General features: G+C 40.4%; 4 protein-coding genes and 1 pseudogene across 5 annotated transcripts; 2 read left to right on the top strand and 3 right to left on the bottom strand.

The window, feature by feature from the left end:
- Positions 1-16,379: 16,379 nt before the first annotated feature.
- Positions 16,380-34,705, top strand: E2f6 (E2F transcription factor 6). The gene is made up of 7 exons (XM_076833013.2): positions 16,380-16,754; positions 22,243-22,297; positions 26,355-26,571; positions 27,665-27,821; positions 29,327-29,440; positions 32,012-32,159; positions 32,606-34,705. Exons 1-7 carry the CDS (start codon positions 16,647-16,649, stop codon positions 32,650-32,652), a joined length of 846 nt encoding a protein of 281 aa, XP_076689128.1. The 5' UTR covers positions 16,380-16,646; the 3' UTR covers positions 32,653-34,705.
- A 70,688-nt stretch (positions 34,706-105,393) lies between these two features.
- On the top strand, positions 105,394-247,832 carry Rock2 (Rho associated coiled-coil containing protein kinase 2). The gene is made up of 34 exons (XM_076834028.2): positions 105,394-105,992; positions 154,465-154,546; positions 155,794-155,894; positions 181,381-181,518; positions 199,076-199,336; positions 206,046-206,190; positions 208,904-209,042; positions 211,515-211,606; positions 212,331-212,490; positions 213,680-213,740; positions 214,627-214,638; positions 215,782-215,861; positions 216,207-216,255; positions 216,894-217,029; positions 217,153-217,244; positions 217,436-217,682; positions 218,384-218,490; positions 220,548-220,707; positions 222,695-222,855; positions 223,708-223,892; positions 224,761-224,830; positions 225,794-225,897; positions 226,146-226,332; positions 228,229-228,322; positions 228,415-228,509; positions 229,384-229,563; positions 229,936-230,104; positions 232,502-232,572; positions 233,437-233,525; positions 233,950-234,028; positions 235,360-235,621; positions 235,708-235,921; positions 242,909-243,009; positions 244,273-247,832. Exons 1-33 carry the CDS (start codon positions 105,852-105,854, stop codon positions 242,994-242,996), a joined length of 4,251 nt encoding a protein of 1,416 aa, XP_076690143.1. The 5' UTR covers positions 105,394-105,851; the 3' UTR covers positions 242,997-243,009; positions 244,273-247,832.
- LOC143637913 (sal-like protein 4 pseudogene) lies at positions 165,669-167,507 on the bottom strand (annotated as a pseudogene).
- A 405-nt stretch (positions 247,833-248,237) lies between the features above and the next one.
- Positions 248,238-262,685, bottom strand: Slc66a3 (solute carrier family 66 member 3). 2 transcript variants are annotated; one of them, XM_076833354.2, is made up of 7 exons: positions 262,482-262,685; positions 258,585-258,667; positions 258,443-258,512; positions 255,627-255,684; positions 253,947-254,067; positions 251,524-251,565; positions 248,238-249,588 (listed from the first exon to the last, which is right to left on the bottom strand). In XM_076833354.2, the coding sequence occupies exons 1-7, from the start codon at positions 262,622-262,624 to the stop codon at positions 249,497-249,499; spliced, it is 609 nt and encodes a 202-aa protein (XP_076689469.2). In that variant the 5' UTR covers positions 262,625-262,685; the 3' UTR covers positions 248,238-249,496. The 2 variants fall into 2 exon arrangements, with proteins under 2 accessions (XP_076689469.2, XP_076689473.1); XM_076833358.2 differs by lacking the exons at positions 248,238-249,588; positions 253,947-254,067 and adding an exon at positions 254,123-254,212.
- Positions 262,686-268,226: 5,541 nt separating this feature from the next.
- Cimip5 (ciliary microtubule inner protein 5) lies at positions 268,227-275,847 on the bottom strand. The gene is made up of 3 exons (XM_076833861.1): positions 275,630-275,847; positions 270,055-270,094; positions 268,227-268,418 (listed from the first exon to the last, which is right to left on the bottom strand). Exons 1-3 carry the CDS (start codon positions 275,845-275,847, stop codon positions 268,227-268,229), a joined length of 450 nt encoding a protein of 149 aa, XP_076689976.1.
- Between the last annotated feature and the right edge of the window lie 5,988 nt (positions 275,848-281,835).

Genomic DNA, 281,835 nt, shown 5'->3' with positions numbered 1-281,835 from the left:
TCCAGAAAGAAAGGCCGCCCACAGCTGGGGGCGCCGGCCAGTATCGCTTCCTTCTCGGCCCTCAGAGAGGGACTCCTCCCAGCCTCGACCAGTCCTGTGCCCAGGTGCACGCACCCCGCCATCCCGGCGCGGCCACGCTGGACGCCCCCCACCCCGACTTAGCACCGGAGGGGTCTGGATGGAAGTTGGAAGAAACCTCGGAGGATAGAGGTCATTTTGTCACTTGGAACTCAGGCGCCCGAAGGGGACGCAGCGGGTCTAAGAGGCAGCGGGAGCGGAATCCAGGTTTCCTGACCGCTCCCACCCCAGGAGACCCCAGTACCTTACTCAGGCGGTCCCGGCAGAGTCCTGAAACCTCAGCGCCCGCGGGTCCCTTAGGTGCAGTCCTGGACTGACGGCGGGACCCCCATGCGGCCCCTGCCCTCCCCTACCTACCGCCGACCCGCGGTTTGCAGGGGCGAGTGGAGGGGCAGCGCATGAGTCCCCAACCAGTCGAGATGGGTAAGCAGCCCACGGTAAGGCTGTCTGAGGCCCGCAGACTAAAAAGAAGATTCTGGAACTATGGGCACCTGTGGGTGGAATCTGAACAACTTTTCCTGGTGCCAGTGTCGGTCAAAAGGGTGAGTGAAGAAGGAAGGAAAAAGCAAACCTCCAATGATGTGTTGTAGTGCCGCAGGCCTGTGATCCCAGTGGCTTGGGAAGCTGAGACAGGAGAATCTCAAAGCCAGCCCCCTCAGCAAAGGCGAGTTGCTAAGCAACTCAGATGAAATACAAAATAGAGCTGGGGATGTAGCTCGGTGGTCGAGTACCCCTGAGTTCAATCCCTGGTACCATAGATAGATAGATAGATAGATAGATAGATGTATTGTGTTCATCTACAATGAAAAAAAAATAAATATATAAAAAATTATTGCGCTGCAGCCCTCGCTGGTGGCCATTGCAGAGGTGGCCCACAACAATGAGCACGGGAAAGTCGAGTTTTCTCGAGGAAGCTGGGTCGACAAAGGGAACTTATTTTTCTTTCTTTTTTAAAGCAAAAGACTGACCTCAGTGTTTTCAGGAACCTGCCAGCAGCAGAAGGGAGTCAGGAGACCCCCCCCCCCCCTGTACCTTCCTGCCACTCACTCTGAGGACCCCAGAGGACTTGGACCAGCGTAAGGACCAACTTCCTTGAAAGCTGAGGAGAAAGTCACAGTAGGAAGCTGAGTGGTTAAAGGAGAAAAGGGGGGAGAACACAGGGCCCAGCAAAGGCCAGAGCGTGTCTCCAGAAGGAATCTCTGGGGGTCTCTGCCCTCTGATGGGCAGAACCTTCATTTTCCTTTTCTCCTTTTCTCCTTATGAAATGTTTCGAACGCACCAAACTAGGGAGGGTAACATCATGAGCCATGAGCCCAAGAAACTGCCAATGCCGACATCCTGCCATGCTTGATGGAGGTGTTTATGTAAGAAAGTCAGCATCGCAGTGCAGCTAAAGCCCGCGACAGCCCTCCCACCCGTCTTTCCCTCCCCATTCCAGCCCTAGTACTCTTCCAAAGTAGCCCATCCATGCTTTTATGCTGTCAGTTTGTATGCATGTATTCATGACCTACAGAGCACTTTCACTAGCTTTACAACTTTCTCTGTTATCACGCTTGCTCATTATCTAACCTGGTTGTTCTGTTTCATTCCGCCCTGGATCAGGTTTGTAAGATCCATCTGATCATACACACAGATCTAGTTTATTCATTTTACAGCTCAATAGTATTCCATTATGGGGCTGGGGATGTGGCTCAAGCGGTACCGCGCTCTCCTGGCATGCGTGCGGCCCGGGTTCGATCCTCAGCACCACATACAAACAAAGATGTTGTGTCTGCCAATAACTAGAAAATAAATATTAAAATTCATTCCCCCCCCCCTCTCTCTCTCTTTAAAAAAAAAAATAGTATTCCATTACATGAAAATGATACAATTTACAATGACTGTAAATGTCTTCTGTTGATGGCCATTTGTTTTGATCAAGATTATATAAGCAAGAATAGCAGTTAAAACTCTTGAAATTGCATTGTTTCCATTGAAATCACTCTGGTAAAAACATACACAGAGTAACTATGTTGATTAACATTAACCAAAACGTTTGCTTTGTGGTTGGGGTTAGTTATTAGCACACTTGCTAAGCCAATTATCGCTGCAGGAAATGGCCTTACATCTTTCCCCTTTGTGTTTGGACAGCTTATTTCTTTTTAAGCAAATAAAATCATATAGAACAGAGGTCAGCCAACTTTCCATAAAGGTCAAGAAGTAAATATTTTAGACTTTGCCAGTAAAGAAGCAAAATTGAGGTTAAGTTGTTATAAAACTATTTTAAAAATGTAACCTTTTAAAAAATGTAAAAAGGATGGGGTATAGCTCAGTGATAGAGCACTTGCCTACCACGTGTGTGAGACTCTGGCTTTGATCCCCAAGACCGCCAAAAAAAAAAAAAAGAAAGAAAGAAAGAAAGAAAAAGAAGAAAAAAGAAAGAGCCTCCCTAGTTAGGCTTATGGGTTGTAAAACAAAACCAAACCAAACAAGCAGCTGAGCAGATTTGCCCAACCCCACTATAGAAGAAAGACATTCCAAAAGTTACTTCCTTTCATTAAAAAGGCACTCACTTTCAATAAATACAAAAAACACTTTGGCTCAACAGAATGAAAGTGAATACGATGTTCCAATTAGGAAACATTTCTTATAGAGATGTCCTGTATATCTTAACTATTTATTACAAAAACTTTGTGGGGGGAGATTTAATCCAATTTTAGACTTTTGGAGAAAGATTTAATCTTATTTTTGAAGCTCTATAATGAATTTTAGAAATGGATAAACCCCTGCCATTTAAGAAATAATCAGAAAAAAAATAGATTCAATGGAAAAGGTGTTATTTTCTAGTTTAATGAATCATTTCTCTGTTCCTAGTTTATTAAATAGCAGCACACAAATATAAATGATTTAGTTTCTTTTTCCTGGGGGTGAACCTGACCCACTTATTTTATGTCTTTATTGAACTTGGACCAAAACTTGAAAAAGTAATTTCAAGATAGATTCTTAAATGAGTTGAATCAACTTGATTCAAAATGTTATTGATAAGAAAGGGGCCAAATTATAAAGCCCTGGTAGCCAACCTAAATCTTACAAAGGAGATGTCAATCTCCAAGCCCATTCAGTAAATGGAATTTTTCTCCAAGAGACTGTGGGGTCAGCAAAGAAATTAGACATGGCTTCTGGGCACCTTGTCTCTGCCTAGCATTATCCTCAAGAGATGCACACATTCTCTCTCCCTCCCTCCTCCTCTCCCCCGCCCCAGACTCCTCTCTCACACCTGTTCACGTGCCTTTTCCCCTTACATGTCTGTCCACATGCTACAGTGACTCCCTTCACACACATTCAATGCACATGATACATATGCTCACATATGTATGTAAACGCCTCTGCTTTATGGCTTTGCACGAAGCTCTTTTTCTCATATATCCATGCTTCTCAAAATTTTCTTTCTCCTTGCACCTATATTTCTGATTTTGTGCACCCAACTCTTCTCATACCTTCTCATTTCTACCGTACACACATGTCCACACCTCTCCACCAGATGCAAACTCATGCTGTGACGTATTTGTGTATCTGGACACCTCAGAACACACGCATAAAGATCTCCGGTCTCCTTCCTCTCCTGCCTTCACCGGCAGCTCCTTCTCATTGTGGCATTCACCACAGCGGCCCGAAGTGCACAGGGAGGCTTCTAAAGCTGTCATCCAGTTCCACGCTGCCGTGTTTAATGGGGCCGTTGTGCCACTGTGAAGCAAGGAATTGGAAGAAGTCTTTAGAACCCCATTTGTGTGCTTCGGGCAGTTTGGAATCATGTTATTTTCCTGCCATTTGTTTCCATGTAAAAGCAGGCTTCTAAATGGGTTGAAAATACTTAAAGTTTATTCCCTCAGAATAAAATATCTAGAAACTACATATAACCCCGTTGATGTTAACTAGCACTTCCTTTGAGGCAAATGTGTCTCTCAACATAGAGAAATGCTTAAACCTGGTTCTACTAAATTGGCCTAAAATGTGAATGGGTAGATGTATTAGTTTGCTAGGGATGCCATCAAAAAGTACCACAAGCTGGGTACTGTATTGTCTCACACTCTGGAGGACAGACAGAAAGAAGCCCCAAATCAATGTGTGATCAGGTTTGTTTTCTTCGAATGGCAGTGAAAATCCGTTCCGAGCTCTCTCACTGGCTTGTAGGCGGCTGTCTTCCTGTCTTCTGTTGTCTTCCCCTAAGCACACCATTCTCCAAATTTCCTTTTCTGTAAGGACCCCAGACACATTGGATGAGGCCCACCCTAATGGTCTATTTTTAATTTGATTATACTTGTAAATACCCTGTCTCCAAATAAAATCACATTCTAAGACACTGGTTAGGAGTTGAGGGAAAGTGCAACCAAGAACAGGGCTCTGCTCGGTTATGAACGTGGTGATTCAGGCCAGAAATACTAAATTCCACCTTGATCAATAATAAGTCTGAGACCTGGATGTGATGTGGCAGCTCTTCATTTGAAACCTTAAGCTCAAATCCAGCTGGAACCCCACCACTCCTACTCTCAAGGCTCTTGGCCACACAAACCAACAAAGGTGAAACTGCTCCACCTGGTGGAGAGTCAGAGAACTTGATACAATTTGAATTCTCTATAGTTCGCAAATGAGGGCAGACCAGCTGGTAACAGCACTAGTAGTCTTCTCGGGTAACACAATATTAGATGGATAACACAAGGGAGGGAGTCAGAGGGAAAAAATGAATTTGGTGCAACCAATATAGTTCATAGATGTATGAACATTCAAATAGGACCCATATTTTTATAGAATTCATGTAGAATAGAAAGTAGTAATTCAACACTTTTGGGACTTTTCTTAAAAATCTGGTTGGAATGTTGGTGCACACTAGCAATTCAGAACTGGGCTTCCAGATCAAAGAAGGTGAAAGCTTACCAGGGTTCAAATGAGAAGATGCTTTGCTACAATAATGTGTACAGAAATAACACCTCTGCAGACACACAGTGTCATCTGAGGACCACTTTCCTAACTATAACAACAGTTTCAGAAAAGAATTGGATAGACTGGAGAAATGCAGAAGGTGTAGACAGGACACTATGGATGAGTGTACCATCACTATTAACCTCCTCATTATCTTTCTCAAAAAAAAAATCTATTGAAGTTTATTCCTCTAGTAATGTAATAGTATATAATGTACATGAAATATATTATGTACATTATAAAATACCTAGACTGTTGACATATAACCTAAAATCATATATGTCTGTATATATGTGTACATATATATGCATATGTGTATATGTATATATGTTTAAATATATATATATATATATATATATATATATATATATATATCACCAATATGTTAGACTTTTGACCAAAATGATTGGAAATCTCTGATAGCATCAGCCAAGAAAAAATTACTGTTCTGGCAGTTGGTAGCCTTTCAATGTGTAGCTTCCTTCTGTCCAAAAAAAAAAAAAAAAAGCAGCTTTTGTTGGGGGAACTGCATTAACATGGAATGAACAATACTGTTTTAAAGGCTAAATGAAAATGCATTTGCTTTATCATGTTTTTACATCATTACCTCTTGCTAGACAGAAGGTAAACTGAAGGATAACTTAAGAATATCTTTTATTATTTTATTTATTTATTTATTCTACAGTAGAATGCATTTTTAAAGACTTCCTCTTTTTTTAAAAAAACGTCTTTCTTTTGTTTATTTATTTTTATGTTGTGCTGAGGATCAAACCCAGTGCCTCACAGTGCAAGGCAAGCACTCTGCCTCTGAGCCACAACCCCAGCCCAGTAGAATACATTTTGACATATTGTACACAAATGGAGCACAACTTCTCATTCCTCTGGCCATGCTTGGTGCTGAGTCACTCCAGTGGTGTAATTAGACATGTATACAGGGTAATAATGTCTGTCTCTTTCTACCGTCCTTCCCATCCCCACAACCCGACCCCTCCCCTGACTCCCCTCTACACAAACCAAAGTTCCTTCATTCTTCCCTATCTCCCCACCCCACTATGGATCAGTATTCGCTTATCAGAGGAAAACATTAAGCTTTTGGTTTGGGGGATTGGCTTATTTCACTTAGCATGATATTCTCTAGTTCCATCCATTTACCTGCAAATACCATAATTTCATTCTTCTTTAAGGCTGAGTAATATTCCATTGTGTATATGGACCACATTTTCTTTATCCATTCCTCTGTTGAAGGGCATCTAAGTTGGTTCCATAGTTTAAGTATTGTGAATTGAGCTGCTATAAACACTGATGTGGCTGTGTCACTGTAGTATGCTGATTTTAAGTCCTTTGGGTATAAACCAAGGAGTAGGCTAGCCAGGTCAAATGGTGAATCCATTCCAAATTTTCTGAAGTATTTCCATACTACTTTCCATAATGGTTACACCAACTTGCAGTCCTACCAACAATTGAGAATAGCTTTCAAAATCACCATTGCACACACCTCTGACCCAGTCATTCACTCCTGGCCATTTATTTTTTAGATATTTCACATTTATGAAAAATATCTGAGGTCAGGGGCATAGCTCAGTGGTACAGTGCTTGTCTAGCATACATGAGGCCCTGGGTTCAATCCCTAGCACCATGAAAAAATAAAATATTTTTAAAAATCCGCACAAGTGTTCTACACTTATTTTGTTGATGGTGGCAGAAAATTAGAAATAATTTAAGTGTTCATTCTTAGAGAACAACAAAAGTGATCTGCGGTGCATATGCGGTGCAATGCTGCATAAACATAAAAAAGTAGGAATGAGCTTTATTGCACAAAAATATTTTGTAGGGCAAGAAAGAGTGTGATTGTTAGTGTACAAAAGGGTGAAAGGATAACACCAATGAACATGTGGGTACAAAATACCTCTTGAAGAAAATACATAAGAGACCAGTGAGCGACAGCCTCCAAAGACAGAGTTTTGCTGCTGAAAGACGGGAATGGGAGGGACATCTTTACTGTTATTCTCTTTACCTTTTGAATTTTAAGCAGTGTAAATGCACCTCTCAAAAAAATTACGGCTCGGCATGGTTTTGCACACCAGTAATCCCAGCATTTCAAGAGGCAGATGCAGGAGGACCACAAGTTCAAAGTCAGCCTCAGCAATTTTGTGAGACGCAACTTAGCAAGACTCTGTATCAAAATAAAAAAATTAAAAAGGGACTAAAGATGTGGCCCAGTGGTTAAGAGCCCCTAGGTTCAATCTCCAGTACCAAAACAAAAATTTAGAAGGTTTTTTGATTACTTAATTTGAACAAAATTTCTTGATGGTCTGATATTCTACACTTTAATATGTATTATAAGACTGAAATCAATATGGTAGGATTATTCTCTAATATTGGGTAATTTTCTTTTAGGAGAAGGCTCTATTTTTTTCATTATATAAACGATATATAATACCTTAAAAAAAAAAAACAAGAAGGACTGGGGATGTGGCTCAAGCAGTAGCGCGCTCGCCTGGCATGCATGCGGCCCGGGTTTGATCCTCAGCACCACATACAAACAAAGATGTTGTGTCTGCCGAAAACTAAAAAATAAATATTAAAAAATTCTCTCTCTCTCTCTCTCTCTCTCTCTCTCTCACACACTCTGTTTAAAAAAAAAAAAAAACAAGAGATTGCAAATTTGCTGAATTTATTTCCTCTTTCAACACAATGAAATAAAGTGATTTTTTTTTTTTTTTTTTTTTTGGTGAGGGGGGATGCTGGGAGTAGAATCCAGAGCCTCACACATGCTAGGCAAGCACTACCACTGAGCAACAACCCCCCCACTAATGTATTTATACAGCATACTTATATATAGAAAATGCAAAAGAAAAATTAATATGAATCATCTGAATTAATACCAGTGAAACTTCACTTTGGTAAAATTCTTAATAAATTATATTTGAATCTTGCAAATTTACACAAGATAAATATTGCAAAAATATTATAACTGGAGTGTAAATTTTCCTGAAAAGGGTTCCTTATTAATTTCATTTCTAAGAATGCACAATGCCAACTATCTATCACCTTTTCTCCAAAATAAAACTAATTTAAACTAAAACCATATTTAAGACATACTAAGAAAATTAATGTTATTTAGCATAAAACTCAAGGAGGAAAAATTGAAGCTGTTGAATTTACCAATAACTTGATGATACTGAATCAAAACGAAACCCATTGTAAGATTTGCTGAATATGTTTAAGATAAAATATTAACTTTGTATTTTGTATTGTCTCGTTTTGCTATGGATTTAACATTACAAAGTCGGCATAGTTAAGATTTGGGTTTTATATTTATTTTCCAATGCTGTCTGGTATTTATAATGTTAACATACCTAGTGACAGTGAAGCATCTTTAGTATCATTGGTCCAGGCTGCAGGGCTCCTCAGACTGAGACTGGGGTACTAGCCTCATCTGGGGGTGTATGGAAAGCTGCCCAGAGGGGAAATGTCTCAAATGAGGATGAGTTTGCTAAAGAAAGCACTGGAGGGATGATATTCTAGGCAGAGAAAACGTGTAAGAAGCCTCAGTGGTGAGGAAGGACTTTTGGGGGGTAAATGAATATTTGTGTGATAGGACCAGAGAGAGCAATGCAGCAAGTGGCCCATGGTAAATAAGGTGGCCAGGGGCTCCCAGACACAGTTCCTGCCCACCACCAGCAGGCAGCAAGATGGGGGAAGCCTGGCAGGCAAGTGACAAGCTCATGGGGCGGGGAGGGGGGGGCGCTGTTTAACATGGAGCATAATTCAAAGTACACCCGCAGATTCCAAGCAGAGTGAAGAGGTCAGATCTGTCCTTCAGAAAGATTCCTTTGGCAATGTGAGGTCAACAGTTGAGAAAACAGAGAGATACAAAAGGCAGTTGTTTGATAGTGAAGTGTGGAGCCAATGTAGGTGGAAAGACCAAAGACAGGGAAATGAATTAGGAAGCAGCTCTGATAATCCAGGGGCACTGATGCTAGGCACCGGGGTTGGGGCGGGGCAGTAGGACCGGGGAAGGAAGGGGCCTTTTGCAGAAGATGCTGAGGAATCTGTGTCCCGCCACACCCTCCCTCCCTTTGCTGCTTTCTCATTGGTGTTCACTGAGGCGGACACCACAGCTCATCTTTCCCACAGTCCTTTGTCCACAAACTCAAGGAGATTTGCCCTTGTGGGTGCATTTGACTGCAAGGTTCCCTCTTTGTTTCCTTTCCAAAAGATAGATACTGTTGCCAAGTATGGAGACTGAATCCATTGTCTGGACCAATGAAAACTTCCGGGAGCTAGCATCTTCCCAGGAGCACTCCCTAAAGCCTGTCCAGATCCCAGCTAAACCTTGGAACAAAGAGTTCACTGCCCCTCTGAGTGCTCCATTTGATGCTATTTGATGATTTTAATCACCGGAGGAGGGAGCTCTGTGACTCGACCAGAACATAAAGTTCAAATAGCCACTGAAGGTGGCCTTTCCACCAGAGACTTAACATCTGTTATCTCTAATGCAACGGAATTGCAGGGATGTCACCCCTGCAACTTACAAATACAGACACTGAAGGTCCTCGAGGTTAAGTCACTTATCAGTGAGGGCGATCGAGGGCTGGTGCAGCAGGGTCCCGGCCAGCACGTCTGCCTTTACCTTGCCGCTGTCCTCTTTGGGCATCCTTGACTCAGCCACACTCTCCTCCTGCTAAGGGAGTGTGTTCTGGCACCTTCCACTCAACTTCCCCAAACTGGATTCATTTGGAAGGTAAAGGCCAACATTATTCAAGCGGCTCCTTTATATCATAGGTAAGTCTCTTAATTAAGTTCGCTCTCAGTGGCTTCCCCTGTAAAATGAGAGTGTTTTACTAAACAAGGCCCAAGGCAGCTTTCTGCCATAAGGTTCTACAATCCAGACTATTACCTATGAAAAGGAAAGGGACAGTCCTAGTGCCGCCATTTCTCCTTAGCCATCCTTAACTAACGCCTGTCCTTCCTCTGACGCTCAGGAGGATGTGTACCATCAGGACCCTGAGAGACAGCCTCGGCTGTGCAGAGGCCATCTCCAGGGAGACCACACAACCTTGCCACTTTCCCAAGCCAGTGCCCTACGCTTGCTGTCACACACCCACCTGCCTTTCATATTTACTGACCTCTATGTCTCCCAAACCCCCACTTTGCTCTTCTCCCCCTGGATGACTTCAACTCCTGCTTCACAGAGCAAAACCTCTCCTGACTCCCTGCCAAAATATCTCAGGAGCTTACCCGCATCTCACATCCCCTTTCCTCCTGTCATTTTGGAGGTGAAGTCCTTCCTCTGGTCTCCTGTTTCCTCCTCTATCTGTGCTCTGTGTCTCCTTCGTGTCACCTTCTCAGGGTCAGCAATGCATCAATTACCTGCCTTTTCTCTTGTATCTCGACCTTTTTCTTCCTAGGAGCTCTTTCTCATCCGCTTTTATTTTTTTTTTTTTAAAGAAAGAGTGAGAGAGAGGGAGAGAGAGAGAGAATTTTAATATTTATTTTTTAGTATTTGGTGGACACAACATCTTTGTCTGTATGTGGTGCTGAGGATCGAACCCAGGCCGCACGCATGCCAGGCGAGTGCGCTACCGCTTGAGCCACATCCCCAGCCCCTCTCATCTGCTTTTGAAAGTCAAGGCTCTTCCATCTTTAAAACAAAACAACCCCCCCCAAAAAAAAGGCAGAAAGAAGGAAAGGAGGGAGAGAGAGAAGGAAGGAGGAAGGAAGAAGAGAGAGAGGGGGAGAGAAGGAATGAGAAGAGTAGAGAGAGAAAGGGAATTGGGAAGAAAAGAAAAGGAAGAGAAGGGAAGGGAAAAAACCAGTCTTCCCTTTCATCTTCTAAGGTAGCCACGATCTCCAGCCACCGTGTGTCCCCTGGCTCTTCCTCTTAGCAAGCTTTGTCGTTCTTCAGTGTGAAACCAAAGCAAAACATGCTCATTGTAAACAATTATAAATGGCATCTGCCAGTCCTCTAAATCTGGGTGCCCTCTTGGTTCAGCCTCTGGTCTCACCCAGTTCTATGCTCTTCTTCCCTGAATGTGATGTTCCTGGACTTCATGTCCCCATTTTCCACCTTCCCACAGAGCCTATCAACTCCCACTCTCCGTTCCTTCATCTTGGCCTCTGTCTCTTGAGCCTCCCTTTCTCTCCATTTTCTTTCTCTTTTTAAATTTTAATATATTTTATAAAAATCATATTATGATTACAGTGGATTATTCAGAGAACAGAAGCACAAAGAAGAATATCAAAAGCACTAATAATTATGCCATCAATGAATAACCTCTGATGACATTTTGCATTGTATGTCCTTGATTACATTTTTTAAATTCTCATTAAATATTTTTTAATGGAGTATAATAGCCAGTTTAGAAACTTTCCTATCAGGTCAGTTACATTATAGGAATATACCATCATATATATTATGCACTGTTATTTTTCTTACAACATCTAAAATATGCAGATTTTTTTCCTTTTTAAAATTTTTTTATTTGTTCTTTTTAGATATATAAGACAGTAGAATTTATATATATATATATATATATGTATGTATACACACACACACACATATATGTTTGTTTAGTTGTTGATGGACCTTTATTTATTTATATGTGGTGCTGAGAATCAATCCCAGTGCCTCACACATGCTAGGCAAGCACTCTACCACTGAGCCACAACCCCAGCCCCAGAATGTATTTTGACATTATACTTACTTGGAATATAACTTCCCCTTCTTGAACATAATGTGGAGTTACACTGTGTATTCATATATGAACATAGGAAGGTTAGATCATATTTTCTTTAGTATACTAGGATTCTTTCCCCCCAAAATTACAAAATGAGTATATTTTGGGGACATTAACTGATTTTCAAACTATCATTTTTTTCTGTTTCACTGCCGCCTCATAGTTGTACACAATGGTGCAATTCATTGTTACACGTTCGTACATGCACACAGCATAACAATACAATTTGGCCAATACCACTCTCCAGTATTTCCCCTTTCCCTGGCCCCCTCCCTTCCCTGGTCCCTTCCTCTGCTGAGCTGCCCTCCCTGCCCTTCTTTTCCCTTCTTCTCCCTAGCTTCTCTCTCCACTGTCACTGCCCCTGACCCAGGTCAGGCCATCGGCAGCATCCCAGCCGTTCTTGCCCCCAGCCTGACTCCCCTCCTGTAGTCTCTGGCTGTCCCACCAGCCATGTTTAACAACCAGAACAATCTGTAAGACCTGTGCAGAAGAGTGTCGATGCAGGAGTGAGCGTGCACAGGAAAGAGGCAACACCTGCCTAACAGGGCATCACAAAGGTGCCATGGTTCAATGTGTCCCTCAGAATTCACATGTTGGAAACTTAATGCTTGTGTGACAGCAGAGGGAGGTGGGACTAACGGGGGGCCTTGGGGTGAGAACACAGCAAGTGTGATGGTGCAGCAACAAGGCCCTTGTCAGATGACAGTACACTGACCTGGGACTTCCCAGGTCAACTACAACAACCAATTATGAGACAATTAATGTTTATCATTATAACAACCCAGTCTCTGGTGTTGTGTTATAGCAGCATGTCAGTCCATTCTGTTGTTAATAACACAATACTGGAGATCGGCTAAGTTATAAGGAAAAAAAGGTTTACTTCCACTCACAGCTTTGATCCAAGGTAGAGGGGCTGCAACTGGTAATGGGCTTCTTGCTGGCAGAGTTCTGAGGCAGTGCAGGGCACCACATGGCAGGAATGAAGGACTCAGCCAAAGCTTTCATTTATACCTGACCCACTGTCAGGATATCCCATTAGCTCACCGATCACATGAGCTGGCCAATCTATTCATAAGGGCAGAGCCCAAACCGCCTTATACATATCACACCTGTTTCCACTTTCTAGTACCTCAAAATCGGAATTGTATTTCAATAAGGATTTGAGAGGAAGAAGCTGTACTCAAACACAGCTTTCCACCCTACCCTGGCAGAGCTCACGTCCTCATATTCAGACTATAATCATTCCACCTAAATAGTCCCAAAGTTGTAACTCATTCCAGCATTAATCAAAAGTCCAAATCCCAAAATCTCAATCTGAGACTCAACACAAACTCGTTCCTGCTGTAACCTGTAAGGTCAAACCAAACTATCAACTTCCATAAACAATGGAGGGACGGAAACCCAGCATACACTCTATTCCCATGTGAAGGAACAGGCAAGTATAAAGGAGTAACTGGCCCAAAGCAAGTCCAAAGCCCAGCAGGCCAGATGTCAAATCCGAAGCCCCAGGTCAAGGCCCCAGGTCTGGCATCCTGAGCACTGAGGGGGCGGGGCTGGTTCCCCAAGGTCTCAGGCAGCCCAGTCTCTGTGGCCTCCCTGGGCTCACTTCACAGGTCAGCTCTCTCAGTTTGGAGTCTCAGGACACCACCCTCCCAGGCTGAGGTTGCATACTGGCTACTCTAGAGTTCTGGGATCCCAGGGCAGCCCTTGTCCCAGGATTCCTCTAAGCATGTGGCAGCTCTGCTCCTGAGGCAGACCTCTGTGGGGTCTCTTCTTTGAAGTCTTCTGAAGCTGCCACGACCCCATAACTCTGCATTCTGCACACCTGAAGAACCAGCACATGCCATACCACCAAGGTCTGCCGCTTGCACCCTTCACAGCAGCAGCACGAGCTGCATCAGGGTGCAGTTGAGCCCTGGTGAGAGCAGCTGTGGAGCACTGTGCTGACCTGGGGGAGCAGTGGTCCGAGGTGGTCCTGGTCAGGGAGCACACAAAGAACACTCTGGGTTATTTCCTAAAACCATCTTCCACCCTAGGCCCTTGGGCCTGTGAGGGACAGGTGGCCTTGAAGTTTCTCAAGATGCCCTCTGGCTTTCTTCCCACTGTCCTGAGTTCCTGGACCCCTTTTATTCATGATAATCTCTTTAGCAAGTGGTTGCTGAGCTGCACCCTTGGTTTTCTCTCCTGAATACTTTCTCCTTTTTTGCTCTTTACACAAATAAGCTGTGAATTTTCCAAATCTTTCCACTCTGCTTCCCTCTGCACCTGAATTGCTCTGGAAGTGGCCAAAACCAACAATGCAATAGCCTGAACGCTTTGCTGCCAAAGCCCTTCACTCTTAAGTCCAGCCTTCCAGAAAGCCCTAGCTCACAGACACAGTACAGCCAAGTTCTTTGCTACTGTGTAAACAGGATGGTCTCTTCTCCAATTTCCAATAAAATATTACTCATTTCCACCTTAGACCTCATCAGATGGTCACTGCTACCCACATTTCTACCAGAATTCTGGTGGAACTACTTAGCCAATCTCTGAGTTCCAAAACTTTCTCCAACCTTTTTGTCTCCTTCTGAACCCTCAACAGAATCACCCTAAATGTTCCATTCATGGCAGTTAATTTCAAAACTATTCCGGTTTCTACCCATTACCTAGATCCAAAGCTATCTCCACATTTTCAGGTATTCATTACTACCAACAGCCCTACTTCTTAGTACCAATGTTGTCTTATTCCTTTTTCTGTTACTATAACTGAATATCTGAGAGTGGGTAATTTATAAAAAAAAGAAATTTATTTCTTACAATTCTTTTTTTTTATATTTATTTTTTAGTTGTAGTTGGACACAATACCTTTATTTTATTTATTTTTATGTGATGCTGAGGACTGAACCAAGGGCCTTGTACATGCTAGGGGAGTGCTCTACTGCTGAGCCATAACCCCAGCCCCTACTTCTTACAATTCTGAGGCTAGGAAGCCCAGGAACCACGGTGCCAGCATCTGGTTGGTGTCTGGTAAGGGCTTCTTGCAGGGGTATCACATGGCAGGCACAGCAAGCCTGCTAACTTGCTTATCTCTTCCTGTTCTTATGAAGCCACAAATGCAATTATGAGGATCCCACCCTCATGACTCTATCATAAGTACCCCCTGGAGCACCCAATTCCAAATACTATTAACATCCCTTAGGGATTAGGTTTTAACAGCATACTCAGAGAAGACAAAGATAAGTGTGAACACTGGCATTTGTTCTAAACCCTCAAACACCAAACGCTGCATTAGAAGTTAACATGGCTTTGATTTAGCCAAGAATCAATTTGGAGATTTTAGGAACTTGGAAACAGGTTAAGGATTAGTTTCCTCATCTAGAAAATAAGGGACTGGGCCAGTGCCTTGTAGAATACAACCAAACCCTCAGAGTTTCTAGTTCATGGGTCAGTAGGGCCAGAGGCTCTTGGGGACTCCAGTTGGTAAAGGCTCTCCTAACTCTTCTGGGTAACTCTCCACCCTAAAAACAAAACGCAATGTTATAGTGAGATTGTATCTAGTAATTCCTTTAGCAAACATCTACTGAGCACTTGCCAAGTGCCAGGCTCTGTGCTAGACGCTCATAAAAATTAGAGAAGACCTCTAACCTCGGTAAGTTTACAGTCTAGTAAAGCCAACTTCCTGCGGAAGCTTTTGTCACTGGCTTCGCTTCTTGGCTGGCAACTAGAAGCCCCCTAGTCTGGCGATAGGAATTTTGGTGACTCCCTGCAAACCTTGAACTTCCATGCATTGCCCCCCCACCATATACACACACTGGGGATGGAACCCAGGGTCTCATACATTCAGGCAATCACTCTACCACTGACGACATCCACCATCCATGTTTTATTTATTTTGAACCAGAGTCTCACTAACTTGCCCAAGTCAGCCTCAAGACTTGTAATCCTCCTGCCCAGCTTCCCCTGTAGCTGGGATTGCAGTGCAGATGTGGGCCACTGGAACCTGCTGTATTACCTTTTTATTCAAAAGTGCTAGTCCCTGTTTAAGTGATTTACTCATTCAGTCATTTAATCTTTGCCACCTTGAGGTAAGTACTGTCATTATTCCAATTTACAGATGAGAAAACTGAGACAGAGATTAATAACTGGTTTAGTCTTCTAATTTTAAGTAGAGGGAGCCAGAAGACAGTTTATGAATTCAGCTTAAAATGCTCTGTTTATTCGAATAAGCATCTCCTGATACCTGGCACATGCGCTATCAATAATTGCTTCTTCAAGTAAAAAGGAGCGAAGGGAGCACTGAATCCCAGGACGGTGGGTTACCAACATTCACCGACCGTCCGCGCCAGTCAGCTCAGGAGATGTGTGAATGTCATCAGGAATCAGATGACCTTCCTGAACGCTCCGAACTCGCGTACTGACATCAAGAATTGCGGAGAGATTGCGCTCTTCCCCGCCGCCTCCTTTCTCTCGCCCGCTCCTGGTCCGGGAATCCCCGCTCCACCTCTTCTTTTCCCCTCGCCATCCTCTTCGCGGATTCCGCTCTCCGGGTTTCCCGGCTGCCGGCGCGCTGAGCGGACCAGAGCGTGGGAGCGCCCGCAGAGCGGCGGGCATGCGCAGACGGGGCGGCGCACTGCGCATGCGGGAAGATGGCGGGCCCGGCGTCCTGACCGCGGCGGGTCACCCTCGTCCCCTCGCGGCGGCGGCGGGAGCTCACCGGCTCGTGGGGCCGCGGCGGGCGGGGCGGCCGAGCCAGGCGGCGCCCTCCAGGAGGCCGCGAGCCTGCTCCGTGCCTGGCACCGGGAAGCCGGCGCGTCGGGGGTGCCCTCGATCCCGCCGCAGAAGGCGGGAGAGCTCGCAGGCGCGAGGGGCGCGGGGCGCCCGCTCGGCAGCATGAGTCAGCAGCGACCGGCGAGGAGACTGCCGAGCCTTCTCGTGGACCCGGCGGAGGAGACGGTGCGCCGCCGCTGCCGCGACCCCATCAACGTGGAGAGCCTGCTGGTAAGCGCGGCCAGCGACGCCCGGCCGGCCCTGGCCTTCGGCCTTCGGCCCTCGGCCCGGGCGCCGTCACGTGACGCGCGGCTTCCCGCCTGCTCCCCGCACCTGCGCGCGACGCCCGGGCTGCCGCGGGGCTGCGCGTCGGGGAGACGGCGCCGCCTGGGTCGGCCCGGCCCGCTGGGCCCTGCTGCAGCCCGACGTCTGTTTTCTGCTCCCGCTCATTTTCCCTCTGGACCGCAGCCATCCTGAACCTTGCCCGAGGCTCTCGTTCGCCACCCCACGGTTTCCCTTCGCGTGCGTGATCTGTCCACTTTGACGGAGAAATGACAGGAAGACTGAGTCGTGTTCTTGCTCTAGACCGATGCCCTGTGCTTCGCGGTTTTCGGAGCTCCTTTCCCATTTCTTTCCATATTTTCAACTAATTGGCTGGATTCTCCCCAGAATTAGCAATAACTAAACATTTACCAAAGTCATCGTGCGCAATCCCCAATCCCCGTGCCAAATAATGGGTGAGCATCATCGCGGTTCCGCACAAGAGCCCTAAGAGGCGGTTACTCCTGTTTTACAGTTGTCGGAACAGACTTGAATATGTTAGATGACTTGCCTGTGTTTAGACAGTAAGTGGAGAAAACTTTCTGAACCTCAGAATGCCTGACTCCAGATAATAAATCCTTGACGACTTAAACTACGCCCTAAATCCATCTCTTTCCTTGACTCCCTGCCTCCTCCCATTTACAGTATCGCTTCCCCTTTCTCAGACTTCTGGAAGAAGTTGTTTGTGTCCACTTGTTCACCTCTCATTGCCACCATCCCACTTCTGGGGAATTCTGCCCTAAGCAGAAGTCAGGCTGGCCTAAGCAGGTTCTCCAGCAGCAGTTCAATTCTGGTGGCTCATTTTCACTCCTGGCTTTCTGTAGTTTGACCTGATTGGCCACTCACTCTTGCTGGAAACTCCTTTGATACCACATGCTGTGTGCTCCACCTGCTTTTCTGACCTCTTGTCCTGTCCACTTCCTCCCCTTCGTGTCCTGTTGCTGTTGTTCAGGATTACTTTTCTACATACCTCTCACTTTCTTCATGTGGGAGATCATTCATTACTCCTGCGATGTCTGATACCATCTGTGTTGGTAGTCTTAATCTTTGAAAATTTGGTAAAAGCTCTAAATTCTCACTCTGGGTAAACCACTTAACTTTGCATGTAGAAGATACACACATCCCTTGAAGTCTTATTCACTCTGGTCGTTTCAGTCACATCATAACAACTCTCAAATCTGTAAACCCAGCTCAAAGCTTTCCTGCTGTCTTCTAGGCATTCCTTTTTAATCTTCTACGTCCTAAACAGAATTCATTATCTTCTTGCCAAAGCAAACTGCAACTTCCATGTCCTATTTTAATAAATGGTGTCACCCCACCACATTGCCCAAGCTAGTGTTCTAGGAATCATCTTTGCCTTTTTCCTTATCCAAACTGACCCCCCAGTCGAAGTAATTAATCATCAGTACATGCCATCTCTGTCATTGTCCATCTTTCAGACTATTACAGTGTCTTCCTGACCAGCCATTTTCCTGCTTCCAGTCTTGCCCTCACTTTCCATGTGTGCTCCACGTATAACTAATGATCTTTTTTAAAAGTCTGTTTCTGATCTTGGCTTTTGGCTGAAGGACTCTGTTGTGGTTCCCTAGTGCTCTCAGGATAGAGTGGAAACTTCTTAACAAGCTCACCCTGGGTTTATCCTTTCTTGACTGTTTATAGTTGCTAAGTTTTCCATATTCTTTTGCTCCCCTGGTCATCACATTTGCTTTCTTCTGGTCCGGGTCGAACTGCCTACATATGTGTAGGCCATACAGCCTATTCTGCCTTTCAAAACAAAACTTTTTTAAACACGCATTTTCCTGTGTGTGTAAAAAGTGCTGTGGTGTTTCAGGTATAGATTTATAGGTTACTTATCTGAAGAATCTTCCCTGAACTCAGGACGGATAGACACTCATTTGTGTTCCCATAGCACTCTGTGCTTATTTGCTCCAGCCTTTGCAGATTCCTGAGTGTAGTGACTGTCCTTTTTATTGTTGTACATTGTTTGGTGCCTGTGGAAAAAGATTCTGCAGACAGTTTCTGAATAAAGTAGGTACTTTAAAGCTGTTCAAAAATGAGTTGTGTATCTTGTTGAGTGTTTGTTGCCTAGATAAGCAGCTTGAAAATTGTCTGGAATTTTGAGCAGAGAGAAACTAGTATTGATTAGAGATGAAGTTAGCTTGCATTATTGAAAAATAAGGAAAATCTGAATGAGTGAGGAGAATACAGTCACCTCAGAGAAAGGTATATTTCCAAAGAGCTCTTGTAGAAGTATTGCTCACCAAACAGGGAGTTGGTACAGAGAGGCATCTATGCAGAAATTTTTGATCAAGTTGGAGACAGTGCTTAGAATGTTAGTCCCTAAAATTTACCTTTTTTTTTTCTCCCACCTTTAAAGATATTTATAAGGTCACTTCAAACTGCAGCCACAAATAATAGGGACAAGGATGGCATGCTCTCCTTTAAGGTCTCAAATTTGAAAGTGCAGATCCGTACGTGGGGGATTTGAAGCAGTAGTGAAATGACTTGGAACTTGCCATAGTATGCCGATTTGCCTGTCAGGAGCTGTGGGTTCCTAGGGAAGTGTGTGCTGTTGAGGCTGTCCTTTGTGATGTCCAGTTTGAAGGCTTCTGCTTTCTCTGGACGTATTGCAAAAAGAATATCTAGTTCTGGGGTGGACAGAGTTGGGATTCTGCCAAAACAAAGAGTGTTTTTATATTCAAGGGTGGGGGGGAATGAATGAACATGCTTAGAACGTGTTTCCCTGCATTGTAACTGGTATGTAATGGAACTGCATTTATTTAGCATGTGGGGAAAGGAAAGCCTTTTTTCTTATGTTGTTATACCTATTTGGGGGTATTGTCCCTATCCCAGGCTGTGGATGAAGGGTAAAGAGCAGAAAAGATTCCCTTCTAGAATATGGGGAGAGCAGACAATAGGCAGTCTGTTTGGAAACCAGTGTATGCAGGGCTTGGCATACACTCTGCTTTAAGAACAGAACCTCTGCTGGGAATGGTAGCACAAGACTGTAATCCCAGCGAGTCAGGAGGCTGAGGCAGGAGGATCAAAGCCAGCCTCAGCGACTTGGCAAGGCTCCAAGCAACTTAATAAGACTGTCTCAAAACTACAAAGGGACTGAGAATGTGGCTAAGTGGGTAAGCACCCTTGGATTCAATCCCTGCTACCAAAAAAAAAAAACCCAAACCAGAACCTATGCAACAAAGCACCTATGAGCGAATGTGTAACAGTTTATGATGTTTGTTTACATGAGTTTCACATCATTGTGGTAAGGATGGGTTTTTTCATTCAAGAATCTTGTTCTAATAGCTAGCCCTTATCTCATACTCTGTGAGGAGAGGGGTTAAACGTAAAAACAGCATTGACAGTTTGTCATACTTGTCTGTTGTTTGACTATCCTTGGTCTGCTCCAGTGTTCTGCTGTTGTATGCTGTGTTTGCAAGTCACTGTCATTAGCACTGCTGAAGAGAGGTTGGCAGACATAGTCCCTGCCCCCAGGACAGGCATTCCCAGCAGAGTGATCATGCCCCTGCAGGCCTAGTGCTCCTGTCAGATCTAAACTAGTTTTACAGTGGAACTCTTATCTAAACAGAATTCCTCTCTATTAAGGTCACTTGCTCCCTGATGTTATTGTCTGGTTGTAAATGATAAGGAAATCATCATGCCAAAGATTTGCAGCACTGATGTAAACAGCTTCTTAGCTGCTCACCTGTTTTAGTCAGTTTTTTTCATCACTGTGACCAAAAGATAGACAAGAGAAATTGGAAAAGGAATAATTTATTTTGGGCTCGAGGTCTCCGTCCATAGATGCCCAATTTCATTGCTCTGGGCTGAAGGTGAGGCAGAGGACATGATGGTGGAAGAGTGTGGTAGAGGAAAGTGGCTAAGAACATCACCCCAGGAAGCAGGGAGAGCTATGCTCAACAAGGACAAAACAAACTCCAAAGGCACACCTTCAGAGACCCACACCCCACCTGCCTATAGTTACCACCCAATTAATCCCTATCTGGGGATTAATGCACTATTAGGTTACATCTCAACCCAATCATTCACCTCTAAACTTTCTTGCATTGTCTCACACAAGAGCTTTGGGGAATTACCTCATATCTAAACCATAACATTACCTGACCTCAGGCCTCCCCAACCCCAGTTCTTTTGCCATATTTCTATCCTACTTGTATCATGTTTTTAAACTGTGAATTTGATTATATCACAGTATTGTTCATAAATCTTTGGTGATTCTCCACTGCATGTGACATGAGTCCAGGCTCCTTAGCATGATCTTTATATGGTGCTTGTCAGCTTCAAAACCAAGTCACTTTCACATGGTCACACAGGTGGGTTCTTAAAAAGCACTATGCAGTTTTTATTCTCACATCTTTATTTGATGTACTAGGAATTCCTGTACTAGGAATTCTATTTTTTCCCCTCCTATAGTTTATTATTGAGGCAAAATCTGGCTTACCCATCAAAATTCAGTGGCAGGCCACTTTCCCTGTGAACTCTTCTTTGACTTCTCTGACTGAGTGCATTCACGGTACTCCTGTTGATTGTCTCCGTAGAGCACCTGTGAGAATCACTACCTTAGTTGTGCTTTATAAAACAATTTTTTCACTAAGACAAGAACTGATGATAGCCTGTCTGGAAACACAACAACTTGATAATGCTTTCCAAGACAAGGCCGTTGTGGGTTTCTATTCACAAGGTTTTATTATGAGATTTTATTTTATTGGGGGGGGGCCGTTTCTAAATGTGTTGCAGATGTATATGCAAACTTTGATAATCTCTAAGCAACTGGCAAATGGTGAGAGCCTTGATAAAGTGCTACTAATTTCCTAGTTGTTTCAGGAATTGAAAAGAAAATTTTATTTCTGTGATACCAAGGTTCCTAGTATGCATTTTTTTCCATTATTAGAAGTGCTGCCACTCTTAGGTTAATTATAATGGTAATGCACAGCTGACTCTTCAGTTTGTGAGCAAATTTTTTTGGAACCATCCACTTAAATAGCAGGGGGTGAGCATTTGTGGTTGAGACTATCTTCTACCTCTGCTGAGCTTTCCAGAGTTGCCGACAGTCTTAATGATCATTGTATTCTTTTTAATCCTTATACTTGCAGTCAATACATTAGCATGTATTCAGTAATAAATTCTTATGTACGTATTTCCATCCTCTCCCTTCCTTTCTTTCCTACTTCCATAGGGAGCTCATGCAGTCTGAGAAACCTAAATCTGTGAACATTGTCAGACATGATTACAAGTAGAATAGCTATATTTTGGACATACTAGTTTTCTCACACCCAAATTAATTACCTCAAGGTGAGAGTGGGGAGGCTTTGTATTATACAGTAAAATGCTGTTTTTAAATTGCTAAATTAAATTTTTGTATCTTCTTTTTTTTCAGCCATCGAAAATAAGGATTAATTTAGAAGATAATGTACAATATGTGTCCATGAGAAGTAAGTTGATTCCTGAATAGATTTTACATTCTATAGTTGAATTTAATATAGTAAAAATGATTTATTTTAAATGTACATGAGGCTGTGAGAACCAAAATAATAAACAAAATGTACTATTGGAACACTGAAATGTGATTTTGAAATTTTAGCAAAATGTCCTGAAAGTTGTGAGCTGAATGATGTGCATAAAGGCCAGTTCATTTCCCATTGCTTTAGATATGTCATTTTAAAAGAACAGTCAAAAATAATACACATAACTCACAGGTGGGATCTGAACCCGTCAGACTTATGGAGATGGTAGAATGGTGTTTACCCAGAGCTGAGGAAGGTATGAGGTTGATGGGAAGGAGACACCTTGATTGATGGTTCAGTTAGAGGAGAGCAATGGTTTCTAGTGTTCGCTTGCACACAGGGTGACTATAGTTAATGTGTGTTTCAAAATGGCTGAAAGACAGAATTTAAAATGGTCTTATCACAAAGAAATGTTAAATATTTGAGGTGATAGAGATGCTAATTAGCCTGATTTGGGTGTTCAGCAGTTTGTACATGTATCAAAATATCACCTTGTATCTCATCAATAGATACAATAACTGTTTATTGATTTAAAATAAAATAAATTGAGTGTGGTGGCACCTACCCTTAATCCATCTACTCAGGAGGTTGAGGCAGAAAGATCGCAAGTTCAAAGCCACCCAGGGCAATTTTACTGAGACCCTGTCTCAAATAAAATTTAAAAACTGGGGATATAGCTTAGTGGTAGAGTACTTGCTTAGTATGTCTGAGGCCCTGGGTTCAGTCACCAGGACTGCAGAAAATTAACTGGAAAATCTACATTTGAGGATATTTTCCTCAGATTCCTCTGTGAGGTATACTATTTATCCCCTAAAAAATTTAAGACATTTAGCAGTACACATGAAGATAGTCTCTTGCTTGGAATTCCGTTGACTCTTTCCCACTAAACCTCTGCATAGGTTTGTGGTGTCAGGTGCCCTAGTTCCCTATTCTTTGGGACATCTTTGTGATAAATTGTCCCACCCCTGATTTCCTCTTAATTTGATCCCTAATGGGGTCTTAGAGCATAGATGCCCAAATATAAATCTTATAACTATATCCATCCTAATTTTCTTTAACCCCTGCTGCAGTATTCATGTCTCTAGGTTTAGTCAGCTTTACCTTTGAGGTGTTTTTCGTCTGTTTCATACCACTATCTTAAAATGCCATCTCACATTTATTGACCTCATACAACACCTGGTATTATATTAAGCTCTTCGCATGAATTATCACAACACTTCAAAATACAGGTATCAACTAATATTTGTTTATTTTGGTACTGGGGATTGAGCCAGAGTCACTTTACCACTGAGCAACATTCCTTGCTCTTTATTTTCCATTTTGAGACTAAGTTGCTTAGAGTCTCCCTAAGTTGCTGAGGTTGACCTTGAATTTGTGATCCTCCTGCCTCAGCCTCCTGAGTTGCTGGGATTATAGGCATGCACCACTGTGCCTGGCTATAGTCCATATTTTGTAAAGTAAATAAATGGAGGTCCAGAAAGATTGCTGAAAGTCAAGATTCAGTTCCACACTTGTGGCTTAAGAGCCTAATTCAGCCCACCCTTCCCTCTGCAACCAGTATGATTTTTCTAATGCAGAAATGGGATTATGATATCTTTCAGTCTGAGTTCTTCAGTGGTGCTGTACGACCTGTAGAGAAACCCTAACTCCTCACATATTTGATTTTATTTATTTGCATCACATCTATAGGACACCTGCTGTCTTTCAAAATGACAAGGTAGTAGAGAAAGGGGTTGATAAAAAGACAAGGTCTTCAAGTTGCCCCTTGCTTAAGGCTGCAGCCTCATCCCCAGTACCCTGCTGACCTCATCTATCCCTGGGGCTGCACCTCTTGCAAGTTCCATGGCTGCTCCTTGTTTGCCAGTGCTGCTTTGTCCTTAGACCTGGTGTTTTCTCTGCCTCCCTCAACAGTAGGGACATCTCCTCATCTTTCTGTGCTGTTCCCAGCATGCTTCTATCAGGTGTCTCCAGTTCCTACTCCAGTAAAGGTTGTATTTCATGTTCTCAAATGACTTTGCACACCTGTCTGAGCACTTAGCTCAGGGTTATAATAGACCTCCTTGTTAGACTCTGAGATGCCCTGAAGATCTTTTTATTCACATTTATATCCCTGTGGCAACTTTCATGGTGTAGGTGTTGAGTTAGATTTGTTCTTTATTATGTGGTTAATATCCTAGGAATGTACTTATCCTGGATTTATGAGACTCAAATTTTGTTAATAGTGTAATTAAATATATGGTTTTTAAAGTTAGAATTTCTCACTTATAATCTAAGATTTGTCATGAAATTGTTCCTTTTGTCTACTTTCAGTATAAAAACTGTTAAATTCCTGATTTATTCCTGTTTAATCTTAAGTCTAGGAATTAAGTGTCATAAGGAAAATGTTAATATTATAAAATATGTGCTTTTGTTCTTAGAACAACTACCAGTGATCTTGTAAAAATGGAGCAAGATTCTGGAGTGGTTCTGAGAAAGAGTTTTGCTGGTTGTGGGGAGGTTAGGTAGCTCTTTTTATTTTTTTAGTTTGAGACAGGATCTTGCTAAGTTGATGAGGCTAGCTTTGAACTTGTGATCCTCTTGCCTCTGCCTACAAAGCTGCTGGGATTATAGGCTTGTGCTACTGCACCTGGCATGAGAACTTTTTTGTACCAAATTAGAAAAGATGGATGATAAAATTCAGGCACATGAGATAAAGCCCTCATATGCTACATAATGATACAGCCTACAAGCTGTAGAGCAGTTTAGTAGCACAAATCAAAATTCCTTAAAAATACTCTAACTCAGAAGTTCTACATCTTGGAATTTGTCTACAGGAAAGAATTAAGGGTACATACAATAATTTTTATAACAAAGCGGTCCATTGGAGTAAGCCAAATAGTAAAGTTGGAGATGGTCTGAGTTGCCAGTGTGAGGATCCCCTCAGCAGATACTTCATGTGGTCAAATATGCAGCTGTTAGGAATAGTGGATACACTTGTCAGAATGTGCACAGCATTAAAAGGGCATGTTATGCAATGGTGCCTTGCTGTTTCTGCTTGTAAAAACTATATCTACATATTGACATGCAAATATGTTGGGGTTTGTTGCATGAAGTCCACAAATTGTCACAGTAGATGAGTAAAATTAAAGAGATTTGTTTCCCTTCATGTGTTTATTAATATAGAGTAATAAATATTTTTTGAGAGAGAGAATTTTTTAATATTTTTTAATTTTCCGTGGACACACATCTCTGTTTTATTTTTATGTGGTGCTGAGGATCGAACCCAGCACCCCGCGCATGCCAGGAGAGCACGTTACCGTTTGAACCACATCCCCAGCCCAGTAATGAATATTTTAAAAAACAAATGTACCTCTTTTCCTCAAAAATGTATCATAATTGTCCTAATAGAAAACTAGTTGGGACTTTCAAATACTTCATCAGACATGGTTATCCTATGGCATGAATAGAAACATCAAAACATAGTAATAATAAAAGCCAGGTCTTTGCCTTTGTTCTCTAAAGTATACTTAAAGACCAAAAGAGAAAATTAATTTTCAACATCAATTTTAATCCTGTTTCAGAAACGTTTGGACTTCTAAAAATAAATATATTCAAGGGAAACTGGTTACATATCTCAAATACTCCTTTATGGAAACCAAAAGCCTTTGTTGAGAACTGGGATAGACTTATGAATTTTTTGTCCAACTCAAGAAATTGATTTCATAGAAGTTAGCTATGATTTGGTCAGTGTGTATAAATTTCTATGTCTGCTTTCTTTTTTTTTTTTTAAGTATTTATTTTTTAATTGTAGTTGGACACAATACCTTTATTTATTTTTATGTGATGCTGAGGATCGAACCCAGGGCGCACGCATGCTAGGCGAGTGCTCCACCGCTGAGCCACAACCCCGGCCCACTAAGGGTCTGCTTTCTGATCAGGAGGAAATGAATGTTTAAATGATTTGAGAAATGTTACTTTAAATTTTATGAATATGTTTGTTTCCTAGAAGCTCTAAAAGTGAAGAGACCTCGTTTTGATGTATCACTAGTTTACTTAACTCGAAAATTTATGGATCTCGTCAGATCTGCCCCTGGGGGCATTCTCGACTTAAACAAGGTTGCAACAAAACTGGGAGTGCGAAAACGAAGGGTCTATGACATTACCAATGTCTTAGACGGAATTGACCTCGTTGAGAAAAAATCTAAGAACCATATTCGATGGATGTGAGTTGGTCAAAAATGTTTCGTTGCCTTTCCCCCCCTCCTTGTTAAGTAATGATCCCGTACTTGAACCAAGTGAGGTATTAGCAATGGTTGATGATATAAACAAAGTAGCATGATTCTTGGTTTTCAAGATCATAAGATGGGTTATGTAGGGTTTTTTTTTTTTTTTTCCTGCTGTTTTTAAGTATTTCCTTAGTTCTGCTGATGTGGGGGAAATATAATCTGTTAAGATTGAAAACTGATTGTCACAAAGCAATCTGATAGACACCTACAGGCTTCCCAGGAGTTGTCATTTAGTAGTGTGGGGGGAGGGGCAGGAATCAGATTCTTAGTACCCCAGATAATTAGGATGCAAATCAACTGTGAATCAACATTCCAGAACACATTGGCCTGAATGTAAAAAGAAAGAAAGAAAGAAATTGGAATTAATGTCGAAAAGACAATTGCTATAGACTAGACATGATTTAAAAAGATCCCATAGAGAGTCTGGCCTTGGATTGAGGCATACATGAGGCATGTGTATGTGTATGCACATGTGCATAAGAAAAAAACCGTTAAATTAGGGCAGGTATTTTGGATCAAGACGAAAGGGTTCTAGCATGTAAATTATAAATACCTTTGAGGCAAATGAAAAATGCAAAGACCATAAAATGACTCTTACGTAATTAAATGTTAGAAGAGGTTATTTTTCAATAACAATACAGATTGAATTCTAATGTGAATGTGTTTGCTTCAGAGGTTCATGTCAGATTATATTCTGAACCACTGATTAGAATTAGATTTGAACAACTAGCAAGCAGAGGATAAAGGTGACAGCCTTTTCCCCTATTTTTGTTCCTTATCATGAAGATTAATGGGGGAGAAAGTGCATATCAAATGTTGTTCAGCTATACCATACTGTAGTAACCACTAGTAATAAAAGATCTCTTAAGAATAGTGAATATATTCAGGTAGAACATGCATACTAGGAAAAATATAGACCCATAGAATTTTAGCAGAGAAACTATCATGTAGCCGATACTCCTTGTTTTTCACATGTGCAATTGCAATTATATGTTATTAATGGTGGCTTTTTTTCTTCTTCCCTTTTAAGAGGATCTGATCTTAACAATTTGGGAGCAGTACCCCAACAAAAGAAGCTTCAAGAGGAACTTTCAGACTTATCAGCAATGGAAGATGCTTTGGATGAGTTAATTAAGGATTGTGCTCAACAGTTATTTGAGTTAACAGATGATAAAGAAAATGAAAGATATCCTTTAAGTATATGTCTTTTTAAAATTTCTGCTTCCAGAAGAGATTAAGTGGTAGAGTCATTTGGGGGATTTAGGTGTTGAATTAGACTTCAAAAGTTAATGCCAAGCAAAGCAGAGCACCCCTGTAACCCCAGCTACTTAGGATGTTGAGGCTTGAGGATCGTGAGTTTGAGACCAGCCTGGGCAACAGTTACTGAACATAGTGAGACTCATCTCCAAAAAAAAAAAAAAAGTTTTAGTATAATTTTGTGGTATCACCTCAATTTTACACAAGTAATAAATACATTTGTTGCTTTGGGCATCTTTATATGGTGTTTCTTAGGTTAAATTCTGCATGGTATATACAGGGACAAATCCAGGTTGAAATTTCCACTTAAAATAACAAGTTCATTCTTATTTTTGTGGACTCTATACTACATAGTAAAATATTTGTTACTTTTCACGAAAATCCTGTTTTCCCTAATTTGTGAAATAAAGTTTATTCTGGAACAAAAGGAATTTCCATTCCCATCCACACTAGCCTGCTGCTGCTGGATATCTGCCCTCCTCTGAAGCTCAATATTGGGACTGAGGAGAGGCTTGGTTTTGGTGCTGACCTTCTCTGGGTCCCCTGGACCTTCGTGCCTGTTCCCTTGGGGTGCCTTTTGTGGGGGTATCAATGACTCTGACTTGCCCTATGCTTCCAGCTTGCTTAACACTTCCCTTGGCAGGCACAGCTTCTATTCCCATGGTACCGTTACTAGGAGGAAGACAAAGCATGCTCACATCACTGCAGCCAGCCACAAAGTGCACAGAAAGGAAGGATGCTGGGGTAACCAAAAATATTTCTTAAGTAGTAAAAATTTTTATATTTTATAGATTATTTTTCTTTCATGTTAGGGGATTCTTCTCCAGATCCAGAATGTTTATTCCCAAAGTTCCCATAGTAAGAGCTAGCACGAATGGGGAACAGGTGTCAATTTGAATATAGTAGTCTTCCCGTATTCATGGTCTTGCTTTCTGTGGTTTCAGTTACCTGCAGTCAACTGTGGTCCATATATGTTAAATGGAAAATTCCAGAAATAATTCATATGTTTTAAACTACTTTTATGATAGTGTATTGTTTTAATTATTTTATTATTATTAATTTACCTGTTATTAAAAAAAATTTATCATCGGTATATATGTATAAAAAAGTACAGTACATTTAGGGTACTGTACTGTCTGTGGTTTTAGGCACCCACTAGGGTCTCAGAATATATCCCCCTCCTATAAAGGAGAATCTCTGCACCTTTGTGAATTGTGTTTATGTTAAAACTCAGACTTAATTAATATTCTTCTCTAGAAGTTGTCATCATGACATTTCAAAGTATGAAATAATTTTTTTCCTGCTTGCCTTAGATGTCAGTTTGCATCTCATAAGAACTAAAGATGTTTTAACACTTTCTTTCATTTATTACAAGAGCTAAATTATCTACCCAGTATACAGCACTCTGCTTAGAGATCCTTGACTGATTTTTACACTAGCATATGTAACGTATCAAGATATTCATAGCATTCAAGCCTTCCACGAACAGATTGTTATTGCAGTTAAAGCTCCGGAAGAAACCAGATTGGATGTTCCAGCTCCCAAAGAAGTAGGTAGCCCTTCCTTTTACCAGATATTTAAGGAGAGAGGTGGGATAATTGCTAGGCCTGTGATTTATTATAGTCACAATAACTTACTGTGCATTATGTATTGTTAGCTCTATATCCAGTACTATTTAAGCCACTTCAGACATTTTAACTTGTTTTGACTAACACACCTATAAAGTAGTTGTTGTGACTTAAAAATGAGCCAGAGCAGGGGCTGGGGTTGTGGCTCAGCGGTAGAGCGCTCACCTAGCATGGGCGAGGCCCTGGGTTTGATCCTCAGCACCACATAAAAATAAATAAGTAAAATAAAGGTATTGTGTTCGACTACAACTAAAAAATAAATTTTTTTAAAATGAGCCAGAGCACAAAAAAGTGAATTCAGTCTGAAGATAACCCAGTAAATGACAGAACTAGATTAAAATGCAAGAAGTTTGGCTTCAAAGTTCATTCTTAACTATGGTGCCATAATGCTGTTGGAGGAGCCACCAAGAATTGGCCTTAGTGTTCCAAAAGTGAGATTGGGTCACAGCCAAGGCTTCAGGGAATTAACATACTAACAAAACTCATCAAGACTAATTATGAACAAACTAGAAAACTAAGTTATAAATTTAAAATCTCAGTATAAATAGAAATATCAGCCACCAGCTGCTTAGCTCATTCTTTCCCTTTCAGGAAAGTTTATACTGAAAGATAATTGTCATCAGAAGGCTGCTTGGTAAGGATGGAGTCAGAACCAAGGAAGATGGTCATTCTTGGAACAGACCATCAAGTCCAGACAGCCTGATATACCAGTGCACGTGCACGTAGCAAATCCTCATCGTTGCTATAGCAAGGGATATTCGCATTGTCCTCTTTTCCTTTTATCCCCAGCAGCACCCTGTCCAAGTGGGACCACATGTTACCTGACAGTGTATTCTAAATTCATTAGCAAGCAGCTTGATTTTGTTAGTCATAGCCAGATTATGACTTGTTGGTGAGGTTTTCTAGTTGTTTTATTTGGATTTAGATGTATGCCAAGTATCCAGGTATCATTTATATTCAGTATCAATTGTTTCACAGATGTTGAAACTTTTTTTTCTTAAATAAATAACCAGTAATCCTTTGCTATATCTTACCTTGGGGCATGATAATCCATTCTGCTAGAAGTGATGTAGTTGGATTTTTACCCAAGGTCTGAATTGCTTCAGACTATAATTGCTAAACCTTTTAATCATACCCAGACTTTCTCTGAAGACCCGTGTAGAAATCTGCTCGTGGGCCTTCTTGTGGGCCATGCTCAGTAGGTGAGAGCCTGCTGGTTTCAGTGTAGTCTTAAATCCACAAAGATCTGGGGCGGGATGGGGTGGGGTGGGGTTCTATGGAATTGGGTCTTGTCTTATAAATAATTTTCTCAGGACACAGTCACCTGGCCATTTGTTTAGATATTGCTTCTAGATGCTTTTACACTACAGTGGCAGAGTTGAGTAGTTGTTAAGGAACAGTGTGGCCTACAAAGCCAGAATCATTTACTGTGTCTCACCCTCTGTAAGAGAAATTTGCTAGCCCCCAATTTAATGAGTGATTCCTCAGCTGGCTGCCAGTTCAGAGCAGTATCTTGAGTTGTTCCACTGTTTAGAAATATCTACAGAGTTTAAAATACTGCAGAGTTTACCATTCAAACCAGACCTGAACTGGCACTTCAGCACTGAGCACAGATGTTCTCTAGCCCACTTTTCTGGTACCCAGAAGCCACAGCAAGGTTGACATATGAGGTGTTAAGACCCTCTGAGATACTACATCTACCCCAAACTTACTTGTCTGAGATCACAGTAGGTGGAACAGGCAGGGCAGCAATCTGCATTGTCCAGCCTGGCCTTCCCTAAGAAAGGGGAGAAAATGGACTTCATTCAGAGTCAGACCAACTCCCAGTTAAAAAGACGAGGAACCATAAGTAGAACTGCTCCTTACAACTTTAGCTTGATTCTCAATAGAAGAACCAGTTTCCTGATTTCTTATGGGAAAAGTGTTGTAATCGTTCCTGCTAAGTCTGAAGCAAAAGGATATTGAAAAATCCTAGGTAATAATACTCCTTTGTGTGCAATTCTTTGTGTGTTTGAGGTTTTAAATTGCCTGAGGTGTATTTTAACTTTTTTTTCTTCTTTTGGTTCTTTCAACTGAAGGACAACCCTTCCTGCTATCTCAGTACCTCTTGATTGGCCTGGAAATCCAAGTACACCCTTATCATAGAGGATCCTAGGGTATTCCATGGTTCTTAGTCATCAAAACACTGATTTTTGACTCTGAAGTTCAGCCTTATTAAAGGGTCCACCCCTGGTGTAGAAAAAGATAGGCTCTTGAGAAGCAAAGTATCCACTTGACATCTCTACCATTACTGCATGATCAAGTAGCTATTGTAACTGAGTTTGCCAATGGTCTAATGAAACTACAGCTGAGAACATGATTTTTCTTAAAGATAGGGTAGAAGGGAAGCTACAAGAATGTGAGTTTTTTGGAAGGTTTGCAGTCTAGGACGTGAAAAACTGTGTTAATGGCTGCTCTTGTTCGTCTTGATGTTTTTGTGTGTTCTTTGCCAGGACTCTATCACTGTACACATAAGGAGCACCAGAGGACCCATTGATGTATATTTATGTGAAGTGGAGCAAAACCATTCAAATGGCAAAACATCTGATAGGGTAGGGACCTCTTCATCTAAAAGCAAACATCCAGAACACCCTGAGAAAGGTAAGCATATCAATTTTGCAATTAAAGAATGTAAAGATTTTATGTATGTAATATGTGTATTATGTATAGCCTGAGGTTTATTTTTTATCTTCTATCCACAAAAACATGAGTTTAAAAATAATTGCAAGGTCATTGTTACTGTAGTTAAGAATATTCCTTCATAGTTAAGTTCCACATAGTTTTAATAGTAGTGGAAATAACATTGTAATCAGTCCATGGGGGCACCAGCTGCCTGTGGCCTCTGAGTAGGGAGGACTTTCTGCATTCTCTGACAGTGCTTCCAGCTACAGGTATGAATTGTTGTTTACTCTTGAGGCTGAAAACATTAGCCTTCTGCTGTTGATGTGAGAGATTGGTGCTTCTAGCAGTGGAATTGCAGGCTTTGTTAGCCACCCGCTTTTTAAGAAAGATAGCACTTAGAATTTCTCTCATCTGTTCTTTTTCAGGAGAAAATCTTCAGCAAGGTGAAGACGTGCTTGAAGTGAACAACTGATAGCATATGAGAATTAATGGGTTGAAATTTTTTTACCTTTTCTTTTTGGAATATCCTATGTGGATGAATTATGCATCAATTTGAATCTCAGAGCAATAAGTCATCCAGGAAGTGCTCTCATTCTCAGTCATAGCAGCATTAAGGCCAGTAGTGTCTTCAAGTAGCTCCCTACTTAGATAACTGGGTAATTATGTTTTCTGCATTCAAAAATAACTTTTTTTATAATTGTTCACTGCATTTCGTCAGTGAAATAGACATCTTGCCTCCTGAAATAACTTCTTCACAAAGAGTATCACGAAAACAGACGGTCAGGCCTGGCACAGACAGTTCTTCGTGGACTCTGCCTTCCTTAAAGGATTATGTCGTATATCACAAAAATAATTGCCTTACACTGGTTCACGTTTGCAGTTGAGTGTTGTACATTGGCCAGGTGTACGCACAGATCTAAATATGGTGTTTTTGTATATATCTGTATAATGTTTAGATTACTTATGAAATATGTCTAAATGACACTTTTTGCCCTTGTACAGCCAAAATAATGTATATATGAAAATTGACAGACAAATGCTCTAATTTCCTTGGAACCTATATAACTTATTAGAATCCTCTGGATGAGGGTTAGAGGAGAGTTTTTCCAAACTTCTACATGTAGAAGTCTCACAAATGTGCTATACGTTTAAGTTCATAATACTAATTGAAGTAATTTAATGTGGATCCCAGTGCTAAAATTGGAGTCGGATGCTTCTTGATGTTGAGCTGCCTAGAGAGTTATTGTGTCCCAGCAGATTGGTGGCATGCCCCGAATCCTTGGGGGTTATACAGAAATGCCATCAGGCCTAATTCACTGAGACATGAATTCAATCATGGTGAAATTGGAAACTGTTAAGCTTTTTGCAAGCAGATTTTATAATATGTGTCTGTGTGCAGCCTTTCTCCTCAGTCAGAGGGGTTTTACTTACCATGAGTTGTACCCTCCCCTCTCTCCAGCTCTAGTCCCACCTTTCCACAACCTAGCTATTTCTACCTCAGTGGGTAAGTCATTTACCACTCTGTGCCTCAGTTTACTCAGTAGTTTACCATTAGACTGTGACTCCTTGAGGGACTTTGTCATAATCATTATTATATCCCAGCACCTTGTGCCATGCCTGGCCCATGGGAAGTGCTCAGTGAATGTCTGACGGATCGGTGAGTGCATGATTGCACAATGAGGTGGATGATACCTGGCTTGTCTGTCACACAGGATTCTGTGAGCATCTGAAGCCTCTCTTGCTTTCAAGGAAAAAATTGAAGCAACTTGAAATTAAGACGGTGTATAAAAAGATTTACAATAGGGATCCAAGATCAAAATATTACAAAATAGTGGATTCACATACTCTGAGCTCAGCAGCTTTGCCAGTCCTGACCTCTGCTGGACACCAGCTCCTCCCCCCACAGTCCCTGCTTTTTAATTTCTATATGCTTGGGGATTGCTAGCCTTGAGGCATCTTCTCCTTCTGACTTAGACAAAAAGTTGTCTTTTGAAATCAGCCAAAGAAAAGCTACAGGGGGCACTGGTCACTGGACTAATTGGTAGTATGGTTTGACAAGATAGGGAACACAGGAGGAACAGCAAGGGTGGGATAAAAATTTTAAAAATGTTGTGAACATGAAAATGAGAATTCAGGCAGGAGGTTGTATATGTGTAGGTCAGGTGCTCTTGGAAAGATCTGAGCTCTGTAGTAGATTGGGCAGATATTAGTTGACATGTGATCTTGTAAATCATGAGAGTAGAAGAGGTCATCTAAGGAGAATGTAAAGAGGAGAGGCCCAGAAACATCTGTGTTTAAAGGGAATACAGAAGAAAGAGCCTTTCCTGAGAAGAAATAACAGGGAAATAAAACTAAAGGAGATAGTGTCCCAAAACCAAGGAAGCATTGCCAAAGGTGAGCAGCAATTCCTGACTTGTGAAATGTGATGAATGTTCTGCCTTACACATTGTTCTGAGGGTAAAATGAAATCATGTCAGCAAAAGTCTTATGTAAATTGTAAATGTGTTACATAAATGAAGTAGCTCCGCCACTCCATCTTCAGGTGTTCAGTGTCTTCTTTTTAGAACTGACAAGTGTCTGAGGACTAATTTCATAGCCCTTTCTTCATCTACCACACCTTCCCTGCTGACTTTGATGAGTATGGCTAGTGACTTGAGCAGCCCTCCTCTTTTAAGAGCTCCAAAGGGGTCAGAAGTCCTGGCCTCAGGATGTGCGCACACAGGCTCACTAGGGCTGGACATGAGGACCTAGAGCAGTGGCCAGCCTCTCAGCCCATCACTTTATCCTTGTTTTGAGGGACTTTCTTAATTGCTGGCTTTATTTCCAGTGAAGCTAACTGCACCCAGCCAGTCATCCGCATCATCTCTCACTGGTGTTTATGAAAAATTGAAGCTATAGAGAAGATGACTTTCTGCACACAGGGATATGTAACAAAAGAGCATCCAGGGGAGAGGTGCACCCAGGTCTCCACATGGAAGGACTTGGAGTGGACTAATGCTCTTCGCCTCTTTCGCCCCCTCAGCCACCTCTGCAGAAGAAAAAGCGGGTGGCTTCTCTAGTCATGAGTTTGGAAAAGGGAGCTGAACAGTAAAGGCCCAGTTCCTTCCGGGTTTCCTCTCTTAGGAACTTCCTGCTATGGAAATACACATTTTACATCCGGGGGTGCCCTGCAGTTGCTTAGTTAAGTCAGTTTGCCCAGATGGGCATTGGGCAAAGTCTGCGGACATTTTTTACTCAATTGGAAGGTGCATGCTACTGGCATCTAGGGACAGAAGATGGGGAGCCAGTGAAGAGTGCACAAGACAAACCCAGGTGAAGAATCACTCAGTGCAATGTCTAGAGTTCAAGTTGAGCAACCCATTACCCCAGTGTGGGCAGGAGAGCTGTCCCATTCAGGAGTGAAGGGTTACGCCCAGTTGTCAACAGACCTAAAAGCACGTCCCCATTCACTTTTATTAGTAATGGGAGGTTCTAATTTCTGTCACAGATGGTTCTGCCTGCCAGCTGATTCTGAGCATGAAAGGTGGGAGAAGTGTTACCTGTTGGGAAAAGCCATTATAGACCTCATGTTGGGGCCCCATGTTGGCAAGGATAGAATTCACCTGTAAATAACAAAACCCTCCAATGACTGCTTCAAACAAGCTTTCTGGCATTTAGGAAGTTCGGAGGTAGTCCAGGCTAGGTATTCCTCCCCAAGGAGTCGGGAGCAAGGCTTTTACCAGGTAGATGGTCATGCTTGGCTCCTGTTCCCGAGGTCACCTTGAATTCCAAGGGAGCCTCTGGAGCCCAGCCATTCTGTCTACATAGTAGCCAGCAAGAAGGATGAAGAAAAAAAGAATGGGATACATCTTAGTTAAGGACACTCCTACAAATTGCAACTCCCTTAAACCTGACAAATTGACCACCATAGCCACTGTTACTTGGGAATGTGATCTTTTGGGGTTAGGATCAGCCATGTGCTGTGCAAAAGACCAGTAGTTGTGACTCCAAAGACAGAAGATGTGTGTGGAGTGCAGGACAAGCGCTTATCAAGATCCAGCTCCTCTCCCCTTCTGAGCACCAGAAGGCTGAACCTGATCATGAGGCCAGCTTTAATCAGCTGGCTCTGAGGAAGTGGCAGCAGTTAAAGACTGCAGTCTGCCACCACTCCTCCTGTACAGCAACCGAGAAAGCCACAGTTCCCGCTGCAGTCACAAGGCTCTGGAGTGTTGGCTTGGATCCCCTAGAGACCGCCAGTCTTGACCAACCTTGACACCATGGAGTGTCAAGTCGTTAAGATTTATGGTATTGATTTTTTATTGCATTGTGGCCTAGCCTATCTTACTATGTTCATGGACAACTGACAGTTTCTGCCACAGGCCTCGCAAAGCTAAGTTTTAAATACCTCCTAGATACTTGGAACTTGTTAGTTGTTTATGGTTAACAAATTTGAAATACTGGTCATTCCATAAAAAGTGACTCAATCCATTTGTTCTCCACCAGTAGGACGGAAGTTAACAGGTTTGTGTAAGGATTGCCATCTAGTGGAGAATTGTCACTTAAATTATTTGCTTTAAAATAAGCAGATACTGCTAGAGAATAGCATTAATTTTAAACACATTTTCAAATCCCATTCTTGTTGATAAAGTGAATTCACAGTAAATTTTACAAGTTAAAACCTAAATGAAGCAACTTGGCAAGAAGTGTTACTGTTCAGAAATCAGCACGTTATCCTGGCTACATAAAGTTTTCCATTCTTGCCAGAATCTAGTAAGCAGAAATCTTGATTGTCTCAACACCCTCCAGAACATCACATTGGTCCACAGCACTGGATCGGTTGAGCAGGAAGTCCTCAAATACCTTAAATATCTTGTTAAATATCTTAGTAAGATGTGTGGGCCACAAGGTGGTAGATAAGCCTGCTCCTGATACCCACTGCTATAATCAGTCAAGATCCCATAGGAAAACCATGGTAGGTATAACACAGAGACAAGTTAGTACAAGAAATGGATTACTCAGGTGTTAACATTCACAAATTCAGGATGCAGCCACCACCCCTAGGAAAATGCAGGGACACCATAACCTACGAACTCAGAACACCTGTTCTCTATATGGTTGTCACTTAGACCCCAGAAGGAGATGCCACGAAAGTGCTTAGACTTGTGCTAGGGAAGAAGACCCCCACCAAATGGTTGATGCTCAAATCTCTGATGGGAATCTGACACAATTAGTGTGCCAGTCACCAAAAGGATCATAGCCACCTAGTACTGGTACTTCAAAGGACACAGTGTGATTGGTATTGGGGTTGCCAAAAGAATCTGGAGCCATCACTATCAACGGTTGCTATAGAGTTACTGAGAGGAAGAGCCCCTTGCGTCTTGCCCTTCATTACCAGCCTGCATCGTATTCCGCCAGCTAGCAGGGAATGTATTTTGCAGAGTTCAGCCTGGGGTCACAGCGGAAAGCAGGAGGGTGAGCTAGGATCTGAGAGCTTATTCTTCCTACCCATAGTGTACTCATGCATACCCAGCATCTCCTCCTACCCAGAAGGCCCATGGTATAGTAATCCCAGCTCCATCTCTGGCTTACTATGGCATTAGACACATCTTGTGAATAGAAATTATTAATTTGTAATCGTAAAATTTCTTTGAAGTTCTCATTCTAAGATCCTAGGTTGATATCTTATATCTGAGTCCAAGATGATCCTAAGCCCAAATTGACAACTGGAATATGAATTGTTTCTAAGAGATGTGTGTTCCAGTGGTATATTCTGTCACATGATCTAGAACTGTATAAATACACACCAGCCTCACTGGGAGCACTGCCCTCTTCCTCATCTGCCTAATCTCATTCTCCTTTATTGTAACTAAGAATTCGCTGTAGCGATTTTTGGCTCCTTCCATCCCCAAGATCACTATACTCTCTTTGTGTTTATTGTGGACACTCAGGCTGAGGGGAAAGCACTTTCTGTTCATAGCGTTGAAACTAAAATGAGAGGAATTAAAATAGCCTCCAAGTTGGGCTAGGGCTGTGGCTTAGTCCTTGCCCAGCATGCACAAGGCCCCAGGTTTAATCCCCAGCAAAACAACCTTTGGAAACCTGACTGTGGCATCTTAAAGTGGCAGCATCAACACTTCACACTCTTCCAAAAGTTCTGTGCCAAGAACACAAGCCCACTGGTCTTAAAGCCAAACATGTCTGGACACAAAACCAGGATGCTAAAACCAGGATGCCCATGATGAAGCAGCTAAAGGCTGGGAAATGCTCCCAAGCGTTTCTGTGACTTTTTTCATGACTTTTCAGTCATGAAACACAACATCTATGATACTGTGTAGGTGGAAGGAAAAGAAAACCAACCACCCCACATCCGATTAGTAACTGGCTCACTTCATATTTGTCTTCTAGAATTCTAGGTGTCTCCAAAGGCATTTGGAACATGAGATGACTAAATGGAGACCTAGAGAACACAGCAAAACTGTCAGGACCTTGTGGGAGGGGATGCTCTTCAAGCACAGTCCAAGGGTGCCAAAGGGACTCAGATGCCAGGAGTGCTTCTCGAACTTGACTGTGACCTACACATTCTAGAAGGTTTCCAGTGCACACACGAATCTGTCTTGAACCCCGGCCTGGCTGCCCTCTTCTATTTATTACATTTCCATGAGGCCCTGGGTTCAGTCCCTGCACTGCAAAAAAGACAAACAAAACAGAACAACCGCCTCTTTGTGATTCAGCTCATCTGTGCTATTGCGTTACCAACAACAGGAAATGGACTAAGACAACAAGGTCGCTATGAACTTTCATTATGGCATCCTCCCAAAGGGCTCCTACATTGTAACTAATATTTGCTAATTATTTTTAATTATTTAAAATATTTAATCAGATATGTTTTGGTATCCAAGAGTAATTATAGAGATTTTAATCAGAAATTAAGCTACCAAAATAGCAAAGCTGATTTGTTTAAACACAGTTATCAAAACATTTTAGTAACTAACATGGACAGGTATGGAATGCACTCAGATGAGACTCAACCCTTAGCTCACCCTTGACTACATCAGGATCGATTGATAACACTGAGTGGGAGTTTTAAGTACTCAGATCTTGATACCACATGGCCACCAAACTGACACGATTTTTTTTAAAAATCTCTAATTTTCCCTTAAAAAAAAAATAGGAAATTTTATGATCACTATGTACTGGATGGGAAGAGTATAAATTAAGGCCTTGAGAAATAAAACTTTGTCTGTTTTCCTCAGTGAAACAAACATGGTTAATCATCTCTCTTATCTGTAGTGAGAGCTTACTGATCTTTCCCCCAGGATTGTGTCACAGTCCACATAAAGAACACAAAAGGTCAAGTAGTGTTTCTATGAGAAGAGACAGAAAAAGTGCACAGAGCTTAAAGACCCTATGTCTTCTTAATGGAAAACTTGTCTCTAAGACACTTTGATCAAAGTAAATATAAAGGGCTTTAACATGATTATAAAGAAAATACACTTTTGAGGCTGGGGTCATGGCTCATTGGTAGAGCGCTCACCTAGAACATGCGAGGCACTGGGTTCGATCCTCAGCACCACATAAAAATAAATAAATAAAGGTATTGTGTCCAACTACAACTAAAATATATATTTTTTTAAACAAAATACACTTTTGAATGTTATTGCTTTATTCTAATTATAAGAGTTTATAAACATAGTTGTTGCACAAACTTTGGAAAATGCAGAAAAGAAAAAGAATCATTCATATTTCTTCCTAGTTTTATTTGTGTCCGTATACTTTTATATAAAGAGTTGAACTAGGCAAAAATATTTTATAAAATACAAACTGTTGAGCTTAATGTTTAAAATAGAAAAAAATTATCACTCTTATTATAGTCTTAAAGAAAATGTTTTAAAAATTTCATTGAACATTTTAAAAATACGTCACAAATGTGTTAATTGTTTTATCAATATCTCATTCTTTTTTTTAGAGAGAGAGAGAGAATTTTTCAATATTTTTTTATTTTTTAGTTCTCAGCAGACACAACATCTTTATTTTATTTTTATGTGGTGTTGAGGATCGAACCCAGCACCCTGCACGTGCCAGGTGGGCGCACTACTGCTTGAGCACATCCCCAGCCCCAATATTTCATTCTTCCAACATAAAATGTTGCAGATAGACTCTGTTATATGGGACAATCTATCCTAAGATTATGTAAAATCCATGGATTAAACCTTAGCTCTGGAAGAAATAAAAATACATGAAAAAGATATGAGAAAATAGGGTTGGTATTTGATTAGAAGAAGGCACAGGGGGTGTAGGAAACAGTGGTGAAATGTTCTATATTCTGTGTGATTAGTGGTCAATGAATGTGTGCAATCTCCAGAACTCATTGAACTGCATGTTTATGGTCTGTGTTATTTATTTATTTATTTATTTATACCGACTTTTTAGAAAACCTTAGCCTATGTCTTAGTCTGTTTGCCATGCTATCACAGAATAGCTGAGACTGGATACGTTATAAAGCACAGAGATATATTTCTTACCATTCTGGATGCTGTAAAGTTCAAGGACAAGGCCTTCCTGTATCATTCCATGGTGAAAGCAGAAGGGGAAGGGGAAAAGGGGAAGGGAAGAATTATTCTTTTATCCAGAACTCATTCCCACTATAATGGCATTAACCCATTCATGAGGGCAGAGACTTCGTGACATAATCTTAAAGGTCTCACCTCTCAACATGTTGGGGATTAAGTTACCAGCTCATGAACTCTGGGGGACACATTCAGACTATAACACCTTATTACTATTACAATCACTCCAAAGAGTCAACACTTAGGTGTTGGCTTAACGAAACACGTACATAATCTGTATGCTGAAAATTGCCAAATTCTAAGGAAAGAAGGTAAGTATAACTAGAGGGTTCTATTATGTTCACAGATTTGAAAACATAGTAAAAATGTCGTTGTCTCCAAATCAATCTGTCAGTTTAAAACAATTCCTTTTAAAATCCCAACAATGTTATTATTATTTTTTGGTAGCTATTTGCAAACTTATTCTAAAATTTATAAATAAAGCCTACCATTTAGCAACCAAGACGGTGTTGTATTGGCGGAGAAATAGAAATCAGTGGAAAGGAAGTGAGAACCAAGAAATACACCCATATTAAGTATGCTCAACTGAGGTTTTTGTTGTTGTATTTTGCGTACTGGGGACCCAACCCAGGGCCTCACACATGCTAGGCAAGTGCTGTATCAGTGAGCCACATCCCCTTCAACTTATTTTTTACAAAAGAGCAGCAACTGTTTAGTGGAGAAAGAATAGCCTTTTCAACAAATGGCACTATGGCACTGGAACAATTGGATATTTTTGTAGGTAATTTTTTTTTTTGTAGGCAAAAAACAAAACAAAAAACCCTCCTCCTAAACCTCTCATCTAGCCCAAAAATCTGAATCATGGACTTACGTGTAAAGCATGAAAGCATAAAAATTTTAGAAAAACTTCAGTTTAGAGACAAGAAAAATTCTTGGACTTCCAACTCCATGCACAATCCATAAAAGGAAAATTTGGACTTCATCAAAATTAAAGACTTAGCAAAAACTATGCAAAAAAGATGCAAAGTTGAATGCAGACTGGAAAAATATTTGCAAGCCACATATTCAACAAAGAAAGTGTCTTGACTATATAAACACTCAACAGATGGGGGAAAATTGTGCGAAGTGACACGCACCTGTAATTCCAGCAGCTCAAGAGGCTGAGGCAGGAGGATCACAAGTTCAAAGCCAGCCTTAACAACTTAGAGAGGCCCTGTCTTAAAAAATAAAAAGGGTGGAGGATGTGGCTCAGTGTTTAAGCACCCTGGGTTCAATCCCCAGTACCAAAAAAAAAAAGAAGAAGAAGAAGAAAAGAAAAAATTCCAACTGGAAAATGTGAAGAAGGCATGAGCAGATATTTCATTAATATTACAAATGCATGTTAAGATCACAATTATTTTAATCATTCCATGCCTCTTGGAATGAATAAAATTTTTAAAAGTGCTAACACTGAATGCTTAATGCTTGGAAGGACATAAGAAAGCTGGACCAATCAGTCATTGCTGGTGGGTATGTAAAATGATACAGGCACTCTGGACAGGAGTTTGCAGTTTCCTATAAAACTAAACATACAAACATACCACATGACCCAGTCATCACTCTTCAGCCTCTGTCCCAGAGAAGGGGAAACGTAGGCATAACCAAAACCCTGCACAAGATGCTCATCATAACTCTATTTGTAATGGTCAAAACCTGGAAGCAACAAGCTGTCTTTCAAAGGATGAACAGTTAGGCACACTGTAGCACATCCACACCCTGAGAAGCCACTCAGCAATAAAAAGGAACAAACAATCAATATATGTGACTTGGATGGACCTCCAGGGAGTGCACTGAGAGAGGGGACATGCCCATCCCAAAGGTCACATACTGTATGACTCTATTTTTTAAAAAAAACATTTATTTTTTTAGTTGTAGTTGGACACAATACCTTATTTATTTGTATGTGATGTTGAGAATCGAACCCAGGGCCTCACTCTACCGCTGAGCCACAACCCAGCCCTATGTGGCCCTGTTTGCATGACATTCTTGAAAGAACAAAATGACAGAAGTGGAGACCAGATGTGTGGGGATGTAGGCAGGGCAAGTGGGCAGGTGTTGCTTTCCACAACTGAGCGGCACCAAGTGCTTTGTGGCGATGGAGATGTCCTGTGTCTCCACTGCGTGAGTGTCAGTACCCCGCCTGTGATGCTGCTGTATCCTTTCCCAAGAGCTCACCACTGTGGAAACTGGGCAAGGGCCCTCGGGCTCTGCGTACTGCACCTCATGGCCGGTGAGTCTGCAAGCCTATCACAGTGGAAAGTTGATCTGAACAAATTTGAAGTTTTTCCACGTCAGTCTCCCACTCGCATCTCAGATCTCCTGCCAACCCACTGTTCCTCTTCTCTTCACAGGAACTTAATGAATGACTACTTAAAAATGGACCATTTCTGTTCACTGAGTGCTTTGAGTAACTGTTCTTTCTCACTTCTTTCTGTCTAAATACGGTTTGGTTTATTTTGTTGGTGGCGTCATTTGCAGAGTAAAAGCGTAAAATAGCAGAGAAAAAAAGTGGAGAAGTCTTTTCCAAAGAAGAAAAAAGAAAATAACCAGTAAATATTACAAATGTATACATATATAAATATTCTGAACACCAAGCTGCTCTTTGCCCCCCCATGACCTCTCCTGTCACATATGACCACCGTGGAGTGCCACGGAGATGACATTGCCATGGGACATTTTAGCAGTTCAGGGGCAGCCTCCGTCATCTGATATTGCTTGTATTTCCTGGCCGCGGCCCTCCACTGCTCTTCAGACTTGTTGACCTTATCATTACAACGTGGTAACAGAAAATGACGAAGACATGACAATGATAGGCTGATTAATAAATCTTCCAGTGCTCTTTCTAAATGACTGAGCTCCTGCAGCTGAACTCTGGCCACGTGCAAGAAGCAGGTAAAAGCAGATGAACTGGCAGAAGACCATCAGGGAATAGGGACTTCAGCCCTGGAGACCAGCTGGGGCAGGCATTCGCAGCGTTTGGAATGAGGCCTTGGACTGATGCCCTGTTTTGTTAGACACCATGTACCCTATTTCTTAAATAACTGTGGATTGACTCAGGTAGTAATGTTAGAAAAAGAAAAATGTATTACTGGTGAAAAAAATCACATATCAAAAGAAATATTAAACTTGTTACTTCAAGTCTTTTTAAATGTGTTTCCATCGAAGATATGGTTCCATCTAATCAATCAAAATCTGATGAATAAGAATAAATACCGTGACTCTGACTTGCTGTTTAGAACAAGGCAAGTGATGGCCTGGTCGTCATTGCCTTTCTGAAGAAGCTGAATGTCATTCTAGGACTTGGCAGAATTCTTCAGATCCTCTAATGATAGCACCAGTAAAAAATGTCATCATGCTCCAATGCAGTTATCTGTAGACAGGCTCTCATTTTATATTTAACTTGGAAAATGTTTATAACTGTTCAAAAAAAATATGTTTACAAAAATTTAGAATCATCCTTTTCAGTTGTACACCTGGATTCTGTTGGATGCAAAAATGAAAATTAGGGCTGGGGTGGAGCTCAGTGGGAGAGCATTTGCCTTACATGCACAAAGTCCTGGGTTCCATCCCCAACACTGCAAAAAAACGAAAAGAAAAAAAAAAAAGAGAAAGTCTCAAAAGGAAAATTAGGTTGAGGTCAACATTATATCATGTTTGGCCAGGGATTTTTTTTTTTTTTTTTTTTTTAGCAATTTCAAGCTATCCCTGGATTGGTTGTACTTTTATGAATCTTCTTACATTATATTACTGTTATAATTATCTTCTACTCATAATAAGATAATAAGGATGGCCACTATTTACTGAGCCCTCCTCCAGACAACCACTGGTGTAGGAGGTGTAGGTTCACCATCATGCTGCCTCATCAGGTGCATACCATTAGCCCCACTGTGGAAGCCAAGCGCTGAAGTTCTGGAAGGTGAGTAACATGCCTGCCAGGTCACCACAGCAGGGAAAGACAGCCAGGTTTGGACCCCAGACCAGACAGTAGAATTCATGAGCCCACACACCCTTTAAAAACCAAAGTGACCTCTTGTCAGGTGGGTGATCTGAGGTTCTAGAATTCTTCCAGTTCATGTTGTAGCCACTGAAGTTCACAATTCTTAGACAACTCTTTAGAAGTTGGGCCAAACATTACCTATCCAATTGTGTTGACCATGTTACCCAGGCTCATGTCACCTACCACTGACCACTGCTGTCCTCCTTTGACCAGAATGTGTGGGTGTGTAAACACGCAGAGTGAGAAGAGGAGGTGACAAAATGTCTGATCCAGTCCTGGGGCTGGTTCTGTAGGTCACTGAGGGCTATCTGGTCTTGTTGGTGAACCCCTGGAACTGTATTTGGAATAATTTATATTAAATGTCCCATAAGACATGTATTCTGGAGTAACTCTTTGGATATTGACTTCAGAAATCTGGAATAATCATATTGGTACTCAGCTACGGAATTTGATTGGAGGAATTTTAATTAGAGTCACCAAAAATAATCTTTCAGCAAGTTTAGAAGGTCATCAGTAATACTCAAAATATGGCATCTTTACTTATTTACACAGTGTATCAAATAGGATTTCCAACATTCTTTTTAAACAAAGACCTAAGGAATTGGGGCAGAGGGTAAATAAGGGTAGACAGCTACCATGAAGCCGAGGAGGGTGAGTCCAGAATGCATATTGTACAGTGTGCGTCATTAGTTACACCACCTTTTAAAAATAAGCCCACACAGCCACTTTCCTAAAAATGTGGCATCTTGATCACAAATCTCCATCTCTTTTTCGGCTCTGGAACTTGTTGTCTTTTTCATGCTGTGTCCTTTCTGCTCTGCATTGGGAAATATTCCACTTGATTCTGTCCTTTCACATCTTGTTTTGTTTTCCCAACAGGCAACCTTCCGTGGCATCTGAGACAATGAAAAATCACTGGCACTTTTTTAAACATATGATCACGAGGAGCATTTGGGGACTGGGTTGCCAAGTTAGCTGGAGCCTCTTCTGTGGGCAGGCTCATGTTTCCAATTCGGGACTCGGAGCCATCAGCTGCACCACATTCTCACATCCGCTTGACGTCAGTGCTGAGCCCTGTGGTATCTTTAGAAGCTCACTGTGCACACAGGACAGCGAGGGGTGAGCTGTCCCCCTGGAAAACACTCACCTGCCATCTGTTTTTGAAGCCAGAACTTGGCACTGGTACCAAGATCTTTCTTCTAGAAACTGCCACCACCACCCAGCCACACAGTGGACAGACCTGAAAAGGGGAACTGACTTTGCCACTGGTTTCCCCTTTCCTGTGAAAAATCATGCAGAAACCTTTCCTAAAACCATGACTCATGAAGCGAAAACATTGTGTGCATTCATTCCATCAGCATCTCAAATAAATGAGTTGAATTTGATAAAAAATGAAATATAAATGCCTTTATATGGAACAGCAACATGTTTTAGATAAAACATGCTGTGCATTATTTTCCCTTCCTGCCAGTATAAAAATAAAAAGAAAGACCCACATATATTAGGCAGAATTATGGGAGGAAGGGGGACCTACATTCAAAAATCAATTCGTGTTGAACTTTTCATTTTACCTTCGATGACTTTTTTTAGATACATTTTATTTTTTAAAGCAGTTGTAGGTTTACAGAAAAATGACACAGAGAGTACAAATTTTCTATAGACCTCCCCCTTCTTGCATATAGTTTCCCCTCTTATTAACATGTTGCATTGATGTGGTACCATCTGTTACAATTGATGAACCAATATTAATACATTATTGCTAATTTAATGATAGTGTGTGCATTAGGATTCACTTTCCATTGCACATTTCCATGGGTTTTAACAAGTGCACGATGTCTTGTATCCACTGTTTACAGTGTCATACAGAATAGTTTCACACCATGAAAGTCTCCTGTGCTCTGCCTATTTATCTCAATTTCCCTTCCCCTCCTCCGAGCCCCTCACAGTCACTGACACTTTCACTGTCTCTATAGTTTTGTTCTTTCCAGAACGATGTACAGTTGGAATCATATCGTAGGTCGCTTTTCAGACTGGCTTCTTGAATTGGCAATATATATTTAAAGTTTTTCCATGTCTTTTCATGGCCTGATAATTCATCTCTTTTTATTGCTGAATAATATTCCACCACAAGCACGCGTCACAACTTGCATGGGAGCTGTGTGCTTACGCAGCTGGGAGCTGAAGAAGCCGCACACTGCCAGGGCCTTCCAGCTAGCACCCTGGCATCGGTGTGCTTTTTCCTATGTACCATCTCTCCTGTCCTCCACTGACAAATCTTATTACTGCACCAGCTGGCAAAGAACATTTAAAAGGCCCAGATCCATTTTCACAAAGCAAGCAAAAAGGATAATTATGAGACTGGCAGGCCATAAATCAATAATCTGCAACGGCTATCTAACCTACTGTGGTAGGGACTTTCTCAGAACAAAGGAAAGACAGCATGGGACTATCAGAATCCATGTGCACATTCCACAACTCTGTTGTAACGCTGTTGCAATTCTATACTAAAGAAATAGAGTGCCCAATCAGAACGTGTATTACCTTATATAGGAGATAAGAGTTTGCAAGTAAAGAGGAACTAATGAAAGGTATATATAGAAGGCAATGCCTCCGCCTCCTGAGTCCAGGGCTCAGCCTTTGGGTCCAAATCCTCTGGGCCAGTGCTGGCACTAATAAATGCTGCTTCCTATCTCTCTGTGTGAGAATCCCACAACAGGACCACAGATAGTAAGACTCAAAGGAAAGCATCCGGACAAACTGAAAGCTAATTACTTGTGAAAAGCATCCAAACTTACTCTGAACCAAACCACTTGTTCTGCAGGACCAATCAGTCTCATAGGCTCTCCTCCAATCTGAGATGCCACAACATCGGAGGGACTTGCTACAGTGCAGATCCTCCAGCTGAAATGGACACACTGAATTAGCATGGAGGAAGGCAGACGGGAATCTGTATGTTAAACCTCTCTCCACGGATAACATGCACAAGCCTCTTGAGGGAAGAAGCTTCTTTATTCATTGTTGTATCCTTGGCTCTTCCTCTCTCAGGATGCTGCTATAAATAGGCTGGTTCCCAGGTTGGATGGTTGCTTAGTTGGTTGAAATATCTGATTGATAGCCAACCAGTCATAACTGGCCATGAGCGGTATCTCCAGCCCTATTTAATGGTATTGGCTAATGAGCTGTCCCTTCACCATTGTTGGTGAAACCCAAAGATGATGACCTTGACTTTACCACCCTCCCATCAAGTTAAAAGGTCTATGCCCCTATCCTTAAATGCAGGCATGCTTGAGTTTTGCTTGTAGCTGACAGAATATGCCAAAGTGATGATCTCTGAGGTTAATTTTAAAGGACTGCAGGTGTGGCTCAGTGGTAGAGTGCTTGACTAGTGTGAGCGAGGCCCTGGGTTCCAGCCCCAGCACCAGAAAAAAGTTCAGGGAGTGGGAAAGGAGAGAAATAGCTTTTTCCCTGTTCTCTGGGACTTTTGCTTTTGCAGCCCTGGATCTCCATGTAAGAAGTCCAACTAACCAGAAGCCTCCATACTGTGAGGATGCCTAGGCTGTGTGGGAAGACCCCACGCGGGTTCCCCAATAGACAGACCTAGCTGAGGTTCAACCAGACAGCCATGTCAACCACCAGACGCATTATGCTTTCTTTGGGGATTTCATCCCCAGCCGTTGAGTCACTCCCAGCCCCGAGGTCTTCCCCACTGAGGCTCCAGAATCATCCCACTGCCTGGTCCAAATTCCTGACCATGCAATCTGTGTGAGCAGTAAAATGGGTGTCTCGAGATGCTTGGTTTGGGGAAAGTTTGTTAAGCAGCAGTAGTAACCGCAACAAATCGTAAGGCAGTTCTGGATGGGAATCACCTGGCTATCAGCTCCACAGCTCAGCTACGCTGAAATGTACAAACTTACATTTGAATCTCTCCCTACAATTGGTATTTCTGGAAACTTCCTTCCCTTCTACCAAAAATGGTCACTTTAGGAAAGAGAACCCAATACTCTTGAACTTCCTACACTGTCAAATGGTTCTATTTGAAAGTTTGGAAGCAGTCCACAGGCCTCAGTGCATTAGCACTGTCAGGGAGGCTTAATAAAGCAACAAGAAGACTTAAACTGAGGACAATTTAAATTATATTCCAACATAAAAATGAAGGCAGAATATATTCAGTTGTACCCTAACAGCTTCCAGGAATTGGCCAACTAATCTTTAGCGAGCCTCACAGTTTGCAGGGTCAAATGGAATCTGGGAAAAAGGAAATACTGAGGGATCTGTAAAACCTAGGTTCAAAAACAGATTCATCCATATGACGCCTGTGTGGTCCTGAGCAAGTGACTAACCTCTCTGAGCTTCTGAAATAGGTCTCATAGCATACCTAGCCCACATGGCTGCTGGGCTGCCCAAAGGAGATGCTGAGAGATGCCAAAGCACTTTGTAAAGCCACAGACAAAACTGAGCACAAGCAGTCATCACAGCTGTGCATTAAAAACTGCTTTTGAAAAGTGAGAGACGAGACCTAATGAACTGAAAATGCACCCCCACAATTTAGGGTAGTGTCAAAAAAAAAAAGAGGTACAACCAGACGCAAAACCAAGTCTGCCATGAACATTTTCTTTCTTGGTTGCAATATCCCCGGCAGGCACCCGTGTCCATATGTACCTGCTGTGCCGGGAGAGGAACAGGATAGTGACCACACACCACTTCCATGTCCTTCCCAGCCGAGGCTGCTCCTCTCTGAGCAAGTTCATCTTGTGCTGCTGCAGTGTTTTTTCCCTGACACCCCACTTTCAAAACAAGCTACAGCTGCTTTGCAAAGACTCATTTCCAATTCAGATGCTGGCACAAGCCGCCACACTTCTTTGGGTTTTCCCATCTCTTGGTTTTACGTCCAAACTGTGGCAGACCTAGGCACTTGGGTTGCTCAGTGAATTGAAATGCTGATGTTCTCTGTTCTTCATGTGCGGCTGAAAGGGCCCTGAGTCCAGCCTGCCCATCATTTTACAGAAGAGAAGACCAAGACCCAGGAGAGGAGCAGGCACACAACTAGATGTCACAACATATCACAGCATGGAGCTCCTCTTTCCATAAATAGTTCCCCTGGTTATTCCTGCACCAAGCATGTGTTCCAGACTCACAGCTGCCTGCTTGACATCTCCAGATGGATGACTAAGAAGTTTCTGAAACTCAACTTGTCCACGCAGAACTCCTGGCTTCACCCACCCATCCCACTCATTCTCTCCCATCCACCCAATCTCAGTCCACTGCCCAGTTGCCCAGCCCCAAAGCCCAGGAGTTACACTTGATTTCTTTCTTTCCCTCACTTCCTGCATCTCATTCACTAGCACGTCCTATGAAATCCATCTCCTATTACATTCTCCTAACTCTATACCAGTCACACTGGCCCAAGCTCATTTCTGCCCTGGGGCTTAGGCACATGCTGTTTTGTCTCCTGAAATACTCTTTACCAAATCCATCTTGGTGTGGATTGTTATCTCACTTCATTTAGATTTCTTTTTTTTTTTTTTTAATTTTTGGTAGTTGTAGATGAACAGCACGTCTTTATTTTATTTGCTTATTTTTTTTGTATGTGGTGTTAAGGATCAAACCTAGTGCTCATGTGTGCTAGGTAAGCACTCTGCCACTGATCCACAGCCCCAGGCCCTTCATTTAGATTTCTGAGACTACCTCAACCACTCTATCAAAAGTAGGATGGTCCTCCCCAACTCATGCCAATCCTCCATCTTGCTCTATTTTTATAGCATAATGCATATGTAAAATTGTATGATACATTTGTTCATGTATTGTACTTGTATATTATGTGTCAGTATCACTGGTATTTAAGCTCCATGAGAATGAGATCTAGCCTGTGTCAGTCTCTTGCTTTATCCATGGTGCTTAAAACACATATCAAGCACATATCATAATGTCTATTATGATATTTATTAATTGGAGGAATGAACAAGTGAGGAATGAATCAGAAAAGTAGCATATAAAATTTGGAACAAACCAGAACTTCTGAAGAAACAACTTTTAGACTTATTGCCTGTAATGTTTCTCAGCACATGGTTCATGGACAAGCAATTTTACTCATGATAGATGTTCCAAAGGGCCACAGTGCTTACAAAGGAGATAAAGAACAGAATATCTTGTTTTTTGTTTGTTTGTTTGTTTGTTTTTTATGTGTATGTGTGGTGCTGGGGATTGAACCCAGAGACTTGTGCAAGCAAGGCAAGCACTCTACCAATTGAGCTATAACCCCAACCCCAGAATATCTTATAAATGCATGTAGAGCAAGGAATGTGCTGGCGGGTGCTGGAGTCCTGACGGCTCTCTGTTTTCCTGTGCCATTGTTCATAAATCCATAGGCTGAGGCCTTGGTGCATTCTCAGGACCAGAAGAAAGATGAGCCAATTCTAAGTAGTTGAAACATTCCATCTGTGACACACAACCTAGAGTCTCTCCAGAATTCATGTTCATTGGACCTCCAAGAATTTCCTGGCAGGGAGGAATCAGCCCTGCAGGGGGCGCTGATGGCAAATGTCCATTCTGGTGTTCAGAAATTGAGCTGTTCCTTCAAGTGGAACGGATTAAAGAGGTTGTTGAAATTTATAAACATCCAAGATGTTTTCTTACTCCTGCCAGAGTCTAAGAAATTCAAAGATTCTTAAGACTCAAAGTCTCAAGTAATCAAATTGGGTTTATATAGGCAGAGTTTCACCTCAACTCTGGTACCACTTTCTCTTCACCGCCATGTCCTTAGGCATGGCCAAGGTGGCAGCTCTAAACAATCAAAAATGACCAAGAAACACTAGAAATTCTGACTGGAGAAACATATTAAGCCAACTCTCCTCTTCACAGAAGAACTGTGGATTGGTTAGAACCCCAGAATTTTGCTTCACACAAAGTTCACAGCACACAACATGATTTTCCCATTTAGAGACCTACAAATGCTAAATAAAATGGAAACCACAAATACTTTTTATTTACAACACTATAGCTAGTTCAGAATCAATTCTTCAACCTTGCTCCTAATTTCACAGTAGGGACTTCATCAAGGTCTCATTGAGCTCCCTTCCTGAGGGTGGCAAGGGCCCTATCACTCCCACTCCAAACCTCCAAGGCAATCTTTGGAAATGACTCCTCGTCCTGCTCCCCACTCCACTCCCACCCTGACAAGGATCCACACTCAGGAGGAAAAGGAGGACAGCTCCTCTCAGCCTGCTGTTCTGTGATGTGGAAAGGACGCTGTCCCCCGCACCACAGGGACGCTCAAGAGTAATGGAGTCACAGAGCCCTCCAAGAGGCAAATCTTCAGTCTTCCTTGTCTGGATTCCGCATTTCCTTTTCAAGTCTGTAAATTCCCTGACTTCCTCCTCAAGGTCTTACACCCGAAAACGGCCCATAGAGAAATGCATTATGAACCGTAGCTCCCCGCACAACATATGTGTCTGGGTGTCTGGTAGGTCCTCAGAGCCACCAAGCTGTGACTGCCTGGGATGGCGCTAACCTGTGACGACTCTTGCCCCAAACAGCAGGAAGTTCATGCTATCCCTCGACCCACCTCTTCAAGTTCCATATTTACTTGATACTCTCTTACGTGTTGAGCGGCTCATCCTGCAACATCAAAACTTAAAGATAAATTCTCAGAGCATCCCCAGGCGGAGACGTTGTCTGTTGACAGCTGTCAGGTGGCCATGGCTGCCCATGGGCGGGTGTGTTCCCAAGATGGACTCACTCACCTGGGCTCCCCTTCAATTCAGTCATTTCCGCTGGTGCCATCCAGCTTCATAGAATCTGACTTAAAGGTGGCTCCCTAACTGACATCTAAAATGTCACCATAAGGTCACACTGTGCTGCAGCATTGGGACAGACTGCCTCTCACACACCAATACAACTGAATGCAACAGAAACTGCCAAACCACATGGGGTTATCCTAAGATTTTTCTAAGCAAGGTTAATGTAGTCAGTCCTTGACTAAAACGGAACTTCTCCTCAGACTGCAGAACAACCACGTGTTAAAATCTCCTGATTCTCAAGAAAATTGGCTTAATTCCAGTAATTCAACTCGGGGAGGGGATGAAGCTAGTTTAACCCAATGGGAAATGAGGATATATAACCCCAACATGCTGGTTGGTTTTGAAGGTGCTCGGGAGTTCAAGGTCATTCAGAGTAGGGAAGGCCCATTGCCGCAGTCTCTGGCTGGGCACAAATCACGGAAATTGTCATACCTACTTGGCTGATGGCTCCCAGCAGCCCATGTCAGCTGAGCAGGTGCATACATATATATCCCGTGAATGGCAGAGGGGATTCCAAGGAATCTTCAGAGTCTGGATAGGAAGAATGTTTAAATAACACTTTTACTTATACGCTGAAAAAGAAAGCAATGCAGAATTAACTTCAGTCGGTCCTTATCCATGAGTTCTGCATCGGTGGATTTGACCAATCTCCATTTGAAAATATTAAGGAAAAATTCCCACTACTGCACGTGTAGATTTTTTTCTTGTCATTATGACTTAAACAATATGGTATAATAACAATTTTCTTACATTTCCACTGTTTTAGGTATCATAATTAACCTAGAAATGATATAAAGTATACCAGTAGACGTGTGTGAATTCTATGCAAATTATACGCCATTTGAAATGAGGGAGTGAAGAAACCTGGGGAGATACTGAAACCAGCCTTCTGTGGATATCAGGAGGTGACCATATGAACCTACGCCAGTCTGACTCTAAAGTCCAGACTCTGTCCACTCTGCCATTGGCAGCATCAGCATGTACCATCCAGTATGATAAATGATATTCCTACCAGGGACCCTGAGTCACTTCATTTCCTAGACTCAGAAGTCTCAAAGATGTGTACTGCTGCCATTCAGAAAGGACCTTCCCCAAATGGTCAAGATTCAAACATCTTAGTTCTCAGTTGGTGACTCTTTAACTACCGGGAAAATTCACAGAGATTTCATCCCTCATCAGCGAAACAAATGAGGGATGTTATTAGTTTTCTTGAAATTAAATCACCAGACAGACACAGAATTCCAAAAGGCACCATGACTCCATGACCTTGCCCAAGAAAAGGATGATATATAATCTGGTTTGTTTCTAAAACCTTACTAAATTATGTCCCCAAATGGTTTAGCCTTTTAAGCCATAAAACCACATTGGCCTATTGAGTTTAGAGAATGATAAAAAATGACTCAACACAAAGTCCCACTCCTGGGTTCCTGTCAAAAGCTGAATCACTGATTTGTCTAACTTGTACATTAGGATGATGACCACCCTCCTCCCGCCAAAAGACTTTCTTTTTCATTTGTCCTCTTTTAGGCCACTGCTTGACCCAAATTGTCCTGAAGCCATCAACTTAAACTCCTTTTGGATTGCTCCTTCCCAAATGCTATGCAATTAAATGTACTTGAAAGTAAAAAATTGTGATTCAAGGGTGAAGCTCAGGCTTCAAAATGCTACACATGGGTTTTCCTTTTTGCATTTTAACCGGGCTTTCTTGGATAGCCATGAGTCACAGTAACTCACTAAACTTTCATGCTGTCTTTTACTTTATTTTGTTTTTCCTCTAAGCCAACACAGAGGTCCCATCTCCTCAGAGCAGGCTGCTTCATTTTATTGAGCTGTACCTGCAAAGAGGGACTCAACCACCTCTCTTCCCTGCCCCTCCTTCTCTCTTTTTTAAAATTTTTCTATTTGTTTTAATTAGTTATAATGACAGTAGAATGCATTATGCACTTTGATATACATAGATGGGATACAATTTCTCCTTTTTCTAAGTGTACATGTTGCAGAATCACATTGGTCATACAGTCACATATATACATACAATAATAAGGTTTGATTCATTCTACTATCTTTCCTATCCTCACATCCCCTCTCCTCCCCTCCCATCACTTCCCTCTACCTAATCTAAGGTAACGCTATTCTTCTGTAGTCTCCCTACCCCACGCCTATTGTGAATTAGCATCTGCATATTAGAGAAAACATTTGGCCTTTGGTTTTGTGGGATTGGCTTATTTTGCTTAGCATGATATTCTCCAACTCCAACCATTTACTGGCAAATGCCATAATTTTACTCTTCTTTAAAACTGGGTAATATTTCATTGAGTGTCTATACGATGTTTTCTTTATCCGTTCATCTATTGAGGAACACCTAGGTTGGTTACATAGTCTAGTTATTGTGAATTGAGCTGCTATAAACATTGATGTGGCTGTGTCACTATCGTAGTTGATTTTAAGTCCTTTTGGTATAAACCAAGGAGTGGGACAGCTGGGTCAAATTATAGTTCCATTCCCAGTTTTTTGAGGGATCTCCATACTGCTTTCCATAGCGGTTGCACAAATTTGCAGTGCCACCAGCAATGTATGAGTGTGCCTTTTTCCCCTCATCCTCGCCAACATTTATTTTGCCTGTATTCTTTTTTTAATTTTTTTTTAATATTTTATTTACATTTTAGTTTTTGGCAGACACAATATCTTTGTTTGTATGTGGTGCTGAGGATCGAACCTGGGCCGCACCCATGCCAGGCGAGCACGCTACCGCTTGAGCTACATCCCCAGTCCCTTGCCTGTATTCTTGATGATTGCCATTCTGACAGGAGTGAGAGGAAATCTTAAAGAAGTTTTGATTTGCATTTCTCTAATTGCTAAAAATATTGAACATTTTTTCATATATTTGTTGATCAATTGTATTTCTTCTTCTGTAACCTGTCTGTTCAGTTCCTTAGCCCATTTATTGATTGGGTTATTTGGGTTTTTTTGGTGTTAAGTTTTTGAGGTTTTTTATATATCCTAGAGTTGAATGCTTTATTGGAGGTGCATGTGGTAAAGCCTTTCTCCCAATCTGTAGGCTCTCTCCTTTCTTTATTAATTGTTTTCTTTTTTGAGAAAAAGCTTTTTAATTTAAATCCATTCCATTTATTAATTCTTGATTTACTTCTTGTACTTTAGCAGTCTTGTTGAGGAAGTCAGATCCTAGGCCAAGGTAGTGTAGATTTGGACCTATTTTTTCGATTAGGTGCAGGGTCTCTGTTCTAGTGCCTAAGTCTTTGATCCACTTTGAGTTGATTTTTGTGCAGGGTGAGAGATAGAGGTTTAATTTCATTTTGCTACATATGGATTTCCAATTTTGCTAGCACCATTTGTTGAATAGGCTTTTTTCCAGTGAATATTTTTGTCACCTTTGTCTAGTATGACAAAACCATATTTATGTGAGTTTGTCTCCGTGTCCTCTATTCTGTACCATTGGTCTCCAAGTCTATTTTGGTGACAATACCATGTGGTTTTTATTACTAAGCCCTGTAGTATAGTTTAAGGTCTGGTATTATGATGCCTCCTGCTTCACTTTTCTTGCTAAGGATTGCTTTAGCTATTCTGGGTCTCTTATTTTTCCAAATAAATTTCATGATTGCTTTTTCTATTTCTATGAAGAATGTCATTGGGATTCTAATAGGAATTGCATTCAATCTGTATAACACTTTTGACAGTGTGGCCATTTTGACAATATTAATTCTGCTTATTTTAGGAGCACGGGAGGTGTTTCCATCTTCTGAGGATTTCTTTAATTTCTTTCTTTAGTGTTCTGTAGTTTTCATTACAGAGGTCTTTCACTTCTTCTGTTAGATTGATTCCCAGTTATTTTACTTTTTTAGGCTATTGTGAATGGAGTAGTTTTCCTAATTTCTCTTTCAGTAGATTCATCACTGATGTATAGGAATGTGTTTGATTTATGGGTGTTGATTTTACATCCTGCTACTTTGCTGAATTCATTTATTAGTTCTAGAACTTGGGATATTTTGAATCTTCTAGGTATAGAATCATGTCATCAGCAAATAGAGACAGTTTGAGTTCTTCTTTACCTATCTGTATCCCTTTAATTTCTTTCTTTCTTCTGTCTAATTGCTCTGGCTAGAGTTTCAAGGATGATGTTGAATAGAAGTGGTAAAAAAAAAAAAAGACATCCTTCTCTTGTTCCAGTTTTTAGCAGGAATGCTTTCAATTTTCCTCTATTTAGAATTATGCTAGCCTTGGGTTTAGCAAAAATAGGCTTTACAATGTTGAGATATGTTCCTACTATCCCTAGTATTTTGAACATGAAAGTGTGCTGTATTTATCAAATGCGTTCTCTGCATCTATTGAGATGATCATATGATTCTTGTTTTTAATTCTGTTAATATGATGAATTATGTTTATTGATTTCCATATGTTGAACCAACCCTGCATCCCTGGGATGAACCCCACTTGATGGTGGTGCGCTATCTTTTTAATGTTTTTGTATATGATTTGCCAGAATTTTATTGAGAATTTTTGCATCTATGTTCATCAGGGATATTGGTCTGAAGTTTTATTTCCTTGATGTGTCTTTGTCTGGTTTTGGTATCGGATGATATTAGCCTTATAGAATGAGTTTGGAAAGGTTCCCTTTTTTCTATTTCACGGAACACTTTGAGGAGTATTGGTGTAATTCTTCTGTGAAAGTCTTGTGGAACTCCGCTGAGAATTCACTTGGTCCTGGGATTTTCTTAGTTGGTAGGCTTTTGATGGCACTTTCTATTTCATTTTTACTTAAAACTGATCTATTTAAATCATGTATGACTTCCTCATTCAGTTTGGGTAGGTTTTATATCTAGAAATGTGTCAATGTCTTTGATATTTTCTATTTTATTAGAGTATAAATTTTCAGAATAGGTTCTAATTATTTTCTGTATTTCAGATGTGTCCGTTGTGATATTTCCTTCTTTATCTTGTATTTTAGTAATTTGAATTTTCTCTCTTTTTCTCTTCATTAACGTAGCCAGGGGTTTATCTATTTTATTATTATTTTTATTTTTTTTTCAAAAAAACAACTTTTTTGTTTTGTCAATGTTTTTCAATTTTTTATTCAATTTCATTAATTTTAGCTCTGATTTTAATTATTTCCTGTCTTCTACTGCTTTTGGTTTTGATTTCTTCTTCTTTTTCTAGGGCTTTGAGATGTAGTGTTAGGCCATTTATTTGTTGACTTTTTATTCTTTTAATGAATGCACTCAATGCAATGAACTTTCCTCTAGTACTGCCTTCATAGTGTCCCACAGATTTTAATATGTTGTATCAGTTTTCTCATTTACCTCTAAGAATTTTTTTTAATTTCATCCTTGATTTCTTCTACTATCCATTTATGGTTCAATTGGGTATTATTTAGTCTCCATTTATTACAGTAGCTTCTATTTTTTATTTTATCATTGATTTCTAATTTCATTCCATTGTTGTCTGACAGAACACAGGATATTATCTCTGTTTGTTTGTTTGTAATTACTAAGAGTTGCTTTGTGGCATAAAATATGGTCTATTTTGGAGAAGGAGCCATGTGCTGCTGAGAAGAAAATATATTTGCTTGTGGATGGATGAAATATTCTATAAACATCTGTTAAATCTAAATTCTTGATTGTATTATTTAGTTCTATAATTTCCTTATTTAGTTTTTTTTTTTTTTTTTTTTTTTTTTTTGGAAGATCGGTCCAGTAGTGAGAGAGATGTGTTAAAGCCACCCAGAATTATTGTACTGTGGTCTATTTGACTCTTGAAATTGAGAAGGGTTTGTTTGATGTACTTAATTGTTTGGGGATAAATATTTATAATTGTTATGTCCTGCTTATATATACTTCCCTTAAGATATAAAATGTCCTTCTTTGTCTCTTCTGATTAACTTTGAAGTCTACTTTATCTGAAATGAGCATGGAAACCCCTGCTTGTTTACACAATCCAAATGAGTGATGATTTTCCCATCCTTTCACCTTCAGCCTGAGGATGTCTTTGCCCATGAGGCGAGTCTCTTACAGACAGCCTACTGTTGGGTCTTGCTTTTTAATCCAATCTGCTAGTCTGTGTCTTTTGATTGATGAATTTAGGCCATTAACTTTCAATATTATTATTGAGATATGATTTATATTCCTTGTCATTTTGATTTATTTCTCGTTTTTTGATTTGTCATAGTTTCTCATTTGGTCAAATATCCCTTTAGTGTAGATCCTCCCTTTGCGGGTTTTCATTTTTTTTCCCCACTTCATCCTCTTGAAATATTTTGTTGAGAATGCTCTGTAGTATAGGCTTTTTAGTTGTGAATTCTTTTTTGTTTATCATGGAATGTTTTAATTTCATCTTCAAATCTGAAACTTAATTTTGCTGGATATAAAATTCTTGGTTGGCCTCTGTTTTCTTTCAGAGCTTGAAACATATTATTCTAGGACCTCCTAGCTTTGAGGGTCTGGGCTAAGAGATCAATTAAGATCCAAATTGGTTTCCCCCTATATGTAATTTGATTTTTTTCTCTCACAGCCTTTAGGATTTTATCTTTATTCTCTGTGTTAGTTATTCTCAGTATAATGTGTCTTGGTGTGGGTCAGCTGTAATTTTGTACTTTTGGGGTCCTGTAAGCCTCTTGTATTGATTTTCCATTTCCATTCTTTAGGTTTAGGAAATTTTCTGCTATTATGTCATTGAAAAGATTGTGCATTCCTTTGGTTTGTGTCTCTGCTTCTTCATCTACTCCAACCAATAACTCTTAAATTTGGTCTTTTCATGTTCATGGTTTCTTACCATCTTCTTCACATGTTCAACTGTACTTTCAAGGTTATATATTTTGTCTTCATTATCTGAGGTTCTGTCTTCCAAGTGGTCTAATCTACTGGTGATGCTTTCTATTAAATTTATAATTTGGTTTACAGATTCCTTCATTTTGAGAATTTCTGCTTTTTTTCACAATCTCTAACTCTTTTTTTAAAAAAAAATTTAGTTGTAGATGGATACAATATCTTTATTTTTATTTATTTAGTTTTACGTGATGCTGAGGATTGAACTCAGGGCCTCATGCATGTGAGGCAAGCACTCTGTCACTGAGCTATAACCCAAGCCCAATCTCTAACTCTTTATTGAAGTGATCTTTCACTTCCTGTATTTTTTGTTTGATTTCACTCCTTATCTACCCTTTACTTCTTTAATCAGTCTAACTATAAACAATCTAAACTCCTTCTTGGACATTTCTTCTGTTGTATTATCAGTGGCTTCTGTTATTGAAGCATCTTTGTTTGTTTGGGGCACTTTATTCCCTTGTTTTTTCATGTTGTTAGTGTGTTTTCCCATCTAAAAGTATGGTTTTAAAGCAGGATAAATCCTACTCTGTAGACCTATAGTGTCCCTGAAGGTTTCCAGCGCTTTGCCTTTACTGATGAGACTAATATCAACAGCATACAGTGTACACAATATATAGCCTTGAACCTAATAGCTCCCACTAAGGTGTCTACTGCTTTTTCGCATTGAAGCAAAATGATGAGTTCAATAACTACCTATAGTATAAACAGAATATTTGTTAAAACGATTTATATTTTCAAATTGTGGATGAGAGAACGGAGGTAGTATAGTTATGCAATATTCGTGAGGGAGGAAGAGAGAAGGTAGAAGTAAAAATTCACAGGAAGAGGAGCCAAAAGAGATTGGCTATTGGTTGGATGTCTCTGACATCTCAGGATCACCAAACTCAGATCAGCCCTCGCAAACCCAGTCTCTATACCACTGATTTGGGTTTCAGATGCCTCAGAATCAGCCACACTACAGTCCCAAGATCTCAATGCTGCTCCTACTTGCAGAGGGACCACCAGGGATACACTCATGCAAAGAAGCAACCCCGAGACGCAGCAGCAAGACAAGGGTCACCAGCACTCTCAGCAGAAGACCCCAGGCTCCTCCAAACTCACAGGCACCCCCACACTGGACCTGCAGGTCCCAGCTGGAGTCCCCAGACAGAGGTGCCTGTGGTGGTAAATGTGCTGACACCCAGGCCCCAGGCCCTGGCTGGTGTTCCAAAATGAGTGCAGCCATGTGCCACCAAACATGGAGTGTCCCCTGAAGCAGTCCTCTAGGCTGTGGTAGCAGCAAGGGGCAGTGGTGGTTGGCAGTGGGTCACAGTAGCAGAGGCTGCAGCGGCAGATACAACTGCAGCTGTGGGGGCAGCGTCACCAGGCGATCTCCGGGGGTCAGCAGCAGTGCTGGCCCCAGTTGCATCCAGGGTAGCGGTTTCTTCTGTGACAGGAGCACCCAGAAAGAAGACCTCCAGGCGACCTCAGGCTGGCAGCCGCGGAATCAGAGGCAGCAGTGGCGGTGGCCGTCCCCTCCTCGTCGGGTCATTTTCCTCACTTACGTGTGAGAAGCCAAGGGGGGAGGCTAAGCTTGAATGAGATTCCGACCCAGCTCTTCTTCCACCCGTTCTCCAGAGATTAGTTCTTCTCATGATCAAGAGGCCACGAGAGCTGGGCGATGTCCACCAAGCCCCCAGCACAGCCCGCAGGAGCCAGGGCTCCAGAGTTCTAACTGGCAAAAATTAGGGAGCACCAGTTGGCTGTAGGGTTGGTCAGGGTAGTTAGTTTAAGAGTGCCCCCTCACATTTATGTCACCCAGACCCTCAGGATGTAATCATATTTGAAAACAGTGCCTTTGCAGCTGCAATTAGTTAAATACCTTGAGCTGAAACTCTCCTGGATTTAGGGAGGGCAGGAAGCCCAGTTACTGGTATCCATAGAAGAGCCCAGGAGAAGAAGGCCAGGTGAAGGCAGAGGCAGATGGGAGTTAAGGTGCCTTAAGCCAAGGAATGCACCCAGCAGAAGCTGGAAAGACACCCCTGGCACACTCAGAGGAAGCATGGGCCTGTTGACACCTTGATTGCGGGCATCTAGCTTCTATAACGGGAGGGAATTGAGTTTTTATTTTTAGCCAGTCACTTGGTGCTAATGTATTATGACAGCCCTAGGAGGCCAATATGTTCCTGCTTTTCACCTGCACATTCTGACTCTGCTATAAAGCTTGGCCCACAATCCCTTGAACAGCAAATGCCAATGCAAAGAATGAGCTCCTGGCATTTGGGAGGGGACCTGAAGATGAGGGGAATGACCTTCCATCACACCACACAAACACTACATGCAAGTTAAATCAAAATTCTCAGAGCTATCCACCCTGCTCTGACCTAGCCCAATCTTTCCAGAGTCAGCTTCCATCTCTCTGAACCGAATGCGGCGCATTCTCAATTTCAAGGTTGTGTGTCACCTCCTCCAGGAAGCACACCTGAATCCATTCTGGTCAGCAAGGATGCTTGTGATTGGAAGCTGGAAAACACCCAACTCAAGCTGACTTCAACAATGAGGAGGGGTTACCTGACTGGAAAACCAAGAAAAAGATGGTGAGGGCAGGAAGAGGGTCAGGGACTGGTTACTTCTGTCTCTTCAGTCACTTTCTGCAGTCAGCCTCAGTGGAAGGCGGACTCACCGCAGGGAGCAAAAGAGCCCTCAGTGGCTCCTGGGGCTTTTTCCTTCACTTCCACACAGAGACCCAAAGTCTTCCTGTCAGCATCCACCCCCACCCCACACCCACACCCACCCCACACCCACACCCACCCCACACCCACACACCTACCCCCACACCCACCCCACACCCACACACCTACCCCCACACCCACCCCACACCCACACACCTACCCCCACCCCCACACACCCACACCCACACACCCACACCCACACACCCCCACTCACAACCCCACACCCCCCCACACACCCACACCCACACACCCAAACCCACACACCTACCCCCACACCCACCCCACACCCACACATCCAAACCTACACACCCACCCCTCACACCCACACCCACACACCCACCCCACACCCACACTCAAACCCCCACACCCACACATCCCACACCTCCACCTCCACACACCTACCCCCACACCCACACACCCACACCCACACCCCCACACCCACCCCACACCCACACTCACACCCCCACACCCCCACACCCACCCCACACCCACACACCCAAACCCACACACCTACCCCTACACCCACACACCCACACCCACACACCCACACCCACCCCACACCCACACACCCAAACCCACACACCCACCCCTCACACCCATACCCAAACACCCAATTCACATACCACACCCACACACCCAATCCACCCACACACACACCCACACACCCACACCCACACACACCCCCACCCCCACCCCCCATCTTGATCTTCTCTCTGATTGGTCTAGCTTGGAGGGCATGGCCATTCTTGAACTAATCACTGTGTCCAGGGGAGATGGAGTGCACTGATTAACCAAGTTAGGTCACATGTCCAAGCCCAGAGCTTGGAGGGAGAATCTGCTTTCCTGGGACCTCATCTGCAAATGCAATCTTGGGATTGTTGCAAAGGGCGGAAGGAGAAGCTGCCAGAGACAGAATCAAATGTCCGTTCCATCCACTCCCTCCTCTGTGTTCCAGTTCCACTGACACGCTGATTATCCTTGTCATGTATTAGTATCTGTACCTTCCTCAGAAAATCGCTGGTTCCCTGGGACCAGAGACCGTCTTGCACATATTCAGATCCCAAGTGGGCCTTTCACATGCCTGGTGCTTAGTCAAGTTTTGCTGAAGTGAACTACATTTTAAAAAGGAAATAAGACAAAGTTGTTTTCATAGTTTCAAATTCCCATAGGATCCTATTACTCCTCCCCCTCCTCCATTGATTAATCCCTTCTCCAGTAAGTAGGGCTAATCACAGGCGGCACAAAGGCTCTCACGTGCTGTAACCTGATACATTCAGAACATTTTAGTCATTTTAAAGCTAAGCCCAATGTCCCCTGCATTTTTTCTGTGTGAATGTGTTCATGATTATAAATAGAATGGAAAACCACTAAGACTGTGAACTCAGTTGGCAGGGGCCCTGGATTCCGACCCCCAAATAGAGCCTGCTGACAATTTGCCACAAGCAGTTTTTTTTTTTTTATTTCCACCCAGTTCATCATTTCATACATCCTGTGCATGCATCCTGAATACTTCTTTGACAGTACATTTTTCCACTTTTTTTTTTTTTTTTTGGCCCAATGTGTGGCTTTTTCTTTAAAAAGAGATGAGAATCTCAGGCACAAATAAATATATACCCTGGTGCTTGGCTATCAGACAATTTTCTATAGGCAAATCTGTCTCATGTCTGTGGGATTGGTTTAAATTTGGAAGCCTCCGGAAAGCCCTAGTCTCGAGCTCTTTTTCCCATAGCTTAAGCCAATGGCAGGAGCCCCGAAGAGACATGTCAAGGGGTGGGACAGACACCACTTTCCATTAAATAGTGCCAGCAGAAGGGAGAGTTCAGCGAGGGGATTCTCAAGACAGATGGTGCTCTAGGAGGCCTTCATGCTTGACCTGTCTGGGGACCACCACAGGACAGAGCCAGGCAGTTCCAGAACTTTCCCAGTGTTCTCACACAGTTGTTCCACCTACTTTTCTCCTTTTCTCTCCTTTAAACCCCAACTGGCTTCCAAAGCTAGGCTGAGTGTTGGGTCTGACATGTCTGATTATACTTGATACAGGCATTTCCCATAGTTGGCCCATGTCAAAAATGTCACGGCAGATTCAACCGCAGACTTTCCCGTAGGTATCACGGAATGAATGAGGAGTTAGGTTCTCAGGCTCAACCACAGAAGCTCCTGTGGCCCAGATGCGCTAGTGAGGTCCAGGGAGAGGCTTTGGGGTCAGCTTTTGAATGAGAACAGACCTGACGGGCCTCGTCACGTAGCTCTTCAGCTTGCCCTTCCCTCTTCTGCTTCAGACGCCTGGGTGGGTGGATGCCTGGAAGTGAACCTGGAGAGCAAAGCCCCACGTGTTGAGTAGCTGTGAGAGTGTAGGACTGCCAGCCTCTACTCTTCCTCACCACTAGAGAAAGGAAGGAGGGAAAAGAAAAGGAGGATGCTCTTTGGACAACCTACCACAGGTGGCTTTCTGCTCGTGCCGCAGAACATAGTCCTAAATTGATTCACGGCAGTTTTCTCTATAGTTCCAGAGGTTTTGACTCCCAATTTTAAACAACTGGGGACCCTGGGTGTGTTGATCACACAGAGGCCACTGACTGGCTTTGTCACTCCTGCTCTCCCTCCCTGGTCAGGGCTGGTGGTGGGATGGGCAGGGAAGAAGGGACTATGGAAACGCACCATGGGTTAAGAGGGTGGCGGGATGAAGCAGGGGTGGCTCTCCAGGGACATGCTTCTGTTTTGAATTGGGCACAGAAAATGAGCACGGTCCCCACCTGGACTGCTGCCCTTTCCTGGCTCTATGGCTACCCCAGCTTCCTTGGTCACACCATTAGCAAGCCCTTTCCTGCCAGGAGCTTGGAGCAACCCGAGTCCACACCAGTTGCACTGGACTAGCCCCACCCACCTGCCACTCAGGTGGAAGGGAGCCTGGTACTCCCTGGGTTCAGCCAGGGACACAGCCTGGTTTCCAGCAGGCCTCAGCGAGCAGCAGACCCAACCCAAAGGCTGCAAGGGCAGGGCTGGTCTGATCTGCAGGACTTCAATGCAGCCTACAGCTCATGGTGGCATTTGTCAAATATGTAGTGATAGCAGCCCTGAGAATTGTGTGTGGTATCTGATCACAGAGTTTCATCTTTCAGCAGCATTGGACTTTCCATCAAAGGACAATGGCTTTGCCAAGAAGCAAAGCCCCAGTCACTGCCACAGGGCTGACGAGAAAAGACAGGGATCAGAGGAAATTTATGGACAGTAACAGTCTCATTACTATTGTCATGTTTAATAATTCCAATAATAGTCACTGTTGTGCATGTTTCCTAAAGTTTTTTCACCAATATTGGCTCATTTAATTATTGCAATATTAGTCTGAAGTAGGAAGGTCTTGGGGAGTGTAATCCTACTTAATAGATGAAGAAACAGAGGCTCAGAAAGGACTGCTGATTCACAGGATCACACAGAAAACCAGACATGATTCTCAAACTAAAGTAACTTTAGTAAAGGCTGTGTCACGCAGTGTTCCCAGGCAACAATGGCACCTACGAAGCCAGGATCCCTGGGAGTTGATGAAGGGACCAGTTGTAGATGTGCAGACGGTTAAAGGAATCCAAGAAGGGATGGGAAGCATCTGCCAGCAAGAACAGGAAAGCCCCTGCCACCAGAGGCCTGAGGGAGCCAAGAGGGGGCGAGAACTGGAACCCCAGTCGGGGCTCTGCCTGGCAGAGAGGGCCACCAGGCAGGAACTGGAGAGCTGCGCCATTGCCAAACCCAGGCATGAGTCGCCCTTCCCTCCCCTCCCTCCATTTCCTGTCGGTACCTCCCATTGGCCAAACCCAACTGGAAGCCAGAGGGCAAATCCGCTCATTGCCTCTGAGCCTGAGGTCAGCTTCCCACAGCTGGAGCTGGTGGAGGAGCTGGAAGAATCCAGCCATGCCCTGCTGTGTTCTCCTGTGGCAGAGACTGTTCTGGGGGCTTCCGTGCTCCGTTTCCTGTGGGATTGCATCATCCTGTGTAGTGGATAGGAAATCTCAGATGGCCAACTCAGGGCCCTAAGGAAAGAAGCTTTAGGTTTTTTTTAGGTTTTTTAGGTTTTTTTAAGTTTTTTTTTTGTTGTTGTTTTGTTTTGTTTTGTTTTGTTTTTTTGCTTTCTACATGTAGCCTCCAGTTCAATGGGTGGCAGAAACTGTCTCAGTCCATACCTAGTTTTGTCAGTCAGTTCAGGATCCCAGGGGCTTCCTGTGCATCCATGTGGCTTCCACAGTGCTGAGTCAGCAGTTCCTTCCCTCTGTACTTCCTCCCTGGCATCTCTCAGGGCACCCTGTTCCTGTCTAGTTTATTATCATTGGATCGAATTCATGAGGGCCTGACCTCTTGTAAGATCTGTCTTCTTTCAGTCCTCCAGGGAACTTGGGAAACATGGCTATGGTGATGGTAGTGGTGATATAAAGGTGATGATGGTGGTGATGGAGGTGATGTTGCTGATGGTGGTGGTGATGATGGCGGTGGTGGTAGTGATGGTGAGAGTGGTGATGGTGGTGATGGCAGTGGTGAAAGTGGTAGTGGCTAAGGGGATGAAGGTGGTAGGGTGGTGGTGGTAAAGGGGATGATGATGGTGATGGTGCTGGTGGTAGTGAAGGTAGTAGTACTGATAGAAAATTGGTTCTGGGGGTGCTGGTGGTGATGGTGAAGGTGGTAGTTATGGTGAAAGTGCTGGTGGGGATGGCAAATGTGGTGGTAGTAGTGAAGCTAGTAATGGGAATAGAAAGGTGGTTATGGTGCAGGTGGCGATGATGATGGTGATGATGGTGCACTAGCATGCTTCACTCACTTCTGTGGCCACCCAGTGGGTGGGAAGAGATGCAGGTGGGTGAAAGAGGAGGAAGATCCCGAACTTGATTTTCAAATGGGTTGGCTCTGTACGCAGAGGCAAGCTGGAAGTGGAGGGGCAGCTGCCTTATAGCAACACTCAGGGCTGGACTGCTGAAGACGGCATTGAGGAAAATTCTCCCAGTGGTGGACATTCAAGTGCATCTGGTCATGAATTTTGTTTGAAAAAAATTTGCCAAAGATGAGAAAAATAATCATAGCAGTGGCAAATGGCCTGGCAGGCCTGGCAGGCCAGGAGACAGAATCATCAGAGGCAGGGAGGGCTGGGGGACAGGCATGTTTGTAGAGTGTATGGAAATGAATAAAGATCTTTGCATATATGTCCATTACCAGGAAGCATTGCTCATGAGAAGGGCACAAAGCAACCAAATAAGCAAAATTGCTCAGCCCTTGGGTGCCATGAGCCTGTGAGCTGGCCCAGTGGGCACACGAGCAGGGCGTGTCTGTGGGCCACACAGTGGCAGAGGCTGGAGACGGGTGGACAACATGGCTCCCACTGACCACGCCCAGCTCGCCTTGGTGGACTGTGGCTGTCACAGAGGTGCGCTGCTCAGATGTTCCTTCAAGAAAGAACCTGCTGGTCAGCTGCAAGGAATTCATCAGCAGATGGCTTCCAGCTGAAGACCTGCATGATCCCCTGCAGTGCTTCCCCGCAGCCTGCGAGTGACGGGGCCACTCAGGCATTTCTGCCCAAGCAGGACCCCCTCCGAGGGCCGTCTTAGCTCTGGAACTGCCTTTTGGGTTGACCACAACTTCAAAGGATCTACCTGACCAGGCCGGGCATCCCATACCCACTTCTGCTCCCTCCCTTCTGCCTCGGCAGCTCTCAGATCAGCTTTTGGTCTGAAGGCTTCCCCCGACCAATCCTAATTCATCCTCTTTATCTTTGACAAACATGTGACTCCCCAGTGGGCCTCTGGCATCTCTGCCTCCATTTCAGAAGACTTGAAATAATACGCTGGACCCACCTGACCTGGGAGTCCTTGACAGTGACATTGATGGTACAGCAGGGACTTCCAGGGCCTCCGCCCAGATATCTTCCTGAGGACTAGCCTGCACTCAGGTGATCAAACCCCATAGGCCTGGGGAGAGGCCAGAATGGCTGTTTGCACGGGAACAGTACATCTTGGACATGGGCCTGGAGAACACCCTCATGGGTCCAAAGACAAGGCCTCTTTTGCAGGAGAAGGAGATAGCAGCAAGCCAGGGTGAGGAGCCAGCCTTTCCCACATGACACATCCTAGTGGGGAATTCTGAGAATTCTAAATTTGAATCTGGCCTTTCAAATTGTTAGGGTAGGAGGCTGTAACATTATATAACAGTTTTTTTCTCTTGATTGATAACTTTCAAGTGTTTATTTTAAACGTAGGGGGCATGGACCTTCATTTAGGAACTTGTCCTGGGCTATGCCACGGGTAGGTGACTCTAGAGATTCATCTTATCTGGGTTAGTGGGATATGGTGACATGTTTCAAAATCATTTCTGCTAAGTTACTGCTACCATCCCAGAGGAGGAATGGCTTCTAGGAATCTTTCTAAGGCCTTCTGTGCCCACTCACCAGGCATCATGACAGAAAGTGCAGGACGAAATGTCATACTGTGAAATGAATGTGTTCTGGCTGCAACAGTGGAGATGCAGAGACAAAGCAAGTAAAAAGGAGTTCATGGAAAATTCTTCCAATCAGATGGAATTGCAATTGCAAGCAGAGAATTTGTTTCTCATTGACACACGGTCAAAACTATCAGAGCCAGGGGTACAGCTTACTGGTTTGATCCCCTGCACTGAAAAACAGGAAAAAAAAAAAATAACACAAAACTACTGATAATGAAAAACATATTTTGATCAACCATACTAAGAAAGAGATTGACTTAACTTTATAATCTCTATAGAAAATGTTTCCACAGGAATGAAATTAATCAAATTATGTTGTGCACGTGTACAAATATATAACAAAAAATCCCACTATTATGTATAATTATAATGCACTAATAAAAAATTTTAAATTCCTAGAATAATAAAAAATGCTTTCACAATATCATCGTCATATAAAGAAGCTATCAAAGTAAACGTCCAAAAATATGTAGGAAAAAACTATTATAGAAGCATATAATACAGCTAGTTAACAAAATGTAATATGTTGTTTTTCTGGATTTTGTGGTGTTTGTAACATTTGTCCTTTTTCTGTTTGGTTACAATTTGTTGCAATACCTCTTAATTAAATATTCCCTTGTATATTGAACATTGTATTTGTAAATTTATACTCTTCTTTTTTAATAAGGGCCCTCCCTCTAAAATTATCAAGCTTCAAGCCCCACAAAACCCGGATTCATTCCTGAATGAATATTAATGAATATCCTGTCTTCACATCTGCAGGTGGAGGGGATGCTCCTGTTTCATAGAAAAGAAAAACAAAAACCCAGTCGTGAGGCTGCTCCCTCGTTCTGCCTCTGGCTGCTTTTTCGTAGATTCTGGCCTCATCAAGCTCCCTGCTCTTAGTCTGTGTGCAGATCCTCCTATGGCTTCTACCCGCCACCCCCAGCCCCAAGAGGGAGACTTGGGAGAAGAGGCCTCTGGCAGTAGGCCTCTGCCAAGAGGGGTCTGTAATGTCCAGCTCCACAGCAGCCCACAGTGGGGAGATGGGGTGGCCCTGCAGCAACTAGGTGCCCAAACAGTCAGCTTTTGCAGGATAAAACAGGGAAGACCTCGTGTCTGGGCTTCCTGAAGAGTCCAGCCCTGCACAGAAAGAGTTATGCTGTGCTGAGCCACAGCCCCACCCAGGTCAGCATGGCCACAGAGAGCACCTGATTATCAATCTTTGGCCATGAACCCAGGGACACTCCCTTTGGTAGTCAGGGCCATTAACAATCACAAAAGCATTGCCTCTTGGAGCAGAAAGAACCTAAATATCACTGAATGCAGAGATTCTTGTCTACTACTTTGATAGAACAAACAATCAGTGAGGACAAGATAGTTTCTTTTTCCAAAACTGGCCTAGGGTGTAACTCAGGAATAGAGTGCTTGCCTAGCATGTGTGAGGCCCTGGTCTGTAATGTCCAGCACGGGGTGGGGGGTGGGGGTGGGGGGGTGGATACAATTTAAATATTGCCATCTTGGCTGAGATTGTGGGGTATTTTTTGGTTTTTATTAAACTTTTTTTGTTGATAAAATATTTTTTCTTTTGCAAAATGTTGGTAATAGTGCTAATATTTGTATTAAATAAATACAATAAAGAATTTATTGGGTGTTACCATGTTCTGGCATCATGCTAAATGCTTTGCACAGTGTCTAATTTAATCACCACAAGAACTGTGAGAAAGAAAAAATAGACACTCCTATGAACCCAGTTTGACTTCTGAAGACGGTGACTCAGGGACTTGGAGGAGGGAGGTCCTGTCCCACCGCAGCCCTTGGAGCCAGGACCTGAGCCCAGCACACTCTTAACCATTTGTAGCGTCTATGATTAAATGTGCTTTTAGAATTCCCTTTCCTTATCTCTCAAAATAAGTGTCTGGCAACACTTGTGTTTCCTCCGTGAACTTGACTGGCCTACAAGTGTGGAGGCCGGAAAGCCACTGATGCGGCCCATACGTGTCACTGGATGGTTGCCCAGGAGACACGCTTGAGTCTCCAATGTCATCCAGCAAGTTGGAAGCAAAGTTAGACAAAGGGAAAACTTCCAGCACCTGTGAGATGCAGGCATGTGGGGATTTCCTTTGGTTTGGACAATGGCTGACTCAAGGAAAGGCAGCCTCTAGGAGTAAATTAAAAACAAAAAACAAAAAACAGTTCTTTGACCTTTTTCCCCCCGGGGACATCCTGGTTTTGACAATGCACTTCTGTGCAGCCCCAGGAATGCCTCCACCTTCCTCCAGGAGTGGGAATTTCCAGGCCCAAGGCCTACTGGGTGCTGCCGCTGGGTCACACAGGAGGCTGGAGGCTCATGCTCACTCACCTCTCTTGGGCTCCCCACCTCCCACTCAAGGAACTTCTCCCGGAGTGGCTGTCTCCATGGTGAAGGGGAGAGGAAGGGAGAGGATATATGGTTTCCATGACGACTGCAAAGGAGAGAATGTTCCCTTGGAGACTGTGGGAAGGTAGAGGTAGCTGGGCCCAGAGAGTCAGCTCCCTCTGCACAGGCCACACCCTGAGCTTCTGGATCAGGACCTCCCATGGCAGCAATGACAAGGGCTTACACACGACTGACACTCTCCTGGCCAATGAAACAGGGCTGTATTTGGGTTCTGGTTCTGGGCAGATTCAGTTTGGGGCACATTATTTGACCATTTGGACTCTGAGCTCATCTGCAAAATGGGCCCTAATAATAGGTTCAGCCTATTTGGATGGTAAGGAAAGTAAATGAGAAGGGCTGCCCTTGTGCTGGTCAATGTGAACGGTTGTTATTATATGGTAGTTGTAACTATTAGACAGTAACAGCCATTGTTATCCCAATGCAAAGAGGGAGGCAGGTGGGATTTCATAAGAGCATTTTAGAGGTAAGGAAGCTGCAGGTCAGGGACAGAAGTGGGTCTTCCTGAGCCCTCCACTGTCAAGAGCTGGTGCTCAGGCCAGATCAAGTCCACGCAAGTATCCAGATGGCTCTCAGAACAGCTATTAAGCACAAGAAGGGTCAAGGGAGTCAGTTTAGTGAAGTCTTCCGTCCCATAGATTGCTGGGAATCATTTGGGACTGAAGTCTGAACTGCTGGATGACAGACAGATGTTTTGCTGTGTCGGCGATGGCTTGAACATCATGCAGCCTCTCATGGCTTCCTTAATCATGCGATTTACGAATGATTACGGTGTCACTTGTGTAACCTATTCATTGTTTAGAAGGTGAGACATCATTTTGGAAAAACTACCTGATTTAGGACCAAATTGATACTTGGAATCAAATTCTAAATTCCACTACAGACTAGCAGTGTGATTCTGGATGAGTTCATTAACCTCCTTGTTCTGATCTATAAAATACTATCCCTCCACAGACTGGTGAGCCTTAGAGATAATGCATCAAACACCTTGTAGGAGAAGCCATTCAACAGCTGGCTACCTGCCTTATCATTGTTCTAGTTAGTCCCCTCAGGGCTGGATGGCAAAGGCAGGACTGTGCCTCACAGGTTCTGGGCCAAGGTGAACCCAGGGAAGTTTTGCTGATGCCTGCATAAACTCTTAGTTGCCTCCTGCTCAGTGCAGGGAAGCGCTGGGGCGTGATGATTCTGGTTGACAGCAGAGCCGGGGCTCTCCAGGTCAGATAGCAAGGTGAGCTGCAGGCTGAAATCTCCAAGGCTGGCTGGGAGTAGGCATCCTGGGGCTGTTGATCAAATTCACAGGGTTGGGTTCCTGGCAGCAGGTTTGGACTATGTGATCCCCACCACCCAGGCTTAATAGCATCAGAAGTTAATATCCCTTCAAGACCATCAAGAAATGAGTATCTCCCAGGAATTTGGGATTGGATCCAAGAACAAGTTCAGTGTCTTGAAGTGGTTAAAATGGAAAGGAGAATTGGCCACTTGCCACCATGAGGTACTTAATCTGGGGAAAGACACTCACTAAGACACATGCGGAATCCAGGGAGAGAGATCCCAGATCAAGTGCCTGATCCCTTCAGCAGAGAGGCGGAGGAGGAAGGCAGGCAAGCGCAGTGCTACCTGAATTCGGTTAACCAAGGAAGGTGCTGCTGCTCAGACTTCGGTTTGCTGAGCAGAAAGGATTGTCAAGACCTGTTCTCATCTCCTAAGCACAAGGACCTCTCCTGAGGCAGGCTGACATCAGTTTTCTGCCTTTGCTCACTGTCTTTCTCTGATGCCCGAGAAGCTCCCTCCCCTCAGGGCTCAGGAGCAACCTGGAAGGCCAAAGAGGAAGTGCAGCTATGACCTGCTACCTGAGGTCCCAATTAGGAACCAGCTGAAAGCCCTCTGGTGACAGTCACCTAATCTATGAGAAAGTCTTTAGGGTCTTGGGATTGCCCTAGAAAACCATTCGGCCATCCCTACTAGCCACCGGGGTTATGATTCCGAAGACACGGAGGGAGGGAACGGCGGAAACCCAGAGGCCGGAGGAGGCCAAGGGTGCAAGGCCAACCTGCCAGTCTCTGAAGGACTGTCTGGAGGAAGGAGGGGCAGGTGAGATTTCATGCAGGTGGTTCACAGCAGGATGTTTGTCAGGGAGTGTGGTGGAGCCTCCCCTGGGAGGAAGGGAGCGGCACTGGGTGGAGGGAGCCACAGAAGGTGCACAGGGGCTGGGAGGGCTTTCCCAGTGGTGCACTTGTGTGTTCCCACTGGGGGCAGGCTGCCCTGAGTCACCATGGCCTTGGACGAGCCGCTCTCTGCAACTGAAGCAAGCCCTGCAGAGGCTGACAGTTTACCAGCAGCTAGATAAGCAAGTTCATTAACCAAGGCACAGGTAGGTGGCCCAACAAGGAGTCCTCCAGGGATCATCCCCCTGCAGAAGGCAAAGCAGAAACCAATCAGAGGAAGCTCCAGGAAGCCAGATGCTAGTGCAGCAGTCAACAGTGACCCTCAGCTGCTCATGCTCTTGTTAAAATAACTGACTGGGACCCGGGCATGTGGGCGCATGGCTATCATCCCAGAGAATTTTGAGGCTGAAGCAAGAGGATAGCAAGTTTGAGGTTAGCCTCCGCATTTTATTTAAGATCCTGTCTCAAAATCAAAACTAACAAGGGCTGGGGATGTAGCTCGGAGATAAAGCACCCCTGGGCTTAATCCCTGTACTAACTAAATAAAATAAACCAAGAGATGGTTAAGTTGGCTCCTATCCCTTGGTTTCCTGTGGAAGCAAACTGACTCCCAACTCAATGCAAACAGTGAAACGAAACTTAAGCTTCACCCATCAGAAAACTCCACTGGCCTCCAAGTAGAGACATTCCACTTTAACCAACCAAACTTTCTTATTTTTATTTTTTTTCTTGCTTCTGTGAACACTTTATAAAAGTTTCTCCCTCACCCCCTCAGCACAGCCCTGACCCACCTACATCCTGGTACAGCCTGATTTGTGGATTGCTGAAGGCTCACATAAACTCTTTTTAACATTTCAATGTGCCCAAGTTTATTTTTTAACACTTGGAACCCACGCTTAAGGAGCACCTATGGATTCCAGCCCTTGGCCCAACATGTGATGAAGGCTGTTTCTGTCCTCAGAGTAGAAGGCCTAGCAGTTCAAACACAGAAGCAGTTTTCTGCTCACCACTATGTGAGTTTCACAGAGTGAAACTGCACTGAGAAATTTAAATTTCAACAAAGCTGTCACCAAAAATGCCTAGGTAACACTAAAAAAAATAAAAAAGAATCCTTGTCTAGTAATCAAAAATCCTGGACTCCAGGCTCCCCAAGCTCTGTGATCTTGATAATGTCTCCAAGCCTCTCTGAGTCAAATCTGAAAGTGAAATTCATAATACCTACCTAACAGGGTGGATGAGAAATTAAAAAGTAAACACATATGGCTGGCACAGTCCATGACAAAGGACGAGAAGCAGAGAATGTCAGCCGCCATCTGGCTTTCTTCCTCTGATAACCACTCAGTCACTGTGGATATTGTAAAAGGTATTGTTCCAACCAGAAGAGCCATAAACTGTTTTTTATGGCCTAATGAAGGCCAGATGCCCAGCAGAGAACCAGAGAACCAGTGTGCAATCCTGAAACCTTCAGGACACCTTGGTGGCTTGGTGTCTGACATTCCCACTGCCCTTGGTCTAGGGAAACCTAACTACATTACTTTGGGCTTTGGTTCAAATCTTGCCAAGGCTTGTCTGAGTGACCCTCGCCAGCCAGCATGCTTGTGAATCCACCATACACACGCATGCACAGATAGACACACAGACACACATGCACACAGGGGATAGCTCAGTCTTACAACAGTCAGCTCAGTGGATAACTATCTGCAACACAGATTCAGATTAAAAAAAAAAAAAAAAGTCTCATCTTGGGGATGAGCTGCAGTCAGGCATGGCTCAGATAATTAAGAGAATTGAAGTCATCTTTGCCACCCAAGTTTGCTGAAAGTGGGAGGCAAGCAGAATATTTTTATTCCTGGTAACCTAAAAATGCTGTTATAAACAGAACAGTTGAAAGATTCCAAACAACAGCCTTATTTTACAGCTGAGAAAATGAAATCCCAGAGAGGGTCAGTGACTTGTCAAAGACACACAGGCCATCTGTGGCTGGTTGAAGACACAACTCAGGCCCTCCCTCGGAGTCTCAGTCCATGGCATTGTTTTGTGCTTTCTGTCATTCATGGGCTAGAGGAACAGGGTGTGATGGGCAGTGCTCCCTGCAGAGCCACCCAGTCTACAGGCACCTGTCCTAACTCACCATCCTACGCTATTTCTGGCTTTGCAAGCAGTGAAGAGAGACGGGGATGGAGGACCACACGCAGAGTGGAGGTGACACTGGCTTGCTAAGGCTGCTACAACAAAGAACCACAGCTTGGATGACTTAGTGACAGGAATGAATGTCCTTGCACTTCCGGAGGCAGGGTCTGTTCAGGCCCCTCTCCTTGGCTTGCAGAGGGCGTCTTCAACTTCCTGGGATGTACTCCTGGTGTGCGTCGGCATCCAAACTTCACCCTTTTCTTAGGACACCAGGCACACTGGCCAAGGAGCCCCTCTACTCGGGGATGACCTCATCTTCACTAATTACATTCCCAGCAACCCTGCTTCCAAATAAGGTGACATTCTGAGCACTGGGGGTTAGGACTGCAGCGTGCGAATTTAGGAGCCGGTGGGGACACAATTCAACCTGTAACAGAGGCCCCCCCCTTTGTGAATTCATCCTGAGAGACAAATAGACCCACCGGCTGGTGAGCACAGGCATGGACCCATGTGTGCTTAGCAACTCCACGCCTGACCCCGTGGGAGAAAAGGACAGAATAGCCAATTAACAGCCCTGATGGCCCAGCATGCAGTTCCACCCGAGGTAGATTCAGTTGACTCTAGTTAGGAAGTGTGACAGAAGTGTGCATGAGAATATTTGTTGCAGTGTTGTTTATAATGCAACAAAGAAAAGAAAATCTGACTGCAGGAGAATGAGCACATAGGAGGTCGCAAGGAGCTGAATTGTGGTCCCTAAAGCTCACGTTTGAAATCCTACCCCCAGTACCTCAGCAATGACTATATTTAGAGATGGGGCCTTTAAAGAGATAATCAAGTTAAAATGAGGTCATGAGGGGGGGACTAACCCAATAAGGGTAGGGTCCTTAAAAACAGATGAGATTTGGACCCACACGAGCTCAGTGGGAAGGTTCTGTGTAGACACAGGGAGAAGATAGCCCTGGGCAAGGTGAGGAGGGAGAAGCCAGTCCGGGCAACACTGATCTTACCTGCGAGCCTCCAGATCCATTTGACACCAAGCCTCTGTGGCCTAAGCCCCTCAGCCTGCTGTACTGTGTTCTTGTAGCCCTAGCAATCCAAAGCAATGGTCTAAGTGTGAAAACATGCATAGAGAAGTTCAACATCAAATTCAGGACAGTGGTTGCCTCTATCAGGAAGGAGATGGGGTGTGGGAAGAAAGGGGTCCTTACAAGGTTCAGAGTAAGCTTGTGATATTTTATTGGGGCAAGGGTGGGCATGCTGGGAATGGAACCCAGTACCTCCTGCTTGCTAGGCATGCTCTACCACTGACTTCTGCTCTCAGACCCCTGTAATATTTACTTTTAAAGCAAAGCAGTGGGCATCTGGATGTTATACTATTTTCTCTATTTTTTTATTGCAAACACACAAGAATAGCCATGAGTGTGACCACTGTCTGAGTGATTCCTCCTTCCAAGGCAGCCCAGCCTAGAGAGGCTCTGACTATCATTCACTGTGTGACCTTGGACTAGTCATTTCTATCCTTTGGCCTCAGTTTTTCTAACTGTAAAATAAAAAGAAAAAAGTGATTCAGTGTTTCCCAAAGTGTGTTCCACAGAACACTGATTCCTTGAGATTTTTAATATATATTCCACACCAAAAAAAAAATGTTTCCTGGTCCATGAATTTTAGAAGTATTGAATCGCCAAAGCAATCATCACATTTCCCAACCGTGGAAATGTCCAAGACTTTTAATGAATAGCCAACAGGGGGGTTGGTATGGGTAAGACCAAGTCTTCCCTTCAAGGAACTGTGTCAGCTTCTATTCACTCATATAAGAGCCCTTGTCCCCAGTGGTTTGGAAGGAACATGAGTAATTTTCTGCATGGGCTACTTTGTGTAAGTGAAAATATTTGAAAAGTTAAAATGGCAAGACTAAACCCAATAGAGACTGATTTGGGGCTTCTCACCTTTAGACAATAAGAGGCACCCCTCACATCAGCACACTGGGGACCAAGCCTCCGACGCATGAATTTTAGGGGGACAAACACATCCAGACCATAGAAAATACATTTTATCCAAGTGCATTTCTCAGAACAGCCCTTCTATATAAGATCTGCAGGAAAAAATGCCCCGGAGATGAATACCTGTGGGGGACATTGCAGCCCTGTCCCTGTGTTGAAAATGTACGCCGATGCTACACTACCAAAGGCTCCAAGAAGCCCTGGAAGAAGAGAAAAATAACAGTTGAACCTAGCACTTTCCAAACATGTGTGCAAGTGTGTATACCCGTGTGTATATGCATGTGCCCTGGTGTGTGCGCGCGTGTGTGTGTGCGTATGTGTGTGTGTGTGTGTGTGTGTGTATGTGTGTGTGTGTGTATGTGTGCGTGTGTGTGTGTATGTGTGTGTGTGTGTGTGTGTGTTCTCAAAATGTCAGCCATCCCCAGGCCACTAACGGAGATCCTGGATCCTACAGTAAAGCTCCTCGGAGATGACACTGAGGTCCTGAGATACAGGTGAAGCAATGTTTTCATTAGATTCTTCCCGTACTTGTCCCAAGAGGGCAGGGACATCAAAGGTAGAAATGCCAGTCCCGCGTTAGGCTGTTCCCTGAGGCCTCTGCCTTTTTAGAAATACCTTTCTAGAATCACGTGTTTGAACAGTAAGCATCGGTGGGGTTTTTGTAACACTGTGGAGGAAGCCACAGTCCACTCCAAAACCCAGTGTCTCTTTCACAGGGACACTCGGAGGAAGTTTGGGCAGGAGCTTCATTCCAGGAAAATGCCTAGCTCCTGCGAATCAATTTGTATGCATTCTTTTGTCAGAAGAAGAAAACCATGTAATCCAATAGGTTCCTCCCTTGGTTCTAGTTGCCGGGATGTGGAGACCCACACTTGGGATCCCTTTTAGTGATCTGCTGGGCTCCAGAACGTCGGAGCCAGAAGACCCCTTACCCTACACGCGATTCCTGCATTCACACGGTGACCAAGGCCCTCCATATGAGCTGGGCCTTCTCAGGTGACCCTACTTCCTTGAAATCAGTCCCACCCAGTTTATTTCCACGTGTCTTACTTGGCATAGCCGATCTTTGGAAGCTTCTAGAAATCCTGCGAGGAGTGCTTCCACTCACAGTGACTTGGACTGGTCCTGCCATCCCTCAGAGCTGCACTGGCAGGAGGTCTTCTGGAGAGTCTCAGCTAAGGTGAGTACTTCTGCATAACTAAGGAGAGAGCTCAGGGACTTTGAGGGAGCAGGCCCCTGAACGGAGGCAGGTGGCAGTTCCTTTGAGTCACCATGTATTTGACCCAGGAAGACACAAGACTGACAAGCAAGCTACGTATCCACCAGTGTGGTCCTGGGCTTCCGTGTTATATCACTCCTGAAACTTGTAAGCCACCGTCTGGCCTCTAACCCATGACCCAAAGGCCAGTGTAATGGGTAGGATCAGGATGTAAAAATAGTTTTTTTTGATCTGAAACATAGTAAGAAGAATAAGGAGGATGTAGTGAGTTTTTAAAAAACCAAACTCATGCACCTTTTTGCTTTTTAAAAACGTCCTATATTTTATGAAATGGTGATACTGGAAATTGTTTTATTGTTCTTTCAAGGCAAAATAAAATGTTCTCAATCCCACATCAGAGCCCTCAATTTAAAAAATGGAAAGCTTGATGATGTGTGCAATCCAGAAGTGTGTGAGTCCTTGTTCTAATGGCCCTGACCAGGCCAGCCAGTAAGATGTGCTGGGTGGGAAGACAGGACCCCACACTCTCCTCCGCTGGGTGCTGCCCTCTGGCCATGCTGGTCCACTCACTCCAGGCTGGCCCCTCCTCCCGGCCTCTGGGTAGAGCTCTTCCAGCCTCCAGGGTTGTTCTTCCCTCTTCTCCCTGAGTCGCAGCTTCGCGACAGCTTCTGATAGACAAGGTGGCTGACTGTCCATGTTTGCACCTGGGCTGTCAGTGAAGGAGCTCCACAGCCTCTGGAGAACCTGGCAACCAGCTTTCCTCACATAAAGCCTTTCCAGAAGCTTCTGATGGAAGTCAGCCCCCTCTCTCCAGCCCACAGCATTTTGAACTCACAGCGTGTCCAGATCTGTTAGGGCCACCTGTGTCCTGTGGAGACCTGGGCCCTTGAGGGCAGGGACCGTGTCTTACTCACCTTTACATTCCCCACGGCCTCCTGCAGCCTCCTGGGCAGAGCATTTAGCCAAGGAGGGTGGGTTGAGGCCATGAACCCAGCTCAGGAAGCAAGCCCCAGCAGGACCCGGGTGGCAGTCCCTATCACTGCACTTTCCTCCCAGAGCTCAGTCACAAGGCAGGGGCAGGGGGCGCTGTGGACCAGAGGACCCAGGCTGTGAGAGTGGGTGAGAAGCCTGGGGCTGTGCCTGGGCACTGCGGCTAATAACAATGACCTAGCACTTATTAAAGGCCCGGTCAAGCCCACGCCCCTTTCATATATCACCTCATTTAGTCTTCACCCCAAAGTGGCTAGAAGACCAAGGACTCAGAAGGAAACAGCTTGTCCTGGTTGCACAAGTTTTACAAGCAGCACTGCAGGCCCCATCCGACTCTACAGCCTGCCCTCCCGACTCCTCCCGAGAAAGAGCCAGCCTGGGGCAGAGCAGTGTCTGCCCAGGGCCCACAGGACAGGGCCCACGGGTTTGCCTGAGACTTCTCCCTTATTAGGGGACTGAGAAGAACATTCTCAGAAGGTGCAGTGGCCATTTGGGGCCAAGGGGCCATTTGTCACAGCAGACAACGTTACCACGTGCCGCTACAACAAACAGCTATTTCAGACTCTGTGAGGCTTGAAAACACCAAGGGAGGGCGGCGGTTAGTACAGCCGGGGTGTATTTTTGTGAATTGGAGAGTGTCAGCCACAGATATATTACCAAGAGTTCAGAGGATGTTGGAAAGAGAAATATTTGTGCTCTATCACCAGATCCAGAAACTCCGGCAGAGTTTTAATCTCTGATGGATTGTGTCTGTTTAACAGGCAAAATAATAACAAAAATGAGGGGGGTGGGGAGCAATTTCAACACATGACACATCAAACACCCACCCCCGAGGCGACACCCGAGCCAGGGTCAGGCCTTGCTGGGTGGCTTCGAAGGCTGAGCAGAATTTAATGGGTCATAAATGTTTGTAACCTGGCAGCAGAGGAGGGGAACATACAGTTCTCCAGGGAAGTCGGTGGCGAGGCTCCTAATCAGAAAACAAATTTAGCTTTCAACAGGCCAAGGTTTCATACCTCACCAAATGTTCTCATGTCCTTAAATGTTCTTTTTCTAATAATTCTAAGTGTGAGCAACAGTCATGTGTTCAACGAATATCACTGAGCCTTGGCAGAGGGACCAGGGGACTAGAAATCAGCCTGGGAGGTCAGAGAAAATAATAGCTGCATCAGGTGAGGCCCAAAGGCTGGGAATTCCCCAGGATGACAAGAGAGCTACTGGGCTCTAGGATCTCAGTGAGGAGACCATTTTTCTAAAAGCATTTTTGAAAAGGGGTTCTTTAAAAATGAATGACCCACAAGATCAAGCACGCTACAGTTAGCACTGTAAAGAAATGCAAGATTTACGTGTTTCTCCCCGAAATGATTCAGTTGCCCAAGGAAGATGTAGCAGTTCTGACCAAGGCAAGGCAGGGAGTGGGGAGGGAGCCAGACGAGGTTCAGAGACACTAAAAACAGCTGAAGGATTGCGTTTGACCCTGACCCCAGCTTTGATGTCTCACTCATTCCTTTGCAAATCAGTTTCAACCCATGGTGCCCTCTGAGCTTCAGAAAAGCCCAGGGAAGAGAGACCCTGAGATTCAGAACAAAGGAAGGGCTTTCTGTACAGAAGCCAGAGGGCAATGAGATAAAACAGAACCCAATTTTACTGAAGTTTATTGTTTCTCAACTTCAATTTCTGTTCCATTGTTTTAAAATAACAGCTTCATGGAGAGAGAATGCGCATAGCATAAAATGTACCCTTTCAAGGGTACAATTCACTGGTTTTTAGTAGTCACAGATTGTATGACCACCATGACTGTCTAATTCCGGAATAGTTTCATTACCCTAAAAAGAAATCCCATACCTATTAGCACTCACTCCCTGCCACAACCCTTCTTGGGCCATCTTTTTGAAGGAAACAGCTGATCCCAGAGCAGGTTAGAATGAGGAGGTCTTCCTGTTGTTTAAAGAGGTCAGCGGGAGCCCAGAAGGGTTGAGAACTTTGGCTAGAGTCCTTTCAGGAGCTGGTGGCAGGGGTGAGATCTTCAGCTCAGAGCTGCAGGGATTTGTTGTCTTTGTTTTTGTTTTTTTTTTGGTACTAGGGATTGAATCCTGGGGCACTCAACCACTGAGCCACATCCCAGCCAGGGTCTCACTGAGTGCTTAGAGCCTCGCTAAATTGCTGAGGCTGGCTTTGAATTTGCGATCCTCCTGCCTGCCCCAGCCTCTTGAGCCGCAGGGATTATGGGTGTGCACCACCTTGCCTTCCCATGCATAAACTGATGGTTCAGAGAGTACCTGGGACCTCCTAGAAACTGCCTGTGCTCAGGACATCTCTCCTACAGACACACTGGACATCAGTGGCCTCTCTGGCCTTCTCCAGTAATGGCATTGGTGGGGACATCCTGGTTGGCTTCGATAGCTTTTCCTGTCTCTGAATATCAGGGAGAGGAGCTGGAACAGAGGCCCTTTCCCTTGCAGAAGATTCCTGAGTTACTCTAGTGATTGACTCCCCTTTCCAGAGCTCTGCAGAGCCTTGGAGGCAGGGCTGGCTCTGCCCAGTCAAAGCTTGCCTGTGTTCACTAAGTATACAAGACCACTCAGGATCGGGCCCACAGTGGTCTTTGTCATTGGTTCTCCAGATAGCAGCTGGCAGATTTTTCCAAATTCTAATATGGTATTGTGTTACATAAATTAAAATCCTAAGAGAACATTCTGTTATAAACAGATAGCAGTATTTCAGGGACCAAAGGGCCTCAAGAGTGACTGAAACTAGAAACAGGAAGCTGTCAGGACCGTCTCTCTGGGTTTGGGGGTCACCGTGTGCCCCCCACACAGGCTTCCATTGCTTCTGTTCCATCCACAGGCTCGGCTGCCCAGGCCTGGCTTGACCCGCCTCCTGGTTCCAGCGCCCAGCACAAGCTGAGAAGCAAGTCATGAATCAAAATTCAATAGAGGATCTGAATGGCAGCTTGGTTCTTTGGTTCATCTCTGGTCCCATTCACCAAAGCTGGGGTAAGACAAGGTCACACTGCAAGAGCAAGGCAGTGGGTGGGCTGGTTCTCAAAGTAAAGAGCTGCCTTAAACAAACAGTTGTGGTGGAAATATTGCTGTGTGTAAAATGCAGATAGAAGCACCCACCCCTGTGTTTCAGTGAGTTGAGACCGAGTTGTGTACTCAGCCCTCCATCGCCCCTTAGGGGCTGTTTACCTAGTCGCCATCTCTAGTCGGGAGCTCCTCGGGGCCTGGTGCTGGGAAGGAGAGGTGAGCTCTGCAGGCTGCTGTGCCCAGGACAGCTCTGCCTGCCAGAGCCAACTGCACGGGGGGTGCCAACTCCACGTCCACAACTTGGAGGGGCGCCAGGCAATTCTCTGGTTGTCTCTGAAACACTAACAGTCGTAAATACTCGGCTATGAGATGCGCTGGCCTTGGCCCAGACCAACATAAGTAGGCCTCTTCACTTCCTGCCTTGCATTAAGGAGACAGCAGAGCAGAGTGGGGAGGAAGGACATTCCAGAAATGCCACAGGGGACTCGGGAGCCTGCCTGTGTCCGCTGGAGGAAGAGAGAGGCTGGGGGCTCTACCACCAGCCAGGGGGGGAGGACCTGTCCACACTCTCGGAGGGAGCCCCAGGGTGAGGGCAGGGCCAGGTCCTCTCACCCAGGCCAGTTTTCTTTCCACTACGTCACGTCTTCTCCAATTTACCACCGTGGAATGTGGCCACAGCGTGTCATTCTGAGTAAATTCCAGAGATGTTGGACCGGCCAAAGATCCGCGGGGAAAGGGTCTGGTATTAGTTTTAAACTGAATTGTTTTCAAACAGAGTCTCCATCCAAGTATATCAAGAATGAAGTCCTGCTTCTAACCGTACTCTTGTTTACTCAATGGAGAAAAACACTACTTTTTCAATCCTGTGGCTGTTGAGGCTCACACTGGGGTCGCCACACTATGAAAGAGGAAGGAGAAGCCCCTCCACCCAGGGGCTGGCCCTCGCGGGGCAGTGGGCCAGTCTTCCCAAACGACTGGCATCTTAATGTGATCACTTTAGGTTTGGGAGAAATCAAAGGGAGAACCTCTACAGATAAGTGTTTCCTGGTTTGGAGGAACTAAACACACACACACACACACACACACACACACACACACACACAGCCCCTCCACTGTGAGTCCTAGTGAGTTCTATTTTTAGCTTGTTTCTCACTTAATCTCTGGGTGATTTGTGCCCGCCAACAGTTTGGTCGTGAGGTTCAGTGGGAGACAGCTCTTTCCTGTGCCTCTTCTTTGCTCCTTTTTGATCACAGATGACAGGGTCTGAAGTTTGGGTTGGTTGTTAGGAGGTCAAAGAAGGGGTCCATGGCTTGTGTTGGCCTATGTTGCCTATTTTGGAAATGGGACTTCTGAGTCACCACCTAAATTCAACACCAGGGTTCTCAGCAGTCCAGTGTGCTGAGAGACGTCATTGAGGGCCCAGTCCACCGCCCCCATGGAGGAGAGAAGGCGTAGGGAGAAAGGCGGTAGGACTGGAAGAAAAGCACATGGACTCCTAAAATCAGACCTCCAAAGTGACATTGTGGTAAAGAATAAGTTGTCAACAGTCCTTGGCAAACTCTGTTTTCAAATCCCGATTCTAGATCCTTCTGCCTTCTGACATGAGGGGCCATTTACTTATCTCCGTTTCATGGTCTATAAAATAGTTGATCAATTTGCAGGCTGCAAGGTCATTACCCAGAGGAAAGATACTGACTGTTCAGTGCCCTCGTAAAGTGAGCGCTTGGCAAATGTACATCCTGCTGTCATCGGTGCTCTTCCTCAAATTGCCCATTTATGTCAGTTGTGTTTTCCATCCTCAGACCCTCAAGCTAAACTCTGGGAGGGCAAGGACTTATTTATTCATCTTAGGAATTCTCCAAGGACGAGAAGGTGGGTAGGTAACTGTCAGTAAATCCTTATAGAGCAACCCACCAGTACTTGGGGCTCCTTCTTCACCCTAATCCCATCTTGACATACACACCTCTTGGGCCTGCACTTCCAGATGTCCTAAATGCACATCACTGTCATCAGAGAAAGAGACAGATGAGAGGCTAGCTCTGTGATTTCAGCCTGTGTCCAAGTCATCAATGAAGAAGAGAGCTTGGGACAGTAGAATTTTCAGGAAGGGATCAGAGGTGAGACCTGGAGAGGCTCCTGCTGGGCGGGTCCTAATTCAAGGCCAGGGGTGCAGGATGCAAATGTGTCTGCAGGTTTGGAAGTACCTGTTCACTGATGAAGTACTACGGAGGATTTACTGTGTGCTAAGCACTGGGCTAGGGGCTGCAGTTGCACTGGAGAATGCCACATGGCCCAGTGGGGATTGAGACAGCAGAGCCTATCCCAAGGGTCTGTGTGGCACTCAGAAAAATGCGAATACCTTGAGAGCAAGAGGGAGAATGGGAAAGGGTGCAGCGTGGAGACAGCCCAGCTGGCTCTGAAGGCTGAGCACTGGAAGTAGCCTGGCCAGAGAGGAAGAACATTCTGAACGAAGGGAACAGAACTCAGAAGACCCAGTGGTACTTGGAGTGACCCATGGGAGCCGAAGCTTGCAGAAGCCTGGGGCCGCGGGAGCAGTATGGGGCAGGCCTCTTGTGTCCAGCACTGGGTGCCTTTTAAGGGAGGTCCTTCCTGGGGGTGACGGACACTCAGCACTCAGCCAGGGGTGGAGAAGGGAAGTGAGAAAGCCCCCCCCCCACCCCAGGAGGACAGTAGGGAGACTCATAAGAACAGCTTTAGACAAGACACATTTGGGACCAACCAGGTTCTGCCTCTGATTCTGGGGCTCCTGGTTAATGAAGAAGGAAGTTGAGCCTTTGGCTCCGCTGTCCCCTTGGGCAGACCGTGGCAGGCAGCAGATCAGATTACGTTTCAAAGGTTAACTGCATTACCACAGGCTGGCACCTCGTCCAGAGCCTGGAGTGCTCAGATTCAGGGTCAGCCCAGCCATGGTTGGAAATACCCTCATTCCTCTGTGACATCTCCCTGGCACCATCCAAGAGGCTGTACCTCCACAGGGCTGCAAACTGGGCCTGGAAGAGGACCACGCGCAGTATGGATTTGCACTTGAAAGTAAAGGGAGCCTGCAGGTGCACCCTCTGTCTGATCCTCTCCCCACACCCTCTCAGGGCTTACTCTTAGTCAGGTGACACAGTGTGTCACTGTGGGAAGAGAATCAGGCTTCCCAGTCTGAGCCTCTGATGGTCCACATGACCCTTAGCATGTCACAGTCTCACCTGGAGCCTCTGTTTTTTATGTGAGACAGCAAGGTTGGGGACTTCCCATGTGGCTCATGAGGTCCCATGTGGTGGTCAGTGGACATGCAGTTGATGTATCTGCAGGACCATAAAGAACAGGAATAGATCCGTTGGCTCCACAGAGGATTTCCAAGTGTCTTCTGTCTCTGGTTCAAGATGATCGTTCCTGTCACTCCTGTGGGTGGGTTGGGGAGGAGATGCCAGTTTTCTTCCCAGAGAGAAGCAGCCTCCTTTGCTGATGGAGTTGCTGGCTCAGGCACCTGTGAGCATCCCAGGGAATTCAGGGCCCTGCCCCCCATTCTCTGCTAGTACGGGGAGCTGGAGAAGAGGAAGCCGGGAAGTGGGGGAAGTCGCTGCAGGTGCCTACAGCAAGGGCGGGGCTCCCTGGGGTCAAAGTCAGACAGAAACAGGGAACCCTGGAATGCCCGGGCTGGGAGGGTCCTGCCATGAGATTGAGCAAACATTTGTGTAGTGGCTCCAGTATGTTCTAGGCACCGGGCCAGGTGACTTACATACGTTAAGTTAAGCTCCATGGCGACCTGGGCTGAGGCACTATGTTAACTTCGTTTCACAACTTCCCGTGGGTTACACAGCAGCCACAAGCGCATGCCCTGGCCCTCATTCTGCCTACGTGGATCCTCTCGTTGCTGAGGTCCCACCTGAACCGTCGCCTTCCCAGAGGCTTCCTGGGGGCTTTCTCCAGCCCAGCACCCGGATCCTTCACTCTACGCGATGCCTCTGTGGTTACAGGCTCACGGCGGGCTGCCTTGGCTCCTGGCGACTTCTCCAGCCAGACTGTGAGCACAAGGCCAGCACCTTGTCGATTTTGCCACCACTATCTTCCTAGTGCTCTAGGAGGCTTTTGAGAAAACACTTGTCTAATATAGGAAGAACTGCAAGTATTAAGGTCTCACAGGTGGTCTAGTTTCAAAAAATTCTCTCTCTTGTCCATAGCTTTTCTTTTAAGATGTGGTATGAGAAATGATGTTTTGGATGAAAATTTTCAATAAGGCCACTTGCCACAGTCTGGCTGGGCACAAATCACGAGCCACTCAAGCAGGAACAAACTTTATTTCTGAACTCCACCAGCACACTCCACACACGCTCCCCGGGACTCTCCCGAACGCCACGCAGCTCCTCCAGGAACCACCAACCGGAAATCCCTCCTCCGGCACTTCCCCAACCAATGAGAACTCTTCAGGAATCCCGGCAAGAGCTCAACCAGAACTCAACTCCGAGAGAACTCAAAAGTCATCATCTTAATGGTTTGCTGGCGTCACCTCTCAACCACTACTTCTGGCAAAAATGTCATGCGTCATCCCTACTCGGCTGTGGCCCTCAACAGCCACTAAAGTTCCCATAATCTTTCTCACCTTAAAATCATGGAGCCTTTGGCAGGGAAATAAGACCAAGACTCCATAATGGTCTCTTGCCACTTCATAATGAACTCAGTACCTGAAGCATTGCAGGTGCTCAGGGATTCATCTTGGCTGTAAAACAAGCCATTGAAACTGGCTCCTCAGCTATCAAACACATGTGGACCATGGCTATTTATGTCCTGGCAGAGAAACATGTTTTGTCTACACAAGCCTCCAACTTGAATAGATTCCTCTGTCGCTCAGACCGTGCTGCCCATGCTTCAAGTGCACCATTTCCTAGCTTGAAATGCCCTCTTCCCGTCTCCTTCCCAACTTCAGTTACCAGAGACAACCATCAGATGTTCTTACTCTATGGCTGGTGCACAGTAGGTTCCTGGTCACTGATGCCTCCCTTCTTTCCCCCATCTGTCCAAGGTGGACCTGAGTCACACATCCTCTCCACCCCAGCCCCCTGGACAGATGTCCCTTCCTCCGAATCCTTACATCACTCACTTCTTTCCCCACTCATTGGCCACTATCCCAGCAGACCCTACTCTCTTCCCCCATCCTGGGGATCAAACCCAGGAGCACTTTCCCATTGAGCTATGTCCCCAGCCCTTTTTATTTTCAACAGGGTCTCTCTAAATTACTAAGGCTGGCCTTAAAGTTGTGATCCTTCTGCCTTGGCCTCCCAAGCAAGATTTGCTTGTGTGTATCACCGCACCTGACATATCCTAGATAACTGAGACATTTCTTCCCTGGGTATGTGGTCTCCAATCCCAGTCTGTGGGCTCCATGACAACAGGGCTTCTAATACCTCAAGGCCTTACTATTCTTTTCCTCCAACATTGTTAGTTTCGGGTCTGGCCTTGACTGTGGTAGCTGTTCCACAAACCATCACTAGAACCTGTTAAAGGCAAGACCTAATGGGACGTAAGGCCAGTCAGGAAAGTGGACACCGAAATGTGAACTGGTTTTCCCTCTTCTAGTTCCAAATGGAGTTCTGTTGCAGACTGAGCCTTTGACCCCATCACTAGGATGTCCAATCCCCCAGCCTGAGCCCAGGAGGCTGGAGAGAGTTTTAGAGACCTGCGCTGGGTCGGAGTGGGAAAACCTATGGCATAGAGACATAGGCTATATCAGGAGGTGATGAGGATCGAACCAGGAAAGCAGAATTCTATCCAAGGGGTTATCACGGGGCCAAAAGTGGGTGTAAAAGTCAGAAGGTGAGAAGTCGGGCCCTCCCTGAATTCAGAGCAGACAGAACAAGAGAGCAGGAGGTGCTGGGAGAACTGCTGAGGACCTGGGCCCCCTGCGGCCCATTCATAGGGATGCAGCCACAGTGTCCAGATGGACAGCTCCTAGTCGGAAGGACACCGCGACCACCCCAGCTGCCCTCAGCTCACTGATGTCCAGACAAAAGAAAACAAAGCAGCAGCAAGAGAGTCCTTCTTCCTGGCTCCTTGCAACCTGGAGGGCCTTCTCTCTCCCGGCCCCTGGCGTGCTCTGGCCAACTTGCAGGATTCCGTTGCAGTCTGGGGTTACACATCTGCCAGGCTTTGACGTTTAGGTCAAATGGCTGGGGAGCCCTCCTGTCCAGAATCCACAAGTCTGCATTTTGCAAAACTGCCCCCTCTTCACAAGCTACATCCTCACTTTTTGTTGGGCATGGCTGAGGAGAACAAGGAGAACCTTCAGTCCACACACGGCCTGGTTTCTTCCGCCACTGCGGCCCGGGGCTGCAGACACAGGAACCCATTCATCACTCTCCCCCAAGGCTGCAGATGTGTTCCACGCTGCTTCTGCTCACTGGCAAACTCTTTAATGAGCTTTTTGTTTTCCCATCAGATATGCAAATGAGCTGATAACAATTTTTTTTTTTTAAATGCAAAACAAAAATCTCTCCTGTGGGAGCCAAGCCTTTGGCTTGTGAGCTCCTGCCTCACTAAGGAAATGAGTTTGAAATGGCGAGGAGGAAATGAGGAGGCAAACTTTCCTGTCTATTTTAGTTTTCCAGTAAAGTCCTGTTTCCTTTTGGCTTGTGTACATAAGGAAAGGACAGTTGTTAGTTTGGTTATTACAGATAACCTATGTCCTTAAAGTAAATGTAGTTTATCTAAGTGGGGCTCTAGAAAATGACTAAGTTTTCTAAAATAGAACTTGCCAGCTAATAGTGAGGATAATAGCAGACATCACTTTATTGAGCAATTACTATACAATTTACATTTGCCACGCGCTTACATACACTACAAGTAGGGCTGAGGGTTTAGCTCAGTCAGAGTGCACACTTTGCATTCGTGGAGTCCTGTGTTGAATCTCTAGCACCACACACACACACACACACACACACACAAAAAAAAAAGGTCAGGAGAGGAATGTTGTTGGCTGGCTAGACCTATTTCACCCAGAAGTCTCATTCCTGAAAATCTGTTGGGGAGAAATGAGACCAGATACAACAAAGGAATGTATGGATGTGTATGCATGTGCCCATGTGTGTCTTGCTGTATTGTTCACATTGGCAAAACCCAGAAATAAGCGGATGAAATATCATGCTATTTCCAAATCATGGAATATTATGCAGTCATTAAAATCAGAGTTTTCTCAGGTGACCAGGAATGGAGTTCCAAAAAGTATTGCTGAGTTAGAAAAGTGGGATGCATAAAATTGTGCGTAATAATCTCTTTCTAAAAATCACCCCAATTTAAAAAAAAAAAATTTGTTTAGTTTTATATGGGCTCAATGCCTTTGTTTTTATATGGTGCTAGGATCTAACCCAGTGACTCACACTTGAGAGGCAAGTACGCTACCACTGAGCTACAACTCCAGCCCTCACGCAAAATCTTTTAGATGATTATGTATATTCACTGAAAGGCATGCGTTTATAGGTGTTTATGATTGTATTATTTGTGAAATATGGATGATACGGTCTTGGTTGTCAGCGTGGTAAGGTAGGAGGCATCCTGGCCTGGGTTTGGCAGGGAGTGTGTGGGGTGGGTGAGCCAGAATAGGGGAAGGGCTCAAGACAAAGTGAAGGAGAAAGGACTCTAAGATCTGCGTGGTAGACATCATCACAGTTGTGTATGTATGTGAAAGTATGACAGTTATAAGTAATACAAGTATTATAAAAATTAAAATGACAATGAATTTTTCTCAATGACATCATGAAATACTATTTTTCTCGTTTTCCAGATGAGGACCCTGATGATCTGGCTCATCAAAGGCTGTCTGATAGGTCAAGGCTGTCTGACTCCAAAGCCCAAATTCTTTTCCTAAAAGTACAGTTCATGGTTATGGGGAAAGCAACCACAACAAAAAATCTGATACCATGCTGAAGTCCAAAGAAGATTGTGAAAAGTCTTGAGACCCAGAGATACTGCCGCCAAAATTCGGGGAGACAGCCACGAAGCCATTTCTCTATGCATGTCTAGCCATTTATTATATCTTGTAAAATACCAGTCTGCTGCTGAGACTGTGGGGAGGCCCCGCACTCCTGAAGGAAGTGGATGTTTCCACAGTCACTCATTCTGCAAAGTGGAGCCTCTTGGGAGGGAAAGATGGGTAGTCTGAGGGCTGGCGGGGGAGGGGGGCAGGCCCGTGAGCCACCTTGGAAAGCTCAGTGAGGTACCTGTGGCGGGAACCACGGGGCACCAGCTCATCAGAATGCCAGGGTCCTTGAGTGCCGTGTAGTGGCCTTTACTTCCACAAGAGCCATCCCCCAGGCAGCCGGGAAAGAACTCGGACTGACTGAACAGGTGGCCAGTGCACCCCCACCCCGGGGCTCAGAGAAGGCTGTTTCTGGGTAGACTGTGGCTGAGCCTCCAGCTCCCACACGGCCGCACAATGCTCTGGTTGTGGAGTTTGCTAAATGTCCTCTGCTTCTGTGCCTGGAAGGGGCTGACCCACAAGAGTTGTCACAGTTACACAGGGTTGCTCTAGGAGGCCTCTTCTGAAGGTGACACTGGCTGGGAGGTCCTGCCTTTTCTCTGGAGGTACAAACCTGTGCCATCTACCACAGGGACAGCCAGGCAGGTCCTAAAGATGCTCATGCAGCTGCAGAAGGGGCCAGATATGTCTTCCAGGTCCTCACTGCTCTGGGAAGACAGCGAGCCCCTGCCCTAGGGACTGCAGTGAGCCATCCCGAGGCAGCCTGGTGAAGTTGGGAGGGACACAGGGAGGGACACAGCTTAGAGGGTTACCCTCAAAGGGCACAGCCAAGTTCATGGTCTTCAGGAGATGGCAGCAGGGTATACTTTGCAGACGAGTCCAGGAGTATCTTGGAGATAGATTCTTCCTTCTAATCTGGGTAGGTGGGAACTCCTGGGGTTATGATTTGAATATTAAGGAAGGGTGACTTTGTTTTGTACCCCACACTGGGGAGGTGGGATGTGTTAACTACATGGGTGTAGATACAGGTATAGATACCCAAACCATAAAACATGTTTTGTTGTTTCCCTGCTTAAAACTCAGCCCAAACTCCTCACTGAGTGCCCCACCATGTCCCCCTGTGGGTCCTAGTGTGTGCCCTGGCACCACTGCACTGGAGGCTTCTGGTTCCTTCTTCAAGTGTCCAGGCCTTCTAACACGCCTCTGCTTCCTGTCCCAGGCACCTGGACAGTTCACTGACATGTTTTGTTCAGACACAGGAATTCTGCCCTGTTCCCCCATGTGTCCCCAGGGTTTAGTCTAGAGTTGACACCTGCCAGTACTGTTGAATGTTTGAATAGTGAGGGCACATACTTTTACACAAAGGGATCAGGTTCTGTGATCTTCTTTGGGACATTCATCAATCCCATATGCCTGTGCCCATAACTATGATTCCTAAAGGTGGCATTTGAGAGCGGGGAGTGGGACCCTCCCCAGCTCCATCCTATCTGCTTCTATTCCCTGAATACGGCACTTTCTCCCACACAGTTCTGAGCACATGATAGGTACACAATAAAAGCTTATGAAACTACGCAAATGAAAGGCTTTCGGGCCTTCCTCCATTCTCTCCCTACTTTATTTCTCCTCTTCTCCGACATCAGAAATGTTATCTCTGGGCAAAGTCGAATCTGTTTCTCGGCAGAGGGAGTGGGGCTTCCTCCGTGACCCCTGCACCTTGCTCCTGTCTCCTCAGGGCTCCTGACCTGGAGGACAGCTATGTCAACCGGCTCTCGGGCTCAGCTCTGATTGCTTATGGTTCTGGACTGTGCCTTCTTGCATTTGTTACCTCCAGCATCTAGTCCAGCCTCTGCCACCCAACCAAAGTTCAGTATTTGTTGAATAAATGAATGAGTAAATGAAGAAACTTTAAAGTTTCACTCCTAGAAAACTACTAAGCTCAAGGCTGACTGGAATCCACCCCCACTTACTGCCTCAGACCTACAGACCCTGGCAGTTTTGATGAAAGTTGGTCAAATTATCCCAGCACCATGGGCTAGGTAAAAGCTTTTCTTTTTTCTTTTTGTACATGGTAAAATTGAGGTCCTGACTGGAAGGTTACTCAGCAAATTACATAACATTGAAGTTGACCGAGATATCAAGATTGATACCAAGCATTTTAAGACTTGTGAGTCATCAAGATCTCACTCCTATTTCTGGTGCCACATAATGTACTTTTCACTTCTCAACAAAATTATGATTATTCCTTAAGATGGTAAAGCACTTTAGAGTTGACAAAGTTCTCTAAAAAGACATCCGAACTAGCTATTTGTGGTCAAGTCACTTGCCAGAGTCATTCAGCTCTTAAATGATGGTTCTGGGGCGAGCTTTCTGGCTGCAGGTCCAGTATACTTTCCAGGATCCAATATCTGCCTTTAGCATCACAATAAAAGGTGGTTGAATATTGATTCTAGGCTTGCTCGTGGGAAAAAGATATTATTTCTGATTAGTATCATCATTTCCTACTTCTAAGAATTTTCTAAAGGAGACACAGACCAGACTTGCTGAACCTTTACATAAGAGAGCTGATAAGATCTAAACGAGGTTACAGGGAGGAACCAGGATGCCGTGTCTGTGTGTGAACACACACGTGAAGTGTTATCAGTGACTACACGTGAAATTCTTGGTGCTTCAGGGCACTCAAAAGTGATAGTGAACAAACTAAGGAAATCCCCAATGCATGGTGTCTGCAAAGAGTCTGTCTTTAATATGTATTTGCCAATACGTATTCATATGCCTGAGGTTAAAAATCATGATTCATTTTTTCTTCTTTTAGCCAGTGTTTCCATAGAATGACTTTTTAAATTTAAATATGTCTTCCAGATAACCCGATCTGTTCACGAATGCTTTCATTCCATGAGGAAGGCTCACGTGTGCCTAATCCATAGTTTCCCATCACCCAGCAGTGAATAAAACAGACGGACAGACACCCACTGCCCTCAAGGGGTTTACATTTGGGGGGAAATGGGAGACATGGATAATAACCAAACATTAAGTTATGTATTTCATCAAGTGGCAATAAGAAAAGGGGTGCTGGCAATAGGAGGGGTTACAATATTAATCCCAGTGTTTGGGAAGGTGACCTTGGAGCCAGGACCTGGGGTTGAAAGGTGTGAGCTGTGAGGATGCCCTGGGGCAGTCTTCATCCTGTGAACAAACACTTTTAATTTAAAAAAGATTTTTCCCAAATAGCTTATACACACTTTACCGCCTTCTGAGCAGGGACGGAGCCCTAGGCTGTGTTATCTGATAACTCAGGCATCTCTAGGCTGGACCACAGTGTAGCAGTGTCCATTGCAGCTGAGTGTGACCTCTCACTCAGCGTCTCCTTTTATCTTCTGTATTGATTTTTATCATATCCGGTCATGTTAATGCCCTGTGGCGGCTTCTAGTAGTTTCTCTGCCTCACAATCCCTCACTCATCAGTCCTTCCTAAGGCTTTGTTTTTTGTTAGAAGTGGGTCCAGAGGAGAAAGAGTCAATCGGAAGCCTGCAGTGTGATGCACAGGCTTCTCGGCATCTGTTCTGCTTGTTCAGATGGGACTTTTCGTGCCGATTTCCTTGCTCTCAATTTCCTTTCTGACTCTCCGAATGCCAAGTGATGGAACCCCTAATTTGGGAAATATTGCTAATGAATGCCTCACTTGCTTTCCTTTTAGGGCTCAGAACTATTTCTTTCTGGCCGCAGTGTTTGATCTCAGAGGAGGCAAGCAAAGCACAGAGTCCCACCTATGTGGCCAAGCCAGACTTGGAGGAAGCAGTGTGAGGAGCAGGTTTGAAGATGTGCCCCAGGATTCCAGCAAGGGCAGGGACCCAGCTGCACAAGGAAAGGTGCTGTCTTTATTTCTTAACCTTGCCTCCAACCCATGCTGGCACAGGGGGGTGCCAGCAGATGACAGCTCTGACACACAGGGAAGGCAGAAGGCAAGTGCCTTGGGAACAAGCAAAGACAGTGCTTCCTGTGTGAAATTCGGGGAGGGCCTGCAGAAGAGGTGACAGTTAAGTAGAGCTCGAAAGACAGCAGTCAAGATGGAGGGAATGGCATGGGCAAGGGCCCAGGGAGGCAGTGACAGGCTTATTGACAAAAAAGTGAGCAATTTATGGGCATAACTTAACTTTTCTAGTGACTTTGACCTGAAACTGAGGATCCTTCAGGGAATGTTCTTGATTAAGACCGTCTTCTCTTCCCTCGTTCCTTCTCTCCCTTTCCCTTTCTTATATTCACACACCATCACCGTCATCCTCACCCTCATCGTCACCATCCTCCTCCTCCTCCTCCTCTGCCAAGTCAACTCAATGGCACTGGAATCCGGGATGTGCGGTGGAAGAGAGGGCAGCAGGCGGGAGTCACCGGCCGAGCCTTCTCTAAACACTAGGAAAAACTGCTGCAGCTCAACAGGGAGCGTTGCCGGGTTGTGGGCTGGAGAACAGAATCACTGCCGCCGAGCATTCTGGAATGATCACTGTGAGAGCTCTGCAGGTGGACCAGAGGCTGGAGGAGTGTCCAGGGGCCACTGGGCCAGGCTGCTTGACAGAGGCTGAGCCCTGTCCCTGCAGTAGAGCTCGAAAGACGGCAGTCAAGAGGGAGGGAATGGCACATTCCCTGACACATGCCTAGGTGACCTCTACCCAGAGGCCCTCGCTGGGTCCTCTCATCTCAGGCCAAAGTGAGACAGAGTGTCAGCCGAGTCGCTGCTTCAGTTCTCTTCCCCTGAGTCCCGAAAGGCCACAGAGGGGAAAGAGGTCAGCGGAGCTGAACCCAGAGTGGTTCAGGTTCTCTGTGGCCTCCCAGGAAAGTTGTTCTCAACAAGGGTTCAGAGCCGGGAGTGGGAGCCGCTGGCCCTGTCCGGCCACCATCGCTCTAACTCCTTTATTTGACATATGGGGAAACTGAGGCCTGCCTAAACTCCCTCACATAGCCCCCTTTGACAAGAGCCTCCATGTGTCTCTCAGTGGCTTTGCCTTATTATTCTTACCGTTAATTTTAACTATTTTTTTTTTCAAGTGCTTTTACTTACTATCTAGTACCCTCCAGGGTTAAGATTCTTGCTGAAGGAGCACCAGAACAATTTTTTTCTGGATTCCTATTTTTGCAGTAATTTAAAAACATCACTTTCTTTTGATGATTTTGCCTTCAACTTTGCTACAAACCAACAGACTTATAAGCAGGATAATGATAGGAACAAGTCCTTTGCCAAGAGTGAACAGTGCCCAAAATATCCTGTACCAAATGGTTTCCTCACCCAATAAATTTTCCCCCATTCCTAATTTGACAAGTGACCTTCAAAGAAAGGAATCACAAAGGGAGAGGGCAGCTACCCTTGGGAACTGAAGAGGGAACCTGGCAACATGTCAGTGGGTTGAGCCTAACAAACTGGGCCCTCGCTCTCCACTGGCTTAGGGGCCCTGAGGAAGGCAGACTCCTTCTGTTTATGGTGTTAGTTCCTCTGCCTGATGGTCAAGGCCCTACAGGTGACCTTTTCCCCAGAGTCCCCCCATGGGCAACTTCTGTTCCAGCCAGATGCTTCTTCGATCACCAGAATTGAATGGGCCCCTCCCACCCTTCCTCCTCTCCAGTCTTCCTCACTCTGAATGTCCTTCTACTGTCCTAGCTTTATTCTTTAGGCTTCTGCTCTTCCCAGAGCCATTCTGTAATGGTTCTGATTCAAATTGTTGCATGATTCTGTTGAATGCTTAGCACTTGGTAGAGTGTCCAAGATGGATAGGCTCTTGCAGGTTGACCCCAGCTCCTTTGTTTTATAGGACAGGAAATAGAGGCACAGAGTGAGAAAATAATTTGCCAGAGATCAAACAACTAATGAATGGTAAAATTGGGACTCAGTTTTCCTGATTCTTGACTAGCATATACCCTTATCAAAAGAGTTAATACTATTACATTCATTTTCTACTTAATAAGAATCAACCAGTATTTTCACACCTGATACGTTAGCACTATGTCATTGATTCTCATAGGCATTCATTCATTCATTCATTCACTGATTTCAGCAACTAACATTTATGGAGGCCAATGGTTAGGCACTGTGCTAGAGGCTAAGTATTGGTATTATTTCCATTTTGTAGTTGAGGAACCCAACAATTCAGTTCCATGACTTGCTTTAATTGACAGAGGGAGTTGGGTCAGAGCAGGAAATGAAGTTGATTCAGGTGGCTTCCATGCAACAACTCTTTCCAGAGGCACAGACAGGATTAAAACATGAATGAATGTTGAGGCACCCCATCTGAGTGACACTGAGAAGCCAGGGCCAACAAGGTGGGGAGAGGGAGATGCTGTGTTCCTGGGCCCCAGGAGAAGTGGAGTGCAGGAGGTGTGGAGAGGCAGAGCTGCTGCAGTTGGGAACAAACCTGGTCCTCACCCCAGTCTCTCTCCAGGGACTTCCCTTGAGTGAGCCCAACCTGAACACAGACCGCAAGGCAACCCAGTGGAAGCTGACTGGGCAGGGAGCAGGTGGGCACAGGTCTAGAAGCAAGTGGAACTGTCCAGCTCAGTCCCCAGCTGGAAATGCAGGAACAGGTTGTCAGCTCTGCCTCCATCTCCAAATCCTGTGCTCTTTCTTTGTGCCAAGAGGCTGCATTTAGGTCCTTGTGTTCATTCATTCAGACACCCTTTGTTTAGGCAATAAATATCCTGGGCACACATTTGCTTCGTGCCAGGCCCTGTGTGCCTCATTTCCCTCAAGTCACAAAGCTCGTGTGAAAGACCTAGCCCTTCTCATCTCTGAGCTCCCTTTGTTGCCAGGCATGGTCCTTCCTGCATAGTGGAGGACCTCCGTTTTGCCGATTAAACTGTAGCTCCTCCAAAGACATGATACCTGTGCTAAAGGGTGCTAAAGGGTATCACACTTTCATGTGCTAAAGGGTGCTGCCACAGAGTAGCTCCCAGAGGCGCTGGGAGGGAGTGTGAGTGCCACTTGATGTCTTTCTCGTTGTCTTGGAGTGAGAGTGGGTTTCATGTGAGGCTGAAGCCTCTGGGGCTCCGGGCCTTGGACCATTTCCAGCCACACAAAGCTCTGGTCTTGATGCCGGAGAATCTCTGCTCTGCTGAGCTCTTCCTAGCTCTTGGCTTTCAACTCTGCATGGCGAGGTCCTAAGCCGACTTCGAGTTCTGTGGGGGTGGAGCTGATGAAAGCAGTTACCCCTTTCCTTCAAAAGTGTGGCTCCCACCTTCTCTGCAGGAAGTGATAAATGTTGAGGTCCCCGAGGGCCTTCCTTGTAGGTCCTGCCGCGCTGTGGCAGAGAATGACAGTGTCTAACAGCCCAGACTGTCTAAACGCGTCAGCAAGAATGTCAGTAAGAAAGCCCAAGGCTTCAAGGTTGTGATCACTAGCTTCCAGCCTGAGTAGTTTCCACAATACATTTCCCTCCCTCCCTTCCTTTCTTTCTTGTTTTCTTCTGAAAAGGGGCAAAAGAATCACCAAGAACTAACTTATTACATAATTTGGATGTGATAGTCAATCTTGGTTACTTTCCTGATAGATGGGGATTATTTCTCTGTCGCTTGCCACTTGTTACCAGCCCCCAAATGCCTTTGTTGAAAGACTAAATAAGTGAAGGAAACAATGCCTGGCACCCTGTCAACTCTGGACAGGTGAGAAGGAACTAGATTTTATGGAGTACTTAGTCAGTATGTTGCATGCTGTCTGAGATTTCTTTTCTTTGTTCCTAACAAAAATCCTAAGAGAAACTGAAGCTCAGAGAAGTGAGTTAGAGCTGGCCCTGCAATGAGGTTTCTCTGACTCTACTGCAAGTGCCCTGGTCCCTTCTGCTCAACTGTTTGTCCCCAGATGTGAGCCTTGACCTGCCCAGCCCCTGGTCTCAGGGCTCCGCCTCTCAGCAGACTGGCTTCCTCCACAAGCCCCAACGTTGCTTAGAGGACAGATCAGCAAATGGAATGTTCTAAGGGCAACCTTAGCCATCAAAGTGCCACTCCGAAGGCCGGGAAGTTCAAAGCGGCTTCTCATTTCACAACAGGACAGGCTTTTATGGAAACTAAGTGTGCCTTTGCATTCTAATGACCTGCAACTTTAATTACATTTTTCTTCTTTGTATGCTTTGTAAGGTCGCCACTAATCGTTAGCTTAAAAACCTTCTAATTACAAATGGTGGCCTATGGATTAGTAAAATATCCCTCAAACTGGCTTCTCTCCACTCTGCATTGTCACCTTGCTGCCAAAGACCCATTCCCAAGCCCCACTCCATCGTGCCCAGCACCGCTCATGCACATGGGGCAGCAGAATTGCAGGGCAGTGCAGCTGGACACCCTGGGTGGTATCCTTGCCGCTGTCTTCCATGGCCGTGGGTCCTGGACGGCAGAGGCTCACTGGACATCACTACGAGTCTGCCACCCTGGCCTCCTCTGCTCACTTCACGCACTCTCCACGCTCTCGCCCCTTGTGCCTCATCATCTTGACGTTACTTATTTTTCCTTTTGTTTCCTACTTTCCCACTTCTGTCATTGTTTGGCTGAAGGAGGGTTCTCTCTTTCTGTTTCCAAATCCTGCTGAATCCTGAGATCACATGCCACATCTTCTTCCTGATCCCCTTGCTAGAAGACACTTCTTGCTTTAGGGCCCTTTGAGTTCTCTAGCTTGTTACCTGTGAATCTCTTTGGACTTTTATTTTTCTTCAGTTACAATTATTCGTGTTTTTCGTATGCACATTAATTCAATTATTCAGTCATTAAACACTGAGTACCTATCCAAACAACTATTGTTAATTTATTTTTATTTTTTGGTGCTGCAGATGGAACCCAGGGCCTCATCATGCTAGGCAAGTGCTCTATCATTGAGCTACATCACCAGTCCTCAATCAACAAGTCTTGATTGCAAACTCTATATTGAAAGAACCCATACTCAGTTACTACCAAAGAACCAGCCCAATGCTCACATTTCATAAGATGTAGGGAACTGGAATGGAAGGAGTGTACCTTCGAGGGCAGGCAGGGAGGGAAGGAATGGAAGGGAGAGAATAAGAGGATGGAACAGCATCAACAAAGACACAGATGGGTGTGGCATGGTCTCACCTGTGAATAGTGCATTTTACACAGTTTATAGTTTTGCTGGACCAAAGTGTTGGAGTGTGAAATAGGAGGGAAGTACATTTTACATGATGGATGGGAAATTACCAATTCACTAGGACTACCTAAGAGATCCCATTTTTGGATGTCAAAAACACTGAAAGAAAAACAAAAAAAAAATATTGCTTTCTTCATGTATGAAAGGCAAGTACCTTGCTAACTATTTTGAAAACTACAGAGGAGTCACAACTCAGGTAGACTGGGTACGGTGGTGCTCGCCTGTAATCCCAACTACTCAGGAGGCCGAGGCAGGAGGATCCCAAGTTCAAACTCAGCCTCAGCAACTTATCAAAGCCTTAAGTAATTGAGCAAGACCCTGTCTTGAAATAAAATATAAAATGGGCTGGGTATGTGACTCAGTGGTTAAGAGCCCCTGGGTTCCATCCCTGGTTCCAAAAAAAAAAAAAAAAAAAGGTCGTTTGATCAAAGAATAGGAGGCCATAATGGAAGATGGGAAGGAGCTTGATGGGTGGAGCAGGAAAGGAAGAATGGCATTCTGCCTGGGTGGACCAGGCAGGGTAGAGCCAAGCATCATCCATTTTGGAAAAAAGCAAAGAGCGAAACTAAAAGAAAAGTATACAAAGGGAGGTCGTGGATACCTCATAGAAAATCCTAGTTCCAGGATGAGGATTTCACGCGTGATCATAGAAGATCCAACGTTGGTTTTAGAACAGGGAAATCACATAAATCACCCTGGAGCCATTTCTATCTCACTAATGGGGAAAGTGAGATTACCAGGTATGACATCAAGATCTCCTGCCAAACTGGCAGAACCAGAATCAAGCTTAGCTTTCCAGGATCCTAGACATTTCTTGGGACCATTCTTCTCAAACATATACAAGTATATATTTTTTGAATGACCCACTATTTACTTCTAAGTACATATTTGAGCCATGACCAGATCTCTTTGAATTGTTCATAGTGCAGTGGTGAATAATTTGTCTTGGATGAATTCAGTATCTTTCATCTAGAGATCTTAAGGAGCCTTAATGACAACCAAGCTTCATTATTTCTGTTTGGTGTATGAGGAAACTGACTCACAGAGGGTTCAGTGATTGTTCTCATTCATCCTGGGAGTTATTATCAGAACCATGAATGAAACTCTTTCAAACTCTTTCATAGACCTTTAAATCCTGTACCCCTTTATAGTAGTAGAGTTTACAAAAATAATGACACCTTTGCATGGAGAGGCCATTCCTTTATTCTGTTATTAAATCTGGCTCATGTGGGGGAAATTATCTCACAACAACTCCAGCTTGTGCTCTTCTATGTTTTATTGGTGGTACCCGGACCATCACAGTCCATAGATCTCATCCACCCAGTCATCCAGCCATTCATTAATTCATTCTGTCAACACGTATCTGAGTCCCTATTACATCACCTGAAAGATGGACATAGCATAATATTACCATTGTCAAAGTTGTTTGGAGAATTAAGATAATTTATATAAAGCATACTGCCTAGCACATGGTAACTCCTTGTAATAATTATTATCATTAAATAAGTCCTCAGAAGAGCCCATTGAAAGACCAATAAATAAATAAATAAATAAATAAGCCCTCTATAAATAGAGAGGGCAAAGTTGCATCTGAAGGGTGAACTATTCCTGGGGAAAAGATGGATTCCTTAAATTAAAAAGTGGAACTGTGGACATGGCCCTTACCTAGATAGCAGGAAGCCCTGGTCTCTTAGTTTGGACCATGAAATGTCAGGAGAGCCAGGAAGGTATTGCTTGGTAGTAGATGTTAAATTGACACCTATCACTTAGAAATGGCTGGGAATGTGGAGTCAGATAAAAGAGATACAGACACAATTTAAAGGAAATGGGGTGGAGCTTTTAAGTCTTGGGAATAAGATAGTTATAATAGAATCAAAATTCTTGTCCCTTGTAGGCCAGGCTGATTAAATGTATTTTCTGTGTTTATTTCCCCATTGTCCTCCTTAGCATTGAACAAAAGTTTTGTGCCGCTCTTACATGACTAGACTGCGCTCAGAACACATCAGGAACAGTGCTAAAAAAGGAGTAGCCAGGCAGAACAAAGTCAGGGAGCAGCAGGAACCAGAGCAGTAGATTCCCCAGAGAAGAACAGGGACCAGGAGACCCTTCCTATGACTAATCTGGGAGGAGCTGAGCTGATATCTGTAGGAAACCGCCAATTCCTTACAACCTGTTGCACTCCCAATCTGTGTGACCTAAAACTGGGTTTTAAATCCTTTCTAGCCCAGACACAAACCCCAAAAAACTGTAATTGACTGTTACAAATATTGACTAAATATTGACTGATTTGACCGCATAAAAGGTAAAAAATATTTGTATAACGAAAGATACCAAACTCAGTTGGGTGTGGTGGTGCATGTCTGTAATCCTTGGGGTTTACAGGCAGGAGGATCTCAAGTTCAAAACCAGCCTCAGCAATTTATTGAGGCCCTAAGCAACTCAATGAGACCCTGTCTCTAAATAAAATACCAAAAAGGGATGGGGATGTTGCTCAATGGTTAAGTGCCCCCAATCCCAGGTACCAAACAAAACAAAAACAAACAAACAAACAAACAATCAAAACCCCCAAACTGAATTACTAGCAAAGGAGTGGAAGAAAGTATTCATAAATTTTAATGTTTTAACAATATATTATAACAGGGAAGAACATCTCTAATGCATAAGGAGCTCCTATCATTCACCAAAAAAGATGAAAAAGCCAATGAACAAAAAATACAAATAATTTCAGCAGAAATAGATACACAAAATGTCCATCTGCAGTTGTAATTAATGGGATGCAAGTTAAAACAAGATGTCATTTTTTTTGCCCACAAAACGTAAAGGGAAGTGGGCAGTTCCTTTCGTGGATGGCGACAATGAAAATGGGTATGCTTTTTAAAAGGAATTTTGCTGTATCTGTAATATTTAAAGTATGCCTACCCTTGTTACAATTCACTTTCAGGAATCTATACTGTCCAAATATCTCCACATGAAAGCAAAAATAGAAGGATGTCAAGGGCAACATAAAACACTATAAAGGGCTGGCGCTCATTTAAACAGAAGGATACTGAGACAGAGAGAATTAGATAATTTGCTCAGGATCAAACAGCTAGTGTGTAGTAGCGGCAAGATTTTAACCCAGGCAGTCTTCTCTAGTCTTCCTCAACCATTATGCTCCTGAATAGAGAGTAAACACAATATTGGTAAAGCCCTATTTACCACAGGATCCAGCGAAGCAATTAAAGACAATGAGAAAGATTTGTCTACCAATGTGGAGATATCTCTAGGAAACAATAATTGAGGGGAAAAATTTAGGCTGCAAAATACTATTGGTATACATGTATGTATAAGCAAATATATATATTTGAGAATAAAGACCTTGAATGATAAAATAATGTATGTGGAAGAATTGTAAGTGTAATTTTTCAGGTTATATTCTATACATTTCTGGTTTATTTGAACTTTTACAAGTATATATTCTTTCTTTTCTTTTTCTTTTTTTCTTTTTTTGATACTGAGGATTGAACCCAGTGGCACTTTACCACTGAGCTACTTTTTTATTTTGAGACAGGGTCTTGTAAAATTGTTCAAGGCTTGGCCAAGTTGCTGAGGCTTGCTGCCGGCCTTGAACGTTTGATCCTCCTACATCAGCCTCCTGAGTCTCTGGGATTTCAGTCATGTGCCACCATATCCAGCTATTTGTGTATTCTTTTTATAAGACAGGAATTGTCATACTAGATAGCAAGAAGAAGGAAGGGGGAGGGGAGGAGAGAGAGAGAATGTTTTCACTCAAACCAAGAGATTAGTTTTTCCTTCTTCCAGGTAGACACAATGGTGTAAATGGGTAAATATCTTTTATGCTTTTATGTCTTTTTCTTAGTCTATATAAATGGCCATACATAGAAGTTTCCCAGTATATGTAATATGTAAGTTCCATGTGTAATGCTTGGGACCCGGCTTCCCAATCAAGCCCAATAAAAATATATAGCTGATCATTGCAAAATTAATTTGTAACCTGAGAACCACATAGTGCTCTTTCTGCTTTGCATATTATTGTTACCAGGAAAAAGAATCCATAATTGTAATTATCTAATTATTTTGCTTCAATGCATAAGTAGGGGGAGTGTCTAGCTCACTCTGTCTTTGTGGTGGGATCTCTGAAGATATAAATAACTCAACTTACAGACTTAGAAGTCTTACCTTTTAATTTATAGTCAATATGAGATTATCTGGGATGAAAAAGCTGTATTGGATCATCTGGGGCCTTTTCCTGCATTAATCCAAGTAAGAGTAGCTCCACTCCAAAAGGAGGGGAGTTCCAGAAACCACTTGCTGATTAAAAAATTGCTTAACATGGGCAGGGTTTAGTCCATCTGTGGACTTATCTTTGATCTGCTAGTGAGAAGGTTCTGAAGATTCTTACTACTTATGGATATCAGGTTGCAGCTTTTTTGGGGGAGTGGCCCATGTACAGTATAGTTTTTAAATTTTTGAAGTTTTAATATGCTCTTAAACATCTTCACAGAAAAAAATCTTACTTTAGTACAATCGTATTCTCTTCCCTTTCTCACAGCTGCTTATTTCATGTAGTTTTAATTAGCGTGCACAATTTATTTTGCATTTTAAAATTTTATTTCCCAGTACACATTTTCATGCACGTGCCAAAAATTTCACATGTTCCTCACAGTCTGCATACCTGCCAGGATTCTTTCTGTTAATGTGACAGAGCTTGCTTGGATTATTCAATCTCTGGACAGTTGGGTCCCTTCCCAGGTCTTGGTCATTACGAACGTTCTGAATAACCCTGCTGCAAACATTTTATGCAAGCGCTCCCCCACTTCCCCCTTTGGATCATTTCCTTAGAAATGTACTTCCTTAAATGGGTTTACTGGGTCAAAGGGGCTCTATGAACAGTTTTATAGCTGTTGGCACATATTGTTCAGATTGCGCCCTGGGAGAGTGGACCAATGGCATTGGCCGCGAGCCGCCAGGAATGCGCAGGAGCGGTCCCTATAGCCTCCCCTCTCTCGCCTCCCCGCAAAAAAGGCGCGGGTGGAAAGTATTTTGCAGTCGCTCTCCAGTCCTCTCGACGTGGATGGCGAAGCCTGGCCGTCAGGGAGGTGCAGGAAGGCTCCGCGAGCCCAGGCTTTCTGCCCCGGGGGCGGAAGCAACTCTTCCCGGCCCTCGCGCCCCAGGACTCGGATTCCAGCCGCCTCCGCTCTTTCCGAATTCCGGGCTCCAGCGCGCGGCGCCCCCGCCCGCCCGCCCGCCCGCGGCCTGGGAGCCGAGCTCGGCGGGCGAGGCCGCGACCCGCGCGCGCTGTTATTTTGGCGCGGGCGATGCAGGGCCCGCATAGCAGCGCGCTGAGTCAGCGGGGCCCGGGGACCCGCGATGGGCCCCTCCCGGCGGCGCGGGGACAGGGACAGGGACAGGGCGGTGTGGCGGGGGCTCCGCCTCGGAGGCCTCAGGGTCGGCCCGCCTGGAGGGGAGCCCCAGACAGCAGTCCCACCCCCGGCTCGGCGGTGACCGCGCGCCGGCCATTGAGAACCCCCAAAAAGGCGGAGGAGGGAGGCGCAAAAGAGAAGCGAAGTCGCTCGCGCAGGCAGGAGGGAAGAAAAGGCAGAGCGGGCGGCGAGCACGGGCTGGTCGGCCGGCGGGAGCGCGCGCGGCGGTGTGGGCGGGCCGCGGACGCGCGCGGGGGGCGGGGCTTGCAGGCCCGCGGGCACGCGCGCCGGCGGCCGCGGGCGGAGGGGCTTGTGGGTAGCGGCTGCGCGCGGCCGGGACGGGCGCGGGAGTCCGTGAGAGCAGAGCGGGCTCGTGGGACGGAGAGGCTGCGGCGACATGGGCGCGGGCGGTCGGCGGCCGTAGCTGACCGCGCCTGGGCTTCTGCCTCCCGGGCCCCGAGGGCGGGGCGGTCCAGGCGGCGGCTGCGGCGCCACTTCCCCGCTCCGCCCGCGGAGTCCTGCGGGAGCTCGCCGCGGACCAGTGGACCGGGCGGCGCGAGGCTGTCTGAGGGGCGGGGACGCCGTCTGCTCCTCGCCGCGCCCGGCCGTGCCGGGCCGGGCTGAGCGGACCCCGAGAGCAGTGCCCGGGCCCAGGCCGGGTGCGGAGCACCGGAGCCGGAGGCGGGCGGTGGGCCCGGCGGAGCCCCGCCCGGGGCCGGCGGTTCGGGGGCGGCGCTAGGCCCGGAGGCGGCGGGACCGGAGCGCGAGGAGCCGGACTGCGGGCCGGGCGGCGGCGGCATGAGCCGGCCCCCGCCGACGGGGAAAATGCCCGGCGCCCCCGAGGCCGTGCCGGGGGACGGGGCCGGCGCGGGCCGCCAGAGGAAGCTGGAGGCGCTGATCCGAGACCCTCGCTCCCCTATCAACGTGGAGAGCTTGCTGGTAGGTGGCCGGGAGCCCTGCCCGCTCCAGCCCCGGAGTCAGAGCCCTCTGTCCACCCGTCGGTGGGGAGCTCCGAGGTCTCGCCCCACCCGCCCAGCTTCCGGCAGCGAGATCCGAGACCAGACGCTCCAGACTGAGCTCCTAGAGTAGGGACCCACCTCGGGTCCCTCCTTCCACCGCCTTGGGGCGGGTGTCATCCCGGCTGCCCCTTTCTTGGAGTGCTGGGAGGAAACACCTCTCCGCTCCTTCCCGCCCACCCACTGGGTTGGGGAGGAAAGGTGGAGGGTTGGCTGTCCCTTGCACCCAGACAGGCCGATTTGAAAGTGTCATGCTGCGTGGGGCCTCGGGTTCTATCCAGGGAGAAGGAAACCTGATGCTGGCTCTCTGTTGGCAGTACCAACCTGGGTACATGACAAAGAACTGCTCCCACTTCTTTTACTAGGAAATCTTGGAACACATAGCTGAAGTTTTCCCGTTTTCAGTTGTTTTTGAACATTCCATAGTAGCTATTTAATGTATTTTAATTTATGTAAATGTAATTTCCTCAGAGGCCCCCCCCCCCAAAAAATCAGTCTGAATTGTAGAATAGAATAAATCTTCCCCCTTCATTGTATCTTTCCTAAGATGGCCTTTTAATCCAAATTTATATCTATGTAAAGGCTACTAGTTGGCTCTTGATTAAGGAACACGTTGCATGGTAGAGTGCTGGTGTATTTCTGATTTCTGTTATGTTAGTTGATTAGTGTGCGGTAGAGATGCATTTAAGGGATAAGATGGTGTGGACTTCTCTGGGAGGAGAAAGCGAAAAAGAAACTCTGACTATTAAGTTAGCTCTGGAAGACTAGCCTTAGGATGGGCAATCTGACATTTTGGGCCAGAACGCAGAAGTTCAGTTCTGGGCCTGCTGGGAGAAACCTAGTGAGTATATATGATCTTCTCCCTTCCCACTGATTTTTTGACTTTTCTTCTGAGGCCCTCAGTTGTCCTTTGAGGTTTCTGGACTCATTTGCAAAGTGACTCCGTTCAGTTTGGCCAAAATGCAGCAACTGATTGGAGAATGTGTATCTTTCTGTACATTATGTAGAATGTAGTGATATACTATATTGTGTCAGAATGTAGTGATGTTATATCAGATATTTTTGATTTTTTTTTTTAACTGATTTTTGGGTTTGTGTGTTGTTCCTGTGTTCTCAGGGGAGCATGATACTCTGGACAGTCTTTGGAAGTCTTAAATTGGTAGTGGGATTGGTTGCCTAGAGGTCCTAGCCTTTCTTTAGCTGAGGCAGTCTCTGGGCTTCTCTCCCAGCATTCTCGCTTTGGTATTTTGCTAACAAAACTTTGACCTAAGGCCAGAAAGTTCAGTTAAAAATAGTACCTGTAAACCTCAAGCATTCATCAGGTTCAAACTCAATCCCAGATAGAAATTTTTTACACTTTCATCTCTTGAGTCTTTAGTGATGTTAATTATTAGTGTTATTCAGAGGTTGGAACTAAGTTGTTTATATGTTTGATATGAATATACATTTTTTATTAAAGTATTTTCTAAATTACTAAAAGGAAGGCTGTTTTAAAAATGAAACATTTCACATTCTCAGTAAATTTAGTCTGTCGTTTATTGAGTGCTCAGTACCACTAAGACACATTTGCTAAGATGACACATTACTGGTATGGGCTGCACTTCAGATGCTGCTGACTTGATGGCACTGTTCCTGCTGCTTTTAGTTGATTAAGTCTTTCTGAGTATGAATATGAATGGGATTCTGAAGAGCAATAAATATTACCAAGGCAAAAATTGTTCCTTACTCTTTGGACCAAGATTCCTCGTGCTTCTGTTGCCAATTGACAAAATTGGAAAAAAAAAAAAAATCTCAAAGTTATAGCAAATTAATTTCAAATTATGTAAGTGCTAGAGCCAAATTATATTGTCATATTGTGTGCATGTATGAATATGTAACAACAAATCCCATCATTATGTACAACTAACTATAACAGTAAAAAATGTGGAAAAAATTAAATTATACATTTTATCCTATTAAATATTAGAATAAAGTAATGTTTTAATTGTGACAGCACATACATAACATAAAATTTATGATTTTATCTTTTTTTTGGGGGGGGGGGTACCAGGGACTGAATCCAGAAGTACTTAACCATTGAGGCACATTCCCATCTCTTTTATCTTATTTTGAGACAGGGTCTCACTTAGTTGCTGAGGGTCTAGCTAAGTTGCTGGGGCTGTCTTTGACTTGCAGTCCTCCTGCTTCAGCCTCTGAGCCTCTGAGGTTATACATGTGTGCTACCACTACGCCCAGCATTTTAAACATCTTCAAGTGTTCAGTTGAGTGGCATTAAGTCCATTTACACTGTTGATCAACCTTTTCATCTTTCCATACCAAAACTCTGTAAATTATAAGAGCTTCTGTGTTCTGAAATAATGGCTCTTGTCACTTTAAAGATTTGAAACTTTCCATCTAGACTGTATTTCACAATTGATAAGTATTTTACTGCACATCACATTTCTTTGGTTTTGCTCTAGGAAAATAAATATTTCGTTTAATAGAGAAAACTTAGAGGAAAATAGTCTAATACAAACCCAGGCATGGAACTTAATACTGCATTCAGGAGTTCAGAAAGTACCGTTGAAAATTGTTTATTGCAGAACATGACAGAAGTGAGAAGACAGAGTATGCCAGAAGTAAATGTTTTATCCTATCTGCAGTAGTCTAGGCCTAGAAGACAGACCACAGGTGGAGGAAGTTAAAGATGACCTGTAAAATGCTTACTGTGCTCAGTGCTTGTTACAGAGTAAGTAGTGCTCATTGAATGCAGTTCCCTTCTGTGTGCATTTAGCATATTTTTAGTTAATAGTTTTAAGTTTTCTTTTCCTTTTTTTTTTTGTTAATATTTATTTTTTAGTTTTAGGTGGACACAATATCTTTATTTTCTTTTATGTGGTGCTGAGGATTGAACCCAGTGCCCCATGCATGCCAGGCGAGTGCGCTACCACTTGAGCCACATCCCGAGCCGGCTTTAAGTTTTCTTTGAAAAAAATAATTTTATTTACAACTGTTTCTTGTTACATAATTTTGAGTGGATATCATCATTTGAATTTACCATCATAAAACTGTGAGAAAGAATAGATAAGAGCTGAATTCCAAGACTATCTTTGTAGAGACTAAGCTATCTTGTTTCTTTGCAGAAATCTAGTTGCTTTACATGGGTTCTTAAATTAATCCAAAGAAAGTATGTCTCTTTAGTGGTTACAGCTTGGGAACTACTTTCAGGCGGGGAGGGCTTCAGTGATACACATTTTTCAGTTGAACCTTTGGGTTAATACTTGTGTTTTGTCCAGACTCATGTTCTCCTACTGCTTGCCTATGATGATAAAAAGAATTGTGTCATGCTGGATAGATGTCTTTCTAAAGTCTTTACTTTTGGATTTTGATTTATTTTACTCTTTCAAGGTGTTAGTAAATAGTCAAAACAACCTGTAGAACACTGTTACTTAAGACTGTGTATTGGCAAAAGTGGTTAAAAGTTTATTTGCAATTTTCAGTGACTTAGAAAACAAAACAATTAGATTGATATCAGTATACCTGTAAACTTATAAAAATATTTCTTATTATAGTAGCTAGATTCTTTCAGCTTAATGCTGTTTTTTTCTAATTAAAATAAGATCATGTGGTGTTTTTCCCACTATGTAGTGAGAATATTATGAAGATGTAATAACAAAGAAATAGAAAAGAGGATGAAAAATGTTTTTTTTTTTTTTTTTTTTTAAAGTTGGACACAGTATCTTTATTTTATTTATTTATTATTTTTTATGTGGTGCTGAGAATTGAACCCAGTGCCTCACATGTGCAAGGCAAGTGCTCTACGGCTGAGCTATAACCTCCTAGCCTCTGAAAAATGTTATTATACGTGTTTTTCTTTGTGAAATAAGGGATGGACATTTGCAGCATATAGAGTAGTTTGTTTTTTGTAAAACTGTATTTTGATGATTAGGAAATCTTTAAAGAAAATGAATTAGTTCAAGTGATGCATGCAATTTACTATTTAGGTGAAGTTGAACCTCTTTTCAGGTCCACAGTCCCTTATCCACAAGACTGAAACATAAAAATAAATTTTGCTAATATTTATTTGATAGTAACATCTGGCCTGTCTGATGCTTGAATGTTTGTAGTCCATTCACCCCTCTTGAGAAGCTAATAATAGCTTTCAATGGGGAAATATTAATATGTTTGATTTCAGGATGCTCCCCCATATTCCCACAGGGCTTTAGGGAATATACAGTATATATTCTGTATTATTCTAAAAATCCAAAAAAATTGTAGTTTGAAACATCTTGGCCCCAAGGTAAGGTCAGTGTAGACTAAGGAAATGTAGGTTTGTGTAAATAGTTGTAAAGAATAATGAATAATTATCTTAAAGTATAAGTTTTTTGTTTGTTTTTGCTTAGTCTTGACCAGATAGTTCTTTTTTCCCATTTTGAATTCTAAGATATTAAAACAATATAACTTGTAAATATAAGTGTTCTTTTAAAATATTTATTGAGTTGTAGATGAATACACAGTATCTTTATTTTTTTATGTGGTGCTGAACATTGAACCCAGTGCCTCAAACATGCGAGGTAAGCGCTTTACCTCTGAGCTGCACACCCAGCCCCGCAAATATAAGCTTTGAAGCATGAAAAATTCATGAAATCACTACACAAGTTAGTAAATACATCACCAGTTCATTAAAGTATCTGTGTGCTGCTGTTGCTTAATTCAGTGTTTGTGCCTCCTTTCCTGTCTGCTACCCTGAAAGTTTTATTGTTTATTTCATAAATTACTACATTTGTGCATATCCCTAGAGGATATTGTTTTGTTTTATTTTTTCTTAACTTTCTAAAATGTTAACATTTGTATCTATTCTTTTGTGACTTGCTTCTTAAACTTGTATAGCTCTCAGTAATGTAACATAATGCAATTTAATAGTTTAAAATTTTTACTAACATTTTATTATAGAAAAATTATAGTAGAGGTGAAAGAATTTATAAGGAATGTTTTTATGCTCATCACCAAATTACTATTTTGCTTTAGTTTCTTTATTATATCAATCCATCTTTTATCCCTCTAATCCTCCATTTTTATTTTGATTAATTTTAAAGAAGTTAGAGGTATTTGTACATTTTAAACATTTCAGCAAGCATTTAATTAAGTAGAATTCAGTATTTGTTTAGTTTTTTTTTTTTTTTTTTTTTTTTAGGAGGGGTACTGGGATTGAAATCGGGGCACTTAACAACTGAGCCACATCCCAGCCCTATTTAAAATATTTTTTAAAATATTTTTTTGTCAACAGACTTTGTTTATTTATATGTGGTGCTGAGAATCGAACCCAGTGCCTTACTCCTGCTAGGCAGGCACTCTAACAATGAGCCACAATCCCAGCCACCCCAGCCTTATTTAATATTTTATTTAGAGACAGGGTCTTGCTGAGTTGCTTAGCACCTCACCTTTTCTGAGGCTGGCTTTGAACTGGAGAGACTCCTGCCTCAGCGTCCCCAGTGCTGGGATTATAGGCATGTCCCATTGCACCCAGTCTTTGTTTAGGATTTTAAAAAGATTAAATTTATGCACCGAAATGCATAAATCTTAAATGTAGGATTGATGAATTTTGACAAATGTTATATGTACAATGCAAATTTTTATCAAAATCATTATTACTAACCCCAAAATCTTCCTCAGTTTTTTTCAACTAATCTCACATTCTATTCTCTTAGAGGCAATTACTCTTTGTTTTTGTTACTTATGCATTAAAGATTACTTTTGCCTTTTTCAGAACTTCATAAAATCATGTAGTGTGTCTGGATTTTTTAGCTCAGCAAAGTGTTTGAGACTTACTATTGCATCAGTATAATACATTTTTATTGCTGAATTGTATTCTGTTATATAAATCACAGTTTGTTTAGCTGTCCCCCACTGATGAACACTGGGGCTGATTCAGGTTTTTGTTTTCAGAATGTATTATATACTCTGGCTCTTAATAAAGCTGCTAGAAACAATTGGTATTAAGTCTTTGTGAAGATAGTTTTTATTTCTCCTAGTGGAATTGCTATGTCATAGGGTAGATGTATGTTTACTTTTTAGGAAGCTGCCAGATCTTTCTTGGTGTGGTTATATCATTTTATACTCCTGTGCACAATGTTCTGGTTGTTCCTATCTCCCTTACACTTTGTCTTTTAAATTTTTGCTATTCTGTGGTGGGTAGTGATATTGCATTGTGATTTTAATTTGCATACCACTGATGACTAATGATGTACTTTTTCGTGCACTTACTTGACATTTTTATATATCTTCTTTTGTCAATCATCTGTTCGTGGTTTTGTCCTTTAAAAAAATTGGGTTGTTTGATGAGTTGTACAAGTTCTTTAATGTCTTGGATATATAATTAGTTTTATATGTAAAGAGAAAAATCTTTGTCAAATTTATATTTTACAAATAGTTTCTTTGATTCTGGCCTTTTTTTTTTTTTTCCTTTGGCACTGTGGATTTAATTCAGGGGTACTTTTACCACTGAGCTGCATCTCTGGCCTTGTTTTTGAGAGGTGTCATTAAATTGCTGAATTGCTGAGGCTTGCCCAGAACTTGTGATCCTTCTGTCTTAGCCTCCCTAGCTGCTGGGATTATAGGCATGTGCTGCTGTGCCTAGCACATGTATATTCTTAATCAAAAATTTTAATACTTATTGTTTTTTCTGTCCAAGCTATCTGTTGCCTGTTTCTATATCACGAAGATATTCCAGCTTTTTGGTTTCAACTTTTAGGTTTAGGTCTCGAGTACCATTTCAAGCTAGAATTGGTGTGTAGTGTGAGTTAGGGGCCAAGTCTAATATAGATATATCTTCCCATATGACTGTAAAGTTATTCAGACTACCCAGCACCAATGTTTCAAAAATTTTTTTTTTTTTCTCTCTGAATTGCTTTGGCAACTTTGTTAAAAATCATTTTACAGATAGGTGGACTTTTGTTTCCTTAGTAGCTACATCAAATTCTCATTGTTCTGTTATTTAACTGAAGCTCTATTCAAAAGCCTTTTTTTTTTTTTTTGTAAGTTTTATCCATACCTGAAGGAAATTCAGCTAACCATGGCTGATACAGGAGAAGATAGATTTTATATTTTGAAGTAAAAAACATTCATTTTTAAATTATAAAAATATGTTCTGATTGTAGACAATTTAGGGAGTATAGAAAGTATAAATGGTAGTGGCACTTATGTATAGTATTCTTATCTAGAGATAGCCACTGTTTAAATTAATATTTTGGTCTATATATTTGGTACATAAACATAACTTGGCCTAAAATATAAATATGAAAATAATTACACTGTATATGAGCTTTGTCATTTTTTTGTAGTCACATTAATGACTTATTACTGTAGGATAATTTCTGGCTTAGGCTTCAGTGTTAGGAAATTCATTACCAACATTATAATATATAACTGAATTTTAGTACTTTGCTGACTTTTATTAATGTTTTGATTCCATTTGGAGTTTTTATGTAAAGTATGAATTAGAGGAGCAAGTATCCTATCGGGAGATTGGTCTGAATATCAGAATTCCCAAGATATTAATTGGAATCCTCTGTTTAGATCTCTGTATTACATTTTCTATTCAGATAGTGGTGGCTGGGGTGAGAGAGAGCATAATGATATAAATTTGGTCTCCATTTGAGCCTCTTGAGTTGCTTCATGGAATTCCTATTTTACAACACTGTAAGATGCTTCTTGACTTTCAGTGGGGTTTTGCCCCAGTAAACCCATTGTAAGTTGAAAAGACTGTTGAAAACTCATTTAATGCACCTAACCCGTAGAACATATCTCAGCAGCACTCTGTGGTTGTTGTGGTTGTATACGCGCTTGATTTGGTGGTGGACTGAGAGCTGCAGTCTGGTGCTATCCATACTGCATATCATTAACCTGGGAAAAGAACAGAATTCAAAATTTGAAGTATGATTTCTACTGAGTTTGATTGTTTTTGTGCCATTGGAAAGTCAAAAACTTATATTGAACCTTAATAAATTGGGAACCATCTGTATACTTAAAACTACTTTGTGCTGATATTTAAAATATACAGGCTGTTAGTGATAAGGGTCACTGGATGATTGAAGTGCAATTTCTAGTTTTAAAAAGTAACACAACAGAACATTTACCATTGATGGGCTAGCTTATTATACAAAACTTAACATTTAAATTGATATAAATCATGGTGGCCTTTTGGCTCCACTAAAACTGCCTGTTCTTGTTTTATCCTTGATTTGATTCATTCTCCTTTCTTCTCATCTATAGCCCCCCTTTTTAAAAGTGTGATTAAATTATGTAGGTATTCTTGTAAACTCTGTAGTTGGCTGTTCTAAATAATCCTTGTCTTCTTGGAAAGCATTTAATTCATAATGGTTGGCATTTCTGTGTGTATGAGTGACAAAGGAAAAATATTAGGATTCCTTTTTGGTTCATTGTTGATAATCTTTTAGGGAATGTTCCTAAGTCTAAGAATTATTTTTATAGCTTGCTGTTTCCTTTGGGTAAGAGGTTGTTCTTTCAGATATCTAAAATGCTTTATAATTGTTGCTATAGTTGAATAATCACTTTGTATTCAATGTCCAATTTTCTTTATTCTTTGAAAAACATTTAGATTTCTGAAAGCCAGGCACCGTGGCACATGCCTTTAATCCCAGTGGCTCGGGAGGCTGAGACAAGAGAATCTAGAGTTCAAAGCCAGCCTCAGCAAAATAGAGGCACTAAGCAACTCAGTGAGACCCTGTCTCTAAATAAAATACAAAATAGGGCTGGGGATGGGGCTCAGTTGTTGAATGCCCCTGAGTTCAATCCCCAGAATTCCCTCTCCCCGCAAAAAGAGATTCAGACTTCTTTAGCTAAAGCAAATGATAGAAGTTTTATTTTTAAAGGATTATAGATTTGGAACTAATTTCTACCGCTTCATTATTGGGGCTGTTTTTTTATGTTATGAAAATGAATAGGAAAGCCTTCTCTAGCACAGCAGGGTAAGTAGTACTTTAATTACTTAGAATATTTTGTTGAGGAATGCTTAACATACTAAGTAAACATTTCAATTTGTGTTCCTATCGCTTAGTTCTTATCTGTCTTTTGGAAGGAAGATTAAGTATATGCAGAGAGGATGGGTTTGGATAGTAGAATTAGTTGAGGTTATTTAGGAAAAGCAACTTCTAATTTGGACACTTTCTGGGTCATGTCAAAACAGTGTGTCTTGGAAAAGATTTAAGCTATTTTTTTTTTCTGTTTTAGGTGAAGTAAAGACACCTTGTGTGGGTTGTACAGTCTTTATCATTTGTACATCATCTCTTGTGTTGTCTCCTGCCACCACCCCCCCCAATTCATTTTTTCTCTAGTTAATCCAGTTCCTCCTTATAAACCTAGCTGATTCTTGTGTTGGATTAGCAATTTCATGTGTAAGGACAGATGAGATGCTGGTAGTGTGTTTAAGGATGAAATCCTTTAAAATATCATCTTGGGCTCTGTTATATTAGTAATAAAGCATTTGTTTACTAATAAAATTAAAAACAAAGTTGAAGGATGTGAGAGATTTTGATCAGGAATCAAGGGTGTCATTATAAGTCATGCTGAACAACTGTTTAAAATTTTCAAATATTATCAGGCATTCTGGTTACTAACATAGTTATTTGGCTTTAGATTGTTTAGTACTTGTAATATGTTACTTTTTCTAATAAGTGTAAATGTAGTTTTTCATGTTCTTTTTGCTTTATATTTAGAAAATTATAGAAAGGAATTTAGAGTTTCGATATTCTATATCTACTGGAAGTGTTCAGTTAGACAAACAGTAGTAAGTCCTTGATAATTGTGGGTTGAGTGAATAAATGTAGCTTGCAGATGTTGTGCAATTGGCAAGTGTGTTTCTGTCTCTTATTTGCTGTTAGAATCAACTCTGAAATAAAAGTGTCTGAGAGAAAGCAGGTGTTGAAAACAGGTATCATTGTTTACCAGCTTTGCTAGTTCTTTTTAATTATTATTTGAGGTATACCTTAAGTACTATAAATTCATCCATTTTAAGTGTATAATTTATTGATTTGCATTATATTTTTAGAGTTCTGTAGCCATCATCACAATCCATTTTGATTACCCTCTAATATTCCCTTCGAGTGCGTTTGTAGTCATTCTCAACTTTCAACCTCAGCAAACCACTTATCTGCTTTCTGTCTATAAATTTTTCTTTTCTGTAGATTTTGTATAAGTTTAATCATACAATATGTGGCCATTTGCATCTGGCTTTTTTCAGCTAGAATTTTTTTAGTTTAATGTTTTTAAGGTTCATCTGTGTTGTAGCATGTGTCGGTGTTTTGTACTTTTTTATGGTTGACTACTGTTCTGTTATATGAATATGTTATATTTTGTTAATGAATTTACCATATGTGAGGATGTTTTTCATTTCTGTTGGTAGATTCTAGGGGTGAGATTGCAGGATAATGTTAAACTCATGCTTAACTGCCAGTATTCTCCACAATGACTGGACCATTTTGCCTTCCCACGAGCCATATGTGAGGGTTCCAGTTGCTGTACATCCTCACAGAACTTTTGGTATTGTCTGTCTTTGTGATGATAGCCCTTATGGTTCATTTTACTAATGACCCATGATGTTGAGAACTGTCTCATTTGCTTGTAATTTATTTATTTACTTGTGTATTTGAGATAGTGTCTCACTGTGTACCTAGGCTGACCTTGAGCTGCAGTGATCCATCCTCCTGCCTTAGTCTCCTGAGTAGATAGGACTACAGACATGCCACACTGTGCTGTGCATGGTTCTTTTAATATTTACTAATGTGTCATGAGTGTGGTCTAGTTTGAATCAATATGTTTAAAATGTTTTTGTGAAAGGATATGGTAATCATCTGGTAAAGTTTGTTTTATAGATTACAGACCATGTCCAGTGTTTTAAAATAGAATATAAATACTAATTAGAGCCCTCTGTATGTGGAATTATCCTACTAACTAGTATCTACACTTTGTTTTTAGTAAGAATTTTTGTTTTAAACCGTATTATGGTACCTTTTGCTTCTGAGTCATGAATGACTCTTGTTCAACTTAGTAGGCCCAGGTAATAACCATAGAGTCTCCTAGTTGGCTTATTTCTAAGCTGTAGGCATTAAGGACTTTTCACTTAAGCATGGCCTTTCTATGTTTTTTTTTTTTTCCTCCCAATTCTGATTTGTATTCATCTTTTGTTTTTAAGTATGTTAGGAGTAAATTTATAAGCATTTCTCTCATTGACCCAGATTTTATTTTTCACTTTTCTATTCTATATAAAAGATTAAAAACCAGTTTTTAGTATGTGGTTCGTATAAAAGGTAGGTAATTATTGGTGTTTTAAACACTATTGCACTTAGCTTTATATTTATATGTTTATATTTAAATAAATGTCTGAATTTAGTCTGTAGATATAAATGTTGCCTTGGTCGTACACAGGTAGCACTGGATATTGATTTGTAGGATTATGATATATACATATTTGGGGCTTTTATCAAGATAAAGTGTTCTTTTCAAATGTAAAATTAGCTGCTTTAGCACATTGTATCAGGAGGTGACTGTACCATTTTACCTGTATTTAACCATGATTCCTCAGAAGTCATTCTCAAATATACTTATTGAAATTAAAATTTTCTCTTTAGATTTTGTTTATAGGATTATAATTACTTTTAGTTTTTATTAAAGATAACTAACTACATGTGGACTTTTCCCCTTTTTTGACACATGGAGGACAATTTTAGAAAAGAATTCTTTTAGTATTTTAGATGTTTCTTTGATGTAATAAAGGTGAGTTTAAACCAGTTTTTGGTTGTAGTGATAGGTATTATTTTTTTAAACGAAAGTGCATTAGCACAGTTGTCAGGAACTTTTTGATTCTTGCAAGATTTAGTGAAAATGCTTTTTATTTTGTTTTTAATTAGAACTTTATGGTTGTATATAGTAGTTGAATTCATCCTGAGGTACTCATACATACATGGTAATCAATTTCAGTTCATGATCTCCCCCTTTTACCCTCTCCGAAAATGCATTTTGAGATATGAAATCCCTGCAAAAATATTTAAAATATTAAATGTGAAAGTATTAGGATGATTTTGAAAAAATGTTTCACTGTTTTTGAGATAACTTTGTTATTGTAGTTTGTGGCACTTTGGGCTCTTACACATTTAAATATGTATGGTCATGTTTATCCTGTTACATGGTGAAAAAAAATGAAGTCAAACAGCTGAAACCAAACTAAAATAAAACTTAAACTAAACTAAAATGTTTTTTAAGTTGATTGATCTGCCTTTCATGAAAGAATAAAGATTAAAAAATGTTTCTTTGTGAATTAAATTTTATCTAGTGCTGTTAACAGGACAACAGCATCTATGGAATTAGTAAACTTGAGAGGAAAAACTATCAGAAGTTTTCTTTCGGAGAAATGAGATAGTCACGAGTTAGGGGAAGAGATAATGTGAAATATAAAGTTAATTTTCATACCAGCATTGCAATTATTTTAAATTTAGAATAAAAATCCTTTGGAGTTATCAGTATTTGGAGTTGCTTTTAAATATCTAAAAACATGAACTTTGAATTTTTGTATAAGCTTTGTGATTATGTTTCTTCATCTATAATCACTGAAATGAATGTGCCTTTACATGGAATGATGTATCTGAACTTAAGATACGTGGTATGATCATATATATATATATATATATATATATATATATATATATATATATATATTGTTTTTGAGAGAGAGAGAGAGAGAGAGAGAGAGAGAGAGAGAGAGAGAATTTTTTTTAGTATTTATTCTTTTTTAGATTTTGGCGGACACAACATCTTTGTATGTGGTGCTGAGGATCGAACCCAGGCCGCATGCATGCCAGGCGAGCACGCTACCTTTTGAGCCACATCCCCAGCCCGGTATGATCCTATATTATGTTCATTGTGAAACAATTTTTTTGTCATTTTTTTTTTAACCAAAAGGTAATCTTAAAACTTTAATAAGTGCATTGCAAAATTTTACTGTAGGAATAAGAATATAGAAATATATGCTCATCTAGAAATTTCAAAACTTAATACCTATGGCTTTATACCTGACTTTTACAGATCATTTTAAGCTAAAATTTTCTTTTGTCTACTAAAGGCAATGATTTCCAACTACAGTATATGGAAGTCACTATGGATCATTAGAAATATTTAAGCCTGGCTTCCACCCCCAGATTTTCTAATGTAGTATGACTTGAGTACCAGTTTTTTTTTTTTTTTTTGGTACTGGGAATTTAACCCAGGGAGAGTTAACCATTGAGCCACGTCCTCAGCCCCTTTTATTTATTTATTAATATTTATTTTTTAGTTGTAGTTGGACACAATACCTTTATTTTATTTATATGTGGTGCTGAGGATAGAACCCAGGGCCTCGAATGTGCTAGGCAAGCACTCTACTGCTGAGCCAAAACCCCAGCCTCTTATTTTTTATTTTGAGACAGGGTCTCACTAAGTTGCTCAGGTCTCACTAATTTGCTGAGACTGGCCTCAAACTTGGGATCCTCCTGCCTCAGTCTCCCAAGTTTGCTGCAATTACAGGTTTATGCCCAGCTTCGGTACCAGTTTTAAAAAACATTCCAGGTGAACTAAGGATTACATTGTTGTAATTCAGAGATGGCCAGAGGTGGCTTTGGGTCTAAAATGTATCTGAAAAAAGGAGAATACTTCTTTATTCTTTCTTTCCTTTAATTATTTGGCCCACTGAGGCTTGGACAAAACCTGAAAGTCAGAATCATCCAATGTAAACCAGAATCCTGCCTTATGATACTTGGTGGAAGTGATATCAGATCCTTTGATTTAGGTGAACTGAGGTGGGGTCAGGAGTTTACATTTTAACAGACATCCCTGGTGATTCTGATGCCGGTAATGTGCAGGTCAAAATATATAATTTTGGTGTTTCACAATTAATGAAGGATGATGGGGAAAGTAGTGACAGTCTTAAGTCATTAAGAGTCAATTCAGGAGGGAGAATTTCACTAGAAATATTGAATTGAATGTATGTATGGTCCTTCAGGGCATAGCACCTGAAAAGCAAGATGTATATCTATGCTATGATTGTGCCTGTGTTTAAAAATAATAGAAACATTCAAAAATTACTTCGAGGTGTCTTTAAAAATGAGCAAAAATAAAATTATAACTTTATTTTAAAACCATTATGAAACTTTATTTATAAAACAGCTTTCAAGTTATAAAACAGCTTTTAAGTAATAGTCATCTTTATGATACCGTTTAGATTTTTAAAAATGTATTCTTTCAATTATTTCTCTTCACATCATTTAAAATGAGAGAAAGCTGGGTTTGATGGTGCATGCCTTGAATCCCAGTGACTTGAAGGCTGAGGCAGGAGGATCACAAGTTAGAGGCCAGCATGGGCAACTTAGTGAGATCCGATCTCAAAATAAAAAATAAAAAAGACTGGGATGTACCTCAGTGGTAAAGCACCTCTGAGTTCAATCCCCAGTTCCAGTAAAATAAAAAATAAGAGTAAACCAGACAGTTCAGCAGTCCATATGTTTCTTTCTTAAAAAGTGTTTTGTGTACCTTTTCTGCTGCTTGGTCATTTGATTTTTGGTTGTTAATGGATATGAATGTATTTAGAAGTTTGAAAGTCAAAATTTGTATTTATTGATTTTTGAGATTATACTTAACTACTAGAGGAATGACAGTCATGCTATTTATCTTCCACTTCTTATGAAGTGGTATAAACATCTTTGTGAAGGTTTTTGTATGGACATAAGTTTTCAGCTCCTTTGTGTAATACCAAGGTGCTTTATGGCTGGATTGTATGTTAAGAGTATAATGTCAACATTATCACATTTTGAAAAAGGCAGGAGTGTGGAGACATTAGAAAGATTAATGGTTTGGGGCTGGGGTTGTAGCTCAGTGGCAGAGTGCTTGCCTAGCATGTGTGAGGCACTGGATTTGATCTTCAGCACAACATATAAATAAATAAAAAATAAAGGTATATCAACAACTAAAATAATACTAAAAAAAAAAAAAAAAGATTAGTTTTTGGAGGTGGGGAATGAGTAGGTAGAGCCCAGAAGATTAAGATACTGTCATATCATGTATGACACTGTAATGCTAGATACATGTCTTTATACTTTGTGTAATGTACAAATGAAGCATGTGCAACATTCTTAGAAAAATGTATACCACCAAGTGTGAATCCTAATGTGAACTATGGACTTTGGGTGATAATGTGTTAATGTAGGTTTACCAGTTTGTGACAAATGAACCATTCTGGTGGGAGATGTTGGTAAGATAACAAGAGAGGCCATGTTCATGGGGGAGCAAGTGGTATATAGGAAAACGACCATCCTCTCTATTTTGCTGAGCCCAAACTGCTCTTCAAAAAAAAAAAGTTTATTAAATCAACAATCTCTCCATTAAAATATATTCTATACTTAGAAATGCTTATGAATTCAAATATGGTGGCTATATTTCTAAAAAAATCATGAACGCTTTTCAGTAGATAGTTAGTTGTGTACATTTTGCAAACTTCAAGAGCAGTACATGATCACTTTTATTTATAAGTCTTTAAAGGGTTTGAGTGGAACATTTAAGGGTATGAGTTGGATTCTGCAGTTTAATTAATTTACAGTAATGAAGTTGCATCTGAATCCTGGACTAGTTTCTGAATCTGCTTAGTTTCCCTTTGTTGTCTTTGTCCCTCTCTCCCACTTTTGTTTTAATTGCTAGTAATGAACAATATTTTTTTCATATTATTGCAGAGGATTAGTTTAAGGAGGACTGCTGTTACTTTTCAAATTGGTTGCTGTCAGCTTAGAGGATAGCTCTGGTGCTTTGAAATTGAAATATCTTAGGTCTTCTCTTACAGGTTTGGATGGGATACAAATGAAAATGGTAATAATGTCATAGAAACTTCTGTGCTTGACAATTTTTGGATAGCAACATTAAGGAGAGACTGGAGGTGATGATTAAGAATTCCTGATATAGCCAGGTGGGGTGGTACATTCCTGGAATTGCAGCAGCTCCGGAGGTTGAGGCAGGAGAATTGTGAGTTCAAAGCCAGCCTCAGACACGGCAAGGTTCAAAACAACTTAGGGAGACCCCGGGTGTCTCTAAATAAAATACAAAATTGGGCTGGGGATGTGGCTCAGTGGTCGAGTGTCCCTCAGTTAAATCCCTGGTACCAAAAAAAAAAAAAAAAGAAAGAAAGAAAAAAAAGATTTTCTGATACATCCTACCTCCTGGTATCTCTGTTTTTCCTGATCTCCTTTTATGAGGACACTAATCATTGCTGAGAGCCACAGCCCAGTCGGAATGGCCCCTGGCATTTTGCCAACAGTATTGGTTGGCAGGCGAGGCATTACTATCCTCCTCGGCAGCTACTTTGCAGCAACTTTGGAGTTCTCATGGGGATTCCCTGGGATTCCCGGAGAGTTCCCATTGGCTGGGGAAGTGCAGGAGGAGGGATTTCGGGAGGAAATATTTCCGGTTGCTGGTTCCTGGAGGAGACGCATGGCGGTGGGCAGATTTCCCGGGAGCATGTGTGGAGTGTGCTGGTAGAGTTCAGAAATAAAGTTTGTTCCTGCTTCAGTGGCTTGTGATTTGTGCCCAGTCAGACTGCGGCAAATCATATTGGATTAGTGACTGCTGACTTCATTTTAATTTAGTCATCTCTTTAAAGACTTTGTCTTAGGGGCTGGGGATGTGGCTCAAGTGGTAGCTCGCTCGCCTGGCAAGTGTGCGGCCCAGGTTCCATCCTCAGCACCACATACAAACAAAGATGTTGTGTCTGCCGATAACTAAAAATAAATAAATAAATAAGTAATAAAAAGACTTTGTCTTCAAATGCCAGTACTGGGGTTAGAATTTCAACTTGTGAATTAGGGTATGTGTGTGTGGGAGGGCCTACCAATTTGGTTCATAATTATCCAGCCGTTTATGTTTCTATATCTGCCTGTCTTATCTAGTTTTAAAGCCTGTCATTTTAAAACTATAAAATCAAGAATTAATTGTTTAAAAAGTAAAATGAATACATATATAGAAACTTCTGAGAGTTTTCATTGTGATCTGTCCTTCCAGCAATAAAAATTAGTCACTTTCCCATATGTAATAAAGAATAAAGTTTTCAACTCGTGGTTTCTGTGATTATTGTGAGTTAGTTGACAGTTTTTGTTTTTCTTTTCTAAAAATGTTGCACCCCCTCCAGTGTAGAGGTCTTTTATTTCTTGACACCTGTCTTGCCATGAATTCATAGGGAATCGGTTTTAGTAGCTGAGGGTTTTTTCCATTGGTTCTCAGAATGTGCTTTTCTAGGTGGGTCTAGGATGGTATTTCATTGAAACCATGTCTCTTTCTCTTCAAATTCCTCCTCTTTTTTTTTTTTTTTTTAAATTTTTGATTTTTGGTGCTGGGGATTGAACCCAGGACCTTGTGCTTGTGAGACCAGCACTCTACCAACTGAGCTATATCCCTAGCCCCTGAGTTCCTCCTCTTTCTGATTATTTTGTTTTGTACATTTTAGGAAGCTGTCTCAGCTCACAATACCAAGCAGGTAACAGTGCAGACTCTTCTGCTTTGCCATGGTAATATTTATGGGACATTTATTCCTTGTTGAACAGTGCCCGTTCTCTTAGTGTTTCTCTTAGTGTTAGCTTTCTTGTGGATTTGCGTGTGATTGGCGGAAAGCATGTCCATGTTTGCTGAAAGGTCTGGGGAACACCTGGCAGGTGCCTCTCCACTTTTTCTTTGTGTGGAACATATTGGAGAATTACTGGAGGATGGTGGTTCTGATCTTCATTGTATTCTGGTTTGTGTTATTCTTCCATTTTTAATGATGTCCTTTTTTCTTTGACTTTTCTAAGAGTTTCTTTTTCTGATTGTTTTGCATCAATGTGATTATGATGTGCCTTGCTACTGTTTTCTTCATATTTCTTATTTGGGGCATTCATTGAGCATCTTGATTGTATAGTTTTTGTCAAATATGGGAATTTTGAGTCCTTCAAAAAAATTCTTTGTTCTCTTTTTTTCCTTCCCAGTGACTCCAGTTTTGTGTATATTAGATTGTTTCATGGTAGTCCAATAGATTACAGAATCTGTTCATTTTATTTTGTCCCCTGTCCCCCATGCTTCATTTCTATAATTTCTTTTGCTGTTTCTTAGGTTCCCTTGTCTTTTCTTCTGCACTTTCTAGTCTCCTGTCAGTGTTTTTTTTTTTTTTTTTTTGTTTTGTTTTTTCTGACAAATGGGATTTTTTTTTTTTAATCTCTAGAATTTTGATCTGGGTCCTTTTTATGTATTATGTATCCCTAGATGACATTTTCAGAGCCTCTTATTTATTGTGGTAAAATATATAAAATATGGAGTTTACCAGGAGTTTAGATCCTAAGCAACTTAGAGAGACCCTGCCTCAAAAGAAAAAAGGGCTGGGGGTGTGGCTCAATGGTTAAGTGTCCCTAGGTTCATCCGCCTTTCCCCCTCTGCAGAGAGAGAGAGAGAGAGAGAGAGAGAAGAAGAAGAACATTGTTGTTTTACTTGTTTTTTTTCTTTTTTTTTTTTTTCTTTCCCCCCTGGTTACTTACCTTTTTTTAGGTTAGGATGGTTTAGGTGGGTAAAAACCCTTTATCAGACTAGAATAAGACCTATATGAAACAATTTTAATATGTGCCATAATTTACATAAAGTATTTATCACATTGCTGACACGTGACAGAAAATGTTGCTATCGGTGTCTTTATTGTCTCATCAAAGAACCCAGTGTTGAGGTCTTTCTTACATTTAAATGTTAACTTATTTAAATGAGATACAATCCAGTTATTTACACCTACACCATGAGATGGTGCTATTGGAGAAACCTGGTACTAGTAAAGAAAAATGGGAAAAAATAGACACATACACTAGGACAGAATCTCCTAATTGCCTAAATATCTATTATCTTCTACTTCTGTGCTAGGAGAACTCTTGGATTTAGTTTGGTTTGGGCTGAGTAGAATAAATACTGTCTGTGTCACAGTTTTTACTGTTGTCTGTGATTGGCCACATGAGTAAGCTGTGGCTTCCAGAATGTGAATACCAGGGCTTGGTAAGTAGCTTTGAAAAAGACTACATTCATTTGTAGGAAGTGAGTGTGCCCTTTTCTTGCCATTTCCTTTTAGTGACAGATGTTGGCACTTGCTACCCAACATCATTCAGTGGAAGCAGTGCATTCAGGTTGACAGTAACAAAGCTGAGGAACCTGGGACCTTTGTCATCATTGGGACTGCTGCATCAACACTTAACTGTTTTAACAATGGACATAAAGGCACTGATTGGTTTGGTGTTTTTCCTGTCTCTTGCAGCTGAACTAATAAGATACTTTAATATGACCATCTTTTCTTTAATTTTGCCAAGAAAATAGGTGTTCAGAAATATGTAGAGAATGACCATTAAAAAATAGTTTTTAAAATTAATATTTACCCATTATAGAGTATGTGTTGTGTGTGTGTGTGTGTGTACATGCTGTGTTTTACAGACATTTTATTTCATTTCTTTTCAGTAACATACTGCAAAAAAAATTGTATTATATTTTACTGATGTTATTTAGGTTTAGAGAAGGTATGTAACTTGGTGAAAGTTGGTAGAGCTCATATATCATTTTAAGTCTTTTTGATTAAAAAATCACATACTTTAAAAAAATTTTTTGTTAAAATCAGGCTTTTCTAACTCCTTTATTTTAAACCTTTATTCTTGAGATCCTTCTGGTTAGTAAACTAATCTCTTATTCTAGGGATGACGTATAAACATAGCTAAATTCATTTTTTTAAATTAATATATTAACATAACATAAATTATATGTCTTTTAGTTAGTGTGCATCATTGTTCCTGGGAGAGGTTAAAACAAAATGAGTTTTCCCAAATGTGCAAAATTGAGCCCCACCATAAATACTGGACAAATAGTAATTTAATCTTAAGGTACATACTGTAGATGAGGGTTAGGCTCAAACTAGCCTTTGCTTACACCTCTTTAACTATGCTAGTATCCTTCATCAGCAGAAGATTTGGTTTTATATATGGGTTGCTGTACTTAATGATCTGAGAAAAGAGGCTTGAGAAACTTTAATACATTTTTTTGGTTTTCATTCTCTTAGAATGTTTTTAATTGTTCTGGAATAGCATGATATCAGTCACAGGACAGACACAGCACATCCAAGGAACCAGAACATGCCAAGAATTACTTAAAATGTCCATTTCTTAAAGAAATTTGAGTTTTATTATCTGTTATGGCAAAATATTTTTAAGGCCTTGGTTACACCCAAGAACCTGTTTTATCTGTTGTCTCTTATATGAGCTGAAGACTGCAGACCTGAAGGAGAAATTCTTCATAACAGAGAGATGCCAGAACTAGTGAGAATAAGTTTTTGTTTTTGTAACCTTTTAGTTTGTTGAGTCTTTCCTTTTTTGGAGTACAGGAAATTAGATACTGTGGAAGAATTTGTCTTTCCCAGCTACTTACATGTTCTCTATCCTATAGAATTTTTTAATGTTACCTTTATTATTTTATAAATTTGACATTTTTCTTCTTTACTAATTGACAAAGAATGGATATAAATTATTAAGCATTTGAGATTGATAAATATAAATGTTGTATACAATTTGAATTTTCTTGGGCTCTAAGACCTATGTGTTGCCTCCTTTTTCACCTAACTCTGATATTTGCCTCTTTTGCTTTTTCCAAACATACCTCTTTTTCAACTTCTCAAGTTTTGGTACTACTGATTGTAATTGAGGGTAGTTGTACTGAGTAATTCTTTTCAAGGGAACTGTCTTGGAATATCCAAATTCTTTTGTTCTTAATATGGTAATCATTAGCTACTGGAGGTTAAGTTGATTAAACTAGTTAACATAATTTCAGTTCCTCAGTTGCACAAGCCTTATTTCAAGTGCTTAAGAACAAGGTATGGCTACTGGCTATCATATTGTACAGCACAGATATATGGAGTAATTCCAGTGTCCTATGGGGACCTGAAGTATTTATCATGTGAACTGAAGAAGGCTCCTGGTGAAACTTTTAGATTATATGTCATTTAAAACGTACTTACTTGTTTTAATTTCTGGTTGATGTTTCAAAAAAGTGAGGTCTTCCATCTTTGTCAAACCTGCTTTCCTTACTGTAAGTTTTCATTTTGATGAATTTTCTCACTATATATGTAGAGTTCTTTTACGCTACCAGCTTGACAGAAAAAAAAATTATGGGTATCTGTTTAGAGGTGTTTTAGTCATTTTTTTTCTTTTTTTTTCTGGTGTGACTAAAAGATGTGACAAAAATAATTTTAGAGGAGGAAAAGTTTATTTGGGGTTCATGGTCCTCAGAGGTCTCAATCCATAGATGGCCCACTTCATTACTTTGTGCTGAAGGTGAGGCAGAACTAAGACAGGACATGACAGAGGAAAGTAGCTCAGGACATGACAGTTAGGAGAGAGAGAACTCACACAGCAGGGACAAAGTATGACCCCCAGAGGCACACCCATAGTGATCTATTGCCTTCAGCCACATCCTACCTGCATACAGTTATCACCCCATTAATTCATTCAAGTGGAATATTTTTGATACACTGATTAGGTTAAAGTCTCTCATAACCCAGTCATTTCACCTCTATATTTTCTGCATAGTCTCACACATGAGCTTTTCGGGATATACCTTGTATCTAAACCATAAGAGGTTTATTGCATTCCTTAAGAGCAGTAGATGGTCAGAGGAAATTAGAAAATGTAAAGAGAAAAAATAAAAACTTCTTATGATCACCCAGTGATAATTACTCATATGGGGGTCCCCCCAAGTTTCCTCAATTTAATTAAAAATATTTAAATTGTTGGGAATGTGTTCATATTCAGTTTTATTACCTTAACATTGTAGCTTAAGAATTTCTCTATATTAACTTTTTCAACTTTAATTACTAAATTAATTGGTTATAATAATTTGTGTAACCATTTTTTTTCTTGAACATTGTTCTGTATAATGGTGCTCTTTTGTAATTTAGATTATAGGATATGTCTTACTTGAAAATAATACTTTTAATAAAATATTTGTACTTTTTATTGTAATTATTTTATATGTTCTAGACTATAAACCATTTAAATGCAAGGACAATGCCTTTGTTACCTGTCTTAATCACTTTATGAGACAGGATAAATGAAAGTGTTTTAGTTATATTTTTATTACCAATTTATAGCACTGTTTTGATAGACATTCAGTAAATTTACTTGAGATAATTGGATTGTTCATTTTAATAAATTTTTGCTTGTGGATGAGTATATGAGACTGTATGAAAAGAAAAATTCAGTTTTTTTGGACACATTGCCTGCCTTTAAGGTACAGTCTTATTTGAAAATGTACATTTTTTTTTCCTTTTTTTTTTTTTCTTTTTCTTTTTTTCAGCTCTTTTCATAGAAGACTGTTTTTGGATATGCCATTTAAATAGATGAGTACTTTTTCAAGGATATCCATATTAAGCATCTTATTTGTCTGATTTTATCACATGCCACAATATGGTTTAGCTATTTGAAGAATGTCTTTAGTAGCAAGTACAAAACATTGAGTTGTGGGTGTTGGGATACTGGCCAAATTTAATTATTATATGACTTTGTAGTTTTTATAAGTTGATTTCATCAATGTTCTGGTACAGGGATCCTTAAGAAACAAAATTAATGATATATATATAGTTTGCCGTTTTTCCTAAACTTACTGAATTTGAAAGTATATAAAATACAATAGATATGGAAACTTATTTTACTTATGTAAATAGAACATACTATATGTTGGAATTTGTAATGGGTTGGTCCCAACAAATACACTGGTAAATGAAGCCTGAAACCATTCATGTATACTTTAAGTGCATTTAATAATACTGTTTCAGTGAATAATAGTAATTGAAAAGATACTACATGCAAAGTCTGAATCAGTTTCACTGTAACATGTAGACAAAGCATATATATCATTCAAAATAGGTATAAAGTAAACCTCAAATCAGAAAACATTTGTAGTGGTGTTTTAGTTGGACTTTGAAGAACATTATTGTTTCTGTGAGCTGCAAATTATTGACTGAGTAGTTTTTCCAGGCTATTGTGTATATGGGTGGGTGGTTACCAGTTGGATCAATTAGGTATTAAGAACAATAAAAATTATTTAACTTCATTTAAGTCTCTCTTTTAGTCTGATGTTTTTGTTTACTGCATGTAGATCAAACCTTCTAACCTATATTATTTTCCTTCTCTTTCAAGAGCTTCCTTTTGTTCAGCTTTATTGTTATAATTGACAAATTACATGCTTAATGTGTGCAACCTGTGTGTGAGAAAAAAAAGAGAGAATGCTTTTTATTCAACAGTATATTACCTTTTTATATTTGTCTATTAATGCATTTAAATCTTTATAGTTTTCAGTATTTCATTGCTTGGATAAATTGTTTAGCCATTAGCCCTACTAAAGGAGTTTTGAGTTATAATTACTTATATCTGGTTATCAAAGGATGCTGTTAAAAATATGTATTTGTGTAGATTCTAGAAAAAATGTTAAAATCTGTTTTCTCTTTCCCATATTTCTTTGATTAGCATTACATATTTTTATAACAAAATAATAGAATTTTATGTTTGTATTGAAAACACTTGCCTTAAAAAGTTGTTTTGGTGTTTGAGGGGGAAAGTGAGATTTTTTTCTCACACCATAACATGCACTTTTTAAAACTCCAAGTAGTTACAGGAGATAAAGATAAAATGAAAAACCATAAAAAAGTGAAACTGCAAATTCTAACCTAATCTAAATATAGTTGAAATGAAAACAATTGTAAAGAAAAAATAATTTTTATTTGCTGAAAGAGAAATCTAAAGAAAAAGGTAAAAGAGAACTGGAAAACCATATGTCCCAAAAGACAGCTTTTTTTTTTTTTTTTTTTTAAATATTTATTTATTTTTAGTTATCGGCGGACACAAGATCTTTGTTTGTATGTGGTGCTGAGGATCGAACCCTGGGCCGCACACATGCCAGGCGAGCGCACTACCGCTTGAGCCACATCCCCAGCCCCCAAAAGACAGCTTTTAAAAAATATTTTTAAAACTAAAAAGAGCTTTTGTTTTTTTAACTAATGTTTTTAATATAAAGAGCTTACACAGATTCACCATGAACTTTAAATATCTATAAAATAATTGTTAAAAGATTTAGATCATTAAACATGCAAATGACAAATACAAATAATGCTTAGAATTTTAAAAAACTGAAAATAAAATGTCAAGGAGAGATCTTTTTCTCCTATAAAACCAAAAAATATTTAGGCTGTGGTAGCATCTGCTACAGAGGAGAATAAATTTGGCATTTGTTCCCTGCAGGTCAGAGTATTTCTTATTAGTTAAAAAAGAAACAATGGACTGTTTTTTTAGAGCAGTTTTAGGTTTGCAGAAAATTGAACACACAGTACAGAGTTCCTTCTCCCTTCTGTGTTTCCACTGTGGCTAACATTCTACATTAGTGTGGTCCACTTGTTACAATTGATGAACCAATGATACTTTATTGTTAACTGAAGTCCATAGTTGCTTTAAGGTTTGCTTTTTGAGTTAGTTATACATTTCTGTGGGTTTTGTCAAATGCTTAAGGGATCATGTACCTATCATTACAGTATCATACTAAATTAAGAGTTTCTGTGTCCTAAAAATCATCTGTGTTCTCTTTCCTCTCTTTCTCTATCCACCATCCCTCAAGCACAGATCTCCATATCTCTATAGCTTTGTATTTTCCAGAGTGTCTTACTAATGGAATTACACAGTGTGGAGTCTTTTCAGACTGGCTGCTTTCATTTAACATAGATATGCATTTAAGATTTCGTCATTTTTTTTTTGTGGCTTGATATCTCATTTCTTTTTATTTCTGAATAATATTCACTTACAACAGTTTATTACTCATTTACCTATTCAAGGATACCTTGGTTTCCTCCAGTTTTTGGCCATCATAAAACTGATGTAGACATCTGTGTACAGGTTTTTGTGTGACATCAGTTTTCAGCTCATTTGGAAAATACCTAGGAGTATGAATGTCAGATCACATGATATGATTATCTTTAACTTTGTAAGAAACTGTGAAATAGTGTCTGTACCTTTTGAATTTCTACCAGCAATGGATGAGAGTTCCTGTTGTCATATATCCTTGTCTATAAGTGGTATTGTTGGTTTTTTGGATTTTAGCCATTCTGATAGGTATATAGTGGCATTTCACTTTTTTTTTTAATTGCAGTTCCCTAATGACATGCATATACTTTGTAAAAAATAAATTTTATTGTGATAATTTGCATGCAACAATATCACATTTTTAAATGTACAGATTGATGGGGTTATGACAATATTATCTATGTACTCACCACCAAAATTAATGTATAGAATACTTTTTTCTGATTTTGTAAAAGTAAAACAAGGCAAAATTGGGGGAAAAAAACAATAAAAATAAACAAGAATATTTTTATCACCCTAGAAAGTTCCCTCATGGCCTTTTGCACTCTGTCATGTCCCCCCCACCCCAATGGCAACCATTGATCTTTTCTGTCGCTGTAGATTTATTTTGTCTGTTCTATAATTGCATAGAAATTATGAATGCATACTGTCTGGCTTCTTTTACTCAGTAGATTCACCCACATTGTTGTGTGTATGCATATCTACCAAGACTTGTGCTTGGAGGGGAATCTTACTTTTACAAGCTGGTAAGTTAGTTTGTTACCATTTCATAGATTCTGACAGGAAACATACTTCCAGATTAGAAAGGAGGGACTATATTACTCTGGGAAACACTCGCTAGAGTTGCATGTTACGGTTGGTTCCCTGTGCTTCAAGGATCATAGGACACCCTGAGGATGCTTTTGCATGTGCCGGGCATTATGTTACAGGAGCAGGGCATTGAGCTCCAGAAACCTGCCATTTATAAAAGTATGTAAAGTAAGTAGAAACAAGTCTGTTCTTTGTGTTTGGTCTTGAGTGTAATTTTACTATAGTAAGGAAATAAACTGTATGAATTTAGTCCTTTGAATTTTGAGGTGGCTTAGCTTATGATCTTTTTTTTTTTAGTTACAGATGAACACAATACTTTTATTTTATTTATTAATTTTTATGTGGTGCTGAGGATCCAACCCAGATGCCTTACTTGTGCTAGGCAAGCGTTCTGCCACTGAGCTACAACCCCAGCCCCTTATGATTAATTTTGATACAATTCTTTGGGGTTGTTTTGTTCTTTTTTGTTTTCTTTTCCTTTTTTTTAGACAGGGACTCCTATGTCCCCCAACGTGTGCTGTCCTCCTGCCTCAGCCTCCCAAGTAGCTAAGAGTACAGATCCATGCCACCATATTTGTCTATTTTGGAAGTTCTATGCAATATGAAAAAAATGACACTCTTAACTGTTTTTGAAGGCAGCATTGTAAATGTCAATTAAATCAAGTTTGATACTGTTGATAACTTTTTATTTATTGTCAGTTACTGAGAAATTTGCTAAATTTATCCACTGTGGTTTGGATTTTTGTGTTTTTCCTTTTCTGACCATTTTGCTCGATGTATTTTGGAAGCATTTTTTAATACAATTATTGAATTGTTGTAGAATGATGTCCTTTTTTCTGTTTCCTTAAGGTATGCTTTATTTGGTGTTTCTTCTGATTTTAATTCATTAGTTCATGCATTTATAACTAGTATAATTATTGCCATGTTTGGGTTTAACTATTTTAAAATTTGTCCCACTTGTCACATGTTTCTATTTCTCGTCTCATTGCATTCCGGATTATTTATTTATTATTATCATTTTATCCCTTCCCTTATTAACATGCTTATTACATCTTTTTTTCTCTTAGGGTGGTTTCCCTAGAGATTTTTTACCAGACAACCTTGATTTATTACAGTCAGATACAGTGGTTCTCAAATTGTTACACTCTTAAAAACACACACATACTCTTGGCCAGGCTTGGTTGCTCCAGTGACTCAGGAGGCTGAGGCAGGAGGATCACAAGCTCAAGACCAGCCTCAGTAACTTAGTGAGGCCCTAAGCAACTTAGGAAGACCCTGTCTCAAATAAAAAGGGCTGAGATGTGGCTCAGGAGTTAAGCACCCTTGGTTTCAATCCCTGCTACCAAAACAAAGCAAAACAACAGCAACAACAACAAACCTCTTTATACTTAAAAAAAGGGGGGGGTTGTGGTTGATGTTTGGTCTTGCCCCCTTCTGTATAGCATCTTGCTGTCATGAACTCCTGGACTCAAGTGATCATCCTATTTCAGCCTCTCAAGTAAATGGGACTGCTGGTATGTACTCTTGTGCCCAGCTTAGGATAATGTCTTCTGTCATAATGCTGACAATTATGCAAGAAAGAAAAGTCAACATTAATACCTGATGACTTAGGAGAATAAGAACCTTATAAAATGAGATACTACTTATTAACCATTTTGTGTATAGAAACCATATGTTTTCAGATTTTTGGATTATATTTTTTCTTCAACAGTTTTATTTTATAACACTGTATACTAATTGAAAACATTGTGGTTATTTTAGTATAACCTTGATAGTTTTTCAAGGAAATGTGGTAATAAAATACCAGAAATCTCAGTTGTATTTGTCTTGTTTCATACCATTTCATTTTAATGAGTTAGATGCCATTGGTTTTTTCCCCCAAGAAAACTTAATTTCTGGCTGGTCGAGGTAGTACATGCCTCTAATCCCAGCATTTTGGGAGGTTGATGCAGGAGGATCACAAGTTCAAAGCCAGCCTCAGCAATTTAGGCCCTAAGGAACTCATCGAGACTCTGTGTATATATATATGTATGTGTATATGTGTGTGTGTGTGTAATATATCTCCTGAGGATGTGGTTCGATTACTTTGTATTTTTCAGTCAAGTCTATACAGTTAATTGTTGTCTATCAGTATTTGGGTGGTTTATACTGTACTTTCCACATGATATTGGTAGGTATTTCCTTGCTGTATTAACTGACTGTAGTATTACAGCTTTGCTTGCAGATGGAATTGGTTTGCTCACTAAGCTCCTTAGAGCAAGGATATTAGCTTGTTCATTTATGTTGTAGACAGATTTGTTGAAATGGTATCCCAGATCTCTCAAGTTAATAGTGGAGTTATTTTATCTTTTTCAGTATTTGTTTTGTTGGTTGAGAAGGTAAATGTATTTTATGATTGTATCTAAGTTCTTTGTGTTCAAAGAATTTTATGTACATTTTTTTAATTTTTATTTTTTAAAAAATATTTATTCTTTTAGGTGTAGATGGATACAACACAATGCTTTTATTTTTTTATGTAGTGCTGAGGTTCGAACCCGGGTCCTGCCTGTGCTAGGCGAGTGCTCTACCACTGAACCACAATCCCAGCCCCGAATTTTATGTACATTTAATCATTTAATAAGTTTATATTTATTAAGTAACTACCCCATAGTTTTGGTCTTGGATTAGCCCTTGGAGAAATAGCAGTGAACAAACCAGATTTGTTGCTTGTTAATTTGCACATTAATGAGCAGCCAGATAATAATAATTGGGCTAAGTGTAAGTAAGATATTGCTAGGTGGTAAGGAGAAAGTGAAATAAGGAAAAGCATACAAAACAGTATTAAAAGTGTACGAAGTACCATCTTACTGAAAAGATAACTTCCAAGGAAAGATCTGGTTAAGTAGGAGAACTAGCCATGAAGATACAAGGATCTCAGTATTCTGGACTGAGGAAAATAAAGTGTTTTGAGTCCATAACTAGCCTGGTATTTTTTTTTTTTTTTTTTAAGATTCTTATTTTGAAACAGTTTTGGGGAGGGGAACTAGGGATTGAATCCAGAGCCTTGTGCTTGCTAGGCAAGTGCTCTTTTCATTTGTTGACAGAGTCTCCCTTAGCTGTGCATGATGGCCTTGAACTTGCTGTCCTCCTGCATCAGCCTCTTGAACAGCTGGTATTATAGGCATGCGCCATCACGTCTAGCTTGAAACAATTAAAAACTTCTGTATGTACTTTACATAGAGTCTCCATTCAAGTCTGTGCGTAATTAATTAATTAATTTCACTTCCTTCCCAGGGCTGCCTTTTCCATTGAGCTACATACCTAGCCCCATTTTTAATTTTTTTTTTTTTTTTTTTTTTAATTTTAAGACAGGGTCTTGATAAGTGGCTTAGGGCCTCATTAAATTGTTGAGACAGGTCTTAAACTTGTGATCCTCATGCCTTAGCCTCTTAAGTCACTGAGATACCAGGCATGTGCCACCATGCCTGGCTCTAAATAATTTCTTCATAGAAAAGAGTGGAATCCAGCATTGTGCATCTCATCCTGCTCTCATATCTCTAATCTCCTTCTATCTGGAACAGTTTTGGAAAATACTTTTTTGATCTGCATGCCCTTGACAGTTTTGAACATTAAAAGTCATTATCCCTGAATTTGAGTTTGTCCAGTTTCCTGATGATTAGATATCCAGGATATGTATTCTTGTCTGAACTGTCAAAGAAATGATGTTTTGGATGGCATATAATTTATCCCATTATTGATGGTGTTAACTTTGATCACTTGGTTAAAGGTGGTATCTGCCAGATTTCTAGTTAGTTCTTTCCCTTTGTAAATTATAATAAGTAGTATTTTGTGGGGAGACACTTTTTTACCCATTAGTTTTAGCATACATTGATGTTTCCCACCAAATTTTGGCTTTAATGGTTGCCAAATGGTCATATTCTGACTGAATTATTCCTTCTACATTTGTTAGTTAGCTGTAATAAAAAAAACATTGTAATAAAAAGAACATATTTATATCACTCTTTTTACATCAAGAATTTCTGTTTTATTCTATGGGTTATACTCCATTACTGTCACTTGTTGTTATGCTTAAGTTCTAGATTTGGGGCTGGGGATGTGGCTCAAGCGGTAGCGCGCTGACCTCAGCATCACATAAAAAAAAAAAACAAACCAAAAACCAAAGATGTTGTGTCCGCCGAAAACTAAAAAATAAATATTAAAAAAAAAAAAACAAAACTTCTCTCTCTCTCTCTCTCTCTCTCTTAAAAAAAAAATAGTGTATAGGAATACACTTTAAAAAAAAAGTTCTAGATTTGCCACTGGGAGGCTTTTCAAGCTGGTTTTTATGTCCTTTTGCATGCCACCATCAGCCTGTCTACTTAAAATAAACAACTTTTATCTTGAAATAATTAAAATCACAGGATGTTGCCTCAAATAGTAAAGTCCTGTGTACTTTTCACCCCATTTCCCCTAATCTTACATTACTATAGTATGTTCGTAAAACCAGGATATTGGGATAACCCATGTATGTATAATTCTGTGTCATTTAATCCCCTCTGTGCTCTCTTTTTAACATGAGATGCTGCTGGCCCTTCTGGTTATTTTCGTGCTTCAGCCTTTGAATCACCCATTTCTCTAAGGAGCCCTAGCTCCTTCTAGTGGAGAGTAGTATTTTAAAACAAAGATGTGAATGCTAGGTAGGCTCATTGCTGTTGTTATATCTCTGTACCCAGGACCTTTCCAGTGGTAGTGTATGCTAAATCTGTATTTTTGTAGCTGTCTTTATATATTGAAATCCACGAGTTCACGCTGATATTTCCCATTATACCCTAATACTATGTGATCGTTCTAACCTATGCCCTCATATTTGCGCTTCTTTTGCAACAATATGAGTTGATCACTGTTATTCTGTAGTTAACTGATTTGCTCTGTTCCTCCGTGTGTAACCAGTCTCTCAGCCCCGACAGGGCTGTGGTGATGCTCTAGATGTTTCTTCTTGTTAAGGCCTTGGCTGCTATTGAGCTACTGTCTCCAGTTTTACTCATTCCCTGTACAGGGTCCCTGTTGTGATTTTTGAAACCTTTACAAGGTCATTGTGGCTGTAGCAAAATAATTTAGAGGGAAAGCAATAGTAAATGAGGTTAGATAGTCCAATGCTAGGGATTTGACTATTATTTTTCAATGAATTGGGAAGCTGTTGGAGATTCTCAGAGCAGAGGAGTGATGGAATCATTTTCTTGCGTTCCATTGAAAATAATCAATCACCTTTTTTGCTACTGTGACCAAAAGACCTGATAAGAACAATTTTAGAGGAGGAAGAGACTATTTATGGCTCACAGTTTCAGAGGTCTCTTCATAGATTGTCAACTCCACTGCTCTGGGCTTGAGGTGAGGCAGTACATTATGATGGAAGGGTGTAGAGGAGGAAATCACCTCAGGACATGGCAATCAGGAAGCAGAAAGACCTCTCCTTACCAAGGACAAAATATAAACCCCAAAGGTATACTCCTAGAGACTTTCCTCCTCCAACCACACCCTACCTGCCTATAGTTGCCACCTCATTCATCTACTAATTAGGTGACAGCGCTCATAATCTGATCATTTCACATCTGAACATTCTTGCATTGTCTTACACTTGAGCTTTTGGGGGGACACATCATCTAAACCATAATATAGGGCACAACTGGAAATAGGGAGACCTGACAGTAGCTATTTGCAGTAATTCAACCAAAATGGTGGTGATTTGTCGGGGTGGTGAAAACTCTTGGAATTCTGGATTCATTTTGAAGACAGTGCAAATAGGATTTGTAGGTGTTTGAATTTGGGCTTTAGAGAGAAAGAGAAATTAAGCTTTTGATACCCAAGTTGTTGGTCTTTGGATTTGGAAGGATAGAATTGCCACTAATGGATGTGAAAGACTGAAGGAGAAAATGGTTGTAGTGAGAAGGGATAGGGCATAGTTTGGGACGTTGAGAGTCATGGGTCTTGAATTCAGGATTTTGAGCGGAATAGAAGGTATGAATTTATAAGTCATTAACATATAAATGGTATTTGAAGACATGAGGGAAAAAATGAGCTCCATGGATTTCCTTGGATTTAGAAGAGTCCCAAAGTCAGAGGAGAAAGCCATTAAAGGAAACTGAGAAAAGGCAACCAGAAAGATATGTGGAAAACTGCATTTTCAGCAAAGCCAAGTGGAGAATTTTTTTTTTTTTTTTAAGAAGTAGATAGTGAAGGATTGACCAAAGATGTTTATAGGTCAAATAATATGTTAATTGAAGATGGATCATTGGGTTAGCAATGTGTAGGTTATTGAGATGTAGTTGGTGGGGAAGGAGCTGACTTCTAACGAGAATGAAAGGAGAAAAGATAAAGATAGGTAATTTTTTGAAGGAATTTTCCTGTAAAGAGGAAGGAATGGAATGATGGCTGTTTGGAAAGTGATTTCAAGAGATTTTATCAAGGATTAGAAAAATATGTTTCCATGCCACTGGCAATAATCAAGAAAGGAAGAATAAAGAGATGAAATGAGGGTGAGGAACTAGAAAAATTGTTATAGTATTGTTAGTAGGCAAGAGGAGAAGGGAGATTTTAATGCATAGATGGAAGCATTGCCTATAGCCAGGACTGTGTGTTCATAATAGCCTGAAAGTAGAAAATATGGGCACAGACTCAGGAATCTGGATAGGTTTAGTGATGAGGGCTGGATAGGTTTAGCTTCAGAGGTGCACGTATTGAGTAGAGAAAGAATTGGATAACCAGGAATGTTTTTTTTCTGGGAGAGTGTGAGAGGGGTGAAGGTGTAAGAGGCTGTGAAATTCAAATTATGTAAAACTGAGCGTGAGAATGGAGAGAATGAAGTAGAGTAGAAAATGATAGGATCTGGATAGAAGGTCCCTGTTGGGTCGAAGGTTGTCAGAGTTGTGGTATTAGTGAGCTGGAAAGATGGGAGATGGTGTAAAAGAAGAGGATATTTAAAATTGAGACTATGGAGGTGGGTGTTGAAGTTATTGGTCATGATAAGATTGAGGACACCACCAGAGTAAATGTCTTAAGATATTGGGAAGATACCTACAGATACAGTGGTGTCATAAGAATCATGATAGAATTGGTGCTGGAGAGAGTGACAGTGAGCAAGGAGCCAAAAGACTGAGGGTAGTGAGTCCAGGGGATGGGATCCTAGATGACTTAACAAAAAGTGGAGTGAGTCACTGACAATTCAGGAAAGTAGGAAGAAGAATGGTTTAAGAGTAATCTGGAGGAGCAAGAAGACCTACCCCCCTGTAGACTCCATCATTTGAGAGGGTTGTAGAGCAAGGCAAGTGGAGTTATCAAGGGAGAGAAAATGGTATGAAGCTGAAATTTTTCATGATCATATTTTACCTCATCACAAAGGATTGAAAATATTTCACTGCATTTTAGCAATTTATTATCAGTTTTCCAGTATTGATGAGATGACAGATGATGGCATTTTGGGATGTTTAGGATTTAATTTCTTAGTTCTGAAAGTTTGTGTAGTGAATGAATTTCATGTGTAGTACTTTATATATAGTTCCAAGACAGTTTTGCATTTCAAAGCACCAGATTTATCAGTGGTGACTGTTTCAAAGGTTTTCCTTAAATATTGTTATTACAGAAGTAATTTATCATTGAAAATCTATTATATTTTCTTTAGTTATTTCTTCATTTTAACAACTTCTAATACATATTTAAACTGATGAGCTTAGAAAATGTGTGTACTTCCTTTCAGTTGGATAGTAAACCTTTCTTACTGCACAATTATTTTACTCATTTGTTTATTTTTTAATTATTTTTTTTGTGTACCTTTCAAAGGTGTTTGCCATCAAGAAAATTTACATTTTTCTACCATATTGTTATATTTCAGTCACTTAAAAACAGTATAGTAAGAAGAACTAATATTTCCCAGTGCAATTATTTTTAAATGATCTTTTGATGTTAAAGAAGTAAAATAATATAAAAACTAAAACAAAAGAATTATTTAGAATATTTATCATTAAATTTAATGAAAATTAGTAAAGTACTTGATGGAATACAGGATATTAGATGTCTTCAAAAAATTATTGAGATTTGTTTTCATGATTCTATTGTCTAGGTTTTAAATGCCTTGCTAATTGTGGCAGTTTGGGCTTTGTTTGATCTTAACATGAAATATGAATTCTTAAAAAGTTTTATATTCTGCAAAAGTCACGTATCATAACTAACAGGACTTATTGGGAAAAAAAGGCTAGTATCACACTGTGTAAAAAACGGCAAAGCTTTTAGCCAGAAGAGTAACAAAATAATAATAGTTCAAATAAAAATTCTAGCATAGTTAAATCTATTAGCATTTGTACTCAGCTTCACAGACATGTCAGTGTCTGTATCCTTAATTAAACCCTGAGGATGGAGCTTTTTTTTGAGATTTAACCCCGTGGAGGTCTTTATTTCCATAGTGTTCAGTTACCTTTGTTTGTTTTTTTTTTTAAACAAAGAAGAAATGTCTTCTTGTTATCTTCATCTGCACTTGATGTCTTAACTTGATGTCTCATGAACTCTGTATAGGGGTTTTGAAGTCACTGTTTGTGCTATAGGCTGGCACTTCTGCATGATTTCTGACTTTTTAAAAATAATTTTTAGTTGTGGTTGAACACAGTATCTTTATTTATTTATTTTTATGTGGTGCTGAGGATCGAACCCAGTGCCTTGCACATGCTAGGTGAGCACTCTACCACAGAGCCAGGACCCTAGCCCCAATTTCTGACTTTTTAATGCCTTCCTATCTTAGGTTACTAAAGTTTTTTCTTTCATAAGAATGTATTTTACGTTAGTAGTGATTATGGATGCAATTCCTTATTGCAAATAGACAGCATTTGTTTTAGTCAGTTTTTGCATCACTGTGACCAGAACAAGTTAGAGGTGGAAAAGTTTATTAGGGCTCATGGTTTTGAAGGTCTCAGTCTATATAGAGGGCTGACTCCATTGCTCTGGGCCCAAGATGAGGCCATATACATTACAAGGGAAGGACCCAGTGGAAAGTTGCTGAGCTCCTGGTGGGGTCAGGAAGGAAGGGGTGGGGGTGACTTAAATACATACTTTAATGATTACATACTTTATATTCATTTTTAAAATGGCTTTGTTGAAGTGTAATTAACATAATAATTGTATTAGATTGCCTTTCCAAGACTCATCATTTTTTTATTTCTAGGGGAGTGGAGAGAGGTTGGACAGACATTTTCAAAAGGCTTTACATTTATTTGTTTGTTTATTTGTTTAGGTACCAGGAATTGAACCCAGGGGAGCTTAACCACTGAACCACATCTCCAGTTCTCCCCACCCCCTTGTTTTTGAGACAGGTCCTTACTAAATTGCTCAGGGCCACCCTAAATTGCTGAGGCCATCTTTGAACTTGTGATCCTCCTGCCTCAGCTGCTGGGATTATAGGCATGTGCCACTGCACCTGGCCTTTTTTTGGAAGTGTTTAAAAAAAATTCCTGCAATATATGGAAGAGCTGTTGTCTCCTGGGTAAGGATGAGGGGTACCTTGCTTTTATGTCTTCTTTTGAGTATGGAATAATTTATGACTATTTTTGAATTCTATAGTTGTATGTGTTTAACAACCAGACTGGGGTTGTGGCTCAGTGGCAGAGCGCTTGTCTCGCACGTGTGAGCCTTTGGGTTTAATCCTCAGCACTACATAAAAATAAATAAACAAAGATACTGTGTTCGTGTATATCTAAAAAACAATAAAACAGGTGAAGCTTTCTTCACGGTTCTTAGTGGTAGTTGTATGGATGATGAAAGAGCCCCTTCTGGTTACTAGTTATTGCCACAGTCTGGCTGGGCACAAAATAACCGAGCCGCCACACAGCCTTGTAGGTTCAAACAGCAGCCTTTATTCCCGAACTCCCACCGGCACTCTACACACACTTCCCGGGAATACCCTGCCTCCACCGGGTTCTTTCAGAACCCTGCTAGAGGCAGCAGGATCCTCCCTAATCGCCCTATTCCCAGCAGGATCTGCCCTAATCCCGGAGCCACCCTAATCCTGGGGAGTAGAGTCACCTTTCAGCCATTCCCTCTGGCAAAAATGCCAGGCATCATTCTGACTAAACTGTGGCTCTCAACAAGTTATGCTGCTTTTTTATTTCTAACTTTCCTGTTCTAGTGGAGTTTTTATGAGAATTAAGAGAAAAAGTGGCCTCTTGCTCATTACAGTATGTGCTCTATAAATGTTAATTTCCCATTTTAATCTGTGGTCACACATTTTTAACCTTTGATTATCATATAAACTTGATTTGTAAAAGTTCTAGATGTACTTTAATAAATTCATTGATTTACTGTTTGACAAGAAAATTGAGGATTATATCTCTGGGTGTAAAGTGATGTTGGAATATTATCAGTGACTTTTTATGTGGGACAGAAAATGAAAAATTAATCTCTAGTTTTCAAAAATGTTAATAACTCTAGAGATAGATTTTAATAATTGGGAGAGAGAGTTTGTGTGTTGAAATTCCTTTAATTCCATTTCAGATTCCCTAGTAGAGCAACTGTGCACTTCTTATTCACAATTGCTGAAATATATTAAGGGTTGTAAGAAACATTTTCTTTACCTGAAAGATGTGAACCAAAGTTATAAGGTATGTGAGTCCACATTACTCTCCCAGCACTTCAGACACAAATGAGGATTTTAGAAATATTGGAATAGTAAGTCTCTATAATAAAAACCTTCACTGAAATTAGCAAACTCAAGGGTGAGTTGTTTATTAATTTTTATCTCATACTTTTCATGTTAAGGCGACAACTTATTAGATAAAGTGTGTAAAGATACCTAAGCACAGTGATGGCATACAGGTTTTAAAATACTTTCCTGTTATTTGCTCTTTGATGTTTTTATCTTGTCAGTCAATTCATTGTTATTCAGTGTATCTCAAACAGTCTTTACTAATAAATCATGTCTGTATATGAATACATAAAAGTAAATTATATGTATAAGTTTGTGGGGAGGGGTGGGGTGGGGTTCTGGGAGTGGAACCTGGGCCTTGTGTATGCTAAGCAAGTACCACTGAGCTACATCCCTAGCCCTTACGTGTACAGTCTGAACACCTGCAGCCAGGTCAAGAAACAGGACTTCACACTACTCCAGAACACCCCTTTTCTTGAACTATTCACCACCCATTGTATTTTTCATGAATTTTATATTCACATTTTTAACAGGTTAAGAAAATCACATTTGCTCTTAATCACCTATGTTTGAAAATCATTAATTAGTAAGAAATGGGATATGTCAGCCATTTCTTTTAAGAACTTTAAAAGTTTTTCACATGGCGAACCCAACATGATGTGACAGTAGCCCAAAAGTTAAAAAATAGACTTAACAAAAATATGTAGACTATATATGAATAATATTGTGTTAAAGGAAGCAGAAAATTTAAATGGATGGAGAGATCTACCTTGTTCTTGGATGGGGAAAAAGTTACTTCTCAAACTAATCAAATAATTTTTTGTAAAGATCCCAATTCAAATGATAGATTTTCTTGAATTTCAAAGTGGAGAGAGAGAGGGAAAGAGTAGGGAGGAGGGAGCATGTGACTTGGAAGCAAAATATAATGAAATATAATTGAGGGTAAAACATGATGTGGTTTCAATAGAAATGGAGAGTTGAATAATTTTTTCAAAAGTCTAAATTTATCAAAGCTGTGTTCCATAATACCTTAGATCTTGTTCACTTTGATTTTACTACTTTGAACTACAAAATTAACAATAAAAAATAGTGGAATAAAGGGAAAAAATAAAAACATTACCCCATCATATTATTATAATCGTTATATTCAGTTTTGCTTCATTTCTGTTAACATTTTTTCATAATAAGTGTTTTTTTCTTAAGTGTATGTGTGTATGTATGTGTGTGTGTGCATATATATATATATATAAATGTGTGTGTGTGTGTATAAATGTGTGTGTGTGTGTGTGTGTGTGTGTGTATATATATATATATATATATATATATATTTTGCGGGGTACTGGTGATTGAACGCAGGGGCGCTTAACTACCAAGCAACATCCTAGCCCTTTTTTTTATATTTTATTTTGAGACAGGGTCTCACTAAGTTACTTAGGGCCTCACTAAGTTGCTGGGTGGCTTTGAACTTGTGATTCTCCTGCCTCAGCTTCCCGAGTTGCTGGATTATAGGTGTATGCCACCTTAAGTATATTTTTTTTTCTATACTTTTCTTTTAGCGTATCAAACTTGAAAGATATTACTTTCTACATAGTCTTTATATTAATTATCATTCTTAATGTTTAAACATAGCTGTCATAAGCTTTGGTAAAATTTATGTTCTAGATTTTGGGTTTCTCAAGATTATAAATAATGTTGCTGTATGTGCTGTATACAATATCTTAGATTTTTTAAAAAGTATATTTTTTTAGAAGTAGTTGGATATAATACCTTTATTTTATTTATTTATTTTTATGTGGTGCTGAGGATCGAACCCAGGGTCTCACACGTGCTAGGTGAGCGCTCTACTGCTGAACTACAATCCCAGCCCCTACAATCTCCTAGATTTTAATTGGCTGGCTGAAATAAAATTTCAAGCTGTATCAAGTTGAATTAAGATTGAAAATTACTTGGGAATGAAAGAGTTATTTAAATTGATTAAAATATAAGTACATTTGTTAAAAAATAAACCAACCTTTGTTTTATTCAGCTTTAGAAACAGTACTTGACTAGTGTTGTGCTAGCTCTGTGATTTAAATATTATATTACATACATGTTGAAGATGAAATTTAAGGGAGGAAAATCATTTTCTTTATGAAACATGAAATTATGGAACTGCTTTTGGTTTCATCTTTAGTATAAAAATGTTTAATTAGTGTAGATGTTAAAATAAAATTTAAAGTATCTTAACTTTCTTAAATTCAAATCTTAAATTATATAGTCTTTAATTTCAAAGTGTTTAGGTGATATTGAAAATAATAAAATAACAATAGTAATAATAATAATAATAATAGCATTGAGTGAGTGATAGCTGTGGGGCACTGATTTTCTATATTTAGATTCTTGGAGATAGAAACTATGTGGGCAGACTTCTTGTTATGAAATGAAACAGAATATTTTATTGGTCTAACTAGTTAAATAATTGACTAGAAACAAAGTTTTGGAGGACTGTTTGTTGTCATTTAGTGTGAATGTGACTAAATTGGTACACTAGTTAGTAAAGCCAGTCAGGAAAGCTTTGTTTATCTATTTGTCTTATCTTTTCAAAATTAAAAATATGCTGGAGTAGCTGTGTTGCCAAAGTGGCTTGCCTATTGTCTGCCTCCCGCTGATCCAGCAGACACTGTTGCTTTGCATTTAGTTGGCCATAATCAACTCTAGCATTCTTAGTTATACTAGATACACTTTGCAGGAAAAGCTTCAGTATGTCCATAAAGTGTAGGTTGTTCTGCTGTGAAGTAATCTTGTCCTCCCGGGACCCCTTCTCTGGTATAAAGAGATCCTGCTACCATTGTACTTAGAGTACTGCTATTGAATCCTTTGGCATAAGAGAAAGATGTTGCCAAACTATATTATTATTATTACTGTAACCTAAAAATATGGAGGCTTACAACTTTACTGTTTTTTGTGTGCTTTGAATGAGAACATACAATAAAATTAGGAAAACTAATAATATCAGATTTTCTTAAGTATATATATATATATATATATATATATATATATATATATATATATATGTTATATTTTGCTGGGTGCAGTGGCACATGTTGGGAAAAAATATAACGGCAGCCGCACCCCAGGGAAAAAAACCCCAACATGGCGCCTAAGGACCTTCTCTTCCTATTTTCCCCTTTCTTTTACTGGCGCGAAAAGTTCCCGCCAGCGCCAATTTCAAATCTCACTGACAGGAAACCTTAGCCCCAATAAGAACTAATTTCGTGGGCTCCGGAACTGACATCTGGAGGAACTTACCAATAGTGACCCGTCATTTACCTAAGCCCTGCCATCTCTCCTTAGATCTATATAAGCCCACAGCCTTTTGTAATAAAGTGGAACTCTCCCCGGCAAAGTGTCTTGCATGGAGGAATTCTTTCAGCACACACCTGTGATCCCAGCAACTGAGGTAGAAAGATTGTGAGTTCAAAGCTACCCTCAGCAACTTGGCAAGACCCTATCTCTAAAATATATAAAGGGCTGGGGGTGTGGCTCAGTGGTTAAATGCCTCTGAGTTTAATCCCTGGTACCAAAAAAAAAAAAAAAAATTATTTGTTATATTTTGAATGAGCAGATTTTTTTTAACCCCAAAGTCTATCTATGTGTGATATTTAATTTTTTTAAAATATTTTTTTAGTTGTCAATGTACCTTTATTTTTTTATTTATTGATACGTGATACCGAGAATTGAACCCAGTGCCTCACACGTTGTAGGCTAGCGCTTTGCCACTAAGCCACAACCCCAGCCCTAATTTTATAATTATAAACATGAAAAATACTTTTCAAAAAAGTTTGATTCACTATAAGTATTAGGATAGCAGTTCTAATTTTATCTGGCCAACAGTTTCTCAGTTGAATACTAATGCTATATTAGGAATAAGACTGAGGCCGGGCACAGTGGTACACGCCTATAATCCCAGCAGCTCAGCAAGCTGAGACTGGAGGATGGCAAGTTCAAAGCCAGCCTCAGCAAAAGCGAGGTGCTGAGCAACTCAGTGAGTGAGACCCTGTCTCTAAGTAAAATACAAAATAGGGCTGGGGATGTGGCTCAGTAGTTGATCGACCCTAGTCCAATCCCTGGTTCCCTCCCCGCAAAAGAATAAGATTAAGACAAATACAATTTGATCTTAATTCATGTGTGTCTAAATATACTAGATTGTGAATGGTACTTTGATCTTTTCCCATTGGCTTAGTATTTTAGAATAAATAAGTTAGAACTTAATTAGAATATTAGAAGTACCAGTGATTACTTGAAGCAGCATGGAGCCTGACTCTGCTGCTTTTTAGCTGTGTAGTTCTGGAAAACCGTAAGTTTTCCAAGCTTGATTTTTACAAATAAAAAATGATGATCATAACACCTACTTCCACAGTCTGCTGGGAAAATTAAGTAAGTTGATGTTATGTAAAGGCTCTGGCATCATTCTGATACCAGGCACTTTGTGTAAACAGCAGCTGCTTTGGTGTTACCATCAATATAGCAGCACTATCACCATTAGAACTGTAATTAACTTACCTTTAATTCTTCTAATTCTCCTTCTAAAACTTTGATCAAATCAAGAATGTGATTCTTTGCACATCTTTAAAATATGTTGTAGTTAATGACTCGCATTGTAGAGGTCAATTCTCTAAGGAAAGTATTTTAATGCAATGTTAAAAATTAATATAAAAATCCATGGTGAACAAAATATCAAATTTTTAAGTAAAGCAGGATCAGGAAGAGTACTTGCTGAACCATACTGATATGTCAGGCAAAAAGGAAGCAGCAGTAATGCTGGTCCCGATTTGCCACACTGAGCCTTGTTAGAGCCTGAGGCACAAGGAAAGGCCCCAGGACTTTTCCCGTGCCACCTCTTGCTGCCCCATGAAAGTGCCTCCCAAACTTCCTTCTCCTGTTTCATCCTACTCCACACCTTGCTTGACTATTTAAATAGTCAGGAGAACTGTTCACCAGAATGATTGTGTAGGTTAGTATATCTTGCTTTGCAAATGGGGATGCCAGAAATCAGATGAAGTTACTTGCCTAGGACCATACTGTTGAGAGCCACAGCCGAGTGGGAATGGTCCCTGGCATTTTGCCAGAAGTAATGGTTGAGAGGCGAGCCATTAAGATGATGATAATTAAGTTAAGCTGTGAATAATTGCTGTGACTGGATGATCCTGGATTGAAACAGGCTGTGTATTCAATTGTATATAGACCCCTGCTGTCCACCTGGGGCGCCCACTACTTTGGAGTTCTCATGGGGATTCCTGGGGAGTTCGCTTGGTTGGTGAGATTCCGGGGGAGGGGGAGGGAGGGAGTTCCGGTTGGTGGTGGTGTTGGGGGGGGGGGAGTTCGGAAATAAAGTTTGTTCCTGCTTGAGTGGCTCTTGATTTGTGCCTAGCCAGGCTGCGGCACCATACAGCCAAGTAAGTGGCAAAACCAAGATGCTATAACCCAGGTTTCTCAGTTACTGTACTTTTTTTTACTTTATTATTTCTGAATAGAACATCTCTGTGTTAATTTATTTATTTTTACATTCATTTGATTTTTTTATGGCTACCATGTACTTGCTAAATACAGTGTTGAAAAAATGAAAATACTTTTTTGAGGCAGCTCAGAAAAGGGACATTAATCTAAGGTGAGAAAAATGGAGAAAGCTTTCTAATGGTTGTTAAAAAGATAAGAAATAATTAGTCAGGCAAAGGAGGAGGAAGAGTGTTCTCTGTAGAATAATAAAGTACATAGAGGTTTTAAAAAGATTAAAGACCAGTTGAAAGTGTATATCTTTCAAGGAGGTTCTACCTCCCCTGTAATTCAGAGTTCAGGTTTTAAGCAAGGTTTTGATATAATTTCCTTTATGGACATTTCTCTATTTCCTGTTACTTTATTACTTATATTCTTTTGAGGTAATAGGGAGTCTTCTGTGTGTTTGAGATAGTAAGTTGCCCACACTGACCTTGAACTTGAGATCCTCCTGCCTCAGCCTCTCAAGTATCTGGGAATAGAGTGTCTTAGGAGCTGATTTTCCTAAAGCTGCAGGTAGCTAAAAACTTATAATTAAACAGGAAGATTGTTCTTACACTTCCTTAAATTAGTTTCTCAGGTTTATAATTGAGTTATTCTCCATGATACAAAATATATGAGACACTTGGACCTAATATTTTAAAAATTTCTTATGTTCTTGCAACTTTTTTCTTTTTCAAGTAAAGATCATCTTTTGTTAAAAAATGTATTATTTTTTGCTAACAACAGGATAAATTTAGTTTCTCATTTAATTTGACCCGCAGATCTTAGACCAGTGTACTTACAAAGTGATTTAGTATTATAAAATAAGCATTCAAGCTTTTATTCAACTGAGATTCAACTGCTAGCAGGTCAGTTAATGTAATTCAGAGTTTTCCAGGTGAAATATACTATTTAAAAATATGTAGAGTAAAAATTCAGGTTCAGAATTTACTATATGAGCAGGTAAGTAATAGTTTTAAGATTAGATTGAGCATCCCTAATCTGAAAATCTAAAACTTTTTAAATACCAACATGACCCACAAGTGGAAAATTCTACACCTGACCTTATTTGATGAGAGTTCTAGCCGATACCCAGGCACATTAAAAATATTCAGGCCATACGTATAAAATGCATATGACATTTTAAATGAATTTTGTGTTTAGACTTGGGTCCCACCTCCAAGATATTTCATTATATATATTAAATATTCCAAAATTTGAAATCCAACACTTCTCTGCTCCCATGGATTTCAGATAAGGAATGCTTAACTGTATTCTATTTGCTGATGATGGATTTGTTTGGTTTGACTCTTTTTAGTTTTATATTTGTATTTGGAGTTGTAATAACGAGAAAATGTATTACAAATTAATTTGCCAGCCGGGCACCATGGCACATGCCGGGCACTGTGGCAGTAACTTTCCCATCTACTTGGGAGACTCAGGCAGGAGAATCTCAAGTTCAAGGAAAACCTGAGCAACTGAGCAAGACCTTGTCTGAAAGCAAAAAACAGAAGGAACTGGGGCTGTAGCTTAGTGGTAGAGTGCCCTAGGTTCAATCCTGAGTGCTGCAAACAAAACAAAACAAAAACCTGCATTGTTTCCCATTTCCTGGTTTCTTATCTGTACAGCAGATACATAGAAATATTTCTTATGTTTTTTTTTTTTTCACTGTTTTATTGGCTCAACTTTAAAACCTGTATTTTGTTTAGTGTTCTATTACATGAATAATTTATTAACTTAAGTTCAGTAATACATAAAGTAAAATCACCAGAAAATGCCAATTCTGTTATGGGTAAACTTGGGGAAGTTTTATAACTTCTGAGCTTCAGTTTCAATGCTCTGGGTGTAACAACAGTATCTAGTAGGTATGTTGTGAGGATTAAAATGTTTATGTAAAGTAGGGCTTTGCTCAGTACCTGGTTTCTGTTATTAATCATAAGTGCTATATTAACCCATTTAATTTAATTGCAGTTTCTGATACATATACTGTAAAGTACAAGATACATAATTGATGGTCATGTTGAATGCTAGGTGTTATTATGGTCTCTTAATGTGAATTCATAGTAACATCTTAAATGAAAAAGGTTTTTAAAATAAAAGTGCAGCAATTAAAATCATAGTGCTATGAAGATGGTGATTAGTAATTTGGAAATAATAAATTTGTTATCTAAATCATCCTTAGAAAAGTCACTGGTACATTCTGAATTGCTGAGTTCCTGTACTGGGTTTCCTAGGTGTGCCAGACGTAACTGATTTTGTTGCTCCCTCTTGCCAGGCTGTCTTCAGATGTCACACAGCAGTCTTCATTTGCTGCCTACTGGTTGCTCCTTTTTAGCACCTTCTTTTCATCAGTATTTTAACATTAGTGTTTCCTAAAATGTGTTTCTTGGTTCTTTTCTATTGGTCTGTAATCACTCCTTTGGCGATTTTGTTTGTCTTCTGCATGCTGGGGGCAGAGCTCAGGCCTTGAGCTTACTAGGAAATGTTCTCCCACTAAGCTACACCTCCAGACCACTCTTTTCATGACTTTATCCATTTTGTAGCTTTAAATACTACCCATATGCTGACAAACTCACAAATTTATGGAATTTTCAGCTAAAGGATAATTTGTACTAAATTTAACAATTTGAAAGCTGTGTCTGGCCCATCTACATACACAGTTTGATAATAAAGACTTGGGTGATGAGTTTTTTTGTTTTTGTTTTTTCTTTTTTCTTCTAGAGCCTTTTTTTTTAGGAGCTGAGATTTTTTTATTCCAGATACTGGTTTTCCAGCAGTCAGTCTGATGGTGGTCACTCATCTCATTTAGGTCCTTTTAACCCTTGCTGCTGTCTAACTGGAAATCCAGTAGATCCCTGTGACTTTTAGTTCTTGGCATTTTTTATTCTGATCCTTGAATGTTTTCTGATGGATGGTTTTGTTTTGTTTTAGTAGGGCCTTGACTTCTAAATATTCTCATTACTTCAGTACAGTTGGAAGTTTGGAAAGGGCAAATAATATTAATTTTCTTTTTGCTTTGAAATTTTGAAGGCTTTTCCTGAGATATTTTTATTCTTTTAAGGTTTTCTTTATCTCACATTTTTAGCATCACATTTTAAGCAATTACAGTTGAAATCCTATACACAGAAACCACTTATTGCCTAGGGTTTATGTGATACTGCATAGCAAAGGAAGGGCGCTGGCTACAGGCTTTCAAGCAAGGCCTGCTGAACCCAGTCTGCCCAGGGTGGATCTCACTGTTAGCTGTATATATTGAAAACCGTGCTGTGGAACTGCAAATTGGTGCAGCCAATATGGAAAGCAATATAGAGATTTCTTGGAAAATTGGGAATGGAACCACCATTTGACCCAGCTATCCCTCTCTTCGGTCTATACCCAAAGGATTTAAAAACAGAATACTACAGGGACACAGCCACATCAGTGTTTATTTATAGCAGCACAACTCACAATAGCTAAACTGTGGAACCAACCTAGATGCCCTTCAATAGATGAATGGATTAATAAAAATGTGGCATATATACACAATGGAATATTACTCAGCAATAAAAGAGAATAAAATCATGGCATTTGCAGGTAAATGGATGGAGTTAGAGAACATAATGCTAATTGAAGTTAGCCAATCCCAAAAAACCAAATGCCAAATGTTTTCTTTGATATAAGGAGGCTGATTCATAGTGGGATAGGGAGAGGGAGCATGGGAGGAATAGACAAACTCTAGATAGTGCAGAGGTGTTGGAGGGGAATGGAGTGGGCATGGGGTTAAAGAATATATCACAGGAATTTTGGCACATTAATTGAACATAAATTTTCTCTAATTTTTTTCTACATTCAAATAAATTAAGTTCAGATAATACTTTCCATCTTTAAATAAAATATTTTAATTAAAAAAATGAAAACTGTGAAGAGTTTGCTTCTTTAAAAGTAAAGTCTAAGTAGAATAAATGTGAATTGTAAAAATTAATAAACAAAATGTCTCAAGTAAAAATTAAATTTATAATCGGGTTTGGTGGTACACGTCTGTAATTCCAGCAGCTCAGAGGCTGAGGCAGGAGGATTGTGGGTTCAAAGCCAGCCTCAGCAAAGGCTAGGCGCTAAGCAACTCAATGAGACCCTGTCTCTAAATAAAATACAGAATAGGACTGGGGATGTGTCTCAGTGGTCGAGTGTCTCTGAATTCAATCCCTGGTAGCTGCCCACCCCCAAATTTATAATTGTATGTGCCATCGCCTGTATTATTATCCTAATACCTAAAGTGAATACTACATACATAATACACAATTGAAATAGTGTTTGATCTTTAAAAAATGGTTTAGAAAACAAAATGAGCAGTTAACTCTAATATTCCAGCTGATGAAACAAGGTCTCTGACTCTACATCAGTGGGGATATTATGGGAAAATATTAACTATTTCAAATTTTTCTTCATAATCCCATCTCTTTGAGATGTGGGGGAAAGAAGAATTCAGTCTCTTATTAATGTCAAGCTGAAGTGTTGTTTGAAAGAAAGTTTTCCTTTGTCTTCATTATATGCAAGAGAAGATTTTATTTATAATAGAGTTACTTACTTTTATTATTTTAATATTAATTGTTCATAGTTCATTTCTAGAAAGTCTTCGAGGAATATTTATACTTGCAATAGAAGATTTTTGCCTTGTTAATTTAAGTTTTTCTTCCTGTGGAGGTTAATAGAGGGTGTACCTTTCTTTGATTTGAAATTGTAATACAGAATATAAATTTGGATACATTTATAATATAAATAACTGAAATTTTACATTTAAACTTACTAAAATAGTATAATTATACCAGTAAAGATATGTTGAGTTGGGTGTGGTGATGTACACCTGTAATCCCAGTGACTCAGGAGGCTGAAACAGGAGGATCACAAGTTCAAGGCCAGCAATCCCCAATTTAGCTAGGCCCTAAGTAACTCAATAAGACCCTGTCTTAAAATTTAAAAAATTGCTGAGAATGTAGCCTAGTGGTAAAGCACCTCTGGATTCAGTCCCCAGTAGACACCTCCCCCCCAACTCCTACCCTCACACCACACACATACCAGGTTGATATTTTGGCACTTAAAAATAGCCCAGTGTACTCAATGCTAGAATCCTCCAACGGTCTTGTCCTGGGGAGAGGGGAATTGTCTAGCATTAGGAGGGAGAGTGGGCCTCAAAGTGTGAATTTAATAATCCTGATTTGACTGGAAATTGGATATTTATTTTAAGTGTATTTTTTTTTCATTTCAGGAAATCAAGATTATTCTGTGTGTCTGCATAAAATATCAATAGGATATAAATGATTTTATTATGATTAAAAGTGATAATAGTTTTAGCACGTTTTTCTTTGTTATTACATAATATTTTCATAAAGTATTGGCATTTTTTAGTGAATGAAAATTAAAAATATGAAATGTAATGTAGTAATAAACATAGTATGTGGAACTCTTCTAGAATTAGTAAATTAAAATCTCAAATTACCTTTCTGAATTTTACAGGTAGCAGTCCCCACATTTCTTCCTATCCTGGTCCCCCAAAGTTTTGTTTTCTTTGCTATTTTGTCTCCTGCAGTCCTCCAGCTTCCTCCTTTACCCCACTAAGCTCCCATTATTCCTTTGAAAATTGAGCTTAGGGGTGTGAGTTGAATAGAGTAGACCTCTAAGATTTAGGTCTCATTCTACTGCTGCCTGTTTCCTGGGGGTGTGACCTTGGGCATATTAGTCACTTAATTTTTCTGAGCCGTAATTTCTTTTATCTCTAAAAAATGAGGATTTTTTCCTCCTGCCCATTTCAGAGTTATTTGGGGATAAGATAACGTATGCAGTAATGTTTTAGAAATACCATTACCTCCTTAAGCATATCCACTGGGTAACTTGGGCCTTTTACTCTTTCACCTTTTTCATGCTCACCAAGTTACATGTGTGTGCATTTTCCTATTTTGATGATTTAATGCATGCTTAATGTAAAATGTCTAGAAAAACAAAGAAAATAGAAATTCAGATAGCATATCATCCTTTTCTCTTATTTTTAGCAGAAATTAATTTTGAGACTAAGCTCCCCAAAGTAAAGATACTATCTTACTATTTTGGATTTTCTGTTCTTAGTGTATAGTAGGCCTCAAATTAATGTTTTTTAAATGAGTGAAAACTTGATGCAATTGTTCTTCTTTTTCTTTCAATTACAATCCCTTCAAACCCCCTACCCATTGCAGTAATTGGGCATCAAGCCCAAGGTCTTGTGCATGATGGCAAGTGCCCTGCCACTGTGCTACTCCCCAGCCCCTTAATCTTGGATATTCTCTGGCAGAGGCTAGAAAAACAGCTAACGGTTGGATATGGAGCTTTTGGGCAGTATATCTAAGTGGGTTGCCATTTATTTGTTGAGGACAATAAAATTCAAAGATTTTTTTTTTTTCAATGCTTGGAAATTATAAAAACTGTCCTTTTACTCTTTTTATTTATTTTTTTAACAGGATGGCTTAAATTCCTTGGTCCTTGATTTGGATTTTCCTGCTTTGAGGAAAAATAAGAATATAGATAATTTCTTAAATAGATGTAAGTGTTTATTACATATCTGTATTTTTGATGGGATTTGTGTTTGATTAATATTTTAGCCCATAAATTTATTAACTTAGTTAACCTGGGAACTCATTAACTTATTAAATTTTTTTCTTAGTTTGCCATTTATTCTATTTAAAAATAAGTACTCTTTGTTTTCAGAGCAAAACTGTAGAACTAAATTGCAATATGTAATAAGTTCAAAATTTTGTATGTGTTAAGACTCTATTGTAGGACATGTTCCAAGAGAAGTTTTAAGATAAATTTCCAACTCTAAGAAGATTTTGATTTAAATTACACAGAAGGCTTAATAAGCTTTTTGTTTCTATAAATTTGGATATTTTGGTCTAATTAAGGAAAAATAATATAATGATTTATTACCATATATGTAGTAACCCTTGATATTTGCCAATACTGATGTTGTGGTGAAGAAGTAAGTGAACTTGAATTCTTAGAATAAGAAATTCTCAATGATTGATACATACTTGATATCACTATAGTAAACTCTTTAATTTGGAATTGTTAGACACTAGGGTATTTCCCTAATTAAATAATCTGGTCTTTAGTTACTGTTTTTGTAGTATAATCACTACATTTTAATGAAATAGGCTATCATAATTCAACAGAAAGATTTGAAAATTAGAAATTAATTTTGGCATTAAAAATATTTGTTTAATGAATTGAGATGCATTTAAATATATGGAAAATTCTACAAAGAAATTTTAATAACTGAAAATAATCATCTTTATAGGTCAAAGTGGTATCTACTGGAATGTTGACAGTAAATATTATATTTACATTCAATGAGGAATTAGAATATTCCTATTTTCATCACTGGAGTGTCTAAGATTAGCCTTGCTAAGTAATCATGAGGCAATTTTCTGCCAGGATTTATAATGTGCACCAGGAGTGGTGGGGTTATCACTGTGTCAACTGAATCAAACTTGCCAATCAACAGAGTTAGAAACAGAATAGCTTTTAACTATTGCTTTTTGGCAATTGATAGTGCTCATATGTATGTTTACAAACCATAGAGAGTTTTGGTTCTTTGATATACAGATGGGTAATGTACATCTTAGTTTTTTTTTTTAAACAGAAGTTTGTAAACACCAAACAAGTTTAGCCAAAAACTAAGTCCAGTTTCTTGAAATAAAAATTTGTTTACAAATATGGTGATTATTTTAAAATACTGCTAATGAATATGATGATTGATATTATAAATATGGTGATTCTTTTTATTGTAGATGAGAAAATTGTGAAAAAAATCAGAGGTCTACAGATGAAAGCAGAAGATTATGATGTTGTAAAAGTTATTGGAAGAGGAGCATTTGGGGAAGTCCAGTTGGTAAGAAAGTATTTGTTTTGTTCTCATTACTTTTTTTGACATAAGGGTTTGTGAAACATTATCAGTAGTAGTTGAATAGTTCTAATTTCTATGTCCCAGCACGATGGGAGTAAATTTTATGACTTGGGTCAAGTCACTCTGTATCTCTGAGAACCTCAGTAACCTCATCTGTAACAGGAGCCAGTTGTTTTATTAATACTGGCTCTCTTCTAGCTCTGAAAAACTGTGATTTGGAATAACGTCAGCATGGCTTCACATATGAACTGCCTAACAATTAATATTCTACCAGATCAACTGTGTTTTTATTAAGAATCTTGAAATTAACATTTCTGTTTAATGAATTGAGATTTATTTAAATATACAAGAAATCCAACAAAGAAATTTTAATAACTCAAAGTAAATCTAAAATGTATCTTTATAGACCAAAGTGGTACCAACTAAAAGTATTATAAATGTTGAAAATAAATACAACATTGTGGTATTAAATGAGGAACTATAATAATATTCCTATTTCTATCATGTAAGCATCTGAGACTAATTTTTGTCCTTATAGTTAAGTTAGAGTCAAATTCTGTTCCTTGAATACAAGTGTTTTACTCCTGTTGATGGAACACTGAGAAGAGAATGATTGTAAATCAGCATGGGTTTCTAGAAGAACAGGTTATGATAGACTAACCTTTTTCTTTTTCCTCTGTTTCATTGCTAGGCTCATTGGACTTATAGTTTAGGGTACTTCCATAAATATGAAGAAGTCTGACCTAACTTGATGGTGTTGCAGAGAAGTGTCAACTGAATGCCTGAGAAGGCAGCATTATAACTCATTTAATAGTTATATTTGTAGGAGGCTGATGAAAGCATGGATGGATGGTACTTTGGACAGAGATTCTTAAGGGGTTTCAGGGTGTTAATGATTTTGGGGGGCTATGATTGCATATTGAGTGATTTTGCAAAACCGAAGTGTATTGTGAATGATTTTAGATGATGAGTCCAAATCCAGAAGAAATGAAATTGAACCAGAATAAATGTACTTGGATCTGAAGAACATTAGGAATTCATTATTCAACAATATTGAATTAGTTATAGAATAATTTTTCCTGAATATAAGCTATGCAAGAGTCACTAGTGATGAGGTTGCCCCAGATAGTTTTTAAAAAAATTTGGGCTGCTTTAATATAATATCTAAGAGATTTTCTTTGACATGATTATATTATTTCCAGAAAAGTTAATTCATTCTAGCTTCTTTGTTTTTGTTTTTTTTTTGCTTACTAAAAACTATTTTTGTGTGTCCAGGAATTAAACCCCAGGGGCACTTAACAACCCTGAGCCACATCTCCAGCCTTTTTTTCTATTTTATTTAGAAACAGGGTCTTGCTGAGTTGCTTAGAGTCTCACTAGGTTGCTGAGGCTGGCTTTGAACTGGCGATCCTCTTGTATCTGCCTCCTGAGCTGCTGGGATTACAGGCATGTGCCACTGCACCTTGCTTTTAAAAACTTTTTAAAGAGCAGTTTTAGGTTCACAACAGTACTGTTTGGGTTTCGTAATTTCCATTTCACATTGTACATTGCTAGTGAATATAACTTATTTTTGAGTGTTGACTTTGTGTCTTGTTATTTTGCTTAATTTAGTCTAACAGGTCTTTTTGGTGAAATCTTCTAGATTTTCTATGCGTAAGGGCATACAAAGACATTTAGATAGAGACTTTCATTCATTTATTTCTTCCTTACTTCCTTTCTTTTTTTTCTGATTGCTCTAACTTTGTTGAATAAAAGTGGCTCAAGTAGACTTCTTTGCCTTGTCTCTGGATTTAGAGGAAAAGCTTTAGATTTTCATTCATGTGTGTGATGTTTGCTGTTGATATTTCACACATGAAATTTATTATATTAAGATAGTTTTTTTCTATTCTGGTTTGTTGGGTGTTCTTTTTAATAATGAAAGGATGATGAATATTGTTAAATGCTTTTTTATGTTTATATTTTTAGTTGTAGATGAACACAATACCTTTATTTTATTTATTTATATGTGGTGCTGAGGATTGAACCCAGGGTCTTGCGTGTGCTAGGCGAGCACTCTACCGCTGAGCCACAACCCCAGCCCCAGTTAAATGCTTTTTCTGCCTCAGGATAATGTGTTTCTTCCCTGTGTTCTATTAATATTGTATGTTAGCATCAATTGCTTTTCACTTGTTTAGCTATCTTTGCATTCCAGGAATAAATCCCATTTGGGAGTGGTATATCTTTTAATATACTATTGAGTTACATTAGCTAATAATCTGTTGAGGATTTTGGGTCAGTTTCCATAAGGAGTATTGGTTTGGATTTTTCTTTTCATCTAGTGTCTTTATATTTGATATCGGAGTAAGATGAGTTAGAAAATGTTCCTTTTCAGTTTTTTTTGGAAAAGTTTGAGAACAGAGAACACTCAGAAATGAAAGTGGAGATATTACTGCTGATTCTAAGAGCAACAAATTGCGTAACCTAAATAAAATAGACAAGTTCCTAGACACACAAAACCCTCCAAGACTAAATCACAAAAGAATAGAAAATTGAAATAGATCTTTATAAATTAGGGGGATTGAGTCAGTAATTTTCCCAACAAAGAAGAGCCCTGGATCTAATGACTTAATTGGAGACTTCTACCAAATTGTCAATCTATTTGTGTCTTTGGATCTAAAGAGAGTCTCTTGTAGACAGAATATAGGTAGATCAAACATATGTGTTTATATGGTCAGAGCAGAGATTTCTTGTTTGGAGGACAGGGTTCTTTTTTGCCTACCCTGGCTCCCCTATACTTGGTATAGATTCTTCTGGAAACCTAGCTACCAAGGGGCTGGGGACTACAGATAGGTACCTGCTACTGTGCCAAGAGCTGAAATTTATCCAAACTAATCATCACTTATAGTTCAAGCCTTCCCCTTCATGATGCAAGCCAGATTCTTTGTTTTTGTATTAGTAAAGTATTCTTTCTCTTCTCAGCTTCTTTCAAGAATATTTATACTTTGCATTTTGTAGTTTGAAAATGATTTGCCTAAATATAGTGTTGTTGTTGTTGCTGCTGTTCATGTATCCTGCTTGGATATTTGAGCTTTCTGTATCTGTGATTTTATGTGCCAATCACAGATAATTACTTTGGAAAATTTCCAGTCATTATTGTTTCAAATATTTCTTCTGTTGTTTTTCCTCTTTATCTTCTTATATTCCCATTATGCATATATTATATCTTTTGCAGTTGTCCTATAAATGCCTGTGTTCTGATTTTGTTTTTTTTAGTCTTCCCTGTTTCCTTTCAGTTTTAGAGGTATATATTGAGGTATCCTAAAACTCAAGCAGTTACTCATCTATATCAAAATCTTCTAATAAACCCATCAAAGGCATTCTTTATTTATTTATTTTTCATACTTAATTTTTTTCCTGTCTTGCATTTTAATTAATTAATTTTAATTAGGTATATATGATAGCAGAGTGCATCAAAATTGTACACAATTGCAGCACAACTTTTCATTTCTCTGGTTCTACATAATATAGTGTTGCACCATATGAGCAGTCATGCATTTACCTAGGGTAATGATGTCCATGTCATTCCACCATCTTTCCTGCCCCCATGCCCCTTTCCCATCCTTCCCTCCCCTTTGCCCCATCAAAGTTCTTCCATTTTTCCCATATCCCCCCCGCATTATGGATCAGCATCCACTTAAGAGAGAACATTCGGCCTTTGGTTTTGCGAATTGGCTTACTTCACTTAGCTTGATATTCTCCAGCTCCATCCATTTACCTGAAAATGCCATAATTTTATTCTCTTTTAATGCTGAGTAATATTCCATTGTGTTTATATACCACAGTTTCTTTATCCATTTGTCTATTGAAGGGCATCTAGGTTGCTTCCACAGTTTACCTATTGTGAATTGAGCTATAAACATTGATGTGGCTGCATTACTATAGGATGCTGATTTTAAATCCTTTGGGTATAGACCAAGGAGTAGGATAGCTGGGTCCAATGGTGGTTCAATTCCAAGTTTTTTGAGGAATCTCCATACTGTTTTCCAGATTGGTTGCACCAATTTGCAGTCCCACCAGCAAAATATGAGTGTGACTTTTCCCTCACATCCTTGCCAACATTTATTGTTTCTGTATTCTTGATAACTGCCATTCTGACTGGTGTGAGATGAAATCTTAGAGTGGTTTTGATTTTCATTTCTCTGATTACTACAGATATTGAACATTTTTTTCATATATTTATTGATTGAATGTATATCTTCTGAGAAGTGTCTTTTCAATTCCTTAGCCCATTTATTGATTGAATTTTTAAAAAAGTATTCTATGACATGTGTGTGGCAAATTTTCCTCCCAAAATGTGGGCTCTCTTTTTACCACACTGATTATTGTCTTTTGCTAAGAAGAAGCTTTTTAGTTTCAGTCCATCCCATTTATTAATTCTTGATTTTATTTCTTGTGCTTTAGGAGTCTTGTTAAGGAAGTCAGGGCCTAATCCGACATGATGAAGATTTGGGCCTACTTTTTTCTCTGTTAGGCTCAGGGTCTCTGTCTAATTTCTAGGTCCTTGATTCACTTTGAGTTGAGTTTTGTACATTATGAGATACAGGGGTCTATTTTAACTTTGCTGCATATGGATTTCCAGTTCTCCCTGCATCATTTTTTGAAGAGGCTGTCTTCAATGTATGTTTTTGGCACCTTTTATTCATGTGGTTTTATCTCTGTGTCTTCTATTCTGTACTATTGGTCTACGTGTCTATTTTGGCCTTTATTTATTTTAAAATGTTTTTGATCTCTAGGATGTCATTTTAGTTTCTTAGAATTTGTCTCTCTGCTTGCATTAGCCCTCTATTCTTGAATGATGCCTACTTTATCCTTTAGAACCCCTACCGTATTAATCAGTTATTAATCCTTTAGAACCCCTACTGTATTAAATTCATATAATAATTCCATTATTTCTGCCATGTCTGGTTCTGATGCTTGCTATCTCTTCAGACTGATTTTGCCTTTTGATATGCCTTGAAGTTTTTTCTTTTTCTTTTTTTTTTTTTTAAGAGAGAGCGAGAGAGAGAATTTTTAATATTTTTTAGTTCTTGGCGGACACAACATCTTTGTTTGTATGTGGTGCTGAGGATCGAACCTGAGCCGCACGCATGCCAGGCGAACGCGCTACCGCTTGAGCCACATCCTCAGCCCCTTGAAGTTTTTTCTTGATAGCTGGACATGATACACAGACCCTTAGATAAGTTGTGTACAGTGTGGAGGGAGGGGAAGCATCTCCAGTCCTGTGATCAGATCCAGTCTGTTATAGTGAACCTGTTATAATAAACAGACCCTTAAATAAGTTGTGTACAGTGTGGAGGGAGGGGAAGTATCTCTAGTCCTGTGATCAGATCCAGTCTGTCATAGTGAACCTGTCTCTGGACTGATAAATTCAGAAGTGTTTCTCATCACCCTGCCACCTTTTTAGGTGGGAGAGAATGATTAGAGTGGGTAGGGTCATGTCTTTCCTTTTCCCAAGGCTCTGGTTAAATACTTTTTCCTGAGAGCAGACCTTGTTAAAAGAGCAGAGGGTTCTGGCATATTTCCTTCTTTGCTTTTTCTGCTGGAAGCATAAGGAGATTTTTCTCCAATATTTAGTATGAGAACCCAGTTGACTCCCTGAGGTAAAACTCACAAAACTATATGGGCTCCCTATGACTGGGTCCCCTCTAGTTTTTAATTCTCAGACTTGACAACATTTAGCTTCCGGCAATTTGTCAGTTACAGTTCAGATTTCCTCCTCCTCAGGTTGTTTCTGCAGAATCTCTGATTCTGTTAGTCATGACTCCTCTTCAGTCTTGAGAGCAGTGCCATATTACTCTTTCAGATGCAAAAAGAGATGCTGATTTTCAATCTGTTGAACTTTTTAATTGTTATGATGGAGTGGTGGTGACTTCCAAGCTACGTGTGTAACCAGAGGCTTTTTAAAAAAATTATATTTTATTGCTTCTTTTTAAAGTTATACATGACAGTTGAGTATTTTGATGTATTTATACAATCATGAAATATATCTTATTCTAATTATGATCCCAGTCTTGTAGATGTACATGATGCTGAGATTCACTGTGTTATATTCATATATGTACATAGGAAAGTTATGTCTGATTCATTTCTCTGTCTTTCCAATTCCTATTGCCCTTTCTTTCCTAAATTCCCTTTGTTTAATCTACTGAACTTCTATCCCCGCCTGTCCTATTGTGAGTTACCATCCACATCTCAGAGAAAACATTTGACCTTTGGATTTGGGGGATTGGCTTATTTCATTTAGCATGATGTATCATGCTAAATGAAATAAGCCAATCATTCTCTCCCACCTAAATCTCCAGATCCATCCATTTACTGGCATATGTCATAAAGTCATTCTTCTTTATGGCTGAATAATATTCTATCACATATATATATATATATATATATCACAATTTCTATTGATGGGCATCTAGGTTTTGGAACCAGAAGCCTTAAAGGGCATATTCTTAAGAATGTACTCAAGGGATGGAGTACTTGGGAGACTTGAAACTATACCATGTGAAGTATGGCTAAAAAAATGAGGGTTGGTTTAGTGTAGACTTAAGGAAGGGACTACGTTGGAAAGTGATATTTTATTATTATTTATTTGGTTTTGTTTTTTGTGTGTTGGTTGATTTTCAATGAAAATGCAGGAACCTCAAATTTTGGATGTTCTAGTGGGATAACATGACAGTGGAGATATGAAAGATTCTATAAGATAGGGAAAATATAAAGTAAATGAACCTAGGCCCTCCCATTTTCTTTTCCTTTTTTTTTTTTTTTTGGACTATTGAACCTAGGGGCACTTTACTACTGAGGTATATCCATAGATAGTCCTTTTTATTTTTTATTGTGAGATAGGGTCTCACTAAGTTCCTGAGGATCTTGCCAAGTTTCCCAGGCTAGCCCCCAACTTATGATCCTCCTGTCTCAGCCTCCCAAGTTGCTGGGATTATAGGCTGTAGCTCTGACGTTTTCTAACTCAAAGATAATGGTGACCATAAGCATAAATTTCTCTCTGAGCCCTAGTCAATAGAATAGAGAAAATAATACCTATTTTATGAGGGTCATTAAGTGGATTTATAAAATAAGCCTGGTTATATTCCCATAGTGTTAACTTTTAGTTATTGATGCCTATTTGATATATAAAATCATGCTACATATATTTTACAAAAATACATTGTTTTTGCATACTTAAGATTCATTGTAGTATCTAGAGATACAATAATTTTGGAGTTGAATTTTGAAAGGAAATGTGACAGACCTTTTCATGTTTAAAGTCATTGTATTTACTTTCCTGTGTTAATTTGGTCATTATAATTCAATATGTCAAAGACAAGGAAAATATATAGATATAGAAAGCTTTTATGTTTGTTTTTGTTAATTTTCCATCCCAGAATTTGTTTTGTCCACAAAAAAATGCAGAAACAAAATTATATTTTTAAAAATAAAAAATATTTTAACATTCTATTAATCTGATGACCCAACCCAAGAGCCTGTGGCATGTCTGTTTGGGCTTTACTTCTTGGCCCTATTACCTTAGTTAGGAACTTTTTGAAAGAAGAATAAGATTGTAAAGGAAAAGTCCAAATTCTTATGCCATCCATAGCCTTTTGAAGTTTATTTTTATATAGTAGATAAATTAGCATGATGGACACGTAGGGAATGCTCCACATAGGGTACATCTTTATGTTTATGTTTTTCTAATTATTTGAAGGCAGTTTCATGATAATTAGTGCAAATTTGTCTTTCCATGTGAAATGCTTTTTTTCCAGTCAAGTTAAAAGTAAGTTTCCACAGAGGGTTCAGTAATCAATTTTTACAAATAAAATTCTGACTGTTACAGTAACTTTGGTTCAGCACCAATAAGCCATAATCTATAAGATCATTGATTCTAGAGTCAAACTATTTGTAATTGAAATCTCCTTCCACCACTGATTAGTATGATTTTAGCCAAGTTACTTAATCTCTCTGTCCTTTCCTTCTTATCTATTAAATGAAGGTAACAGTAGCATTTATATCTTGTAGGATTTCTTTCAGAATTGGATGTGACATTTTTTTTTTTTTTAAGTGGAAAAAAAACATTCAAAGTTTATTTTGCAACAGACAAACAGCATCAGCAGGTCCTACAGGGGTTTCTCCATTGGTCACACATTCACTAGGCACTGTGAGCTCAGCAGTGAGAGCCACTGGGGTGTTCTCCGTAACAAAACCGCGTCACAGTGTAAACAGGCGCTATGACTGTGTTCACTTACAATTCCAGAAGGAAAGGCACAACTTGGCAAAAACATATATTTTTTTCTTTTTCTTTTTTTGGATCCTAAAGCCAGGTGCAATAACTGAGACAAAACTTTGGGTAACAGTCTCCATCCACGTTTCAACAAGGGCCATCCGAACAGAGGGAAAGAATCCTCGGGCCCCATGTCGGGTCCTTCTTTCTCCTTCCTCATTCAACCACTAGAGCACTGTCTCGGCATCTGCTCTACATTATCACATGCACGAAAGGGGATTTAAAAAAGGAATCACAAAGACATCGTGAATGTCTGGCTGTTCCCACCAATATGTCAACTCTTAGGTTGAAGACAGGACCTGGGAATACTTCAGCGGTCATAAAATAGGAAAATAAAGACTATGGCTACTAACATAAAAAAATAAATGAGGTAGATAAATTAAAGCTTTCACACCCAGGACTCGCCTGTTTCAACTTCGTAGCCTTCATGCAACTCAAGGAAAAATAAAAATCTTCATTAATACTTGACGTAAGTTGCACTAGGGAAATTGAAAAAAAAAAGAAGAAAATGTGAACCTGCGATAGAAGTACACCCTTCATGAGCTTCTTCCTGAGCATGAGAATGTCGTTCTTCACTAGAGCAGGCACTGGCGAACTACATCCCGTCACCTCGGAACCCCACTCTTCTGGTATCTAGGAAGACAAGGCATCTGGACATGTGGGGAGTAGCTGGCACTCCTGGGGCTTCAAATGAACTGTCTTTAAATAAGCAGCAACATACATTGGCTCCCTAAGGACTAAAATAAGTCCATGAAAGGGCATCCTACCTAAGATTCTAAGGTTGAAGGAATTTTGTTTATTCTACAACCTTAGGGGTTTTTTGTTTTGTTTTTTTGTTTTTGTTGGTTTTTTTTTTTTTTAAAGTACATTCAAAAATTTAAAAAAAAAAAAAAAAAAAAGATGGGCACAGGATTGAAGGTCATGTAATATAGGCCCCCAAGTAGAGGGCAGAAGGTGTCCATCCACTTACTTATGGTTGCCCTGGAGGTAGCGTGTACCCCCCACCCACCCAATTAGGCTAAGTAGTTGTCTTTTCCACCAGGGTGCAGTAAATTCCAACTGTTTCACCCCGAAAGAGGCAACAGTCTTTGGAAAGTCACTCCAGGTTGTACAAAGCTTCTATGTATACATACAGTTTGTCGCAAGTAACAAAGCTACTTTGCAAGACCCGCTTCTTCCCAAAAGAAAAAAATAAAAATAAAAAGGTTCTAGTCTGTTTTGGTATGCCTATTTTTGTTTTTCAATTTTCCTTTTTTTTGCAAAGCAGCATAGCAACAATCGTGATTGTAGGACTGCCCAAGGTTGAGGTCACAACCGTAAATATCATTTGCATATCAGTAAGAATAAAGAAAAGAGGAGATGGGTTCTTGAAGAAAACCAAAAACCAGTCCAGCTCCCATCCATTCCACAGGATCTGCACTTCTCCTGGCTGGCAGGTTCTCCTGGGCTCAGCTGACTGCGATCTTGTTTTCCTCCAGGAAGTGAGGGAACTGGTGTTTGGCAACACTGTGGGCAACACCCGGCTTCTCCACCTCGGCACTGCCCCCAGACTGGGAGTCCATCTTGGAGACGGTGGTGCTGCTGGCCACAGAGCTGGCCCCCAGGGAAACGGGCAGGGAGGGAATGCTGCCACTCTGGATCACGGAGATCTGGTTGTTCTTCACAGCCAGGCCACCATTGAGCACGCTGGTGTACTGGTTCCACACGACAGGGACAGGGTCCACACGTACCGAGGGTGCCAGGATCTCTTTGGGAAATATTTCGGAGACTCTCTTTCCATCCGTACCCAACAGGGCCATGGTGTTCTCGATGGCCAGTTTCCTCCCGCTGCGAGCTGAGTTATTGTTTGCCCCATGTGTCATGTAGTGGACCTTCAGGTTGCCTTTGGTGGTGAAAGCTCACCCACATATGTTGCACACGAAAGGCTTCTCTCCAGTGTGCGTGCGTTCGTGAATCTGAAGGGCACTGGCAGATGAGAAGTTCTTCCCACACCGTGTGCAGCCATGTTGCTTGGCCTGTCGGCGTGGCTGGGCCGCTAACAAAGGTGTCATGCCTGGGGACATGGTGGAGGGTCCTACAAATGTGCCGGGAACTTCAACTTTGACATAGGTGGGCTGTGCTCGAATAAACGTTGATGGGAGACTGCTACGACACTTGTGCTTGAAGAGGGCCGCCTCGTCTTTGGGTTTGACATCCACAGCGGAGATGTTTGGTGGCTTCCCTTTCCCTTTCTTGGATGGGTCTAGCGCCATGGCAGAGAAAGGGCTCTGGAAGAGCACAGAACCTGGGGCCTGAGGTAGCAAAGCGCTCGGGAGCCGAGACACGACATGTGGGAGCACCCGGGACCCGTCTGGCTTCAGGGCAAAGGGGGTCAGCCCTGGGGACAGCGAGCCAGCGGTGGAAGGGATGTTGGCATGAGGTAGCTTGGCTTGTTTCAAGGCATCCAGAGACAGGCCTTGGCTTCCGGCCTTCTGGCTGAGCAGGGCCACGGTGGCAGACACCTGCTGGGACACGTGGCTGCCCAGGGTCTTCAGGGCATCGGTCCCGCCGGAGTGCAGGGCGTGCGCCGCCCACATGTTCACCTGCACGCGGATCTGCTCGGTGAGCTGCAGGTGCTGGAGCTGCTGCTGCTGCAGGCACAGGATCTGCTCCAGGACCCAGGGGATGCCGTGGGCGCTGGGCACCGGGGCGGCTGGGTTGTCGGCGCCGCGCTGGTTCACCGCCACCTTGGTGCCCCGGAGTGCCTGCAGAGTCACGTTAGTGTTGGCCACTTTGCCTTTGGGTAAATAGCTTATGTCCTGGGGCGAGGGCTGCAGGGCGGCCTCTGCCTTCAAGTACATGACAGGCTCCGCGCCCGGCTTCTCCTTGGCTGTGCCGCTGCTCCCCTGGTGACCATCCTTACTGCTTGGGCTGAGCGGCGGGTGGTTCAGCACCGCTCTGGAGAAGTCCTCTGAAGGCACTGGTCCCTCGCTGTCGTTCATGATGAGGACAGGTGAAATCTTAGTGCAATTTTTCTTATGTTCCAAGAACTCCGAGAGGCTGAAGAACTCGGCACAGCATTTCTCACAGATATGAGTGTCCTCCTGGCGGAGCCGCTTCGCACTGGCTTTGTCCCCACCTGCTTCATCGCCACTGCCCGTGTGGTTCATTGAAGCACCCGGCTCCCCCGCCGCCGGCGCCGCTGGGGCCACATCTGCGAACTCTGGAGTCGGCTGCTGCCGCGGCTGCTCGCCCTGGTCCTCCTCCGAGTTGATGTGCTGGGGTTTCGCCTGCTTGCGCCTCGACATGGTGCGAGCATCGGGGCGCCGGGAGAGCCGCGGTTATTTGCCCTCTCCGCCACAAATTCCTGGAGTTAGTGGATGTGACATTTCATATATAAAGCCTGTGGAACAGTCTGAGGATCATAGTAGTGTTCAGTAAATGTTAGCATTTAATTGTCAGACATATAATGGTTGGTTCATTTGTTCATCTACTCATGAAATATTCAGTGTCCATGTGTCCTAGGAGCTATGCATGTTTCTAAGCATATAACCTTTTTCAAAGTGGGGATTCTAGGAGGAGGTGAAGATTAAGCAAGTAAAATTGTTTCATACTGTGGTAAATACTATAAAAGGAAAGATCTGGATGCTATGAGAAAGAACAATGGAAGGATGTCCCTAATTGAGATTGAGGACATAGTGAAGGTCTTACTGTGAGAAAGTGACATCTGAGTTAAGACAGAAAGGAGTTAGCTACTTGAAGACATGAGGTTGAGGTGGAGTTGAAACTCAAGAACAGCATGTGAAATTGTAAGCCAGGGAAGTGCCAAATCATTTAACTTCTTTGGTGGTAAATTTTCTCATCTGAAAAGGCATTTTTTTTTTTTATCAGATTGAAAAGTTCTATAATTCCAAGATGGCAAAATTTGCTTAACTTACTTTCTCCCTCACCTAGAAAGAAGGTGCAAATTTATTTTTTAATAAAAAATCTATCAAATGAATCATTTTTATATGATATCATTTTTGCTCTTGGATCCTATTCTGTTTGGATCTTTTCCACATCTCATTTTTACGGAAAAAAATAGAATTCAGTATATTATTCTGATTAAGAGTGAACTGTATAGTTAGACTTCTTGATTAATTATCAACATATGGCCTTAGACAACTATTTAGTCCCCGTGACTCAGTTTCCTCATTTTTAAGATAAAGATACTAATATGAATATAGTTCATGGGTTGTTATGACCATTAATGAGTTAAATATGGAAAAAATCTAGAATAGTATTTGACACAATGAAAATATATATTATAAGCTTGTTGAGTTTAATTAAACACTAAAAGTAGTAATCCAACTTGTTGGTTTAAATAAAATTTTTTTTGTAGTTAAGGTAATAATGATAAATTTTTAATAGACATTTTTGATTAAAATACTCTGGTTCTGTAGAAAGGAGCCAGAGTCAACTACTTATGTTTCTTGTTTCCATTCCATGATATATTGATTTGCTGTCATCAAAGCTGCACTGTTCTCATCTTGAAGTGGCATTAGTAATAGAATTTACTTTATAACATTTTTTTGTGAGGACTAAATTAGGTCATACATATGTAGTTCTTAGTATAGACCTAGTGCCGTGTGGTGACTGACAGCTCAGGAAATACTAGCTTTTAATACTGATGTCAGTTTCTTTGTCATGGATTTAGGTGGGTTTTAAATAGTCAGAAGTCTTATTCTAACTTTCAGATCTATACCTATGTATTAGTGTACATCTAGGGCTGCCATAACACTACTTCAGGCTGCAAGGCTAAAACAACAGGGATTTGTTTTCTCACAAACTCTAGAAGCTGAAGGCCAAGGTTAAAGTCTTGTCAGTTTTCAGTAACCAGCCTGTTGGTATCTATCCTTTTACTGCTTTGATGACTAGAAGCAGTTGGAGGCTGTCTCAAAATTAGTGTCAAATTATTTAGTGTCAAATTATTTTATCCTAGTTATTTTCATTCTAAGAAAGTAAAAAATCTTTCCCTGTGGAGTTAGAAAAATCAGATCAGTGCTAATTCTCCTCTAAAGTTAATAATTTTTTAAATTTATTGTTCATAGTTGAATAATGAGAGAGTAAGTAAATATTATATTTTTTTAAATAAACCTATAGACCCATTGCTGAGATATCTATTGTTTATTAGTTTGATGCATAGTTTGCTAACTTTTCCATTTCTAAGGATATGTGTAATATATGTGTGTGTTAAGTATATCTGTATTAAAGAATCATATACATGGTTATGGTTTTTTTTAGTTGTAGTTGTACATTTATTTATTTATTTATATGTCGTGCTGAGGATTGAAGCCAGTGCCTTGCACATGGGTAGATGAGTGCTCTACTACTGAGCTGCAACCCCAGCCCTGGTTTTTACGTCCACAATAAATGGTAGCACATGTTTTTGTAGCAGTTTCAACATTGGGGGCAATTTGTATACAGTTACCAATTTTCACAAGTCTTTCTAGATAAAAATTATTATCATTACCATGATGCCCATTTTGCAAAAGGGGTAATTCAGTTCCACAGATAGCATAATTAATCTTCAGAAGTTCATGTAATTACTGAATGGCAGAGTTGAGATTTGAATTTAGGCAGAGGATTCCAGTGCATAGTCTCTTTGTATGTGGTCACGACCGTCTTTTTCTCTTTTCTTGAAGCATCACTTTTCCCTATTTTACCTATTCTGACTGGTCAGTTTCCTTTCTGGTTTATTCTTCAGCTTACCTTAAAATATTGTAGTTCTCAGTGGCCATTCTTACTTCTTTTATTTGCATACTCTTTCATGGTGGGCTTATGTATTCCTGTGACTTTAAATACAATATATAGGCTGCATTTATAACTATTACTCAGAACTTTCTACTTCATTCTTGAGTTCATACGCACAGTGACTTATTTGACATCCTTATTAAGATGTGTCATAGATGCTTAAAACATGAAATTAAAGTGCTCGATCTCCTCTGTTTTTCCTCCTATTCCTTTTCTTACTCCCCAACTTAGTAAATGGCTGCAGCATCAAACTAGTTGCTGAAGCCAAACAAGCAAGCAAACAAAAGCCAGAGGGGAGTCAGAATTGATTTCTTTCCTTTATCCCTTGTATGTGATTTTTTTAGTAAGTCCTGTTTTTGCCTTATTCAGTGTCTCCACTTTTGTTTTATTTTTTTCAGCATTCAGGGCTGCCCTCTCATTATGCTGCATTTTTGTGTTTGCCATGTTTTTCACTTTTGCTAAATAAAAAATTTCCATCATTGTTACTGTTGATCTCAAGCTGTGAAGTACTGATGGAGAAAATAATCAAGACCAGGCTTATTAAATTTTCTGCAAATTCATGCAGTCTAAACTCAGCTGGACCCATGTTACTGTTTGGTAGACTGTTCCCTCATACATTATGTCCTTACATTGTCATGGACCGTGAACCATGAACCATTTCTACTCCCATTCCTGGTGTGGATATAGTGGAATCTATTGTGAGACTTTCCTAGCATACTTGTTTTGTTTTCATTATTTCTGTACCTCCTTATATTAACTTAAAGAATGGGAATTTTAAATCTCATCTGACTAATGTAACGGCTACCAAATTGACCCTTCTAAAATACATTCATTATCTCCCCTCTGCGTATAATGGATCCCTTCCCTACCAATATTAAATCTCCGTCCTTTTCTTGTAGGCCCTCTTTTAAGACATCACTGATTTTATCTTTTAGCCCTTAACTTCCCCTTTGTGCTCCATTATCATTTCTCATGCTTTTTGTTTTTTCCTGTTTTTTTCAATCATACAGTTTTGCTCTGTCAATAACTCTTTTTAAAAGAAAACTTTCACTCTTTTTTTTTCTTTTACTCTTCTACCTTTGATCTGAATGTGGTTTCTCCCTGTGTTCTTTAATTGTTTTATTTTCATTTATCATATTATGCCTTTTAGTTTATATGTAAGCTTCTTTGATTGCTTCTTTTGTATTATAAACTTTCTAAGGGAGAGAACTGTGTCTTTCAAGTACTTTTGGTGTTCCCACCAGGAATCAATAACTCCTCATCATATCTGGGAATATTATCTTCTTTAGTTAAGTACACAATTTAAAAAGAATATTTGTAAGGCAGTATAGAGAAAAGGGCAACCCTTACTATGTAACCATTTGTCAGTTCAGCCCTGTGGATTGGTAACGTGTGTGTATGTGTATGTGTATACACCAGGTGCATCTCTGGGATTGGATTCATCTCATCCTTTATATCCTTTATAGCACAAAACCTTGAATGTAGAGAGCCTTCATCAAAGGGAAATTGACTGTTCCTTCTTGATCCCTGGGCTCAGGTTGCATCCCTGGACACCTATTGACTTGCTTTTAATGAATTTTAAACCTACCTTTTAAGTAGAATCAACTAAAGGATAGAATATAGGGCATGATTACCCAATCCTTCTCATTTGAATTCAGCCTTTTGATTCTTTCTTTTCTTTGGGGATACAACTGGTCCTTAACTGCTTATAGGGTTATTTCTGAATTGCAAAAAGGAACTCCCTCCATGTTTTTTAATTCTTGTATCTGCTATTTAATCGTGGCTGCCACAAACAGTAAAAGTGACATTTTTTTCTTGCATGTGTAGTGTAAGTTTCATTAGCAGAAGAAAGTAACCCTTCTGGATCTATCAAATAGATGCACTGCATCTTCTTATAAAAAATCAAAAATAATTTTTGATAAAAACAATAAACTTGAAAGCTTCAAATGAGGTGCTTTGGTTATAATGGTTTTAAATTGCTTTTGTCCCTGAGTGTTCCAGCAGGTCCGTTTTAGGATCCTCTAAGCATGTCTGTATCTACACATAGGACTGTCTTATCTATGTAAGTTTCGTTTCTTTTTCTTTCTTTCTTTCTTTTCTTTTCTTTTTTTTTTTTTTTTTTTTTTAAGAAATCAGTGTATATAAGCTACAGAAAATACAAACAAACAAGTAAAAATCGCTCAAAATTCTAATCAGCTGGGACTCCTCCCCTTTCTTTTTTCTTTTTCCCCCTTTTATAAATAGTCTAAAATTAGATAGTGGGTTGTTTTTTTTTTTTCTCACTCATTCACTTTAACATTTAACGTGAGGAATATGACAAGTCTTTTCTGTAACAATTATAAGACTTGGAACATTGTTTGTGTCCTTCAGGTAGATTAGTGACAGGGAAACATGTTTAACTTTGTAAGTGAACAAACTATCTTCCATTTGTCAGTGGTGAAATTAGCTGACATTTTCATAGAAAGTATTCTGTATGCTAAGTCTGTATAATGGTTTTCTCATTTTATATTTGCAGCAACTGCATGAATTCTTACATAGATGAAGTCACTGAAATTTAGAGATTAAATAAAATGACCATATAGTTAAAAAATATCTAGGCCTCTGCCTAGGTTTGTTGACATCTGTTTTTAAACGTGACTCTGCATAGTATGATAATGAATAGCTGCTATATCTGACTGTTTGTTCATGTATCTATCCATCTATATTGAATAAAGGAAAAGGAGTTGGAGAATAAAGGGGAATCTACAGAGATGCTGAGGGAGATTATAATAGAATAACTCAGAGACATCCTCAGAGGAAGATCAATGGAAACCAGCTTTCCTAAAGTAACAGCACTTATTGTGGTACTTTATAACATTACTGCTAATGAATTTTAAAGGTATGGTGTAGACATTTGGCATGAATAAGAAGAGTATTGCCTCTTAATGTTTTCTCCATAAATTAGAGTTGTAAGAAAGACCACAACTGGTGGTTCCCACATTTTGTATTTTGAGCTGATAACTGTCCTGTCCAAGCAATTTAAGTGAAATTCAGGTCTGATGAATCATACCATCTAGCCAAAACATTCTTTTCATATTCAAAGTTTTGTAGATATTATATGGATATAGACAATGATTTACTGAATGGAAAGTTCAATATTGGACAGTTGAATCAGACTATTTAGCACTGTACAAACCTCTAGGCAGTCTATAGTGAATGCTTTCTGTTCCTGAAGGAACTTGTGAGGCAAATATCACATATCTCGTATGTTAGATAATGGTGAGGGCTGAGCAAGTACAGAGTGGAGAGTATTTTCACATCACCAAAAGTGAAATGATGAACATTTTTCTCATATTCAGAACTAATCTTTTGACTGTTATGTCTAACTTTTTGTTTATTTGAATGAAACGGCTGTTTCCTTCTAGGTTTTTTGTTTGTTAAGTTATATTACATGTAAATGTTGCTATTTAAAATTTTTAAATTTTAACTTTTCTACCAGCTTACCTTCTGTTCACAGCCATTCATTATAGCAAGATTCTTTGTGCCATTTTTGTCATCCACAAATAATAATATTGTATAAATTGACTTGTTTTATGATTTGCTTTTTGTAATAAAATTAGGAAACAATTCAAAATTTGATTTGTTGTTAGAATAAGTGAAAGTTTGAAGAATGGTGTAAAAAAAATCTATCTATCTATCTATCTATCTATATATATATATAGAAGAGGGATTATCTCAACATTTATTGTTAGTAATAAATTTTTAGTAATATTGTTAACATTTATCTTCACTTTTTAATAATATCATTGGAATATTCATTTGCTTTGAGATAATCTAATTCAATAAAAAGCAATTAAAAATCTCATCTAGGGCTGGGGCTGTAGCTCAGTGACAGCACTTGCCTAGCATGCGTAAGGCACTGGGTTTGATCCTTAGTGCCACATAAAAATAAGACATTCTTCTCATCTACAACTACAATTTTTTTTTTTTTTTTTAAATCTAATCTAATCTGCTGTGGCAGAGATTTCTAGTTTAAAGACTAGGATCTAGGCTGGAGATGTGGCTCAAGCTGTAGCGCGCTCGCCTGGCATGCGTGTGGCCTGGGTTCGATCCTCAGCACCACATACAGACAAAGATGTTGTGTCCGCCAAATACTAAGAAATAAACGTTGAAATTCTCTCTCCCTCTCTCTCCTTTCTCTCACTCTTTTTTTTTTTTAAAGAAAGACTAGGATCTTCCCTAATCTACTCCCCTACTGGGTTTTCATATTGCTTTCCATTGCATTTATTTTCAGCATTCTATAAATTTGATGACTCTACATAATCAAGGGAGCCGCTATTCCAGCCTACTAATTTAATATAGAAGATGACTGTAATCTGTTATATTGTTATCACTTAGTTGGCCCTTTGCATTTAGGCCTCTTTTCACATGAAGTTATAGTGTATCAAAATACTTCAAGTTTCAAAATATCTAAAAATGAGAAATGATAACACTTTAATGTATTATAATAACCTTTGTAATTAAATCCAGTAACCCTTGTAATTAAAATTTGATTAAGCACTTTTCATTTTGGAGTATATTTTCTTTATATCCATATGGATATTTTATCTATTTGTTCTTTCAAGTACCGACATGGGAAGATTAAAATTTTTAACTGAAAATGGGATCTCTCTCTCTCTCTCTCTCTCTCTCTCTCTCTCTCTCTCTCTCTCTCTCCCTCTCTCCCTCCCTTCCTCCCTCCCTCCCTCTCTCTCCCTCCCTCCCTCTCCCTCCCTTCTTCTCACTTCTGTTAGTGTTTGCTTCATGAATTGTCAAGGTTATTTATTAAAGATGTACACGTTTAGAATTGTTAGGCCTTCCTGATGAATTACCTATTTTGTCCAAATTACCCTCCTTGTTTCTTAATACTTATATTTCAAAGCCAACTTATTCTTGCTGTTTTCATGGTATATTTTCTTCCATCCTTTTATTTTTTGGCCTTTCTAGTTTTAAAGTTAAACTGTATAACCTTGGAACCAGGTGTGGTGATCCTGAAATCCTAGCTGTAGGGAGACTGAAGCTGGAAGACAACAAGTTGGGGGCGCAGCCTGGACACCTTAACTGAGTGAGACCCTGTCCCAATATAAAAATGTGAGAAGAGTTGGGAAGTAGCTTAGTAGAACAGCACTTGCCTAGCATATCGAAGGTGCTGGGTTCAATCTCTAATAATATGAAAGGGGGAAAAATTTAGGACTTTTTTTTTTAAATGTTGATAATTTGTTTTTTAATTGTATTGTTTACTCCATTCATTTATGCACATATTTTAGACTGTTTAAAATTGCCTTGAGCCCCCCAAGTCTGCTTATTTCCATTTATTTATTTTGTCTTTGTTCTTCAGATTGCTTTGTGCTCAAGTTCACTGATATCCAGTCTGCTTGATGGTTAAGCCCTTCTGGTGAATATTTCATTTCAGTTATTGTGATTTTCATGTAGAAAATTTCTAGTTGTTTTTTTAATAGTCCTTTATTTCTTTAATAAATTTTTCTTTATTTCTTTGAGCATTTTTATTTTTTTGAAGAGTATTGGTTTTCATCCTAATATTCATTTACTTGCTGATTACCCTTAACTTGTGCAGGCTAGTTTTATACTTTATAAAAGTAGATGTGTAGAAAGATGATGGTATTTACCAAGTTCTTTTAACTCAGTAGGACTGAGCCTCCAAATTGTATCTTTTTAAATTTTTTTTTAATATTTATGTTTTAGTTGTAGTTGGACACAAAGGTACTGTACCTTTATTTTTTTAATTTATTTTTTAACGTGATGCTGAGGATCAAACAGAGGGCCTTACACGTGCTAGGCTAGTGTTCTACTGCTGAGCCACAACCACAGCCCCCCTCCCCAAATTATATCTTTTTGATCTTCAGAACTTTACCATTAGCCTTTTTAGGTAGTGCTAGAGTAGGCCCTACTTTAGAGCATTGTTCTTTCTTTAGCTGTGTCACCTAGATGCCCAGGTAATTACCAGGGTTTCTTCAATTTTGTTTGACTGGAAATCCAGTGTTTTTCCAGTGTTGCTTAACTTGCAGTGTTCTATTCTGCTGTCAACCCCATAGCAGTTGGGGTATCCTCTGGGATACTTTGTCTCTCTAGGTAGCTGATCCTTTCTAGGGATCTGATCTCCCTCTTTTACAGCTCTTAACTTTACAGTTTTCTCCCCGGCATAATCCAGATTCCTCATTTGTTCTGAACTCTCTGCTTCCTTGTCTCAGCAGGATTGCTGTGCTTTGCTATTCGCTGGTTGGGATATTTCAAGTAGTTTCTGGGACATTATAGGGTGGTTGACTTGTCGATATTCTCTTCTCTTAGGGACCAAAGTCTGTGCTGTTTATTTTACAAAGCCTGGAAACTGTTGTTTCATATTTCTGTTTGATGGTTGTTTACAATGAAAGAGCTCACTAGTACCAGTTATTCCATCACAGCCAGAAATGCATGACTCTGGATGATAAATAGTGGTGTATATTGTGCCTTGCTAGGATTATCTGTGTTTTCCATTAGTGATTTGTTATTTCCATGTAACAAAATTTCTTATCTGTTCTTAGAGGGAAAACTTTATCTATTAAACATAATTTAACTATTATCTATTAAACTGGATTTATTAAACAATGATTCTCTAAAATTTTATTCATTTTATGTAGCATTTGATCTGTAAGTAAAATGGTTCTTTCTTGTCTCCTCTAGGGAAGAGAAGTGTTCCATTTATTTTTATCAATAATGTTGATTCTAGATGTGCATAGTGTTTGATAAGCAGTAAATAGAAACATTACTTATTGAATCTTTATTTAAACTGGAAATTTAGTCTTACCTGTCACATCAAGTTACTAATTAATTCACCAGATATTTAGTGAGTGTCTTTTATTGCTGATGTTGACACTGAACTTGGCACTGAGGAGACATTGAAGAACAAAACATTATGAAATAATCCCTGCCCTTGGTGAGTTGACATTGTATGGTAGATAGGGAGTAAGTACAAAGAAACAAATTATAATTTTGGATATACTAGGAAGAAAACAAATGGAGTTCTGAAGTAGAGAATAGTGAGCTCCTACTTTGGGTTATGTGGTCAGAAAACCATTTGAGGAGTTCTGTGTTTCAACAAGGTGATTAAGGAGCTAGTATACTTGGGAGAGAGGTGGAGGCCAGGACTGATGGGTTTTCTAATGCTTTCTATAGTACATGTAAAGATCCTGAGAAAAAGTTTGTTATATTACAGGAGTTGAAGGAAGGTATATGAAATAGCAACAAGATGAAAATAGCAAGATGTAAATTGGGAAGTTGGGCATAAGTAGATCATTTAGGACCCTGAAGACTATGGTCAGAGGCTTAATTTCCTCCTAGCTTTTTTTTTTCCCCCCCAAAAAAAGAGTAGGGTGATCAAAAACTGGCATACTTCTGAGGGAAAAGGAGCACAAAGTGAATGGAATACTGAGTTGGCAGATGTAATCTGGCCGTGTTTGGGGGAAATCATCCTAAACGTGGGCTTACATATGTAGAAATAGCATATAGATTCTGAATGCTTCATTTTTTATGCCATCAGGCAAGTTAACTTCTCTGTGCCTTATATTTGTCACTTGAAACAGGGAAATATTACCTCATTGGGTCTATTAAGATGAAATAAGAAAATACATGTTTCAGAATATGTAGTGAGCTGGTCATGGTGTCACATATGCTTGTAATTAATTCTACCTACATGAGGATGAGGCAAGAGGATTGCAAGTTCAGGGTCAGCCTGGGCATTTAGTAAGTCCCTATCAGAAAATAAAATTTTAAAAAGGAAGGGTATGTACTTCATTGTTAGAGTGCTTGTCTAGCATGTGTGAATCCCTGAATTCAACCCCAAATTCAATCTTCAGAACTGCCCGAAAAAGAAAAACCACGGTGCCTGCCACCTACTAAGTACTCAATAAATTCTTCTTTCAGAAAATATTTATTAAAAGGTTGTTATGTGCCAGGCATTAACTAGGCATGGGGGATTAAACAGTGAAAAAACATAAAAGTCCTTGCTTTCATTGGGTTAAATTCTATTGCTGTGAGAATGAAATAGGAGAATGAAATAGGAAGCAGTGCTGGCAGCAGAGGGAAACAGCAAGTTGAAAGTTTCAGAAGCTCCATCAGATCATGTGTTTCTGAGAGGGCAGCATTTGAACGGGGATTTGAGAGAAGTAAGGAACTGAGTGTGAGATCATCAAAATGGTGATATTACCCAAAGTTCTCTACAGGTTTAATGCTTTGCCAGTCAAAATCCCAACGGCATTTCTTGTAGAAATAGATAAAGCAATCATGAAATTCATATGGAAAAACAAAAGACCCAGAATAGCAAAAGCAATTCTAAGCAGGAAGTGTGAATCTGGAGGTATAGCAATACCAGAGTTAAAACTGTACTACAAAGCAATAGTAACAAAAACAGCGTGGTACTGGTACCAAAACAGGCAGGTGGACCAATGGTACAGAATAGAGGACACAAAGACTAATCCACAAAGTTACAACTATCTTATATTTGATAAAGGGGCTAAAAACATGCAATGGAGGAAGGATAGCATCTTCAACAAATGGTGCTGGGAAAATTGGAAATCCATATGCAACAAAATGAAACTGAATCCCTTTCTCTCGCCATGCACAAAAGTTAACTCAAAATGGATCAAGGAGCTAGATATCAAATCAGAGACACTGCGTCTGATAGAAGAAAAAGTTAGCTACGATCTACATACTGTGGGGTCGGGCTCCAAATTCCTTAATAGGACGCCCATAGCCCAAGAGTTAATTACAAGAATAAACAAATGGGACTTACTTAAACTAAAAAGTTTTTTCTCAGCAAAAGAAACAATAAGAGAGGTAAATAGGGAGCCTACATCCTGGGAACAAATCTTTACTCCTCACACTTCAGATAGAGCCCTAATATCCAGAATATACAAAGAACTCAAAAAATTAAACAATAAGATAACAAATAACCCAATCAACAAATGGGCCAAGGACCTGAACAGACACTTCTCAGAGGAGGACATACAATCAATCAACAAGTACATGAAAAAATGCTCACCATCTCTAGCAGTCAGAGAAATGCAAATCAAAACCACCCTAAGATACCATCTCACTCCATTAAGATTGGCAGCCATTATGAAGTCAAACAAGAATAAGTGTTGGTGAGGATGTGGGGAAAAGGGTACACTTGTACACTGCTGGTGGGACTGCAAATTGGTGAGGCCAATTTGGAAAGCAGTATGGAGATTCCTGGGAAAGCTGGGAATGGATCCACCATTTGACCCAGCTATCGCCCTTCTCGGACTATTCCCTGAGGATCTTAAAAGAGCGTACTATAGGGATACTGCCACATCAATGATTATAGCGGCACAATTCACAATAGCTAGACTGTGGAACCAACCTAGATGCCCTTCAATAGATGAATGGATAAAAAAAATGTGGCATCTATACACAATGGAATATTATGCAGCACTAAAAAATGACAAAATCATAGAATTTGCAGGGAAATGGATGGCATTAGAGCAGATTATGCTAAGCGAAGCTAGCCAATCCTTAAAACACAAATGCCAAATGTCTTCTTTGATATAAGGATGAGCATGAGGAAAAGACTAACATTAAACAAAGACGAGAGGGGGGAGAGAAAGGGAGAGAGAAGGGAAAGCATATGGAAAAAGTAGGAGACCTTCAATGTTACACAATATTATAAGAGGTTGTGAGGGGAAAGGAGGAGGGAAAAAAGGGAGAGAATTAAACAACAGCAGAGGAGGTAGAGAGGGAAGATGGGAGGGGAGGGGAGGGGAGGGGGGATAATAGGGGATAGGAATGGTAGCAGAACACAACAGTCACTAATATGCCGTTATGTAAAAATGTGAGTGTGTAACCAATGTGATTCTGCAATTTGTATTTGGGGAAAAAAATGGGAATTCATAAATCGAGTCAAATGTATGAAAGATGATATATCATGAGCTCTGTAATGTTTTGAACAATCAATAATAAAAAAAAAGAAACTGAGTGTGACTAGAGGATGGTTGCAGGCAGAAGGAATAGCACATGGAAAGATGACAGGGAAAGCCTCTTAGGGGGTTTTAAGCAGAGGAGGGTTCAGAAGAGGTTTATGTTTCAGAGGGATCATTAGGTTGTAGGTTTGAGTGACAGTAGGGAACCTAGCTGAGACTTGCTGATAAGTGAAATAAAAGATGTTGGGCCAGGGTTGTAGCAATGGAAATCGTTAGTAGATTCTGAAACTAGTGGATGGTTAGATTTTGAAACAATTTGAGGTAGAATTGAAATGATTGACTGACAGAATTTTTTAGTCCAAGCTAAAAGATGGAAGCTGCCATTTATCAAAATTGGGGGGTTGGGAGATATTATGGGAGGAATACATTCAAAGGTGAAGTTTGAGATTTTCAGTTTTGGATGTCCTGTTAGACACTGAGTTATAACTGCTAGCAATTATTTATCATTAATTTTCCAATAAAGGTTAACTATTATAATCTTTACTAAGTATTTGTTGACTCTGTAATAGATAATTTGCTCTCTACTACAGTGGCAAGGAAGTTTGGGGAATTAAAAGAGCAGTCCAAAGTAGAGACCATTCTTGCCCTTGTGGAACTTAAAGTTTAATAAGGAAGATAGAAATTGATCTAATAACCATATTTTAACCTTTTAAATAGGGTACCTAGAAAGAAATAAGGATGGATTAATAAAATCACAGCTATTCTTAGATATCTAAATCTATTAGATTCACTTAAGTTCTGATAGTGAAGGATGTACACATGGATGTTTCAAGTAAAAATAAATGTTTTCCCCAGTGACTTATCTTGGCTGTTTTTATTTAACAATATCTTATTCTTGAAATTGGCTGATTGCTGGGCACAGTGGCTCATGCCTATAATCCCAGAGGCTTGAGAGGCTGAGACAGGAGGATCACAACTTCAAAGCCAGCCTCAGTAATGGCAAGGCGCTAAGCAACTCAGTGAGACCCTGTCTCTAAATAAAATACAGAAAAAAATAGGGCTGAGGATGTGGCTCAGTGCTTAAGTGCCCCTAAATTCAATCCCGGTAACCCTCCCTCCCCCACCAAAAATTGACTGATTAACACAAAAGAATTAAAGTTCATGAATTTAGCTTTATTTAGAAGAAATGAGATACTGGTATATTGAACTCAATGTTGAAAATTATCTGTTTCATGAAATATTTAGGCTGTTGTAAATTTTCTCCTTTATGTTGAATATGCTTTTACTTTTTGATAGTTAAGGATCCAAAAAAAAAAAAAAGAAAAAGTTAAGGATCAATTTATTTTGCAGCAGAAGTCACTAACAGTAGGATTATAGTATAATCTATTTACTCTCCTCATAAAATTATTTATAATTTTTATGATTAAAAATTCCACAGGTTCGTCATAAGGCATCACAGAAGGTTTATGCTATGAAGCTTCTTAGTAAGTTTGAAATGATAAAAAGATCAGATTCTGCTTTCTTCTGGGAAGAAAGAGATATTATGGCCTTTGCCAATAGTCCCTGGGTGGTTCAGGTAAGCATACTAACTTTTACAGTTTATTTTATTTTTTTAAGCGCTATTATTCATAAGAGTTCATGTGCTGAAAGTCCTTGGTCTCACTTACATAGTAATAATACAGTTGTTTTCAGTGAGTCAATATGCTTGTTTAATGTTCCTGAACAGTATCTGTATAGACACCTGTAATAATTACTTAAAATTGATGAATGAATGGAAGTATTACTTGCAACTTTTTCCTTTTTAACTCTCTTCTGTAAAAAATTTAGCTTGATCATCAACATGTCATTACTCCTGCCTACCTTTTCTTGTGGTTTACATCATAGAAATATAGTAAATTCATTGTATCATTTGGAAGGATATATACATATTAATATCATTTAGAAATTGTTATTGCATTAATTAGCCTATCTCAGGAAAAAATTACTTAAACAATTGGAAATTCTCCTACAGTCCTTTGTATATTGCCTATAATTTAAGATAGTATTAGCACTCCTGATTCTGCATCTTATTTGAACATGGGTTAAGAAATTTTTGGTTCTGTTTTGCACCAGTTTTACTTCTCTTAAAGATTTTGTAATACATATCTAAATCCACACACATTTTTGAACAAGTGCCATGAGTAAGATTAGGTACATGCCACTGCATGTTCAGAAAATTTAAATGATCTTGGGAGTTTGATACCTTGCTTGTGGAAGGCACTGTGGAGGTTTAAAAAAAAAAATTGCCATATTAGTGACTTTCTTTTTCTTTTTATGTTTTTATGGTACTGGGGATTAAGCCCAGGGATGCTGAGCTATATCTCCAGTCCTTTCTATATTTTATTTTGAGACAAGGTCTTACTAAGTTGTGTAGGGCCTCACTAAGTTGCTGAGGCTTGGCTTTGAACCTGTGGTCCTCCTACTTCAGCCTTCTGAGTTCCTGGGATTTCAGGTGTGTGCCACCTCACCTGGCTTGTGACTATGGCATTTGAAACCTCATTATTCTTGTTTTTTTGTTTTTAATATTTAGTCTTAATCTCCCCTCCTCTTTATTTTGTTGATTATATGTAGCCAGTTATTAGAAATTCTAGTATGTGCAGCTAAAACTAAAAATTTTGTTTCAAATTATGTATCACAATAATTTACTTGACTAAAGAATGACTATAAAATATTATTTGTTCCATGTTTAGCTTTAAATTGCTTTTATAGTCGTATATTCATTGCTATTTCCAGATATTATTTCATATATTGCTATCTTTTGATCTTTAATTCTGTTAGGTGGATCCTTTTGAAATGTTAATTGAGAAAGAAAGGATCTCTCAATAGTTGAAATAATCTGCAAAAGCAAATCAACAGTAAAAACATAGTACAATTGAAAAAGTAATTCAGATTATGACTGTGGTATTCATGTGTTTCTCTCTTTTTAACTAATATGCCATGCAGCATTACACTTACATGTATGAAATGTTTTAATTTGGGGGGAAACTTGCCAAAGGGACTGACCTATTTTTATTTATTATTATTTTTTTTTTTTAAAGAGAGGGAGAGAGAGAGAGAATTTTTTAATATCTATTTTTTAGTTATCGGCGAACACAACATCTTTGCTTTGTATGTGGTGCTGAGGATCGAACCCGGGCCGCATGCATGCCAGGCGAACGCGCTACCACTTGAGCCACATCCCCAGCCCATTATTTATTAATTGAATTACTCACATTTTCAAAAATATATTCACAGAGTTGTTTAATCACTACCACTGCCTAATTCTAGAATGTTGTTATCCTCAAAAGAACCTCTGAATCATTTGGCAGTTATTTCTCAATTCTCTCTGACCCAGCCCTTGTCAACTACTAATATGTCTCTATGTATTTACCTTTTCTGGATATTGGATATTTCATATTTGCTAGTTAACTCTCCATTGCTGTGACAAATACCTGATAAAATTAACTTAAAAGGAGGAAAATTTTAATGCATCAAGGTTTCAATCCATGGTCACTTGACTCTGTTTTTTTCTGGGCTTGTGATAAGGCAGAACATCATGATGGGGAGTGTGTTGTGGGGCAGAGCTGCTCACTTTATGGCAACCAGGAAGCAGAGACAGAAAGAGAATGGGTCTGGGGACCCTTAAGTAGGTCCCTACTGATTTATTTCCTTTAACTAGGCCCGTCTTCTTAAAAGTTCCTACTTCCTCCTGCCAGATAGCCCATTAAGCTATTCATCATTAGTGGATTAATGCATTGATGATGTCAGAGCCCTCATGATCCAAGTACCTACCTGAAGCCCCTCCTTTAAACAGTGCTGCATTGGGGATCAAGCCTTCAACACATGAGCCTTTGGGGGACATTTGAGACCCAAACTATAACATTATATAAATGGGATCATATGATGTGGTATTTGTGACATCTTTAAACATTCATTCATATTATAACATATATTAGCACTTCGTTCCTTCCTGGCTGAGTTATGTACTGTTGTCTGGTTATACCACATTTTCTTCATTCATCACTTAATTGACATTTGAATTGTTTTTATTTTGGGTTTTTTTTATTTTTTTTGGACAGTTTTGAATAATGCTGCTATGAATTTTCTTTCATATGGCTTTTGGTGACTAAGTTCACACATTCCTTTTAGATGATCTACCTTGCAGAGAAATTGATGGATCAGAGAGTGTGCATATAATCAGTTTCAATGGATTATTTCAAATAACTTTCCAAATCTCAGCTCCTATTTTTAAATGACTATTCAGTATTTAATTGTACAAATGGTCCCATGATTTGTTGGTGTACTATGTTTGCTGGAAGTAGCTCTTTTCATTTTTCTTACATAAATTATGCTGCAATATAACTCTTTGGTCCATCTATATTTCTTACATATATGTTTTTAGTGTGATTTTAAAAAATTCAACAGATGTATATTGGCACATTTAAAAATCTTATTCTTTTGCTGGTAGAGAGGACTTTTTATTCTTTAAACTGTTTATCTAGTTTGTTCTGTTTTTCTAAGGATACTAGTATTTTTCTAGAGTCCTTATTTTTGTCGTAACTCTTTTTATGGTAAGCTCTTCCTTGCTTTCTTTTCCAGTTTTATCCCCCAAATGTGTACTCTAAGTATAATATTTTAGTGTTTTTTTTTTTTTTGTTTGTTTTTTTTGTTTTTTTTTTTTTGCAGTGCTGGGGGAAATAAAATCTAGGATCTCAGACATGTAACGCAAGCACTCTACTACTGAGCTAAATCCCCACCCAGTTTTTGGTATTTAAAAAACTTTTTTTTTTAATTGGTTGTTCAAAACATTACAAAGCTCTTGACATATCATATTTCATACATTTGATTCAAGTGGTTTATGAACTCCCATTTTTACCCCGTATACAGATTGCAGAATCACATCGGTTACACTTCCACGTTTTTACATATTGCCATACTAGTGACTGTTGTATTCTGCTATCTTTCCTATCCTCTACTATCCCCCCTCCCCTCTCCTCCCATCTTCTCTCTCTACCCCATCTACTGTAATTCATTTCTCTCCCTTGATTTTTTTGTTCCCTTTAAAAAACTTTCAAAATTTAGGTTTATCTTTTACCTTTTGTCTCTCAAGCTATAATATTCCTGTTCTTTGATAGTTTTTTTGTCCCCAGGTTGAAAACCTGGATTTTGATAATTTTGTCCTTGTGATATAGTTCAACATGCTTCTCTCTCATTTGCATTTTTGTAAATTGATAGAGTAAAGGGTTTGATTGAATTCAGATTTTATTTTTAGGAGGCTATTTCATAGGCAGTATTTTTCTTCTTTCAGGAGGCCAATGTCTGATTATCCTGTGTTATCATAATTATTTTTGATCAGTGTCTTGATCTTTTAAGGATTGTAAAATGGTGATGTTTCAATTTCATCATTCCTCCTTAATTGTAGTGACTGGAATGTTTCTAATAAGAAAGATATTCCCCCATTTACTAGTTGGTTACTCCATGATATAGTTCACATTGGAAGGACAAAAACTTTATTATATCCCTATATTTACCAGTTTCCAAAAAGGAAGGACATAGTTTTCTTTTTATCTCTTAAGGGTGACCAGTTTTGGGGGGGAGGGTAGAATCAGTTTGAATGCATGGACCTAAAAAAATGTAGTTAATATATTTTAGTCCTCTGAACACCCTGTTGAGGCTTATGTTATGACACCTTTGGCCAGTGTAATCATATTTAAATTGGTTCCTGAGACCTTTTGACAGAGCCTTAGGTGTTTTTAATAGTTTGCTTTTCTGTCTGGTGAAACAGGGTGTTCCAGACTTATATGAATTCTGCTCATGATATAGAATTAGCTGTGCTTGTCCATCTGTCTGTTGTATATAAATATTTCATGACTATTTCTTTAGAATAGGGTCCTGGCAGAAGTTGGGTGCGGTGGTGTATGCCTGTAATCCCAATAGCTCGGGAGGCTGAGACAGAATGGTGAGTTCAAAGCCAGCCTCAGCAAAAGCAAGCTGCTAAGCAAATCAGTGAGACCTTGTCCCTCAATAAAAATACAAAATGAGGTTGGAGATGTGACTCAGTGGTTGAGTGCTCCCTGAGTTCAATCCTTGGTGCCCCTTTCCCACACACACACACACACACACACACACACACACACAAATAGGGTCCTAGCATTGGAATTCATGGTTCACATAGTATGCACCTTTGACATTTGATTGAAAGGACCAGATTACTTTGTAAACAAAGCAAGTTGTTTTATGTTTTTTTTTGGTTGTTGTTGTTGTTGTGTTACTGGGGATTGAACCCAGGGGTGCTTACCCACCAACATCCCTTTTTATTTTTTATTTTGAGACAGAGTCTTTCTAAGTTGCTTAGGGTTTTGCTGAGTTGCTGAGATTGGCTTTGAATTTATGATCCTTCTACCTCAGCCTGCTTAGTCTCTGGGATTACAGGCATGTGCCACTTTGCCCATCTAAAAAAATTTTTTAGTAAGCTTATATTACCACTAATTGCGTAAAAAGTTTTCTTCTACCACATTTTAAGCAAATACTAAATATTGTACTTGTTTTAACTGGCAGTTGCTTGCTTGAAAAAAAGATGTTATTGTGTTCATTACATTGCCTTGTTACTTGCAAGATTCAGCATATTTACTATTATTAGTAACTTATACTCCTTACACATTGCATGTCACATTTTTCTAACATTAGAAAATTAACTTGTTTTAAATTCATTTGCTAATGTTAATAGATCCTAGGTATTAATCCTTTGTTGTATATGTTGGAAATACACTCTCTTATTACTTGCCTGTTGCTTATGGAAGTTTTAAATTTAGAGGTAGTAAAATCTGTAGATTTTACATTTCAATTGTTGAGCAATACCTTCCCCATGCCCAGGATTATAAAAATAATGTTCTATACTTTCTTTTCTTCTTCTATTTTTTTTTTTTTTTTTTGTACTGGGGATAGAACACAGGTGAACTTTAACACTGGGTTATGTTCCCAAGCCCTTTTAATTTTGAGATAAGGTATAATTCTTTAATTTTTTTATATTTTAATTTTTGGAGAGAAATCTCTTTCTGTGTTATCAGAAAATAATTTTTATATGAAATATGATTTGTTGTTTTCTAAATGGCTAGCCAGTTTTTCCATCATCATTTATTGAAAAGTTCCTTTTCCCCAAGAAATAAATGAAATAGTTTGTATATTACAGATTAAATCACCATATATACATGAATTTCTCTTTGAAGCTCTGTTTTATTACATCGATTTGTTAATTGTTACTGTGCTAAAATCACATTATTTTAATTTCTGTAGTTTTTCAAATAGTTTGGTATCTGATAGGATAAGTCTCTTCTTAATGTTTTACTTTAAAAATATTTTTTCAGAGGGCTGCAGGTGGCTTAGTGGTATAGCACTTGCCAAGCATGCATGAGGTCCTGGGTTTGATCCCCAGCACTGCCAAAAAGGGGGGGAAATTTTTTTTTTCAGCAGCAATTTTTCATACGCTTAACCATATCACTCTTTAGCAGGAATCCAGAAGTAATAGATTGAATGGGAAAGCACTTCATATTTTTGGGTGGGGAGTCAAAAATTGAAATGCCTCCCATGTATTGCATATTGTGGAAGTAAGAAGTTTCCTTATTCACCCTTCATTTGCTGCTGTTTGATAATTTCCCTTCCCCATTAACATTTACTCACACCTCCCAAAGCAACAAATAATATGTAACAATTCTTAAAAAATTTCTCTGTGAAGTTAGAATTAGCTGAACAAAATGAATTTTGACTTACATTGTTTTAATTGGTACTTTTTATTGCTTTGATTATTTTGGATTAGTCTTCTTTTAACAATATAGTATATCTCTTCATATAAAACCTGATCTTCAGTGAAGCCACATTTTTACCTTTCCAAGTAGGTTTAGAAGAATTTATACATAAGAAAGCTCTTTATTTTAGTAAGTAGTTATTACAAAATACACAATAAAATGACATTGGCTAATTGTTTCAAGGTAGTGTTGAACAATAGTTCTTTTTTTCCCCCATCCTTGTCCTTTTTTATTGTTTTAAATTTTATTTGGGTTTACTTCTCAGGTCTTTCTGATATTTATTTATTTTATTTATTTATTTTTTTTTTATTGGTTGTTCAAAACATTACAAAGCTCATGACATATCATCTTCCATACATTTGATTCAAGTGGGTTATTTTTCTGATATTTAAAGCTTTCTAAGATGGGTAAATGATTAGGCCTGGTCAGGTCTTTCCTAGATTACCATTGTTTTCTTAACAGGAATAATGTTAAAGTATTTAAAATGTTTCCTTCAGTGTCTTTTAAGATTTACTGTTGTTGTTTATCTGTGATTATAATTCACTAAAAATAAAAAGACTTTAAAGTAGTATAAATTCTAAAGTAAATGCTATCTACTATAATGTGATATTTTCTTAATAGGCTATTAAATTTTATTACTAATATTTTGTTAAGAAATTTTTTATTTGTATGCATAAAGGAGACTGGACATTTAATTTTTCAAACAATGGATCATATCAGAGTGCTTTTCATATCAGAGCAAAACTACTCAAATAGACGTAGTTGGGAAACACACCTTTTTTTTTTTTAATTTTTAGTTGTAGATGGACACAGTATCTTTATTTATTTTTATGTGGTGCTGAGTATGGAACCCAGTGCCTCACATGTGTGAAGCAGGTGCTCTACCACTGAGCTACAGCCTCAGCCCCAACAAACCATTTTTTTCCCTGTTCTTTTTGGTACAGTTTATATAAAATGTAGACTGTTCATTCCCTAAGGTTTGGTTGAACTTGTTTGTGAAGAAAAAATGTAAATATATTTAATATTATATTTAATATTGTCAATTTTAGGATGTTTTTTTTTTAGGGGGGGGCATGCGGGGACTGAGGATTGAACCCAGGGGCACTTAGGGTTTGAGCCACATCCCCAGCCTGTTTTATATTTTATTTAGAGATAAGGTTTTCCTGAGTTGCTTAGAGCCTTGCTAAGTTGTTGAGATTGGCTTTGAACCTCCTGCCTCAGACTCCTGAGTCCTGGGATTATAGGCGAACACCGCCACGCCTGGCCATTTTTAGTTTAAAAACTTACTATGATAGGTTTGAGGACATAGCTGAATGATAGAGTGCTTGCCTAGTCCTTGGGTTTAATCCCTTTCATCGTGAAAAAAAAAATTATAATAAATTTTAAACATTTCTTAAAGTAGAAACGTTTCTTCTACCCGGAATTGGCAAATATTTTTGTAAGAGTCCAGATGGCCAATATTTTAGTTTGCAGCCCAAGAGGCAAGATAGAAGACATTATATGAATTCTTCTATAATAAGAAAACAAAGTTTTATAGATTTTTTTAAATTCAAGAAATAATAATAAATACAATTTTTAAAAATAGAGGTACACTAATGATTAGAATGGAATTTTTTCCTGGGAATGAGAACATTTCCTTAATTGAGGTTCACAATTGGTGTTTTTTGTCATCAAAATTGATTGTATATGTTCATTGTTAAGGTTTACGTATAAGAAGGTTTTATGCATTTGTCTTTGAAAATATCGTTTCATCAGGGTGTGGTGGCACATGCCTGTAATCCCAGAGACTTGGGAGGCTGAGGCAGGAGGATCACAAGTTTGACACCAGGCTTGACAACTTAGCAAGAACCTGTCTCAAAATAAAAAATAATAAAAAAAAAAAAAAATAGGGCTTGGGACATGGCTTTAGTAGTAAAGTTCCTCTGGGTTCAGTCCCCATTACCAAAAAAAGAAAAGTCTTTTTATAACCACCATGTGGTTATTTTTTATACTAGGTTTTATTCCAAAGACACTTTTTTAGAAAAATATTTTTTTCATTGTAGATGAACACAATGCCTTTATTTATTTTTATGTGGTGCTGAGAATCAAACCCAGTGCCTCACACATGCTAGGCGAATCATACTGAGTCACCACTGAACAATAATCCCAGCCCTTTTTGATTTACAGAAAAATTGAGCAGATAATATAAGAGTTCCCATCTACCCCCTGTGTAGTTAGTTGCCTTTGTCCTCTTACAAATGTATGAACCAGTAGTGGTACATTATTATTTACTAAGGCCTATAATTTATTCAGATTTTCTTACTTTTTAACTAATGTCCTTTTTCTGTTCCAGTACCCATCCAGAATAACCATGTTACTTTTAGTTGTCATATCTTACTTAGCCTCTTAGCTGTGACAGTCTCTCATACATTTCTTATTTTTGATGACCTTGATAGTTTTGAAGAGTATTTGTCAGGTATATTGTAGGGAGTGAATATTTCTCTATTTAAATTTGTCTGATGTTTTTCTTATTATTTAGACTAAATGTATATGTTTTTGAAGGAACACAATGATAAAGTATCATTTTAATGATATCATTATTTATGACTGTTAATGTTGACCTTGAGCATATGATTTTTTTTTTTTGGATCAGGAATTGATCTCATGGGCATTCAACCACTGAACCACATCCCCAGCCCTATTTTGTATTTTACTTATTTAAAGACAAGGGTCTCACTGAGTTTTTTAGTGCCTCGCTAAGTTGCTGAGTCTTGGTTTTGAACTCGCAATCCTCCTGTCTCAGCCTCCAGAGCAGCTGGGATTATGGGCATGTGTCACTGCACTCAACTGAGCATGTGATTTTGATTAAACATATTTGTCACTTGAAGAAGACATTTTTAGAATTCTTTTAAATACCTTTCTTGATCTCTGCCATTTGGCAAGGTCATTACATTACAGATCAAGCACTTCTACTTGTACTAGTCTGAGCTCAAAAAGTGCATCAGTGGATTTTATATAGGAATGGAGATGTTGTTTTTAACTTTTGATAGCAGGAAAAGTATATAAAGCAGCTTGAGGTTAATTACCATCAAAATGACTATATACATTATAAGTTTTATGTATAAGCATAATTTTAGGTCATATTGTGAAACCTTATCAGTTTGTAGCAAAGACTAATTTCCAACACTTTTTAGTGTTGGATACAGTGGTTGTTCAAATTTCAGTCTCAATTCAGTCTCAACTCTGAGCTCAAATAATTGCAGTAAAATTTCTCCACTGCTATATGGAATTGAGGATATTCACTTCTAATTCTGACAAAAATTTATAAAACTGATGAAGTCCAGGAGAGCAATTGACACCAATCATTTATTAACAAGAGACTTAAAGTTTTCCATTGGGTGCCTGTTAATAAAATTACAGTGAATAACCACAGACTTTAAACATCTTACATTATCACAGACTTTTTAAATTTGTCCAACTAAATCATTTATTTTTATCACCATCTGTTCAGGTTGTATTGAATCAGTGTTTTCTTAGATTCTTTGAAAATATTCTTTCTGTGCAGACTATTCAGAGGTGCAAATTATTTACCCAAGCATTTGCCCTGATTCTTCAAGGAAAACCACTCAAATTCTTTGCCTTATTTTTAAACTGACTTGATACTGCTCTCAGTATCCTTAAATCTTTTAAAGTAACTATTGACTAATAGTTCTTAAGATAGTTTTCTCTAGATATTTTTCTTTGGCTACTGCAGTCAAACACAATTTAATTAATTAATCATTGGTAGATGGCTTTCCCTGCTTGCTGTTGGATTTGACAAATTTAAAACATTTTCTCATAATTCATTTTACTCTTTTAATTTTAAAGTAGTAAATTAAATACTTTTGTTCTTCTACCTGTTTTTTTCTCTTCTCCATTCTTTTTGAGAGATTGCTGCTGTCCTGAAATTCGTATTTCTCCTTGTACCATCTCCCTTTCTCCCTTCCTCCTCTACTAGCTTTTTAATTTCTATTGTGATTGACTGATTCAGAGTTTTGATTTCTTGAGTCTTTTTGTACTTTATGTGACTGTATCTGTCTTTCACTTTTCTATTAAATAAGCTTGCAAATTATGTAAATTATCTTAACAATTTCTTTGGTTCTGTTTACAAAATATGCGCAACCAGAACAGGTTTTTTTAAATAAAGTTTTTCTGCTTTTTTTTTCATTTTTCTTCCCTTTCATTTTCTTTAGTTTTCTAGTTTCTTTAGTTATCTGCCTAACTTACTGTCAGTTTTTGATTTCCAGTTCAAATACCTCTTTTTGCTTAAATATTGAAAAGGGAAAAGATAAAGAGAAATATATGTAAACTCATTTGAAGTTATAATTTTCCCTTTGAGCTCTGCTTTAATCTTATTACAACTTAAAAAAAAGCTTTGTGAGATCAATTCACAGAAGTGCATCAAACAAACGTCAGAGTGGCTTTTCACAAAAATAAATACCTGAGTCTTAACTGCCATGTCCAGAAATACACATTTCCAGCACTCAGAAGTCCAGAGTGTTCTCTTCTGGTTTCCACCTCCACTTGTCCTCCTGGGAGCCACTCTTCTTGTTCCTACCAGTTTGCCCCCTAATTTAACCAGCCACAGTAGCTGTACTTTCTCTGTTCATTGAACTTTATATCAGTGAAATCTTGAATAGATCTTTTTTGGTTCAGCTCCACATATATCATTTACCGTCAGTGTTACAGTATATTAATTGCATTGCTATATTTTATTCTGTTCCATGCATATGTCATAATTTGGTTGTTTATTTTCAAAATTTTGTTTACTAAAATAATGTAATCATCCATATTCTTATGGCTTATTTCTGTTAGGTATATTCCTAGAATGGCATTCCTAAACGCTTACCATTAGTCTTAGTCTGTGGGGCCAAGTATTCTTTAGTATGTTTGTGGCAATTTCAGTTTTAAGTTTCCTTTGCCACATTCTTTTGTTAACCCTTTTGACAACTCTTTTGGTCTCGTCCATTTTAAAATTGTTTGTCATTTTGTACATGAGACATGGCATAACACAGTGGTTTAAGTTTCCCTTTCACTAATAAAATAAAAAGCCTTTTAATATTTGAATGTCCTCTTGTGGGAAATGCCATTTGAGTCTCTTGCTTGTTTTCTCATTAGGACATCTGTCACTTAAGAAAAAATTTTTTAGTAGAAATTCTTATTTATTTTGGGTATGAATCCTTTACTGTGTATGTGTTAAAAATATCTTCTTCCTAACTGTGACTTTTTTCTTTGGGGAGGGTTTGCAGTCAGATTTATAGAAAGGCTGAAAGTATGAAGGAACTGTTTTTCTGAAGCATTCATACTTAGGTTGCTGACTTCCTACTTCATCCTTTCTCAGGCTGCTATAACACATTCCCATTGACTGGGTGGCTTCAACAACAACAGCAACAAGAAACATTCATTTTTTGCAGTTCTGCAGACTGAAAGTCCAAGATCAGGTGCCAGGATGGTCTGGTTCTTGGTGAAGCCCTCTTCCTAATTATAGACAGCTACCCTACCCTGTCTTTGAGTCTTTACTTGGCAGAGAGTAGAGAAGGAAGCAAACTTTTTTTTTTTTTAAATAAGAGCACTAGTCTTGTTATGAGGCTTCCACTCACAATGTAATTACCTCCCAAAGGCTCCATCTCTACCCACATACCATCACATTAGGATTTAGGGTTTCAGCATACACATTTGGGGGACTGAACATAAACATTCAGTCCATGGCACTCTCAATACTTTACTGTTATTTCCAGTAAGCATGGACAGTCTCCTTTATAGCCACAACATTCCTTGAAATGAGGAAATTAACATTGGTACATTAACAATTAATACTCAGATCTCACTCAAATTTACCACTTGTCGCAATAATGTCTTTCCTAGAAGAATCTGATTCCAAATTACATCACATGTATTTTCTTTCAGTTTTGAACATTTTCTGTCTTCCCTCAACTCATCTCTTTTGGGCTCTATAGAGCCCCACTAAACTGCCACTTACCTGGGTGCCCTTCTCACCACTTGAGCCTTGATACTTGATATCCATGGCAGCCATCCTTATGTACAAATGCTCCTCCTTCACCTTTTGAGCTCTGATACTTACGAGTAGCTTGCCACTGGCTCCTTTTATAGTGTATTTTTATAAATAGAAATATAATTTTAATGCAGTACAGTGCAATTTAATAAAACTTTTATGATTAAAGATATTTTATATTCATTTAAGAAATTATTTTCCTACCATGACATCATGAAGATATTCTGATACATTTTTTGGCTTTTTATTTTTTGCCTACTGGTCTGTCATGTCTGAGTCCTTTAAGACTACTAAATAGAATATCGTAAAGTAGGTAGTTTACAAACAACATAGATTTATTTCTCAAAGTTCTAGAGACTGGGAGGTCCACAATCAAGGAATTGGCAGAGTTGATCTTGGATCAGGGCCCATTTTCTCATAGATGGCATGTTCCTGCTGTGTTCTCACAAAAGAAGCCTGAAAGGGGTCAATGAACTCCCTGGGAGTATTTTATAGGGGAAGGGGAACTAATCTCCTTCCTTAGAGCTGAATTCTCAGGACCTAATCACCACCCAGAGGGCCCTCCTCCTAAAACCATAACTTTTTTTAAGATGCTGGTCTTATGATATCAGTAATTACTAAACTATTGTTAAGGTATTACCGTACCTTAGTGTTAGGATTGCATATGATTTGGGAGCAATATAGACTTTCAGACTGTAGCACCTGGAGCCAATTTTTTAAGAGGATGTTGTTACTTGGTTAAATTTAATTTGTTTTCATGTGGCTATCCAGTTGTTCCAACATCAAATATTGAACCACCCTCCCTCTCACTGGTATGCATTGCCTCCTTGTGTTGCAATTCAATTGTCCAGATGTGTATGGGTCTATTTTGGGGTTTTCTTTTTCATTCAGTTGTTTTGTCTAGTCCTGCCACCACCAGTACCATAGTGTTTTAATTAACTTGTTTAACTTACTTAGTATTGATAGAATTTTTCTTTTTAAAATGGTGCTAGGGATCATACTCATGGACTCCTTTGTGCCAGTCAAACATTCTACTTAGTTACATTTCCAGCCCATGGTTGAGCTTCTTTAAATTGTGGGTTTATAGATTTCATCAAATTTGGGAACATTTGGGCCATCATTTCTTCAAATGTTTTTTTCTCTCTCCTGAAACTTCTGCCCTATGGCCCCCTTTTGAGACTGGTTACACATATATGATCTGCTTGATGTTGTTCCACGATTACTAATTCTTTTTCCTTCCATGCTTCATTTTGAAGAGTTATATTTTGTTTCTCAGGTCACTGATCGCTTCTCATCTTTTTTCTTTTACTCACAAATTGTTTTGAGATTTTGTAATGTAACGTAATATGTAATGTAATGTAACATAATGTAATGTAATATCAATGGCTCATTCCTGGTAATTACCGAATAGTCCTTCATTGTAAGGCTAAATGACAATTTGTTTATTCCTTTAGTGTTCATGGACATTTAGTTGACTCCAGTTTTGTTCCCTTGTATATAAAGCAATATTGTTAACTTACTTGTGGGTCGGCCTGACTTTTTGAAGGATTGTTTTTAAGCTGTATTAGGGTAGATTTAGAATTGCCTTTACTCTGATGGAAAATATGTGATTCTTTTCTGTTGTTCTAGTGGCCACGTTTGCCATCTTAACATGTATATTTAAGTTTTTTAGAATAATTTTATTAAACTTATTGAGGCACAGTTTGATACCATAAAATTCACCTAAGTAAACTATTCAGTTTTTTTTTTTTTTTTTTTTTAAATTTTAGAGTGGTGCAACTATCACTACAATCTGGTTATAGAACATTTCTGCCTTCTCAAATGATTTCATGCCCATTTACCCTATTACCCGCTCATCCCAGGCAACCTTTTCTAGACATATACCATCTAGATGTTTTAAATGAATAGAATTGTAAATATGCTACCTTTTGCAACTGATATCTTTAGTATACTTTTCATTGTTATTGTTGTTCTTTTGTTGTTATTGTTGTTTAGTACTGAGGACTGAATCTAGAGGTGCTTTTCCCAGCACTTTTTACTTTTTATTTTGAGATGGAGTTTCAGTAAATTGCTGAGGCCCTTGTTAAGTTGCTGAGGCTGGCCTTGAACTTGCATTTCTCCTGCCTCAGCCTACAGAGTAGCTGGGATTACAGGCATGCACCACTGTGCCCACCTAGTCCATCATTTTTAAATTTAGCCTCACATAAAGTCTTAGTACATGTGTAAAGTCTTTGCAGAATATAATATGAGTGACTTCTTGGCCATTTCCCAGGAGAGTCCTCATTTCCCTTGAAAATCTCATGAGCACAGTCTGCATTCCTGTGGGCATTCTGGTCTTCTGAGGTCCCACCAGAATCGCCATAAAGCTCCTTTTACAACATTCTAAAGCTTTTCCAGTCTGTATCTCTAAACTTGTGAAAATTCCTCCCACAAACCAGCTCCAAAGATTTTTTAAAAATATTTTTTAGATGTTGATGAACCTTTATTTTATTCATTTATTTATATGCAGTGCTGAGAATCAAACCCTCACACATGCTAGGCAAGTACTCTTACCACTGAGCCACAACTCTAGTCCTCCAAAGATTTTTTAACCACACGGTCAGGTTAGTCAGGTTAGTTGTTTATTCCTTTAGTTGTTCATGGACATTTAGTTGACTCCAGTTTTGTTCCCTTGTATATAAAGCAATATTGTTAACTTACTTGACCCTAGTTCTGAGTACCAATTTCTGTTGTCATTTTTTGTGTTTCTGTGACCAGAACATCTAACAAGAACAACTTACAGGAGGAAATTTTTATTGGGGGCTCATGGTTTTAGAGGTCTCAGCCCATAGAGGGCTGATTTCATTGCTTCAGGCCCAAGGTGAGGCAACACATGATGGGGTAAGGACCATGTGGGTAAGCTGCTGAGCTCAAGGCAAGGTCAGGCAAGGTTGGAGAGAGAGGATGAGGAAGGGATCCCATGGAAGAAGCAGTTTTCCAGGGCATACCCCCAGTGATCCACCTTCTCTAGCTGCACCTTGCCTTCTTGCAATCACCACCCAGTTCACTCAAACTAGGATGGGTTAACTGGGTTACAGCTCTCACAATCCAATCATTTCACCTGCAAACATTGCTACATTAACAGGAGCTTTTGGGGGACACTTCATATCCAAACCATAACACTCTTTTACCACTAAACTGCCTCTGTCACCTTTGTCAGAAAATCTTTATTAACCATAAATTATAGGGATTTATTTCTGGACTGTTTTGATTCATTGGTCTATATGTTGATTCTTACATCAGTACTAATACTGTCTTTATTACTGTAGTTTTGTAGTGAGTCTTGAAATTGGAAACTGTAAGTCCTCCTATTTAGTTCTGACTCAGGATTGTTTTGGCTTTTCTGGGTTCTGTGTATTTCCAGATAAATTTTAGGATTAGCTTTCTGGGATTGGGGGGAACCCTGGGATTTAGATAGCAAATACATTGATCAATTTGGGGATAATTATTATTTTGATAACATTGAAACTTCTAATCCATGAACATGGGATATCTCTCCATTTATTTACATCCTTCCTTCAACCATTTGGAGTAAAAACACATTATACACAGCTACAGACAGACACACACACACACACACACACACACACACACACACACACTCTCTCTCTTTTTCTCAATTCAGTAAGCAGCATTATAATGCTTTTTCATCTCTTCTTTCCCTACATCCTACTGCCTTCCATTTAAAAATTACTGTGACTTTGTAAGATTTTCTATACTCTTTATCTTGCCCTTTCCTATGCCTCACATAATCATTTTCTTGGGTTTATTCTTCATTTTGTCAAACTATCCTTAGACAGTTCTTTTAGAAATGATTTGTCACATATGAAATTTTATTTTGCCATCTCATTTGTTTTCTAGCCTGCCATATTGTAACATCAAAATTATTTTCCCTCAAAACTTTGAAAATATAGCTGTGCTGTCTTTTGTATTTAATATGTTGAATGAGAGATTTGTTGTTGATAGTATTTATTTTGTATTTCTGTATATAAGGCATCTTTTTGGTAACTTTGGATATTTCTTTTTGGTTATTTGAAAATTCAACACTAGCTGTCTAAGGTCTTCATTTAATTTAAAAGTAAAAACTATCAGTTTAGTTTTTAAATTAATACATATCTAGAAAATTTTTACTTTCTTTTTCTTCTGTTTTCTATTTTTAGAACTTTTAGATGTGTGTTGAACTGTTGCTAACCTTGGTCTATATTTTACCTCTTAATCTTTCAGTGTGTTCAGAGAAAGCTTCTTTGCTCAGTTTTCTGGGTCTGTAATTTGTCTTAATTCTTTGGCTTCAGGATTTTTTCTTCCATATCCGCCCACTATTTAACTGATTGATGCAATATCTGTTACACTTTTGTGGTTATTGATCTTGCATGCTTAAAGCTGTCCTTAGTTTGTCTCACCAAGTATTTTCTTGAAGATTAATTTTGTTTTCTTTAATTACTTTGCCTCTTTTTTATGATGCTAATTTTTCTGAAATGTTGATTCTTAGTTTTTTTTCTCTCTTCTCTTTTTGTATGTAGAAATCTTTTCTGTCAGCATTGCTTGTTTCCTGAAGGGGTTGGACATGTTATTTGGTGGGATATATAGATAACTTTTGAATTTGTGGTTTTTCTGTCCCTTCTGGGGACCAGCAGTAACCTTGTACCACTCCTTAGATAACAGTGCTACTTGCTGCTTATCATGAACAAGAGAATGGGGAAGGGAAGAGAGGAGCTAGTTAGTCCTGTTCCAAGTATGGCCACTATTTACTCATTCTGTCTGTGGGAATGAGGCTTACTCCTTCTCATATCTGTTGAATCTGGTACCTTTTAGATGTTTCTAAACTGCTTCTATTTTCTCAGCTCTCTTCTATGTGAAGTGTGTGCAGTAGTTTGTTTAATTTTCAGAAAGCTGTTTTTAAAATTGTAGTGAATTATTTTATCATTCCTTTGCCTTTTATATTCCTCATTCCTATTCTGTGTCTGTTCTTAAACGTTTCTACTTAGTTTCTTGTACTATATTTTCCAAGGGAGAAATTGTGCATTATTTTGTGCATATTTTATAGTATGCTTTATATAGTATCCATATAAAAATTTTGTTGGCTACTGTTTTTCCATTGGACATGTCCAAGTCTAAAATAAGAGAGTTAATAAATTTTAACTCTATTTTATACTTAATAGTTTTTGGATTTTTTTTTTTTTCTATTTATGGTTTTGGTTTTTAGGCTTAAAAACTTTTTTTTTTCCTTTCCTTTTGTTTTCCAGCTCTTTTGTGCCTTTCAAGATGATAGATATCTGTACATGGTAATGGAATACATGCCTGGTGGAGACCTTGTAAACCTTATGAGTAATTATGATGTGCCTGAAAAGTGGGCCAAATTTTACACTGCTGAAGTTGTTCTTGCTCTGGACGCAATACACTCCATGGGTTTAATACACAGAGATGTGAAACCTGACAACATGCTTTTGGATAAACATGGACATCTAAAATTAGCAGATTTTGGCACATGTATGAAGATGGATGAAGTAAGTAAGCAAGTTTTTTAAAAAAGCAAGTTTTTTGGGAAACAGAAGGTATTGTAATACCTCATCAGGATGCCACCACACCCAGCAGGTCTTTGTAGTTTTAAATGAAAGATAAATTTAGTTTTGCTTATTGTGTAACAAACAAGACAAGACAAAACAAAACCAAATTAAAATACTTCCTTTACTAATAATTCATCTAGATTTTTTAGAATATAAGAGAAATAAAAACTCAGTTATCTTCCCCATAGAATATCGACAAGCATTTGTTAGCAATCAAAACTGGTTCATGTGCATAGTGACCTAGACGTAGGCTTAGGACATATAATCTAAATTAAGGCATGTGGGTATTTCTCCAGCCATTGTTATTTCTATGTTTTTGTTTTAGGAAAGGAGCTAAGGAAAGAAATTTTATGTTACCACCTTCTTCTACCTACCCCTCTACATTAACCATATAGAATAAATTTGGGGACATCAACCGTTGTGATACTTTGCCTATTGAACAATCCATATTATGAAAATAGATTCAGTGTCATTATCCTCTTAGCTAATTATGGTATTGATTTATTTGGGTTGCAAAACTTATGTTTTGTCGTTTTCTTTTTGAGTGTGTGTAATTCCTGATGGAGCAGTATTATATTTTATTTATTTTTGCATTTCTTTGCTGGATATAAAAGATGACTTCTAAGTGTTAGTACATATTGATAGCAAGTGTGTATATCATCTTTGGTATGGTTTTCATAACCTTTCAATATGCTTATATAGCTAATTTTTTTCCTGTTATTTATCTAGCAAAGACATATTTGGAAGTAAATTTCTTCTTTACCTCTTCAGTTATTTATGCTAACCAGGTGGTATTTTTATTGATTATCTTACCTTTATAAGTAATCATCTTTTCTCAAAATCAGCCCAGATTTTAGTTCATCTAGAAAGTTCTCCTTGATAATTCTAATCTAACTGATTATTCTTTTAATGTTATATTCAAAATTTATGCTATACCTTGTAGGTCATTTCTGTTTTAGTTTAAGCTAAAACTTAACATCCATCTTAACATTTTGTTGTGCTTTACAGAATCTGTTACTGTGTCCTATAACCATTTATTAATGTTTAATAGGGGGAGTTTTTGATAGCTCCCAAAGCTCCCTTTTGTGGCATTTACCATAAAATAGTATGAAATTATTAATAGTGAAAATTAATCTATAATGAAAATCAAATACGAAATAGTTTTCTGATAGAATGGTAAACCTTTCTGTGTCTGGGGATACATAATCTATGATATTTATGTACTGCACTTCCATGAGTGTATTCTGATTTTAATTAAATCAAAATCTTTTGTGGATGGGGCGGGATGCAGGAAAATAAATCATACCATGTTTATAGAGGAAGGTTAAAGGTACTTTGCAGTGGTGCACAGCTGGAATTCCAGCACCTGGGGAGGCAGAAATAGGAGGTTTGCAAGTTTGGGGCAGCCAGAGCTATTTAGCAAGATGTTGTCTCAAAATAAAATAAAAAGGGCTGTGATGTAGCTAAGTGGTAATGAGCATGATGTGCAAGTCCCTGAGTTCAGTCCCTAGTATACAAAAGAAAAAAAGTGGTATAGAGTACTAGAGTGTGGGGAACAGGAAAAATATGGTATTTATAAAATAATTATACAAGCATGCAAGCAAATACTGAAATAAGCTATTGAAATGTCTTAAATTGTTTAAAAACAAAATGTGGCTTAATTTTGTTTATATATTTTTTTAATTCACATAAAGAAAGTCATGTTAATTATACCCCTTGGCTTATAGTTTATTGTCATGAGAAGTCTACACATGTTCCCATTTTATTTTTATTACACTTTTCTCCTTTCAGTTTCTAGTTTGTGTTTACTCTCCCTATAAACAGCCAATGTAATGTGTTTACCATATGCTTTTTGATTATTAGTACGATATAAATATACTTAGTATTAGAATTGGTATCATTTTGTTTACTTCTGTCACTTAGCCTTGTTTTTATAACTATCCCTGATTAATATAGGTGAGTTCATTGCTTCTTTTTTTTCCCCTTTGGTATCAGGGATTGAACTTAGAGACATTCAACCACTGAGCCCTATTTTGTATTTTATTGAGAGACAGGGTCTCTCTGAGTTGCTAAGCATCTTGATGTTGCTGAGCCATCTTTGAACTCATGATCCTCCTGATTTAGCCTCCTGAGCCACTCGGAAATTCAGGCATGCACCACCACATCTGGCTAGTGCATTGCCTCCTACTGCTGCATTCCATGGTATCTTATCAGTTTGTCTTATTCCCCTGGCATTGTTTCCTAGGTCATCCCCAGCTCCCTCCCATCAACAAAACAAGTGTTTCTCTGAGTATAAACTTAGAAGTAATATTACCATACCAGAGGGCTCATTAATAAAATATTGCCTGATCTCCTTAAAGCTATAAATGTTCATAACCTGTTCCTAGTAGTGCATGACAGATCTTGTCTCTTCATATCCTCAGGAACTTTTCCCATTATTCAGCTAAGGTCACCATTTCCATTGGTATAAAGTAGTATCTTTTAAAAATTGTGTTTGTTTCTTTTTAAAAAATTATTTATTTTTATGTGGTGTTGAGGATCGAACCCAGTGCCTCACATGCTAGACAAGTGCTCTACCCCTCAGCCACAGCCCCAGGCCCCTAAATTGTGTTTCTTAACAACTTAGGATGACAAACCTCTCTTTATATACTTGTCATTTACTTCTCTTTTGTGAATCACCTGTGTATCTTTTGACTCTTTTAAAACTGACTTCTTGCTGACAGAACCTGTTGTGATCCAGAAAACTTGAGATAATTTATAATCTAGCCTTTTGGAGAATAAATTTGTCATCCCCTTATCTATAAGAAGACCAGATGCTCAGATCATTCTTCAGTTATGTTGGCTTTTTATAAAACATTATGTCATAAATAAAGGCAAAAATGAAACACAACTGTGAGATTATAATTTAGAAGGACTAAAGTAACTTGGTTCTATCACAATTAAGAGTTGGTGTTTCTCTGATTTCTGACAGATAAATAAATAAAGGGTTAATCACCATTTTCTGGATACCATTCTGTTATTCTCTCTCTCTCAGAGGAAAAAAAAAAGAAAAAAACTTACTTAGCACTTGGGGTGTACCTCAGTGATAAAACCCTTGCCTAGAATGCATAAGCTCCTGAGTTTAGCACCCCCACAGCACTGCAAAACACCACACACACACACACACACACACACACTCTTACATTAATTGGGATGTGTTGGCCTCATTCATTGTCTGTCCTCCCTTTCAAAACCTTTACCACCTTTTATGACATGTTCTAATGTGTACCATTTGATTAAGTTGCTGTATTTTTTCTTTTTTTTAAGTCTATTAATATGATGAATTGTGTTTATTGATCTCCATATATTGAACCAACCTTGCATCCCTGGAATGAATCCCACTTGATCGTGGTGCACTATCTTCTTGATATAAATTATTGTATGTTTTAAAAAGCTAATTAATAAATTGTTCATGTCTTAACTCTTCAACAAGTGACATCAGTTTTTAAAATATAGGTGTGGCTACTTATGTTTCTGAAAAAAAAAAAACCTCTTTTCTGAAAAATGTATATTAAAAAAAGAACAGAAATTGGAGTAATTGCTGAATTATTGGAGCAGTGCAGGTAGATTATTCAGAAGCCATTCCTCTTTGTAACCAGAGCTCTGATGAAAACAATAGGTGATACCCAGCAGGGGGACTGGGATAATCCAGGCAGGCAGCTTTGTGTGGCTGTGGGTACTACAGCAGTGGAAGTGGAAGTGGATTCTAAACCATTTGGACTACTGTGCAAGGCATAACAGGTGTATTTCTCTGAAAAGAAAGCAAGTGCTCATTTTTAAAATTTTTAAATTAAAAAAAAAAAAGTTAAGACAGACTGAAAAGCCCCTGCCTATTCAACAGTTCACCTAAGGCTTTTAATGCTTCTGATGAAGAACTCCACATACAATGTTTCTTTTCCACCTTCATGGGAAGCATTTTGAATGGTTTCTGAGACCAGCTCTTTAATATCTCTGATTGGCCAATTTATGTTTTCATAAACTCTCTTGTTTTATGAAATTTTGTCAGTTATAAACACCAGATATACTTAGCAAATAAACATTTAGTCAGATGCATTTAAAATAATTTTGAGGAACCTTCTTGAAAATCTTGCTCTCTAGCTTAAAACCCTTCAGTAGATTTCTGACACCTGCTGGATAAAATCTCCACTCCATAGCTTGTCTCTGAAACCTCTTATGATGACATGGCCCTGCCTACTTTCACCTTCTTTCTGTATCAGCACAGAGTTCAAGAGTTACCATACAGTTCTTTTTTACTGTGGCATTATTTCCTGATTCCTAGTCTTCATATATGCTGCCTGGAAAATTCCTGCTCATACACTGAAACTTGGTCCAGAGTTTGCTACCTTGTAAAGCTTGTTAGGTTGGTTCCACATGTTGGTTTCTTTTTAGAGCATTATCCTTTTCTTTCTGTTCTTTTTGTTTTTGACACTACAAAATATATAAAACTTGACTTACACTTTCTCTGCCTCAGCCCTGGAATCAGTCACTTCTTTATATTCTCATTTCTTTTATTACAGAAGAGAGTTTTAAGTCAGTGTTTAGGGGCCCACATGCTCATTGCTCCTGGAGTATCATCACTTCTAGGCTGTCAGTACACAAAACTGGTACATAGGTGTTACATACACTTGATGTGCTAAATCACATTCCCACGTGTGTTTATATTTAATTTTGTAGCTGTGTTTGTGCATAATATATTCATTGTGGTTCATATAGACACCTTTGACTCATGTCCAATACCACAGGGTTCAGTCTAGTCTTCTTTCTTTTTTGTAATTTCTTAGATATCAAAAAACTGCTGAGCCGGGGGGTCATGGCTCAGTAGCAGAGCGCTCGACTGGCATACATGAGGCACTGGGTTTGATCCTTGGCACCACATAAAAATAAAGTAAATGTTCTCTGTTCATCTACAACTAAAGAAAAAATATTAAAAAACAAAAAAAACTCTTCTGGGTTTTTTGGGGATGTGGATATGGCTCAGTGGTTGGGTACCCCTGAGTTCAATCCCCGGTGGCTCACACTTATAATCCCAATAGCTCAGGAGGCTGAGGCAGGTGGATTTTGAATCTAGAGCCATCTCAGCAGCTTAGTGAGGCCCCAGGAAACTCAGTGAGACCCTGTCTCTAAATAAAATACAGGTCTGGGGATGTGCCTCAGTGGTTAAGTGCCCGAGTTCAATCCTCAATACCAAAATACAAAAACACCTGGTTCGCATTATCTGTGGTGTATTTTCTTCTTCAACCCTAGTATACACCTAAAATTATTTCATAACTGCCAAACCCAACTGTTATAGCTAACAGATTTGCTAACATTGTTATGTATTTCTTTTGTTTTTAGCCTTAGAGTATCCTATTAAAATGATGTTTTCTTTGGGAGGCTGAGACAGGAGGATCATGAGTTCAAAGACAGCCTCAGCAAAAGCGAGGTGCCAAGCAATTCAGTGAGACCTGTCTCTAAATAAAATAAAATAAAATGGGCTAGGGTTGTGGCTCAGTGGTTGAGTGCCCCTGAGTTCAAAACCAGTACTACCACCCCTCCCCAATGATGTTTTCCAGAGTTACTTGGGGCTGCTCTTCCAGTTCCCATACAGTGAAGTTATGTGATTCATTTATAAAACAGGTTCAGTTTTTACAGTTTTGTATGTGAATTTTACCCTGATTTTAAGAATTAAAGGTGTATAAGATGTATGCTCAGAGTAGGGTCTCTTGCTCTTTATCCTTATTACCTTATTCCTATTACTCCTTTTTTCTACCCCTTTTCCACATACTCCCTGCAGGTATAAATCAATCTCTTTAGTTTCTGATTTATCCTTCCCATATTTCTTTTAAGCAGAATCTGAGACTTGTCATAAATGTACATTCCATATCCATATAATTTGAGAACTTTTCCCATGTTCCTAAATATCTTAAATATCTTTTTCAAATATTTATTTAAAAAACCTTAATGTGTTAGCCAAATATTCTGGGGGTAGAACATTAATTTTCCAAAAGGAGAGTGCTATTTGCATAGTTTACTCAAAAGTGTTTATTTTGCAGGCAGGTAGTTATTGAAACTGATATTCAACTTTCCCTTCTGACCTTCATCACATGGAATTTTCCATTTAACTGATTTGAACTTTATTGCACTTTATGAACATGCTTTATATAAGGTCATTCTTGTTCTTTTTTAAAATGCTCTTTTTCTGTTTAAGCCATAATATACCTCCATTCCTTTAAAACCTAAATTGTCCATTTGTCGCAGTCTAACTTTATATAATTTCTTTCTTATATCTTGCCCTTTCTCTCCTGCCTTTGAACCTTTTAGGCTAAATAGGCTTGTGTGTGCAAGCCGTGCAAGTTCAGAGGTTTTCTTTAACCTAATAAGTCCCTATTAAATTTTTCTGCAAAGTATAAACTATAGGATAGTCCTTGGTAAAAATGAATCATATTGGCTCCCATAATCCAGACATTTTTATGCATTTCATAATACATTTCAATTCCCTGTACCCAAAGCCATGTTGGCAATGAAGCTCTGTTAGTGGCAGTGTGTAGTCACTCTCTACCTAAGAGTAAACAAATAAGTTTCCTTGATATTTCTGTATATTCACAATGGTCTCTTTCTGTGCTGTTTGTAGACAGGCATGGTACATTGTGATACAGCAGTTGGAACACCTGATTATATATCACCTGAGGTTCTGAAATCACAAGGGGGTGATGGTTATTATGGGCGAGAATGTGATTGGTGGTCTGTTGGTGTTTTCCTTTTTGAGATGCTAGTAGGTGAGTAAATATTTTAAGTTGTTCTTTTTTCAAAACTCTTTCATAACACTTTAGTTCAGTCAAGGATTTGGAAACATAAGGAAATGGCATGTGTCCTAGGGAAGACTGAAATTTCTGGAAATTTTGATTTAGTAGTAAATAACATGAACCTGGCACAGTGATTAAGTGGAATAAGTAGAACATGAAAGGAATTAAAAGTATGTTGTTAGAAAATATTTCTTCAGTAGACCCTTTTGAGTTAAGAAAATGGTAGAGCAAGAACAAGTTTACAGCTACTCAATTCTAAGATTTTTGGGGGATAATTGTATTTGTTTTCAGTGTTTTAAATATAAGATTTTACTGTTTGTTATAACAAACAATAACAGAGAACTAGAAGTAACTTTTTTTCCTGTGGTGCTGGGAATTGAACCCAGGGCCTCGTGCATACTAAGCCAGTCTACCACTGAGCTACAACCCCAGCACTAACAGTACTTATTGGTTTATGTCGTTTTGTTTTGTATTGATTTTGTAAAATGTATTCCTTTTATTTACTACTTGTATTTTTTGATTTGTAATTGTGGAATGAATTTTTTTTTGCTATTTCAGCTTTAGAAAACTCAAGCGAATTCAGTCATTTCTTTTACTTTGACCAAATCAAAATTTGAAAAGCTTAAGTGTTTCAAAACTTTTTTTTATGTGTCATAGACTTCATTTCTAACATTTTCTATTCCTAAGCACTGGGGTCACAAAAATATCTTCTGGATGAGGACAATTATGATTGCTTTACTTGTCTTGGGATGAGGGAAAATATAACTAAGATTTAATTGCATTTAGCACTTTTGTAAGTACCATAAGGCTTATAACATTACATGGAGTTTTTTGGATAATCTTATTTGTTATAAATATTTTAAACATAAGGCTGATAGAAATATGTTTTTGGAATTACAGAATTTATTTTCTAGATGAGGACCCTAAAAGAAATTGATAAAGAAATTGATAGTATAAAATCTATAAGAGTATGATTATTGCTTTAAAAAATTAGAAATGTTTAGTAAATCCCAAATTTAAATGAATACTATGGAGCTTTTTTGTGATATAAATTGCCTTGTTTTAGTGATGATCCAATATATGTGAAATTGATCTTCTTATACTTGGTTTCATATTGTAGTATGACCTACTTTGTTTTGGGCCTTTGTTGTTGTAATAAATCTCTTTTTACATACCATCTGGTACCAGTGGCTGTCTGTTCTCCCACCTCCGGTATGTGATCTGATGAAGCAAGAAGATGTATCTTGCAATCTTTTGAAAGTAGAATATATTTTCTTACTTGCTTTGCCTCTTCCAGGGCTTTAGAAAATAGGTACCTTTGAACAAGTAAATTGGCTCATTTGAATAGGCCATTTAGATTTCCACTACTATTTTCAAGTCTGAGAACTAAATTAGAGTTTAATGGCAGTGATTTACAGTATTCTGAGCCTACTGCAGTGTTTGCTTATGTTAGTTGGCAGCGATCTTCGTTTAGAAGATTCTACCACACTAGAAAAAATTACACTAGAAAATTCTTGAATTCAGTGCTCTCCACCCCAAACCCACATTTGAATTCAAACAACAATCTGAATATACCTTTTGAAGTTTTGCATTGGCTGACTTAGAGAAGTTGGCCAGCACTCAAGTTACTTGGCCTATAGACATATACTGGGCAGGGCCTTTACCTGCTGTGGCTTTTGATGGGTAGTGACCAGAACTGTTCCTTTAGGATTTTCTGTCTTTACACTTGCTTCAGGGGCTCTTTATCATAATCAGTAGTTGGCGACAATACTACGTTGGGAGATAATTTCTGTCCCTTTCTGGCTCTAGCTATTTGTCATTTTAGGCAGGTCATATGCAGTCACTCTGGGCCCTGCTCCCTCTTACGTGGAAGAATAGACATGCTCTGACTCTCAGAGCAGCACTGTCCAGTTTGTCATGATAAAGGCAATTTACATCTACACCAGCCAGTGTGGTTGCCACTGAACTGTGGCTGATACATGTAACTAGGGGGCTGCATTTTTCATTTTTTTTCAATTTTAGTTTAACTTTAAATTGCCACATATCACTAGTGGCTGCTATATTGTATAACAGCTCTAGAGATCCAGCTCCGGCATCAAAATACTCTGGTCTCATCCCACTTCAAGACCCTTTCTTTTCTTAAGTTAAGAACAAATTCTAGGAGGGCACAATGGCGCACACCTGTAATCCCATCAGCTTGGGTGGCCGAGGCAGGAGGGATTGCGGGTTCAAAGTCAGCCTCAGCAAAGGCAAGGTGCTAAGCAACTCAGTGAGAGCCTATCTCTAAATAAAATACAAAATAGGGCTGGGGAGTGTCCCTCAGTTCAATGATGCATGAAGATGTATCTTGCAATCTTTTGAAAGTAGAATATATTCTCTTACTTGCTTTGCCTCTTCTTCTAGGGCTTTAGAAAATAGGTACCTTTGAACAAGTAAATTGAAAAACACAGAAAAATGCCAAATTTTAGAGTTAGCATTGATTTTATTTTGTTTTTAAGGGTAGAAGGATCATCATGAGTCTAGTTAAAATTTAAATATTTTCTTTGTACATTTCTGTTTTAATTGGGACTCCTGTCTTTGTTTTCCATGCATGTGGCAAATTTAAAGTTAACATTTAAAAATTAGGTGAAAAGTGTTTAATTTGCATCCACTATTACATTCAGCATCTTCTTTCTTGGAATTTTAGGGGACACTCCATTTTATGCAGATTCACTTGTAGGAACTTACAGCAAAATTATGGATCATAAAAATTCACTATGTTTCCCTGAAGATGCAGAAATTTCTAAACATGCAAAGAGTCTCATCTGTGCCTTCTTGACAGATAGGTAATGTACATTGGATTTCTCTGTAGAGAAGCCCCATTACTTTTAAATTTGTAGAAATGAAAGCATGTCTAATTTAGTTACATATGAAAAACATCTCTCTCATTAACCAAATTGCATTTAATTCTGGGTTAGCCTTTTCCTACTGCTGAGCCTTGTGCTAGGTTACCTTTAGCATTTTGGTTGGGTGGCCCAGTTTTAATTTAACCTCGATCCTCATGTCTAAAACCATTAAAAAAAAAAAAAACAAAAAACAATAACCTAGTAAGCTTTAAACACATTTGAAACAAATAAAACCTTTGTCTTCTTCCCATTTTACCTTTTTTTTTAGTTAGAAACAATGCCTTTATTTTATTTGTTTTTATTTTTATGTGGTGTCAGGGATCAAACCCAGTGCCTCATACATACTAGACAAGAGCATTTAACAATTTATAATCTTAAAAACTGTTTGTGTTTGATACGAGAGTACCTCCTTCCCAACTCTCTTATTCGCATTTGAATATGAACAAGTCTGTTCTGAAAATTTTATATTTTTTAAAACAAATAGATGAACAAAGGTAAAAACCTGCTTCAAAAAGAAAAGCTAGCCCAGCAGCAGTGATGTGCCTGAAATCCCAGTGACTCGAGATACTCAAGCAGGAAGATTGCAAGTTCAAGGCCAGCCTCAGCAACTTAGTGAGGTCCTAACCAGCTGAGTGAGATCCTGTCTCAAAAATAAAAAGAGTTGGAGATGTGGCTCGGTGGTTAAGTGCCCTTGAGTTAAGTCCCAAGTACCAAAAAAAAAAAAAAAAAAAACCCAAAAAAACTAGAAAGCTATTTTATTCCTTCATTTCTCTTCTGATGTCCTCTTCTATATTTTATACTTGTGATAGAGGTCGTCCTAGCAAAGGAGCTTGCACTTCAGTCCAAACTCATTCATCAGCTTTGTGATCATGGGGAAATTATGTTCTTTCCTTGGGAAATAATTTTGCTCATCAATAAAATGATGGGCTTAGATTAGGTAACTAATATTATCTAGCTTTTCTAGCTCTAATATACAACATGCACACCTTATTGTTTATAAGCTAGTTGCTGTTAGTGCTGCAATGATGATGCTTATACATTCATCATTACACACTTTTTGTGGGATAAAATCTTGAAGGTAGAATCCTGGGATATATATTTTCAAATTGAATGATTTTATAAAATTGACACCACCACCTGCCCCCACCTGAAGCTTTATTGGCACATTTTTTTTTTAAAACAATAACTGTTTTTCCTCATCAAATTTAATGTTGTTGTTATTATATTGCATTACTGAAGATTAAACCCAGGGCCTCGTACATGCTAGACAAACTTTCTACCACTGGTCTCCATTCCCTTTTTAATTTTGGGACAGAGTCTTGATAAGTAGCCCAGGATGGCCTCAAACTTGAGATCCTCCTGCTTCAACAGTAGTTGTGATTACAAGCATGCATTATCACATCCAGCTAGTATATAATTTTTTTCATCAAATACAATTATAAGTTATTTTATCTTTATTCTTTAGGCAAATAATTTTTATGAGTTAGTCATTTGTATAATAAAACTTTAAAACTTGTTGATTATATGAATAATGAAGAATCAATGCTGATAAACTCAAATAAACTTGTATAATGTTAGATTTGGGGACTCAATAGGGTGGTTGGGGATTGCATTGTAAAGTAGGTACAGCATATATTAATGAATGGATTAGGATTTGTAGATTTGCTTTAGCAACTTGTTGGGAGAGGAAACATTCTAAGGATGATTATATGTGAATATTTTGAACTATTTTGAAAATAATATAATGTCATAAGTTTGGCTAGGAGCATGTCCTTTAAAATGCACAATTTTTCTTGTTCATATTAAACTTAGCTCCAGGAATACACTTAAAGCAAATATATAAAGAATATATTTCCATATATTCTTTTTTTTTTTTTTTTTAATGGTCTTTTTTCCTTACTGTGCTTGGGCTCAAATACAGGGCCTTGTGTGTGCTAGAAAAGCCCTCTACTACTGAGCTACATTCCCATCCTATACAGTCTTCATTGAACAGTCAAAAGAATGAAATCCTTAATCATATTTTTCTTATAGAGTGATAATTTAATATAAATGAAGAGATAATTTATCAGAATAAATATGTATAGCTCTAAACTTAATATGTGAATTTTTTTTTAAGTTTGAAACATGCAGGTGAATCTTTTTACTTGACAGTCTCACATATTTCCATTTGACATAAACAACAGAGGGAAGTATATTTTACTTCCATATTGTTTGCTTTATGTCAAGTCTTTTTAATATATCTAGAGCAATCAATTGCTATAAAATTGAGATTGTTTTAGAGAAACACTTAGGCTGAAGCTGTTTTTTAAAAATCTTATTCATTTTTTATCCTTATTTTGGTTAAACTGTTGAGATGAGTTAATATTTTTTTCATTATTTTATTGTAATACAGTCTTTAACTGCATTGTTTAGGGAGGTACGACTTGGGAGAAATGGGGTAGAAGAAATCAAACAGCATCCTTTCTTTAAGAATGATCAATGGAATTGGGATAACATAAGAGAGAGTAAGTCAATAAATCTAATATTTCCATTCCATTTAAAAATCTCATAAATTAATTCCACTTTTTGCATAACAGGCATGTTTGATACAGTTTATGCTAACTCATTTTTAAATTGAGATTACATTCCAAATTTTTCCTGTGGCAGCATTTATAAATAAATTACTATTTCCTCAATATCTTAGCAAGCCAATGTGTACTTATTAGTATTTCCCAATTCTTTTATAATAAGTATTATATGTTTCTTAACTTGCCAAGGAAAATTCTTATATGATTTTATTTTCACTAATAAATCAAATAATTATTTATGGAGACTGTACTCTGGTAAAACATAGAATAATAATTTATTTTTACTTTGTCTACCTGTGGCATTGATTCATTTTAAGGGTAAGAAATATTTCTATTTAAAGAATGTAGAAAACTGAGGACCTTAAGGAATATATGTGCAGGTTATTACTTACTACTTATAATTTTTGACACCTAGAATAATGTCATATACCTTTCCTTATATAACTGATTAATTGTATTAACTTGTATAACTAATTAATCTATTACTGGTCTGTAGTAACAAATTATTCACAAAATCTTAATTTTGTGAAATGATAAAATGGAAGATGTGTTGCTAAGATTTTGTGTAAAACATGATTTAATCATATTAATAGTATGTCATAAACATAGAGGTGGCTTGTTTCTTACATTTTGCTTATGAATAATTCTTTTCTTTTAATAGCGGCAGCTCCTGTAGTACCTGAACTCAGCAGTGACATAGACAGCAGCAATTTTGATGACATCGAAGATGATAAAGGAGATGTAGAAACCTTCCCAATTCCTAAAGCTTTTGTGGGAAATCAGCTGCCTTTCATAGGATTTACCTACTATAGGGAAAATCTGTATGTGGATTATTAAATGTTATTATTTTCTTAATCTAGCTATAAAGTGATATTTTGAGAACTATAGGAGATTAAATGTTAATTTGTTTTAAACTTTCGAGATTTTCCTAAACTCTCAATTATTTTTAATTTTACTATATGATTTTTTAATGTTATACTCATTTGCACATTATTGCAAGGCACTGTTGTATATGAAGTAAGAACAAATACCAGTTTTTGAAAGGAGTTTGTCATTTCATGAAGGATACAAGAGAATTGTATAGTCATAATGGAGGGTAGAATGTGATGTTGCCTTAAGGAAAGGATGCCAAGAGAATCTGAGAGGGACTGGTTGTGGTGACACACTCCAGTAATCCTGTTGACTGGGGAGGCTGAGGCAGAAGGATCCCAAATTCAAAGCCATCCTCAGCAATTTTAGAGAGTCCCTAAGCAACTTAATCACATTTCTTTTGAGTGGGTTAAGGGGGAAGGTCACGTGAGAACTCAGGGAAAAGGTAGTATTTTAAAAGCTGGTAGGAAAGGGATTTGAGTGGCCAAGATATGGGAAACTTAGGAGAGGATTGTGCCAAGCCAGGTAGCTAAAGAAAGGTTGAGAATGTAAGCATATCTTGAGCAGAGTAGTATGGTCCAGTGCACCTCATACAGAGGGCGTGTGAGCTGTATTGTGACTGGAGGACTTGTTGAGACTGAGATTTTCTTACCTATAATCTCTGCACAAATCCTGGCCAAAACAAAAATCAATAATTGTTGACTGCAGTGAGTATTGGATGTAAGATTAGAAAATAAAATTGGCACTTGGGATGAGCAGTGGAGCAGATGATTGTTGTGTGCTCTGCAAAGAGACTTTTGACTGAAGTTGTTTCTTTCTAGAAGATGGAATAGAAGAAAAATTTAATAGTTAAAGAAATTAAAATGAGTTGATTAAGAGGAAAATGGGTTCCATGTAATGACTCCAAGTCCCTATAAAATTAAAGACTTGGTCACCTGATAAGAAGGAGCGGCAGGAAAGTTTGCATTTTAAAGTACTGGGAAAAGTGTTCAGAGGCAAAAATATTGCTTTATCTAAAATAAAGTGGAAAGAAAGAGAAATCTTTGTGGTTAATATTTAATTCTGAGAATAACTTGGTTGAATAAGACAAAATGGATTAAAATGAAATGCAAAAGATTGTATTTTTCTCTTCCCTTCTAGGTTATTAAGTGACTCTCCATCTTGTAGAGAAAATGATTTGGTGCAATCAAGGAAAAATGAAGTACGTATACATTTTTACTACTCTAGTTAAGTCACATGTTCAAATATGCATATTTTTTTCTCTTATTTTTTGGTACTGGGAATTGAAGCAAGGGAGGTTTTACCACTAAGCTACACTCCCACCCCTTTTTAATTTGATTTTGGGAGGTAAGCGGTAGTAGGACATGAACTCAGAACCTCACATAAGCTAGGCAGATACCCTACCACTGTGCTACATTTCAGTCTGCCCTTTTATTTTGAGACAGTCTTGCTGAGTTACTGAGCCTAGCCTTGAACTTGAATCCTCCTGCCGTGGCCTCCAGAGTAACTGGCATTACAGATATATGCCACCACGCCCAGCACTCCCATGGCTTTTTAAAAGTTCATTTGATGCTACTTTTTAAATCATGAGATGGTATTCCTTATATAATACAGTTCACCTTAACATTACAGTGGTTAATTAAATGAAGAGTATCATTGTTCCACACAGGATGGCTAGTAAAAAGGTGAATTATACATTGGTTTAGGCTTAGTTTTAGTAACAAGTGATAGATTAGGTTTGTAAACAGCTCTGATGCCAGTTAGATAATTTTATGACCTTAGTGCTTAAAAGTATACAAATATTAATCTATCAGGTACAGAAGAAGGAGGAGAGAGATTCAAATTCTGAATTCCTATTTAGGATTGTGTTCATATAAAAGATTTTCTATCAAATTGTATTTTGTGACTGCTGTAATTTCTAACTGCATACAAAACTAAGTCATACATGTACATCCACATACATGTAAATCAAAATCATTTTCTTCAAATTATGAAAAGTAAAAAATCAGGTTGGATAATTTGGGTATGACTTTTATTAGGAATTTTATAAAGTATAACACACATTTTATTCTTTTTTCTTTTAATAGGAAAGCCAAGAGGTATGTTGTCAACTACATTGAAAAATGAGCGGAAAAAACATCACTCTAGCAGTGTTTTAATATAGTCACAGTCCAGCTCCTGTTTGGAGCACTTCATCTACCAAAGAGATGTTTCCAACCTTTTCCCTACCAAGTATTTCTTTTAATATTCGTACTGTGAATCTGTTATTTAAAATATACATCGTGTAATTTTCTGATTACTTATTAAGGGTATGTAAATGGTAGAAAGAACATGTAAAATGTAATAACTAGTGTGCTCAAATAAATGCAGTGGCAGCCCACTTAAACTTGATTAGTTCATTAGCCTATTTATTCTTATAGAGCTTTTAAGATAAAATGATTAAGAAACCATGGAGAATATAATCACTGGGAAGAATAATGAAAAGAATAGTGGCCTTGGAATCTAATAGTTCTGGGTTAATTTTTACATTACCACTTACTAACTGTGCTGTCTTGACCTGGGTATTTACCTGTTTTGAATTTCATTTTCTTGACCAAGTGAATGTAATGCTACCATTTTCTTAGGGTTTTTGTTAGGATTAACAAGACAACATTTGTAAAATACCTGTCGTTGTATCCAAGACACCACAGGAACTTAAAAATTAAATCCTTAAAAAGGAAATAATAGTGTAATTTTGTTTGCTTGAAGACCAGCATAGCTAGGGAAAGCTACTGAGGAGAAAACTTGGAAGAGGAAGATATGAAAGAAGAGCTTATATTCTCATTTTATAGTATTTTTTAGTATATATATATATTCAATTAAATATTCTGAATATTTGTTTCAGATGTAGATCTTTTATCTTTATCTCATAAACACAAAAAAGTAACCATATTTTCAAATGATAATCTATAGAAGTGTGTTGGAAGATTACAGAAATTAATTTGAAGTTTGATTTCATTGAAGAATTCTGCCAAAATGAGTTTCTTTTTCATATTTGCATAAGTGTGTTTAGACAGATGTGTAGTATGACAGAAAAAAGAATAGGGGAGAGTTTTTTTCTTTATCAGTAAGAGTCATACTAAGCAAGCACAATTATACCATTATAGTGAAGATTGCAGAAAAACAAAATAAGCTTCTCATTGTTGTCTTTTAGCCTGTTGTCTTTAAATATAACCAAAACAAAGTTTCTTGTTTTTTGACAGATTCAGAAAAAACTATATACGTTAGAAGAACACCTCAACACTGAGATACAAGCCAAAGAAGAGTTAGAACAGAAGTGCAAGTATGATTTGTAGCTAAATATTTTATTTATTTATTTGTTTTTTTATTTATTGTTTGTACTGGGACTAGGACCCAGTGGCACTCAATCACTGAGCCACATCCTCCATGCTTTTTATATTTTTATTTAATGACAGGGTCTTGATAAGCTGCTTAGGGCCTTCCTAAGTTGCTGAGGCTAGCTTTGAACTCAAGATCCTCCTACCTTAGCCTCCCAAGTCACTGGGATTACAGGCATGTGCTATTGTGATTACAGGCATGTGTCACTGTTAACAGCTACAAAGTATTTATGTAATTATTTTTAACTTTATAATTATTTTATTTATTGTTTCTTCTTGAAATTATTTAGATCTATTAATACTCGTCTAGAGAAAACAGCAAAGGAACTAGAAGAAGAGGTAAAGTTGCCCTATACTTTTTATTAACTTTTTCCACCCCCTGTGCGAGAGATTGTACCCTGAGCCTCATGGATGCTAGGCAAGCGCTTTACCAGTAAGCCACATTCCCAGCCTTTATTAATATTTGTTTATAAAAATCCTTGATGTCTGTCTGGCTTACAGAGTTCTGTTAATACCATGGTAATATGTATCTTGATACAAGATAGTAAAACCTACTTTGTACCACTGGAGGACAAGACTGAAATTATAGGGTAGCTTCTGTTTAGGCTTCATTCTATTGTTTTTGCAAACTTGATTTTTTGCAAGCTTGATATTTCAAGTTAAACTATTGTTTACTTGCTATTTATAATACTTTAGACCCATAGTTAGTATAAAATAATGATGGCTAAGTAGTGATGGAAGGTTACAGGAAGTTTGATATTCAATAGTAAAGAAAACACTTATGATCTTGATTGTTTAATAGTAGTGTGATATTTTCCAAACAAGGAATATATTTTATAGTTTTTAAAAAACAGTGGTAGTTTGTTTGTTTGTTTATTTATTTGGTCTCTTGCCTGTGTGAAATAGCTGAAGTATTTTGTTTTGTTTTAGTTTTTATACATATTTCTTTTTGATAATAATGTTAATTATTATTTCAGATTACCTTAAGGAAAAATGTGGAATCAGCATTAAGACAATTAGAAAGAGAAAAGGCACTTCTTCAGCACAAAAATGCAGAATATCAGCGGAAAGCTGATCATGAAGCGGACAAAAAACGAAATTTGGAAAATGATGGTTTGTGGAGTATAACATTAAATATGTATCAGGAAAATAATTGGACTGTGTGTGTGTGTGAGAGAGAGAAAGAAAGAGAGAATGTTATTGTAGCTTGCTACTGAAATGCTTTTTGTTATATAGTTAACAGCTTAAAAGATCAACTTGAAGATTTGAAAAAAAGAAATCAGAACTCTCAAATATCTACCGAGAAAGTGAATCAACTTCAGAGACAGGTAAGTTGATCTCCGTTTGTAAAAAGAGATTTGAGTTTTATTTATGACTGACTGTTAATATTAATTTTAATTGGCAGTGTTTCAAAAGGTCTGTGCCTCTAATTTTAGAAGGAAATCCTTTAACATTTTTAGTAAACAAATGTATTTTCATCTTATACCTCTGTTTTTTTTGTTTTTGAATGAAATAACAGCTGGATGAAACCAATGCTTTGCTACGAACAGAATCTGATACTGCAGCTCGATTAAGAAAAACCCAGGCAGAAAGTTCCAAACAGATTCAGCAGCTAGAGTCCAACAATAGAGATCTACAAGATAAAAACTGCCTGCTGGAAACTGCTAAGTTAAAACTTGAAAAAGAATTTATCAATCTTCAGTCAGCTCTAGAATCTGAAAGAAGGGACCGAACCCATGGATCTGAGATAATTAATGATTTACAAGGTATATAGATTGTACTTGAATTACTCTTAATGATTTGTATTTTGGAAATAACTTGAAATGATGGATAATGTTCTAGAGTAGCACATTTCTGAAGGAAGCACTTTGTTGTAGAAATATGTTGATAAAAAACTTATAAATTTGGGGGCTGGGGATGTGGCTCAAGTGGTAGCGCGCTCGCCTGGCGTGCGTTCGGCCCGGGTTCGATCCTCAGCACCACATACAAACAAAGATGTTGTGCCTGCTAAAAAATAAATATTAAAAAATTCTCTCTCTCTCTCTCTCTCTCTTTAAAAAAAAACTTATAAATTTTGAATTTATTTATAAATTATTTCATTTAATTTATGAACTTTTTCATATACTTTCAAATATTATAAGTGTTGAATTCCTTAGGTGGTAAATTCTGGTTGTAGGAAAACTGTAAAGCACTATGCCAGCAAGTATAAAACTCTTGCTCACAAAAACAGCTTCAATATGAAGTAGTGGGGCTGGGGTTGTAGCTCAGTGGTAAAGCACTCACCTCCATGTGTGAGGCACTGGGTTCAATATTCAGCATCACATAAAAAAAATGAAATAAAGGTATTGTGTCCATCTACAACTAAAAAAGATTTTTTAAAAATTAAGCAGGTTCCAAATTTTTTACTCTTAATTGAATGTGTATAACTTTCTAGGTATGTTGTTTTTTAAAATGTTGCAATTTTTAGGTAGAATATCTGGTCTAGAAGAAGATTTAAAGAGTGGCAAAATCTTACTAGCAAAAATAGAGCTGGAAAAGAGACAACTGCAGGAGAAATTTACTGATTTGGAGAAGGTAAGATATGCTAAGCATCTTTTTGTGTAAGAAAATCACAGTAGAGTTTGAGAAGAGTTATTTGAAAGTAAGGGAAATCACTAACTGGAATATTTTCATATGCTTACTTCCATTTCAATGTGGTTCTGTAGACAAGGTGGTCTGCAGAATGATAGCGATATGGCAGGGATGTGTATTGAGGGAATAGGCTGAGTCTTCAGTCTGAGAAGATCAGACAGGTTGGCAAGGTAAAGGTACACTGATTGGAGAAGATATTGTGAACAGAGGCAGGGAGGAAAATTAACAAGGCACCCTTTGTTTATTTAAGTACAGATGATTCAGTATTTATGGAGAACAAAGTAGGGATCAGCAAATTTTAATATTTTAAGGGGGGAAATGGTAAATATTTTGGGTTTTGTAGGCCATATACTTTCTGTGGCAACTGGTCAACCCTGCTACAGTTTCTAGAGTAAAGGATGTAGCTATGTGCCAGTGAAGTTTAAAAAGAAAAATAAACATCAAGCCAAAATTGGTCTAAAGGTCACTAGTATGCTCCTCATGTAAGAGTATGGGGAATTCAGAGGCCAGAGTGAGGGTACAGGGCTAGGCATAAGCTAGATTAGGTAAGATATTAAAAACTCTATTAAGAAATTTAGAAGGGGTTGGGGCTGTGGCTCAGCAGTAAAGTGCTCACCTAGCATGCGTGAGGCGCTGGGTTAGATCCTTGGCACATAAAAATAAATAAATAAAATAAAGGTGTTGTGTCTGACTTCAACTTATAAAAAAAAAGAAAAGAAACTTAGAATAGAAACTCTTAAGGGTTAGCCACACAACGACTTAACGTTGTATGATCTTACTAGAGGTACGGGTAAAGTAGATCATTAGTTAAGTGTACTATGCAGAGAATAGATTTGAGAAGGATAAGACTAGAGGCCAGGAGGCTAGTCAGAAGCCTTTTTCACTAATTCAGATAAGGGATAATAGAGACTTAATTAGGGCAATGGCTTAAAAAATAGAAATGTCTCAAAAATTTGAGAAAGGAATATTTGACAGCACTTAGTAATTGATTAGATGTGGTATGAGAATAGTAGTTAAGGATGAGTCCTGACATGTTATTTAGTGATGTCATTAATCAATAAAGAATAAAGGAAAATCACATGCAGAGGAGATAATGATAAATCCATTTTAGTCCTCTTAAGTTCTTTGGAGATACCACCTTAGAATGTCTACAAGGCAGTAAACTGTGGTAAAAGCTAGGAATATTTTAGTCATTGGTATATATATCTAAGTAGCTGAAATCACATGAGTGAAAGAGCGCACCTGGGAAAAGACTGGGTAGAGTTGTGATTATTCAGAGCAGAGTAGATTATTCTGTTGGTAGATTATGTAGTTGGAAAAGTCATTTTAGTTTTAAAGATTTTATTTTTTAAAAAACTACCTGCATCATATTTGTGATATGAACAATAGCGCTCAAAGAATTAGAAAATATTGACAGTATGTATAGGAAATAGACTGTTGTTATCAAAATTCTCAAGTTAAAATAGACTTCTCTGTGGGGATTATAACTGTATGGTAGAAGATCTTAAGGGTTTTTCCCTTTTTTCTCCTTTTAATATAGAAGAGGGAAACATTAGATATGTTTTTAAAAGTTGCAGAAATAATGCTGTAGGACAAGAAGCATTGTGGCTGAAGAACACCAGCAGCTGAGGGCAGCTGGGGCAGCTGGAGGAACTGCAGGAAAGACAAGAGCCTGATGGGAGCCAGGTGAACACAGCATCACCAGTGCCAAGGGACAGCGTCAGGGCTGCAATGAGTTCAAACAAGAGAAGTGTCTTGAATTTGGTATTGAGATAGTGCTGGTCACTTTGATATTCAACAGTCTTAATGCAGATCTCCAAGCAGTAGAGGGGAGGTGTGGCAGAGGGAGTGAAGGAGTAGAGGGAGCAAGAGTTTTGATGAAGAGAGGAGGGAAGATGCTCAGCATTTTTGTTAAGCCTGATTCAGTTTTGAAAGTTTTTAGAATTGTGAGCCTTTTTTTTTTTTTTTTGTTTATAGCTGTTCGTTTAAATCTTTAATAGGAAAAGAGCAACATGGAAATAGATATGACATACCAACTAAAAGTTATGCAACAGAGCTTGGAACAAGAAGAGGCTGAACACAAGACTACAAAAGCACGGCTAGCAGATAAAAATAAGATCTATGAATCCATCGAAGAAGCTAAATCAGAAGCCATGAAAGGTATGCACATTTAAAAGTTTTCCTGCAATATCTTCCCCCAAAAAAAGATTTGAAAATGACACTGGTCTAACTAGCATATAAGTTAATGAGTATTTTGGACCCAAGTATGATGAAGATGCTAGCTGAAATTGCTCTGAGCCATTTGATACTGTTATCTAACAGAGTTAACTTTCCTGCAAACCAATTTTTATCTTGGAATTAGGGTAATTTTTAGGGTAATTTAGGTTTCCCAGCTGACCATTTATAATTATAATGTTTTTTTTTAAAGTTCTTTTTTCTTGTGAAAGGCTTAAAACTCAACAGAAATTGCATTTCATATTTAACAACCTAGCAAAAAATAGTCTTTTAATTTTTACATGTAACTGAATTGTAGATTAAGTTTTTGTTTAAAGCATTAATTCAGGATCATAAGAAATAAAATGAGTGCTTTATTTAGAAGTATCTAGTTAGAAGGAAATTAATGAACAATGTTTCCTTGTCCATGGCTTAGTAAAGAAAATTGAATTTTTTTATTACAGTGTAATTTATGCACAATAAAATATGTATTTATGCAATTATCATCCAACACAAGATATAGAATATTTGTCACCTCAGTATATTCCTTTTTGTCTTTCTATTCTGTGCCCACATTATGTGATTGTTTTTCTAAAATGAGTACATTGATTTATTGGTTACACTGAACTGATGAAAGTGAACCAATCCAGTGTAATATAAGTACCATTTTTCAAACTGTTCCAACACTAATAGAAGATACTTGATGACTTCTGTATGTTACGCATGAGTATACAAAAATTAGATGGTATTCAAATCGGGGTCTGAAGCATTTGGTCTTTCTGCTGCATGTCATTGCCTTCTTGGATTAAGAACATACTAACCAAATAATTATTAGCAGCACAACCTTGTCTAGTTAAACTTTGTATGCTTTGTTTTCTATAAAGGAACAGTAATGGTGTTGTTAGGTTACTGTGAAAATCAAGTGTAGTCACATGTAGTATTAGTGATACATGAAGAATTTTCATTTTTCCTCACTTCCAAATACTGTTCATTAACTGAAAATTCATAGGTTTAATTTTAAACTAATAAAACTTTAGATAATAATTATAGGTATGAAGGAGTGGAGGAACCTTAACTGAATTTGAACTAAAATTTAATTTTAAACTAATAAAACTTTAGATAATAATTATAGGTATGAAGGAGTGGAGGAACCTTAACTGAATTTGAACTAAAATTCTAATCAGTACATCAAAAGGTGATCCTTTAATGACTTGCAATTCATATTGAAATCACTTTTTTAGGTATAAACTTTGCTTTTCACTTGAAGATTAAAGAACTTTAAAAGCTTTTTCTTATTTATGAAACAAATTAGAAGTTTACAGCTAATCATTCACAAAAATAAAAGAATGTATAAAGAAAAATGCAAAAGATGACCCATAATCCTACTATTCATGATAATATTTTGTGTATTTTCTACACTTTAACTGTTAAAAAAAAAATGATGAATATTAACGAGTGCTACACATGTATTAACTCACGAGGAAAGTAGATACTGTTCTTTTCCTAGAGATAAGAAACCTGAGTCCCAGAGAGGTTAACTTGCATGATAAATAGAATCTACCCTGGAGTGTTTCAAAGTAAAAATAGTAACACTGAGAGACATACTAGCAGAAAGTAGTAAAAAAGTATTTATTTAAAGACATAAGCATTTTATAGAATTACAAAATGAAAATATTTTGTTTCTGTGAGAATTGGTGTAATATTGCGAACTGTGATATATTTTACATCCTGCAAATAAAACTCTTTATTTTCAAGCATAAAATTCTTGCTATTTCAAATGTATTGAGAGGAGTGATAAAAATATTCTAGAAACAAATAAAAATATAATAATGAAGTAGCATCATTTACTTTCATTTTTATTGGCACTGTATCATATCTTTGATATGCTCTTTTATTTGTAAATTCATGATCATGTCCATTCTCACTGTAATAGAAATGGAGAAGAAGCTTTTGGAAGAAAGGACTTTAAAACAGAAAGTAGAGAACCTATTGCTGGAGGCTGAGAAAAGATGCTCTTTATTGGATTGTGACCTCAAACAATCACAGCAGAAACTAAATGAGCTCCTTAAACAGAAAGATGTGCTAAATGAGGATGTAAGTATGAATTTTACTAATGAATAATAAGCTAGTTAATGAAGCAATAATAAACTAGGTTTATTTGTAAAGGTCTAATGGTGAGTTCTTAATATTTTATAATTTTAAAATTTCCCTATTGCTGGGTATGGTTGCTCATACCTGTAATCCCAGCAAATTGGGAGGTCGAGGCAGAAGGATGGCAAGTTATGAGGCCAGCCTCAGCATCTTAGCCCTGTCTCAAAATAACAAACTGTAAGAGCTGGAGATATAGTTCAGTATTAAAGTGCCTCTGGGTTCAATCCCTAGTACCAAAATGAACAATAACAACAACAACAACAAAAAAAAAAACCCACAAATTTTTCTTTAAATGTTTTATGCAATCTGTAGGATACATATATAAAATATTCTGTATAATACACTTGTTGTTTTTATTAGATTTTGATAACATAATAAATGAATCATAATTTAATAATTTTAAGTTATTTTTACTTCAAAACTGTGGGGGTCTTGTTTTTTGTTTCGGTTTGATTTTTGTTTGTTTTGATACTAGGTTCAGCTGAACCTTAGGGTGTTTTATCACAGAGACACATCCCCAGCCCTTTTAATTTTCTGTTTTGAGACAGGGTCTCACTAAGTTGCTTAGAGCCTTGCTGAGACTAGTCATAAACTTGTGATCCTCCTGCCTCAGCCTCCCACATTACTGGAATTAAAGACATATGTATAAATTTTTTAAAAATATTTTACTGTGAAATGAATGGGCTACCTGAGGGCAGAAATCTATTTTTCATCACCATATTTGCTGCCAACTTCATTGATAAGAAAAATCAAAACAATTTACTTATATACCAAGTATTCAATCTATTTTTTTAGGTTAGAAACTTGACATTAAAAATAGAGCAGGAAACTCAGAAGCGCTGTCTTACACAAAATGACCTGAAGATGCAAACACAGCAAGTTAACACACTAAAAATGTCAGAAAAGCAGTTAAAACAAGAGAATAATCATCTCATGGAAATGAAAATGAGCTTGGAAAAACAAAATGCGGAACTTCGAAAGTAAGTTAATTGAGACAAAGTTTCAATACGCATAATTATGCACATGTAAATCATATTAATTTTAGTTTATCTGGGGATTTTCTTTTGACTATTCTACTTTCTTGATCACATTTTCTCTTTATTTTTGTACAAGTATTATGTTGAGTGCTACTGTTGTCTTTTGAGAAGATTATATGTTTGCCTACCAATTTTTATACTACTGCCACCTAATCAAGGTACAGTGGTAGAGAAAGTATACAATTCATAAAAGTAAATCTCAGTATATTTGTAAAAGTGTCATTTTCCTGATTTAGATCTAAAAACAGGATTTTCATCCTCCTGGGCATTCTTTACTCACCCTGAGAAACCTAGTTTTCAGATACAATGAATCTTAGTTGCTTGACATAAATGGCAGATCACAGCTCACATATGTGTTCATTAAAACTGATAACAACTGACTGGCCACAGTGGTACACATCTGTAATTTTAGCAGCTTTGGGGGCTGAGGCAGGAGGATTGCAAGTTCAAAGCCAGCCTCAGCAACTTGGCAAGACGAGACCCTGTTTCAAAGCAAAAAATGAAAAAAAATTTGCCTGGTATGTGGCTCAGTGGTTAAGCATCCCTGGGTTCAATCCCAAATTATACCCCGTCTTCCAAATGACAGTTTAAAACATACATTTCATTTAGTTGGTGTATTGATGACATCATCAAATTTCATCTCCTCTCAGGGAAAGGAATAGCAACCATATGAGTTTAGAATTAGCATGAAAATGATTTGATTTCATGGATTCTCTGAAAGGGCTTCAGGGGTTTCTTACACCATAATTTCAGAGTAAATGATTTAAAATGTGTATTACTTATTTAAGCCTTTGTTTTGATGTCTTCACAGAGAACGTCAGGATGCCGATGGGCAGATGAAAGAGCTCCAAGATCAACTTGAAGCTGAACAGTATTTCTCAGTAAGTTCCAGATACATTAATTTGAAGTTGCTGTATTTATAGAACTTTTTTATTTCTTGTTTTAGAACCAGGAGAATGATTTTGTATAAACTAGATTTAAATTAGATTTTTAGATGGGATGTGTAATATCCCATAACTCATTTAAAATACTGAGTAAAAAGAAATGTAGATAATTTAACAGAACTCTGTTGTCATTGCTAGAAAACTAATTCTAAGCACATGCTATACAACACCTATAAAACTGATTAAAGGCATTGCTTTTTGAATAATACACTTTTATTGTAAAATTGTCATTTTAACATTTGAACTTTTTAAAAAAATTATTCTGGGTATTGAACCCAAAGGTGTTTAATCACTGAGCAACATCCACAGTTCTTTTTATATTTTAATTAGAGACAAGGTCTTGCTGAGTTGCTTAGGGCCTCAATAAGTTGTTAAGGCAGGCTTTGATCCTCCTGCATAAGCCTCCCGAGCCTCTGAGACATTTGTACTTTTTTGAGATCAGTTTTAAAATATGAAATGAGCAATTATCACCCCTGCTCCATTGATTTAAATCAACAAAATTTATGTTTACAAATTAGTAATATTTTTCCTTTCTTTTTCATCCTACCAATCTATACCATTCAGTAAGAAATATCACTATATTATTCAGTTGGAAATCATGCTTTTAAATTATTAACTGACTTTTGGGGGGAAGGTGATGGGTACTGAACCTGGGGTCTAATGCATGTCAAATGTGCTCTACCAGAGCTACGCTTCCAGCCCCAAGTGAACTTTATCATATCAGTTGATAACTAGAAAATAGGAAGACGTATTAAACTATTAATTTTCTCAGGAGCACAACATTACTCAACATTAAGAAAATATTTGTATGTGGTCAGTGATTTCTCTGGGTAGGTTTTAGATGTAGACATAATATTTCTGATGACCATGATACACATTTCTTTGTGTTTTGCTTCTTAGACCCTGTATAAAACACAAGTTAGGGAACTTAAAGAAGAATGTGAAGAAAAGACCAAACTTTGTAAAGAATTACAGCAGAAGAAACAGGAATTACAGGATGAAAGGTAAGGACAAGACTTTTGTCCCTTGTTCATAGATACATATATTGCTGCTAGAACAGTACTCTGTATTCACCAAGTAAAAATGTGTTGATGAAGTGAGACAAAAATATGGACTTCTAAAGTGAAAATTGAACACTAAAATGACATATTTTTAAGAGGGGTGGAGGTATGTTTAGCATGCACAAAAACTGTGGGTTCAATTCCCCAGCACTACCCCCTGAATTTTTTAATGATACATTCCTAAATTATAGGGACTCCTTGGCTGCCCAGCTGGAGATCACCTTGACCAAAGCAGATTCTGAGCAGCTGGCTCGTTCAATTGCTGAAGAACAGTATTCAGATTTGGAGAAAGAGAAAATCATGAAAGAACTGGAGATCAAAGAGATGATGGCTAGACACAAACAGGAGCTTACTGAAAAAGATGCTACAATTGCATCTGTAAGTAAAATTCTTGGGGTTTTATAATAAGTAAATTGTTAATGTCATAAATTACTTAGTAGCACTAGTACAGTATTACAGATGTATATGAAAAATTGTTATGTTCTAGCTGTTAAGATTTTTAGTTCAGTTAATCTCTTACTTCTCCCCTTGTTTCACACAGAGTCTAGCTAAAGAAAATTTCCAAGAAAAGTAAAATATCAAGTAGTTGGGTTTCCCCTATCAAATATGCAGGCATGTCAAAATGATACAGTAAATTGCAAAGTGTGACATTAGAACAGGTCTGTCCAGTCCTGCTAGAAATGAATACTGATGCTAGAGGAAATTTTATAATCTATAAAGGAACTTGTATATGATGGAAATAGCAATATACAAACCAGAAGGAAAGGACACAAATTTAATAAATGATTGTAGAATAACTATATTTTAATGTGGAAAGGAATAAAATTAGAACCTTACCATTTCACACACAAAAGTAAATTCTAGCTATCTTTACAATCTAAATATGAAAAATAAAAATTTTGAGCTATTAGAAATGAATCCAAATTTCACAAATATGACAAAAGACAACATAAATAAATGACAGGGACAAGATACATGTAATGTATTTATTAAACAAGGAACCAGTAGTATCTAGAATATACAGAGAATTCCTGCAGTTCAATAAGAAAAGGTTAAACAGTGCAGTAGAAAATTTGGTCAAAAAAGGAAAACTTACATATATAAGAAAATGCTTTGCCTCCTGCTCTCCTAGAAAGGGCTAGATAAAGCAGCTTTGAAATGCCAGTTCACACCCATCAAATGACAGAAATTCAGCACCTCACAATAGCAGTTGTTTGAAAGATGTCTGGAAAACGGTATTCTCTTTCACTGCTGTGGGAACTTTAATTCAGTATGTGATTGTATAGTCAGGTATATAGCATGGCAGTGTCAGGCAAATTTTAACCATACATAGAATGCAATTCAGAGAAAGTCCACATTAAGATAAGTATGCTAGAGAAACTTTAGCACAATGCTTATAGCAGCATAAATGTTTGTAAATAGCCAAAACTGAAATCTCTTATTAATTGAATGAATGGATATATTAAGTGTGGTAGATGGAATTACTCTATCTGTTAAAATGAATTAGATCTTTTTATTAGCCATTTAATTTTTTAATATGATGCCAAGTAAAAACAATTGCAAAAGCTGGGCCCGGTGGCGCACTCCTGTAATCCCAGCGACTCAGGTGGTTGAAGACAGGAGGATCACGAGTTCAAAGCCAGCCTCAGCAAAAAGCAAGTTGCTAAACAACTCAGTGAGACTCTGTCTTTAAATAAAATACAAAATAGAACTGGGGATGGAGCTCAGGGGTTGAGTGTCCCTGAGTTCAATCCCCAGTACCCTCCCCGCCAAAAAAAAAAAAAAAAAAAAAATGGAGAAAGATAAATACAGTGTGACTTAAAAATCACTAAATGTTCTTCAGGAAGGAAGAATAGAAATAGAATTTGGAAGAAATACAAAAGGCCATCAACATCTTCAGTACTGTTTCATCTTCTGTTTCAAAGTAATGTTCTGAAAAAATATTAGTTTTTATATTCATTTATTCTGCATAATGAGAATGCAGAGTTTGTATTTCCTTTTCTTAGTTTTTTAAATGTTTTTCTCATTTTAAAAAATGCTAAGGATTTGTGAAAGAACAGCAAATTTTTGGCTTCTTTGGGTGGTATATATAAAATTTGCTAACAAAATTTTCATCAGTAATAAAGTTTAGTAAGGGCAAGAATATAAACATGGATAAGCTCAGAAAAGCAAGAGATTTAGCAACTTTCTGGGGTTTTCAATGTGAATTACTGTTTTATGACTTACATTTTGTATATTGGTGTTTTTTTTATTTCTCTCACTTTCGTTTCTTAGCTTGAAGAAACTAATAGGACACTTACTAGTGATGTTGCCAATCTTGCGAATGAAAAAGAAGAATTAAATAATAAACTGAAAGAAGCTCAAGAGCGTATGTACTTACAAAGAATATAGTTTAATATATCTGATGTCTACCACTTGCTGTAGTCAGTAGTGTAATTTTCACATTTTCCCATGTTTCAGAACTATCAAGGTTGAAAGATGAAGAGATAAGTGCAGCAGCCATCAAGGCACAGTTTGAGAAACAGCTATTAACAGAGAGAACACTCAAGACTCAAGTATGGACTTTAAACATGATTTTGAATCTTATTTTCATTCATCTTTTACTTCCAGCATTACAGATTGGAAGCAGTCATTGAATGTATGAATATTTGTGAACAGTGACCTGAATTTTCTCAGATTGGGAGAAGTTAGATTTCATTAATATTGTCCAATTCAATGTCTGTTAAAGTTTTTCCTAATTTTCCAATATGGAATCACAGTTATTCCTAATCTTTTATTGTAATCTAATAAGTTGTTCTGCCTTTTAGGAAACTGTAGGGCAGGACTGTTTGGTAACAGCCTGACAAAATTTTTAAAAGAAACCTATGATCATTAACCACCCCTCTGCCAGTTCCTCCGGTTGTGTATACAGCTCAAATGAGTGTAGGTAGTAGGTTCTTTTCTCTGTTGTTGAGCAAAGTATATTTTACTAATGTGATGCCAATGCTGAATTCTGTTCCTCCAGATAGAAAAAAAAAAATCTTACTATTAAAGTCTTCCTTGGAACAAAAGTTGAAATGGTAGACAATGACATGAAATCAAAACGATTATTATTTATTTATTGACTTTTATGATGCTGGGGGTCAAACTTAGGGCCTAATGCATCTAGGCAAGTGCTCTACCTCTGAGTCACACTTCCAGGCTCCTATAAATATTTTAAATTACACTTCTCAGAAACCATGAGAGTAAAAACCAAGTATGAGTTAGGATAAAGAAGGACAATGAGTAATAAAGAAAGTGTAGTGTTCAAATAGTGTAAGAAGTGTTTCTTTGTAATCCTGTGCTTAAAGAAGGACATTATTAATGGTTATATTACCTGGAATTGGTGAATTACCAAGAAGTGATCAACATAATTTATTTCATTTGCATACTTATTTTTACATTTTTAAGGCTGTGAATAAATTGGCTGAGATCATGAATCGAAAAGAACCTGTCAAGCGTGGGAATGACACAGATGTGCGAAGAAAAGAGAAGGAGAATAGAAAGCTACATATGGAACTTAAATCTGAACGTGAAAAGTTGACCCAACAGATGATCAAGTATCAGAAAGAACTAAATGAAATGCAGGCTGTAAGGATACTATTTGGACTCTAAATTGAAGATTTCTTTTTAAGAAATAGAATTACTCTAATGTCTGTGTGTTTGACTACTTATAGAACATTTCTATTAATAGTTATTAAGATAAGAATAAGAAAGACAGTAGAATGAATTGGACATCACTTTCCTGTGTTCTTATATGAATACATGACAAGTGTAACTCCACATCATGTACAACCACAAAAATGGGAAGTTTATTCTATGTATGTATGGTATGAAAATACATTCTACTGTCACGTGTAACTAAAAAGGACAAATAACCTTTAAAAAATCATTAATAATATTGAATAAGATGGAAAATATGAGATGTATTCTACCTCGTTAATTTAATTTAATTTCTTACAGCAAATAGCTGAAGAGAGCCAAATTCGAATTGAACTTCAGATGACACTGGACAGTAAAGACAGTGACATTGAGCAGCTACGATCACAGCTGCAGGCCTTACATATTGGTCTGGATAGTTCCAGTATAGGCAGTGGACCAGGGGAGGCTGAGGCGGATGATGGATTTCCAGGTACAGATTTGCTTTCAGCCCTTAAGTTTGTCTTAATTATAAATTGGTTGATTGTTTTAAATCCTGCGCCTAACTTCCTTCTTGAGGAAAAATGTTTATCCTGTCTTTAAGGGGAAACCTACTTCTTGGAGTGGTAGTTCAAATAACATTTTGGACTTTTATTTTTTTTTTTTTTACAATATTTTTCATAAAGAAGCAAACATGCAAAAGAAACCTCTACATATTTAGATATTTAATTCGTTATACATTATATTGTAGCTCTCTTTTAAAGCTTTTATTTTATTTTCTCTTCTTTCTGCATTCTTACTTCTCATATGTTGGGTGTTTAGTTCATATCACTCAGTCACATACTATGGAATCCATGTCATTCACCTACCAACGTTCCTCTACTTCTCTCAATATTGCCACTAAGCCTTCCAGTTCTCACATGCTCCTTGACTCTGATTCTGACTCAGAAGAAGACTCTTTGCCTAACTTACCCATATCATCGGAACCTAATGGTACAGGTGATATCCTAAAAATCTTTGTCTTTGGAGTTTTCCCCGCTGCCCTTAATTTTAGTCCCTTTGAAATTTTTTTATAATATTAACTGATATTCACTAACTCTGACTAACTGTAGACTTAGTTAATAATGAACTGCTGCATGAACAAAGTATTTTTAAGGCATTTTTATAATGAATTGCTATTTTAATAGATCGTTTATTGTGCTGATATAATTATAAGAACATTATATTACATAAGATTGTATGGTACCAGGGATAGTGGTTCATGCCTGTAAATCCCTGTGGCTCAGGAGGCTGAAGCCTGAAGATCTCAAGTTCAAAAACCAATCTCAGCAACTTAGCAAGGTCCTGAAGCAACTCAGCGAGACCTTGTCTCTAAAGGACTAGGGATGTGGCTCACTGGTTAAGCACCACTGGATTCAATCTCTGGTACCCAAAAAAAGAGTGCATGGTTTTATTGCCTATTTCATCCATTTTTAACTAAGAAATTCTTCCTGAAGTTTCATGTCAGGAGTGACAGAGCAAAAATACCTGTAGGCTATTGGAGAGAATGTGTTTAGGTTTGTCATTGAGCACTTAAAACCTATTGGACACTCCACTGGGCCTTTAAAGGACATGAAAAAAATCTGACTAAGCCTTACCCTAGAGGGGCTTGTAGTTAAGCCTCTAACACAGTTGACACATAATGGATGTTAAATAATTGACAGTTACTTCTATTGTTAGAATAACCTCCCAAAATAGTATTTCACTTACTTCAATAAAAGATACTGATCAAGCTGAGTGGGTGGCTCATACCTGTAATCCTAGCAGCTTGGGAGGCCAAGGCAGTAGGATCAGGAGTTCAAAGCCAGCCTCAGCAACAGCAAGGCACTAAGCAACTCAGTGAGACCCTGTCTCTAAATAAAATACAAAATAGGGTTGGGGATGTGACTCAGTAGTTGAGTGCCCCTGAGTCAATCTCTGGTACCCCCCTTCCAAAGAAGAGATATTGATCAAATGTACTAGAACAAATTCCAAGGACTTAGACACTTTCTTTGTGGAACTAGAATTTTACTCATTTTGTTATTTTGGAGTTTAGAAGTCTTTTGATTATATTGTTTTTTTGTTTCTGGTAAAGGCGTTGAACCCAGGGATGCTTAACCGCTGAGCCACATCCCCAGCCCTTTTTATATCTTATTTAAAGGCAGAGTCTCGCTGAGTTACTGAGGGCCTCAGGCTCCAGAGCCACTGGGATTGCAGGCGTGCGCAACGACGTCTTATTGCTGTTTGTTAACCAAGTTTCATCTGCTACAATTTTACTTCATTTTATTATAGCCATTTTGAAAGACCATATTCTCTGAAAACATTACTCATTTAAAATGTTTTCTCAAAAATGCATATTATATTTTTAGTTAGGCCTTCTTTCAAAAGAAAAATAAAAGATCCTAATGCAGATGTTAACAGTGAGAATAAAGAGCTGTTAAGTTTTGGTGATTTTGTTTTGGGGGGGTTTGTTTGTTTGTTGTTTTGTGTCTTGTCTCTTAGATTTTTGCCAGTGCATGAATTTAATCAGTGGGACATTTGACTACATAAAATTGAAGACTATTTATTTCCATTGTGCTACACCCTGGGGGCTGGGCATGTGGCTTAGTGGTAAAGCACTTGCTTGCCTAGCGAGTGTGAGCTTCTGAGTTCAAGCCTCAGCACCACTGTGGAATAGCCTGGATTTTGTTTGGCATTGCATAACTTGCTTCTACCAATCCTGCATTATTTGTGTCCCAGACAATGCACAGTGATAAATTCTGAAGGGACTATTTGATTGGTCTTGTGGCTTCCATATTAAAATTATGCTAAATTCTTCATTATATGAAGAAAATTTTCATATTTATCCTTACAATCTTGTGCTTATTTATAGAATCGAGGTTAGAAGGATGGCTCTCCTTGCCTGTTCGAAACAACACTAAGAAATTTGGATGGGTTAAAAAGGTAATTAGTACTTTTGAATATGGTTCGTCTCCCCCCCCCCCCGCCCCTTTCTGGTTTAACTCCAGCCACTTCATTTTCATAGTTGTAAGACGTACATGACTAAACCTTTTAGTCAAAGAACACTTGTTTATACTTTCCAATTTAGAATGATGTGATTTTATTTCTCACTGTAAAATTTTTTTTCTGGCTGGGGTTGTAGCTCAGTGGTAGAGCACTTGCCTTGCATGTGTGAGACCCTGGGTTTGATCCCCAGCACCACATAAAAATAAACAAATAAAGATATTGTACCCATCTACAACTAAAAAAAAATATTAAAAAAAATTTTTTTCTTCTGTTTTTCATGGAGTTAGGAAAATATAAACCTGTTGACTTTGGTGATTTTGCTGTTTCATATGCAAAACAACTCTGGATATGATAGAAAGATCCATTTAGTTCTTTTCTTCTGTTACTGTAATTTTGATGTCATTGTGGGTTTTTTTTGTTTTGTTTTGTTTTTGTTTTTGTTTTTTTTGTGTGTGTGTATATGGTGCTGGGAATTGAACCCAGGGCCTTGTGCAGGGGAGGCAACCCCTCTACCAACTGAGCTATATAGCCCCAGCCCATTATGTTCATTTTTTTACACTATTGGATCCCAAAGCTATGTCCAAAAAGTAATTGACTTTATCCCCCTGTTTGCTTATTTAAAATAGCTACAAATTTATTGTTATTTTAAGAAAGACTTTCCTGAGGCTATATTAACACTTTTTAGATACTTAGGTATTTTGTGATTCTTATTGCTAACAGAATGTATTTTCAAAAAATCAATAAATATGGTGTGTAACTTTACTTTATTCATTGATTTCTTTCCCTCCCTCTTTCTAACAGTATGTGATTGTAAGCAGTAAGAAGATTCTTTTCTATGACAGCGAACAAGATAAAGAACAATCTAATCCTTACATGGTTTTAGATATAGAGTAAGTATTTTTACTAGAATAGTTAGAGACTATCTCCTCATATCTTTTTAAAGTGTGGTAAGAACGTCCGCCTGACCTTTTCTCACAGAGTAATACTGTTTGTTATTATTCATGGAAAAGCTCAGCTAGCTCCTCCTGTCCTGATGTTATTTTCCTTATAGTCTCCTTCTCCCCAGGAAAATCTGGAGGATAGGATTATCTGAAACGTCTTTATTTCATGGGTCTGTAATGTATTGTTTTCTGAAACTAAATTAGAAAATTTGGTTTCCTGGAAATTTCTGAAAATATTAAGGATTAATAGAAGAAGATACTCTGTGAGCCTCTAACATGGGTCAAAGTGTTCAATTTCTTACATAAGTTAGGGTAACTATTGGAATTTGATCCTTGGGTAATATTTTATTCTTTTATGAAAAATCTTTTGCAGCAAGTTATTTCATGTCCGACCAGTTACACAGACAGATGTATACAGAGCAGATGCTAAAGAAATTCCAAGGATATTCCAGGTAAACATAATCTGTTTTGTTTTTTCACCCTTGGAGGTTCCCACATGACAAAACATATTAAATTCCTTTCTTCTCTGGATACCTTCAGTTGACCTTTCTGTTTCAGTCCCATTTAAAAATTATTTTCTTTTGTGCTTATTCTGTTGGGGACATCTCCATTTCTCTCTCGATAATTTTACTTATTAAAAGCTGTGTAGTGTGTTTACACCATGTTTCTCCCCAGGTTGGTTGTGATTTTTTTTTTTAAAGCATGAACTTTTTCCTGTTTGGGGTTTTATAATCAGCTCTCTCTGGAGGCACTTATGAAGTTAAACTTTGTACCCAGTGACCCTTTTATTTCCTATTTAACATGAAGCCAAATGATTCCCAGCAATTTAGTATTGAGTTCCCTCTGTATAGACACTACCTGGTGTCTTGTGGGAATTGCCCTCTTGATTTCTGGGTGCTTACAGTGTTTATGTGGAGTATATTGTACATCCTTTTCTCTTTTTTCCCTCCTTCAGCTAAGTACATGTCATTTTTAAAAAGGTGTACAGGGCTGGGGCTGTAGCTTAGTACCAGAGCACTTGTCAAGCCTCTGTGAGGCACTGGGTTCAATCCTTAGCACCACATAAAAATAAATAAATAACATCAAAGGCATTTTGTCCATTTACAACTACAAAAAAAAATTTTTTTTTCTTTAAAAAGCTGTACATATGGGAATCACTTTGTTTTCTGTTCTTAAGAAGAACATATATGTTCTTTGTGTATGTGCTGGGGATTAAACCCAGGACCTCCTGCATGCAAGGCAAGCACTGTACTAGTGAGCTGAGAACCTCTACCCAGTTCTTATCAGGTGATTGGGGTATTTTTTTTTTTTTTTTTTTTGGTTTGTTTATTTTGTGAATCTGTTGGTGGTTTTTTGATGGGAAGCGGGTATCCTGGAGATTGAACCGAATGCCTGGGTCCACCAATGACCTACTACACTCCCAATTCCCAGGTGATGATTTTGAACAATCTGTTTAAGGATTGGACCTGTGAATTTCACACGATTTATCTTTTGCTGGTCCATTCTGATAGTGTTGCTGAAGCATAATAAGATTTCCAGAAAAATCTATGAGACAGCATTTGAACAAAATTATTTCTTTTGAAATGCAAAGCTAAGTGACCCTGTAATGACTTTTCACATAGCTTTTCTTTAGGCAGAACCTGCTTAGATTTGAACTTCAAATGCATTTTCTTTTTACAGAGTAATTTCAGCTAAATTGATTTTATTTACACTACCAGAGTTGTTTCTACATTTAAAAAAAAACAACAAAACTTACGTCTAGAAATGATTGTTCTTTTGATAGATTCTGTATGCCAATGAAGGAGAAAGTAAAAAGGAACAAGAATTTCCAGTGGAGCCAGTGGGAGAAAAATCTAATTATATTTGTCACAAAGGGCATGAATTTATTCCTACTCTTTATCATTTCCCAACCAACTGTGAGGCTTGTATGAAGCCACTGTGGCACATGTTTAAGCCCCCTCCTGCTTTAGAGTGTCGCCGTTGCCATATTAAATGTCATAAAGATCACATGGACAAAAAGGAGGAAATTATAGCACCTTGCAAAGGTAAATGAGAATTTCTTACTGCATTAGTATTATTTATGTTCAGATCATTTTAAGCACATTAATTGATTCCAAATATTTCTTTATAGTGTATTATGATATATCAACGGCAAAGAATCTGTTGTTATTAGCAAATTCTACAGAAGAGCAGCAGAAGTGGGTTAGTCGGTTGGTGAAAAAGATACCTAAAAAGCCCCCCGCTCCAGACCCTTTTGCACGGTCATCTCCTAGAACTTCAATGAAGATCCAACAAAACCAGTCTATCAGACGGCCAAGTCGACAGCTTGCCCCAAACAAACCAAGGTAATAAATTAAAATTTGTGATAAAAGTTCCTTTATTAAAATTTTGTTATTTATGTCCATACTAATTCAAACTATAACTTTACTTCTTTCTTTTAATTTTTTTTTTTTTTGTAGTTGTAGATGGACAGAATGCCTTTATTTTGTTTGTTTGATTATTTATTCATTCATTTATTTATTTTGTGGTGCTGAGGATCAAACCCAGTGCCTCACACATGCTGGGCAAGAGCTCTGCTATTGGGCTACAGCCCCAGCCCTCCTTCTTTTTTAAAAAATTCTATTTGTTTTTGCATCATTGAGGATTGACCCCAGGGGCTTGCAGGGCTAGGCAAGCCCTACACTGTACCACCAAGCAATAGCCCCAACTCTTACTTGGTATTTTTATGAACAATGGAATACCAAATATTTTTAAAGGACTTGCTTTTGACATATTTTTGCATATAAACATAATGTTTTCAGGTTTAATAAACACATTGACTAATTTAGTGACTTGGGAAATGGCATCTCATTGCACCCAGATCTTCCACTGTGTTTCATACAGCTAACTTTCTTTTCTGATAGGTGACTTGGGAGGCAGAACTGAAATCGGATTCAAGCTTAATTTACTTCTATAAGTTTAAAGCAGTGACTTGTCTGTGACTTAAACAGAAACATAGACAAGATTTTAAAATATAAATATTAACTAGTGACTTGAAATTCAATAGAGTTAAGTTAGGAATGTTCATTAAGCACAAAAGCATTATAATGGAGCCATTTTCATGTGACTACAATAAGTCATTTAATAACTTTCCATTTGGAATATCCATGTCTTGGCTTACTAGCTACTGCAGGGTTTATAAGCATTAGTATTAATTGAGCATGAGGATTTGGTCAACTAAGGAAAAAGTATATGCTTAGTTCAGAAATTTAATTTCAGGTATCCTTTTTGTTCCCTAAAACAAGACCTTTAGTATATGAATAATGATGATTGGCTGTATTATCAGAAATCTTACTCTAACCACAAATAACTTGTATGAAACTTTCTTGAAACTAATATCTCAAGGAAATAATTTAGAATGACAGAGTTAGAATGGGTGTGTCATCAGTGAAAATGTTATTTTGTGTGAGGTATGATAAAACTAAATATTTAAAAATAGTGTTTATATGATAGTAACAAAGTTAAAGAAACAAAAATTCAGAAACATTAAAGACCATTTCATGTGTCTTGTGTAAAACATCTAAAAATTAAGTTTTTGTTTTTAATTTTGTTGAACTATTAATGCATAAGTGCTATTTTAATACCTTATGTCATAGTCTGTTTTCTCTTGTTTAAACTCAGTATCACAGACAGGATAATTTACAAAGAAAAGAGGTTTATTTAGATGTGGTTTGCTGGGAAGTCCACGGCACCAGCATCTGATGAGGGCCTTCCTGCCGTATTATCACGTGGCAGAGTGTCTCACATGGTGGTACAGCCAGCTGCCAGAGAGAGCTTGCTTTTTACAGTGTAGCTGTTACCATAGTAACCTGTTAATCTAGAACTAGACCCGAAGTAGCATAGTCTTGTCATCTTTTTTTTAAAATTAATATTCCAGAAGGGCAAACAGTTTGTTTAAATCTGAAACTGGAACAACCCTATTCCTTTTGATATAAGTTAATGATTTCCTTGAATGTGATAACATACAGAATTAGTTGATGAACCATTTTTCAGACCAAGTGTGGCATGCTCTCGTTGACTTAACCTTCTGTTTTCATGCTCACTGATTTATGAATAACTTCTTTTGCCTCCACTCCAAATTAACATTATGGTGTATTTGAAAGCACATTTACTTTTGATTTTTGTCACTTTTTTTTTTAACTTGCCCTGCCCTTCAAATCATTCTTCATTTTTTTTTTTTTTTTGATCTGTTGTACCAACAGTAAGTAATAGGGATTTCTTTCTCTCATAATCATGCATATAGGTAAAACTAATATTAAAACTAAACAATGTATGGAGTATGCTTTGAAAAATCTTAAATTTCATGTACTCTAAAATTCTAAACATAAAAGATGGGCACATTTAAAGTATAATCAGATTTTGGGCTGGGATTGTGGCTCAGTGGCAGAGCACTTGACTAGTGTGTGTGAGTCATGGTTTCAATTCTCAGCACCATGTATCAATAAATAAAATAAAGGTCCATTGACAATTAAAAAATATTTAAAATATATATATAATCAGGTTTCGTTATGCCTCTGAAACATCTCTTCCACTGTTTTTAACATCAGTGTCTCCATTGTTCCAATAACTCACAAATTGTTTTACATGTATGTCTTCCAGGAGTCACCTACAATTGGTATTTTTTTTTTTAAGAGAGAGAAGAAAGAAAGAGAGTTTTTTTAATATTCATTTTTCAGTTTTCAGTGGATACAACATCTTTATTTTACTTTTATGTGGTGCTGAGGATCAAACCCAGCTCCCCTGTGCATGCCAGGCGAGCACGTTACCGCTTGAGCCCACATCCCCAGCCCAACAATTGGTATTTTATTTTGGGTGTTTATGTTTTCATTTTAAGAGCCATGTACACAAATTGGAAGGCATATAGAAGAGAATGAATGAGGTTATTAGTAGGTCATATGAAAGTATTGTACATGTAGTACATGAAAGAAGCAAAGATATTTTATTATTTAAAAAGAAAGAAGAATTTCCTTGGAAAATGTATTGGAACAAACCCAATTAGAGAGGTACATTTTCAGTTCAGTAAGGGAAACCTATCAGGCATTCAGGGATTTCTAAAATTGGAAGAATTGGCTTATTCTGGAACAGTGAGTTCCCTATCACCAGATTTTTGCATGACCTTCATGCCCTCTCAGTGGGCCCTAAGTGAGACTTTGCTGGAGCTGCTTACCTCTGTATTTTCTGTGCAGACATCAGGTTTGAAGACATTAGATGGAATGTTCTCTAGGTGGTCTAGTTTCAGACGAGATGACCTTTAACATTCTGCTCGTTCATATCATACTATACAGATGGGTAGAGATGGTAAAGAGTCATCCAAGAAAACATAGGGATAGAATTTCTGGTGTTTTAACAGCAGTGGTTTAATATCTAGCTTTTAAGGGGTTTTTTTTGTTGTTGTTGTTGTTTTGTTTTGTTTTTTAATATTTATTTTTTAGTTGCTGTTGGACACAATATGTTTTATTTATGTGGTGCTGAGGATCGAACCCAGAGCCTCACACGTGCTAAGAGAGCACTCTACCGCTGAGCCACAACCCAGCCCCTCTAGCTCTTAAGTTTATGTATACTTAATATTAGTCTTAGTTGGACTTAGTTGAAAACCAGTCTGGCTTTAGTTGAACTAATACACTTGGTTTTCTTCTTAAAACACCTCTTTGGCTTTGTTAGGCACATCCTATGCATATATTTGTGTACATACTAAATAAAGCATGTCCATAAATATTTGCCTAATCTTTTGATGGTATCTTTCTTTGTTAACAGTTGCTCTGTTATCTGTTTTCCTTTAGCATCTGTGACATTCTAGATTCCAATCAGCTCTTACTACATCACTTCCCCTTTTCTCTAGTGAAGTGATTAAAGTAATAGATGAGTGGTAGCTTTAATTATTACATAAAAGAACTGTTTTGAATGCTCATTATATGCCAGGTCCTCTTCTGAGAGCTTTTGCTGTACTTACTTACCCTCAAAACCACCATGAGGTAGCTATTCGTACCTCCACTTAATAGATAAGAAAACTGAGGCACGGTTTTGCCCTAGATCACACAGCAGAAAGCTGTAGGGTTATGAATTTAGGTCCAAATAATTTGGTTTCAGAGCCTGCACTATGAACTACAACACTCCACTATTGGCCTCTCTGTGGTATAAATAGAAGTTAATTGACCATTTAAGAAGCATAATGTATAGAAACAGTATTCTAAATGAGTGCTACCTTGATGATTTTCCATTAAAATTAAGATACTGTGCTGGAAAGTAGGTTTTTTAAAATAAAATGCTAATTTGATGAAGACAGGGAGATAATAATTTGTTTCAATACAAGACACAAAAGTACTGGCCTGGCTGGGGTGCATTTCTTGCTCCTTTCCCCCTGGGGTCTTTTTTTAAAAATACAATATTTAAACCATTCTGGAAAATATAAAGCAGAAATTCAACTAGTGCTCATTGTGGTGCTATCTGGTTTTAAGGGGGAAAATGCCAGCATAATTAAAACTTCAGAGTGAGGAGAGCTTTTGTGTCATGGTGATCTTATATTCATTCTTTTCTACTTCTAAGTGCTAGAAAGCTAGCAGACTAATTATTTGGGAAAAATGATAAAGTTGTATATAACTTAAAAGTGTTGAAATAAGCCCACTAAGTAAATGGAATAAATTAAGTGACTATATAGAGACTACTATTCTGAAATTACAGCCTTGTAAAAGTTTGAAACACTATTTTACAATAAGTTAAAATACCAAATATTTTCAACGTATATATGAAAAGTCTGGGTTGATATTTTTGTACATAAAAATATTTTAGATGCTGATGGATGTAGCTCAGTTGCAGAGTATTTGCATGCAAGAGGCCCTGGTTTCAGTCCCTAGCATTGCAAAACAAACAGGATGTCTTTTAAATCATTAACTGCCTTATCTTAATATAAAAGTAGTGAAAACCATTGAGGCACTACTCTAGAAGTAGCTTTTAAAAGTAAAAATGTGATCAAAATAATTATTAAGCAAAAAATTACAGCTATAACATAAAACCATTTCTCACCTGCCAAACTGGCAAGGATTAAGAAACTCAGTTTTGTAAGATAGAAGTGAATGTTCTTGTGTATTGCTGGTAGAACTCAAAATTCAGTGCACCCTCTGAAGCATTCTTTGTTAGTCAGTCTCGAAGTCCTGAGTTGTAACTTACCAGTTAATGGAGGAAACAGGCAAACGGATAATTGAACTGCCCTATAAAATGTTGCCTGCAATAGAGACATGGAACACCAAAGGAAAGCATGGTGAATTCTGCTGGAGGTATGAAGGGAGGTCTCGAACCCAGCACAGTGGTGCACACATGTGATCCCAGCAGCTTGGAAGGCTGAGGACTGCAAGTTCAAGGCCAGCCTCAGCAACCTAGGGAGACTCCGTCTCAATAAATGTGGCTCAGTGGGTAGAGTGCCTCTGGGTTTAATACCCAAAATTGGGGTGGGAGTAGCATGAAAGGTTTACAAAAAATGGAGAATCGTTAATTTTCCAGGCAAACAAACAAGGGCAAAAACAATTCCAGGCAAAATGTCACATGCAGAAGAATGAAGCTGTCAGAATTACTCATGTGTGAAACAAGCCACAGTGGGGTCAGGAGCAAGTGACGGTAGGAAGTGGTAGAAGATGACATGATGCTGACAAGGAAGTTTTGAACCTAACTTAAGAACCAGCTACACGTTGCTGAGGAACTTTGATTTTGTTCTACAAATAGAGGTATTTCAATGAGGGATTGGTCTGTTCAAACTTAATGAGACCCTGAACTGAGAACTGACAGTGAAAATGGAGGAAAGAAACATAAATTCAAAAAGATTTTTTAAAGTTGAAAAAACCAAAGTTAAATGACTGAATAGAAGGGATGAAAGAGAGGTCTTAGGGAAGTCCTATCATGTATTGCACACAGCAACTGTGTGACTGGACTGTGAAACTTGAGATTGTGGCACTGACACATACTTCAGAGCTTCTGGAAGGGTATGAAATGCTGATTTTTCATAAAATGTGCTGAAACTGAGGCTTACCTATAGTAATCTTCCAGGAATCTAGGAAGCCCTACCTGTAGTAATCTTCCAAGTTGAAACAAAAGGTAAAAGTTACTTTAGCCTCATAAAATTAGTGTATACCAAGCTGTGATCTGCAAATAGATAAGTAAAATTATATCAAAGTTTGTGTTTGTTTATTTATTTATTGGTACTGGGGATTGAACCTTGGGGCCTTAACCACTGAGCCCCCCATCCCATCCCTTTTTTATATTTTCTTTAGAGACAGGCTCTTACTGCTTAGGTCCTTGCTAAGTTGTTGAAGCTGGCTTTGAACTCAGGAGCCTCCTGCTTAAGCTTCCTGTACCACTGAGATTACAGGTTTACACCACCGTGCCCCACAAAGTTTGTTTTCTCAGATTTTCCTTGTTCTGCCACTTTAGAAGACAAGAATTTTAGTTGGTTTGTTTAGTTTTAAGATAACATCCATAAACCTGTTTTGTCAAAGTTTCAAAGAGCATTCAGAAGATCATATTCTCTAAAGTTGAGAACCACTGACATAGTGATCCCAGGTGAGATTTTGGGGACCAGATGAGTTCCTTGGCACAAATCAATGAATGTCACAGTTATAAATAATGAACAATAACTCCTATTTTTTTTTTTAATACAGTGATTTCAGTGTTACTGATTATTGGATTGGAGAGAAGACAAAACCCCAGCACTAAGTAAAATTTATTTAGCCAAGATAAGTTGTCCATGTCGCTTATATACCTGTAGCTTTTCCTTTGTGTCTACCTTTTCATATGTAGAGCATAGGTGTTGGTGACCCCCTGAGCTGGGTAGGGCACTGTTGGTATTGGAAAGACTGTGTTCCTAGGGTGTCACTCCCCTATTCTTCTAGGCTTTGTGGTGCTATTGTGGAGAAATGTGAGCGGGTAATCTAGGCACTACTGTGAAGGGAATATTGGCAGCTGTTGAGCCTTCATGTTTCTCAGACTGAGTAGCAGGACAGTCACATCTTTATCTGGGCAGTGGTGATGAGTAGGAGGAAGCAGATTGTATGATATTTTCCCAAATATTATCTCTGCCTTCAGTTAACTAGTATTCTAGAAAGCGTACCTGGCCAACATAATTGTGTACATTTACATACAAAGGGAAAGTTTTCTTTTATGCATCCATCTTAATTTTAATTCTGTTATTGGTGAAGGGAAAGTGAAAATGCTTACAGCACATTTGAAATACGATTTCTCAGTCATAGCATTAAGCTGTAGTTTATAAAGAATGTTAAGAATATAAATTTGCAAACCTCCTATTGCAGATTGCTTGATTTGGCATTTAAAGACTGGGATTGGTCATTTGATGATGTTGATGATGGTGATGATGATGACGATGTTTTTGATTTCTGAAGAAATAAATGGGGTAAATCAAAAAAATGGAAAAAAAAAGTTATTTTAGCATTTCCGTGTAGAGCATGTGGTTTGCAGTTGGGCTTTCGTTATTTTTCCGCTAGTTTTGAAATTTTGTAAAGTTGCTTTTAATAGTCTATGTTAAAAAAGAGTTTACAGAAAAGTTTCTATTGAAATTTCCATGTGAAGTATAAAAGTAAAATGCTATGTTCAGATTCTCTATTGTCTATAAATTCTCAGTATTGTCAAAATTAAAAATTTTTATCTTGGGAATGAAACATGTAGAAATAACACAAGGAGCTAATTCTGGTACTTTCTATTCATTCCAAAGAAGCCATGTTCAGAGAAGTAAAATTACAGTGTTCTGAAGCTCCTACAGCTGCACTAGTTTGTGAACATAGCATGGGATTACTTTCCTCCTCCATCCCTTTCTCCTCCCTCTTTCCTTCTCTAGTTTGCAAGAATTCAAACCATAAAAACTTTCTAAGTTTACTAAGTGCTGTGAAATTGCTATTTCTGATTTGGCTTTCTTTGTGATGTGATGAGATGTTGCAAGAACTCAGTGTTACCCTTGCTGAAGAATGCTAATGATATGCTGTGAAAATTCCTGTGCTTTTAGAAAACATCAAATAGTGTGGTTAATAGTGATTAAAGGAAATGGAATGAAAGTTGAGCCTCATGACCTCGATCTTTTACGTAGACCGTGTTTAGAGGAAGTAATACCTGTCTTACACTAAGTCAGCATGTTGCAAAACGTGTACTTACATCATGTGATATTGGGATCTGTTTATATGCAGGTTTTATGGAGCATCTTTACTACAACATTGTGTTTGTTCCTGTTTCATAAATAAGAAAAATGTGGCTTAGGGCCAAACAGCCAAGTAGAACTTGGCCCTTAAGACCACTGCTCTTTCAAATACATGAGGCAGCTAGCAGTTAAACCTCACATCAAACTTCAATTCAGATGTGTTATTAGTGGCATATTGTTTAACCCTAATATCTTGTTAACTGCATTAAAACTGTGTGTAATGTTTGTAACCACCATGGGACTTCCAAAGTCCATTGTTGTATTGAAAAGCAATATAATTGCATGTACCTAAAAAAATAAGAAAAGTAATACAGTTACTATGCTTATGCATGATTTTAGGTGTTAAAAATATAGCCGTTGGAAGACAGTATAATTTAAAAGTATGAATTGAAATGCCTTTTCAAGGAACTTAACAGTCTCTTAAATTATTTTACTATCAACTAACTTTTATCTTTCCTTTCTTTCCAGCTAACTGCCTTCTATGAAAGCAGTCATTCAAGGTGATCATATTCTTCCAGTTAAAATAAGACTGAAATATGATGACCCAAAATTTATTAAAAATCTATATTTTCCAGAGAGACTGATGTATACACATACATATATGTGTTTCCTTTTTCCTGTAATATCAATGACAAGTCTTGGAGAGGTTTTCCAAGCTTCTTTCAAACAAGTTGAACCAACAGCAGTTGGTTAATAGAATAAGGATATCATCTGCAACTCTCCCAAACTTGTTTCATAAAGCTCTCTTGGCAGTCACTCACACTACATTGCACAGAAGAATTGAGAAGAGTTAAATATTGAAGAAATCATCTTTTCAGCTTTGATAGAGAGATTTCACCAGCACATTTGCCAGAAGAACCTGGGAATGGATTCCACTACAGTGATATTGACTGCATCTTTAAGATGTGACCATGTTACTGTGTGTGTATGTATGTGCACACACACATATAGTACTGTAATACTGCAAGAGGGTTTTTTTAACTCCCCATTTTATTTTTTTATACACATTAATCAGATATCATTATTTCAGTTGCAACTATGCATTTGTATAAAGCCATAATGTGGAGTTGATTCACTTTCCCCTGCACCTAATGGAAGCTGCATGTTCATGTTTAAACAGTTGCTGTAATAAGTTTGAAGTTAATTATATCAGTTTCCTAATGCTTCATGATAGACAACCTTACCCATTTTGAATGCCTTAATTTAACTTTTTTTCAAAGTCTCATCCCTTCTGTATTTAAGAAAAAAAAGAACAAGTGTTTACCAGCTCTTAGGATGCAAAGTTGCTTAGGGTAAAAAAAATAGTGCATTATTTTTACACATAGTAGTTCTATCATCAATGTCAGCCTATTTGATTGTATAACAATTTTTTTAATGTATTGGTCTTAGAAACAATAATGGCTAGTATTGGAACTAATATATCTTTGTTGTATATCTTTATTCATCTATCCCTTTCTACAGACCTCAGTATTAGTCTGTGACTACAAAATGTTCTCTTTGCTTTGAACTTACTGGCCACCTTAGATGTGTTTTTATTTCTGGTAAAGACATTTGTGACTATTTTTACATTTTCACACTCAAGATTTAAAAATTGTCTCAAATATAAAGAAAACTAGAATATACTGTAGATATATTTTAAATATTTAAATGTGATCCTCAAACACACAACTGTGTCTGGTGGTATCTCAGTATTGGGTTAAGAAAATCAGTGACTGGGGGGAAGCAGCCTCAAAGGCACCCGATTAAATTTTTATTTTTAAAATGTTCTCAAGACTAAAATTTATGCAGGACCATTCCTGCTGTGTTTCTCATTATCCCAGATAAGTATGTTTTGTACTGCAACAGTATGCAGCAATGGTAGGCATCACGTTTTTAAAAAATCAGTCCTTTATCAGGCTCTCCTGTGTACACACACAGAGTTTGGTATGATCGAAATGTATCATCCAGTATTTCAATGAAGGAAGTAGACATTTCTCATTGCTTCCCTCTGGGGTTAATGCAGAGATGTTTGAAGAGTTGAGTCCCCATTATAGATACGTTTGTGGGAGTTACAGAGTGCACTTTGGCCTACTGATATTCTGAGCTGAATTCTGCTCTTCTCACGCTGTTGGCTCTGCGCTCTTCCCTGCTTCTGTGCTAACACTCGACGTGCTGCCACTTCCCTCGCAGGTGCGTCCTGCAGTGCTGACTGGGACACAGCTTGCTTTTTTTTTTTTTTTTTTAAAAGATTAAAATGAAAAATATATAAAATTTATATAGAAGAAATATTTCCATTCATTAGAGTTGTTAAAAGGAGACTGGATTAATATTTTATATAAAGATTTTGTTACACTATGGGAGGTTCTATCCTATTCTGAATTGGAGAGTATATATATATATTTTTAATAAACTTTATTAAGGTGAAATAATTTCAAGTTTACACGAGTAATTGAAGTATCTGAGTAAAAAGCAAAAAGTTTGAATTTTGAATGCTGTACGTGTATATGTATATACATATATGCATATGTATATATATATGAACAGGGAGAATCATGGTGTGATACAACTCTACAAGAAAAATTAATGTGAAGTATTTAGGGGAAAAGATTTTCTGAGGGGTGAGAAAAAAATCTCTCCCATGGAGATTCTTCACATTATATGGTTTGATAAAAAGATTTATAAGGTTGTTTGTCCAACTAATGGAAATGTGCTTAATAAAAAATTCTGACCTTGGGTGAGAATTTGCTTTTTCCCCAGTTGCCACCTTCATGTACACATCTGTCCACATTTTCTTCCCAACACTTGGTAAATATGAAACAACCTGATTTTGTGCCAGTTTCTTTTTCTTAAGGTTCCAGAATTTCTAAGATATTTGTAAGACCAAATTCTGTTTATTTCTTCACACCTGATTTCTCCTAGAGCCACGAATACCTCCTATGGGAACTAAGAAAGAGTGAATACTGGGATTTTCTTAGTTTAATTTTTTTACTTTTGTGGGGATAGCGAGACAGAAGTAAAACTAGTGCCGGTATTACTGTTGAAGATTAATGTATAATGAATTTTTTAAGTATTAATTTTTTAAGACCTATCTAGAAGCAAGATTTTTTTTAAAAAATCTGAAAGTTTAAAATGCTGTAGCTGACTAATGGGTAGCACCTGATGGGCATGTGTAACCAGTGAGCGCTTTTGGAACTGCAGCAGTGCCCGGGTGCAGGACGCGCCTCTGCGGGGCTGCTGGGCCTCAGTCAGTATATGGATCCTACCCGGGAAGCCCTAGGCCACCACGCGCAGTTTCACAAGTCCTGCTGCTGCTGCTGCTGCTCGTCCTTCTCATAGGGTTCTGAGGGTAGAGCAGACACTCGTAGACACTACACTCACCTCACTGAGAAGGCTCTGAGTAGGTGTCTAAAACCCCTCAGCAGGCCACTGAGCCTCTCAGTCCACGGTGACACTGCTACTGACTCGCTCCCTCGCCTGGCTGAGGCTTCAGCTCCCCTAGCTTGTGAAGGTGCCTCGGCCCTAAAGCACTTTGAAGAAGAGCACTGTGTGACAGTGCAGGTGTCACGCCTGGGGCCTCGCCTGATTCCCTTCCCCATGATGACTTATGTTTGGGATTGTAATAAGTTATGAACTGCATGGTTTAGATAATCATAAATAGCTGATCAACTGTCCCCATGAACAAAAATCGTGCCCCCTTGATTTTTTTTTAATTTTATTGCATCTTTGTAGAAATGTAATTGTATTATATGCCTGCTTTTTATAAAAAATAAAAGAAATTAAGATGTAAGCATTTTCATACTTTGCCTGTGAAATAGTCCTGGAATGCTACAGCTTTCTAAAGCTTACCAAAAAATTTGTCTTCCCTAAAACCTGGGTATAAAGCATGGGCTGGGCATGGTCTAGACCACAGTTGCACTCACCTCAATGTTTTTATCTGTTAAATGAAGTTATGTGTCTGGAATAATTAAAATGTTTGTTCCTTCCCAAAGAGGAAAAATCGGAGAACTCTTCTTAGATATGTTCTTAAGGGAGTTATTTTAAGCAATGATAAAGTGTATCAAAATCTTCTTTGGAATAAAAATGTCACATAATTTGCACTAATAGGTTATAAGTGTATATGAGGAAATACCAACTTTGGATTTTTTTAAAGGCCATCTATGATCAAAACAGCTATAGGAGAATGATTTTTTTTTTTAATTTTAGTTTCTGCTACTGGGATTGAACCTAGGGACACTACCGTTGAGCTACCCCCAGCATTTTTTTCTTTTGAGTCACAGTCCCACTATCTTTCCCAGACTGGCCTCCAGCTTGGACCCTCCTGTCTCTGCCTTCCAAGTCTTTGGGGTTTTCAATACAGTATTTTTCTTCCTCATGGTCCCAAGCGGTAGTTCTGAAATAAGTAACCAGTTTATTGAAAAATTAGATATATTTCAAAAATTACATTAAAGCTCAGTGGTAGAGTGCTTGCCTAGCATGTATGTGACCCTAGTTTCAGTCCCCAGCATCAATCAATCAATCAGAGTCCAAAATATGAAAGTTTATTATACACAGGTTCACAGGAAAGTAAACTATACTAGTAAACATTGCTTACTTACTGCATATAACAGAATAATACCATTCATGTAGAAGGGGGATTTGAGTTTTGAAATGTTAGGGAATACTCTTAACAGGTTTAGGACAAGATACTATAAGAATAAAATCCATAAGCTTTAGACAGAACCTAGCACTGCTCTTTACTCCTATATTTTCAATAACTAAAAAGTGGTGTCTTATACCGAAACCCAGTAATGATACAGGTATAGCCCTTTTTAAATGGTAGCATTGTGCTTAAACTGGGAAGTTCCCTGGGATACACTTCCTCATCCTCAGTGGAGATTACAACTATTAGTACCTTTTTATAGAAATATTCAAAGGCACAGGGTGAAGCCAAAGGACACTGAGCACAGAACACCAGCCTTCCCAGGAGGTGCTTAGCTCTCCCTGCTTAGCCCGGCAGGTGTGTAGCATCAAGCCAGGCCGCACTGTTTTATTTATGTTACAATCAAGCAGGCCCAAAGCGAGCCCTGCTGATATATTGCAGTTTCACTTCTCAACTGAGCAGAATCTCATTCCGTGTTCATTTTAGTTGTGGAAAGAAGTTATTACTTAAAAGATTTTGAAACCTGAAAAGTAGATGTAGTTGGCTTTTCAGAAAGTACTTAATCATGACTTGAAGAACGAGGGCTCATAGGCTGCTGAGCATCTTCTGTGGGTCACTGCAGATATCAAAGATGAGCTTTCAACCTGGCTGTGACCTCAGGAGTGGGAAAAGGGAGGGAAACCCGCCTTCTAAGACGTTTCTCCCTGGTCCTGGGTATTGATCCCTGGGCCTCACATATGCAAAGCAAGCGCTCTACCATGAGAAACACACCAGCTCTTATTTTATTTTGAAACAGGATCTCCCTCCCCAAGTTACCCAGGCTGACCTGAAACCTGTCATCCTCCTACCTCAGCCTCCTGAGTACCTGCGATTACAGGCATATGCCACCATACCCAGCAAAATTGGCATTTTTTAAAACAATTTTAAGTACTCTTTGAAGTACTAAATACCTCTGACTTCAAAGTTTCCTGAAATGATTGACTAAATACATAAAAGACCTTCACGTAGCAATGAGCTGCTTTTTCCTTTGCTTCAGTTACTCAAAATCCACTTTTTGTGTAGCAATAAGGTCCGTCATTCAGCCTTTATGTCGGGCTTCCGGTAGCGAAGTACTGTAGCTGTTACCCATATGTTTAAAGCCAGCATGATCACAAAACGAATAAGAACTAAAAAATAAGAAAGAAGGAGAATGTGGGTATTAAGAGCTTGTCACATCATGGAGGGAAACCACTTCCTGCTCTAGCAGCAGCCACACATCAAGTTTCACCCCCAACCCAGAATGAAATCTAACTGTGGATCAGACATGCCTGGGAAATGAGTTTCCTGTCATGATGTCTGCCCGCAGCCACCGATCTGACTTCACGCTGACCCCCAATCACCTTTCATGCTTGAGCCAGGTCAGGCTCTGGCTGAGAAGTACAACTTTTTAAATCCCTTTCCTCATTTCACATGAGGGGCGCCGCTGTCTCAGGCGGTTCTGTGTTCTCTGTAGCCTAATGCATTCCATTAAAGTTAATTCTGAAGAACAGGCCAGATATTGAAGCATATTTTATAATGAAGTCACCATAAAACCGTGATTCTGTGAAATAAATAGGTCGCTGTTACAGTGCCTTTAAGGCAACGCCACTCCTGATAAATACGGTTGATGAGGTGTAAAATACCTTTGTGATGGTAAAACAGGTAAGCCACACTATTTAAAACAGCCACCAAACACGCTGGTCATTTTCAGGAACAGCAACCACAAGAAACGTTATTCTTGGTCTTTGAAACTTGGTTTCTTCTGTAGGTCTGTTTTGGCTAGTTACCCTTTGACTCTCCCTGCTAAGAAGTCTTCAAGTCCTGAGGGAGACCCAGGCCTGTCTCCATCCTCACTCTCCCACCTGATCTAACTGGATCCTTTCATCAGAATAGTGTTGTTGGTTTTTTTTTTAATAGTACTAAATTGAACCCAGGGGCACTTTACTGCTAAGTCACATCCCCAGCTCTTTTATTTTTTATTTTGAGACATGGTCTTGCTAAATTGCCAAGGCTGGCCTCAAACTCACAATCCTCCTGCCTCAGCCTCCCTAGTGGCCTGGATTACAGGCATATGCCACCATGCCTGACTTAATGAGAATAATTTTAATCCTACAACCAGAGCTGTTAAAAAAAAAAAAGTCTGGGCCAAAGGTACAGCTTCTGGGAAAGGACAAACAAATGCATTTCCCTGTTCTGAAGCAATGTGTCTCAAATAATCCGCTTATTTAAGGGTCTGTGTGTGGGGGAAGTTTTCTAATTTTCATTGGATAGGTGAACAGATACAACCATGTGTTCTAATTGTTTTCCAAAGGTTTATAATATACACCAGTGTCGACTTGGGAGTTGAACATTAGCCTGAGGAACTACTAACCTCTAACCAGAGCACTTTCTCCTCCACCGCTCTCTCCTCGTCCAGTGAGGAGCCACTCCCTGCTCTACAGAGCTTCAGAGGCTTCTCCTGTGGCCTTCTTCAGCTGGGAAGGCCCTGCCTCAGCCCCGCACTCTCCTCCTCCTCCGATTTTCTCCCCGCTCTCCTGCTCAGTGCTGCCAGACTCAGGGGCCTCTCAGCCTCTCTAGGCCTGAGTCCTCTTGGCTCCCAGCCTGCACCTGGCTGTGCCTTGTAAGGGTCTCTCTACCTCTCTGACCAAGTCTCTCTTCTGCTGTAAGATCTCTGTCTTCTTCAATCCCCTCAGCTCCCGCAGAGGTCGGGTTCCCATCAGGCGTGCATCCTGCCCTACTCCTACACTTAAAAAAAGACCTGGTTTCATGTTGTCCAGACCTGCCTGGCTCCAGCTGTCCCCCTGCCTCAGCCTCCCGAGCAGCTGGGACGACAGATTCCAGTAGCTAAGTGTGTGGTTCCTGCACTGCCCATTTTCATTCTGCAGTGGAGTCTACCCTCATGCCTAGTCTATCCCAGGTACTCCAAGTAGTCGCTTAGCAATAAAAATGGTGACCGATGAGGAACACGCTGTTGCCATCCTGACTCTATATCCCGAGAGCCAAGCTGATCCATGAAAGGCAGTTTCCAAAGAGGCACAAATAGAACACAAACAGGAAGCGGGAAGAAAAGTACTTTTGCTTACTTGTAAAATCATTGGTGGTCATTAAAGTTGTTATTATTCTTGCTGTAAAAGAAAATTGGCAGCAATAAATAACTTGCTTGTCAGGCATTTGGGTGTTGAGCTAATGTCGTTCCCTTTTAACATGCCAATATATACTAACCAGTCTTGGAAGGTTTTGTTAGGTCAGATCACTAACTAGCACTACATTCCAGAACCATCCAAACACCAGCCATGCTTCCCGGCACAGTGTTTTACAAACTGCTCCTAAGAGCACAGACAGTTTCTAGGAAGTAGCTGAGTTCAGCCAACTACAGAAGAGGAAGAGGAAGAGGCTGAGCTCTCCTTCCACTGTCTCTGTGCCAACCCACAACCCCCACCGTCAAAAGCAACTTTAAAAGTCTCATTTGCATATTGAGCTTCCTGGTAGTTTCATTAAAGAAAGGCTCCTACCAACTTAAAACAGTGCATTGACATCGCTGAGATCTACCTTGGATTTCACAGGTAAGGAAACTGAGGGCCAGAAATGGGTAAGGGTGCCTGAGTCTAACCAGAACTGTTCAGTTCTAGCTCATTTTTCTGGAAGAAGCTTTCACATAATAAACAGGATTCTGGGGTAGCAATTTAAACCAGCACACATCAGGGTGAAATTGGTTCTTGATCACCTCCTGCAGTGCAAAGCACACGTTCTCACCAAAGCAACCCTCCAGAGGCGCTTGCTCTCTGCTACCATGCTCTGCATTTAGTGCATATTGACATGTAGCTTTTTGGTCTCATCTTCCAGCTAAACCACAAGCCTGAAGGGCAGAGACCAGGCACCTGGGGTGGAGGGGGCAGCTGGAGAGATGGATGGCCAAATTTCAGTGTGACAAGTTCAAGAGACCTCTTGGGCAGCACGGTGTCTAGAGAAGATGTGCTACGTGGCAGTGACTGGCTCCAAGGGCTAAAAACAGTAGCCGGGGGAAGGAACCAGGACGAATGCTAAAGATGCAGACTCCATGCTTTCCACAGCAGTGTGGAAGTCCTTAGCCCCATCTCTCAAAAAGAACACTGGGTTTAAAGCAGTTTACTTTTTCCCATGAAATCACAAGGGCCTAGGCATGTAGCTCAGTGGTAGAGCACTTGCCTAGCATGAGTGAGGCCCTGGGTTTGATGCTCAGCACTGCAAAGAAAAGAAATGGATAGTCCTCTGTGCATTTTTCACCTATTCAACAAACACCTAAGTCCTTATTAAGCACAAAGTGCCATGGGAGAGAGGATGCGATAATAGACTCATCTCTGCAGTTACAGGACTTTCTAAAAGAAAATTTAATACGCAACAGGTCTAAAGATAAATTTGGGAGCTAATAAGTAATATATCTAATTAGCAATTCCAGAAGAAATCAGAGATGTAAAACACATTGATCCTTAAACATTTGAAAGCTAAAAATAAAACTTAAGAAGTCATTTTAAGTAACTTTAGACATTGAAAACCTCAAACCAGCAATTTCTATGGACAGAGAAGTTGGTCCTATAAGTTGTAGGTGAACCATGAATTATAATTAAAATATTTAAAATAGTAAAACTAAAGTCCTATAAAGCCACTGTGGTATCTCTGAATTATAAAAATATATCTATTTACACGTAGCATACATGTTTATGTATTCTAAGTAGTTCTTTTTTTATTTTTTTAGTCGTTGGTGGACCTTTATTTTATTCATTTATTTATATGTGGTGCTGAGAATCAAACCCGGGGCCTCACACATGCAAGGCAAGTGCTCTACCACTGAGCCCCAGGCCCAGCCCCTCTGGTTGGTTCTTGTCAGAGTCCAAATGAATAGTGGAAATTCTAAAATGAAGACCAAACGATATGACGGCAGAAAATCTCCATTGGTACAAATTGGTGATATTCATTCTCAAAAAACAATGTGTGATTTTCTCCCTCCCTCCCTCCCTTTCCTTCCTTCCTTTATGGTACTGGGGGTTGAACCCAGCAGCCCTCTACCACAGAGCCACACGCCCAGCCCTTCTGTGATCCTCCTGCCTTGGCCTCCCAACTTGCTGAGACCACGGGTGTGCACCACCACTGCCAGCTGATAACATATGGTTTTCATCTGTTTAATTCATTAAATTGTTAAGATTCAAAGTTTAAAAATATATCAGTGGTCTCAATATAATCAGTCTCCATGCTTTTCAGAGGACTATTAACATGAGGCCAGATATTTGGAGGAAAGTATACTTTCACCTCCATTTATTTTTTGGCCACTAGAATACAAAATACGGATCTTGCAGAAAATGGTGAGCAGAGGACATTGAATCCACTTGTAAATATGGATACTCTTAGTTAGCAGGCTCTATCTGAATAGCTGTTTGCACAGTATCAAGGCTAAGAGACCACGATGTTTGGAAACCAAGTTCACCACTTCTGGAGAGACAGGATGCCGGCAGGGGCCACCCCACGTCCTTACTTGCACAGGTGTACGCAGCGAGGCCCCAGGTCAGCGCGCTCACAGCCCCCGAGTCTTGCACTTTCCACAGATACTGGAGCTGGGCGAACTTACTGGCCGCGCTGATGAACGTACATAAGTTCTGTTTGCAGATGAAACATAAGAAAGTCAGACCCATCAGAGCACCAGATACTCACTCCTAAACTCAAAGCGGCCAGTGGCAGCCCATCCCCCTGAAGTCCTGGCTGCTCTAATCCACATGGAGATGCGCTTGGGTCCTCTGCAACCTGTGAAGTCAGAAAGCCTCAAAAATTAGCCTGTGGCCCACCAGGGCCAGGTCTACAGCACCTGCAAGTCCAGCCACTGGGTCCACTGCAGGGAGGCCACTGAGGTCACCCACGTGGTGCCAGGTGCAGACCGTGGCTAGACTAGCCCCAAGCAAGTGGACCTGTGAGGAAAGAGGCTCACGGGCAATCTGGAGAGCCGGGCAGACAGAGGAGAGAGGCCAGCCCCAGGGCCTGAGGCCACACAGAGCTTGGGGAGGAGCCAGGAGACCGACCTGCTGCACAGAAGCTTGCCCTCTGGATTCTTCCTGGCTCATCTTTCCAGAAGAAAAGCATCTGTGAATCTTGAAGTGGTCTTTTTTTTTTTTTTTTTTTTTTTTGGTGGGGGGGACCATAACTGAGAAGTGTCCCGTCTTAATACACATATTATTACCAGGACAGCGTGGTGCCCCTAAGACCTTCCAAACTAGGACAGAATAGAGAGGAGCAGGGCGGCTCCAGCTGCTGCAGGACACTCTGAAGAGCCTCGTCCTCCTCTGTGAATAAACTGGGGTGAGAGTGGGGTTCAGGTCTCCCAGGGAAGCCGTCTGCTGCTTGGCTGCTCTGCAGCTCCACGACATGCGGACACCCACTCCCTGTCCCCAGGCCCCCGGGCTGCCATGGAGCAGGTACTCGGGCCTGAAGGACGGACCACTGAGGGGAAGGGCAAATGGAGGTCATGAAGTGTCATCTCACGGAGGGCTGGAGAGAGCACAGAAGAGCACCCAGCACCGTGGCCTTGACCTTCGGGCCTGACTCTCAGGAGCCTGCACCGCCAGCTTCCCACCTTCCGCAGGGTGAAGGCTCACAGCTGCTGCAGCCTCCTCAGCCCCAGAGACCAGAACACAGCCACCTGCTGCAGGAGGCACCCGAGTTCCCACCGAAGACTCCCGGGTCGGCAGGCAAGAGAATACCACCCTGGACCGCAGGGTAGCCAGGCTCCAGGCGGCACTGCTGCACCCAGCCACAAAGTCAAGGACAGGTTGTGGGGGTGGGGGTGAAATCCATGAATTTGCATGTGACAGACAGTGGCCTGTGACCACCAGTGAGCTCCCCTTCTTGCACTGAGGAGCGACATTCGCTTCTGTCATCATGCAAAGATCTGTGGGCAAGGGCATCCTGACCCACTCTCAGAATCCCATGGGAAGTTTTGGCTCTGAGCTAAGTTAGGAAAAAATAAGGCCCTTTTCAAAGAGGAAAAAGAATGTTTGGGGTGGGGCAAAGCTAGAAAAAGAATGAGTATGTGGCCAATACACAATTATCAACCCAGAAAGAGGTTCTCTAACTCAGTAAATCCTTCATCTTCTGACTATTACATGTGGTCAACAGTTACATACGGTGGGATGGGCTGCGGATGTGTCATAAGGGCAACACTCACCATGGCCAGGTCAATGATCCACTTCTGCAGGCTAAGGATGAACCAAGAAGACACAAATCTTACCGCGTGCTAAGGGACATGGCAGCAGGTTGCTGGCAGCTCCACCCCCTCCCATCTCCTGTAGATGCACCAAGAGGATAAGCCACGGGTGAACTGGGGCCTGTTCTGCTAGAACTTGCTGGACTTGGAAAAGACCAAAAGGGTTGCAAGTGAACATGAGCTTGAAGTTAAAAGAGCAAAAGCAGATCCCAGAAGAAAAACACAAAGGCCCCAGTGCTCAGGGACTATTCCCTGGGGCTGGAATGTTCCTTATTCCCGACAAGGCAGACATCTCCAACTTATTGTCTAAAGTTAAGCACTTATGCTGGGCATGGTGGTGCATGCCTGTATTCCCAGTCTCTAGGAGGCTGAGGTGGGAGGATCACCAATTCAAGGCCAGCCTCAGCAACTTAAGCAACTAAGCAACTTTGTGAGACCCTGTCTCAAAATAGAATGGAGGAACTTTGGATTGGGCAAAAGGGAGGGTGGGGAGGGATTATGGGGGTAGGAAAGATGGCCAAATGAGATGGAGACCATTACCCCAGGTACATGTATGACTGCACAAATAGTGTATCTCTACACCATGTACAACCAGAGAATTTGCACTCCATTTGTGTATGATGAATTTAAATAAATTCTGCTGTCACATACAACTAAGTAGAACAAATAAAAACCATAATAATTAAAAAGTAAATAAAAAATTAAAAAGGTTGGGGATGTGGCTCAGTTGTTAAGCACCTCCAGGTTCAACCCCTGCCCACAGCCCCAAAGTTAAGCACTTACAAAAGAAGTCCAACCCTACAAAGTAGGAATTTCTGCAGAACGGTGCAGTGACCTTCTTACTGACTTTCTTCCCCCTTTCCCACCAACTCTCTTTTAAAATTTAAACAGCGGGGGGGTGGGCAATGCTGGGGGGGGGGCGGGGGAAACGATCTGGATTTCCATTCTGGCTGGTGTGTGTAGCTCAATGAAGCTGCAGGACCAGCAAGTCCAGGAGGGGCGGCCAGGTGTCTTTGGGGGCTGGGGCAACTCACTTTCCCTGTCTTAGTTGCTCACCTGCTCAATGGACTTGCCATTCTCTGCCCTGCCTACTTCCTAAAAGCCCTCAGTACACAGGAGGAGCCCAGGAGATGGCTGTTATTGTAACTCATTACATTAATAATGCGAGGATTGAATCCGATGGTGCCTTGTGCTGCAGGTACACCAGAGGCAGCCGGAATCCAGCTGGACACAACCCACTTCCACAGCACTCTCTAACTCGATTTCTTCAACTTCTTCTTGTGACTTTTTCTCCCCTCGATTCTGTACCAGCCCACTTCATTCTATTTATTCTCAATATACATGCAGCACTTTATAAAATCTGACCAGTAATAGAAGCTACTGAAATTCCACAGATGACTCATTCACAGCATTGCCAGATTCCCCAGAGAAAAGCACAGGATGGGGCTGGGGTTGAGCTCAGTGGTAGAGCACTTGCCTAGCATGTGTGAGGCACTGGGTTCGATTCTCAGCACCGCATGTAAATACAAATAAATTTCTATCAATAACTAAAAAAAAAAAAAAAAAAAGAATTAAAAAAAAAGAAAAAGAGAAATACAAGATGCCCAATCAAATTCTGAATTTCAGATTAACCAAAAATTTTTTGGATTAAAGTATGTCCCATGCCATATTGGGGATATACTTGTGCTAAATGTATATATTTATTGTGACTATGGTGACCTCCTTATTTGCTTTCTGTAGGTCTCCACTGTCAGAAGGGTAAAAACATCTGCAGATATTCCAGACTTCAGTGCCCAGTTACGTGAATAGTTTACTGTCAACATCCAGGTGTTGTCACCTGCGGTCTCAGCGTTTGCACATCGATAAGCTGCTCTATTTTGTTTAAAAAGCAAATCACATAATGCTTTTCATCTTCCAAGTACTATTTTCAAAACCCTCAGCCCACCTGGTCTAACCTGAGAGTACAAGCGGCACAGTTCTGCGGGCCCTGTGCTGCGGGAAACAGAGCCACAGAACAGGGACTCAGCAGAGGGTTGGGACTCGCTTAAGCACCACCTTCCTCCCCGTGAAAAGGGTGTGGAGCCCTGCAGCAAAAGGGTGTGGAGGATTAGTGAGCTGGCCCCACCTCCAGTGAAGGCTCCCCCAGCCCTTCCAGGGGTGTGAGGTTGAACAAGAGTGACAGCCAGTCCTCACAAACTGCTGAACCCCGGCCTCGCCCTCACTCAGGTGAGAGCAGCCAGGCTCCCACCCTGACATGCCCTGCCTTGACCCAGAGGGACTGGCAGCCACCACAGGTCCACACCCTGTGGCCCACAGGCCAGGAGGTCAATGGGGTGTGTCAGTGGCAGGGGCTTGGATGCCAGGTGCTCTCATGGTCATTACTTAATAATCTGGCAGAATGTTTCGGGCAAGGAAGAAAAGTCTCAGATAAATAAGATAGGAGATGCTGCTCTGGGCAGGGCCGATTCTATACGTCAGCAGGGAGACGCTAAACCCACCTACCAGCTGATGCGCAGCACACCCAGGCGCCCTGTGCGAGGGTCCAAGCACACAGACATTTTAGTTTAACCAAAAACCATACAGCTGGTGCATGACCCTGCTTCAAAATGCGTTGCTGTTAGCAAGTACCCCAGACCCCGTTTCTTTCTTTCTTTCTTTCTTTTTTCCCCACCTGGGAGCTGGGGACGGACCCCAGGGCCTCACACTACTAGGCAAGTGCTGCACCCCTGAGCCACACCCGGCCCTCCAGCCTTCTCACTCAGATGCTGAAAGGATACACAGCCATGTAGGGCGCCGCCTGTTTCATGTTTCCGTTAAAATGAAAGACACAGAGCAGGAGGGCGACATCTGAAAGGAAAGGCTCTGCGTGAGAGGAGGAGGGGCTGGGAGGCGGCCCAGAGCGGGGGCCAAGGGCCTTACCTTGGGCGATGAGAATGGGGTACTCCAGGTAGGTGAGCAGCGGGTTCCCGTAGTAACACTGGTAGCGCAGGAAGACCAGGAACCTGCAAAGAGGGAGCACAAACGGTCCCGGACCACCCTGCCCCCAGCCAGGCCCCAAACACAGGCGTGTTTGTTGCTAAGAGCTGACGGCTTGGAACCCATGTGCCACGGAACAGAGGTTGGAATAGGGTGGATGAAACGTGCAGGACCTGGGGCACCCAGACTGGCTGGGTGCTGGGCAGGAGTGCAACACAAACCACGGTTATGGGGTCCTTGAAGATGGCTGTTTACCAAGAAGGTTCCACAGAGGGCGAAGCGCTGACCAGGATCAAGGGTGCAGCTTCTGGACCCAGGTCTGCAACGCTGGGCTCTCAGGAGCCCCCTGGAGACGCCACTCCCAAGGTGGCACTCACTGCCGTCACCCTAAGAGGTGGCTTAGATAGAAAGGATCCCAGGGGGGCAGGGACATCCCTGGATGGTGGGTGGGGCCTGAGGGGTTTAATGGAAGGCTGGCAGAGGTAGGGCTGCTCTAAGGCAGAAGGATGCTGTCTCCTGAGGTGCCTCCCACAGCCTGGGGGGGAGGAAGGAAGAACTCCCTCCAGGTCACTAGGAACCGCCTAGCTGGGTAAGAGGTTGGGGGTAAGGGGCTGGAGACCCCAGGATCCTGGCCTTGTTGAGAGTGCAGCCTGGCGCAGTCCTGCCTTCTGGCTCACACAGGGCCTAGCCCAGCCTCTTCCCTCAGCCAGAATCCCCTGCTGTTCTCTCAGGCTCTGTCCCCTGCCCAGCTGTATCTCTCATGTCCATTGCTCCCCAGGGACAGGAAGGAAGGGGCCCATAGGAGGGGCTGGTGCTTTCCAAGGGTCCTTCCTAAGCTGGTAGGGGCAGCAGAAAACCCTTGTTAGCAAGGCATATGGTGGCTGGGGCCTGGTCCTGGGCTCCTGTTCCTGACAGTATCTAGGCTTAGCTGCAGGTGGTCACAGATTAGGAGGCCAGATCCTCAGGGGTCAGCTTCTACATGACTAGCAGGGTCCCCAAAGCCTGGCTGCCTGCAGCCCCAAGCTTGGTCCTCTACTCCCAGGCTGGTCCTCTAGTGCCATCCGCTTTTGGAGGGGGCTCAAATTTCCCACCTCTCCTGTGGCCTGGGAGGGTGCAGCAGTGTTTTTTATTTATTTTTAAATTATTATTTTCTCAAATTAAAAAGTAATAGTTAAAATGTTCACTATAATAAAACCAAGCCAGACATCATCTGGCACCCAGCCACTGTCCTGTTTATATCCCTTGTCTGCTCTGAGGAGTCATCTGAGTTTTCTGCTACCCCACACAGGCTGGAGGTTTAAACAAAAAAAAAATACACAAAGCAAGTAGCCCAAGAGAAGGGGGCAGAGTCTGTATTTGAACCAGTTTTTTTCCAAAAGAATCTTCCCCAGAGGCCACCTCTGGGTAAAACTGATTACAGCTATCAGCAGTGAGCCTGTCCTTGGGTGTGAAGCCCCAGCCAGCTCCCAAGTCCCTTCCTGAGACTTCCTGGGCTCCCTCCCATGGTAGGTGCTCACTCTGCAGCCTTAGGATGAAGGTCAAGAATGTGGAGCCCTAAGAGGGGCAGAGGGGTTCAGAACTACCCTGAGCTAGATCCCTGGGCACACTTGCTAACACCACTCAGAGCCTGGGTGTCCCCATCTGTAAGTGGAGATGCTCCAAGGCCCGGCTCCTGGTCTGTGGGACATGCACAGAGAATACTTTAAAAGGGGTGAAGATGTCTTCATCTTCCTTCTTTGGTCTAAACACGTCTTCTAGTCTCACTGTTTCTGTTTCTGCCTGAGCTTCAGTTCCAGAAGGCCCCCAGCATGGAGAAACCCTTGGTCCACACAGCTATCTCCTGGCCCTCCTGAAGACCCAGCCCAAGTGGCTCCCCTCCCTGAGTGATCAGAGTGATCCGACTGATCTGGGTCTCCCCAGGTCCCTCTGGCTCATGCTCCAGTGGACACACGTATCTCAAAAAAAAATGTTTTATAGTTTGTTTACTCAGAAGGGGGTCCAAAGAGGGTCCATGTCCTTACCAGAGACTGTCCTGCCTCTAAGCTGTCTGATGGTGGTAGACCCTCCTGCTGTCACTTTGCTAGCCCCCTGGTCAGGTCCAGAAAGCTGGGCATGGCCCAACAGGGTTCCGGCCTGCAGTTTCGCTGCTGAGTCCTGACCATCTCCCCAGGGAAGGAGGGGGAAAGAAGAGAGGGGAAAGGGTTGGGGGAGCAGCCAGGATGCACAGGGCAAGTTCCTGTGGAGCTGCCCCGCCATCTCCTATTGTTCTGTTGTCTGGGGATGAAAACAATCCGTACTTCCTGAAGGTTGTGCGGATTAAGTAAGGCAAAGCCCAAGGTGCCAGGAGAGGGCTTGCAGAAAGTGCTCTGAGCCCCAACCAAGTCCAAGAACAGTTGCTGGGGAGGGAGGCGGAGAAAGCTATTGGAATCCAGGGTGGAGCCTAATCCCTTCATCAGGCCTTGGAAGGGAGGCTACGTCGGAGGTGGGCTTTATCACAGCCCGCTCACATACAAACGTCGGCGGGCTGGGCCCTGGCACTGCCCTGGAGGCAGATATGCAGGCAGGCGGCCGGCGAACTGAAGAGCCTCCTCTGTCTGCACGGTGACCAACAGCAAGACCGCCACGCCACCCCCAACTTTTCGGCTGTCTGGCCCAGGAGAGACCACCTTGCCAGGGCGGGTTTGAGCTAGATAAGCCCTGGGATGAGGCCCACCCCTCTTTGTCCCCCAAATCGATTCGCCTTTCCCAAGCCTGCCTGCCCCAGCGGGAACGCAGGCGGAGCAAGTGTGCGGGCTGGGACTCTGTAGGCATCCGTTTTCATCCAATCCTGCACGCGGGCGGCCACCGCGTCTTAGCAAGGGATCGAGCCAAATCCCACTCCTGGCTTTCCACGCCCTCATTCCCCGCACTGTCAGTCAGTGGGGCCACTCAGGCCCCTGTACTGTGCCCTGTCCCTCATTCTGCCAGCGTCTCCCCCTCCGTACCTGACATGCAGGCTGCCTCCCACACTCTGGGCCCCACGCGCTCTCTCCAGATCTGTCCAGCCAGCCGGGGTGGGAGGCGCCCAGCGTCAGGTTATTCTCAAGCCCGTGAGGGGGTCACTAGCCCTCGGGTCAGCCGAGCTTCTCGGGAACGGTTTCCCCCACTGGTGGGAACCCCATCGGTGCCCCACACCGAATGCTCGCGCACGGACCGGCCTCCGCAGGGTGCGTGCAGGACCAGCCCTCGGAGGTGCTGTGTGACCGTGGGGACGGGGCCAGGAGGGAGGGGAGCGGGAGTCCAGCCGGGACTAGGGTCGAGACCTCGCGTTTCAGGGACGTGTTTTCCCAAACAGAAGTTTCACAACTCGGCTCCACACGGTCGTCTTTAACTACCGGTCGGATACCCGCCCAACTTTCAAGCGCCAACCCACGTTCCCTTCCTCCTCTAGCTTCAAAGACATCTCCAAGGTCTGATTCCCCAAATATGGACCTTCTACCTCGGTCCAAGCGCTAGTCGTAGAGGACAGGGAATCGAGACCAGAAAAGAGACCGACGGTGCAGAGCAAGTTTAGGGACGATGAAGGGCTCAAGGCGCAAATGGCCTTGCTCACAGCGGTGGGTTCTGTCACTACAGGGCCAAGCGCTGACCCCGCTGGATGTCAACTTTCCCACGTGTAAAATGGGCGTGAGCAGTCAGTCCGTACCTCCCCTGGCTTGGAGGAGGGCACCGAGGAGGGTGGGAGCGGCCCCGGGAAGTGGCCCCAGCCCCAAAGCGCCCGACAACCCTCAGCTGCCCAGCTGTACTTGATAGCCCGGCTCTCCCGGCTCCCAGCGGCGGCCAGGCCGTCTCGGGCCTTACCCGGCCAGCTCCAGAAGTAAACTCGGGAGGCTGATGCCCCGCGCGCTGCGCGCCGCCAGCTGCGCGTAGATCTGCGGCAGCTTGAGCCCGGCGCACACGCCCAGGGTGCTCCAGTTGCAGAACCACAGCAGCGCGTCCTCCATGGCGCCGGCGGGATCGCAGCTGGAAAGCCGGGGCTCAACCCTCTGCAGCCAGCGGCGCACCCTCCTTCCGCTTTCCCGTCCGCCCGCCCCCGCCCAGCTGCCGCCCCGCCCAGGCCCCGCCCTGGCCCTGAGCTGCGGGGACCACCCCACTCCAGACTGCCAGAGTCCGCCGTCCCGCCCGCCCCGCCCCCTTGTCACTCCGCTCCTCGCCTCGCCTGGATCACCGGCCCGGCTCTGCTGGCTCCGCCCCGGGATCGCCCGGTCCCGGGGCGGCGGCTCCCCGCACCCTGCCCGGCCCCGGCGGTTGCTGATTCACTTTTCCTCTTTCCACCCGCCCGCACCCTTCCGAGCCGCCGGGAGGCGCCCCAGCAGTTCTGCTTCCCCGCGGTTGGGTTGGCACGGGGCAATCGGGCGCCCTCGGCGGGAGGAAGGGCCGTTCTGTAGCGATTCACTCTCTACCAGTGTCTTCGTTTCTTTTTCTCCTTAGGTTTTTCAGAGATTAGAACTTTCCATGACGCTTAAACTTGGTGTGCGTGCATCCTCCCAGTCTTCAGGAGGACCCTGCAACTGACCAGGAGAGGCAGCAGGACTCTCCGCGGCCCCCCGGGACCAGCTGTCACCGGAGCTGGGTTGGAATCGGTGCTCCCAGGACCGCCTAGGGACTGCACCTGCTCTAAGGTGGGACAAAAGCTGGCCCTGGCGGGGACAGAAGCCCCTGGAGCTGTCTGCTCTGGAGTTCCGTCGGGTGAGGCAGAGCGGTAGGAGGAGGCTTTCTGTGTGGCTCCGAGACTTCTCCCCACGTGGCTGCTTGGCGTGAAGACAGAGATGTGATGATGTGAGAGTGTGGGCAGAGCTCAGGGGTCCTCCCAGCATAGGCATCAAGATCTTCAGTGAACAAACGCTTGACTTCTCTGCATCCCAGTTCTTCATTTTAAAGTGGGGGAAACCATCCGCACCTTGGGAGGTATCGAGAATCACTTAGTAGGTGCTCAATATATGGTAGTCCCCCCCCCCAACAGGTGCAAACTAGAGAAAAAGTATTGGGATTCTTGGACTCTGCTCTCCCAGCTGTGGGAGGCCCTAAATGAAGTCAGGTTTGGCCTCAGGTCAGCTGACCCTTGAAACTGTCTTCCGGAGGTTGGAGAGTGCCTGGGTGAGGGTCCCCACAGTTGGCTCACTGGGATAGCTCTCCGGATATGCCCCCCAGGGCACAGAACGTTTCTCCTCTCCCCTGCACTTCCACACTGGACCGGGCACCATCCTGACCCTGCTCCTCAGCTACAGCTGAGCACATGGGCTCCCTGCCTGCACCTAACCTGTGAATACCTTCACAGGGGACTAGAAATGGAGTGCTGATTATCTCCCTGGCTCTTCTCTGCAACCCAGGAGATGCCAACTCCAGAGCCATTGGTGGTGGCCATTCTCCCACCTTTATTTTTTATTTTCAATTCTCAAACCCTTGAAATGGTAAAAAAAAATAGTACAATGGACACTCACTCTTCATCTAAATTAACTAGCTGTTGACACTTAATCCACATTGCTTTATCTATCTCTATTTACACACCAAACGTTCGTGTTAAGCTATTGGTGAGTTTGTTATAGACCTCACAGCACTTTACAGACTGCAGCAGCGGGGCCTCCTAAGAGCAAGAGTGTTCTACGTAACCCCAGAAAAATCATCCCATGCTGCACACTCTGCAGGCAGTGAGACACTGATACAATGCTGACACCTCAGGTTTAGTCCATCTTCTAAGACTCAGCAAAGTGTCCTTTATTACCAGCTTTGCTTGAACCCTGGAGCTGGATCCAGGATGGTCTGTCCAGTCTGGTCTGGATCACTTTCCAGCCTTCCTTTGTCTTTCATGACATGGATGTTTTCCAAGAATCAAGGCCAACTATTTGGCAGAATGTCCCTCCGTTTGAGTTTGCCTGGAGTTCTTTGCTGACTACACTCAGGTTATGCTATTTATTTACTTATATTTGGCAGGAGGGCTAACTACCTTGGGTCAGTTGTCTTGCTGTTTGTGGGGTTGAGTTTATTAAGTTGGTTAAGGTATGTTTTAGATTTCAGCATTTACTGTTCCCTAAGAATCTTTGGCCAAATGTTTTTAGTATCTTCTATTCTTACCTAAATTAGTATTGCTATGACAGGCACCCAAAGGTGATTTTAGGGTATGGTGGCACACACCTGTAATCCCAGTGTCTTGGAAGGCCGAGGCAGGAGGATCACAAGTTCAAAGCCAGCCTCAGCAACTCAGCAAGGCCCTAAGCAACTCAGTGAGACCCTGTCTCTAAATAAAATGCAAAAAAGTGGGGCTGGGGTTGTGGCTCAGTGGTAGAGCGCTCACCTAATATGCATAAGGTACTAGGTTCGATCCTCAGCAAAAATATAAAATAAAGACATTGTGTCCACCTAAAACTAAAAAAAAAGCAAAAAAGCAAAAACAGGGTTAGAATGTGGCTCTGTGTTTGAGCACACTGAGTTCAATCCCCAGTACCATAAAAAGGAAAAAGTGATTTTTTTTTGTTATTTATTCTATAACTTCTTATCTTCAATAGAAGAGTTCCTCCTCGGTACCTGAAATTTTAAAAATTATTAGATTTATTATCATTATTACTGTTATTACTGTTATTGAGTGTAGTTCGTGGGCACTGCCATGGGAAGTGGGTTCTCAGGTGTAGCCAGGTATGGCCTCTTCTTTTTCTTTTGTTCCTGGGGATTGGACCTTGGGTCTCATGCATGATGCCAGGCAAGTGCCCCACTACTGAGCTACACCCTAGCCCTTTCTATATTTTATTTTGAGACAGGGTCTAAGTTGCCCAGGCTGGCCTCAAACTTGTGATCCTCCTGCCTCAGCCTCTGGAGTAGGTGGGATCACGGGTGTGCACCATCTTGCCTGGTGGTTATGGATTTTATTGACCTTTGTTTTCCATATTTGTTGTCCCAAATATTCCCATGGGATCCCTTCAGGTTGGTTCTTCTGTCCCTTTTATGTTCCTCATCGAGTTGGAACACTCCCTTATTTCCTAACACAGGAAGGTGCGCCTGGCTTACTTGGATGGTGGTTGTTTTGGTTTTGTTTTGTTTTTTATCATGTGAAAGCGGAGATGCTGGGTCTGCCAGAGAGCAGAATGAGGCTGAGGCTCTCAGAGAAGCAGTGATCAGAAGGGAAGGAAGAATCCTTCCAGGCTTCACAACGGCTCTTTGGCTCCTGCTTCCTGTCCCTTCCAGATCCCTGCCGCTGCCCAGTCCTTGGCTCTGAGACACCCACACATCTCTCTGTTGACAATGCCCCTTTTGCTCTTGCTGTACCCGGGCCCTGAGGCCTCCCAGCCCAGCCAGCCTCCGGAACAAAGTAAGACACTGGGTCAGAACCTGGTCCCAGTTCCCTTGCTTCTGGTGGGTGGCTCAGGGGTGGGGAAGGTCAAGTGCAGATATCCTCTTGAAAAGAAGGCAGGTGGGACAGGGATCGGCGGGAGTGTGGCTGGTCATGAGCATCTCCGGGCTACACAGGTTGGCTGCAGAGTGCAGACACATGCTCTATGTGCAGAGGCCACTGAGCATCCTGTGGTTCAGAGGGGTCCCGGCCCTGTGGTGGTGGGCTACGAGAAGACTGCTGCAGGAGGCTCTGGATCCAAGAGAATGGAAAACATGTAGGCAAAATTTGTTTGCAGTCGAAGCTTGCAGCCAAGGTCAGCCGAGCCCCAGTAACATGCGAACCTGTGGGCTAGACAGTGGGTGGGACGTTGCATTGCGTCCCTGCCGTCCCTGCGGCTGGCTGATGCACTCGGTACTTACTACCTGAGTGCTCAGAAGCTACAGTCCCGGAGCTGATGCTGCCCTGGGCACCCGCCTCCTCCCCCTCTCCCTGTGACCTGGAGCGGGAATGAGCCGAGTCCCACTGGCTCCTCGTGAGCCGGGTGAGCCTGACCAGATGGATCCAAGCCCTTGGCTCAGTTTAGAGACCAAACAGGTGACAAAAACAGCCACGAAAGAGATCTGGGCACCATGCCAAGCAGAGCCTGTGCTTATCCACTGCACTGTCCGCACTGTCTGTGTTCCCAGGAGTGGCAGAACCGCCCTGGCCCTGGCCCCCTCCCTCCCTCTAGGGGCAGGAAGAGAAGCTCTTGGTGAGTCCTTCCAACCTACACAGGCACCACCACCTGCAGTGGCAGTTGGCCTCAAGGTCCCTCATACCTTTTGCTCCTCTCTGTTCTCTTCCTAAAGTGGAAACTATGCTTTTTTTTTTTTTTTAGGGAGTTATAAAAATAATATATATGCATGCTCATGGCAAGAACTCAGAAGGGGTCTCTAAGGAGCCCTAGAAGCTGGCTTTGGACCCCTCCAGCCTGAGGACAGGCATTTGACCTTCATGTGATGCTGCCATGGTATGACCTTGACCCCTGACTGTGCAGCCTGCTGCCTTTAGCCTGACATGTGATCTCAGGTTGGAGGGGAGCCCGGCTTCCATCGCAGACTCTGAGAAAGAAGCTGCTCCTCCCGAGCAGCTTGCAGGCTGTGTGCTGTGCCCGCCCCGCTCCTCCTGCTGGCCAGAGGGGCCTGGGGTCTTGCTCCACACTCTTGCAGGTCAGGGTGTGCAAGTGGAGTACCTGGGGGAGGGGGCTGCGTGTGGAAGCAGTGTGCCCTGCAACTCCTGGTAACACCTAGGACCTGTTCTTGTGGTGGTGGGATGCTTTCTCAGGGACCTGGAGACTTTCCTTAAGCAGAAAACCCTATACCTTGCTAAATATTTGGGACTCTATGAACTGAGTGAAGGATGGCATATAGTCTACTACTTAAGTATGTGGTACTAGAACTAAGCTGAACCTGCTGGTTTGAACCCCATCTTTACCACTTGCCAGCTGTGTGACCTTGGGCCAGTGACTTAATTTCTCTGTGCCTAGATTGCTCCACCTGCCAGGTATCATAATATTTGTCCCACATGGTTGCTGAGAAGGTCAAGTGCAGTAATACACATAAATGACAGTAGCACGTAAGATCAGTTGTAAGGCTGAATAAAACCCAAGCAAGTGTCAAGGAAAAACAGCCATTCCGGTCCCTGCAGTTTCTGCTGTCCTCAAGAGCCGTCTAAAGACAGGGGTGTGTGCTGGAGACTACCTCGAAGCTGGCTTTGAAGACAGGAAGAACCTGCAGGCCAAAGAACCTGCAGACCTCTAGAAACTTAAGGCACCCCGGGACTCCTCCTCCAGCCTCCTAAAGGAGCCCCAACTCTAACCCTCACAGCTCTGCGGCCCCTTGACTTTGGCCCAGTGACATCCACATCCTACTTATAACCTTCAAAACTATAAGATGATACACGCATGTCGTCTTGAGGCACTCAGCAGCTGCAGGGTACACATGTCTCACAGCTGGGCCAGGAGGCACCGAGGTTCAGCGAGGCTACAGGCCAGGGTGGGCAGCAGGATTGGAACCCAGGCTGTCGCCGCGCGTCCTGGTTCCTGAGCTGGAGCAGCTGGAGTGGCCGGGGTTCTGCGGTCCTGGCAGGTTTCTCATCCTCCTCATCTCCTGTGAGCCAAGAGAACCCTCCGGAGGCTGCCGAGGCCCCCACCTCACACCCACCTGCGGAGGCCGGAGTGGCTCCTAGGCCGGCTGCAGCTCGTCCTCCAGCTTCTTCTTCCGAACCCCTTCGGTGAAAGAGAAGTCCATGCGGATGAGGGTCCTCCCCAGGGGCGTGTCCACCCGGCTGCCCACAACCTGGTTTGTGGAATTGGGGAGTGTGTCCGAGAAGAGGGGCACGTAGTCCGGCAGCTTCTCAGGCTCCTTCTTATTGCCCTGAGGAGGGGGCACAGCGCGGGTCACAGGCTCTTGTGGGAAAAGGAGAGACCTGGCTGCTCAGGGCACCTCAGGATGGAAGAGGACAGAGGTCGGGTGGCTTGTTGGGTAAGTATGTGGTGCTAGAACTAAACTAAGCTGCTGGTTGGAGCCCCATCTTTACCACTTGGTAGGAGCAACTCCAGCCTCCGCAGGTGGGTGTGCGGTGTTTCTGTCCCAGTTTGGACAAAAGACCCCCATCAAGACTGGGTGACTCTGCAGCTGTGGCAGGTCTGCCCCTCAGCATCCTGGGCACCCTCAGGCATCCCAGGCCTCCTGACTTTTCCTCTGTGACTGTGGCAACAGAGGGAGGGACCTTGCCTTAGGCCTGTTCTTCCCATATGGAGGGAAGGCAGAGGTGTGTGTGTGTGTATGTGCGTGTTTTTTTTTTTTTTTTTTTTTTTACTTAAAGTGTAACATTCATACAGAAAAACGCACAGATCATAGCTCAAAAGTTTTTCACAAACATGTTTGCTCACCCTGTCTAGATTAAAAAAAAAAAATCAGCTCCCCAGACCCCTCCTTTCAACCCCCAGCCACCGCAAGGCGACCTGATCTGACCTCTAACTCCAGCCTGTCCCTGCCTCTTGTGCCTGCCTCCTTCTTCCCCACCATGTCTGCGAGGGTTCTTCTGGTTTAGCGAGTGGCTGCAGCTCTCTCACTCCTGCTGTTCCACCCCGTGAGTTCCGTGACTGTCCCCAACTCCTTAATCTATTGGGGTGACTCCAGATTGTGGCTCTGATGCGTCGGCCCTCTGAGCATCCGAGCACAGGCCCTTGGGAATTCTGCTGCTGAGTGCACCAACGAGTGTGCGTGAGTTAAGAATAATCTGAGAAGCTGTCCCTGCGCCTCCTTAGGGTCATCTTGTGCCACCCTTCATCTGACAGAAGCAACATGACCAGTCAGATAACGAGATCCCGGGACAGCCCCTGCCCATGTGGCCTTCCTTTGGGGATTGAACCAGGGCCTCGTGCATGCTGGGCAAGCACTCTACCTCTGAGCGACATTTCCAGCCCTCTTTTTAAAAATTTCAGGCAGAGTCTCTCTAAGTCACCCCAGCTGGCCTCCAATTTGCAATCCTCCTGCCTCAGTCTTCCAAGTCCTTGGGATTTCAGGTTGGTGCCACAGTGCCCGATTTACTGAAAGCCTTTAATTGGGGGAGCTACAGTTTCTGGTGGCAAAGTGGAGGAAGGGCTGGAGGTGGGACTACCTTGAGCTGGCTTTGAAGACAGGAAGGAGCTGCAGGCCAAGGAAAGCCAGGACTCGGGAAATTCGTTTTCAGTGTTTTTACCCAGGCTTCCTCTCCCCCTTGGCTGGGCACACGCATGTTATACATCTTGGACCAGCAGAAGGGTCTCATCAGCAAATGCCTGCCATTTCCATTGACTCACATTAATAAAACCAGCAAGTACTAGGGGGACGATCCTGAATGTTCTGTATAAATATTTTCTTTTCCCTGTGTTTCTTACAACTATTTTATTCCTCATTCCAGTATCAAGCACAAAGTAGATCCTTGATAAATGTTAGATGAATGTAGGGAAAAAGTTAATAAATTTCACACTAAAAGTATGTTTCACAGGAACGTGCTTTGCCTTACCATCGGGTCATAGTCTTTCAGGAAACTCCAGTTCTCAACCCTGGAAAGGAAGAACATGTGGGCAGCATGAATTCTTTCTGAGACATTTTTTTTTTTTTCTGAGACATTTTTAAGACTGACTTTCACTATGTCAAGTAAACCATTCCATGTCACTATGTATTACATCACCAAAAATTCAAATAATTTTCCTTTTTTTTTTTTCCTTTTTTGGCACTGGGGATTGAACCTGAGGTGCTTTACCACTGAGCTATATCTCTAGCCTTTTCTATTTTATTTTATTTTTTTAATTTTAAGACAGTGTCTCCTTTAGTTGTTGAGGGTCTCACTAAGTTTCTGAGGCTGGCCTCAAACTTGCGATCCTGCTGCCTCAGCTTCACCAGTCTGGGATTACAGGCATGTGCCACAGGGCACATATATGTATTAGGCTGGTGTTAGAGTCTGTAAACAAGTCAAGATGGCACCTGGCATTTTGCAGAGGGAGTGGTTTGTGAAGTAACGCTAGCGAGCCATTAAGTGTGGAGATTCCTTATTGGTTGACTGCTGTATCTAGTTTATGTTCATTAGATAAGCTGTGTGGAATGTATATATACCCCTCCTGTCCTACAATAAACGGCTCCCACTCCTGCTGTATCAATGTACACAAGTTGTTCGTCCCCCCTCCCCCGTTAGTTTGCCCAGCCAGCCGGGCTGCGGCAGGCTGGGCCCTGATAGAAACTGAACCCAGGGTGCTTAACCACTGAGCAACATCCCCAGCCCTTTTTATTTTTATTTTGAGACAGGGCCTCACTAAGTTGCTGAGGTTGGCTTTGAACTTGCCATTCTCCTGCCTTAGCCTCCCAAGCTGCTGGGATTGTAGTCATGCACCACCAAGCCCTGTTCTAAAATAATTTTTAACTGGAACAAATGCCAAGTGTCAACCAGGTATTTATGGTGCATTCTATAAAGTGAACACACATTTTCATGACTGATGACTTCCCAGAGTGGTAACTCTGTTGCTAAGGAAACCGATGGCTGCAATTTTACCACATCTCTGCATTTTCAGAAGGCCACATTAGGAGACTTCAAGTATTTTGTGAAGGAAAGCCAATTTCCACACCCCAAGCCTTGGGAACCTTGCAGGGTGTGTGCAGAGAAGGTGGGGGTAGGAGAATGGCATGACAGGCCCTTGTAGTTGGATTTTTATTGGAATCTACTTTTCTAAAGTCAAATAATGTTACAAGACATAATAAATACAGCTTTCTCTGCACCTAGCCTCACAGCTCCTGAGCCCATGTCCTAGAGTCAAATTGTCCCTAGTCTTTTGGCTATTTCTTCAGCCTTCTGCCTTCATATTTTGAAACCCTATGCTAACCTTTGCTTGATTTTAAAAAATTATACTTTCTTTTGACTTCCTGTTGTAGGAGACGATGAGTTGGCATTCTGACCTGCCTCCTCTCCCGCCATCCTTCCAAACTAGTTGTAGGTCTTGGTTAGCTTGATATTTATTATTTATGTGGGATGGTCATAGGAATACTGTTCCTTGGGCCGGGTGTGGTTCAGTGGAGCCCCTGCCTAGCATGCTCACAGCTCTGGGCTAAATCCCCAGCAATGGAAAAATAAATCAAAAATACTATTCACTGATGAATTAAGGAGCAGAATATGGTCTCTGTTCCTTTCTTATGCAACTTGGTCTTTTCTCTAGGTCTAATAATTACATTTGCTTCCAATTTTCTAGGTGTCTATGATCATTGATTCCAAATGCTCCAATAAAATCCTAAAGCCCCTCTCAAGAGTATCCATACAGTCAGTATCATCAGGTGGCCCACAACTCCTTTAACAGTGCCTTCTGCAGAGACCTCCTGTGGAGCCCAGTCCTCCTGCCTGGCCCTGCAAGACCACGTGGCTGGTCCCTTTCTTCACCCCCGCCCTGGGGCCTCTCTCTTTGGGAACCCAAATCTGTTTTTGAGGAACACATTCATCATCATTTGTGGAGTCGTGTTTCATTTGCTCTTCAAATGTTTCATTTCGGCTTGGGGAGCTCCGACCATCTCGTTCAGTTTCCCTCTTGTTTTCCTGAGTAATTATATGAGTCTATCTTGAGTTCGTGAATTCTCACTTCAGTTTGTTTTACTTTTCAGTTTTTTTTTCTTTTTTTAAATTTTTTTTAGTTGTAGATGGACACAAAACCTTGATTTTATTTATCCATTTTTTTAATGTGTTGCTGAGGATTGAACAAGGCAAGCGCTCTACCACTGAGCCACAACCCCAGCCCTACTTTTCAGTTTTATATGTTTTTATTTCTAGGAGCTCTACTTGACTTTTCCAGGTTGTCTAACTGTGCCAGGCGCAGACTCTGACCCACACCTCCTGTTCTCAGCCCATCCCCTGAGATACGCCCATGTGCCTTGTAACACCTGGGCTCTCCTGGGCGCTCGGTGTCCCCTTCTGCTGGCCCCTGTGGTCCCTCCGTCACTGTCTTGACATCCCCATCCCATCCCCCCCTTTGCTGCTCAAGGAAGGGCTCTTTCCGTCATTTGGACTCTCAGAGCCATGCTGACCCCGAGGGAGAGCCAGGGAGGGCCGAGGAAGGTGCCAAGTTCTCATGCTTGTCCAGCTGCCTGCGGGCTCTGGCAAAGCTCCTGCCTCCTAGGAGTCTGTCTCCCCACTGGGGAGGTGGGATGGGGTTGGCTCGCTGACACCTGGAAGGTGGCAGGTCCTCATGCTGGTGCTCTTGGTGTAAGTACAAACTGGATTTCAGACTTGGCACGAAGAGGGATATAAAATGTCTCTTCAATAACTTTATAGACTGACCTCATGTAGACATAGTAATAAATTGGATATTTAGGGTGAAGTTTATTATTAAAATGGTCCTGTTACATTTTTAAAGGTGGCTACTAGAAATTTACAATTGTGTATGTGGCTTTTATTATATTTCTACTGGCAAGCTCTGCTTGGGGCTCTCCTGGCCTCCAAAACCCTGGCCTCCTGGTCTCTGTGCCTCCTGGCCTCCTGGCTTTCTCCTCTGGCTTCTCAGTCCCCTGGTGACTTCTGGGATCTTTGGGGAAGGTCTGCAAATCTGTCCTGGGTTCTCTATTACGGATGCTCTGCGTTCTTCAGGGGAAGCCTGTTCTCGTCGCTGGTGTCAACATTGGCCTTTTCCTTTTAGAAACTGATATTGAACTCACATATCACAAGATTCACCCTTTTAAAATGTACAACCCAGTGGTTTTTGGTATGTTCATAAAGTCGCACGACCATGGCCACTATTGAGTCCAGAGCATTCTCACCATCCTAAAAAGAAAGCCCATGTCCGTTAGCAGTCACTCCTTTCCCCCTTCCCTTACCTCCAGGGAACCAGGAGCCCTCGTCCTCCCGGGAGGTCTTCAGTGTCTGGAAGCACACACCCCACTGCCCTTGGGGAACCCCATTTGTCAGTGACCCAGGCACCTAGAACTCATCAGAGCTTTGTCACGGACCTGCTCCTCTCTGTTAGTTTTTCAACTCCAGTGTCTAGGCTGGGATGTCCCTCCTCCTTCACTCCTTCCCGCCCCTCCTCCCACACCTGCTTGGTGTGCAAATCTTCTGTGCCATTCTGCAGGAGGCCTTTCAACCTTCCTGTTTCCTTTGTGGTGTACGATAGATTTGGACCCTTTTCTTAGATGGTTTCCAAAATCAACTCAAAGCCATAGGAGAAAGTTTCATGCCACTGGTCTTGGCAATGACTTCATGGATAGGATATCAAAACTATAGGTAACAAGGGCAAAAGGAGACACGAGGGGTTATGTCAAACTGAGAGCACTTCTGAGCAGCAAAGGACACAATTAACAGTGAAAGAGCAATGTATGGAAGGGGAGAAAATATTTGCAAAACACCTATCTGATAAGGGGTTAACTTCCAAAATCATGGTAAACTCCCACAACTTAATAGCATAAAACAAAATAATCCAATTGAAAACTAGACTCCAGATTTGAATAGCTACTTTCCAAAGCAGACATGCATATGTCATTAGGCATGTGAAAAGATGCTCAAAGCCACTCATCATCAAAGTAATGCAAAGCCAAGCCACAATGAGACCCTCTCACCCAGTTAGGAGGATGGCTGTTATCAGAACACAACAGATAACCAACGAGTGTTGGCAAGGTCGTGGAGAAGTTGGAAACCTTGTACACTGTTAGGGGAAATGCAAAATAGTGCAGTTGCTACGAAAAACAACATGGAAGGCTCTCAAAACATTATAAATGGAACCACCATATCATCCAGCAATCCTGCCTCTGAGTATTTATATGAAAAAAAAATTGAAGTTTGGATCTTGAAGACAGATATGCACTCCCATGTTCATTGCAGCATGGTTTACCATTGCCAATATGTGGGGAGCGAACCTAAATATCTATGGGCAAATTGATGGGTAAACAAAACTGTGATCTACCCGTGTAACAGAAGCCAGCCTCAGCAGTAGGGAGGCGCTAAGCAACTCACTGAGACCCCGTCTCTAAATAAAATACAAAATAGGGCTGGGGATGGGGCTCAGTGGTCAGGTGCCCCTGAGTTCAATCCCTGGTTCCCTCTCCCCATAAATAAATAAACAAATAAATAAATATTATTCAGCTTTTTTAAAAAAGAAAATTCGGCTATATGCTGTATCACGGATGAACGTGGAGGACATCAGGCTAAGTGAAGTAAGCCAGACGTGGAAAAGCAAAAGTGGGGGTGGTGTTTGCATACTGCATGACCACGCTGATATCAGAGGCACTTAAAAAGTCAGAAGGTGGGGAAGGGGAAGCAGGCAGTGCTAATGAACAGGTGTAAAGTTTCAGTTTTGCGACAAGGATAGATTCTAGAGCTCTCTTTAACTCGTCATTTAATAATGTAAACTAGGACGGGTGTGCAGCACATTCTTCTGTAATCCCGGTGACACGGGAGGCTGAACAAGGAGGATCTCAATTTGAAGGCTAGCCTCAGCAGTTTAGCAAGACCCTGTCTCACAAAGGGTCGGGGATGACTGATCCACAACCCCAGCCCCTGCTGTTTTTTCTTAAATGCATGGAGTTCATCCTCGGCCCCTCCTCACGCCTTCGCCCGCGGGTCACCTCTCGGGAGAGGTCTCCGTGAGCTCACTCCCCTGCAGCCATCCTCTCCGAGGACAACGTGGAAACTGTACCGATCTCCCTGCGTGTCTTTGGCTGTCCTGGGAATGCGCCTCCCCGGGCTGCGGCCCAAGCGGGGGCTGCGCCGGGCGCTCGCGGGGTCTCCACCGAGTGGGCGCGGAAGGTGGCCGGTGCCCGGGCGCAGCGCAGCGCAGCGCAGCTCCAGCCCCATCCAGGCTTCCCCTCGGCCTCGCCCGGCCTCGCCCGGCCTCCTCTGCGGGATCCAGCCCCAGGGCAGTTCTGGGGGACTGGGGACCTCGCGCCTCCAGGGGCTGCCGGGACCCAAGGGCTGGCGGGCCTCCCTCCTCCCGCAACCTCCTCTGCTCCTGCGCCCGGCCAGCCCCTCTCGCACCCCCGGCCCCGATCACTTTCCCACCCGGGATCCCTTTCCCCGGACCTCGCGGACGTCGACGGCAGGCGTCGGGGGGGAGGAGGCAGAGCGCGACACTCACCAGCGCCGCCGGCCGCGCCCCTCGGCCTCCACCAGCTCCCGCCACAGCTGGTCCTGCTGCACGCCCTGGGCCTCCCGCGGGGCCTGGCCGCCACCAGCGAGACCCCTGCCGGCCGCAGGGCCACCTCGGGCAGCCGGGGAGACCGGCCGCCTGGTGGTGGGCAGTCGGTAGCCCGCTGATGTGGTTCTCTGGAGCCCGGGGGTGGGGCGGGTCCCCATGGGGGCGCTGCCTGAGGTCCTCCCTCCCTTTCAGTCCTGGAGGGCTTGACCGGGGTCCTCCTCTGTCCCCTGGCACCCCGAGCTCAGAGTGGCCGAGGAGAACACAAGCCTCCAGGCTGGGAAACCTCTTAGCCCGGCAGCGTAAGGAGCTCCTGCCGGTGTTGACTGTCGTCCTGGGAACGGCAGCTCCCAGGGTGCCCAGGAAGGGGCGGACCCGGGCGGGTATGACCCTATTGTGTGGGACACCTGAGCCCTGGTGGGGGGCAGAGTTCCTGAGCCTATGTGATGCCCAGTTTAGCAGCCGCCACCCCCGCCCCAAGGCAGGAGGTGTCGCCACCTGGGGAAGGAGCGGCAGAGTCCAGCCTCCGGGGATCCCAGCAGCCCGGGGAGCAGGGGAGCGTGGGGATCCGCCTGAGGCCCTGAAGGTGAAAAGTGCTGATAGCCGGGCTCTGCCCTCTGGTGGTCGCCGCAGGCTCGCGGGAGGGGTGGGTCAGATTCTGCTGCTGGGCCTCTGCTTCCTGTTTGGGAAATGGTTCCGCGGGGACTGCGTGTGGACGCCTTATTAGTAACTGCTCCTTCTGTGAACCCAGAGAGTTGAGAGCATCATCCTTTACCTTGCTGAGCCTCCCAACCATCCAAGGCAGGCGCCTCCAACCCCATTCTACAGATAAGCAATCTGAGGTCCTTACCAACAAGACTAGTAAGACTCTCCAAGGTCAACAGTTACCACCTGAAAAGCTGGACCTTGAGATTAGATTTTAGGAAGGAAACCATGAGAACTCAAGGCGGGGGATTTTGGGTCTGGACTGATTCTGCCCTGACCTGATGCATGAACCCTGTCTTGGTGGCACCCAGGGCCTCTCCTGGTCTGGCTCAGCCCACCTGCTCAGGCACCCCCATCACTTCTGCCCAGGCCTCCGGTGCCTGGGCTTCTCTGGGCTTTTTGCCATTCCCTCTTCTCTTTGGCAGATTCCTAGTTCCTCCCCTGAGACTTCCTGTGGCTGATGCAGCTGGGCCTGCTGCTCCCTTCTGTCCAGCTGGGCAGGAGACACACAGTAGCTAAGGGCAAAGCTGTGCCAAGTGGAGGCCTGCACAGGTGCCCAGGGGTGCAGAGGTCAAAGAGCTGGTCTTCGCAGGTGAAAAAGATTTAGCTGGTGAAAAAATCCAGGAGCGTGTAAAAGCTCAGAGGTAAGAGAGCTGGATATGTTGAGAGAAGTGGGGAGGAGGCAAGGCCTGAGGCTGGTGTGTGTGTGTGTGTGTGTGTGTGTGTGTGTGTGTAGTCTAGAGCTATTTGGACTGTATCCTGCATCCTGAGAGAGCTTCAGGGCATAGAATCATCAGGAAAAGACCAAAACCCAGGTGAGGTTACTATGCCCTGGTCTGGGTGGAGGAGGGAGGGGGCAGGGTGCAGGAAGAACCCTGGCTTCCTCATTTTGCGTGAGGAACAGCTGAGTGGCTGGGACTTCTGACCTTCTGAGCAACATCATCAGAAGGCAGAGTTGAGGGCTACGACTCTCCATCTCTCCTCTGTAGCTGAGGGAAGACCTGCCTGTGTTTAGCTACTTTTAAACTTGATGAAAGACTGGTTAAATTGCAATACCATTACTTACAAAGATGTTCCCGATACGATATTCAGCAAAACAAATATTGGATGAAAGGATAATAACAAAACAAATAAAAAAACCAGTGCACTGTGATGATTTTGTTTTCGTTATTATATTTCTGTGTTGGGTTCACAGGAAAAAGGCCGATAGGATGAACCTTCTTGTTTCCAGAAGATATCTTTAGGGAGCGGAGTCATAGGGAGCTTCCACTTTCTGCTTTATAGTTTTGTGGTATTTGAATATGTTTCCATAGCATATCCTATTTAACAATTTAAAAAGACGTTCGGCATATAAATGCTTTCCTTTCTAATGTAATACTCTAATCAGGTTAATAATTTTCTTTTCTTTCTTTCAGTACTGGAGATGGAACCTAGGGCCTCATGCATACCAGGCAAACTGAGCTACTCTGGGTCCCCAGCCCCAGCTTAACAAAAAAAACAAAAAAAAAATTTTTTTTTTCTTGGTACTAGGGATTAAACCCAGGGGCACTTTACCATTAAGCCAAGTCCCAGCCCTTTTTATTTTTTAGTTTGGAACAAGATATCACTAAGTTGCTTAGGGTCTCACTAAGTTGCTGAGGCTGGCTTTGAACTTTTAGTCCTCCTGCCTCAGCCTCCTGAGTTGCTGGGATTACAAGCGTGGGCCACTGCACCTGATTTGACAGATTTTTACCAAGTTTTTATTTGCTCACTTTATCACCCAACTTTCCTCATTCCTAAGATGATGCATTGACAATAATCTTTTTTTTCTTTAGTGCATTATAACTATACATGATAGTGGGATTCATAATGCCCTATTAGTACATGCACATGTCATACTTGATCCGTCTCATTCCCAGCACCCCCCTTTCTCTCCCCGTTGCCCTCTCCTGACCTGCACTCCACTCTGCTGGTTTCCCTTCTTTCATTGTGATTTTAATGGATGCACTATACAGAGAGGATTGTGGTGGCTCCTCATGTGCAGGTAGAGCTCTAGAGCTCGGTTTGGCAGATTCCCTTTCCCAGGGCCTCCCCACCCTCTCCCTTCCTCTCCTCTGCTCTATTGGCTTTCTTCATGGATCCATCCCTTCCCTCCTTTTGGCTATAATGACTTTTTAAAAACTCTTAAACGCCTTTAAGAGAATCATGGGAGCTTCTAAGGATGGCCTTCAGGGGCAATGGAGAGAGTACTGTATTGGGAGTCCAGAGAACTGGGCTCAGACTGGCCTCCTGGGCCCACTGGTTAGGATTATTCAGAAGCAGACATAGTTAATGAAGTCTCTTGGGTCATGTGTTAGTTTGCTGCTGTAACAAAAGGCCACACACGAGGTGGTTTGAACAACAGTAGTCCCTCATGTCACAGCTGGGAGGACAGAGGTCTGAAGTTGAGGTGTCATGGGGTCCCTTCCTTCCAAGGCTGAGGGAGAATCTGTGCCAGGCCTCTCCCCTGCTCCAGGTGGTTTCCTTGCCATCTGTGGCATTCTTTGGCTTGTGGAGGTGACACTCTGACCTCTGTCCTCATGTCAACATGGTGTCCTGAATATGTGGGTCTGTCCAAATTCCCCCTTCTTATAGGATTATAAGGATTACAGCCACCCTACTCCAGTGTGACCTCATCCTAATAACGCTGCAATGATCCTGTTTTCCAACAAGGTCACATTCTGGGATCCTGGGGGCCTCACTATATGAATTTGGGGGACACAGTTCAATCCAGAACAGACTATAGGGATTCAGACTCCTTCTAGGATGTACGATGGATAAACCCATCTCGCACTCAGTCCCCACTGTGTGCCAGGAACACATGATGTTCCCTTCAATACCGGTCATCTCCTAGGAACAGCATCAGCTGCATTTTATGGATGAGAAAATGAACAAAAACTTCAAGGGATCAAGTGACTTGTCCAAGGACACAGGCATGGGTGGAGGGCCCGGCAGAGGAAGCCACTCCCGCTGGACTCTGAGAGCCAGCGCTTTGTTCCGGCCTGGGCAGGCAAGCTGACTAACACCAGACTACTCCAGGTGCTTCCTTGATAGATTTCAGCAATTAGACACATTGCATTTGCAATCCAATCGAGCCTCTGGGATGTGACTTTAAAACTCCCAGATAGATAATTACATTAAAAATAGCAGTCAAATGGCACGCTCACTGGCATTCCTCACTGAAGTGTGGTGGCAGTCAGATGAGCTGGAGCTGGTCACATGTGGACGTAGGGACAGAAACTGGAGCTCAGAAAGACCTGGCCCCACAAGAAGCACCCTGCCAGGGCTGGGGACCAGGGCCTCTGCATGCTAGGCAAGCGCTGTACCATGGAGCTACATCCCCAGACTTTTAAATTTTTTTTTAGACACGGTCTTGCTAAATTGTTGAGGCTGGCCTCAAATTTGTGATCCTCCTGCCTAAGTCTCCTGAGTAGCTGGAATTACAGTCATGTGCCACCCCGCCTGGCTCTTAATATTTTTTTTTTCCAGAGGAAAAGCATCCCACATAAACAGCTTTACTTTAGCTGTTATATAAAAAATATAAACATAATGGTTTATCTTTGGAAGACTCTAGATTCCTGGCATTTGTGGAAATGTTCAGCATTGGAGAAAATATTCTGGGGCATGGTCCTCATTTTCCTTATTCTGCAACTTCCTACTGATGGGCAGCTGACTTCAAGCTGGGAGAAAAGTTTTGGGTGGATTATATTTCTGAAGATCTGAGCCCTGCTGGGATATCTGCGGGCGGTGGTGGTTGCAACCCCCACCTGGAGCAGCAGGGGGCAGCCTGTAGCTAGGAATCCTCCACCAGGCCTGCAGAATCACTGTGGTTCCTCCAGCCCTCCACAGTCTCTGTGACTGTTTCTGATCCAAGACAGAAAACAAGTGCGACGTCCAAAGAAGGTGTCCATGGAGGAGGCAGCAGTGGGCTGGGGGGTTAGGTGCTCACAGAGAGCCCTCCTCAACAATGGATTCCAGCAGGGTGAACAGGTAGGCCCAGGCAGCTGCCAATCAGAAGGGACGCAGAGCCTCCTGCTGCTCAGGTGTGGGGGCCTGGGACTGGGCAGCAGCTATTCCCTGGTTGACATACGTGCTATCAATATGCAAGCAGCCGAGCCTGTCCTCCCAGGCCACCTGATGAGGGCTGTGGGTGCGCTCTGTGTGGTGGGATTGCTAATGGGAACATGAGTCTGGGGAGCGGCCTAGGCTGCTTTGCTTTTGCCCTTCCAAGCCTGCATCTGAGCCCAGGACTTGCCCTGCCCTGCTGGCCTATGCAGGGGGCCCAGCTGGCTCCCACACCTCAGCTGGGATTAGCCTAACTCCTGGCTGAGTAGCCTGGGAGCCCTGCTTGTCCCTGGCTGCTGTGTGTGGGGTCTCCTGGGGTCTGACTCAAGGAGTTGGGAATCAGCCTCTGATTCTGCACAGTAGGTGTCTGATGGGATGCTCTAATAAGGAGCTTGGGAATGGGGTTGTTGGGGAGGGGCTGGGGACACTGCCAACTAGTGACAACTAGGAGATTCTGTCTCAGAGTCCACCTATAGTGCTGCCCTTTGCTCTTGGGGCAGGAGCTGACCCCTGGCCTGACCCTCAGGTGGGACTGCAGGGACCAGGACAAGGCCTGTCAAGCAACTTGACTGGCAGGTGTTTCTGAGCCAGCAGAGACCAGGAGAGAGAAGGTTGTGGGTGTCCTGAGGGAAAGGCCAGCATTGTGGCAGAGACACCACCATCTGGCTCCATCTGGCTCTGGAACCAGGGGCTGGGGGCCAGGTGTGCATGTCCCCGACTGGCTGGCTTCTACTGCTACATCAAACATGCTCTTTTGCCCAGTCCCACCTGAATTTGTGCTGTCCTTCTGGTGGCGTCTTGAGTTCCAGCTGCTGAGAGGAGTGGGCAAGCTAATCCTGCTAAGGCTCCAGGCTCAGCGTCAACCACTTGGCTGAAAGGACATGAATGAGGTCATATTGCCACATGAGCATCACTGTCCTCGGATCCCTCCCAGCTACCCTGACTTCTGTGTCTATAGAGGGCTACGGTGTGGACCAGAGAGTGGCAGGACCGTGGGGTGTCAATGACAGGGCTCCTTTGCTCCCTGTCAGGTGGGGCTGTTGTGCTGTGACTGCCCAGTGGGCTGCATCCCTGCCACCTGTGCCTTCTCGATGGAGTCCTCCAGGGAAGGGACGCTTAAGCCCGATACCTGGGGCAGCTTGCCAGGTAGCTGGGTCAGGCGGGGAGCAGAGGAGGGGAACAGCATAGCAGGTAGAGGGAACAGCGTGGACAAAGGAGTGAAGGTGAGGGTGGCATAATTTGCAAGTAGTGCCTGTGGCTGGAGCCCAGGTGACAGGGGAGGTGGGTGAAGATGGGAAGGAACTAGAGGCTTTGTGGGGCAAGGGGTCTCCCGTGGGGCAGTGGGCAGATGGTGGAGTGGG

The sequence above is a fragment of the Callospermophilus lateralis genome, chromosome 14, assembly GCF_048772815.1.
Source record: "Callospermophilus lateralis isolate mCalLat2 chromosome 14, mCalLat2.hap1, whole genome shotgun sequence".
Classification (NCBI taxonomy): Eukaryota; Metazoa; Chordata; class Mammalia; order Rodentia; family Sciuridae; genus Callospermophilus; species Callospermophilus lateralis.
The sequence above is the reverse complement of the archived record's forward strand: the minus strand, read 5'-3'. Positions and strand labels throughout refer to the sequence as shown.

Excerpts from the sequence above, each read along its gene's own strand:
- E2f6 (XM_076833013.2), top strand. The coding sequence starts at position 16,647 with ATGAGTCAGCAGCGACCGGCGAGGAGACTGCCGAGCCTTCTCGTGGAC. Across the intron at positions 26,572-27,664 it reads AAGAACCATATTCGATGGAT|AGGATCTGATCTTAACAATT; the intron begins GTGAGTTGGTCA and ends TTCCCTTTTAAG. Across the intron at positions 27,822-29,326 it reads ATGATAAAGAAAATGAAAGA|CTAGCATATGTAACGTATCA; the intron begins TATCCTTTAAGT and ends CTGATTTTTACA.
- Rock2 (XM_076834028.2), top strand. The coding sequence starts at position 105,852 with ATGAGCCGGCCCCCGCCGACGGGGAAAATGCCCGGCGCCCCCGAGGCC. Across the intron at positions 233,526-233,949 it reads TACATGGTTTTAGATATAGA|CAAGTTATTTCATGTCCGAC; the intron begins GTAAGTATTTTT and ends AATCTTTTGCAG. Across the intron at positions 235,622-235,707 it reads AATTATAGCACCTTGCAAAG|TGTATTATGATATATCAACG; the intron begins GTAAATGAGAAT and ends ATTTCTTTATAG.
- Slc66a3 (XM_076833354.2), bottom strand. The coding sequence starts at position 262,624 with ATGGAGGACGCGCTGCTGTGGTTCTGCAACTGGAGCACCCTGGGCGTG. Across the intron at positions 258,668-262,481 it reads TTACTTCTGGAGCTGGCCGG|GTTCCTGGTCTTCCTGCGCT; the intron begins GTAAGGCCCGAG and ends CCCTCTTTGCAG. Across the intron at positions 255,685-258,442 it reads GCGGCGCCCTACATGGCTGT|ATTTGTGTCTTCTTGGTTCA; the intron begins GTATCCTTTCAG and ends GCACGCGGTAAG.
- Cimip5 (XM_076833861.1), bottom strand. The coding sequence starts at position 275,847 with ATGGGGACCCGCCCCACCCCCGGGCTCCAGAGAACCACATCAGCGGGC. Across the intron at positions 270,095-275,629 it reads GGGCGCGGCCGGCGGCGCTG|GGTTGAGAACTGGAGTTTCC; the intron begins GTGAGTGTCGCG and ends CTTCCTTTCCAG. Across the intron at positions 268,419-270,054 it reads TGAAAGACTATGACCCGATG|GGCAATAAGAAGGAGCCTGA; the intron begins GTAAGGCAAAGC and ends CCCCCTCCTCAG.